Source organism: Oncorhynchus gorbuscha, linkage group LG25 (assembly GCF_021184085.1).
Source record: "Oncorhynchus gorbuscha isolate QuinsamMale2020 ecotype Even-year linkage group LG25, OgorEven_v1.0, whole genome shotgun sequence".
NCBI lineage: Eukaryota > Metazoa > Chordata > Actinopteri > Salmoniformes > Salmonidae > Oncorhynchus > Oncorhynchus gorbuscha.
The window spans coordinates 29,000,694-29,241,973 of NC_060197.1; the positions used below are offsets into that span (position 1 = coordinate 29,000,694).

Here is a 241,280-nt window from a genome sequence, read left to right on the forward strand (position 1 = left end):
AGGTGTATATAGAGAGATGTATATAGAGAGGTGTATATAGGGAGGTGTATATAGGGAGGTGTGTATAGAGAGGGGTGAATAGAGAGTTGCGTATAGAGAGGGGTGTATAGAGAGGGGTGAATAGAGAGTTGCGTATAGAGAGGTGCGTATAGAGAGGAGTGTATAGAGAGGGGTGAATAGAGAGGGGTGTATATAGAGAGGGGTGAATAGAGAGGGGTGAATAGAGAGTTGCGTATAGAGAGGGGTGTATAGAGAGGGGTGTATAGAGAGGGGTGAATAGAGAGTTGCGTATAGAGAGGGGTGAATAGAGAGTTGCGTATAGAGAGGTGCGTATAGAGAGGGGTGAATAGAGAGGTGCGTATAGAGAGGAGTGTATAGAGAGGGGTGAATAGAGAGGGGTGTATATAGAGAGTGGTGAATAGAGAGAGGGGTGAATAGAGAGTTGCGTATAGAGAGGGGTGTATAGAGAGGGGTGAATAGAGAGTTGCGTATAGAGAGGGGTGAATAGAGAGTTGCGTATAGAGAGGGGTGTATAGAGAGGGGTGAATAGAGAGTTGCGTATAGAGAGGGGTGTATAGAGAGGTGCGTATAGAGAGGGGTGTATAGAGAGGGGTGAATAGAGAGTTGCGTATAGAGAGGGGTGAATAGAGAGTTGCGTATAGAGAGGGGTGAATAGAGAGGTGCGTATAGAGAGGAGTGTATAGAGAGGGGTGAATAGAGAGGGGTGTATATAGAGAGGGGTGAATAGAGAGGGGTGAATAGAGAGTTGCGTATAGAGAGGGGTGTATAGAGAGGGGTGAATAGAGAGTTGCGTATAGAGAGGGGTGAATAGAGAGTTGCGTATAGAGAGGTGCGTATAGAGAGGGGTGAATAGAGAGGTGCGTATAGAGAGGAGTGTATAGAGAGGGGTGAATAGAGAGGGGTGTATATAGAGAGGTGGGGTGAATAGAGAGGGGTGAATAGAGAGTTGCGTGCGTATAGAGAGGGGTGTATAGAGAGGGGTGAATAGAGAGTTGCGTATAGAGAGGGGTGAATAGAGAGTTGCGTATAGAGAGGTGCGTATAGAGAGGGGTGAATAGAGAGTTGCGTATAGAGAGGGGTGAATAGAGAGTTGCGTATAGAGAGGGGTGAATAGAGAGGTGCGTATAGAGAGGAGTGTATAGAGAGGGGTGAATAGAGAGGGGTGTATATAGAGAGGGGTGAATAGAGAGGGGTGAATAGAGAGTTGCGTATAGAGAGGTGGGGTGTATAGAGAGAGGGGTGAATAGAGAGTTGCGTATAGAGAGGGGTGAATAGAGAGTTGCGTATAGAGAGGTGCGTATAGAGAGGGGTGAATAGAGAGGTGCGTATAGAGAGGAGCGTATAGAGAGGGGTGAATAGAGAGGGGTGTATATAGAGAGGGGTGAATAGAGAGAGGGGTGAATAGAGAGTTGCGTATAGAGAGGGGTGAATAGAGAGGGGTGAATAGAGAGGTGCGTATAGAGAGGTGCGTATAGAGAGGAGCGTATAGAGAGGAGCGTATAGAGAGGTGCGTATAGAGAGGTGCGAATAGAGAGGGGCGAATAGAGAGGGGTGAATAGAGAGGTGCGTATAGAGAGGGGTGTATAGAGAGGGGTGTATAGAGAGGGGTGAATAGAGAGGTGCGTATAGAGAGGAGTGTATAGAGAGGGGTGAATAGAGAGGGGTGCATATAGAGAGGTGCATATAGAGAGGTGTATAGAGGGGTGCGTATAGAGAGGTGTATAGAGAGGGGTGAATAGAGAGGTGTGTATAGAGAGGGGTGAATAGAGAGGGGTGCATATAGAGAGGTGCATATAGAGAGGTGTATAGAGGGGTGCGTATAGAGAGGTGTATAGAGGGGTGGTGAATAGAGAGGGGTGAATAGAGAGGTGTATAGAGAGGGGTGTATAGAGAGGGGTGTATAGAGAGGGGTGCATATAGAGAGGTGTATATAAAGAGGTGCATATAGAGAGGTGTATAGAGAGAGGTGAATAGAGTGAGATGTATAGAGAGAGGTGTATATTGAGAGGTGCATAGAGAGGTGCGTATAGAGAGGGGTGTATAGAGAGGGGTGTATAGAGAGGGGTGTATAGAGAGGGGTGTATAGAGAGGGGTGTATAGAGAGGGGTGTATAGAGAGGGGTGTATAGAGAGGGGTGTATAGAGAGGTGTGTATAGAGAGGGGTGAATAGAGTTGCATATAGAGAGGTACGTATAGAGAGGTGCGTATAGAGAGGTGCATATAGAGAGGTGTATATAGAGAGAGGTGTATATGGGGAGGTGTATAGAGAGAGGTGTATAGAGAGGTGTATAGAGAGGTGTATATAGGGAGGTGCATATAAAGAGGTGCATATAGAGAGGTGTATAGAGAGAGGTGAATAGAGTGAGATGTATAGAGAGAGGTGTATATTGAGAGGTGCATAGAGAGAAGTGCATAGAGAGAGGTGCATAGAGAAAGAGGCATAGAGAGAGGTGCATAGAGAGAGGTGTATAGAGAGGTGTTTAAAGAGCGGTGTATAGAAAGGTGTATATAGAGAGGTATAGAGAGAGGTGTATATATAGAGAGGTGTATATATAGAGAGGTGTATAGAGATAGGTGTATATATAGAGAGGTGTATATATAGAGAGCTGTATATATAGAGAGGTGTATATATAGAGAGGTGTATATATAGAGAGGTGTATATATAGAGGTGTATATATAGAGGTGTATATATAGAGGTGTATATATAGAGGTGTATAGGTGTATAGAGAGGTGTATAGAGAGGTGTATATAGAGAGGTGTATAGAGAGGTGTATAGAGAGGTGTATCTATAGAGGTGTATATATAGATAGAGGTGTATATATAGATAGAGGTGTATATATAGAGAGGTGTATATAGAGAGGTGTATATAGAGAGGTGTATAGAGAGAGGTGTATAGAGAGAGGTGTATAGAGAGGGAGTGAGAGATATTTGTAAGAAAGGGGAGTATATGAGAGAGCTGTGTATAGATAGAGGTGTTAGATGGAGGGATGGAGGGAATGCTGTGGGGAAGGTTGACAATGACAATTACAGTTACTGGAACCAGACAGCAAGGCTATAATGAGAAAAAAGACACTCCACCTTTCTCTTTCTCTCCCTCTCTCCACTTTCCCTGTCTCCCCCCTCTCTCCACTTTCCATCTCTCCCAACTCTCTCCACCTTTCTCTCCCTCTCTCCACTTTCCCTGTCTCCCCCCCTCTCTCCACTTTCCATCTCTCCCAACTCTCTCCACCTTTCTCTCCCTCTCTCCACTTTCTCTGTCTCCCCCTCTCTCCACTTTCCATCTCTCCCCCTCTTTCTCTCCCAACTCTCTCCACCTTTCCCTTTCTCTCTACTTTCCACCCCCCCTTCTCTCCATCTCCCGCCTACTCCTTTCCAGTCACTCCTGCTCTCCCTCTTCTGCCCATGAATGTGTTTAATCAGTACATCAATCTTGGAGCAGACGGGAGAAGAATCCGAATAAATCCAATATGCAATATACAAGATAATTCATTTGGTAAAAACCTAGTGTGGGCGTTGACAAGATACTTGTCAAGCGCGTTCAATCACCATCCACCTGCCCCCGTCTCCGACTCTTTCTCCCCCCCCCCTCTCTCCATCCATTAACAGTCAGATTGTTCCGGTCGGTGTTCCCAGACTGCCAGTCAGATGAGATTAACTCTGCTGACTACTCCCAGGGATTGGAGCAGATTACCAGTTAGCCACCAGGAGAAGAAGAAACCACCCACACAGACACGGCCACACACGGCCGTGCACATACACACATTCACATTTGGGTCATTTAGCATGTGCACGCACGCACTAGCACACACACACAATGATGGACAGGGGGAGGAGCAAGAGAGGTGGGGCACCAGTTAGGAGAGGTGGGGCACCAGTTAGGAGAGGTGGGGCACCAGTTAGGAGAGGTGGGGCACCAGTTAGGAGAGGTGGGGCACCAGTTAGGAGAGGTGGGGCGTGGTTACAGAGTGCACTGGCAGAAGAGGGAGATGACTGGTCAGAGGAAAGGAGGGATAGACAGAAGGGTAGATGAAGGGTAGATGAAGGGTCCTCTTAATTGAGCAGGATGGAAAAGGTGTGTGTGTGCGTAGGTGTGTGTGTGCGTGTGCGTGTGCGTGTGCGTGTGTTTCACTATCCTCGTGGGGACTGGAAATCCCCAAAAGTCTCCACAAGGATAGTAAAACAAGGAACATTTCCCAGGTCCCCATGAGGACAAAGGCTATTTTAGGTTTAGGGGTTAGAATTATGGTTAGGTTAAGGGTTAGGAGTTAAGGAAAACAGGATTGTGAATGGAAATCAATTATAGGTCCCCACAGGGACAGTTAAACGTACGTACGTACGTATTGATGTATGTATGTATGTATGTATGTATGTATGTATGTATGTATGTATGTATGTATGTATGTATGTATGTATGTATGTATGTATGTATGTATGTATGTATGTATGTATGTATGTATGTATGTATGTATGTATGTATGTATGTATGTATGTATGTATGTATGTATGTATGTATATCTCTGGATGCTACAGGGACAAGTCTTAGCTGCTCTCTCTCAGTGTGACAATGTCTGACACCTGTCACTGGCGCCATGGCAGCGCTCACTGGGGGACAGGATGAGCCAAACACACACACTATAACCCTCCTCCAGGAAGCAGAGATCACACAGGTGGGACGGAGAGATAGAGAGAGAGCAGGGTTTAGAGACACGAAAGAGGAAACAGGACTTACAGAGGGCTAAAAAGGAAGGAAGAGGAATGGGGGGGGGGGGTACAACTGAGCTTTCCGGAGACTGAGGAGCAAAAGACAAGAAAGGACACATTTAAGAAAAGTCTGGACTTTGATGGAGAACGGAGGGAAGGTGGAAAGAAGATGGAGAGAGAATGTAGGAAAGTAAGAGAGGGGGAAGGAAGAGTTAAGTGGGTAAAGAATCAGAGCTAGAGAAACATATGAGAGAGGAGACGGAGATATAAAGTGTGGATGAGAGAGAAACAAACAGAGAAAGAGAAACGACAGGAAAGAGAGATATGGAGAGAGAAAAAAGAGAAAGATATATAGAGAAAGAGGGAATAGAGATATAGAGAGAAAGAGGGAATAGAGATATAGAGAGAAAGAGGGAATAGAGATATAGAGAGAAAGAGGGAATAGAGATATATAGAGAAAGAGGGAATAGAGATATATAGAGAAAGAGGGAATAGAGATATAGAGAGAAAGAGGGAATAGAGATATAGAGAGAAAGAGGAATAGAGATATAGAGAAAGAGGAATAGAGATATAGAGAGAAAGAGGGAATAGAGATATAGAGAGAAAGAGGGAATAGAGATATAGAGAGAAAGAGGGAATAGAGATATAGAGAGAAAGAGGGAATAGAGATATAGAGAGAAAGAGGGAATAGAGATATAGAGAGAAAGAGGGAATAGAGATATAGAGAGAAAGAGGGAATAGAGATATAGAGAGAAAGAGGGAATAGAGATATAGAGAGAAAGAGGGAATAGAGATATAGAGAGAAAGAGGGAATAGAGATATATAGAGAAAGAGGAAATAGAGATATAGAGAGAAAGAGGGAATAGAGATATAGAGAGAAAGAGGGAATAGAGATATAGAGAGAAAGAGGGAATAGAGATATAGAGAGAAAGAGGGAATAGAGATATATAGAGAAAGAGGGAATAGAGATATAGAGAGAAAGAGGGAATAGAGATATAGAGAGAAAGAGGGAATAGAGATATAGAGAGAGAGAAAAGAGGGAATAGAGATATATAGAGAAAGAGGGAATAGAGATATAGAGAGAAAGAGGGAATAGAGATATATAGAGAAAGAGGGAATAGAGATATAGAGAGAAAGAGGGAATAGAGATATAGAGAGAAAGAGGGAATAGAGATATAGAGAGAAAGAGGGAATAGAGATATAGAGAGAAAGAGGGAATAGAGATATAGAGAGAAAGAGGAATAGAGATATAGAGAGAAAGAGGAAATAGAGATATAGAGAGAAAGAGGGAATAGAGATATAGAGAGAAAGAGGGAATAGAGATATATAGAGAAAGAGGGAATAGAGATATAGAGAGAAAGAGGGAATAGAGATATATAGAGAAAGAGGGAATAGAGATATATAGAGAAAGAGGGAATAGAGATATATAGAGAAAGAGGGAATAGAGATATATAGAGAAAGAGGGAATAGAGATATATAGAGAAAGAGGGAATAGAGATATAGAGAGAAAGAGGGAATAGAGATATAGAGAGAAAGAGGGAATAGAGATATATAGAGAAAGAGGGAATAGAGATATATAGAGAAAGAGGGAATAGAGATATAGAGAGAAAGAGGGAATAGAGATATATAGAGAAAGAGGGAATAGAGATATATAGAGAAAGAGGGAATAGAGATATATAGAGAAAGAGGGAATAGAGATATAGAGAGAAAGAGGGAATAGAGATATAGAGAGAAAGAGGGAATAGAGATATAGAGAGAAAGAGGGAATAGAGATATATAGAGAAAGAGGGAATAGAGATATAGAGAGAAAGAGGGAATAGAGATATAGAGAGAAAGAGGGAATAGAGATATATAGAGAAAGAGGGAATAGAGATATATAGAGAAAGAGGGAATAGAGATATATAGAGAAAGAGGGAATAGAGATATATAGAGAAAGAGGGAATAGAGATATATAGAGAAAGAGGGAATAGAGATATATAGAGAAAGAGGGAATAGAGATATAGAGAGAAAGAGGGAATAGAGATATAGAGAGAAAGAGGGAATAGAGATATAGAGAGAAAGAGGGAATAGAGATATAGAGAGAAAGAGGGAATAGAGATATAGAGAGAAAGAGGGAATAGAGATATAGAGAGAAAGAGGGAATAGAGATATAGAGAGAAAGAGGAAATAGAGATATAGAGAGAAAGAGGAAAGAGCGGGATGAAAGAAAGAAAGAAAGACAGAAGAAAGAAAGAAAGAAGACGGGGAAGAGAGGAAAGAGAGAGGTAGAGAGAGTGAGGAGAGCGAGAGAGAGAGGAACATAGAAGTTGAAGAGAAAAAAAGGAAAGAGAGGAGGTCAGACTAGGTCAAGTGGTACAGGCTATTTTCTGCTTTCTAAACACTCTTCCACACTCCAGAGAAAATGTTCTTGGTCTTGTTTTTCTTGTTTTGCTAATAATGCTGAATATGCCATGGGTAAATCTGGGCAGAAAGCAGGGAGGCAAGGACGCATGACAGCAGTATTTCATTAGGATCCCCATTTTCCCCTTCTGATGGGAGAGATTATACCTAAAAAAAGAACACAGCACTCAGACTGTGGAAAAATAAAAAAAAAGAGAAACAATTGTTTGCATTGTCAGTACCGTGACCCTGCAGTGTCAGTACCGTGACCCTGCAGTGTCAGTACCGTGACCCTGCAGTGTCAGTACCGTGACCCTGCAGTGTCAGTACCGTGACCCTGCAGTGTCAGTACCGTGACCCTGCAGTGTCAGTACCGTGACCCTGCAGTGTCAGTACCGTGACCCTGCTTTGTCAGTACCGTGACCCTGCTTTGTCAGTACCGTGACCCTGCAGTGTCAGTACCGTGACCCTGCAGTGTCAGTACCGTGACCCTGCAGTGTCAGTACCGTGACCCTGCAGTGTCAGTACCGTGACCCTGCAGTGTCAGTACCGTGACCCTGCAGTGTCAGTACCGTGACCCTGCAGTGTCAGTACCGTGACCCTGCAGTGTCAGTACCGTGACCCTGCAGTGTCAGTACCGTGACCCTGCAGTGTCAGTACTGTGACCCTGCAGTGTCAGTACCGTGACCCTGCAGTGTCAGTACCGTGACCCTGCTTTGTCAGTACCTTGACCCTGCAGTGTCAACTGTAAATGCAGTGGACTCTGTCCCATGAATGACGAGCGATTGAATTGTGAGGGATTTCATGTGAATATAAATGAAAGATTTGTATCAACGAGATAAAGTTGGAATCCAATTGAATTACTGCACATATTTACAGTACTGCAGTTGTCAGTGCCTTTATCAGGGAGTTGCATCTAGTTCAGATCCAATTAGATTACATTTGGAATTCTGAGTCACAGAGTACGAGAGTCAAGATAAGCACACAACTCTAGATCTCTGAACGCATGTGTACTGTTGGGCTGTGTATACGCACGGACGCACAAACCAGCACCGACATTACAGACCACACATCTAGAGGGGTTTCAGTGTACAATCAATAACTGTAAGATCCATATACATGCATCACACACACACACACACACAAACACACACAATCCCACACGCACAGTAGCACACACATCCATCAAGTGAACGTTCTCAAAAAGCTTCAGAGATGGAGAGGGGGAGGCTGCACGGTTGAAGAAGTACAGGAGGGGGGGTCTTTTGTCCTCCTTCGCCCCTCCGACGAGCATTCTTCTGGCCCTCCTTTCTTTGCGGAGAAGGGAACGAACGAAAGAGAAAAAAAAGAAACCACTCCATCTGTTTTTTTTCTTCTCTCCCACGCGCCCCCCTACACTACAGCTGGGCTCCAGTGGAGGGAGAGAGGGGCAGAGAGGGAGCAAAAGACAGTGTGAGGTGGGGTAGAGAGAGAGAGAGAGAGAAGGGGAGGAAAGAGAGGAGAAGGCAGGGAGGTAAAGACGGTATGAGTGTGGATTTTGTGTGTGTGTGTGTGTGTGTGTGTGTGTGTGTGTGTGTGTGTGTGTGTGTGTGTGTGTGTGTGTGTGTGTGTGTGTGTGTGTGTGTGTGTGTGTGTGTGTGTGTGTGTGTGTGTGTGTGTGTGTGTGTGTGTGTGTGTGTGTGTGTGTGTGTGTGTGTGTGTGTGTGGTGTGTGTGTGGTGTGTGTGTGTGTGTGTCTTCCCATAGCCCGAGAGGAAGGACAGGTTATGGTCTCTCTCATTCACAGGAAGTCCTAAATTGCTTTTGACACCATTTTGATAGGCAATAATGACTATTCATCCTGCCTTTTGAATTGTTTACCAGAGGGTGGGGGAAAAGAGAGAGAGATTGGCACAAAACCAGTTAACACTAGAAGTGCCCGGCCTATAAGTACCCGTCAGACAGCGTTGCCGGGCATCCCCTTTAGCAAGCGCATCGGATGCATATCAACCCGCCTTGTGCGGCAAACATAAGCACCAACGCTTGATAAATAGTGCATAAACTACTATAAAGGATTCATTGCATTAAGGTAATATTTGTGGAAATATATCAAGTCCTAGAATAAACGTAAGCCTAATAGCCTATTTTCCTTTCCCTTACAGTAAAAACACAACAGTCAAATCCATTTGATCAACTTGATTTGTTGATCCGATTAATAATAGTTATAGTAATTCATAAAGTCCAGTTACAGCTTCTCTTGACAAAGTACAAACTAAAAAGATCATATAACCAGCCAGGTACACATGTGGAATTATTTTCTATATTCCTTAACAAAAGCACCAGCGCATGAACAATTGTAAAGGAGGAATCGCATAAATAAATATTTGTGGAAATATATTCATGACAAGATAGAAAAACAGCAATTTGTTGATTGTATTGGACACTGTATTGTGGCCTTTACGCATTTATCAATATCGTCTTCTCTTTGCTTGTGGTCCACAGTCGGCACACAGCTTCGGGGGCTTTGTGTGAGTAAGCCCCACAAACAAATCGGTTGCACTGCACATAGTTTTCATGGGCCTTGTTTCGTGTGCACCTGACACAGGTGTGGCATACCCTTGTCTACAGGCTTGTCTACAGGCTTGTCTACAGGCTTGTCTACAGGCTTGTCTACAGGCTTGTCTACAGGCTTGTCTACAGGCTTGTCTACAGGCTTGTCTACAGGCTTGTCTACAGGCTTGTCTACAGGCTTGTCTACAGGCTAACTCTGTGTGCGAAAGTCGTAGTCAACGGGCCGGCTGTGCAGGCTTACTGGCATCGCTCATTTAGTTGGACAGAGACAAATATATATTTTGCATTATTCTAAAGGACTACTGCAACATGTAACATGTTTTCCTTTCCCTTACAACACATTTGATTTAGTAATAGAGTTAAAGTAAACAAAACAGTCCCATAACAGCTCATTTCTACCAAGTAAAATGTACGAGAGAATGGTATCAACCCCCAAGGCGGGCGGTCAAATGATTTGCTACTGAAAATAGCCATAACAAACTCATCATCACACTGTTGTCTTTCTAAATTAAATCAACCTCTTCACCCACCTTATCATTCCGTTAGGCCTAATTTAAATTCAATTGTGAAGTAAGGTGCACAATTATCACCCATTCATTAACTTGTCATTCATTCAGTGAGGAGCGAGAGGCATTTGACAAACTCAAACGTCAGTGGCCGTTGGCGGTTCTAGTGTTAAAGCGCCCACAAAGCGCAAGAGGGAAAGAGAGAGAAGACAAAAGAACGGAGCGATTAAAACTGTGCCGGATTCTAACTCGGCGTAACGTGATAGAGGGGAGGATATGGAAAGATGGACATTGCCACTGGCCCGGTGTGGTGGAGGAAGGGAAGAGAGAAAGAAGAAGGAGAGGGGGGGGTTAGTAAGGAGAGGTGGACTCATTTTGAAGACGGGGTTGGGGGGGGGGTAAGAATGTGTGTGTTAGTGAGACAAAGTATGTAAGCAAGCGTGTGTTTGAGGCCTTTCAGTAAGGCACTGGGAGGGGAGCTCTTTTGTTCATGGGGAGGAGAGGGGGAAGAAAGGAGAGAGGGAGAGGTAGAAAAAAGTAATGAGCGATATGCTACTGAAGGAGAGGGAGTGCGCCTCGAAGGAAATTTAACTCCTCCAGTTGGTCTTCGGGCCAGCACTGGGAGAAATAAAAAAACGTGTGTGTGTGTGTGTGTCTGCACGTGAGTACTTACCAAAAGACAGGCGGACAAAGAATGTTTGGGGAAAATGGCAAAAAAAATGAAACCTGCACGTTCCATACCTCAAGGCATGAATACTAAGATGTGGATGTGTTTGTGCGTGCCTGCGTGCGTGCATCAGAGTGTGTCTGCATGTGTGTGTGTGTGTGTGTGTGTGTGTGTGTGTGTGTGTGTGTGTGTGTGTGTGTGTGTGTGTGTGTGTGTGTGTGTGTGTGTGTGTGTGTGTGTGTGTGTGTGTGTGTGTGTGTGTGTGTGTGTGTGTGTGTGTGTGTGTGTGTGTGTGTGTGTGTACGCACGCAGCCAGAGTATCAGATTTAATCCTGTTGTTGGCATGACCTTTATACAAGACAGATCTTGTTATGGAGTTGTTGTGGACAACAAAAAACGTGTTCACTGTCTGTGTTTCTCTCCCATTCGGACATGGTACACAGAAACCTTACATCCTGGTTACTGGAGGTACGGAGCAGAGTCGAGAACCATTTACAATTTTGTCATTTACCAGAAGCTCCAGAGCGACTTACAGTAGTGTGTAACTCTGTGTCGTTGTATCTGTCGAACTGCTTTGCTTTATCTTGGCCAGGTCACAATTGTAAATGAGAACTTGTTCTCAACTTGCCCCTACCTAGTTAAATAAAGCTGAAATAAATAAATAAAAGTGAGTACGTCATTTTTAAAACTTTACCCTGCACTGGTACCAAGTGGGAATCGAACCCACAACACTGCCATTGCAAGTGCCATGATCTACCAACTGAGCCACACAGGACCACTGTCCTTTGGTCATTCCATCCCCCTTTCACTCCTAACCTCTCTAGGGCTGCAACTATCCATTATCTTCTTAGCCGACTAACAGGTCTCAGCTAACAACAGCAGCATGTGCATGGGTTTCTTCTTTTAGCCTCGTTCCCTACAATAACTTGTATCCAGGGTCGTATTCATTAGTGCACACCGAATCAAAACATTTGCAATGGGAAACAAAAACAAGAGTTACTTGTTGGACAGGTAGTCCCTCCCTGTTTCAGTCCAATTGATGTCTAATGAACACAACCCTAAACGAGAGCTGAGTGGAGCTTGTGTAGTCTGAGCTTTGAGAAATAGGCTAGCTATAAACTAGACAAGCTCACGGTTTCCCTTCAGCCTGCTTTAAAAAGGTGGGATAACGAACTGGCCAAATGGACGGACAGGAACTGAATCCATACAGGCTTGTTCCTACGCCTGCCAGTTGGCTCTAGCAACATACACACCGAGTACAATGAAGTAGTATTAAGTATGCATGAAGTATCAGAGAATAAGTCACGTGAAGGTTATGAAGAAGTGGTCGTTTGAAGGATTAAAAATGTCATAGTAATATTACTGCGTTAAAAAAAATTAAGAAGAAGAGTGGGATAAAAAGGTGAAATGAAATAAAAAATAAAGAAGAAGAGTGGGATAAAAATGTTAAACGAAATAAAAATAAAGAAGAAGAGTGGGATAAAAAGGTGAAACGAAATAAAAATAAAGAAGAAGAGTGGGATAAAAAGGTGAAATGAAATAAAAAATAAAGAAGAAGAGTGGGATAAAAATGTTAAACGAAATAAAAATAAAGAAGAAGAGTGGGATAAAAAGTTGAAATGAAATAAAAATAAAGAAGTGGGATAAAAAGTTGAAATGAAATAAAAATAAAGAAGTGGGATAAAAAGTTGAAATGAAATAAAAATAAAGAAGAAGAGTGGGATAAAAAGTTGAAATGAAATAAAAATAAAGAAGAGTGGGATAAAAAGTTTAAATGAAATAAAAATAAAGAAGTGGGATAAAAAGTTGAAATGAAATAAAAATAAAGAAGAAGAGTGGGATAAAAAGTTGAAATGAAATAAAAATAAAGAAGAAGAGTGGGATAAAAGGGTGAAACGAAATAAAAATAAAGAAGAGTGGGATAAAAAGTTGAAATTAAATAAAAATAAAGAAGAAGAGTGGGATAAAAGGGTTAAATTAAATAAAAAATAAAGAAGAAGAGTGGGATAAAAAGGTTAAATTAAATAAAAAGTGGGAAGAAGAAGGTTGGAGTACTGTGACTGTCATGTTTGTCATTCATTGTCATGTCTTGTCCCTGTGCTCCCCATGCTATTCGTTTCCCTCTGCTGGTCTTGTTTGGTTCTATCCTTCTCTCTCCCCCTCCCTCTCTCACTCTCTCGCTCTCTCTTCTCTCTGTCGTTCCGTTCCTGCTCCCAGCTGTTCCTATTCCCCTAATCATCATTTAGTCTTTCCACACCTGTTCCCGATCCTTTCCCCTGATTAGACTCCCTATTTATTCCTTTGTGATCCGTTCCTGTTCCATCGGTTCCTTGTTTTGTATTCCATGCTGTAATTGCGTTTCGCCCTGTCCTGTCGTGTTTTTTGCCGTGATTGTGTATCACCCTGTCCTGTCGTGTTTTGTGCCTTCTTCAGACGCTGCGTGTGAGCAGGTGTCTCAGTTGACTAACGGCCTGCGCCTACCCGGCGACCTGCAGTCTGTGGCCGCTTCTCCAGTTGTTTTCCCCTCTACTATCTAGAGGATTTCAGTTATTCGGTTTTGAGCATTAATAAACTCTGTTTCTGTTAAGTCGCGTTTGGGTCCTCCTTCACCTGCATAACAGTGACAATGTAGTATCATAGCATCTTCCTATACACTCCACGTGTCATAGCCAACTCCTCTATCGGTGTCATGGGTGGGAGTAAAAGAGGAATGCTGGGAGGGGAGCCTAATTATAGGAGTCTGGGTAGTATCAGGGTTGATTGGGGTTATTAAGAGGGTAATAAAGAGACACAGGGTTAGCATAGTCCATTTCTGCTGCTGAGGAATGTGTCTGCAGCAGTGTTAATGGCTCACAGGAAGAAGCTCTCAGGGTGATGATCTACTGGCCATCACTCACTATCTGGGTCACGTCACATCAGACCACAGCCCTGTCACGACTCTACTCTCTCTCCCTCTCCTCTGCTCCTACTTTCTCTCATCCCTCCCTCCTCTCATTCACCCCCAAGTGCCTCCCTCCCCGGTCTTTGTTCCTCCTTCCCTTTCGCTTGTTCTTCCTCTCTTCCTCCCTCCCTTTCTCTCTCTTCCTTCATTCCTCCCGCCCTCGCTCTCCTTCCCCCACTCTCTGTCAGCGTCAGACCTCCAGTCAGCGCATCTCTCTCTCCCCCTCCCTCCCTCCAAGAGTCAGCCAGGACTATGACATTTACTGTGTTTGTGACACGATTCTGCTGGCTCGGTCAGGATAAACATTCCCATCCCTCTCTCTGAGACACACACCTGTTTGTTTTACTATCCTTGTGGGGATGAAACAATTGATTCCCATTCAAAATCCTATTTTCCCTAACCTAATCCTGAACCCCAAACACTACTACCTCTTAAACCTAATTCCAATTCTAATTCTAACCCCTGAAGCTAAAAAAGCCCCCACTCGTCTGAATTTTCCTCACTTTACTATCCTTGTGAGGACTTCAGGATTTCCACAAGGCAGTGGAGGCTGCTGAGGGGAGGACGGCTCACAATAATGGCTGGAACGGAGAAACTGGAATGACATCAAACAAATGGAGGTAAGGGGAGGAGGTAGGAGGATTGTCCTGTGTGGTCGATCCCAGCCGCGGGGAGACATTTCATTAACTTAAGAGACAACCGGAGGGGCCATGTGCTGAGAGCTGATCCTAGATCAGAGGAGACCTGGGGGATTTGGGGGCGCCACCCCTCTCTCCCCTCACCCTCAACCTCCCTCCCTCCCCAGGCCACTGCTGATTAGCTCTGTTTAACCAGTGGATCAGTGGAATGAGGACCACAGATCTCAGTGGGCTGTTCGTGGGCCCTATAGCTTTAGAGAGGCCACTCTGACAGCCCGTTCCTAACATCTGGTGTTACAGGTGAGGCTCTTCTCATATTGTGACATTTGCTCAGTTTAAATACCCCGGGACTGAAACATATACAACTTGTGGGCCTAAAGGACTCGAACAAGATCCGACTTCCTTTCATTCCTCAAACCTCATGTGGTTTCTGTGTGTCTGGGCTTCTGACATGCTGTCTGAGGATGGAGTGTGTTGGACTTTACACACAACACCGTGACGATATTATATGAAGCCCACACATGCAGCATAGTGGTAGGTAGGGCAGGTCACCTCTTCTGAAGATTCTGTGTAATTTAGTGTGTGTGTGTGTGTGTGTGTGTGTGTGTGTGTGTGTGTGTGTGTGTGTGTGTGTGTGTGTGTGTGTGTGTGTGTGTGTGTGTGTGTGTGTGTGTGTGTGTGTGTGTGTGTGTGTGTGTGTGTGTGTGTGTGTGTGTGTGTGTGTGTGTGTGTGTGTGTGTGTGTGTGTGCGCGCAAGAGAGTTCATGTCCGTGTGCGTCTGTCTATGCATGCATAGGTGAGTGTGTGTGCATCCGTGTGTGACCGTATGCTTGACCTCACACCCCTGGGAACAGAGACAGAAACAACTCCCACCACTGCCCTCACTGCTAGGCTTGGGCAGTATACCGTATATACTGTATACTGGGGTATTTGGAAAAAGCCACGGGATGGTTTTTCCAGCACCGTCAATACCGTTGAAACAATTTCTTTGTTTGTTAATAAAAAGTTTGTTAATACATTTTAATATTTGTAGCTACTTGAAGTAAACACCCACAGTCAACTTGTGCAATGTGTTAGGAGATAAAGAACATTGCGTTCTTCATTTCACCCGTCACATTATTATAAAGCTTACGGTATTCCCCAGTAACGTGGTGTTTGTTTACAAGCACACAACTACGAGAGACTAATATTTGTTTTGTGTATGTGGCAAACTGCAGAGATGGGACCAAGTCACAATTTTGCAAGTTCTAAACAAGTCTCAAGTCTTAGCCTTCGAGTCTCGAGACTAGTTTCAAGTAAGAATGGGCAAGTCTCAAGTCTTAGCCTTCGAGTCTCGAGACTAGTTTCAAGTAAGAATGGGCAAGTCTCAAGTCTTAGCCTTCGAGGCTCGAGACTAGTCCCAAGTAAGAATGGGCAAGTCTCAAGTCTTAGCCTTCGAGCCCCGAGACTAGTCCCAAGTAAGAATGGGCAAGTCTCAAGTAAAGTCCTAAGTTCCACAGCTCAGGTCAAGTCAAGCCACAAGTCCCTCATTTGGGGTTTTGAGTTCTCAAGTCAATGGTTAAGTGTTTTATGCCAATTCCATCGCAATGCATCAGTGAATTTGGAGCCATGCGTTTTACAAACTGAATCCCTGTTTCCCCCCACTACCACATAGTCTTTGAAACCGAATGCCAGGATTTTTGGGACTGATGATGCCCTGATGCTGAGGTGACACCCCAGGTCCCAGCGTAATGGGGCAAATTGTTTTCCCTGGGGCCCAGAGCTTTCCTAATCTGGTAACCTAACCAGGTATAAATCAGGACCCTATAGGGTGTGACAGTTATTATTTGGTTGAAAAATAATTTTATATGGGCAATGATGGGAGTGAGACCAGATTTACATGAGTCATTTAGCAGACGCTGTTATCCTGATTGTCTTAAAGGAGCAATTACGGTTGAGTGTCTTGCTCAAGGGCACACTGACAGATTTTTCACCTATTCGGCTCAGGGATTAAAACCATCAACCTTTCGGTTACTGGCCAAACGCTCTTAACCACTAGGCTACCTGCCGCCAAGGTATACACATACATATATACAGTGCCTTGCGAAAGTATTCGGCCCCCTTGAACTTTGCGACCTTTTGCCACATTTCAGGCTTCAAACATAAAGATATACAACTGTATTTTTTTTGTGAAGAATCAACAACAAGTGGGACACAATCATGAAGTGGAACGACATTTATTGGATATCTCAAACTTTTTTAACAAATCAAAAACTGAAAAATTGGGCGTGCAAAATTATTCAGCCCCCTTAAGTTAATACTTTGTAGCGCCACCTTTTGCTGTGATTACAGCTGTAAGTCGCTTGGGGTATGTCTCTATCAGTTTTGCACATCGAGAGACTGAAATTTTTTCCCATTCCTCCTTGCAAAACAGCTCGAGCTCAGTGAGGTTGGATGGAGAGCATTTGTGAACAGCAGTTTTCAGTTCTTTCCACAGATTCTCGATTGGATTCAGGTCTGGGACTTTGACTTGGCCATTCTAACACCTGGATATGTTTATTTTTGAACCATTCCATTGTAGATTTTGCTTTATGTTTTGGATCATTGTCTTGTTGGAAGACAAATCTCCGTCCCATTCTCAGGTCTTTTGCAGACTCCATCAGGTTTTCTTCCAGAATGGTCCTGTATTTGGCTCCATCCATCTTCCCATCAATTTTAACCATCTTCCCTGTCCCTGCTGACGAAAACCGGGCCCAAACCATGATGCTGCCACCACAATGTTTGACAGTGGGGATGATGTGTTCAGGGTGATGAGCTGTGTTGCTTTTACGCCAAACATAACGTTTTGCATTGTTGCCAAAACGTTCAATTTTGGTTTCATCTGACCAGAGCACCTTCTTCCACATGTTTGGTGTGTCTCCCAGGTGGCTTGTGGCTAACTTTAAACAACACTTTTTATGGATATCTTTAAGAAATGGCTTTCTTCTTGCCACTCTTCCATAAAGGCCAGATTTGTCAATATACGACTGATTGTTGTCCTATGGACAGAGTCTCCCACCTCAGCTGTAGATCTCTGCAGTTCATCCAGAGTGATCATGAGCCTCTTGGCTGCATCTCTGATCAGTCTTCTCCTTGTATGAGCTGAAAGTTTAGAGGTACGGCCAGGTCTTGGTAGATTTGCAGTGGTCTGATACTCCTTCCATTTCAATATTATCGCTTGCACAGTGCTCCTTGGGATGTTTAAAGCTTGGGAAATCTTTTTGTATCCAAATCCGGCTTTAAACTTCTTCACAACAGTATCTCGGATCTGCCTGGTGTGTTCCTTGTTCTTCATGATGCTCTCTGCACTTTTAACGGACCTCTGAGACTATCACAGTGCAGGTGCATTTAAAAAAATAAAATACAGTTTTATATCTTTGTTTGAAGCCTGAAATGTGGCAAAGGTCGCAAAGTTCAAGGGGGCCGAATACTTTCGCAAGGCACTGTATATATATATACACACACACTACCGTTCAAAGGTTTGGGGTCACTTAGAAATGTCCTTGTTTTTGAAAGAAAAGCACATTTTCTGTCCATTAAAATAACATCAATACAGTCAGTGTATTGTACTGAAATACAGTGTAGACATTGCTAATGTTGTAAATTACTACTGTAGCTGGAAACAGCAGATTTTTTCAAATGGAAAATCTACATAGGCGTACAGAGGCCCATTATCAGCAACCATCACTCCTGTGTTCCAATGGCACGTTGTGTTAGCTAATCCAAGTGTATCATTTTATAAGGCTAATTGATCATTAGAAAACCCTTTTGCAATTATGTTAGCACAGCTGAAAACTGTTGTCCTGATTAAAGAAGCAATAAAACTGGCCTTCTTTAGACTATGTGAGTACCTGGAGCATCAGCATTGGTGGGTTTGATTACAGGCTCAAAATGGCCAGAAACAAAGAACTTTCTTCTGAAACTTGTCAGTCTATTTTTGTTCTGAGAAATTAAGACTATTCCATGCGAGAAATTGCCAAGAAATTGAAGATCTCATACAAAACTGTGTACTACTCCCTTCACAGAACAGTGCAAACTGTCTCTAACCAGAATAGAAAGAGGAGCGGGAGACTCAAGTGCACAACTGAGCCAGAGGACAAGTACATTAGAGTGTCTAGTTCGAGAAACAGACGCCTCACAAGTCCTCAACTGGCAGCTTCATTAAATAGTACCCAATACAAATCTCTGGCAAACTGAGTAGCATGTTTTTGTTACTTGAATAGTTGTATAGTTTAGGTCAGAAACTGTGTAAAATATTTGCAATGCCCTCCTTAGCATGCCCTGTGGGATTTTACATTTACATGTTAGTATTGCTGACCTTTGCATTACAGAGTATCAGTGGGGTTTGTAAACAGCACCCCTTGTGTTCAGTTCCGATATGACCAAATATCCCGGTATTACACAAGGTCGGAATGAAGGGATGACAATCTGGATACTTCCCAAGCCCACTCCCTACCTGCCCTGTCTGTCCGCCATCCCTGCCCTCTCTGACTGGCTGCCGCCTTACTGGTTTCCCTCTCAGTGAGCCGGCTGTGTGGTGTAGTGGCCAGCCTGTTCTTTTTTTTGCCACATCAGCTGAAAGCTCTTTTCACAGCTCCTGTTGCTCTCAGCTCGTAAACTCCCTCTCTCACACAGAACTTGGCTTTTTTTAAACCGCACGGCAGTTAGAGGAGCAAAATGGAAAAGGCCTGCTGCTAGAGATATTTTAACATGCCGCTTGGAGACTAGCAGATCCCCATACACGCTCTCTCTCCCCTATTCTGCCCGCTTTCATTCTCTCCTCACTTTTCTTCATTTTATCCCTCTCACTCACTCCCTCTCTCACATCGAGTCCTCCCCCTCTCCCTCCTCCGTACAGTGCACTCCAAAACCTCTACTCTTGTCTTTTTTTATAACCCTGAAACTTACAGTAGATATTCTCTAATCATTTTGCCTAAGGATCTGTCTGACGAAGCTTACTGCTTTTCCTATACATTCTTATCCACACAACAGAAAATACCCTTAATGGAAAATACATCATTCATGTACAGTACAGGGAAACCTAAGGGTGGATTTATGGTTGGAACTAGGTTTGATTCTACCAATTTTAAATAAGCGCACACAAACAAATAACTGTTTTCATAAGACCTATAGTGTCACACCTTGGTCATTGTATTTTGTGTTTTTGGTATATGTTTGAGTAGGCCAGGGTGTGACATGGGTTTATATGTTGTGTTTCGTATTGGGGTTTGTATTAATTGGGATTGTGTATGATTAGGGGTGTGTCTAGTTAGGCTTGGCTGCCTGAGGCGATTCTCAATTAGAGTCAGGTGCTTATCGTTGTCTCTGATTGGGAACCGTATTTAGGCAGCCTGAGTTCGCTTTGTATTTCATGGGTGTTTGTTCCTGTCTCTGTGTAGTAGTCACCAGATAGGCTGTAATTAGTTTCACGTTCCGTTCTGTTGTTTTTGTATTTAGTTCAGTTATTTCATGTACCGCGATACTTTCATTAAAGTCATGCATTTCGGTCTGACTCTCTTCTTACAACAGACGAACGCGGTTACATATAGTAACTTTTTTCTCCTCCTCCTCTTCATTCCTCCTCTCCCTCCCAAATAGATTTCAAACATTTTCGGAGACCCTGCTGTGTTCCGTTTTTTGTTGTACTTGCAACGCTTAGCCTAGTTAACCAGCCTTTTATCCCGCGCCAATTAGCAGACGATTAATTAATTATTGAGAATCTGGAAGGGGGATTAATTTTTAATGTGTGTTTGAGAGGGAATCGTTGTAGTACAAGTCACCGCGAGCAGTTTAGGGGAGACGCCCACTCACACCGGTGTTTACCATCATCTACCACAGTAGAGAGAGAGGGAGGTAAGAGGTAGAGAGAGAGAGAGGACCACTCACACCGGTGTTTACCATCATCTACCACAGTAGAGAGAGAGAGACGCCCACTCACACCAGTGTTTACCATCATCTACCACAGTAGAGAGAGAGAGAGAGAGAGAGAGAGAGAGAGAGAGAGAGAGAGAGAGAGAGAGAGAGAGAGAGAGAGAGAGAGAGAGAGAGAGAGAGAGAGAGAGAGAGAGAGAGAGAGAGAGAGAGGTAAGAGAGGTAGAGGTAGAGAGAGAGGTAGAGAGAGAGAGGACCAATTAAGGCTGATCGAACAGCCCCAAACCCTTTAACAACTCCCAATTCGATTGTACACACTGGAGCATCCAAAAAAAACCAGCAAAAGCTAAAATCCCATCACATCTAATAAAGCCATTTATCTTGTATCGCGTGTGTGTTGGTTTGTGTGCAGAGACCCAGCCAATGTTACCCAACACCATCTACCCGATGTGTTTTCGTGTTGTAACAGCATTAGCGACCAGCGCTCCTTCCACTTCCCCTCCTAACAGAGAGTAATAACAGATTCGATCTTTCATTAGCCCAGTGTGTAGTTGATAATGGGAGATGCTGGGATAAGGATGAAGGATGTGTGTGTGTTCTAGGATAAGGGTAATGTATAGTGCCTTCAGAAAGTATTCACACCTAATTTAAAATGAATTCAATTGAGATTTTGTGTCACGGGCCAACACACAAGACCCCTTAATATCAAAGTGGAATTATGATTTTACAAATTAATAAAAAATGAAAAGCTGAAATGTCATGAGTCAATAAGTATTCAACCCCTTTGTTATGGCAAGCTTAACTAAGTTCAGGAGTAAACATTTGCTTAACAAGTCACACAATAAGTTGCATGAAGTTACAAAAATAGTGTTTAACATGATTTTTTTAATGACCTCCTCATCTCTGTACCCCACACATACAATTATGTATAAGGTCTCTTAGTCGAGTAGTGACTTTCAAACGCAGATTCAACCACAAAGACCAGAGAGGTTTTTCAATACCTTGTAAAGAAGGGAACCTATTGGTAGATGGGTAAAAATAAAAAAGCAGACATTGAATATCCCTTTAAGCATGGTGAAGTTATTCATTAACTTTATACAATGGGTGGGTCTAATCCTGAATGCTGATTGGTTAAACGCGCATTACAGCCGGTGTGTATTCCACAAGTTACCACCAGCTAAATCTATGACGTTAAAATGGCTATCAACTCTGTTCCACCTGACTACGCAATCCACTGTCTCATCAACCCAGCCAGGGAAGTAGTAAACTTGATCTCCACTATAAAAATCATCAAGAAATTCTCACATTTCTTTTAGGCTAACATTTAGTTTTCAACAGCGGAGATTTGTATAAACCTCGCCGTCTGTCTCGCTGACATTTGCAACACTGTTTCAATATTCAAATTCGATCTCCAGCTGTCCCGTAGTAATGAATGTTTAGGGGTCGGGAGTCAGGATGAGACAGACAAGGCAGGCAGGCAGCATTTCTCAGCCAGTCGAAATCATGAGCCAGCTTGCATCCTTTTTATGGATATATACAAAGAAATGTCAATTGAAAAAAGGTCAAACGAATCACCGTGCAGCTAGTTTGCAGTCTTTCCAGCTTGATTGTGTTAGCTGTGTTGTTGGCTCTGAACTACAGTGTCCTGACGAGAGAGCACATTTTCTATGCCAGATTTTTTTTTAAATCGCAGCTCATTGTTATGGACGTATGCAAATAAATGTCACTAGAAAACAGCTTAAACAAACGCAGCTACTGTTGGTGTTTTGTCTGCACGGTTTGACGTGACTGTAAGTTAGCAGTGGTTGGCTAGCTAGCAAACAAAGGATAAGAACATTGCCAGCCAGTGTTAATATGTTGGTAACCCGTTGTATAAAAGTGATATTGCCTCCGAAGCCAGTGTTTGGAGGATATATTGGCACGGCTTGACTTCGTCTCGGGCCTAACGACACCCGTGCCAATATATCCTCCTAACACCGGCTTCTCTGGCATTATCACTTAATTGGATGGTGTATCAATACACCCAGTCACTACAAAGATAGTTAGGAAGGACGCCTCTCAGTTGCCATAAAGGAAGGAAACCGCTCAGGGATTTCATCATGAGGCCAAAGGTGACTTTAAAACAGTTAAGAGTTTAATGGCTGAAAAAACTGAGGATGGATCAAGAACAATGTAGTTACTCCACAATACTAACCTAAATTAGCAAGTGAAAAGAAGGAAGCCTGTACAGAATAAAAATATTCCAAAACATGCATCCTGTTTGCAATTACTGCAAAAAATGTGGCAAAGAAACTAACGCTTTATATTCAGGATATAAAGTTATGTTTGGGGAATATCCAACACATCACTCGTACTACTCATATGTTCAAGCATGGTGGTGGCTGCACCATGTTATGGGTATGTTTATCATCGGCAAGGGAGTTTTTGGGGATAAAAATAAATGGAATAGAGCTAAGCACGGGGAAAATCCTAGAGGAAAACCTGTTCCAGTCTGCTTTCCAACAGACGCTAGGAGACATTAATTTTTCAGCAAAACAACCTAAAACACAAGGCTAAATATACAACGTAGAATTTTTCTAAGTGGCCTAGTTACAGATCTTCAAGCCGATTTTATGTAAAAACTATGTCAAGACTTGAAAATGGCTGTCTAGCAATGTTCAATGAGCTTGAAGAATTTTGAAAAAGAATCATGTGTAAATATTGTACAATTGAGGTGTGCAAAGCTCTTAGCACTAGAACCGCCAATCTGTCTAGCAAAATGGCTATCTAGCAATGATCAACAACCAACTTGACCAAGGTTGAATAATAAAAAATGAAATATCTGCTGGCAGCAATTCTGGGGTTCAAGCTGTGGGGCCACTGTTCCACCATCAGGACACAACATCCTGCCATGAGATACTTCTGTACTCTTTACCACACTTGCCAAATATCGCAACATAAAATATAACAGATCATGCAATACGCACATTTTGGACGATTTGTAATGATGTTGTCTTCTCCAGAACCGCTCGTCCGATCGGCACAAACTTTGGTGTATAGCGTCTATGGGATGTACATCTTCAAGTCATACTCAAACAATATGGCCGCAATAAGCCAATGATCTTGCATGAAGGATTTTGTCCTACAGCATCCCCCATGTGGCCAAACTGAACCATACTTTACAGATTAGCTACACTCATATCCCTTCTCATTATTAGATCAAAATATATAAGACATGTGACCGTTATAGCACTACAATGTGGTTGATCTGAATGTGCCTGCATATGTTGAGACTTGACAAGTGTTTGGAACATGCGTGCCAAGTTTATTTACTGTACGAATATCCATGTCTGATTTATATGCATTCATGTGCCAGACCACACCCACCTGAATGTTTATTGTGCCAGACCACACCCACCTGAATGTTTATTGTGCCAGACCACACCCACCTGAATGTTTATTGTGCCAGACCACACCCACGTGAATGTTTATTGTGCCAGACCACACCCACCTGAATGTTTATTGTCAGCAGCAGCCATGTTGTTTGACATACTACTCTGGGAAATCTTGCATTGAGAGAGGCCTTAGTCCATGGATGCCATTTATCAAGGTTAATTTAGATCAGCCCAGTTCCGGATGAGATGTAGGTTAAGTGTTTGTCACAAAACATTCTTAAATGGCAGAATATCAATCATGGCGAACCTTATGACTGATACCCCTTATCAGTTGTGCCAAATGTCATCACTCTGAGTCAAACAGATCAAGAGAGATAAAACACGTGCCTGTTATGGCACCGCCGTGTGGTCGTGTGGTGAATATGCTCACATATGTGGAGCGAGTGTTTGGAACATGTGCACCAAGTTTGGTTACAACGCGAATATCTCTGTCTGATTTATATGCATTAATGAACCAGACCACGGCCACATGAATGTTTACTGGTAAGTTGGTATGTTGTTTGACGTCCTGTATTAGTCTGGAAAGTATTGCGTTTAGAGACCTTGGTCCATAGATTCCATATATCAAAGGTTCATCCAACCGGTATAATAAGAATCCTAATAGTGAACCAGAAGAAACACAACCGGGTTTCACCACAATCGCTACTTGAAGCCCTAATAATGTACAAACGTTGTACAACACACTCTACATGACCAAAAGTATGTGGACAACGGCTCATTGAACATCTCATTCCAAAAATCAAGGGCATTAATATGGAGTTGGTTCCCCTTTTGCTGATATAACAGCCTCCACTATTCTGGGAAGGCTTTCCACTAGATCTTGGAACATTGCTGCGGGGTCTGAGGTCACCCCTTCAACTGAGCGGATTCAGCTACTTCAGCCACACCCGTTGCTGACAGGTGTATAAAATCTAGCACACAGTAATAGATTCCCCATAGACAAACATTGGCAGTAGAATGGCCTTACTGAACAGCTCTGTGACTTTCAACGTGGCACCATTATGGGATTCCACCATTCCAACAAGTCAGTTTGTCCAATTTCTGCCCTGCTACAGCTGGCCAGGTCGACTGCAAGTGCTGTTATTGTGAAGGAGAAACACCTACGAGGAACCACGGCTCAGCCGCAAAGTGGTAGGCCACACAAGATCACAGAACAGGACTGCCAAGTGCTGAAGCGCGTCAATTTTCTGTCCTCAGTTTGGAATTCGGTAGTGAGTGTAGAAGCTGTCTCTGGAAGCAACGTCAGCACAATAACTGTTCGTCGGGAGCTTCATGAAATAGGTTTCCATGGCCGAGGAGCCACACACAAGCCTAAGATCACCATGCGCAATGCCAAGCGTCGGCTGGAGTGGTGTAAAGCTCGCCACCATTGGACTCTGGAGCAGTGAAAACGCGTTCTCTGGAGTGACGAATCGTGCTTCACCGTCTGGTTGTCCGACAGACGAATTTGGGTTTGGCGGATGCCAGGAGAACGCTACCTGCCCCAATGCATAGTACCAACTGTAAAGTTTGATTGATGATGAATGATGATATGGGGCTGTTTGTCATGGTTCGAGGCCCTTTAGTTCCAGTGAAGGGAAATCTTAACGCTACAGAATACAATGACGTTCTAGACAATTCCGTGCTTCCAACTTTTGGCAACAGTTTGGGGAAGGCCCTTTCCTGTTTCAGCATGACAAAATCCCTGTGCACAAAGCGATGTAGCGTCGGTGTGCAAAGCTCTTAGACTTGTCCAGAAAGACTCACAGCTGTATTCACTGCCAAAGAGGATTCGTAAATGTATTGACACAGGGGTGCTACAATTTCTAAAAACATGATTTTCACTTTGTCATTATGGGGTATTGTGTGTAGATGGGTAAGAAATAAATATATATTGAATCGATTTTGAATTCAGGCTCTAACAACAAAATGAGGAATAAGTCGAGGGGTACGAATACTTTCTGAAGGCCCTGTATGTCTCAGGGAGATTCTCCCAAGGCGATTGTTCTGGTTGAATTCCTGTTAATTTAAGTATAACGTGTATTGGCACTTGTCTTAACTCATATCGATTCCACCCTTACTCCTCCCAGACTTCTCTCTCCTTCACTATCTCCCACTCTACCTCACCTGACTTTTTTTCTCCCCAACTATCCAACCCCTCTTCCCCTTCCCCCTTTTTTCACATACATTCCCTTATGTTCCAGCCATTCCACCCCTTTTAATAAATCCAGCCTTACCTCCCTCTCCTCTCTACACCATACACCCCCTCCTTTCTCTATCCTACCTTTAGTCACAGTGTCCCCTGCTGTGTAGCTGTATAATCAGCGTCTGAATGGGACACGTTTTTAATTTGCCACGTCTGGCCACCGGGCTCTGAGAGGACTGGCAGAAAGAGAGGGCCGGTGGAAAATGACAGGAAGAGATGGAGCAGCACTGTAACCAGGTCCAGAGATTTAGTGAGGGGGGGGGGGTTAAGATCGAATATCTTGAAAAATATATTGAAATACGAAATGACTTGTATTAAGCAAAATTATCTGCCAATGACGTTAGCTTTGTAAGAAAAGAGAAAAACACATTTTAAGTGAATTATCACTCAATACCTTTAGATATTTAGCCTTGGTTATATTGAACTTTTTTGCAGTGTACAAGTTTAGATAGCTGGCTAGACTAACTAGACCAATCTAAAAAATATTAACTGACTAATATCATGGGCTAATTTTGTAACTGTCAGTGAGTGACATAGCAAGAGGAAAACTGCTGATGCACAACTAAGTTCAGAAGTTTCACCTAGTGTATTCTACTATTCTAACTCTAAGTTAGAATAGTAGAAAGTTGTAAGTTGAGATCCAACAGTAAGTTGAGATCCCAACTGGGTTTCCAAATTTAATGAAAATAACAATATAAACCATTTCCCCCAAAAATTCAGAGGTCTGCACCTCAGTGTCCCCATATGTAGTTATGGCGGGTAGGAGGGAGAGAGATAAGAGAAGAATGGACTAAAGGATGGAAATAGACATGCGCATAAAACACACAGAGAATCTCACTGCCAAAACTGTTCTGCCTCTGCGGCTATGGAATCCTGACCTGTTCACCGGACGTGCTACCTGTCCCAGACCTATTATTTGACCATGCTGGTCATTTATGAACATTTGAACATCTTGGCCATGTTCTATTATAATCTCCACCCGGCACAGCCAGAAGAGGACACCCCTCATAGCCTGGTTCCTCTCTAGGTTTCTTCCTAGGTTTTGGCCTTTCTAGGGAGTTTTTCCTAGCCAACATACTTCAACACCTGCATTGCTTGCTGTTTGGGGTTCTAGACTGGGTTTCTGTACAGCACTTTGAGATATCAGCTGATGTACAAAGGGCTATATAATTACATTTGATTTGATTTGAAAGCACTCTTAGAAAAAGAAATGTGCTTTCAGGAACCTAAAAGGGTTCTTCGGCTGTCCCCATAGTAGAACCCTTTTTGGTTCCAGGTAAAACCCCTTTTGGGTCTCTCTGTAGAAAGGGTTCTAAATGGAACCAAAAAGAGTTCTACTATGGGGACTTTTTTTCCTAAGAGTGTAGTCTGCCGATATGATATTACCACAGTGGGAGGCCGTTCCTTCTCTTGCTAGAACAAAAGCGCTACCTGTTGAGTGCCGACCCGGTGGTGACAAACCTGTCGTTTCTACTTGTAGAATTGCAATGCTCATCAGTGGCCAACAACTTGGCTTTGAGCCAATCAGAGAGCACAATCCCCTGTGTGGGGAGCCAAAAGGAGTTGCGTTTTTTTCCCCCCACGGGGGACCAGTATGAAAAGCCTGTCGGGCTGTATCACCGCCTGGTACGGCAACTGCACTGCCCGCAACCAGAGGGCTCTCCAGAGGGTACTGCGGTCTCCTAACGCATCACTGGGGGCAAGCTACCTGCCCTCCAGGACATCTACAGCACCAAATGTCAAAGCAAGGCCAAAAACCACCTGAGCCACTGCCTGTTCACGCCGCTATCATCCAGAAGGTGAGGTCAGTACAGCTGGGACCGAGATACTGAAAAAACAGCTTCTATCTTCAAGGCCATCAGTCTGTTAAATAGCCATCACTAGCACATTATAGGGAAGCAGCCTCCAAACATAGACTTGAAATCACTGGCCACTTCAATAATGTTTACATATTTTGCATTACTCATCTGTATTCTATCCTATTCAACTGTATCTTAGTCTATGCCGTTGCTCGTCCAAATATCTATACAGTTGAAGTCGGGAGTTTACATACACTGAGGTTGGAGTCATTAAAACTTGTTCTTCAACCACTCCACAAATGTCTTGTTTACAAACTATAGTTTTGTCAAGTCGGTTAGGACATCTACTTTGTGCACGACACAAGTCATTTTTCCAACAATTTTTTACAGACAGATTATTTCACTTATCATTCACTGTATCACAATTCCAGTGGGTCAGAAGTTTACATACATTAAGTGGACTGTGCCTTTAAACAGCTTGGAAAATTCCAGAAAATGATATCATGGCATAAGAAGCTTCTGATAGAATAATTGACATAATTTGAGTCAATTGGAGGTGTACCTGTGGATGTATTTCAAAGCCTAACTTCAAACGCAGTGCCTCTTTGCTTGACATCATGGGAAAATCTAAATAAATCTAAAAAAGACCTAAAAAAACATGGTAGACCTCCACGTCTGGTTCATCCTTGGGAGCAATTTCCAAACGCCTGAAGGTACCACGTTCATCTGTACAAACAATAGTACGCAAGTATAAACAACATGGGACCACGCAGCCGTCATACCGCTCAGGAAGGAGACTCGTTCTGTCTCCTAGAGATGAACGTACTTTGGTGCGAAAAGTGCAAATCAATCGCAGAACAACAGCAAAGGACCTGGAGGAGGACCTGGAGGAAACAGGTACAAAAGTATCTATATCTACAGTAAAACGAGCCCTATATTGATGTAACCTGAAAGGCCACTCAGCAAGGAAGAAGCCACTGCTCCAAAACCACCATAAAAAAGCCAGACTACGGTTTGCAACTGCACATGGGGACAAAGATCGTACTTTTTGGAGAAATGTCCTCTGGTCTGACAAAACAAAAATAGAACTGTTTGGCCATACTGACCATCGTTATGTTTGGAAGATAAAGGGGGAGGCTTGCAAGCCAAAGAACACCATCCCTACCGTGAAACACGGGGGTGGCAGCATCATGTTGTGGGGGTGCTTTGCTGCAGGAGGGACTGGTGCACTTCACAAAATAGATAGCATCATGAGGTAGGAAAATTATTTTTAAACTAAGAAACACACAAGGACATGTATTGCCCAAACAACACTACTGCCACCCTCTGATTTGGAGTATTTTCATTTAACAAGGCTGAGTAGATCACGACTTCAAGGTCTTTGCTGAGTGAACACAAAAAGAAATGGACTGCCAACACTGATTCAGATGTGCTAAGTTCTGTCCGCAGTAGGTTTGACAATCATATCGGCGTGTCTGAGCTATTAAAGAAAGAAAAAGAGGCATAAAATGAGAGAGAACGAGAGCGATAGGTACAATGGGAGAACGAACGAGGCAGCGAGAACGTCCACGAAGCAACAGAGAAATGTGACTTGAAGAAGACACTGACAAGCGGAGAGAGGGAGAGAAGGGCAGAGGGCGAGGAAGGAGAAAGGGCAGTTGGACACCCTAAACTACAGTTGCCTGTGCATTTGCTCCAAACCCAAAATGTGAACCATGCATGCACTTCAGCATGAATTTACTGATTTGTCCTGGCTTTAGATACCAGAGCGTGATCATTTTGACAGAATACAAGAAATATAGTGTGCGCGTGCGTATGTGTGTGTGGGGGGGGGGATTATTTCCGGAAACACTTGTTAACTTGTAACAACTTGTGTAAATCACATTGTATTAACCATGTAAGAACACGCCTTCCATGATTTAACTGAGGAGAATGACAGGGCAATAATTTTGTGCGGAAACTTTGTGAGAGAGAACGAGAGCGATATGTAAAAAGATTGTCTCTTTCATGACCTGAGTGGGCACAGGGGAAAATGTAAAAGTGTGAAACAGTAACTAGTGTGAAGTAGCTAGTGTGAAAGTCACCGCGGTTATCAATTAGCTCTAGGCCGAGGCATAGGACTTACTTACCTCACAAATGGAGGTAACAGAACAAGTGAAGTGGCAAGTCTATTAAATTAGAATCAAATCACACGACACCCTATCAACAGAGCATTAGGCCCACTCACAAAGTACACAGTCTACACTCCTTCAGTGAAAACTACCCTCCCGTGTCCAAGGCAGAGGGGCACCCATCAGATTACGACGCCCACCACTGACAAAGACCCTTGTGCGTCTCAAATGGCACCCTATTCCCTATACAAAGGGAATAGGGTGCCATTTGGGACGCAGACCCTCATTAGAGGCTTATGCCAAGCGCTACAATGGCAGAGCCGCGCAGAATTAGATCCCCCTTGTTGCAGCATCTGTCGAGTGAAGATAGGCCCCGGAGTAGCCGACGACCACATGGAGGCATTAAAAGCCTATTCGTCTTAAAACAGCCCTCGGCATCTGTAGCCCGGCCTAATAGCTGCACTGCTGCGCATAACCTACATTCCGTTCCAGACCAGCTATGGAGTCTCAAGGTTTGGGGTAGGTTACCTACCACACACACACCATCGCCACCAGGTGTCAATTCAGACGCATGGAAATTGGTGGAGGTGTGAGGAAATGGAGGTAAGGTGGTCTCGTCGTTAGTCAGAGTGGGAAATGGGAGGTGTTTTAAATGGCATTTCTCACTTACAACGGACTTTCCTTTTTACACAGGGAAATTGCAAATGAGTTGAATGTGTTATGAGCAGGCGGTCTATTGTTAATCAGTGCCAACTTGGTCTACAAGGCTACACAGTGTCTAGATTAGGCTACTAAGAGATTAATATTGTTTTATCACTCAGAGATCATATTAAAAACACTTCATTTTCCTCTCCGCCCATGGAAAAATGAGTAGAATTACAGCAAACTTGCTTAAAAACGGCAATATTTTCTCTATGCCCCATGGAAAAATGAGTAGAATTACAGCAAACTTGCTTAAAAAATGGCAATATTTTCTCTATGCCCCATGGCAAAATGAATAGAATTGAGCTCTTAAAACTGCACATGTGGTGGGTATGCAGACTGGAAGCAACTCGAGCCCCCTCATGATAAATTCAGACTTGTTGTGTCCCCTACCCCAATCAAAGTTGCCCATCCCTGAAATAGATTTAGCCACGGGACGATTTTTTGGGATGGTCGGGTGCAGGAACATATTTACAAATAATTTGTAGACTGCAAATTGACAGCAAGAACCCCAAACAGATATAATATTAAACTAAAATGTTTTAACCTTGGTAACATTTGCATGGGAATAATAATAATAATAATAAATGCCATTTAGCAGACGCTTTTATCCAAAGCGACTTACAGTCATGTGTGCATACATTCTACGTATGGGTGGTCCCGGGGATCGAACCCACTACCCTGGCGTTACAAGCGCCATGCTCTACCAACTGAGCTACAAAAGGACCACTTGGGAACAGATGTACAACATTCTAATCACGGAGCTTATTTCCTGGTGTTTTTAAGTATTTTATATAATAAATGCAACAACAGGCGGGCCGCCAGTTGGGGAACCCTGCTACTGCCTGTAGGTTCAACTCAACCCTACCCATAAACAGTTTGCATGACAATAGCCAAACGTGTATGTAGTCCTATCTAAATTTAATTACAATGTAACAACTAGATGAAAAGTGTCACTTTGAACAATATTGATTTCAATGGGTGATTGCAATTGATATGCTATATGGGAGAAACATTTGGGAATGATAAAAATGCAGGCCATTCGATAAGCATCGAAAGGAAAACGCGTTTTCTTCGAAATATTGTCTTAAAATCCCTCAACACACACTCAATACAAGCGGGCATTTACGAGTCTGGGCCACGTAAAAGCCCACGCCGCATTTAGCCTTGGATAACTCGACAATGGAGAGAGAGAGAGAGAGAGAGCTGAAGTCGTTATTACACACCCTCCCTCTCCAAACTTCATTGAGAGCTTTCTCCACATTATAAAGATAGGCCTATAATTATCGTTTACAAACGACTGCAAAGTAATCCCATAGGCTGCACAACTTTACTTCCGACATACCTTTTGTTCAATGAATTCCAGTAGATAGGCTCCATGTTGCTCACCGCCGTTCCCAGTAAATCCAGTAAGAATATCAGCACAAATCCCAGTTTACTCCCACTTCTCCGACACGCCATTGCAACTCCACAACCCCTGTGATTGAACCCCATTTAAAAATAAATGGTATATTTTCTATGAGGATATAGATGGGGTGCTGTTCAAACAAAGGCTATGGCCGTGTAAGCTATAGGTGAGTCACTCAATGCGTGAGGAGGAAATATCGTGCCTTGGGCAACCGCATGGATATAAAACGAATAATAAAGCACACAATGTAGTAATTGACAACTACGGCAGAGAAAGTTGCTCTAGCTGTGTTCAATGGCTTGAGCGCCACTCCCCTTCTTCCACAAAAAAATAACTCCCGTTGAATCGATCTCTATCCGAATTTGATAGGCGCTCGAGGAGAGCTATTTTCTGTTGCGTGTTGGTGTTTCCTATAATTGTGTTTTCCAAACAATGTCCCCTTGTTCTCTGCGCCGATTCTCTTCGGTTTCTCTCCCATTCCTTTCTACTTCTTATTTTCTTTTGAGTTTTTACTCCGATAAATAAATTGTCGTTTCAAAAGATTCGAGACATGAGCGCAAATGCTGTGTTTAAAAATAGAAGAGTCTTTTCCCCCCGGTTTTAGAACAGTAGCTCCATCAGAAGGACGTGTTGATGCTCGCTGGTCGGTGGATTTGTCATCGCACGGTTTGATCCACACTGCGCGTCCTTTCTCTTCTCTTTCCAGTGAGTAAATCTATATCCTTTCCCAAACGATTTGTAAATGAGACTGGCGATTCAAACAAACGAACTCAGGTGGTGTTGACAGTTCCAGCAATCAATTTATCACATCAAAACACTGGACTAGAAAGAGAGCTGAAGGCTAGAAGATCTCCAGCCTATTCAACTTCAGCCCTCACCAGACGAACAAGAGCAGAATACAACTTTGAATAATAAATCGAATTTAAACTCATCTTCGCATGTTATAGACTCGCCTGTCTGATGTGGCGAGTCATTTGGAATCTGGATAGCTTTCAATGGTTTCCATTCGATATGTCCCCCGTCTCACTAGTTCAAAATCCCACTCGTTTGACTCGCCTAACGCTCGGAGCACATTGACAGACTGACTGCTTGTTTGGGAAAGGGGAGGTGTATGTTCGAATGAAAAAAATCCCCATCTTCCGACTAGCAGGCAGGCGCACTAATGGGTTGAAATTCTCTTTCAGCTTTTTTTTTTTCTTCTGGTCGAGTCGGTTTTAGCCCTCCCTCAATTTACATATAACCCCTCCTCCACCTGTGGGGTAAACTAAGGTTTAAACTCAATTCAACGGGCTTTATTGGCATGGGAAACATATGTTTACATTGACAAAGCAAATGAAATAAATACAACAAAAAGTGAAATAGTCAATCAAAAATGAACAGTAAACATTACACTCAAATTTCAGAGGAATAGACATTTCAAATGTCATATTATGGCTATGTACAGTGTTATGATAGCTGTCGATAAACGCGACCCACCCTCTCCCTCTACTTCATCTGTTCGCAGACTCCAACAAACAGTCGCTCATTCACACTATCATGCATGACAAATGCTGCGATTTCTTGGGGGGTGAGAGAGTTTGTGAAAGGGCTCGAGCGCCCCCAGTGTGTATTTCTTCATGTTCACAAACGTGGTAGCCCACTTATGCGATTTTCTGAAAGAAAATGATAGGTCTCTACTATCTCATTACTACCGTATAATAACGTTTATTTGACAATGCTGAAACGTGTATAAAGACAGAATGAATGTCATTCTAATGATGACATACATCCCAAGGCCTATAGCCCTGGCTATTACCCAGACTCCCAACAAGATGTTTCTCTCTGTGCTTTGACATTGTTTGGGAAGTATAGTCTAAGCAATAACTTCCAATACCAACAGCTGAAAGAGCCGTTTGATTTGACGATGTGCAGGGCATCGCGGACGACAGGCACCTCGGTGGCCGCACACTATTGTTTACAGTGGAGCCGCGCTCGCCAAGAGAACAGACGGGGCCAAATGCCATCTGACTGTCAAGTAGAGAGCAAAGCCTTGCCTGCACTTCCACCCTGTGGTTAGATATGGAAGTGCAACGTGTCATCTGAACGTCTTTACTGTGTAATTACATGGTTTGATATCTTTAAAAACGCAACCTTTGATGTCCTGGTTCTGAAATGATTTCGTAATATATTTTCAGTGCAGATGAAACTAAGATGATAAAATAAGACAACATATTCAACTTATAATCAGGTTTATTGCTCTACACCGCGACATGAGTTTCATTCCCTATAATGGGCACATTCCAGATGATGACAGGGCAGAGGCATCTGTGAGCTCAAATGGTAGGCCTAAGTAGAATGGTGAAGTTCCTATGTGCTGATCTAAGATCAGTGTTACGCTTTACCTCAAGACCGGGAAGAACGAGCTGATCCTAGATCTGAGCATTTTCAGTACCTGCACCCTGAGCAGCCGGGAGGTGTCTGTGCATCTGCGAGGTGTCACGTGTTGATGACATCAGTCTGGATGCCCACGCCTGTGTATACGGGCTCACGGCCCAGGCGACAGAACTTCAACAGGCAGTCAGAGTGGAGGGAGGACTCGGTCAGATCCTCAAACTGTCTGTAGCTACACTGTAACCTCTGTGAGTGAGTGAGTGAGTGAGTGAGTGAGTGAGTGAGTGAGTGAGTGAGTGAGTGAGTGAGTGAGTGAGTGAGTGAGTGAGTGGGGGAGGGAGGGAGGGAGGGAAAGAGAAAAGAAAGAAACAGAAGGTTGAGCCTTATCCACTGTCTCAGAGAGAGGGATGGGAGAGGGAGGGGCAGGAAGAAGGCTGCGACTCACATGGGCCTATTATGGATGGAGAGAGAGGAGCGGGAGAAAGAGAGAGACAAGAAAAGAAAGAGGAAGGGGCTGCAGCTAGCTCACGTGGGCCTGTGATGAATGTGTGTGTGCGCCATAGTTTAGCGGTGTTCATTTATTCATGACCTCATTAAGTGTGCTGACCTTAAACTCTGTCTCGTACTGCATCCTCTCCCCTGTGACTCTAGCCAGACCCTGCTCCAGCTGCCACTGCCTAACACCACACACAGAGACAGAGACACACAGCCAAAAAACATGAGAGGGAGTGCACAGAGACAGAGACAGATGCACAGAGAGAGAGAGAGAGAGAGATTGCCAAAAACATGATGCAGACACACTGCAAGGCATGACATACAAGGGCATGCCCCCCCCCAATGACACACACACACACACACACACACACACACACACACACACACACACACACACACACACACACACACACACACACACACACACACACACACACACACACACACACACACACACACACACACACACACACACACACGGCATGAGAAACACACAATGCGTGAGGAGAGAGCGAGAAAGGGCATAGTAGGGGAGAACGGGGTAAGTTGAGCCATTTTTAGGTGGGGCTTGCAAAGCAAAAAATCCGGACTAAATCGTAATCATACTTCTGCCTTTTTATTCTATTCCTCTTACACCGTTTAAGCTGCTGTGGAAACGCTGTTCAAACTTGAAGATGTGTAGACTAGTCAGGACCAGTTTGGTTACGTACAACTTTTTGATATCTTTTATATATTTTTTGTCTTTAATGGGATTTATTCAACATTATAAGGGTCCCATTGTGATATCATGACTTCCAACATTCCATAAACTGTAAATGCAACCAATAATGCAACTTTTGACACAAATCAGCTACTTTGACCACTTTGTGTTACGCTCGTCTCGTTTGAATGAGGAGACCAAGGTGCAGTGTGGTAGGCGAACATCTTACGTTTATTAAAATGAACACCGAAAAACAAAACGAACGTAAAGTTCTGCAGGCTACACAGCAACTATACAAAATCAAGATCCCACAAACTAAGGTGGGGAAAAAGTCTGCCTAAGTATGATCCCCAATCAGAGACAATGATAGACAGCTGCCTCTGATTGGGAACCATACCAGGCCAAACAAAGAAATAGGAAAACTAGATTTCCCACCCTTGTCACACCCTGATCTAACCAAAATAGAGAATTAACAGGAGTCCCCCCCCTAAGGTGCGGACTCTGGCCGCAAAACTGAACCTATAGGGGAGGGTCCGGGTGGGCATCTACCCTCGGTGGCGGCTCACCGCGTCATTCTAACCTGAAAACACTGCACCCCATATCAGTCCACCGCATCCAAGCACTCTTATTAGTCCACTCTCGGCCTACTTGGAGTCAACTACACAGTGAGAGCGTGAGTCATTTACAGTGGCAAGACCAAGACGAATGGATGCACATGCTGCGTCAGCGTTGCGACAAGATCAACATTAAATAAGTATTCAGAGGACGGGGAAGACATGGATGGTGACGATTCTAATGGTTATTGTTGTGGTTCGTGCTGAATGACTTTCCATATGTGGGGAAAGGAGGCGTATCGGGCAGCAGGTGAGCGAGTGTTGGACAATGTTTTGGATCAGATGGCACGGCTGCACTACCTGATCGGAGGAACCCCTTTAGTTGTGGCAAGCCTAAATAAGTGTCCGTCTGGAGTAGAAGGACTGTTCTACTCAGTTATCACCTTCAACAAGATGGATGTTCTGTATGCAAGGAGTTAAAAATATTATTTGTATTTTTAGTTCAGGAGTCCAAATGTGCTGAACAAGTCACATAATGATTTGCATGGACTCACTCTGTGTACAATAGTGTTTTTAATATGATTTTTGAATGACTACCTCATCTCTCTACCCTACACATACAATTATCTGTAAGGTCCATCAGTTGAGTAGTGACTTTCAAACACAGATTCAACCACAAAGACCAGGGAGGTTTTCCAATGCCTCACAGAGAAGGGCACCTATTGGTAGATGGGTACAAATAAATATATGAATAAATAATCATAATAAATAATACATTAATATCCCTTTAAGCATGGTGAAGTTATTACTTAAACTATGGATGGTGTATCAATACAGCCAGTCACTGCTATAAGCTACCCGGACCACTGCTATAAGCTACCCGGACCACTGCTATAAGCTACCCGGACCACTGCTATCAGCTCTAAGCGTTCTTCCTAACTCAGTTGACGGAGAGGAAGGAAACCGCTCAGAGATTTCACCATGAAGCCAATGGTGACTTTAAAACAGTTACAGGGTAACAGTTACAGGGTGATAGGAGAAAACTGAGGACGGATCAACAACATTCTAGTTACTCCACGATACTAACCTAAATGACAGAGTGAAAATATTCCAAAACATGCATTCTGTTTGCAACAAGGCACTTAAGTAATACTGAAACATGTGGCAAAGCAATTCACTTTTTTTTGTCCTGAATACAAAGTGTTATGTTGGGGAAAATCCGATACAACACTACCAATCTCCATATTTTCAAGCACAGTGTTGGCTGTGGAAAATGTCAAATGGTATGAATACTTTCTGAAGTCACTGTCGCTAACGTCAGCTAACAGCTCTCTCATGTCTCATCATTTGAGCAGCCATAATGGAGCCGTTGCTATGGATACTCCCACATGCAGAGAAGCACATGTGGCAGCGCAGGCAACGATAATGAGGATGGTGAAGAGGGCGATTGAATTGAGAACAAGGAGGCAGCCAAGGCAACAGTGTACTCTTTCTCAGGATCGTGGCCCGTGCTCTAAACTCAACTGGCTAGTTTTCCTGTCTGTAAAGAGAAGGGCGGGCTGGACGTTGATCCCGCTGCTCTGATTGGATAGAGCGAAGCCTTCCCCGGTCACTCGCTTCATATATTTCCCCCGATCACTTCTCATCGCACATATTTCAGTTTTCACACGCAGCAACTGTCGTTTAGACACTGGCCACAACTGCAGACCACAACCACACAACTGACCACAACCACACAACTACTAGCCTCTGCCACGTCTCCAACAACTGGATGTTCCTGTTTTCAGGGGAAATGCAAAAGGGTCTGTGCTATCTGGGATCCTTGGGATGCCCCTACCCAATTGAAGTTGCCTTTTATCATGGTTAGGGGTTAAGGTTAGGTAAGGGTTAAGGTTACCATAAGGGCTAGGATAGGGACGTCCCAATGATCCCAGATAGCACAACCATTTTAACTCCTACTCCATGTTGGATTGGTTGAACAGTGTAGTAGAGGACCGTTTTTGAAATTCTCATCAGGACCAGTACGTAGGGGATCTTGGTTTCAAGCGTCTGTTTTACGCCTGCTACGTTAGGTTACACAACTGCTGACCACAACTACTGAACCACAACACCTACTCACGAAAACTACTGACCATACAACTACTGAACTACACAACTACAACTACTGAACCACAACACCTACTCACGAAAACTACTGACCACAACTACTGACCACACAACTACTGAACTACACAACTACTGACCATAACTACTGAACCACAACACCTACTCACGAAAACTACTGACCACAACTACTGACCACACAACTACTGAACTACACAACTACTGACCACAACTACTGAACCACAACACCTACTCACGAAAACTACTGACCACACAACTACTGAACTACACAACTACTGACCACTACTACAACACCTACTCACGAAAACTACTGACCACAACTACTGACCACACAACTACTGAACTACACAACTACTGACCACAACCACACAACTACTGAACCACAACACCTACTCATGAAAACTACTGAACTACACAACAACTGAACTACACAACTACTCACCACAACCACAACTACTGAACCACAACACCTACTCACGAAAACTACTGACCACACAACTACTGAACTACACAACTACTGACCACAACCACACAACTACTGACCACAACTACTGAACCACACAAATACTTACCAAAACGACTAACCAAAAGTAGTACTGACCACAACTATGGACCATGTCCATTCTGTAGGGCCTAAAGAACCTGCAACAACCACACAACTACTGAACTACACAACTACTGACCACACAACAACTGAACTACACAACTACTGACCACACAACAACTGAACTACACAACTACTGAACTACACAACTACTGACCACACAACTACTGACCACAACTATGGACCATGTCCATTCTGTAGGGCCTAAAGAACCTGCAACAACCACACAACTACTGAACTACACAACTACTGACCACACAACAACTGAACTACACAACTACTGACCACACAACAACTGAACTACACAACTACTGACCACACAATTACTGAACTACACAACTACTGACCACACAATTACTGAACTACACAACTACTGACCACACAACTACTGACCACAACTATGGACCATGTCCATTCTGTAGGGCCTGAAGAACCTGCAACAACCACACAACTACTGACCACACAACTACTGACCACACAACTACTGACCACACAACTACTGACCACACAACTACTGACCACACAACTACTGACCACACAATTACTGCTCTAGCTCTGGTCCTGCCCTCTAAAGATTAGGGGTTCAACAAGTGTTTTTCGAAGAACCAATAGGGTTGTTGGCATTGAAAATGGCCCCAAAAAGGGTATTTAACATAGGCCAGGCCATGTTGTTACCTCAAATCACAGCAATAATTCCTTGCATTATGCCTGGGAAGAAAACACTTACATTTTCTCAACTTGCCATTGGTTCAACCATTGGGTCAACTTACCCAGAGGTACACAGTTAGACTATATTAGCACACACAGCTACAAGGATGCACTTTCATGCTAGGTTTAGTACCTCATATAGAAGCTTATAGAGACCCCAACTGATGTATAGAACAATCTTAAAATGATTCACAGTACTTTGGTTTAGAGTCAAGAATCATGAAACCATTAAACAAATTAATTTGACTGGGTGAAAATCTGTTTTCTGGACCTAACTAACTTGCTTACCACTTTTTCCATGTGGTTTCTTCCTTCACAGACTCCATGAAATGACCTCTTCCTAAATATTTGGCCAAACTATACATTTTGTGAACGATTTCTTACAAGCAAGGGTGTCTCAACTTACCCCTTTGGCTCAAATGACCCATTCTCCTCAATACTCTCCCTTTACACTATACAGAATGACAGAGAAGTATTCCTATAGGCAGGTATACAGGAGGGAGAGGAATGCAGAGCAGAGAGATCGTGATAAAAGACGAGACATTTGAGCGTCTGGGTGTGCTGTGCATATATGCGTGTGTGCATGTGGAGACATTCTTGCCCGTTTTGCATTTGAGAGAATTCCATGCTGTCCGTCCTGGGGAGTCTGTTGGTCATTCTGTGCCTCTGTCTCCCTAACACACCTCTTCATGTCCTCCTGAGAGAGAGAGAGAGAGAGAGAGAGAGAGAGAGAGAGAGAGAGAGAGAGAGAGAGAGAGAGAGAGAGAGAGAGAGAGAGAGAGAGAGAGAGAATGTAGAAGTCGTACTTCAACTATTTGCACATTTTTACAACAATGTACAAAACCAATAATATAACATTTGAAATGTCTCTATTCTTTTTAAACTTTTGCGAGTGTAGTGTTTACTGTTAATTTCTGATTGTTTATTTCACTTTTATTTATGATCTATTCCACTTGCTTTGGCAATGTAAACATGTTTTCCATGCCAATAAAGCCCTGAATTGAGAGTGAGGAGGGGTGAAGTGCGAGTGGAATCAGACAGGGGTCTGTACAAGCTGTGGAACACACACACACACACACACACACACATGTTTAGATCTGTCCCACCTGGGCTTTAGCCTCCTTGGCCTTTGCTTCTCTCAGTCGCTCCTCCATCACATCTCTCTGTATCTCAGCCCATATCCTTCCCACGTGTTTCCTCCTCCATCACCTCTCTCTGTATCTCAGCCCATATCCTTCCCACGTGTTTCCTCCATCACCTCTCTGTATCTCAGCCCATATCCTTCCCACGTGTTTCCTCCTCCATCACCTCTCTCTGTATCTCAGCCCATATCCTTCCCACGTGTTTCCTCCATCACCTCTCTGTATCTCAGCCCATATCCTTCCCACGTGTTTCCTCCTCCATCACCTCTCTCTGTATCTCAGCCCATATCCTTCCCACGTGTTTCCTCCATCACCTCTCTCTGTATCTCAGCCCATATCCTTCCCACGTGTTTCCTCCATCACCTCTCTGTATCTCAGCCCATATCCTTCCCACGTGTTTCCTCCTCCATCACCTCTCTCTGTATCTCAGCCCATATCCTTCCCACGTGTTTCCTCCATCACCTCTCTCTGTATCTCAGCCCATATCTTTCCCGTGTGTTTCCTCCTCCATCACCTCTCTCTGTATCTCAGCCCATATCCTTCCCGCGTGTTTCCTCCATCACCTCTCTCTGTATCTCAGCCCATATCCTTCCCACGTGTTTCCTCCTCCATCACCTCTCTGTATCTCAGCCCATATCCTTCCCGTGTGTTTCCTCCTCCATCACCTCTCTGTATCTCAGCCCATATCCTTCCCACGTGTTTCCTCCTCCATCACCTCTCTGTATCTCAGCCCATATCCTTCCCGTGTGTTTCCTCCTCCATCACCTCTCTGTATCTCAGCCCATATCCTTCCCGTGTGTTTCCTCCTCCATCACCTCTCTGTATCTCAGCCCATATCCTTCCCGCGTGTTTCCTCCATCACCTCTCTCTGTATCTCAGCCCATATCCTTCCCACGTGTTTCCTCCTCCATCACCTCTCTCTGTATCTCAGCCCATATCCTTCCCGCGTGTTTCCTCCTCCATCACCTCTCTCTGTATCTCAGCCCATATCCTTCCCGCGTGTTTCCTCCTCCATCACCTCTCTCTGTATCTCAGCCCATATCCTTCCCACGCGTTTCCTCCTCCATCACCTCTCTGTATCTCAGCCCATATCCTTCCCGCGTGTTTCCTCCATCACCTCTCTCTGTATCTCAGCCCATATCCTTCCCACATGTTTCCTCCTCCATCACCTCTCTCTGTATCTCAGCCCATATCCTTCCCGCGTGTTTCCTCCTCCATCACCTCTCTCTGTATCTCAGCCCATATCCTTCCCGCGTGTTTCCTCCATCACCTCTCTCTGTATCTCAGCCCATATCCTTCCCACGTGTTTCCTCCTCCATCACCTCTCTCTGTATCTCAGCCCATATCCTTCCCGTGTGTTTCCTCCTCCATCACCTCTCTCTGTATCTCAGCCCATATCCTTCCCACGTGTTTCCTCCATCACCTCTCTCTGTATCTCAGCCCATATCCTTCCCACGTGTTTCCTCCATCACCTCTCTCTGTATCTCAGCCCATATCCTTCCCACGTGTTTCCTCCTCCATCACCTCTCTCTGTATCTCAGCCCATATCCTTCCCACGTGTTTCCTCCATCACCTCTCTGTATCTCAGCCCATATCCTTCCCACGTGTTTCCTCCTCCATCACCTCTCTCTGTATCTCAGCCCATATCCTTCCCACGTGTTTCCTCCATCACCTCTCTGTATCTCAGCCCATATCCTTCCCACGTGTTTCCTCCTCCATCACCTCTCTCTGTATCTCAGCCCATATCCTTCCCACGTGTTTCCTCCATCACCTCTCTCTGTATCTCAGCCCATATCCTTCCCACGTGTTTCCTCCATCACCTCTCTGTATCTCAGCCCATATCCTTCCCACGTGTTTCCTCCTCCATCACCTCTCTCTGTATCTCAGCCCATATCCTTCCCACGTGTTTCCTCCATCACCTCTCTCTGTATCTCAGCCCATATCTTTCCCGTGTGTTTCCTCCTCCATCACCTCTCTCTGTATCTCAGCCCATATCCTTCCCGCGTGTTTCCTCCATCACCTCTCTCTGTATCTCAGCCCATATCCTTCCCACGTGTTTCCTCCTCCATCACCTCTCTGTATCTCAGCCCATATCCTTCCCGTGTGTTTCCTCCTCCATCACCTCTCTGTATCTCAGCCCATATCCTTCCCACGTGTTTCCTCCTCCATCACCTCTCTGTATCTCAGCCCATATCCTTCCCGTGTGTTTCCTCCTCCATCACCTCTCTGTATCTCAGCCCATATCCTTCCCGTGTGTTTCCTCCTCCATCACCTCTCTGTATCTCAGCCCATATCCTTCCCGCGTGTTTCCTCCATCACCTCTCTCTGTATCTCAGCCCATATCCTTCCCACGTGTTTCCTCCTCCATCACCTCTCTCTGTATCTCAGCCCATATCCTTCCCGCGTGTTTCCTCCTCCATCACCTCTCTCTGTATCTCAGCCCATATCCTTCCCGCGTGTTTCCTCCTCCATCACCTCTCTCTGTATCTCAGCCCATATCCTTCCCACGCGTTTCCTCCTCCATCACCTCTCTGTATCTCAGCCCATATCCTTCCCGCGTGTTTCCTCCATCACCTCTCTCTGTATCTCAGCCCATATCCTTCCCACATGTTTCCTCCTCCATCACCTCTCTCTGTATCTCAGCCCATATCCTTCCCGCGTGTTTCCTCCTCCATCACCTCTCTCTGTATCTCAGCCCATATCCTTCCCGCGTGTTTCCTCCTCCATCACCTCTCTCTGTATCTCAGCCCATATCCTTCCCGCGTGTTTCCTCCATCACCTCTCTCTGTATCTCAGCCCATATCCTTCCCACGTGTTTCCTCCATCACCTCTCTCTGTATCTCAGCCCATATCTTTCCCGTGTGTTTCCTCCTCCATCACCTCTCTCTGTATCTCAGCCCATATCCTTCCCGCGTGTTTCCTCCATCACCTCTCTCTGTATCTCAGCCCATATCCTTCCCACGTGTTTCCTCCTCCATCACCTCTCTGTATCTCAGCCCATATCCTTCCCGTGTGTTTCCTCCTCCATCACCTCTCTGTATCTCAGCCCATATCCTTCCCACGTGTTTCCTCCTCCATCACCTCTCTGTATCTCAGCCCATATCCTTCCCGTGTGTTTCCTCCTCCATCACCTCTCTGTATCTCAGCCCATATCCTTCCCGTGTGTTTCCTCCTCCATCACCTCTCTGTATCTCAGCCCATATCCTTCCCGCGTGTTTCCTCCATCACCTCTCTCTGTATCTCAGCCCATATCCTTCCCACGTGTTTCCTCCTCCATCACCTCTCTCTGTATCTCAGCCCATATCCTTCCCGCGTGTTTCCTCCTCCATCACCTCTCTCTGTATCTCAGCCCATATCCTTCCCGCGTGTTTCCTCCTCCATCACCTCTCTCTGTATCTCAGCCCATATCCTTCCCACGCGTTTCCTCCTCCATCACCTCTCTGTATCTCAGCCCATATCCTTCCCGCGTGTTTCCTCCATCACCTCTCTCTGTATCTCAGCCCATATCCTTCCCACATGTTTCCTCCTCCATCACCTCTCTCTGTATCTCAGCCCATATCCTTCCCGCGTGTTTCCTCCTCCATCACCTCTCTCTGTATCTCAGCCCATATCCTTCCCGCGTGTTTCCTCCTCCATCACCTCTCTCTGTATCTCAGCCCATATCCTTCCCGCGTGTTTCCTCCATCACCTCTCTCTGTATCTCAGCCCATATCCTTCCCACGTGTTTCCTCCTCCATCACCTCTCTGTATCTCAGCCCATATCCTTCCCGTGTGTTTCCTCCTCCATCACCTCTCTGTATCTCAGCCCATATCCTTCCCGCGTGTTTCCTCCATCACCTCTCTCTGTATCTCAGCCCATATCCTTCCCACGTGTTTCCTCCTCCATCACCTCTCTCTGTATCTCAGCCCATATCCTTCCCACGCGTTTCCTCCTCCATCACCTCTCTGTATCTCAGCCCATATCCTTCCCGCGTGTTTCCTCCATCACCTCTCTCTGTATCTCAGCCCATATCCTTCCCACGTGTTTCCTCCTCCATCACCTCTCTCTGTATCTCAGCCCATATCCTTCCCGCGCGTTTCCTCCTCCATCACCTCTCTCTGTATCTCAGCCCATATCCTTCCCACGTATTTCCTCCTTCACTACCAGTTTCATCTCCATCTCCTCCCTCAGCCCCACAAAGCACTCCTCAAACTGGGCCTGCTGCTCTACCCGCTCCCCCTGTCCCTGCTCGGCCTCCAGCCTCTCCCTGTCCAGCAGGAAGGGAGGGAGGGAAAGAAAGTGATAGAGGTCCAAAGGGAGGTAAGGAGAGAGGGAAGCAAAGATGAAGGGAAGGAGGAACAGAAGGAGGGATGGAGAGAGGGAAAGAAAGAGCGATGGGTGGTTAGAATTGGCACTGTTCTCAGTGGTTTGTGGTAGTCAGCCCCAGGGCTGGTGAGGAAGAGTGAAATCTTAGGGCTAGCTGCTGTACCTTTCCCCAGAGTGCAATTATAGAAGCCATTATTCCAGCTAGGGCTCCAAACTCCCAGCCATAATACAGCCTATCTGCCAGGAGACTCAACAGCCACTTCAATACGGGGTGTTCATCTCATAACTATACATCTAGCGCCAGAGGGACTAGAGAGGGAGGAGGTACGGAGAGAGAGAGGGGGGGGGGTGAGAGGAAGCAAAGGGTGCTAAAGTACATATTCTTTATGTAGTAGAACATATTGGAAATGTAAAATCTGGTAGGATCCTGGTCTCAGTGTGTATAATGTATAGCGTAATGTATATAATGTGTGGGTTAGTGATATGCTACTGTACATCTGTCAATGTGTCAATCAAGGTCAGTATTTCACGTGGAAATCCAGCCCATCTGGATTGAATGAGGTGAGACCAGAGTTGTTGATGTGTGTGCAGCTGGATATAGAACAAACACATGCATATTACCTTCACCTCTAGTGTAAGCAGGAGGAAATGTGTTTGTCAATCAATTCTAAAGCCTTTGGAAAAGGGAAGAGCGAGGAAACAACTTCTCGGCCTGAATAATGAGTTGACGGGCTATTAAATGTGTTAACTTGATTTGATCATTGAAATATAAATGTTCCATCCACGATTTGTCTTAGTGTGCGATTTACCACCTCCTGTTGATTTAGGGTGTTTGCTTTATCCTCCTCCACCTTCTGCAGAATACCTCCATCTGGGAGGGGGGGGGGCTCCCTCTGTGTGGACCCCACCTTAGTCTGCTCCAAATGGGGGGAGAGAGAGGCCAGCCCCGAGTCCTGGCTGGGGCTTGTGGAGGTAGAGGTGGAATAAGAGAGAAACTGCTCTCCCTGAACTGTTAGAACCAACAGCCAACACAGAACAAGGTCAGCTAACTCTGGTCCTGGAGTGCAGTTATTAGTGCAGGGTTTTGTTCCAGCGCAGCATTTGCACACTAAGCCTGTGCACATTGCAGCCCTACAAGACCCTTTATCCCAACCCTGCCACTGAACCACATATTTATACTGAACCACCATATTTTCATTCTGAGGGAAACAACTTAAGTGTGACATTGATGACAAGCCCTCAGTGGCTCTATTCCCTCCATTTCCTTCCTCCCATGCCCCGAAAACATGTTCCTTCCTTTAAGAGTGGAGCAGCTAGAGAGCAGAGTAAACATGAAACACCACACACAAGCTTACACAGACATTTACAATTCTCCCTCCAGAGATGTCATCCTCTTTCTCCATGCTGAATGACCCCTTGTCAAACTGATGTGTGTGTTTGTTCTCCGAGTGCTTTTTCTCCCTCGGATTACTGCTCTAACAGCGGACGGTCATTTGAATAATTGTTTACAAATGTCTTTCAAAATGTCAAAATGCCATTATTTTATATAGCTACTTGCTTGATATCCCCCACTTGGAGGGAAATAATTTCTGACCGACTATAGAGCGTGGAGGCAGGCAGAGAGCGGGGGCGAGAAACCATTCATCAGAAATGGAACCAAATACTCTGTGCCATTGTAAGTAAATAACGCTCCAGAAAACACAATAACGTTTGAAAGGCGTCTTGGAACGAAGGTAGAATTTCGACACAGCTACACGTCTCATGTTGTTTGCAGTTTTTAATGGAGGCTCTCTAGAAGCGGGGAGATAAAAAGAGAAGAAACCAAAAGCAGGAGGAGGTAGAAGAACCTTATTCTACATTCCATTGTTAGTGGAAGTTGCGTACACAAAGCGTGGCTTGAGTGTTGCATTGTTGAGTCCAGGATGTGTGTGGGAGAGCATGTGTAGAGGCTGGTCTTGTTCAGCATCCTCTGTAGAAGCCCCATGTCAGACATGCTCTCAACCCCTAACAGACACCCCTAGACTGGTAACAGAAGATCACACACCCTTCTTACTAACGAGCCTAGGCTGGATAGATGAGGATTACACCCTCCCCATTCTCTGTTTGACTCCTAAAAATACCCTCAGACTCCTAAAAGAAGACTCTCTCGGCTAGTTAGATAAAGCACAGCTCACTGTTCTTCTCTCTGAAGATCACACCACTGATTCAGCACTAACAAGTTCTCCCCCTTTCGGCACGAACGCTCTCTCACCCGCTCTTTCTCCGTCTTGTACCCCACGTCACCCTCCCGAGGCCCTTCACTTAATTCTAAGAAGGTCGCTTAGCAACTTTCACAACACAACAGTGTCGCTCTCCAACTTGGCACTTAGCTCTACTTTATACCCGTGGTTTTACAATGTGCGTCTGTGTGCATTTGTTTGAGGGTGTGCTCGAAAGGTACATGACAGATCCTTCTCAGAAAACAAATATATATATAGTCCCCTGGGCTTTTTAGAATAGCGTATTCTACAACAACTAAATATAGAGACAAAACACAACAGATTTTTTACAACACATTAATTCAGCTGCAGCATAATGAGGTTTCTGTGTGAAACCGATAATCCACCTGTAGCAGTTAGTTTGCCCTCTAGTGGTTTCCCTGGATTTGCAGACAGACTACACCGCAACCAGCAACAGAGAACTTGCAAAAACAACCGTTCTTCCTATACAAATATTGCTAATCATTTACACCCCCCAACCCCCCAATCGGCCGTGCGCAGTAGATCACTTGCTAGGTGTCATGTTGACTCTCTGGGAAAGGAATAGGAAAGTACAGACCGACGTTTGTGTTGGTCTGTCATCTCGTTCACGATTTTAAAAAAGACGTTTGCAGTATTCGTCTGTGGTTACAGCAATTATGCTAACTGCTTACCGATTTTAATACATTCAGAAACTACAATATTCACCATGGCTTTACAAAAATATACATTTACTGATGCATGTATAGCGATGCCATGGTACTTGGCACTTGCAACAATTAAAAAAAAGACTAACACGAGGTAAACAGGACACTCCCCTAGAGCAACATATGATTGGAAGGTAGATTGATGTACATTCAACACAACACTGTGCTCATCCAACACACAGGGCCTAGTCTGGCTGTGGTGGTCATCTGAACCTGAGAGGTTTTACAATTACATTTGGAATTGGTAAGCTCCCTGCTAGCATTGTAGCACATTACCTTTCAATTGTAATAGCATGTTAGCATTCACAATAGTTTGTACCTTGGCTTCGAGACTGGGGAAACTGCAATTTCGCTGAATCCAAGGGACAACTCAATATATTGATTGCCATACTTTTAAAACAGAATAAGTACTACTAAATTGTCTCATATTGGCAGTTTGACATTTGGTTCAGTCCAGAGGGGAGTTTGAGATGGGCTACTTCACAATCAATCAATCACCACCGGCAGTGGTTCCTCCTGCGCCCCCTCGTTGGCTGGGCTAAGTGGTCCGGCCCACCACACAGTCAAAGCGTTGTCCTGTCTGACCTCTGGGGTAGGTGATAACATCACGACATCTCCCTCAGAGTCTCCATCACTACTGTCCCCCGGGGAGAGGAACTGCCGCTGCCCGCTGGACGACACCAGCAACGGCATGAAGGGGTGGACACTAGGGGGAGAATGGAGGGACGAGAGAGACGGGACGTTGACAGAAAATAAGAGCGATATTGAAAGGACAAATACGCTGCTGCCCCCAAACAGCAAGTGGGAGACCACTTCTAAACATCTACATATTTAGTATATTAAATAGATTCAGCAGGCAAACAATGCTAATAAAATCCTGGTAAAGCCTACCTGATGCCGTTGGTGCAGTCCCTATGGGCCTGGAAGTGGAGCTGAGGCTGCAGTAGCTCCTGGTTACCATCGGGGGGAGCTGTGAGGGTGTCCCACACTGACACCACCCCCCCTGTGTCACCACTCAACAAGTATCGGCCAGACCTACACGCACACGGTCAGCATTAACAACTACACACACAGAGACAGACCGAGAGATGGTATAATATGAAGAGCAGTTGTGAAGAGTATAATCTCCGAAGTTGTGAAGAGCATAATATGAAGAGTAGTTAAGGGTGCTAAGTCAAGGGTTTCTGAACTGGTGGAACGGGGACTGAGAGTAGCAGGAAGACAAGATGCAGGGTATGGACTTACGGGTCCAGGTCGAAGTAGATCCGCTGGTTGGTGGCCACATTCCTTTTCAGAGAGAATAGAATCTTTCCCGGGTCCCTCAGGTCCCAGCACAGAATCTCTGGGTCCTACACACACACACACACACACTTGTACAGCTAACCCTGTCGGGACTCAAAATCCTATTTTCCCTAACCTCTACGAAATAGTATTTGACCTTATGGGGACCAACAAAATGCCACCAGTTGGTGAAATTTGTGTGTGTTTAACTATTCTTGTGGCGACCCCATAAGAATAGTTAAACAAACACACACACACCTCAAGACTTACAAGTTAAATAATAACACTGATAGAGAATGTGGGTATGAGTGCGTAAATACAGTATGTGTTTTAGAAAACCACCACATTCTCCACTGTGACACTGTACTCCTCCTACCCAAATCTCTCTCTGAGTGGTCCGTTTTCTAAAGGACAACTCTTTTAAGCCCCACGTCTCCCTTTGAGGTTGTGTTTGCGTTCGCTCACCTTGCGACCCCCAGTGTACAGGTAGTGTCCGTCGGGTGAGAAGGCGAGGTGTGTGATGCCCCCGTGGTGCCTGGGCGGCAGCAGGGCCAGCTGAGAGCCATCCTGGCAGGAGTAGAGGCCTGCGGTGCGGGAGTACGAGCCACAGGCGTACACAGACTGGCACGGGCTGAACGCCATGCAGGAGATGATGCCACTCTGACCCTGACCCTGCTTCTTCACTGGGGAGGGAACACACACTCAACGTCCACATGGGTTCAGATCAACATATTAAGGACCGTTTCGGTTTGCGCTGCTGGTATAACTAATGGGTTAGAAATCTAGGAAAACATGTTTTATTTTACCAGGTAAGTCGACTGAGAACACATTCGCATTCATAGCAATGACCTAGGGAATAGTTACAGGGGAGAGTAGGGGGATGAATGAGCCAGTTGGAAGCTGAGGATAGTTACGGATGATTAGCCAGGACACCGGGGTTAACACCCCTACTCTGAACATAAGTGCCATGGGATCTTTAGTGACCACAGAGTCAGGACACCGGGGTTAACACCCCTACTCTGAACATAAGTGCCATGGGATCTTTAGTGACCACAGAGTCAGGACACCCATTTAGCATCCATTCCGAAAGACGGCACCTTATACAGGGCAATGTCCCCAACCACTGCTCTGGGGCATTGGGATATATACAGGTTTTTTTTTAGACCAAAGGAAATACTGCCTCCTACTGGCTCTCTAACACCTCATCCAGGAGCATCTGGTCTCCCATCCAGGGATTGGCCAGGACCAACCCTGCTTAGCTTCAGAGGCAAGCCAGCAGTGGGATGCAGGGTGGTGCAGGGTGGTATGCACATAAGAGCATTTGATGCAGCTGCGTTGGAATTATTTGATCACTTGAAAGACAAATACTGCACTTACCAGGATCCCCTGTGTTTATTTAACTAGGCAAGTCAGTTAAGAACAAATTCTTATTCACAATGACGGCCTAGGAACAGTATCCTTTGTTCAGGGACAGAACGACCAATTTTTTACCTTGTCGGCCTCGGGGATTCGATCTGGCAACCTTTCGGTTTCTGGCCCAATGCTCTAACCACTAGGCTACCTGCCGCCCCATTTATAGCTGACATTGCAAATTATAACGGATATTACTCTGTCTACACTGTAGAGAATGATTGAGCAAATAGCGCTACACAGCTGATTCAAATAATCAGAGCTTGATAATGAGTTGGTTATTGTAAATCCGATATATAGTGCTATAGGGCAAAAAACAAAAACGTGCCCCAGGGCAGAGTTCGGGAAACCGCCAATCTAGTCTACTAACCTACAGTGGGCCTTTCCTCACAATCTCTTCCAGGCCTGTCTGTGTAGAACACCCTGACTGTCTTGTCGAAGCCGCAGTAGAGCTGTGATCCGTCTGGGGAGAAGCAGAGGGAGTGGGCTGCGGTCAGCTCGTCCAGATGGTTGTAGGGCCTGAAGCTGGCACGCAGGTCCCCGTAGAACGCATCCCAGATATGGACCGGGTTATCACGACTGCTGCTGGCTATACTAGGGGGGAGATGGAGGAAAGGATGGATGGAGAGAAGGAAAAGGGATGGAGAAGGACGGTTGGAGAGGAAGAGATTGGACACGGAGGGAGTTTAAGGATGGATGAAAAAGAAGGGGTGGAGAGAGAAGAGGTTGAGGGAAATGATGGAGGTAGAAAGGAAACAAGTGTGGGTCACAACAGGACAAAGGAAGAGTCATGTTTTCATCTCACTTGAAAAACACACACTGCTTTGTGCCAGATCCATCAGAGGACATTTCAGTACTTCCCTCCCCAGTCACCATTTCAGCTTGAATTTCATTCAGCCCCTCTTATCTATTCACTAACAGTTTGTTGCTTTATAATGGACAAACAAAAAACGAGCCATCAACAGACAGACATACTGTATGGCTTTTCAACTAACAGAACTGTGGGGGGGAACCTAACAGCCCAACATAAACGCTTAAATATCACTGTCTGAACTGAGGCTCAATTAGCCAAGAGGAAATTAGCCTGGGCGGCTCAGTGCTCTTATGGCACTGTGTCTTTGTTCTGTCTGTTGGGAATCCCCTCATTAGAATGGTTCACCACAGCTAGCCTGGACACCGGCCCAGAAAGCAATTCAAAGGAGGAACACCAGTGACCATTCTACACTCCACAGGGGGGGTACAGCACATGGCTTTAGGCAGAGAGAGGGAGCGAAAGAGGGAGGGAGAGGAGGAAAGAGGAAGGAGGGAACGAGGGAGGAGGGAGAGCGTGAGAGAGAGGAGGGAGGGAAAGCGGTAGGTAGAGCGTGAGAGAGGAGGGAAAGCTGGAGAGAGAGAGAAACACAAAAAGAGAGAAATATGACAAAAACAGCCAAGAATCCCACTGCCACTTCACAGACCCTCACCACATGCTTGTAAATGATGTCATGTTTTTACTATCTCTACCAATCAGATCCTAGTACATTCCCCAGACACCCAAACAGGAGTACGCCTCATCCACCTGTGAGCATGACGCAACGATGTCTTCTAAACATACGGTTCATTTGACTCCCCGAACAAATGTTTAGGAAACGTTAGGGCCACGTCATCCCACCTGACTGACTCCACTCCGTAACCCTCAACAACACCAGACAAAACATCATGCTGTCTGAACACACAGACGGAGTTCACATGGTGGGTCAGGTCCTACTAGCAACCTCGTCCCAGTTACCCTGGCTCCTCCCAGAGTCCTGCTCTCAAGGGGTTCATCCCTCAGACAATCATCTCCTTGGTTCGTTCATGCTCTCAACCTCCACTCCCCCCTCTCTTTCGTCAACTCCCTTTCCTTTTTTCTCATTCTCTCCATTTCTTCTCGCTGTGAAGAAATGTTTTCTGTTCCGTGTCGTTTATGGTTTGATCCTTCACTCCTTGTGTACTGTCCCCCTTCCACCCAATGACCCCGCTCTCTCTCTCATTCCCCCTCCTTCTTCTAGTCTAGACGATATGTTGCTTTCCTCGCTTCGTGCGGTGGACCACAACCCACGCTGGGCACTGATCAGAGAGGAACTATCGGAAGCAGTGTGAAGGGGTTGGGGGGGGGGTTAAGCGGTGCGTGCTGTTGGTAAGGAGGCCTCGTTAGCGGCCTCCTTACCAACCCGTAACAATGGCATTCTCCACGGTAACGGCTGGGCAACATTGATCTCAGCTTGCCACGGCACAGACTGAGTCATAATAATTACAGTGCTTTAATGAGGCCCTTTAAAAACAGTCAGTTCTGTTAAAGCCGCAATATGTAACTTTTTGGGAGCCCTAAACAAATAGCCAATAAGTATTCAAACACTATTCAACCATGCCTCGCAAGACGGGGCACCTACAGTATTGGTAGACGGGTGAAAATAAAAGCAGACATTGAATACCCCTTTGAGCATGGTGAAGTTAATTACACTCTGGATGGTGTATCAATACACCCAGTCATTACTAAGATACAGGCATTTTTCCTAACTCAGTTGCTGGAGAGGAAGGAAACTTCTCTGGGATTAAATTAAAAAGGAAATAAATGTGGCAAAGAAAGGAACTTTATTGTCATGAATACAAAGCGTTTGTTTGGGGCAAATCCAACACAACACTGAGTACCACTATTGATATATTGAAGGATGGTGGTGGCTGTTGTAGTGACTGTATTACCACCACACTGGCTCCCGAGTGGCACAGAGGTCTAAGGCACAGCATCTCAGTGTTAGGTGTGTCACTACAGACCCTGGGTCGATTACAGGCTGTATCATAACCATTTGTGATTGGGAGTCCCATAGAACGGCGCACGATTGGCCCAGCATTGTCCGGGTTTGGCCGGGGAAGACCGTCATTGTAAATAAGAATTTGTTCTTAACTTACCTAGTTAAATAAAAGAATTGACCGTTGAGTCATGGTTATATCCTCTTATGCACTATGCATATGTATTACCCTTTAACCTAACCCCTAGCTAACATTAGCCAGCTAGCCAGAATTCCTAACATACCATACCTTTTGCAAATTTGCATAATAAGAATTGTAATTCGTAACATATCCTACCAAAATGGGTCATGGGCAAACAATTTTAATACATACCAAAACATTACACGAAATGGAGTGTCTCGGATTTATGTACAGAAGAATACGAAATGAAGGAATTGTCAGTAGAGCTCCGAGACAGGATTGGGTCGAGGCACAGATCTAGAGAAGGGTACCAAAAAAAAATGTATGCAGCTTTAGAAATCCAAGACCACAGTGGCCTCCATCATTCTTAAATGGATGAAGTTTGGAACCACCAAGACTGTTCTTAGAGCTGGTCGCCGGGCCAAACTGAGCTATCGTGGGAGAAGGGCCTTGGTTAGGGAGGTAACCAAGAACCCGACGGTCACTCTGTCAGAGCTCCAGAAGTCCTCTGTGGCGATGGGAGAAGCTTCCAGAAGGACAACCATCTCTGCAGCACTCCACCAATCAGGGATTTATGTTAGAGTGGCCAGACAGAGGCCACTCCTAAGTAAAAGGCACATGACAGCCCACTTGGAGTTTGCCAAAAGGCACCTAAAGTACTCTGACCATGAGAAACAAGATTCTCTGGTCTGATGAAACCAAAATTGAACTCTTTGGCTTGAATAACAAGCGTCACGTCTGGAGGAAACCTGGCACCATCCCTATGGTGAAGAATGGTGATGACAGTATCATGCACTAGGGAAGTTTTTCAGTGGCAGGGACACTAGTCAGGATCGAGGGAAAGATGAACAGAACGAAGTACAGAGAGATACTTGATGAAAACGTCCTTCCAACAGGAATTGCTTCAGGACAAGTCTCTGAATGTCCTTGAGTGGCCCAGCCAGAGCCCGGACTTTAACATCTCTGGAGAGACCTGAAAATAGCTGTGCAGCGATGCTCCCCATCCAACCTGACAGAGTTTGAGAGGATCTGCAGAGAAGAATGGGAGAAACTCCCCAAATATAGGTGTGCCAAGCTTGTAGCGTCATACCCAAAAAGACTCAAGGCTGTAATCGCTGTCAAAGGTGCTTCTACAAAGCACTGAGTTATCTATGCATAGTCACTTCAATAACTCTACCTACATGTACATATCACTTCAATTACCTCAACACCAGTGTCCCCGCACATTGACTCTGTACTGGTACCCCCTGTATATAGCCCCACTATTGTTATTTACTGCTGCTCTCTTACTTGTTTGGGGGTATTTTCTTAAAACTGCATTGTTGGTTAAGGGCTTGTAAAGTAAGCAGTTCTATACCTGTTGTATTCGGCGCATGTGACAAATACAATTTGATTTGAGTAAAGGGTCTGAATCTTTTCCCATATTTATTTAGCTAACTAGGCAACTCGGTTATTAAGAACAAATTCTTATTTACAATGACGACCTACCCTGGCCAAACCCGGACTACGCTGGGCCAATTGTGCGCCGCCCTATGGGACTCGCGCAATGCCGCCGGGGGTACGAGATATATAAAAAATGTGATTCACATTTTCAAAGAGTCCATAAAGATTTTCCAACGGGGCTATGCAGTTTCTCCCGACGCCACGTGGGTACACTGCAGCATTCACCGAGAGGCTCTTGCTGCCAAGGGAATGCCTGACAGCTTGAAAGACGTTTTGGACACTACAGCGAAAATGGTTAACTTTGTTAAAGCAAGGCCCCTGAACTCTCGTGTATTTTCTGCATTATGCAATGATATGGGCAGCGACCATGTAACGCTTTTACAACATACAGAAGTGCGCTGGTTATCTAGGGGCAAAGTATTGACACTTTCTGACCGCTTGCATGATGACGAGTTTCTCACACGACTGGCCTATCTGGGTGATGTTCTTTCTCACCTGTATGATCTGAATCTAGGATTACAGGGACTCTCCGCAACTATATTCAATGTGCGGGACAAAAATTGAGGCTATGATTAAGAAGTTGGCGCTCTTCTCTGTCTGCATTAAAAAGGAGAACACACAGGTCTTTCCATCATTGAATGATTGTGCAAATAAACTCAAGCTTACGGACAATGTCAAATGTGACATAGCGAAGCACCTGAGTTGGGTGCGCAGGTACTTTCAAAACGGACGGCACAAACAACTGGATTCGTTACCCCTTTCAAGCCCTGCTTCCAGTCCACTTACCGATATCTGAGCAAGGGAGCCTCAGTGAACCATGCAGCCGATGTAAGTTTTGATTTCTAAGACAGCCTAAGGTTTGTATCATTCACAACTAATGTTGCCAAATAACTCTAAATCTAGTGTATAGGACCCGTTTCAAATGATCACTCTTACACTGAACATAGCCACTTCACTTGCGTACTCTCGTTCTGGAATTGGAAAAATATCCTTTCTATTTTATTCACCTAAGTACAATTATATTCTTCTCACGATAAAATTATAGAATATAAAATAAATGGCAGGGGACTTAAGCATATCTTGTCTGCTAAATGAAAAGGCCTACGGTTCGGCGCATTGCCAGATAACACAGTAGGCCAACTCATTCTGTTCATCTCAAATACTTTTCCTTCATATAATAATGTTTCTTATGACATGGATAAAATAAATAATGGATTTATTTTGATGGCGTAAATTACATTGATTTATTATACTTTCTTTAAAATGTAGATGTTCCAAAAGTGGCATCTGCGGCTTGCATCCGTGGAGGCCTGGAGATAAACGCGTTTATGTTCATTAATGGTCAATTACCGTGAGACTGGCAGCCTTTTGCATGACAATAACCAGTTGACAAAATTTCATGACCACCACAGCCCTAGTGGTAGCTGCATCATGTTATGGGCATGCTTTTCACCGGCAAGGACTAGGGAGTTTTTTTTAGGATAAAAATAAAGAGAATAGAGCTAAGCACAGGCAAAATCCTAGAGGATAACCTGGGATCAGTCTGCTTTCCAACAGATATTAAGGGAGACAAATTCACCATTCAGCAGGACAAGAACTTAAAACAAGAACAAATGCACAGTGGAGTTGCTTGCCAAGACGACATTGAATGTTCTTGAGTGGCCTAGTTCCTGAGTGGCCTAGTTACAGGCTTGAAAATCTACGGCAAGACTTGAAAACGGCTGTATAGCAATGATCAACAACCAACTTGACAGAGCTTGAAGAATTTCTTATAGAATAAATGTGCAATTATTGTACTATCCAGTTGTCCAAAGCTCTTAAAGACTTACCCAGAAAGACACAGCTGTAAAAGAAAAGTTGATTCTAACATGTATTGACTCAGGGGTGTGAATACTTGTGCATTTAATTTTCAATAGATTTCTAAAAACATGTTGGGGTATTGTGTGTAGATGGGTGAGAAATCCATTTCATCCATTATGAATTCAGGCTGGAACAACAAAATGTGGAATAAGTCAATGGGTACGAATACTTTCTGAAGGCACTGTAGCTTAAAGGGAAATTAAAAAAAACATAGGAATAATCTCCAGCACCACCCTAGCATCAACATGTGTGAGAATGGCACATTTCTACGTTTTGTAGTAAAAAAGATAGAACGATCAAGTGTTTCCAATGACATCATTAACCAATTAGTAGGCAATGCCTAGTCATAATTGATCAAAATCACACCGATGAAGTCATTGGAAATACTTAACTTCCTCTATCGTTTAACAATAAAACATAGAAACGCACCATTTTCACTTATGTTGAGGTGGTGCTGGAGATGATTAATACAAAGTTGAACCATTTTGAAGTCTCCCTTTAAAGCTGGAATCAGTCAAGCTGGAATCCATAGCAGTGAAACGGACACGTCCGTTATCGATATTAGAACAACAAAGACCTGTTTTTTTCCCACCCCCTTAGATCCTCATTGCAGGGGTGATAGAACAGCTTAATATGTAATGATTTTTGGGGGGACTGCGGTGCGTGACGTTCCCCAGCAAACAACAAAAACAGAAGCAGGATAGACAGTGGAACTGCTAACCCTACTGCGGATTCCATCTTTAAAGTGCTTTGTGACAACTGTTGACATAAAAAAAAATGGCTTCATAAATAACGTTCGATTGTTTGAACTCACAAGCAGGAGTCAGGGTCCAGGGAGCTCATCTTGGGGTACCAGCAGTAGTCATAGATGGTGTCCCCCTCTGCCATCTTCAGCACTGGACTCTGCAGGCGAGGGAAGGGGAGACACGAGATAAATACTGTGTTGATCTCCAAGGGGAACCTAGCCATTTTAGTCAGTTACCCTGTGGTGTATTCATTACGCAATAAGTTTTGCAACAGAAAACAAGGGTTTCTATTGGACAAATTCAGGTTGATCCCTGTGTTTTGTTGGCTTTTTAGTGAATTAAATCTCTGGAGCCTCACCATCTCAGTGAGCAGGTCCCAGTTGTAGCTATAGATCTCAGGGGGGAGGTTGTAGACACGCAGCACGTTGTCTGCACTGTTGGTCAGGATGCACAAGCCATCTGGGGCCCTGGAGAATTAACAGTTACTTCTTCAGATAGCCTGTAAAGCAAAATGGATTCTAAAGCCACGTAATCAACCAAGGAACAATATTTTAAGAGGGAGTTACCATTTGCAGCCCTTGAGGTAGTTCTCAGGAAGGCTGGAGTACTCAGCCCAGGAACCAGTCAGCATCTGGGGGTTCTGGCTGAAATCGAGACCCAGGCTGCAGATAGGAGAGGGGGGATAAGAGTAGGCCGCAGTACATGAGAAATACATAGATGAGGACAAACAAAACAGTGGATGGATAATTTAAAGGTTTGGACACCCAAATATCACCGCCGAAATGTTTCTTCAAACCTTGAATCTCTGTGTGCTTAATTTTTTTGCTTCTAATTATTTATCTAGAATAATCTAGAATAATCCTAAAATTCTTCACATACTTTTGTCCTTCGCTGGTGCTTTCAGCTGAGCTTTCCTGTTCCCCCTCTTCCACCTCTTCCACCTTCTCCTGTTCCCCCTCTTCCACCTTCTCCTGTTCCCCCTCTTCCACCTTCTCCTCTCCTCCCTCTCTCGTGCCATGAGCCTCACAAGGACCTCCATTCTCATGGCATTCTACTTCTTCGGCTCCTGCGTCTTCTCCTCCTTCCATCACACTTGGCTGGTTGGCCTCTGTAACAGATATGGATAAACATTATGAGTTAAATACTATTATTCCATTCAGTCAAGAGGCTAGAGGCTATGTTCCCCCTTTTTGGTCTTCAAAAAAACCCTTATTTTTTTAACAAGGAATGTGAATCAAACATATGATAAGCATTGACTTAGAATATTTAGAGAAATGCACACCAGTGAAGGAAGCTTTTCCTGAAATACAACAACTGGTAACAACTTTACCTCCATTATGGGTCAGTACAGCCAAGTCTTCCTGCCTCAATCCTGCCTGTTCTATGGGTCCTCCATGTGTATCAGGGGGGTCCAGGCTGAGACTCAGCTCCAACCCATCTCCACTGAGCCTAGGCTGCTTAGCCACTGGAGGGGCCTCTTCTTCTTTATTCTCCCCCAGTTCCAAGCACTCACCCTGGGATAGAGGTGGAGCTGATTGAGGAGGATCACTTTCCGCCTCTGCCTCCCGCCCAACTCCTGCCACATCCCCACTTTCACCCCCCTCTACCGGACCAGACATCTCTCGATCACTATTTCGTCCTATCCTTCAGTGCTTCCTCTCAAATCTTCTTTCCCCCGGCGTCACAGTGCTGAGTTGTATATCCTGCCTCCCTGGTGGTCTGCCTGTGTCAGACGTTAGTGTGGTAGGTGCTACTAGGGTGCTTCTTCCTGCACTGTGGATGTCTCAGTCTGGTTGTGGTCATCACAGCACCCACGGCACGGGACACTGGAGGGCTAGAGGGGTTGGCAAGGAGAAATTGAATGCGAACACACTACATCATGGGTGCACGTCAAATAAAACCCATCTAGGTAGCTAACAAACATATCACCAATCATTCAGCACTACATCACAATATCGACAAAATTACGCCATCAGTGTTGTTAGAATGATATTCAATGCGAGGGTTGGTTAAATGACGGCTAGTTTAGCAATTAGCTAACTAGCTACTACAAAACATTAGTTACAGATGGACAACTAGCGATGCTAACTAATGTTAGCTAGCTACCTCTTTGGTCGGCCTTACGTTTTTTTTATTAGGTTTCGGCAAAGGCGAAACTCTTCTTTACTGAAATTGAGTATTCGAACGAGAACAACGGAGCAGCACACTGGACTTGGATAGCAGCAGTCGCGAAGTCATGCTGCGAATTCGTAAACACAAGACACCGCCATGTTACGTTCACCAGAACTATCGCGAGACTTCAAGCTAAACGTAGCCCTTCCTCGGAAGTAGGGGGCGACTTTTTTAAACGATTTTGCGTTCCTTGTGTGGACAAAAGAAAGACACACTGACTGAACCAAATATAATTTACATACGGCATAGGCTACCCAACCTGATCAACTGAAAAAATGCCTAAACTACAGTTGTTGCGTTTATTTTTAAATGAGCGTTTATCGGAGTCTGCTGCTGTGGAGATTTTCGAAGCAGTTGAGAAAGCGGTAGCGGAGTACCAGGAGGAGAATGATCGGCTACGGAGACTGCTGCGGTTCACACCAGAGATACAACTATGTAGAATAGGTTCGTATGTATTTTTTTGGTTTGTAAACACTAATTTGTATTATTTTAGAGATCCTGGTTTATAACCGCGGATATCGATTCTGCCAATGGAGCATTGCTTTTGTGGCACTGCCGATATCCGCGGGTTTAAGGGCCAGATAGATAATGAAACCCCTTCTATATATGATGCTTAGATTGAACGCGCTGTGCATTTCGTTTTAGGCTATCAAACAACATCCACAACGACCATTGTTTTCCACCTCGTTTCAAACTGTTGTTAAACAGTTTTTCAATTTGAATAATCACAGTGAGGTGAGTTTTAAATTCACGATACTGTTTTGAGGACAAGTGTTTGATGTGATTTTCTATTGCATTTGCATTGATGCAACATGCAAGGGGCACCTTTTGGTTTTAGAAGTGTTAGGGACATAACTTGGCGGGGGGTCTGAGGGTCATCCCACTTTGTGGAGTATCGAAACGCTAATTTCCTGAATTTCGACACAAATCTAATATGACCCATGACCCTCCTAGCCATCTCTATTTAGAACAACAAAAAGTAAGCAAGAATGACAACAGTCATCAAACTATGTAAGATACCGTTATTAAATATGTTTAAGGGAGAATCTGTAGATATACTGAGATGGGGAAAAAAACACTCTGCCAGAATTAAGCCATTCAACACAAGACCATAACATATATGTCCCCTTTTGTGTTTTACATCTCCAGCAGAGGAATGACATTTCTGAGTGCATGATGTTCAGTTTCACTGGCATATAGAAGAGCCAGCAGCATACCACCTTGCTTCTGAAGCTAAGCAGGGTTGGTCCTGGTTAGTCCCTGGATGGGAGACCAGATGCTGGTGTGGTGTTGGAGGGCCAGTAGGAGGCACTCTATCCTCTGGTCAAAAAAAAAATCCTAATGCCCAAAGTGATTGGGGACACTATCCTGTGTAGGGTGCCGTCTTTTGGATGGGGCATTAAACATGACTCTCTGAGAGCATTGAAGATCCCATGGCACTTGTCATAAGAGTAGGGGTGTTAACCCCGGTTTCCTGGCTAAATTCCCAATCTGTCCCTTAAACCATCATGGTCACCTAATGATTCCCACCTTACAATTGGCTCATTCATCCCCCTCCTCTCCCCTGTAACTATTCCCCAGGTCGTTGCTGTAAATGAGAACGTGTTCTCAGTCAACTTACCTGGTAAAATAACAGAACAATAAAATAAATATAGTATGTTCTGTGGACGGTCTTACACTGCAGTTATTTATGTTTTGAGATTATATGAACATGACTGGGCATTCTAACATCTCTATCCATTCATCATCAATAGTGTTTCCCAGGTCTTCCTCACATTTTTGTTTTACATGTTTCAGTGTCATCGGCGAGAGCCATTATCAACCCTTGATACCGTTTGGAAATCAACTTTAGAGATTTGTCAGACTGCCTTAAAAATAGTTTCAGTCTTTTGAAGCTTCTTGCTTGTCCAGTGTTTGCCGCACTGAGAGAATAAAGTGTTGTATCTGCAAGAGTTCACCTCTGTGCCGTCACAGACTGGTCTTCCCTGGCTGCCTGACCCTGATGAGACCCCTGTCGCCATCTGCTCCTTCTCCGATGAGGCTTGACAAAGAATGACCTTGGTGTACATTTATACATTCATTCTATTCGTGAACAATATGACGGTTCAATAATTGAAATGATCATTATTCCCAGATCCCAGACTGTTGCCTACCCATCAACTCAAGATGGGACATTGTATCCATTTACTGATTGTTATAATGCAAAATTCAGTTGAGCTCTGTAGACTGGTCTTCCCTGGCTGTCTGACTCTGCTGGGACACCTGTCACCATCTGATTCTGTTAAGACGTGATGAGCACAGTGTTGTGTACTGACTGTGCACCGTGACATTGAAGCCTGTAGAGTGGTTTATAATGTGTCGGTGAGAAAAGTAGGAAATTAGCTAGGGAAACTTGACAGATCAACGTTCCGTTGCTATACTGACTAATAAAAACTCATATTACGTTGAAGAAACGTCAGAATATATCGGTCTTCAATCGTTTGGCCTCTGGTTAAATCGTTTGAGTCAGGTCTAGTGATTTGAGGCAAAAATAATTGCTGAAGTTGGTAAGCTAGCTAGCTAACGTTTGGCTAGCTCTAGCTAATGGTACATCATAAAATTTACTTCTGTTGAAACGGGCCAAAAAAAAGGCTACAAAACATTTCCATACTCACAACAGCTGTTAGATACTGCTACCTGACAGATAGCTAGAGGATAGCTAGAGCCGAATTGGCTGCTAGTAATGTTAGTTCATTCACTTCAGTCGAGAGGGGATGAAACACTGGCTAACGTAACATGTCAGTTACACTACTACCTCAGCACTGGGAATAAATATATATATTTTCTGTCAAACAGCAGTTACCTTGCCAGCTAAATCAGTCAACTAAAGAGTAGCCCGTTTCTGCTCTGCTTGCTTTTACAACTCAGGAAAAAAAAGAATGAATCTCAGAACATTTTGTATTATTCTGTATGTAAATCCGAGACACTCCATTTAGTATGATATGTTACAAATTACAATTCGTATGCTATGTTAGGAATTTGCAAAATATACAAAATGTTATGAATTTGAAATAAAAGGTGGCTAATAACGTTAGCTAGGCTAGGGGTTTGGGTCATGGGTGAGGTTAAAGGGTTAAGGTTAGCTAAAAGGGTTAAGTAACATGCGAAGTAGCTAAAAAGTAGTTGAAAAGCTGCTTATTAGGTAAAATGCTAAAGTCCTCCGTGATGAGATTTGAACTCGCAACCATTTTCTTGCTAGAAGTTTGCGTAACCATCGGTCTTATGTAACAATACCAAACAAAACATATCATACTAATTTTAGTTTTTGGATTTACATTTACTGTGTTATGTCTAGTTTATGAGACCAGGCTGCCAGAGTGTATGAAAGGAGATTGTCACTCAATGGTCATGTGGGCATTTTACTAGGATCATGACTGCTGGTGTGGTGGTAATAAGGTCACCGCAACAGCCCTACTAGATATCCCTGAGGGGTATCATACGAAGCAAGCTAGATCTACTCAGGGTTTTCTAAAGCTAACCAGCTTCAGTTAGCTTCACATTCCAGCTCGGGCTTCATCCGCAGGACCCAGGCCCGGGGGTCTATTCAGAGCCCTTTCCTTTTTCCACATTTTGTTACGTTACAGCTTTATTCTAAAACTTATTAAATACATGTTTTCCCTCAATCTACACACACTACCTCAATACCAAAAATATATATATACCTTATTTACGTAAATATTCAGGCCCTTTGCTTTGAGACTTGAAATTGAGCTCAGGTGCATCGTGTTTCCATTGATCACCCTGGAGTTGTTTCTAAAACTGTGGTCATTTAAATTGATTGGAAATTATTTGGAAAGACCTGTCTATATAAGGTCCCACAGTTGACAGTACATGTCAGAGCAAAAATCAAGGAATTGTCCATAAAGCTCCGAGACAGGATTTTGTCAAGGCACAGATCTGGGGAAGGGTACTAAAACATGTCTGCAGCATTGAAGGTCCCCAAGAACACAGTGGCCTCCACCATTCTTAAATGGAAGAAGTTTGGAACCACCAAGACTCTTCCTAGAGCTGGCCGCCCAGCCAAACTGAGCAATCGGGGGAGAAGGGCATTAGATCAGGGAGTTGACCAAGAACCCAATGGTCACTCTGACAGATCTCCAGAGGTCCTCTGTGGAAATGGGAGAACCTAACAGAAGGACAACCATCTCTGCAGCACTCCACCAATCAGGCCTTTATGGTAGAGTGGCCAGACGAAGCCACTCCTCAGTAAAAGGCACATGACAGCCTGCTTGGAGTTTGCCAAAAGGCACCCAAAGACTCTCAGACCATGAGAAACGAGATTCTCTGTTCGGATTTATTTATTTATAGGGGACAATGCACATTAATCAACATCAATATTACAACATCCATGTAAATGTGCCAGGTTTAGTCAAAAGCTCATTTCCACTGCGAATGTATAGCCTACAAAATGAATTGAACGTATAAACAATTGATATATGTGATTAAATAAGTGTCTGTATCACAACACGCATTTTGAAATGGCATTGTGCACTCAGGCATATCTAAAGACTATAAATGTAACCTCTGCTTCTCCTCTCCTTCCCTCCAGACTCCCTGCAGTTCTCTCTTGCTGTCTCTGAAGAGAAGGTTCCCCCTGAGCAGCAGCACTGTGGGCAGGAGTGGAGCTCCAGTCTGGGGCAGGAGGACCCAGAGCCCACACAGATCAAAGAGGAACAGGAGGAACTCCGGATCAGTCAAGAGGAAGAGCGGTTTCAAGGGTTGGAGGCTGACATCACAGAGTTCAAATTCCCTCCTACCTGTGTGAAATATGAATGTGATCAGGAGGACCCACTTCAGTCCATGACTGAACAGACTATGGAGAACAGAGAGAGTGACTCCAAACCAGTTGATCTCAAACCTTTTGGGACTGTGACCCGCCTAAAGGGTCTCGACATTCCCTTTGACCCTCCAGGTAGTCAAAACAATGCCTCCAGTCACAGCTCTGCTACAAGCAGCGACCATGTAGGACTTAACAGCAGCCCACCATTGGATCTAATTGTGCACAAACTGGCTCACACGGGGAAGAAACTATTTAGCTGTGGTGACTGTGGGAAAAGCTTCAGTCAAAAGGAACACCTAGGGAACCATGTACGCATTCACACAGGAGAGAAACCGTTTAGCTGTGGTGACTGCGGGAAAAGCTTCACTGTCAAGGGGAACCTAACAGTGCACAAACTGGCTCACACTGGAAAGAAACCATTTAGTTGTGGTGACTGCGGGAAAAGCTTCTATCAGAGCCAGGAACTAACTGCGCATATACGGACTCACACTGGGGAGAAACCGTTTAGCTGTGGTGACTGTGGGAAAAGGTTTTATCACAAGATTACTCTAAACCGACACATTCAGACTCACACAGGAGAGAAACCGTTTATCTGTGGTGACTGTGGGAAAAGGTTTTATCACAAGATTACTCTAAACAGACACATTCAGACTCACACAGGAGAGAAACCATTTATATGTGGCGACTGTGGGAAAAGCTTCAGTCAGAAGGAACACCTAGGGAACCATACACTGACTCACACAGGAGAGAAACCGTTTAGCTGTGGAGACTGTGGGAAAAGCTTCAGGCAGAAGGGGACCTTAAATACGCATAAACTGACTCACACGGGAGTGAAATCATTTAGCTGTGGAGACTGTGGGAAGAGCTTCATTCTGAAGGGGTCCCTAAAGTTGCATATACAGACTCACACAGGTGTGAAACCATTTATATGTGGAGACTGCGGGAAAGGCTTCTATCTGAAGGGAGACCTAGGTAAGCATATACTGACTCACACAGGTGAGAAACCATTTAGCTGTGGAGACTGTGGGAAAAGCTTCAGGCAGAAGGGGACCTTAAATACGCATAAACTGACTCACACGGGAGTGAAATCATTTAGCTGTGGAGACTGTGGGAAGAGCTTCATTCTGAAGGGGTCCCTAAAGATGCATATACAGACTCACACAGGTGAGAAACCATTTAGCTGTGGAGACTGCGGGAAAAGCTTCAGGCAGAAGTCGGCCCTAAAGACGCACACACGGACTCACACTGGAGAGAAGCCATTTCACTGTGGAGACTGTGGGAAAAGATTCAGTCAGAATGGGGCCCTAAAGAAGCATTTATTGACTCACACAGGAGTGAAATCATTGTAGCTGTGGTGACTGTGGAAAAAGCTATCAGAAAAGACACCTAACTGAACATATTCAGACTCACCCAGGAGTTAAACAACATGACTGCTCAGTCTGTGACAGAACATTCGTTACGGCTCATCTGCTGAAGCATGTTAATAATGTCTTCAAAGAATGAAACGCGGGAGGACAAATATACAGTGGGGCAAAAAATTATTTAGTCAGCCACCAATTGTGCAAGTTCTTCCACTTAAAAAGATGAGAGGCCTGTAATTTTCATCATAGGTACACTTCAACTATGACAGACAAAATTAGAAGAAAAAAAATCCAGAAAATCACATTGTAGGATTTTTGAATTTATTTGCAAATTATGGTGGAAAATATGTATTTGGTCAAGAACAAAAGTTTATCTCAATACTTTGTTATATACCCTTTGTTGGCAATGACAGAGGTCAAACGTTTTCTGTAAGTCTTCACAAGGTTTTCACACACTGTTGCTGGTATTTTGACCCATTCCTCCATGCAGATCTCCTCGAGAGGTCTGCATGGAGGAATGGGTCAAAATAGGGTCAAAAAATGGCAGAGGTCATAGCTCCTTGGGAGTCTCCATTGGAAAAAGTCTGTCCTCGACGCCTGTCCTCCTCTCCGTGAACCGGAAACTGATAAGTGGTCGAGGAGAGTGGTCATTTGTTAGTAGCCGGACGAAGAAGTGTCATCCAAAACCCATTGGATAAGAAAGCCAGAGGTCCCACTCCAATTACCTTCTCCTCCAATGGGTTTTGAGAAGGAGACATGGAGTATGCCATTTGAGATCTTCCCATAAGTACCCTTTCAGCAGCTAGCTCGGCATTCTTTCAGAATATGCCACACCCCCTTTGAATCGGCTGTTTTCTCAAAGGAGAAAAACATGCACCCGTTTTAAAACGATACACTACTTATCCTTTTATCCATAAAATGTCTTGCACATCCAGCTAAATTTTGTTTTGATCACTTTACACATTTAATTTGGGATTCTACCCCTGTAGCGCCGAGTGGAGAAGGGTAGTCTCATTTCATATGAGCGCATTTCTGTGAATCCCAAACCAGCCCCTTGCCGCCACCTACTCGTACGGAGGGCCCTCCGTTGTCACGTGTTGCTGACGAAACTCCCGGGGATGACTTCCATCGAGTGGCAAGGGGATCAATAAACCCATAGACTTCGGGACACACTAGGGACTTGAATGATGCGATTCATGCTCCATATTTTAATAATAAAATGCACATGAAATTCAAATGAACAATTGACTAGAAATACTCTTAACAGTTAAACGTATCATTTGGGAGGTAATTTCATATGTTTTGAGTCAAGCAATGAAATTCAACACAAACACACATTTCCTATAATTAGGCAAACTCCAAACATATCTTAGTGCGTGTTGGGGATAGCACTTCACTCTGGAGCCTGCTTGGTTCGAAATGGCAATCAGAGGCTCTAATTAGCTGCTACATACAGGGCTAAATTGTTTACCCTTTTGATGGTGGAGAGAAATGTACGTTTTAAAGTTCATTTACACAATTTTTTTCCATGGGGTGTAGATAAAATATTTCCGCTTTTAAAGCGAGTTTTCTGTAGGTCTACCTTTTTCCATGGACATTTTGTGTTGTTGTAATTGTATACATTTTATGCAATTCTACATATTTTGCCATGGGCAGAGATACATTTTTGCATTTTTTAAAGCTTATTTCCAGCAATTTTGTCACGGCTTATACCATGTAATTATATCTGAGTGACCTAACAAAATCAATGGGGGCCTGCTGGAGGTCATGGCCTCTGGGCACTGCATGTCCGGTCGGTATTCGACCGTGATTACTAGAAGTTTACATAACTGGCTAGACTAACTTACCAATAACATTTTTTTTTTGCTGACAATTGAGTGACTGTCAGTAACTGACAGAACAAGAGAACTGCTGATGCACAACCAAATTGCAAAACGTACACCTTCTACCATTCTAACTCAACAGTAAGTTAAGACCCTAAGTGACCTTGGATCAATCTAGATTATAATTTTCAGTTCCTCAGCTTTGGGACACTTGTGCAAATGGAGGGCCAAGGAGAAGGGGGTGATTTGAGATTCAGCTCGTTTCCTCCACTCGCCTCAACTCCTCCATTACTTTTGACATTTTTCAAAGTGGAGAGGCAGCGAGCAAAACTAATTGAGATTCTCCCCTTGAGGCAAATTTGTTTCTTGTGTTCCACAGAAGGTGCATGCTTAGGGGTGCGTTTGAACGGTTTTGTGGTGACCACAGAGAAAGCATTCCCATTATGGCATCTGAGCTCATTGAGGCAATCTCCATTTTAAAGTAGTGAATTTTCTTCACAATTGGCTGATCCCTCCTGATGACCCGCCTGGACATGATTCCAACAGTTTCATCAAGAGGGATCAGCCAGTAAAGTCGGAAGTTCCACCCACTTGACTACTTTAAAATGATGGAACCCCTTAATGGCGCTGCCCATGCGAAAACTGCCTTTTGGCCACTCATTCTCTGAGTGACCGCTGTGAGTCACTGCCTTTTCAAGGTGTGTTGCCTAATGTGGATAAAAATAGTCTTACCTACATATTGATGCTTACAAATAATACTCATGCATGTTCCATTTCATATGTTTGTCTGAGCAAAAGGAATGACACAATTTATGGTAAGAATAGGGAAAAACAGAAATAACATTCATAGTCATACCCATCAAATGCATTTTATTTAATCACTTTTGGTTCTCTTCAAACAAAAAACTAACTATTTACAATTCTTTAGGTATGTTCTTTTTCTGAATGCATTTATGTTACTAAACTCATTCAAAACGTTTAAGTGATGGAATTGAGCTGACTGGGTGAAACAAGGGAAAATATCATTTGGTAAATTAATCATCTCCCCCAGGGGCATCACAAAGCAAAAACATCAATAACTTTTGAACTTCAAGGATTAACAGAAAATCAGAAAAATGTCAACAGCTGGAGACTTGACAGACTAACATATGATAACCACCAGTCATTCAACAACAGACTAGAATAATTGGTGGCTACATTTGAAACGCAGCTCCCTGCAAACCAGCATGCCACTGGCATCCTTATCTGACCGATGGAATTCAAATAATGACAATATCCTGCTCTCTCGGTCTTCACAAAGTACTTCAGTGACATTTTAGATTTTCCCCAATCGGCACTAACCAATACATAAACTGATCCAAACGGACTGAATAGAGTGTATTCAAAACCAACCCAGCTAAAACGTAACTTTCTGAGAACCATATGTTTTAATAGTTTGGTGAGAGTCTGGTCGTGTTGATTTTGCATATGACCTTTTCACAACTTTCTGGGAATGTTGCAGGATAGTTGCTTGGCTTTGGAACATTCTCAGCACTTTGTCAAATGTCATTACTTTTAACAGAATGTTTCCTAAAAGTTCAAACATGGTTACATTTAAGTTCAGTTTTGGTAATGTTTTAAGAACATTCTCCAACTGGTTTGACATTGGGAATGTTCTCATAGTTCAGAGAACGTTAAACAACGTTCTTCTGTGGTAATTTCAGTACTTCAGCATAACGTTTCCTCATGGTTCTATTTAAAGTTATGTTCTCATTTGTTTAAAACGTCCTATAAAAACTTTAATGTTCAGAGAACGTTATTTCAAAACATACATTCTGTTCTCAGCGTCACCAAAACACTCTTGTTAAGTGTGTTTGGGTGTGGTGGCCGCACCCACTAATTGGCCACACCTGAGCTTGAGTGCTGTTTCCTTTAAAAATGTGGTCTGTTTGAAGACTCAAAGGAACAGATTTGTATGTGTAAAAAAAACAATGGCACACTCGCTCCATCCTGATGGCACAGTAGACTAATTCCAGAAGATTATAGGTTCGAATCTCACAGATGCAATGTCACAATTTTTTTTTTTTAAATGTTTGCATGAATTTCCATGTGTCTGATCTGTGCTTGGAGTTTAAACAGTTAACCCCAAATAAGCTAGCGGTGCTCTTTTTTGAAAAAAAAACTTCAAGTACCTAGAATTTCCGTTCTCACTGTTTAATAAAACCTCAGAGGGGAACTTCAAAGGAACCAGAGTAAAACGTTGTAAGAACCTCCCTGCAACCTAAAAAATAAACATTCCCAGAACAGGCAAAGTTTTCACTGCTGTTCTCAGAACGTACATTTTTTCTTCTTCTGTTTTACCAGTTAGGAAAGGTATGGCTTCTTCCCACAACCAATGGGAAACAAAAAAAACACAACATTCCCACAACTTCCAAGGAACCAAATGTGCTAACTGGGTAGAAAGCCAAAGCTAACATATATGGAAAAACCTGAACCAGTCATATCCTACAACGAAGTTAATACTTGTTTTGTCGGACCAACCAGAACTGATTCTAAATAGGAAAACACTTAAGAGAATGAATCCATTCAACCTAACTGACAGGGGAAGTACTGGGTTTCTCCATACGAAAAACAAACGAACAAGTTTCAGAACTGTTCCAAGCACCTTCAGTAGAAGAGAGACAAACCCATTATCAACTGTATAATGGAATACATATAGCAACAAGTATCATAGCCACTCAATCTGTTGAGTAAACCTTGACTCGTATACAGCCATTCAATACCATTAGCTACAGTAGACGCTTCTAATATACAGGGACATAAGTCATTACAAATGGTCAGTAGTCAAATGTTTAGGGACAATTTAGGCTACTCCGAGAACGCCAAGAATAAATATATCCTCCATTTTAAGGCGTGGTAAGCACCAAGATAAAACAGTTGAACATGTTTCAAATCAAGTCTCATAATGTGAATTATTGTGTCAAAATCTTTTCCGTCAAACCATTACTAGTGATGGGGTAAATAGTAATATGTAGTGTGTGTGTGAGACAGAGGACAGATTTAAAAAGTCCAATGCAGACATCTCAATATCAAATCATTTCTGGGAAACAGTTTAATTACCTTACTGTGATTTCATTGATTTAAAATGGTCAAAAAGAAACAAAAACAGCTTCTTAGCAAAGATCAATTTAGCAAGGACTGTCTGGGAGTGGTCTGGGTGGGGAGGGAAACTAAACTAGCTGTTATTGGCAGAGAGGTTTGGAACGCTTCTTCTTATTGGTCTATGTCACCATGTAGGCGGCAACTCCATCCCACCAAAATAGGCAGTCTTTTCAAATAGCTCTTAAACTAAAAGAGCATTAACATTTTCACAGTTTTACAGTATTATTCAAACCTCAATGTGGAAATATACTATATATAAAGTCGTTTTTTTTGGGGGGTGCACTGGGCCTTTAACATACCCTTCCAAGTCAGCTCAGCTCCACACTATACTCCAGACTTCTCATTCCTCACCCTACACCAACTACATGTATAGGCATTTAAAACTGGATATCTGAAAAGAAACACTCTTGCTTTCAAAAAAGGCAAACCACCATCATCATTGTCGTAAGGGGTTTTCTACAGTTCTACTTTCATGCTGACGTGCAATAGATGCTGGACAGAAATAACGTAACATACAACAGTATTGTTAGCTAATAAGACAGTCCTGTCCAAGTAAGTAGAACAGACCTCCCCTTCAAATGCTATTGTCCTTATGTTCTCTTACTGTTTATTGAATATTTAGAGTTTGCCATACAAGGCAGATCTGTACAGTTAAGGCATGTTGAACAGAGAGAAAAGGAAAACAATTAGACGAAAACAAAATACTTTCACGTTATTTACATAGCAGTTTGAACTCAAGCGTGTAGTATTGAGCCTTTCCGCTTGTGTGTGTGTGTGTGTGTGTGCATGAATGTGTCATGCAGTGTTTCCCAAACTCGGTCCTGGGGACCCCAAGGGGTGCACGTTTTTGTTTATGCCCTAGCACTACACAACTGATTCGAATAACCAGCGCTTGATGATTAGTTGATTATTTGAATCAGCTGTGTAGTGCACCCCTTGGGGCCTCCAGGACCGAGTTTGGGAAACACTGGTGTAATGACAGGCTCTATTAGTTGTGTGTGTGAATGTGGTTCTAGAAAAGAGCAAGTCTTTTTGAGAATGTGTGCTTGCAATTATTTTACCAGAATCCAGCTGCGTGTACTGTACACATGAGTAAAGCTCTACGTTTGTGTGTAGTCCACTGTTCCAAGTTCCTCTGCTGCTGTGGTTTCTGCTTGGCACTTTTACCACCAGGGGGCAGAAAGAAGAGGAAAAGAAAGGTTTGAAGATACAGTACGCTCCATCTCCTTTCCAACAGAGGGCAGCTAGGAACAGTTAGAATCCTGTGGAAAGAGAGAAAGAAGATCTTCATTAGACAACACTGAAAACAGAACTGCGATAAGGACAACATAGCTACCAACATTATACAGTAGATTCACTAAGGAAGAAAAAGTATAAACATTAAATAGTTAAGTGATAATGCCAGAGAAGCCGATGTTTGGAAGATATATTGGCACGGGTGTGCGTTGAGGGCCGGCAAACTGTGCTACCATATCCTCCAAACACCGGCTTCGAGGGCACTTGTATACAACGGGTTACCAACATATTCAAATACTGATCGACAAACAGTACCAATCAAAAGTTTGGACACCTACTCATTCTTTATTTTTACTATTTTCTACATTGTAGATTAATAGAAGACAAACTATGAAATACCACATATGGAATCATGTAATAACCAAAAGAAGTGTTCTTCAAAAGTAGCCACCCTTTGCCTTGACAGCTTTGCACACTCTTGGCATTAAACAACAGTCTTGAAGGAGTTCCCACATATGCTGAGCACTTGTTGGCTTCTTTTCCTTCACTCTGCGGTCTAAGTCATCCCAAACCATCTCAATTGGGTTAGGTCAGGTGATTGTGGAGGCCAGGTCATCTGATGCAGCACCATCACTCTCCTTCTTGGTCAACTAGTCCTTACACAACCTGAAGGTATGTTTTGAGTCATTGTCCTGTTGAAAAACAAATGATAGTCCCACTAAGCACAAACCAGATGGGATGGCGTATCGCTGCAGAATGCTGTGGTAGCCATGCTAGTTAAGTGTGCCTTGAAGTCTAAATAAATAACTGACATTGTCACCAGCAAAGCACCCCCACACCACCACCTCCATGCTTCACGGTGGAAACCACAAATGCAGAGATCATCCGTTCACCTACTCTGCATCTCACAAAGACACGGCGGTTGGAAGCAAAAATCTCAAATTTGGACTCGGACCAAAGGACAGATTTCCACTGGTCTAATGTCCATTGCTCGTGTTTCTTGGCCCAAGCAAGTCTCCTCTTATTATTGGTGTCCTTTAGTAGTGGTTTCTTTACAGCAATTTGACCATGAAGGCATGATTCGCACAGTCTCCTCTGAACAGTTGATGTTGAGATGTGTCTGTTACTTGACATCTGGGAAGCATTTATTTGGACTGCAATTTTTGAGGCTGGTATTTTGAATGAACTTATCCTCTTCAGCTAAGGTAACTCTGGGTCTTCCATTCCTGTGGCAGTCCTCATGAGAGCCAGTTTCATCATAGCGCTTGATGGTTTTTGAGACTGCACTTGAAGAAACTTTCAAAGTTCTTTACATTTCCGGATTGATTGACCTTCATGTCTTAAAGTAATGATTGACTGTCATTTCTCTTTGCTTATTTGAGCTGTTCTTGCCATAATATGGACTTGGTCTTTTACCAAATAGGGCTATCTTCTGCATACCAACACAACTGATTGGCTCAAACGCATTAAGGAAAGAAATTCCACAAATGTACTTTTAAACAAGGCACACCTGTTATTTGAAATGCATTCCAGGTGACTACCTCATGAAGCTGGTTGAGAGAATGCCAAGAGTGTGCAAAGCTGTGATCAAGGCAAAGGGTGGCTATTTTGAAGAATCTCAAATATTAGATATATTTGGATTTGTTTAACACTTTTTGGTTACTACATGTTTCCATATGTGTTATTTCATAGTTTTGTTGTCTTCACTATTCTACTGTGTAGAAAATAGTCAAAAGGAGTAGGTGTCAACTTGACTGGTACTGTATGTTTATGAAAAACATTATTTTGATAAATTTATTCATACTAGTTCATCCTTCCACGAGATACAGTCCCGACACAGATCTAAGTTTGCTACCCAAACTGGCTGGTCGTTCATTCTATCTGTTAGGTTGCCAGAGACGCGACCCAGTCGTTAAGTCTTTTTGTTCTATATCTATGGACGCGACCCAGTCATTTGTTCTAAATGTTCAATTGACATACTGGCTGGCAATGTTCTTATCCCTTGCTTGCTAGCTAGCCAACTACAGCTAATCTTTCAGGCACATCAAACAGTGCAGCCAGAAAACTAACTGCATTTCATTTATTTGACCTGTTTTCCTTTGACATGTCTTTGTATATATCCAAATTATGTCAGCTGATTCATGATTGACTGGCTGAGAAAAGCTGTCCGTCTCATCCTGACACATTCATTACTATGGGACAGCTGGAGATTGAATTTGAATATTGAAGCAATGTTGCAAATGTCAGAGAGACAGACAGCAAGGTTTATACAGATCTCTGCTGTTGAAAACCAAATGCTCGTCTAAAAGAAATGGGAGATAATGTCTAGATGATTTTTATAGTGGAGATCAAGTTTATAAATTGCCTGGCTGGGCTGATGAGACAGTGGATTGTGCAGTCAGATGGAAAAGAGTAAATAGGCATTTTAACATCATTGATTTAGCCGGTGCTAACTTGTGGAATAGACCCCGGCTGGAATGCGGTTTTAACCAAATCAGCATTCAGTATTAGACCCACCCGTTGTATAAATATAATATAATAATAATATATATATAAATAGACCCTTACCTATATGATGGTTCTCTTCTTGCAGTCACCTTGTAGTTGATCTCCAGGCAGTGGCTAGGTGGCAGAAGGCGGGGGGGGCATCTGGGCAGAAGGTCTCCCCGTACATCCATCGTTTGTGTTGTCTCTCCCCTGCCTTCTCCATTGGTTGGCGATTGTTGTTCAAACACCCTGGGCTGGGCTCTGCAGCGGAGTCCATTTTGATGACAGACGATGATCACCAATCAGTCTTGGTAGTCCCTACAGTCCGCAACTCCATCCACGTTAAGTCCTTTCTTTCGCCACTCCTGATGATAGACAGGGCCACTGGCAAAGTCAAGGGAACTTCCAGGTAGTTAATTTACCTCAGTATTTCAACAAAAAAAACATGTTTCCTTGAGGAACATTCACTCTGTTCCTCAATCTGTCTTGAATTTCTTTCATCTGTTTGTTTTTATATCAAGCCTTGTGGTTTTGTCCAAGAGATTTTCTAAAAAAAGGTAATACAAAAATATGGTTATGTACAGGAGGAAGGTGTGTTCCTAAGTCTTTCGTTTCGGTTTGAGTCTCGTTTTCAGTGAGACGGTACTAACTAAAAACTCAAAAAGTTACATTTTCCAACCCTCCCTTTGTACTATAATATTTCTGTGCTCCCGTCCCAAATGTAATGGAACCTCACAGTTAGAAAGTGCATAGTGAGTGTCAGGGCAGGGTGTGAGTGTCGAGGGGTGTCCCCCAGGGATCAGTACTGGTACCCTTTCATTTCCCCTCATTGCAGGGTTAATACACTCCCACTGCACACCCTGAGCCCCCTTAAAAAAGTATAATGATAAAAAGTAAGATATGCTGCTGACACAGTCCAATCAAATGCAATGGTAGATTTGAGGTCAACATCATGTATGTACAGTTTTACAAAATCTTCAAATTTCCTTTATTCTCATCCACCCCTAAAAGATTTGTCCATCTGTCTCTTTTACGTTGGTGGATAAAAAATAAAACTCCAATTTCACTCCAGGGCATTTTTTCTCTCCTATTAAAGCGATGATATTGTTGTTTCCTCTATTTGTGGTCGAAGTACCAAAAACACCTCTGCTGTGCCCTGCTTTTTGTTTAAGCTTTATACTTCTTTCAGTACTTGTCTAGTTAAGATAGACAGTTCAACAACAAAAAAGTAACTAAATGAAACCGGAAGACACACTAATAATGAACTCCCCCAAAACCAAAAAAAAACAGACTAACTTTGTTGTTGAATTCTTTCTCCTGCGCACCTTGAGGATCAGTCAATTCCAAAGAGCCATGCCCACTAAAGGGTCAAAGGGCAAGGATCTTGTCCGTCACATTGTGATGTCACTCCTCCTCCCGCCAAAAGCAATGTACGCCAATGAACGTCCATATTGCAGAAGCACACTCGCAAAACCCCACCCCCTACACAAAAAAACTGCACCCACAGAAATCTGTGTTTTGTAAACAACCAAAAATCCAGTAAGGAATAGAAAATAGTCTATTTTATTTCTCATAGTAATATTGTTTTTGTAAGAACAGGATTGCAGAGGCAGTGGGATCAACTGTAGCCATCCCGAGTTCTTCCTCGGAGTAAAAAAGAAAAGGTGACCTCTTCAATCTGAGTTTTTTTGTTGTTGTTGAAATTATATCCGGTATCATCACATTTTGTCTTTTTTGGGGGGGAGGAGGGGAATACATTCAAAGTTTTCTTAAGAAAGAAAAAACAAAACGCACTTCACATGGCGGTAATGAAACAAAAACAAATTAAGAAAAAAAATAAAAAAGCAGCCCCAAGTGCTTATCATAATCTTAGTCAAAATCTTTTTTTTTTCTTTGTATATATTCATATATAAATGTTCATTTATATTCAGAAAAAAAGTCACCACCATCATTATCAATAGCAACAACAATAAGTAACACGAATATGCTAACATGTTGTGCACCGTCCTGTACACAGACAGTTTGATGCCAATCGTTTTGAGCAGAATCTGAAACTCAACACCTTTCACACGCAAGTTAAAGAAAGCCGACAAGGCAACGTGATCACGTCCCAGGAAAACTAAACCGGACTAACCTTACAAAGAAGAAGAGTCATCATCCCCAGGCTATACTACAACTATTAGGATACATGACTGACATGCACATTGACTGTGCAGAGTGCTTAAGAGAATTTCATTAAGAACCTCATCTTTATTTTGGATGTAAATGGAATGTTATACAAGGTTTACAGACCCTTCTTTTTGCAATTTCACTTGGTTTTGAAAAATGTACCCCGGCAGGGATCGACTTCTCAAGCCTGGAGTTCCGGGGCATCCAAAAAACATGAAAAGGCTCCAAAAACATCCTTTTACAAACAGAAAAGCGCTCACGTTTTTCATGTTTTGGGATGTCCCGGAACTCCAGAATGAGGCCCAGGAAGTCGATCGCTTCTGGGTAAGTTTCTCAAAACCAAATGAAATTGCCAAAAGAATATGTCGTCTGGACCCTTTCTAATAACATGCCATTTTACATGAAAAATAAAGATTAGGTCCCTAAAAATAGTTTAATTCTCCTTTAACTTAACATCACAGTACACTCAAAAGTAGTTCATGTCTCAATGGTCATTGAATATTCCCTCCCATTCACCCTTTCAGAGTTCTAAGGCAAAAATGTGCATGCACACACACACACACACACACACACACACACACACACACACACACACACACACACACACACACACACACACACACACACACACACACGTAGGGATCACTTCTTTCCTATGATTAGTAAAGACACAGGCGTACACACACACACTAAAGATCCTTACCACTGTCTGTTTGAAACCTCACAGAGGCTCAGAGACCGTGGCTGAGAGAAGACCGCAGGGGAGGGGTATAACCCATACTCCAAAATCACACAGAAAAAAATAAACAAGTGGTGGTCAACAACATAAAGCCATAATCCTCCTCTACAAATGTATGTGTTTCCACTACGTCTATCTGGGGATGACGAGCTGGTGAGAGGAAGGATGTGTTGTGGGATTGCCCTCTCACTCTCGGTCTCACACACAAGTATTCAAAGAAGGTCCCCATGTACAAGAGGACAGACATTCTACTCATGAAAGAAAAATAAAAAATGTATCTAATTTGAACCAAATGACGTACATCTTGGTAAGCAATGGAAAAAATATATACATTGTGCAGACTAGTATGTTTCTGATACACAGCAGCCCTCACACACACACACACAAAATATTAATCTCTATACCTAACCTCATTTGTTTTTTTATTTTATCTTTCTTTTTTAACACAAGTGCAAATCTTCAAGTTTTCTTTGTATCCATTTTTTTGTAATAGCTTTACTTTTTATATAAATGTATTATCTTAAAAAACAACAAAAAAAACAACAGTGTTTGTCTTTAAAGAAAAGATTGGTTTTTCTGATAAGGTTTCAAAATAAAGGTCCCCTCTACCTTTGAGTTCCCCCTCCCAGTGAGCCTATCCCACCAACCATTCACCTCACCCTTCCAGTTCAGATTTTCACGTGTATACATACGGCATTGCGTGTAGATTCAATACACACACACACACACACCACACAGATTCTGTATTCATAAAAAAAATATTCAAACTTAATAATAAAGTGCATTAGTTCAGTTTAAGGTGCTTAGTCTTACAAGTGCCAAGGGATACCCATCACACCCCCTTTCACCTCATCCACCCACTCAAGTGAACGATTTAAGAAGAGGAGCCCTACTCTTTTCTTTGGGGGGGGGGGAAGAGTGAAACAATCCTCTCCTTCCTGTCCCCCCCCCGATCCCCTAGCAGTGCACATTCGTCATCAGGTTTGTCTGATTAGTAGACAGAAGGCCTCAGGTAGTAGCTATTGCCGCTGCTGATCAAATCTGGATCAGTAATCCTCCACCATCTCCATCTCGTTTAGGCTCAGACGCTCACCCGCGTTATGGAACGAGTAGCCTGGAGAGGAGGGGGAGAACGAAAGAAAGAAATGGGGGAGAGAAAGAGAAAAGGAGGCGGCACAGGTGGATGCGGGAGGAGAGCAATTTAGAGAAGGCATCGAGCAACTCAATCAGTTATGACCCAGATCTATGAGCAGCCCGAAGAGAACATCCACCAGGCAGGCTTGCAGATTTCTCCAGAGCTGGGTGGTGACAGATCATACTGCGGTGATACATTGTGAAGTGATACGTTTGTAACACGTGTGCAATAAGTCGTAAGTGTGAATGAGTTTGAGGAGGACATGTCTTACCGAGGATGCTGGGGTCAGACTGCAGCATCACGGGCTGTTTCTTCTTCTTCATGCCCCCCTGGGCATCGTACATCCCTCCCTTAGCCATGTGGGCCGCCTGGAACATAGACTGCAGTGCGCTGGGGTTCACGCCCCGCATGGAGTCCTGGAGAAGAGGAATCCAATGAGGTACAGAGAGGAAAGACACACTGGGAGTCTTTCCTTGATTCCGTACATCCTCTCCCCTTGTTCCCACCTCTTCTCTGAGAAACAGGTGAGAGGACGTGAGGAATCAAGGACATGTTTTAGGTTTGAATCCACTGTGCCCAGTCGTAGCAGAGAGAAAGGTCTTACCTGCAGAGGGAAGGTGTTCATGGTCAGCCCTGCTACTTCCTTTGATAGCTAAGTGGAGACAGGATGGTAGGAGATCAAAACGAATACAATATGCTATGCACTGAGACAGGGCAGGGCACATACAGACGTCGTCACTAGAGGTCGGCCGATTTCACGTTTTCATAACAATCGGTAGTCAGCCTTTTTGGACGGCGATTATGGACGGTTACATTGCAATCCACGAGGAGACTGCGTGGCAGGCTGACCACCTGTTAAGTGAGTGCAGCATCAAAAGGACCTTGTGGCTGCAAGGCGCGTAGGTAAGTCGCTAGCTAGCATTAAAACTTCTCATAAAAAGCAACCAATCTTCACATAATCACTAGTTAACCTAGTAATATCGTCAACCATGTATAGTTAACTAGCTTGTCCTGCGTTGCATATAATCAAAGAGGTGCCTGTTCATTTATCATCGAATCACAGCCTACTTCAAATACACCAAACGGGTGATGATTTAACAAAAGCACAATCGTTGCACAAATGTACCTAACCATAAACATCAATGTCTTTCTTAAAATCAATACACAGAAGTACATTTTTTTATACCTGCATATTTAGTTAAAAGAAAGGCATGTTAGCAGGCAATATTAACTAGGGAAATTGTGTCACTTCTCTTGCATGAGTCAGGGTTTATGCAGCAGTTTGGGCCGCCTGGCTCGTTGCGAACTGTGTGAAGACCATTTCTTCCTAACAAAGACCGTAATTAATTTGCCAGAATTTGACATAATTATGACATAACATTGAATGAAGGTTGTGCAATGTAACAGCAATATTTGGACTTAGGGTTGCCACCCGTTCGATAAAATACGGAACGGTTCTGTATTTCACTGAAAGAATAAACATTATGTTTTCAAAATGATAGTTTCTGGGTTTGGCCATATTAAGGACCAAAGGCTCATATTTCTGTGTGTTTATTATAATTAAGCCTATGATTTGATATCTGACTGAGTGGTGGTGGGCAGCAGCAGGCTCATAAGCATTCATTCAAAAAGCACTTTACTTTGTTTGCCAGTAGCTCTTAGCGCTGTTTATGACTTCAAGCCTATCAACTCCTGAGATGAAGCTGGCAATACCAAAGTTCCTATAAGAACATCCACTATTCAAAGGTATATGAAATATAAATGGTATAGAGAGAAATATTTGACATGTCATAATTCCTATGATTATTTATTCGAGATTAATTTGATTTCATTTATGTATTATATTAAGTTAAAATAAAAGTGTTCATTGTTCATTCAGTATTGTTGTAATTGTCATTATTAAAATATATATATACACGCATATTTAAAAAACATTTAATTAAAAAAAGAAAGAAGACAATTCGGCCGATTAAATCGGTATCGGCTTTCTTTGGTCCTCCAATAAAATCGGTATCTGTGTTGAAAAATCATAATCAGTCGACCTCTAGTCATCACACACACTAATATACTTGAACCACGGACACGCTTCCATCATCATAACACTTGTTCGGAGGCAGACAGACAGACAACCACACACCTGCTCCTGCCCTCTTCTGGTTCTGGTTCTGTTTGGCACGGCGCTCCAGGAACTGCTTGGCGAACTCTTTGGCTTCCATGGTGTCTCCCAGGTAGGAGCAGATAAAGTCTAACACCTCGTAGGGAGATTCTACCTCCTTCAGGTATGCCACGATGGTGGACACTACACACACACACACACACACACACACACACACACACACACACACACACACACACACACACACACACACACACACACACACACACACACACACACACACACACACACACACACACACACACACACACACACACACACACACAGATTAGAACAGATATGAGAGAGAGAGAAAAGTAGGTAGCACTTCACGGTCATAACCATGACACAATATGACATAACTTGTCATAATATGGTCACAACACTCATGATCCATATATTTCCACCTGTTGTGACATATTGCATTATTTTAGGGCTGGTTATGACACCTTCATAGTGGCAAAACTATTAAGTTTTCCCCCTACCAAGAAGTTTCCTTTCGTTTGAAAGTTAATTTCTTAAATCCTTTGTTGTTGTAATGAATTATTTAGTCACGTTTTTGTTCTCCATCATATTTTAAATGACCTGTCGAAAACACACCTTTACGACACTGTCAAGAAGCATTGTGACCATCCTGTGTCTGTTACCTTGGACAAAGAAAAGACACTTTATGACACTGTCAAGAAGCATTGTGACCATCCTGTGTCTGTTTACTTGGACAAAGAAAAGACACTTTATGACACTGTCAAGAAGCATTGTGACCATCCTGTGTCTGGTACCTTGGACAAAGAAAAGACACTTTATGACACTGTCAAGAAGCATTGTGACCATCCTGTGTCTGTTACCTTGGACAAAGAAAAGACACTTTATGACACTGTCAAGAAGCATTGTGACCATCCTGTGTCTGTTACCTTGGACAAAGAAAAGACACTTTATGACACTGTCAAGAAGCATTGTGACCATCCTGTGTCTGTTACCTTGGACAAAGAAAAGACACTTTATGACACTGTCAAGAAGCATTGTGACCATCCTGTGTCTGTTACCTTGGACAAAGAAAAGACACTTTATGACACTGTCAAGAAGCATTGTGACCATCCTGTGTCTGTTTACTTGGACAAAGAAAAGACACTTTATGACACTGTCAAGAAGCATTGTGACCATCCTGTGTCTGTTACCTTGGACAAAGAAAAGACACTTTATGACACTGTCAAGAAGCATTGTGACCATCCTGTGTCTGTTACCTTGGACAAAGAAAAGACACTTTATGACACTGTCAAGAAGCATTGTGACCATCCTGTGTCTGTTTACTTGGACAAAGAAAAGACACTTTATGACACTGTCAAGAAGCATTGTGACCATCCTGTGTCTGTTTACTTGGACAAAGAAAAGACACTTTATGACACTGTCAAGAAGCATTGTGACCATCCTGTGTCTGTTACCTTGGACAAAGAAAAGACACTTTATGACACTGTCAAGAAGCATTGTAACCATCACAACCATGTAACCCGGACAGGCCCTTATATCAGTCAAACAGAGTCTTGTCCTGCTCCTGAAACTCGCTCCTGCATTCATCATCCCAGTCATCAGCAACAGAGCACTGGGGTGGGTGCATGTCTGACATCAACGTGTGAGCAATTACAATGATAATTTAATGGTGAATGTATTTATTTTTTATATATAAACAAACATACTGTTGACATGTAGGCTATGGTGTGATGGAATGTTTTGCCTTGTGTGGTAGGTTTGGTAGGTATTGACACTTAAGTCCGTGTCATAACCTGCCATAAAATAACCAGCGTGGCAGGTAATGACATTTATGTAGGTGTCATAACCAGCCATAAAATAACCAGCTGTCATGCCTTGGTCTTAGTATTTTGTGTTTTCTTTAATTATTTGTTCAGGCCAGGGTGTGACATGGGGTTATTGTATTGTCATATTGGGGTTTTTGTAGGCATTGGGGATTGTGGTTGATTAGGGGCGTGTCTAGTATAGGCTTGGCTGCCTGAGGCGGTTCTCAATCAGTCAGGTGATTCTTGTTGTCTCTGATGGGGAACCGTATTTAGGTAGCCTGGTTTCACTTTGTATTTCGTGGGTGATTGTTCCTGTCTCTGTGTAGTTTCACCAGATAGACTGTAATTGGGTTTCACGTTCCGTTTGTTGTTTTGCTTTTGTAATAGTTATTTAATGTATCGCTCTTCATTTATTAAAGACATGAGTAACCACCACGCTGCATTTCGGTCAGACTCTCTTTCTACAAACGAAGAACGCCGTTACAGAATCACCCACCACACACGGACCGAGTGGCGTGGTAACAGGCAGCGACAGCATGAGCAGCGAAAGGAGGATGAATTATTAGGAGAATTGACATGTGAAGACGCTATGGACAGCAGAAGCATGGAGTATACGATGTGGGAAGAAATAGACAGGTGGGCGGTCGACCCAGAGAGAGTGCCGGAGCCCGCCTGGGATTCGCTGGAGCAGTGCGAAGAGGGCTATAGGAGAATGGAGTCGAAGAGAAAGACGTATGTATTGGGGGAGGGCTCAGGGAGAGAGTGGCAGAGTGAGGAGTCAGACCTGAGCCAACTCTCCCTGTTAAACGTGAGGAGCAGCGATCAAAGGACTTCTGGACTTGGGAGGAGATATTAGACGGAAAAGGACCCCGGGCTCAGCCTGGAGAATATAGCCGTCCCAAGAAAGAACTGGAGGTGGAATAGCGGAGAGGCGCTGGTATGGGGAGGCAGCACGGCGACGCGGATGGAAGCCCGAAAAGCAGCCCAAAACAATTATTGGGGGGGCTTACAGGGAGTATGGCTATGCCAGGTAGGAGACCTGCGCAAACTCCCTGTGCTTACCGGGGGGCTAGAGAGACCGGGCAGGCACCGTGTTATGCTATGGAGCGCACGGTGTTTCCAGTGCGGGTGCATAGCCCGGTGCGGTTCATACCAGCCCTTTGTATTGGCCGGGCTAGAGTGGGCATCGAGCCAGGTAAGGTTGGGCAGGCTCGGTGCTCAAGAGCTCCAGTACGCCTGCACGGTCCGGTCTATCCAGAGCCACCTCCACACACCAGTCCTCCGGTAGCAGCTCCCCGCACCAGGCTTCCTGTGCGTGTCCTCTCTCCAGTATCACCAGTGACAGCACCACGCATCAGGCCTACAGTGCGCCTCGCCTCTCCTGTGCTGTCGGAGTCTCCCGCCTGTTCAGCGCTATCAGAGCCTTCCTCCTCTACAGCTCTGCTGGAGTCTCCTGTCTGTTCAGCGCTATCAGAGCCTTCCTTCCCTCCTGCGCTGTCAGAGTCTCCCGCCTGTTCGGAGCAGCCAGAGCTGTCAGTCTGCATGAAGCAGCCAGAGCTGTCAGTCTGCATGAAGCAGCCAGAGCTGTCAGTCAGCATGAAGCAGCCAGAGCTGTCAGTCAGCATGAAGCAGCCAGAGCTGTCAGTCTGCATGAAGCAGCCAGAGCTGTCAGTCTGCATGAAGCAGCCAGAGATGTCAGCCTGCAAGGACCTGTCAGTCTGCAAGGAGCTGCCAGTCTGCAAGGAGCTGTCAGCCTGCAGGGTGCTGTCAGCCTGCAGGGTGCTGTCAGAGCTGTCAGTCTGCATAAAGCAGACAGAGCTGTCAGTCTGCATAAAGCAGTCATAGCTGTCAGTCTGCATAAAGCAGCCAGAGCTATCAGTCTGTAAGAAGCAGCCAGAGCTATCAGTCTGTAAGAAGCAGCCAGAGCTATCAGTCTGTAAGAAGCAGCCAGAGCTGTCAGTCTGCAAAGAGCTGTCAGTCTGCAAGGAGCTGTCAGCCTGCAAGGAGCTGTCAGCCTGCATGGAGCAGCCAGAGCTGTCAGTCTGCATAGAGCAGCTAGATCCGCCAGTCAGCCATGATCTTCTAGATCTGCCAGTCAACCAGATTCTTCCAGATCCACCAGTCAACCAGTCTCTTCCAGATCTGCCAGTCTGCATAGAGCAGCTAGATCTGCCAGTCAACCAGAATCTTCCAGATCTGCTAGTCAACCAGAATCTTCCAGATCCGCCAGCCAGCCAGGATCTACCAGAGCCTACTACCTGCCTCATCTCAGTACTGGGCTTCCTCTCAGTCACGAGCTGCCCCTCAGTCACGAGCTGCCCCTCAGTCACGAGCTGCCCCTCAGTCACGAGCTGCCCCTCAGTCACGAGCTGCCCCTCAGTCACGAGCTGCCCCTCAGTCACGAGCTGCCCCTCAGTCACGAGCTGCCCCTCAGTCACGAGCTGCCCCTCAGTTCAGTGGGGTTCTGGGTGAGGACTATTAGGTCATGGTCGGCGGCGAGGGTGGATTATCCCAGGACGCGAAGGGGAGGAACTAGGACATTTATGGAGTGGGGTCCACGTCCCGAGCCGGAACCGCCACCATGGACAAACGCCCACCCGGACCCTCCCTATGGTTTTGAGGTGCGTCCGGGAGTCCGCACCTTAGGGGGGGGGGGGTTCTGTCACGCCTTGGTCTTAGCATTTTGTGTTTTCTTTAATTATTTGTTCAGGCCAGGGTGTGACATGGGGTTATTGTATTGTCGTATTGGGGTTTTTGTAGGCATTGGGGATTGTGGTTGATTAGGGGTGTGTCTAGTATAGGCATGGCTGCCTGAGGCGGTTCTCAATCAGAGTCAGGTGATTCTTGTAGTCTCTGATGGGGAACCGTATTTAGGTAGCCTGGGTTTCACTTTGTATTTCGTGGGTGATTGTTCCTGTCTCTGTGTAGTTTTGCTTTTGTAATAGTTATTTCATGTATCGCTCTTCATTTATTAAAGACATGAGTAACCACCACGCTGCATTTCGGTCCGACTCTCTTTCTACAAACGAAGAACGCCGTTACACCAGCGTGGCAGGTAATGACATTTATGTAGGTGTCATAACCAGCCATAAAATAACCAGCGTGGTAGGTAATGACATTTATGTAGGTGTCATAACCAGCCATAAAATAACTACAGGTCTAAATATATGTGCCATGGCAGTGTTATAACAGGTTATGACAACTGTTTTGACATGGTTATGACTGTCATAACATGTTATGACACTGGGTGTCAAGTAAAGTGTTACCAAAATGTATTATGGACAAAAGGCAAAAGTCATGTAGATAAGAGTTCGGGGATTTAGAGAGTGAGGGAGAGGAGAGGTGAAAGCATAGACAGCAGGGTTGCGAGTGTTTCCATCCAGCGAAGAGGACGACCGTTCGGGTTAGGAGGTGACGGTCTCAGGGGAAAAGGAGGGGAACGGTGGAAGAGTTCCAAGTCCAGAGGAGAGGAGGAGTTGTGACATCACAGGAAGAGCTAAGGAGTTACAGAAGGTGTGTTTTACCGTCCCGTTGGGAGGAGTTGTGACATCATAGGAAGAGCTAAGGAGTTACAGAAGGTGTGTTTTTACCGTCCCGTTGGGAGGAGGAGTTGTAGGCTTGGGTGTTAGGAGGTGAAGGGAGTGACGGAGAGAGGTAACTGTCTCTTAACGTCCAGTGTAGGTGGTGTTGAGGGTTAGGAGGTGGTGGTGGTGGTGGTGGGGGGAGTAACAGAAAGAGGTCAAGGTTCTTACCGTCCAGTGGGGAGGAGGTGTTGTTGGCTTGGGTGTTGAGGGCATGCAGCATCTGTTCACACCAGGTGGTGAACCCGTCCTGAGGCGTCTTGATGCCCTGCAGCAGCTTCAGCAGCTTGTCCTCCTCATCCGTACGCTGCTTCCTACGACTTAACATATACTGCTCACTACAGGGAGGGAGAGGGTGGGGGTGGGGGGTGTGGGTTAAATACACACGCAAACATACCGACAGTCACATAAACCATTTACTGCTCACAAGGACAGAGAGAGGGGGTATTTAAATACACACGGCACCCAAGGAGAGACATTAAAGGGCACACAAAAACTCAGTGAGCGTTTGAATATAGATCGAGTTGGAGAAAGTCCGGGGGGGACGACGACAAGGGAGAAAATAGGACAGACAGGGAGAGAGAAAGAGGGAGAGACGGAGAGTGAGATCAAGGCTTTCGGGTGCATGTATAGCGAGGGCTCTACTGAGAGGTGTTGTTCTCATCTACCTGAGTGAGGGGCTGCTGCGGCTGTTCTTCAGACCCTGCATGCTGCCACCTCTGGACTGGTTCTTCACTGCCTCCTCCCACAGACCCATGGCCCCTCCGCCTCCAGCCTTACCCTCCATCCCCCCTCCGCCTCCCCACAGGCCCCCTGGGACAGCACCTCCGTCCCCCCACTGACCCATGGACATGCCTTGATGCTGAGGAGAGAGAGGAGATGGAACAACAACATTAGACCAGAGTGGACAAGGAACCAACAGAAAGCATCCAATGTCATACTAATGCATTGTACCGTGCCTACAAGCATTTCCACAGCTTCTCATTGTGAGTGCTGTATGTGGGAGTGTCAGCACTCGGTCTCATTCTTCCCATTCTTTGGATGACATGTTTGTGCTTGCACAGTCTGTGGCTTCCTATTCGAGTAGTCTTTCTCAAGCCGAGTGAATCCCAGATATTCTGAAGAACACTGTACACGTGGGCGCATATGCTATTATACTACTTTGCGGTCTTCTCTGTGTGTGCGTTTCAGTAACTACTCACGCGTTCCCTCTGTTGCTGCTGGGCTCTCTGCTGCTGTTTGAGAAGCCTCTCGGCTTCCTGCATGTCCAGCAGACTGAGGCCCTTGGCCCCTGGCTTGTTGAGGCCCCCAGTGCCCCAGCCAGACCCCACCCCGGAGCCTGAGCCCTGCTGAGGGGCCTGCTGGAGCAGCTTCATGATCAGCTCCTGCTGCTGGCGACACTGGAGGGGAGGGGAGAAACACACACACAGCGTGAGGGTACTTTATGTACAAGATAGGATGGAAATCCAAAGATACATAGACATGCATTATACCCCCCCCCTCCCCCCTCACACACACACACTATCAAGACACTATCAAGACACTATCAAGACACTATCAAGAAAAAGAAAAAGAAAAAAACTTGTCAAAGTACTCAACACCCTCTAAAACAGTTCAGGTAAAATCTTCCGATTTCATCAGCTCTAACATTGTACTCACCTGTTTGCGTCTGAAAATCTCCTCCTCCTCCCTCCTCTTCTGCTCCTCCTGCTGCCTCCTTTTCTCCTCTCTCCTCTTGCGCTGCTCCTCCTCTTCGCGCTTCGTCCTGAGTTCAGCCTCCCTCCTCTCCTGCTGGAGCTGCCATAGGGGTCAGAGGTCAATGTGGAAGACCACTAGGTCAATACAGACTGAGCTATTTCAACACATTTTTGCTGGTTAGGTTTTCCATGGGAAAAATACCCCCTAATCGAAAAATGTTTTATAAAAAGGGCCAGAATATACAGTGCAATCGGAAAGTATTCAGACCCCTTGACTTTTCCACATTTTGATACGTTACAGCCTTAGTCCAAAATTAATTGAATAGTTTTTTCCCCCCTCAATCCACACACACAATACCCCATAATGACAAAGTAAAAACAGGTTTTTATTTACAAATAAACTAAAACATGTCACATTTACATAAGTATTCAGACCATTTACTCAGTACTTCGTTGAAGCACCTTTGGCAGCGATTACGGCCTTATTGGGTACGACGCTGCAACCCTGGCCCGCCTGTATTTGGAGAAATTCTCCCATTTTTCTTAGCAGATCCTCTCAAGATCTGTCAGGTCAGATGAGGAGTGTTGCTGCATAGCTATTTTCAGACCTCTCCAGAGATGTTAGTCCAGGCTCTGGCTGGGCCACTAAATGACATTCAGAGACTTGTGCTTAAGAGTTGTTGTCTTGTTGGAAGGTGAACCTTCATCCCAGTTGGAGGTCCTGAGGGCTCTGGAGCAGGTTTTAATTAAGGATCTCTGTACTTTGCTCCGTTCATCCTTCGCTTAATCCTGACTAGTCTCCCAGTCCCTGCTGCTGAAAAACATCCCCACAGCATGATACTGCCACCACCATGCTTCATCGTAAGGATGGTGCCAGGTTTCCTCCAGACGTGACACTTGGCATTCAGGCTAAAGAGTTCAATCTTGGTTTCATCAGACCAGAGAATCTTGTTTCTCATGGTCTGAGAGTCCTTTAGGTGCCTTTTGGCAAACTACAAGCGGGCTGCCTTTTACTGAGGAGTGGCTTCCATCTGGCCACTCTACCATAAAGGCCTGATGGGTGGAGTGCTGCAGAGATGGTTGTCCTTCTGGAAGGTTCTCCCATCTCCACAGAGGATCTCACCTCCCTGGTCACCTCCCTGTTCAAGGCCCTTCTTCTCCGATTGCTCAGTTTGGCCAGGCGGCTAGCTCTAGGAAGAGTCTTGGTAGAGGCCAATGTTCTTGGGGACCTTCAATGCTGCAGTCATACCCTACCTCAGATCTGTACCTTGACACAATCCTGTATCGGAGATCTCCGGACAATTCCTTTGACCTCATAGTTTGGTTTTAGCTCTGACATGCACTGTCAACTGTGGGACCTTATATAGACAAATGTGTGCCTTTCCAAATCATGTCCAATCAACTGAATTTACTACAGGTGGACTCCAATCAAGTTGTAGAAACATCTCAAAGATGATCAACAGGACATACCGAAGCTCAATTTTGAGTCTCATAGCAAAGGGTTTGAAAACTTAAGGTATTTCTGTTATTTATATTTAAATACATTTGCAAAAAAATTCTAAAAACCTATTTTCACTTTGTCATGATGGGTTGTTGTGTATAAATTGTTGAGGAATTTGTTTCATTTAATCCATTTCAGAATTAAAGGCTGTAACATAGCTAAATGTGGAAAAAGAGATGGAGTCTTTTATAGTTTCAGAATCCAGTGTAGACATGCCAGCTGAATTCAGAGACTGAAAGACTCTTGGTTCCAAGATATCCTCATTTTGATATACAGTACCAGTCAAAGGTTTGGACTCACCTACTCATTCAATGGTTTCTCTTTATTTTTTTTACTATTTTCTACATTGTAGAAACCAAAGTGTTAATTAAGCAACTCAAAATATATTTTATATTTGAGATTCTTCAAAGTAGCCACCCATTGCGTTGATGACAGGTAAAGTTGACATGAAGCTGGTTGAGAGAATGCCAAGAGTGTGTAAAGCTCTCAAGGCAAAGAGTGGCTACTTTGAAGAATCTCAAATATAAAATACATTTTTGATTCGTTGAACACTTTTTGGGTTACTACATTATTCCATATGTGTTATTTGATAGCTTTGATGTCGTCACTATTATTCTACAATGTAGTAAATAGTCAAAAGAAAGAAAAACACTTGGATGAGTAGATGTGACCAAACTTTTGACTAGTACTGTATGTGACTCATTTCAGGAAGTTAGGCGTATGTCGCATGTCACTACTTCACAGGAGAGGCATTTGAACGTCTTTATTCTTTTGAGACAAATGTGTTTTTTGGGGGCAGAAATGCCTTCTGGAACATGTGAACATTCATGTGTCCTCATAACAAAAATTAATTCCATCTGTAAATACAATTGTTTCATGACAAGCTTAGTTGGTTTAGCTGAGGAAAGACGGGAATCTTCCAGCTAGCCATGATTGGCTGAGATAATGGATGGGCTGGACATTCCAGGAGATGAGTTTCAATTGGTCTTCCATGTAGCATGCTTCTGTCTATAATGTAAGCTGCTCAGTATATGTTGATAGTCCTTTCTACTGCAGCGTTTTTGAAAGATATAACGTTAGCCATCAAGAACTACAAAAGTTATGCTACTTTCCTCAACAACGTTAATGCCCCTGAACTTAGCAGGTCCTATATACAGATCAGTAGGAAAAAAAGTGATGGGCTACTTTCTGCATAGTGTGAACAGGAATGACTTGACTTGACACAACGCTGGCCAAACAAAACTGAGTTAAATGGTTCCAGTCTACCATGAAGAGTTCATCCATGTCCACGGGTAAGAGTCTAGCTGCAAGTTAAAAGCGTACTGTTAGCTAGCTAGTGAACGTTAGCTGGCTGGCTCGCTAGCTAACGTTACGTGTATGATCTGTTTAGTAATATTATTTGAATCAGAAATCCATTTGTATCGCTAGTTATAGCCTTATAGCCTCATTTTAGCTTGCTAACGTTGAACCTATAGTTGGTTAGCTTTAGTTACCTGCAGATTCATACTGACAATGTTTGTATTGGTAGTAGTATGAGTTGGGATTATGCCGGGTCATTGTTTAGCTAGCTACGTGTCTAAACAAAGACTCCACTTCGACAGATGATTACATTACTCATCAAGTTAGCCAGGTGTGATTACAGCCATCTATTGTATTTTATGAACATGACAAGTGACCCATCCACTTATCTACATGTTGTTTTGGGGTGGTTATAGCATTTCTTTCACATGACCCATCAATTTAGACAATTGGAGTGTGGGATGGCGTCATGTAAAAATATTTATACAAATAATATTTACCTCGACGCTGGTTTGGATATTACGACTATGTACGTAACCATTTCACTGTAGCGTTTACACCTTCTGTATCCTGTACATGTGACAAATGAACTTAAACTTGATTTGATATAGTGTGTGTTTACCAGAAACGGTCATGCACCAAAGTCAAATTAGGATATAGGCCAAGGATTAGATAGTACATTTTCACCTGGCTATTTTTTTTTTTTTTAAACCTGTTTTAGTCTTGATATCTTTGGCTGTTAACGACACTACTCCCTCTGTTTAGCACATGGCCTCACATGGGAATTCTTAAAGAGATGGGTGGGCTAAGGCTTTAGAGGGTGTGAACGATGCTGAATGAGTAAAAACAAAGAGCTCTTCAGTAGGTGTACCAAAACATTCAAGGGCCATTCTCTCAAAAGTGGGGTTACAAGTTTATCAACTTTCAAAGCAGAATTACATTCCCATTGTTCCCCAACTGCAGTTGTACCATTTTCTGGCTGTCTCTTTTATCCAATATGAAAAACACAATTTCAAATGTTGCGACATAAAACCGAATCCAGGCGGTCAGTCACATACATTTATGTGGAAATCTACAACGGTGTGTTACTAGGTTCCCACAGCCAAAGGGTGCCAGCACTCACCTTCTGAAGCTGTTCGAGTGTTGGACCCTGAGTTGAAGAATTCATTGTTAAGTCCCATAAACTGGCTTCACCGCCTGCATGGACAGAAGAGAGAGAGGGGAGGGGGGTAAGAGAGTGTTGGAAAGTCATCCCACTCTATACTGTGGCAGTGGGCAAAAAATTCACAAGCACTGACATTGATTGATGAATGTATACGTATGCACACAGCGTCTGTGTACCTGATTGCTGTGAAGCTGAGGTATGCATGTCCCACATGGACCCTGTATCTGGCACTGACATCGACCTGTTCACTGAAGGCATCATACCCTGTTCTCCACACCTAGGACAAAAAAGCGAGAGACTTGTAAAACATGGAAACTGCAAGGGAAATGCTTGCCAAACGGGTTGGAACCCGGGAACAGGAAAAGACTGACATTTTTTGAGGAACAGAATCAGAACAGGGAACGAAAGTGATCTGTACTGTTCCAGAACAGAACCATTATTTTAAAAGAATGGGAACAGATTAATAACGTATTTTAGGTTCTGGGCATTTTTTCTTCAGTCCCACAAAAAGCGTTGCTAGAGTGTGTGCGTAGGCAACTTGTCCCTCTCCTTTCAAAGCATAGTCTAGTAGCCTACTGATGTTACAAGTGTGACTCCGAAATAAGGGAGAGAAATGTTTTATGAGAGAAGAATGGATTAAACTTTTCAATGCCAGTTATGTTTTACATTGGATTTATTAACTACAAAAAGACGTGTTATTTAAATTCTGGTGCTGCTCTGCACACACAAGCTTGTTAGCTAGCTAGCTGGTCCAACATTAAGCCAACTCTCTGAAGTTCAAACATTCAAAGTTCATTCGTAGAAGCCGCTCCTCCGTAGGTATAATCTGTGGGCCTAATTCAGAATGAAACGATTGGAAAATAAATTTAGTTCCAACCCGATATCAGCTGCAAGATTATTCTTTTGATATAGCCTTTTCATTTTGTTACACCTTTACTTGATAAGTGGCTCCACTTTGCTTAGTTCCAATTCCATTTTCCACAAAACTTGATGTGTCATTTTTCCCTATGACGTACCTGTTGATGAGCTGGAATAGCTGCTGCTGCTGCTGGAGCTGCTGATAGAGAGCAGCTGCTGCCAAGTCCTGTTGCTGCTGCTTCTTCAGACGGTCCTGATCCATGTTACCCTGAGAGGAACACACAGGATAAATACAGGAACAGTCACACACACAGGAGATACATACAGGCTACATGCACAGCTCAATGTCCACACACACACAAATCTCATAAAGCACAGCAAGAGCAAACCCCAAAATTCTCAGCCTCCAATATCTATGCTGCAGTACTCTATGTGCCGGGGGGGGGGGGGGGGGGGGGGTCAGTCTGTTATATCAGGTGTAATTCTCCTGTCTTATCTGGTGTCCCATGTGAATTTAAGTATGCTCCCTCTAAGAGGACCTGAGCCCTAGGACCATGCCTCAGGACTACCTGGCCTGATGACTCCTGGCTGCCCACAGTCCTCCTCGGTCGTGCTGCTGCTCCAGTTAACTGTTCTGCCTGCTGCTATGGAACCCTGACCTGTTTACCGAACTTTCTACCTTGTCCCGGACCTGCTGCTTTGCTTGCTGTTTGGGGTTTTAGGCTGGGTATCTGTATCTGTATAAGCACTTTGTGACACCTTACTGATGTAAAAAGGGCTTTATGAATCAACTTCCATTGTACAAATAAAACAATAGATTACGACACTATAAATAAGTAGACGCTATAGCATTGAGTACTACTCTCGACAGTAGTCGTAGAACAAAAACCCTGTGGCATACAATACATCTGGACTCCTCTACATTCCACACACCCCCACGCCATCAACACAGAATACTACTACTTTTGTTTTCCCCTCCAGCAAACTCCACATACCACCACCACCACCCCCCCCCATCCCATCCCCACGCTGCCTCACTCACAGCAGGACCCCGGGGTGGCAGCGGCTGCGGGCGCGGTGGTGGAGGTCTCACCAGCAGGGGCGGTGGGGAGGGCCCGGGGGCGAAAGGCACGCGCCCCCACATCTTGATGACGTCGCCCAGCGGCTGGAAGCCCTCGTCGCAGCCCCTCTTCACCAGCAGAGACATGGAGAAGTAGCCCGCCTGGAACCACTCGTACATCTCCAGGGTGGTGAACGGACCTACGGGGGGGGGGGGGGGTAGCGGGAAGGTGGTGACACAAAATTTGCGACTGTGTGTGTGCATGTATGTTGCGACTGTGTGCGTGCATGTTGCGACTATGTGCGTGCATGTGTATGTTACGACTGTGTGCGCGCGTGCGTGTTTGTTGCGACTGTGTGCGCGTGCGTGTTTGTTGCGACTGCGTGTGTGTATATATTGCGACTGTGTGTGTGTTGCGACTGTGTGTGTGTGTGTGTGTGTGTTGCGACTGTGTGTGTGTGTGTGTGTTGCTGTGTGTGTTGCGTGTGTGTGTTGCGTGTGTGTGTTGCGCGTGTGTGTTGCGCGTGTGTGTTGCGCGTGTGTGTTGCGTGTGTGTGTTGCGACTGTGTGTGCGTGTGTGTGTTGCGACTGTGTGTGCGTGTGTGTGTTGCGACTGTGTGTGCGTGTGTGTGTTGCGACTGTGTGTGCGTGTGTGTGTTGCGACTGTGTGTGTGTGTGTGTGTGTGTTGCGACTGTGTGTGTGTGTGTGTGTGTGTTGCGACTGTGTGTGTGTGTGTGTGTGTGTGTTGCGACTGTGTGTGTGTGTGTTGCGACTGTGTGTGTGTGTGTGTGTGTGTGTTGCGACTGTGTGTGTGTGTGTGTGTGTGTGTGTGTGTTGCGACTGTGTGTGTGTGTGTGTGTGTTGCGACTGTGTGTGTGTTGCGACTGTGTGTGTGTGTGTGTGTTGCGACTGTGTGTGTGTGTGTGTGTGTGTGTGTGTGTGTGTGTGTTGCGACTGTGTGTGTGTGTGTGTGTGTGTGTGTGTTGCGACTGTGTGTGTGTGTGTGTGTGTTGCGACTGTGTGTGTGTGTGTTGCGACTGTGTGTGTGTGTTGCGACTGTGTGTGTGTGTGTGTGTGTTGCGACTGTGTGTGTGTGTGTGTGTTGCGACTGTGTGTGTGTGTGTGTGTGTGTGTGTGTGTGTGTGTGTGTTGCGACTGTGTGTGTGTGTGTGTGTGTGTGTGTGTGTGTGTGTGTGTGTGTGTGTGTGTGTGTTGCGACTGTGTGTGTGTTGCGACTGTGTGTGTGTGTGTGTGTGTGTGTGTGTGTTGCGACTGTGTGTGTGTTGCGACTGTGTGTGTGTGTGTGTGTTGCGTGTGTGTGTTGCGTGTGTGTGTGTGTTGCGACTGTGTGTGTGTGTGTGTGTTGCGACTGTGTGTGTGTTGCGACTGTGTGTGTGTGTGTTGCGACTGTGTGTGTGTTGCGACTGTGTGTGTGTGTGTGTGTGTGTGTGTTGCGACTGTGTGTGTGTGTGTGTGTGTGTGTGTGTTGCGACTGTGTGTGTGTGTGTGTGTGTGTGTGTTGCGACTGTGTGTGTGTGTGTGTGTGTGTGTGTGTGTTGCGACTGTGTGTGTGTGTGTGTGTGTGTGTGACTGTGTGTGTGTGTGTGTGTGTGTGTGTGTGTGTGTGTGTGTGTGTGTGTGTGTGTGTGTGTGTGTGTGTGTGTGTGTGTGTGTGTGTGTGTGTGTGTGTGTGTGTTGCGGCTGTGTGTGTGTGTGTTGCGACTGTGTGTTGCGGCTGTGTGTGTGTGTGTGTGTTGCGACTGTGTGTTGCGACTGTGTGTGTGTGTGTGTGTGTGTTGCGACTGTGTGTTGCGACTGTGTGTTGCGACTGTGTGTGTGTGTGTGTGTGTGTGTTGCGACTGTGTGTGTGTGTGTGTGTTGCGACTGTGTATGTGTTGCGACTGTGTGCGTGTGTATGTTGCGACTGTGTGCGTGTGTGTGTTGCGACTGTGTGTGTGTGTGTTTGTTGCGACTGTGTGTGTGTGTGTTTGTTGCGACTGTGTGTGTGTGTGTTTGTTGCGACTGTGTGTGTGTGTGTGTTTGTTGCGACTGTGTGTGTGTGTGTGTTTGTTGCGACTGTGTGCGTGCGTGTGTGTTTGTTGCGACTGTGTGCGTGCGTGTGTGTATGTTGCGACTGTGTGCGTGCGTGTGTATGTGTTGCGACTGTGTGCGTGTGTATGTGTTGCGACTGTGTTGCGACTGTGTGTGTGTGTGTGTGTGTTGCGACTGTGTGTGTGTGTGTTGCAACTGTGTGTGTGTGTGTTGCGACTGTGTGTGTGTGTGTGTTGCGACTGTGTGTGTGTGTTGCGACTGTGTGTGTGTGTTGCGACTGTGTGTGTGTGTGTTGCGACTGTGTGTGTGTGTGTGTTGCAACTGTGTGTGTGTGTGTGTGTGTTGCGTGTGTGTGTGTGTTGCGACTGTGTGTGTGTGTTGCGACTGTGTGTGTGTGTGTGTGTGTTGCGACTGTGTGTGTGTGTGTTGCGACTGTGTGTGTGTGTGTTGCGACTGTGTGTGTGTGTGTGTGTGTTTGTTGCGACTGTGTGTGTGTGTGTGTGTTTGTTGCGACTGTGTGTGTGTGCGTGTGTGTTTGTTGCGACTGTGTGTGTGTGCGTGTGTTTGTTGCGACTGTGTGCGTGTGCGTGTGTATGTTGCGACTATGTGCGTGTGCGTGTGTATGTTGCGACTGTGTGCGTGTGTATGTGTTGCGACTGTGTTGCGACTGTGTGTGTGTGTGTGTGTGTTGCGACTGTGTGTGTGTGTGTGTTGCAACTGTGTGTGTGTGTGTTGCGACTGTGTGTGTGTGTGTGTGTTGCGACTGTGTGTGTGTGTGTGTTGCGACTGTGTGTGTGTGTGTGTTGCAACTGTGTGTGTGTGTGTGTGTGTGTTGCGACTGTGTGTGTGTGTGTTGCAACTGTGTGTGTGTGTGTGTGTGTGTGTGTGTGTGTGTGTGTGTGTGTGTGTGTGTGTTGCGACTGTGTGTGTGTGTGTGTGTTGCGACTGTGTGTGTGTGTGTGTGTTGCGACCGTGTGTGTGTGTGTGTTGCGACCGTGTGTGTGTGTGTTGCGACTGTGTGTGTGTGTGTGTGTTGCGACCGTGTGTGTGTGTGTTGCGACCGTGTGTGTGTGTGTTGCGACCGTGTGTGTGTGTGTTGCGACCGTGTGTGTGTGTGTGTGTGTGTGTGTGTGTGTTGCGACCGTGTGTGTGTGTGTGTGTGTTGCGACCGTGTGTGTGTGTGTGTGTGTTGCGACTGTGTGTGTGTATGTTGCGAAAGTGTGTGTGTGTATGTTGCGAAAGTGTGTGTGTGTATGTTGCGAAAGTGTGTGTGTGTATGTTGCGAAAGTGTGTGTGTGTATGTGTGTATGTTGCGACTGTGTGTGTATGTTGTGAAAGTGTGTGTGTGTATGTTGCGACTGTGTGTGTGTATGTTGCGACTGTGTGTGTGTATGTTGCGACTGTGTGTGTGTGTATGTTGCGACCGTGTGTGTGTGTATGTTGCGACTGTGTGTGTGTACCCTGGATCTCTGCCTGGGGGTCCTTGTAGAACCACTTCATGGCAGCGTCGTGGGAGAGGGGCAGTGCAGAGGCTGTGTTTCTGCTCTCCTGCAGCGTCTGGGTAAAACACTCCTCCTCTAGAGATGTGTCCTGCAGGGACGCCACCATCTTCTCTGCCTCCTGCACACAGAGGAAGACAGACAGGTGGGGTTCATAAAACACTACATCACTTATCTGGGCTGTACTCTTACCAATGTTTCCTCTGTAATATTACTACATACTGAGACTGGAGTGTTGTTTCGGACAATCCGTCTTACAGGTCCTTACAGTCGAGGGTATCATATGTGTTCAGGAAACCCGTCCCCAGACTAGTAGTGTTCCTACCTGTTGCAGGTGCTTCATGCCCTCGTCATCCTCGGTGTCACCCCCTGATGGCAGGGGGAGGTGGGTAGCAGCAGAGGAGGAGGCGGAGGGAGGGGGGGAAGGCAGACTGGAGGAGGTGCTGGGGCTCTGCTGGGTGGTGGAGTCCTCTGCTGGTGATCCTTCAGGAACTACTACAACAACAACAACAGAGCAATAAGTCAGTGGGGAGGAGTGGAAGTTAAAACACAGAGAGAACATGGCTAGTGTTCACACAATTTCTATCTATAAATGGTGTCTCTTTTTCACAGGTCTTTGAAATTCAAATAATTTAAACTTCATTAGAGAGAGAAAGAAAGAGTAACACAGAACACTCGTACCTTCACTTGGCATCTTGCTGGCCTTGGCAGGGACAGGAACAGCGAGAGGAGCAGGAGCAGGGAGGGGAGCAGGAAGAGGGTGGCTGTCGGCCATCTGAAAGGCCTCCAGCTCAGCCACTGTGAGGGAGAGCTGGGGCATGGGGGGGTTGAGGCCCAGGGCTGGAGGGGCAGAGGAGGAGGGGGGACTGGTTCTGTTCTTCACCTCCCCGTCACTGGCTGATTCCTTGACGTCAACTAGAGAGGAAAGGGTGAGGGGGAAAAAAGGCCAGAAAATAAAGCGTTTGTTAAAATTATTTTTAATTAGGAGAGATTGAGTTAAAAAACACCCAGAAACCTTTGAGATAAAGATATCAATTAAAAAGTAACTATAAAGGTAAGAAAGAGTGCAGCTCCCTCACCTCTCTGTCCTCCATTCATGATCCTCTCCATGCCAGACAGGCTCTCTTCCTCCTCCTCTATCCCCTGGAAGTCAAACTCCTCATCCTTTGACAGAGACAGACACAATTAGCTGAAAATGTATTACTGTCACCCACCAACTGAATTCACAGAATAACTAGACACAGAAAGACAGGCATATTTGTAGACTACCTCCTTGCACACTAACACACTAACACACTAACACACCAACCTTGGAAAGGGGAAGGAAAGCGCCGGATGCGTCAAAGGTGCCCATTTCTCCGTCCTCTTCATCAGTGCACCACTCAGGCAGTCCGTCTCTGTCGTCTTCTAACCCTTCGCTCCCGGCCCGCCTGCGACCTCCGCCGAAGTCAAACTCAAACTTCCTGCGACGCCCCTCAACCGGACCGTCGTGCTCCCGCCAGCCTGCAGACCTTGGGCCTCCGTCTGAAAGAGTTAGAGATGAAGGGAAAGATAAGGTGACATCACTCTGTGCTGTGTGTACGTCTCCAGAATAGTGTGGGTGTGCGCTACCATCTAATCTACGTGCTGCGGCCAGTCTCCAGCTGCCTCCTGGGTCGGCCCGTTCCTCTTCCTCCTGCTCCTCTCTGAGGGTACGCCAGTTCTCACTGTCAGACCGTGTGTAGTCCTTCCTCGGCACCCCCGGCACAGGTACACCCGTCACCTCCTCTAATCCAACACGTACCCCCTCCCTGGCACGCGCAGGCTTCTCAAAACGCCTCTCGCCCCTGGAGGAAGAGGGGAAAACTTTGTAAATAGAAGTTACTCTTACATTTTAAGCCGTACCTTTATCTGAACTGGGAAGGTCATTTCTGAAAGATGAGTCACTTGGATTAAGGACACCTTCAACAATTCCAATTAAATCAACAACAAAAAATGTTTGTTTTTTTTGTTGTTTTTTTAAAATCGCTCCTCCAATTACTTAGTAACCAATAAGCTTCTCATTCACATCCTAAAATGACTAACCATTTCAGATTTCAAGGCAAATGGGGAAGGAATGAAACAGTAGAGAGAGACAGGGTAGTGACAGAGGAAGTGAGTGTTTACCTGTCATCCCAGCTCTGGCTGCGATAGATCTCTCTGGCTCCGCGGCCGAAGCCCACCTCTCCCTCCTCAATACTTCTTTGGTAGAATCCTCCACTCTCTCCTCGGCCTCGCCCTAGAACAAGAACCAGACAGAGACACGCTCAAAAGTCGCACTCAAAACAAACGGCCCTTTCCTTCACTGTACCAGACCGGACACACTTGAGATTCATATGCAAACAACGCTGTGCAAGCAAAGGGAGTACATAAGCCAGGCGGTAAGACGGGGACTATTTAGACAGGGCCAAGAAGAATCACAGACGTCACATGAGATCACAAAAGCTAAACACATTAAAGCAAGTCTGGCTTAAATAAAACTGTTTACCTTTTGTGTTGTTATGGCTTGAGCTCAGTGCACCTTTCATTGGGTTAGAATTCACCCAGGCACAGATCTGGGATCAGCTGACCCTCCCTAAATCCTGAAGTTACTATTTGCCCCCCCCCCCAAATGCTTATTTTAGATCAGTGTCGAGGGCAACAACACGTGCGTTTCTTCTCACCTCGGCCTCCTCCTCGTGTGGTGCCTCTGCCCCGGGCCATGCCCGCAGGGGCGACTCCGCCTCCTTTACCCATGAGCCTCATCACAGCCACGCTGTTCACAGACATGGAGAAGTTCCTCTGGTAGAAGAGAACAGAGGAATGTACAGAATAGCAGTTGGGTGGGAACAAGTGTGTGTGTGTGTGTGTGTGTGTGTGTGTGTGTGTGTGTGTGTGTGTGTGTGTGTGTGTGTGTGTGTGTGTGTGTGTGTGTGTGTGTGACTGACCTGCTCCTCCTCAGTGAGAGGCTCCAGTGCCAGCGGCTGCATGGGCTCATCTTGCAGAATAGCAGCAAACTCCTTATCCTGCATGTCCTCTGGGGCCTGGACACAACAACAAAGAACAAAACACAATGTAAACAAACATGATTTCCTATGGGATTGGAATGATCCAACACTCAACTGTACAATTGTAGCATAGACTCTCACACTGGCAAGTCACAACAGGCCACTTTTCACAATTAGGGCAGGTTGCACTGACCCAGATTTAGCCTACTCCTGGACTAGGTGGTAGTAGAAGCAGATGTGGTGTAGTAGTGGTAGCGGTGTAATAGTAGTAGTGGTAGCGGTGTAATAGTAGTAGTAGTAGTAGTAGTAATAGCGGTGTAATAGTAGTAATAGTAGTAGTAGCGGTATAACAGTAGTAATAGTAGTAGTAGCGGTATAACAGTAGTAATAGTAGTAGCAGTGTAATAGTAGTAGTAGCAGTAGCAGCGGTGTAATAGTAGTAGTAGTAGTAGCAGCGGTGTAATAGTAGTAGTAGTAGTAAGCGGTGTAATAGTAGTAGTAGCGGTGTAATAGTAGTAGTAGTAGTAGTAGCGGTGTAATAATAGTAGTAGTAGTAGCGGTGTAAGTAGCGGTGTAATAGTAGTAGTAGTAGCAGCGGTGTAATAGTAGTAGTAGTAGTAGCGGTGTAATAGTAGTAGTAGCGGTGTAATAGTAGTAGTAGCGGTGTAATAGTAGTAGTAGCGGTGTAATAGTAGTAGTAGTAGTAGTAGCGGTGTAATAGTAGTAGTAGTAGTAGTAGCGGTGTAATAGTAGTAGTAGCGGTGTAATAGTAGTAGTAGTAGCAGCGGTGTAGTAGTAGTAGTAGCGGTGTAATAGTAGTAGTAGTAAGCGGTGTAATAGTAGTAGTAATAGTAGTAGTAGTAGTAGTAGCGGTGTAATAATAGTAGTAGTAGCAGCGGTGTAATAGTAGTAGTAGTAGCGGTGTAATAGTAGTAGTAGCGGTGTAATAGTAGTAGTAGTAGCGGTGTAATAGTAGTAGTAGTAGTAGTAGCGGTGTAATAGTAGTAGTAGCGGTGTAATAGTAGTAGTAGTAGTAGTAGCGGTGTAATAGTAGTAGTAGCGGTGTAATAGTAGTAGTAGTAGTAGTAGCGGTGTAATAGTAGTAGTAGTAGTAGCGGTGTAAGTAGTAGCGGTGTAATAGTAGTAGTAGCGGTGTAATAGTAGTAGTAGTAGTAGTAGTAGTAGTAGTAGTAGTAGTAGCGGTGTAATAGTAGTAGTAGTAGCGTGTGTAGTAGTAGTAGTAGCGGTAGTAATAGTAGTAGTAGCGGTGTAATAGTAGTAGTAGTAAGCGGTGTAGTAGCAAGCGGTGTAATAGTAGTAGTAGCAGCGGTGTAATAGTAGTAATAGTAGTAGTAAGCGGTGTAATAGTAGTAGCAGCGGTGTAATAGTAATAGTAGCGGTGTAATAGTAGTAGTAGTAGCGGTGTAGCAGTAGTAGCGGTGTAATAGTAGTAGTAGCGGTGTAAAGTAGTAGTAGTAGCGGTGTAATAATAGTAGTAGTAGCGGTGTAATAGTAGTAGCAGCGGTGTAATAGTAGTAGTAGTAGCGGTGTAATAGTAGTAGTAGTAGCGGTGTAATAGTATAGTAGTAGTAAGCGGTGTAATAGTAGTGTAATAGTAATAGTAGTAGTAATAGTAGTAGTAGTAGCGGTGTAATAGTAGCAGTAGTAGCGGTGTAATAGTAGTAGTAGCAGTGTAATAGTAGTAGTAGTAGTAGTAGCGGTGTAATAGTAGTAGTAGTAGTAGCGGTGTAGTAGCAGTAGTAGCGGTGTAATAGTAGTAGTAGCAGTAGTAGCGGTGTAATAGTAGTAGTAGTAGTAGCGGTGTAGTAGCAGTAGTAGCGGTGTAATAGTAGTAGTAGCAGTAGTAGCGGTGTAATAGTAGTAGTAGCAGTAGTAGCGGTGTAATATAGTAGTAGTAGTAGCGGTGTAATAGTAGTAGTAGTAGTAGCAGTGTAATAGTAGTAGTAGTAGCGGTGTAATAGTAGTAGTAGTAGCGGTGTAATAGTAGTAGTAGTAGCGGTGTAATAGTAGTAGTAGTAGCGGTGTAATAGTAGTAGTAGTAGCGGTGTAATAGTAGTAGTAGTAGCGGTGTAATAGTAGTAGTAGTAGCGGTGTAATAGTAGTAGTAGTAGTAGTAGCGGTGTAATAGTAGTAGTAGTAGCGGTGTAATAGTAGTAGCGGTGTAATAGTAGTAGTAGTAGCGGTGTAATAGTAGTAGTAGTAGCGGTGTAATAGTAGTAGTAGCAGCGGTGTAATAGTAGTAGTAGCAGCGGTGTAATAGTAGTAGTAGTAGTAGCGGTGTAATAGTAGTAGTAGCGGTGTAATAGTAGTAGTAGCGGTGTAATAGTAGTAGTAGCAGTAGTAGCGGTGTAATAGTAGCAGTAGTAGCGGTGTAATAGTAGTAGTAGCAGTGTAATAGTAGTAGTAGTAGTAGTAGCGGTGTAATAGTAGTAGTAGTAGTAGCGGTGTAGTAGCAGTAGTAGCGGTGTAATAGTAGTAGTAGCGGTGTAATAGTAGTAGTAGCAGTAGTAGCGGTGTAATAGTAGTAGTAGTAGTAGCGGTGTAGTAGCAGTAGTAGCGGTGTAATAGTAGTAGTAGCAGTAGTAGCGGTGTAATAGTAGTAATAGTAGTAGTAGCAGTGTAATAGTAGTAGTAGTAGCGGTGTAATAGTAGTAGTAGTAGCGGTGTAATAGTAGTAGTAGTAGCGGTGTAATAGTAGTAGTAGTAGCGGTGTAATAGTAGTAGTAGTAGCGGTGTAATAGTAGTAGTAGTAGCGGTGTAATAGTAGTAGTAGTAGCGGTGTAATAGTAGTAGTAGTAGCGGTGTAATAGTAGTAGTAGTAGCGGTGTAATAGTAGTAGTAGTAGCGGTGTAATAGTAGTAGTAGTAGCGGTGTAATAGTAGTAGTAGTAGCGGTGTAATAGTAGTAGTAGTAGCGGTGTAATAGTAGTAGTAGTAGCGGTGTAATAGTAGTAGTAGTAGCGGTGTAATAGTAGTAGTAGTAGCGGTGTAGTAGCAGTAGTAGCGGTGTAATAGTAGTAGTAGCGGTGTAATAGTAGTAGTAGTAGCGGTGTAATAATAGTAGTAGTAGCAGCGGTGTAATAGTAGTAGTAGTAGCGGTGTAATAGTAGTAGTAGTAGCGGTGTAATAGTAGTAGTAGTAGCGGTGTAATAGTAGTAGTAGTAGCGGTGTAATAGTAGTAGTAGTAGCGGTGTAATAGTAGTAGTAGTAGCGGTGTAATAGTAGTAGTAGTAGCGTGTAATAGTAGTAGTAGTAAGCGGTGTAATAGTAGTAGTAGTAGCGGTGTAATAGTAGTAGTAGTAGCGGTGTAATAGTAGTAGTAGTAGCGGTGTAATAGTAGTAGTAGTAGCGGTGTAATAGTAGTAGTAGTAGTAGCGGTGTAATAGTAGTAGTAGTAGTAGCGGTGTAATAGTAGTAGTAGTAGTAGCGGTGTAATAGTAGTAGTAGTAGTAGCGGTGTAATAGTAGTAGTAGTAGTGGTGTAATAGTAGTAGTAGTAGTAGCGGTGTAATAGTAGTAGTAGCGGTGTAATAGTAGTAGTAGTAGCGGTGTAATAGTAGTAGTAGTAGTAGTGGTGTAATAGTAGTAGTAGTAGTAGTGGTGTAATAGTAGTAGTAGTAGTGGTGTAATAGTAGTAGTAGTAGTGGTGTAATAGTAGTAGTAGTAGTGGTGTAATAGTAGTAGTAGTAGTGGTGTAATAGTAGTAGTAGTAGTGGTGTAATAGTAGTAGTAGTAGTGGTGTAATAGTAGTAGTAGTAGTGGTGTAATAGTAGTAGTAGTGGTGTAATAGTAGTAGTAGTGGTGTAATAGTAGTAGTAGTAGTAGCGGTGTAATAGTAGTAGTAGTAGTAGCGGTGTAATAGTAGTAGTAGTAGTGGTGTAGTAGTAGCATCAGTGGTAGTAGTGGTAGTGTAGTAGTAGTAATAGCATCATATTAGCATCAGTAGTAGTAGTGGTGTAGTGCTAGTAGTAGTAGTGGTGTAGTAGTAGCAGCATCTGTAGTAGTAGTGGTGTAGTGGTAGTAGTAGTAGTAATAGTGGTGTAATAGTAGCATCAGTAGTAGTAGTGGTGTAGTGCTAGTAGTAGTAGTGGTGTAGTAGTAGCAGCATCTGTAGTAGTAGTGGTAGTAGTAGTGGTGTAATAGTAGCATCAGTGGTAGTAGTAGTGGTGTAGTAGTAGCATCAGTGGTAGTAGTAGTGGTGTAGTAGTAGCATCAGTAGTAGTGGTAGTGTAGTAGTAGTAATAGCGGTGTAATATTAGCATCAGTAGTAGTAGTGGCGTAGTGCTAGTAGTAGTAGTGGTGTAGTAGTAGCAGCAGTAGTAATAGTGGTGTAATATTAGCATCAGTAGTAGTAGTGGTGTAGTAGTAGTAGTAGTGGTGTAGTAGTAGTAATAGTGGTGTAATATTAGCATCAGTAGTAGTAGTAGTAGTGGTGTAGTAGTAGCGGTGTAGTATTAGTAGTAGTTGTGGTGTAGTAGTAGTTGTGGTGTAGTATTAGCATCAGTAGTAGTAGTGGTGTAGTAGTAGTGGTGTAGTAGTAGTGGTGGTGTAGTAATAGCAGTGTAGTATTAGTAGTAGTAGTGGTGTAGTAGTAGCATCAGTAGTAGTAGTAATAGTGGTGTAATATTAGCATCAGTGGTAGTGTAGTAGTAGAAGTGGTGTAGTAGTAGCGGTGTAGTATTAGTAGTAGTAGTGGTGTAGTAGTAATAGTTGTGTAATATTAGCATCAGTGGTAGTAGTGGTGTAGTAGTAGAAGTGGTGTAGTAGTAGCAGTGTAGTATTAGTAGTAGTAGTGGTAGTGGTGTAGTAGGAGTAATAGTGGTGTAATATTAGCATCAGTGGTAGTAGTGATGTAGTAGTAGAAGTGGTGTAGTAGTAGCGGTGTAGCATCAGTAGTAGTAGTGGTGTAGTAGTAGTAATAGTCGTGTAATATTAGCATCAGTAGTAGTAGTGGTGTAGTAGCAGTGGTGTAATAGTAGTAGCTTTACCAATAGCAGCAGTAGTGTATTAGTTGAAGTGGAAGTGTGTGTGTGTGTGTGTGTGTGTGTGTGTGTGTGTGTGTGTGTGTGTGTGTGTGTGTGTGTGTGTGTGTGTGTGTGTGTGTGTGTGTGTGTGTGTGTGTGTGTGTGTGTGTGTGTGTGTGTGTGTGTGTGTGTGTGGTAGTGGTGTAGTAGTAGCATCAGTAGTGGTAGTGGTGTAGTAGTAGTGGTGTAATAGTAGCATCAATGGTAGTAGTCGTGTAATAGTAGCATCAGTGGTAGTAGTAGTGGTGTAGTAGTAGCATCAGTGGTAGTAGTAGTGGTGTAATAGTAGCATCCGTAGTAGTAGCATCAGTAGTAGTAGTAATAGTGGTGTAATATTAGCATCAGTAGTAGTAGTGGTGTAGTAGTAGTAGTGGTGTAATAGTAGTAGTAGTACCAATAGCAGCAGTAGTGTATTAGTTGAAGTTGAAGTGGAAGTGTGTGTGTGTGTGTGTGTGTGTGTGTGTGTGTGTGTGTGTGTGTGTGTGTGTGTGTGTGTGTGTGTGTGTGTGTGTGTGTGTGTGTGTGTGTGTGTGTGTGTGTGTGTGTGTGTGTGTGTGTGTGTGTGTGTGTGTGTGTGTGTGGTAGTGGTGTAGTAGTAGTGGTGGTGTAATAGTAGCATCAATGGTAGTAGTGGTGTAATAGTAGCATCAGTGGTAGTAGTAGCATCAGTGGTAGTAGTGGTGTAGTAGTAGCATCAGTGGTAGTAGTGGTAGTGTAGTAGTAGTAATAGCATCATATTAGCATCAGTAGTAGTAGTGGTGTAGTGCTAGTAGTAGTAGTGGTGTAGTAGTAGCAGCATCTGTAGTAGTAGTGGTGTAGTGGTAGTAGTAGTAGTAATAGTGGTGTAATAGTAGCATCAGTAGTAGTAGTGGTGTAGTGCTAGTAGTAGTAGTGGTGTAGTAGTAGCAGCATCTGTAGTAGTAGTGGTGTAGTGGTAGTAGTAGTAGTGGTGTAATAGTAGCATCAGTGGTAGTAGTAGTGGTGTAGTAGTAGCATCAGTGGTAGTAGTAGTGGTGTAGTAGTAGCATCAGTAGTAGTGGTAGTGTAGTAGTAGTAATAGCGGTGTAATATTAGCAGTATTATCAGTAGTAGTGGCGTAGTGCTAGTAGTAGTAGTGGTGTAGTAGTAGCAGCAGTAGTAATAGTGGTGTAATATTAGCATCAGTAGTAGTAGTGGTGTAGTAGTAGTAGTAGTAGTGGTGTAGTAGTAGTAATAGTGGTGTAATATTAGCATCAGTAGTAGTAGTAGTGGTGTAGTAGTAGCGGTGTAGTATTAGTAGTAGTTGTGGTGTAGTAGTAGTTGTGGTGTAGTATTAGCATCAGTAGTAGTAGTAGTGGTGTAGTAGTAGTAGTGGTGTAGTAATAGCAGTGTAGTATTAGTAGTAGTAGTGGTGTAGTAGTAGCATCAGTAGTAGTAGTAATAGTGGTGTAATATTAGCATCAGTGGTAGTGTAGTAGTAGAAGTGGTGTAGTAGTAGCAGTGTAGTATTAGTAGTAGTAGTGGTGTAGTAGTAATAGTTGTGTAATATTAGCATCAGTGGTAGTAGTAGTGTAGTAGTAGAAGTGGTGTAGTAGTAGCGGTGTAGTATTAGTAGTAGTAGTGGTAGTGGTGTAGTAGGAGTAATAGTGGTGTAATATTAGCATCAGTGGTAGTAGTGATGTAGTAGTAGAAGAAGTGGTGTAGTAGTAGCGGTGTAGTATTAGTAGTAGTAGTGGTGTAGTAGTAGTAATAGTCATGTAATATTAGCATCAGTAGTTGTAGTGGTGTAGTAGTAGCGGTGTAGTATTAGTATTAGTAGTAGTAGTGGTGTAGTAGTAGTAATAGTGGTGTAATATTAGCATCAGTAGTAGTAGTGGTGTAGTAGTAGTAGCGGTGTAGTAGTAGTAGTGGTGTAGTAGTAGAACCAGTATTCGAGTTGATGAGACTTTATCCTGGTCATTGCAACCACCCATTTCATAAGACTGAGCACCGTGTGGCCTCCTCCTCCTCACCTTGTTCTCTTTGATATAAAGTGCTAACATCTCCTCTCGGCCGTAGCGATACTCGGCCAGCTTGTACTTTGGCATGGCGGGGGAAGGAGGGGGGGACGTCACACTCCCCCCACCGGATAGTGCACGGAGCCTGGGGGAGGAAGGAGGAGGATGAGGGGCACAGGAGGGAGGAGAAGGAAGTCAACACACACAAATACATGATGAAATGGGCTAAATACCAACACATGTCGTGGCGCAAGCAATAGCACTATTGTACAGACATTTGACAAAAGCCCTATTCGGACGGGATAAGTTTTACTGGGGGAGCTCAGGCAATGTAATCATATGCACAAGCATAAATCACCACATCCATCATTTTTGTCTTGTCCGAATCTTCCATGGCAGTCATTTTTACTTGGCAGGAAGGTTGTTATCCCAGCCCTAAAAACCTAGTGTTTTCAGCAAACTCCCAGGTCCTCTTATAATACTTATCCGGTGTGACTCGTCATCCCTGTGTTTTGAGGGATATTACAGAGTTTAACAGGTGCTGCACCCAGTTGGGGTAAGAACATGGGACCAAATTGACACTTAAAACAAAGCGCTATGTGTACATAGCCTACAGATGAAAGATCTGGTTTTTTTTTTACATATCAACAGTCCTAGTGCCGTACTTCGCTCTTAAAAAGATGAAGTGGACGATATTGTGCCGATGAACTGATAAATTGCCAAATGTCAGTTAATTAAATGTCTGCATAGGTTACAGGTCATGGTTCACGCATTATTATTTAGACTTTCTCTGAACTGAAGGCCATTAGGGGCGGCGGGGTAGCCTAGTGGTTAGAGCGTTGGACTAGTAACCCGAGCTGACAAGGTACAAATCTGTCATTCTGCTCCTGAACAGGCAGTTAACCCACTGTTCCTAGGCCGTCATTGAAAATAAGAATTTGTTCTTAACTTGCCTGGTTAAATAAAGGTAAAATAATAATAATAATGTCAACATTAGACTCTCTCTAGACACTTCAAATACCTTCACGCCTAGAAGAGCCTCCAGGCTTCCGTCATACCGGTCCCATTTTTAAATTACGAAAATAAATCATTACTGGGCAGTTTGGTCATACTAATCCAGTCCGAATCGTCCACTTGAAAAACGGACACGCTGGAGTAATAATTACATAAGCAACGTTCTATAGTAACAGTAGTCCCGTGCAGATAGGGCTAAAGCCACTACGACAGAAGGTACTTTTGAAGAAAAAGGGAAGGAAGAGGGCATGGATGTGTGTGTGTTGCCACACGGAAAGCGAGGTCTGAGGAGTGATCTGGGCCCGTATCCACAAAGTGTCTCAGAGTAGGAATGCTAGGATCTATCCACTCCATATAGTCATATAGTCCAATGTTATTCATTACGATCAAAAAGACAAAACTGATCCAAGATCAGCAAGTCTACTGTGAGACTCTTTGTGGAGACTCTTACGGTCCATGTTGGTTGGTGGAGCACTAAAATGCACACGGCACAAGCAGCCAGCCAGAAGTCACAGTCTATTAAAAAGGTGTCCAACCACTGGCCTGCTACCAAACCAAGACCTACGCCTCCCTCCTCAAATGAATCTCCACACAAACATTTACTGAGGGCTCAGCAGCCAGGAGACGAGGAGGAAATGGACAGAATAGAAGGAGAAGAGGAGCAAGAGGGTAAGGGAAGGAATTGATTTTTTTAAGCCTGTTCAGTACGCAGTAGAAAGTGGTAAGAACAGAGCAGCAAGAGAGGAAGAGAGATAGATGGACAGAAGTGTTCAAGAACAAAAAGACGAGTTACCATTCTGGGCCGAAGTTAAGTGTCTCAGCAGTCATATTCCTCACGTCTTTACAGAGCTGAGTATCTGGAAACAGGAGCAAGAAAATGATTCATCTGTGAGTGACACACACCGTGGCTTCCGTTAGCCGGTAATTGCCGGCTTTTGGCCGATAAAAAGAAATGTCAAAAGCCGATAAATGAAATTGCCGTTGGCCAATTGTCCGAAAGAGAAACTGAATTTCAAAAATCACATTGCGAAATAAAGCCTTTTAACCTATTCATTGATGGAAATACATTTGACTGGTCATGCTTATCAATCTATAAGGTCATTTGCATAATTTAGTGGAATTAAATTGCCGCGTGTACAGTATATTCGTTCTGCATTTTATGTATTCATCGCACGCGTACAGCATACAGAGCGTTTGAACTGAAAATCTGTCAGGCAGCGCAAGAGCTGCTGCTACAGCATCTCAAACAGCAAATGCATAGGCAATGGAAAGCCGGCTTTGTCAGCACGTCACGCATCTCTTTGCAATGAGCTGGAGGCAGTATGCATTTTGAGAACGTATACTTAAAATAGTTTGAAACCGGAACGTTTTACTACATATTATGAAGCATGTCTTACCTTGCTTCAAAGTAGCCTAGCAAACATCAGACCATATCTGTGGAGGAAACTATTTTAAATATAAACTTTCTTTCATTGTCCAGTAGCCAAATGCACAATCCTAGTCATATAGATAGATGGGTTAGCTGACACGATCACTAAAACGATGGGCGTGCTTCCATGAGGCAGAACTCAGCATGCTGTTGTGATTCTGGAAGGCCAGATTGCGAGCAAGAATGTCATGAAACCACCATGTGGGAAATCGTAAGTGGCTTGTTTTTAGCTCGTTTCATCTTGTTCTCGATACCATGTCTTGTTTTGAGGTGTTTTGACTGATGTCAATGCTAATATGGCTAAAATTCACTAGCTAACCAAGGACTGTAACAATGTATTTGAGAGACAAGTACTCATTGTGCAAACGTATTTATCCCGTCTGTTTTGACCCCTAGTTGCGCACGCGTTGGTTTTGTTGCTAAACAAACAAGCAACCCATGCGAGTTGTTGCGTACTAGATCTCCCCTCTTTCTAAACTTCAAATTGATATTGTCAGATGACAATGATCGAGATACAAAGATGTTACTATAACATGAAATGAAACTGTTCCGCGAAAATGAAAACCCTAACTGGCATGCAGAACCGTATATATGGGAAGATAAATTGGCATTCCACGTGAGAAAGTTTACCGACTCCTCGTTTAGCCTGTTACCGGGAACTTCAGGAGAGTAACGGCGGAATCTGGGAAGAACCAGTAGGAGAGGGAAGAGGATGGACGGGACAGGTTACATTTTTTTTTTCTTCTGGTTATCTTGATCTCCCCCTTAAGTCATTTGTGTGTCATTTCATCAAACAGGGAGCTTCAAGCGTCAGACAAGCTCAACACATATATAGTGGATTTGATTAAAAACACACATAGGGTGTGTCTATATGGAAAAATACACATTCGAACAGAGGACTTTCAGTTGACAAAGATTACTTGTAGTCGGGGACAGCCCTACGTCATTGCATCCTCGACTTGCTTGTTCTGTAGAATTAGCCGAATCTGTCACTGTGAGCACCGCGGGTGGACGGCCTAAGCAGGTTACGCACCCAATACATATGGGTCCTTGTAAAGTTCTCAAATGTCTGGTAAATTAAAAATGCTGCAGGTCAAATGTCCAGTGCCACATTTTCCTGACGGAAACCCTGACACACACCAACTAACAAATGCCATGCACACACGCGCGCACGCACACACACACCTCTTACCCTGTCCAGAAGAGTGGACCAGGCTGGACGTCGCTGGACCAGGCTAGGACTGGCTTAGAAGGCTGAGTGAGAAGGCTGAGTGGTGCTTACACAGCTGTGGTAACAGAGCTCCCCAACACACACAGAGATAGAGAATAGCTGCCTGTTTCAGGTGTGTATAGGGGATAGAGTACTGGTATGGATATGAGGACAGTTTGGAAGAAGCCTCTGCTCACAACTGGGAAAAAAAGTCGTAAAAAGAAAAACAAGAAACTGGAATAACCCGAAAACGAGTTGACAAAACAAACAAAATAAAATACTCGATAGTAACAATAATGATTACGACAACAGCAGTAATATCACATTTGACAAAAAAAACAAGATTAATCTCGATTTAAATCAAAACGCAGGGGAAAACAGAACAGGCTGCTGGAACAGCTGCCAGGAGCAGACGCGACTCTCCCTCCTCTCCTGCTTTTCTCTCCTGTCGTTTCCTCTCCGACTGAAACGTGGCTTGACTGACCCTCTAGGTGACGACACCTTTGATTCCTGTCCACCTCCTTTCAAAATGCTGTAAACAACAAGAAAAGAGAGAGTGAGCGATAGCAAGTAGAGAGAAACAAACACACCCGGTCACAGCTTGGCAGACAGGAAATCTATGTAGTTGAATTTGTGTTGGAACGACACATTTTTAATGCAGTTTGGACTGCTTAGAAAGAGTATTGATAGAGTCAACTTGTTTAAGCATATAACATTTTGTTCACATTTCTTTTTCCGTAGAATAAGATGGCTACTGTAGCCTTCCACTGAGAACGTTTGGGTTTATTCATGTCCATTTGATGCAAATTAATAATCAACATCACAAGAGCTTTGCCATCAATAATAACCATCAATAATAATGAACTTAGTCAACAACTTTCCATGTTTACAGAATGTGCGCCCCCTGTGACTCATACAATAGTGATGACACCCTTTTGCAAAAACAATGCACCTGTTTGGAAACGGCACCTGCAAATGTCATGGCAACAACAATATCCAAGCAACAGAATGCCACCCCCAGGCTTTGCAGTAAAAACAGACACCCAACAGACAGACACCTATGAGCCTGCATTGCTGCTCCCATAGAGTTTGAAAAGCCCCTCACACTATAGAAATCTTGTCAGGTGATTGTAATTCTATGGCTTCTCTTCTTGAAATGCACAGCTGAGAATAGGTGGACTAGCAGCTAATTAAATCATTCCAGGGATGTGCATGTCTCCTTTCATGAACGATTCGATATGCATTTAGAAACAGTGGCGCCAATAAGATACAGGAACGATATGTTTCAGTTTGAAACGATTCAGTAAGAGTCGGTTTGATTTGGAGGCACAAATGAATGCAATTCGGCTCGATGCACTAACATTTTCCATTATAAAATAGTGTCTACTGCTGACGAGAGCTCAGGGGCTGGGCCTCTCGGAGCTGGACCTCTCAGAGCTGGATCTGTCTGCGATAACTTCTCTAAACCGAGTGGCTATTTGTTAGTGTCCATGTATATGTAGGTACCTTTGCCATAGTGCAGACAGAGAAGCTACCACCCCACTATCAGATTAGGGGTGTGGGCAATTCCCACTTTTTTTTTTATCTGAAATCACCATCAACCACTGATTAACTGGTAATTTTCACAGATAAATATTGCCATAGTACTAGCTCACAACAATTTTATCTTTAGAAATGATCATGGCATTTAGCCAATTAATATAATGCAGCTTTTGGATTTTACCGCCGTCTGAAAAGCAAATGGTTAAAACCGTTTGTAATTTTACTAAGTTTCTATGGCTCAAAAAAAGATTGCTGTCCTTAATGAAATTACCTGGTTCATGTAAAAATGACCAAATACACTGACTGTTTAAAGCAAAACTTTCTAAACTTTCTTATGGTGAATCTGAACAATCGAAAACCCCAATCAGCAGATGGATACGTGTTGCGTCCACTCCAGTAGGCTAAAAATACTCTGGTAAAAAAAAGATTTTAAAAAAGACACTTCTACACCGCATTTGGTGACAATTCGTTGAGTGACAAGCAAATGAATAAAACCTGATTTGACACTGTGAAAGCCATTCAGCATCTGAGTGCTGAAGGTGCCATGCAGATGTCCAAATAGCCTATTAGAACAGAGATAGATTTGCTCGTGCCAACGATGGGTAAGGCCTGTCTCCCTCACTGTGCACAGCTGTTATTCTGAGAGTCACATGCATAAAAGTTATATAGGATAGGCTACTGAACTGAAGGAGAGGAAGCATCAGTCACAACAGATGAGGGGTTTTTTTCTCGGAATAAAACAAAACAACACTTGAGCAGGAACTGATTCATATCCATACATAATGAATCTATAAAAACGACACAGAAAAAGGCCCCTACCTACACAAAACAACATTAACAATAAGCAGAATGAAGCAGACAAAAAAAAAAATCCTAGATAAAGTTGAATATTTTTTATAATATTTTCAGTGTGCTCTAAAATAGAGTATGTCTAGATTCTGAAATTAAAAATGTTCACATTACATTATTCAACATTAAAAATATGAAAATCTCAAAAGTAACCTTTCAAATTTTTGTTTGGAACAATATACATCTTCAAACAAGTCAGGTTTCCAGAGTAAGATCTCTAGTACTTGGGAAGATGACACATTTTATACATAGATATTGCCATTATATGTCATTAACCAATCAGGATAGCACATGAAGAAAATCATCAGCAGAGTTCCCTTTGAATCCATGTTCCCACACACTGTGTTGGTGTTGCTCATAACTTCAAAATTAGCAGAGAGCCCACTCTGGAAATGTAATAAACTTGAAGAGTATATTGTGCCAAACCATGTGTTAAAATTAACTAAATCAACAAGGGTACTTTTGAGATTAATTTTTATATTTTTTATTGTTTGTATCTATCAAGGATTCCCATCAGTTTCTTCCAATGCAACAGACAATGTTGCTGGACCCTAGGAAGAGTAAGGCAGTTATTTCATATTTACATAAATATTCCGACCCTTTACTCAGTACTTTGTTGAAGCACTTTTGGCAGTGATTACAGCCTCGAGTCTTCTTGGGTATGATGCTACAAGCTTGGCACACCAGTAAGAGTTTATCACATTCTTCTCTGCAGATTCTCTAAAGCTCTGTCAGGGTGTGTCGCAGCCATCCGCGACCGGAAGACCCATGAGGCGTTGGTCCAGCATCGTCCGGGTTGGGGGAGGATGTCCTTGTCCCATCTCTCTCTAGTGACACCTGTGGCGGGTCAGGCGCATGCACTTCTACATTGTTTCCTCTGACTCATTAATGCGGCTGGCCTCTGTGTTAAGCAAGCAGTGTGTCAAGACGCAGTGCAGCTTGGCAGGGTTGTGTTTGAGAGGATGCATGGCTCTTGACCTTCGACTCTCCTGAGTCTGTAGGGGAGTTGCAGCGATGGGACAAGACTAACTACCACTTGGAAATCATGAAATTGGGGGGGAAGTACACACGGGATGAAATCCAGGATCTGGCTGGGCCACTCAAGGACATTGAGATCTGTCCCGAAGCCACTCATGCGTTCTCTTACTGTGTGCTTAGGGTCGTTGTCGTGTTGTACGGTGAACCTTCGTCCCAGTCTGAGGTCCTGAGCAGATCTCTGTACTTTTCACTGTTCATCTTTCTTTCAATCCTGACTGGCCTCCCAGTCCCTGATGCTGAAAAACACTGCACATCATAGGAATGGTGCCAGGTTGCCTCCATACGTGATGCTTGGTATTCAGGCCATAGAGTTCAATCTTCATTTCATCAGACCAGAGAAGCTTGTTTCTCATTGTCTAAGAGTCTTTAGGTGCCTTTTGGCAAACTCCAAGTGGGCTGTCATGTGCCTTTTACTGAGGAGTGGCTTCCTTCCGGCCACTCTACCATAAAGGCCTGATTGGAATGAAACAAAATGTGAAAAGGGAAGGGGTCTGAATACTTTCCAAACACTGTATATTCTGGCCCCACCCTTGCTACTATAACAGCCTCCACTCTTCTGGGAAGGCTTTCCACTAGATGTTGGAACATTGCTGCAGGGACTTGCTTCCATTCAGCCACAAGAGCATTAGTGAGCTGGGGCACAGATGTTGAGCAATTAGGCCTGGCTCGTAGTCAGCGATCCAATTCATCCCAAAGGTGTTTGATGGGGTTCAGGTCAGGGCTCTGTGCAGGCCAGACACGTTTTTCCACACCAATCTTGACAAACCATTTCTGTATGGACCTCGCTTTGTGCATGGGGGCAATTGTCATGCTGAAACAGGAAAGGGCCTTCAAACTGTTGCCATAAAGTTGGATGCACAGAATGGTCTAGAATGTCATTGTACGCTGCAGGGTTAAGATTTCCCTTCACTGGAACTTATGGGGCCAAACCATGAAAAACAGCCCCAGACCACACTCCTCCTCTACCAAACTTCACAGTTGGCACGATGCACTCTGCAAGGTAACGTTCTCCTGGCCAGATTCGTTCTTTGGACTGCCAGATGGCGAAGCGTGATTCATCACTCCAGAGAACATGTTTCCACTGCTCCAAGGTCCATTGGCTACAGGCTTTGTTTTTTGTTGTTAAATTTATCCTTTATTTAACTAGGCAAGTCAGGTAAGAACAAATTCTTATTTACAATGACGGCCTACCAGGGAACCGTGGGTTACCTTGCTTGTTCAGGGGCAGAACTGCAGATGTTTACCTTGTCAGCTCAGGATTTGATCCAGCAACCTTTTGGTTATTGGCCCAACACTCTAACCACTCGGCTACACCCCTCCAGCAGACACTTGGCATTGCGCATGATGATCTTAGGCTTGCTTGTGTGTGATTGCTCGGCCATGGAAACCTATTTCATGAAGCTCACGACGAACAGTTATTTTGCTGACGTTGCTTCCAGAGGCAGTTTGGAACTTGATAGTGAGTGTTGCAACAGAGGACAGATGATTTTATGCACTACGTGCTTCAGCACTCGGTGGTCCACTCAACTTAAAAAATATAGATATTTTTTGAAATACCTAGACCAATCAAGGGCAGGCAAAGACTGGAAGTAGTTACGCAACATATCGAATACTAACAAATTAGATCAAGATTAACTTCTCACTAGCCAGCCAGCTAACCGGTCAAAAAGTTAGGGGTAAACAAACAGTGATGTAAGTATGATGGGACAGCTTTACAGTCAGTGTCAGCAGGCCCAGTAACAAATTAGTTTGGCAAAATAAATATCATGCAAATAATTTGTTGTGACAGCCAAGTATGTTAATAACGACTTGTGAGCCTGCTGAAAACCTTTATTGAAACGACAACAAAAAAAATGTCAGTAGTTTGCTTAGGATGCCACCAAAAGTTAGGCTAATTACATGAGAGTAAGGAAGTACCCTACGGCTGTACCCTACTCGGGGCGTGGTCACGTTAAATCACGCCTCGTCTTGTGTATCTGTAATATTAGCAAGCAACAATGACAGTAAACACCATGGCCAACCGGTGTACCATGGGTCGGTTTAGGAAATACAGCTAGCTAGTAATGTATAGTAAGATTCAGGTGTTATTTTCAGCTAAATAAAGTCATACATACTATGTACTTGTTGCGGTCTTTAATGCCAGATAACTGATATAGTTTTCCTTAAACCATTGTGGCAATTCATTGATTTACTAGAGAATCTTGCTCGTTTGGAATTTAGTAGCAGCCACCATTGGGCCATGTAACGTTAGTAAGCAACGCGGACATGACTCGAGCATCAAACACCTCTATCAGAAAAGGCACGGGACAATCGCTTGAGATAAAATGTTAAATAATTGTATTCAGATTGTTGCTTATCAATGAACAATTGTTTACCCAGCTAATAATATTTCAATGACATAACGTTAACAATGAGTATCTGGCCGTGTAAGACATTCGGTTTCCATGCAAGGTTCAAATGACACAAGATATGGCGAAGGGGGCGGAGTGTCCGCGTGTGTGAATCAACGCACTCCCTTCCCTTGTCAATCGGCCGCCCCTACAACTCTACCCCGCTGCTTACAATGGCCTTCCACAACCCGAGCAAAACAAACCAATAAAAATAAATAGTAACCAATAATGCCGTCGTTCTACGGCTCGCTCAGAGCCCCATCTTCTGAAACACCATTTCATTAAGAGAGAATTTAGGCACCTGACTCGCGTTTGTATGGGCCCTCTCAGATTAAAGTGATTTGCTAACTATGTAACGTTATGACAGTGTCAACCATTCCCAAAAATACTCAAAGAACCATAGCTTACCTTTGAATTAATGTCGTTTATTTATTTATTTTTAAATACGTTTTGTTGTGTACAATCTTCGGTTTTAATTCATATGCATTGGTTTCCTTTCTCTTTCTGTAAACATCCTCCTCCGACAGAATGGTACTGATACTCTCATGAAGTCGTGTTCAATGTTTGATTTGTTTACCCCCCTCTCCTACGGTCGCTGCGTGTTGATGTCCAGTCGAGAAGTCTGCTCCTTACTCTTGTTGTTTGTGTTTTCAGAGAAAGATGGCCGCCCTACTCACACCACGTGACGTAACATTGACTTGTGTTACGCGTTATTTGCTAATGTTATGCTATTTTCAGACCAACCATCCCACGCTTGCACAGCATGTATAACTTATAATAATTTCATGATTTGCAATTAGGCTGAATCTAATGCATTTTAGCGTGCTCGCAAGCGGTTGTCGTGGTATATCCGTAATCGAGCCACACACGTCAACACTGCACTTCACTTGGGTTGTTTACAGGGGGTGGGCGTTGTAACAACAGGGGTGTAATCGTTATGCAGATTATGTTGCAACCCGTTTACTCCAAACGGAAAACGTAAACGACAGTTTATATTGGTCAAATTCAGTTCGTTCCGTTTGTGCTGTTTCCGTTTTGTTTCTAAACAGTAAACTGTTTCCGTAATGAATACGCCCCATATACTATTATCGCGGATATTCAATTTAAACATTATATTTCAAAAGTAGCTTGGTAAGACTGCAAATATACGTTTTTATTTAACCAGTAATCAGAGGGTGGCGCAGCACTGTATTTTATATGTATTTTCATAATATTAACTGATGGAGAACGTTTTCGTATTGATTACTTCCGGGGCACCTCTGTGTTTCCAGAAGTTCACAAACCTCTCAGGTTTTGAATTCCCCAGCACGATATAGTCATCATTTGAATAATTTGGTTGCCTGAAGGTACAGTCTGATTGCTTTCACGTTCTTATTTTGTCTTAACGTTAACTACCTTTGTTTGGAGTGACACATTTTAGCACAGAGTGTAACGGTTAAATTACATTACGTTTCAATCTAGATAACGTTAGCTAGCTACCAGTCGATCTCCCTGGTATTTGAGTATTTCAGAACCTTCAGTAAATTGGCTAAGCAGTATATTTGCTGCCTGAAAGATGATTGTGTTGATCTTCCGTTCTTGTCATTGACATTTCCTTTCCTGTTGTTTTTGCCACCTATTACTGCAGTGCTCCATTCCATTACTTCCCTGTTTCTGACTGACTCAATCGTGATGACAGAACCACACAGCCCTATCTCTGCCTCCGTCCCCCAGACAACCCCAGGCATCATCATGCCCCCGGCCGACGGCAGTGGCACAGCGGTGGAGATGGACCCTGTGGAGTACACCCTCCGCAAGCGTCTCCCCAGGAAGCTGCCCAAGCGCCGCAATGACGTGTACGTCAACATGAAGACAGACTTCCGGGCCCAGCTGGCCCGCTGCCAGAAGCTGCTGGAGGGAGGAGGCCACAGGGAGATCTGCGTCCATGGTCTGGGCCTGGCCATCAATAGGGCCATCAACATCGCCCTGCAGCTCCAGGCCAGCAGCCAGGGGGCGCTACAGCTGGCGGCCAACACGTCTACAGTGGAGCTGGTGGACGATCTGGAGCCTGAGGACCCGGACGAGGCGGGGGAACCCATGACACGCACTCGGAATAATTCGGCTATTCATATCAAAGTGTTCTACCCAGACCCACAGTGACCCGAAACGCATCACCATCAGTCCTAGCTCGGATATGGCTAGCTACCTCCATTGTCATGGTGTCTGTAATATAGTAATGGAGGCTAGTCCTACAGGGGGTATAATATATGTCACCTGGTTAATCCCGCCAGAGATCCTAACCCTCTGCGGTGGCTGTTATCCAGATGTGGGGAATAATGAGAAGTGTCTATGAACTGAGCTGATTTCAGAGCTTTTGGAAGCTCTTTCTCAGCTTTGTCATTTTGTTATGCATGTCAGTCAGAGAAGTGTATTTGTTAGTATCAAGATGTGATGTTTCATGCCATCATGTCCAATCCCTCACTGCCTGAAAAAAAGAACTCCCATAGGAAATGGGACAGACCACACTAAGGCTGCGTTTACACAGGCAGCCCAATTCTGATATGTTTTCCACTAATGGGTCTTTTGACCAATCACATCAGATCTTTTCACATGAGCTCTTTTCAGAACTGGTCTTAGTGGGAAAAGAATATCAGCGTTGGGCTACCTTTTGTAAACGCAGCCTAACTCATGCAAGCTACAATACTCATGTTCCACATGGGAATACATGCTCTGAAAAGGATGTGGATTTAAAGCTTACATAAAACCTTGTAGATTTTTTTTTTTTAAAGTGTAAACACTGAATATTAGTTGACTATGGGAATTAAGTAATATTTTTTGGTAATTTGCTGGTCAGATTTAAGTTTACCAACTCTATATGAAATTATGCATTTTTACCTACCAATGCCAAACATTTGACATACAAACTCTGTCAAGTCAGTAAATGTTAGTTTTTTTTACATCATACAAATGTATGTTTTTGGCTTCAGTATTTGAATGTATGTACAGTATTTATTGTACATGTGTAATAAAATAAGGAAAGTACATAAGTTTTTTTTCATGAAACATTAAGTGTAAAACTGACAATCATCCAGTCATTTTTGCAGTTAGTGACAGTGAATCTCCACTAGGTGGCATTCAAATGCTTCTTTCGTGCACTGCTTACACTACTCAATATATAGTTTTTTACCTTTATTTAACTAGGCAAGTCAGTTAAGAACAAATTCTTATTTTCAATGACTGCCTAGGAACAGAGGGTCAACTGCCCTGATCAGGAGCAGAACGACTGATTTTTACCTTGTCAGCTCAGGATTTGATCTTGCAACCTTTTGGTTAGTAGTCCAACACTAACCACTAGGCTACCTGCATATTAAGAACTTATTCCTTACTTTTTTTTTACACTCAGTTTATATGTTGATAAGCACCTGCTTGCTTAGGTTAGGTTTAGAATACGGGTAATGGTTAAGTTTAGGGTTAGAGCTAGCGTTAGTAGATAGTTAGTTGAAATGTTACTTGTAGTCTGTAGAGCATCTACAGATGGACTATCCAAATAAAGTGTTACCCATGGCATTCTTTCCAAACCACAGATATATCTCCAGGGGACAGGACAACAAAAGTGATGCAATTATCACACAGACAAACAAACTTCCTCTTGCCTTTTTTTCGTCCATCCTTTTTAAAATTAAAGAATGATATTTTGTATTTAAAAACCAAATGGCACTATGATAGAAGGGGCAAAACAACTGATACAAACAGGGCAAAAACATGTACAAACATCTGCACTGTGACTGTAAAACGTTCAAACGAGAAGCAAAACTACCCAGGAGAACAAATCTAATCCCAAAAGTGAAAGCATCCACCACGTCAGCGACTCCAAAGGTTCCCAGGATTCGGGTTGATTGGCTGCTGGTTGAAGGAAGGTATAAGAGAGACAAAACAGGCATGCAGGATGTTCATCATAAGAACCAATCAATATTTGTCCTGGCAGTCTTGCTATCTGTGTCGAAGCTCTAGTTGAGCACTGGCCTGCATAAGCCAGACACACTGATAATCAGAGCATAGCTTCAGAGTTCTCACGTAAGCCCTTCCTCTCAATCATTTCCTCCTTCAACCCGACTGAACCTCCGCTTCTGTCTCTCCCACCTCTAGTCCGTTCAAATAGGGTTATAAGAGTTGCATAAAACTGTCATTCACACAGATATTATCTCGCACATACATACAGTACATACAAACACACAGATCATTTATTCTATGAAGGGTAACAGACAGGAGTGAACAGTTGGATATTGACGTATACAAATATCTTTACAACATGGTTCAGTGGCGTTATATAGTGATTATGATTAACCGTTGGAGCCCAACGGCGGCCTCTAGTTCATAGTTACAGGATATCTCTCAGAATACTTTCGCCATGACAGTGAGTCAAGCTTAAATGTAGAACTATAAATAAGTAATTACAAAGAGCAATATACAATTCATTTAAGGACACTAATAAACAGCAGTTGGAAAAGTGTTGTGTGTTAAGGATGAGGTGGGCGGTGAAGTTTAAAAGTTTGTGGTATAGGCTAGGCCTCCTCCTCCTGGACTTTGACAGGCTGTCAATGCTGTCAGTCAGGTACAGTGCAGAACAACTCCAACAAGGTGTCATCAGGTGCAATCCAGTGCTTGGCGGTGAGAACTCACAGTCCATGCTAAAACACACAGGCAAGCACACACACACACACACACACACACACACACACACACACACACACACACACACACACACACACACACACACACACACACACACACACACACACACACACACACACACACACACACACACACACACACACACACACACACACACACACACACACACAGTACTGAAGAGCCGTAGAGCGGTGCATTATATGGGCCCCATTCGTGGTTGACTTCCTCATCACATTCCTCCCTCATGTCAATATTCACAAGGTGCTACCTGCTCTTGTTCTTTTAAAGGTCCAATAGGAACTATTCTGTCCACATAGCTTCATTCTCTCCTGAGAGGGTCTGGTCCACACACTCTCCTCTTTTAGATTTCTACCTGGCAACAAGCAGGGTCAATAGTGTAAGAGCCCGCCCCCCCTGCCAGAGGGAGCTCCAATCAGTTCAGCCCTGCCTTGGAGAGCCCCAATCAGCTGCTACCCTGGTGGCAGATGGGTGCGTTGGACAGCAAGAGGTGCACCTTTCCTCGCAGGAAGTTAACGTGGACCTGGAGGAGCTCTGAAGCAGACGACACCCGCCATGTCTCCTCACCTCCAGCCACGCCCCCTGCTGGAGGGGTGTACTCCTGACAGGAAGAAGGAAAAACACAGCGATGTGAAGGATCCAAGAGAAATCTTCATGTTATCCTAGTGCCATCAAACTCAACTCTGGACCTCGAGGCAAGTTCCACTGCTTTTTCAAAAATTGTTCCCCTTTAATCGGGCACTGATTTAGACTTGGGATACCAGGTGGGTGTAAGTCATTATTTTTTATTTTTTTTATTTTATTTCACCTTTATTTAACCAGGTAGGCAAGTTGAGAACAAGTTCTCATTTACAATTGCGACCTGGCCAAGATAAAGCAAAGCAGTTCGACAGATACAACGACACAGAGTTACACATGGAGTAAAACAAACATGCAGTTAATAATACAGTATAAACAAGTCTATATACAATGTGAGCAAATGAGGTGAGAAGGGAGGTGAAGGCAAAAAAGGCCATGGTGGCAAAGTAAATACAATATAGCAAGTAAAACACTGGAATGGTAGTTTTGCAATGGAGGAATGTGGGTACATTATTGGGTACAACAGAAAAAAAGCAGGCCCTGGACCTCGTAGGGTAAGAGTTGAATACCCATGTCCTAGTACTGGGGAAGTGAACAGGCTGGAGATGAGTTGACTAATCCAAAATGTAATTTGACACAAAGATCCAGACGATCCAGGGGTCTGATTACCACCATCTTTATAGTTACTTCTTAATCCCTGTTACGTGTAAGCCATTTCTACCTAACCCTGATAGTGCATATCAGCAGTAGGTCTATTTCACCAGGGTACAAGCCTTGGGCGATGTTTGTTTGATGTCTCTACTAAGAAACCTCTCAGTGGCCCTTGAGCCTGAATGTACAGATGGAGTGACTGGAGCTCCGTTTGTCTTTCCATGGCCTTGGCGTGTACCCAGTGAACTCTGCCTGCCTGTCAGTGACCTCACTGGTGGAAGCGATTGTGGTTGTTGGAATTTCTGCTACTATCTAAGAACCAGCCCCAGGGATTTCTTCGAATTTCTCAGACATGACAGTTCTTTACAGTCCGGTATGACACAACCATACAGCCCCCCTTCCCTTCTTCCCCTCTTCCCCCTTCCCTCTTCCCCCTTCCCCTCTTCCCCTCTTCCCCCTCCCCCTCTTCCCCTCTTCCCCTCTTCCCCCCTTCCCTCCACTAGCAAGCTCTACAGTGTGGAAATAGTAGTAACTGAGTTATTCAGATTAAACCTTGCGTGTCTGTAGGAATGCATCTGCCTGGACAGGGCCCTAAGTGAACTAAATATAGCGAACATTCCAATTCTTGTCTCCAATAGCAACATCGATAAGTCATTCAATAATAACTACAATGAAATGGTGGGAATTACAGCACTGATTGATTACCTGTTCACCTGTTTGCCTGACAGTTATTTTACCTCAATATCCACCACTCCGTCCTCATGCCACAAACTCACTCTGCCATTGACGTTTGCCCTTTGAACCCTGACCTCTGTGACCTAGCTCACCTGGATGTTGAGGCTGCGCAGCACCTGTCCGATGGTGAAGATGTTTCTGAGGCTGTTGTCTATGTGGCTGTGCAGCTCTGTGTTGGTGACGGACGTTCGTAGCGAGCCGATGGCCTGGTTTAACAGCCACAGGCCAGACTGAACCTCCTGAGCTTGCTCCAGTGCCTACAGAATCACACAGAGACATAGTTCACCAGTTGACCAGAGCCATGTGATTTAGGTTGAAACCTCAATGGCCAAACTCTCTTTCTATGACTCTACAACGGGATAACAGGATTGATTCTTAGAGAGAGAGAGAGAGAGAGAGAGAGAGAGAGAGAGAGAGAGAGAGAGAGAGAGAGAGAGAGAGGGTGAGACTGTTGTTACTCACAGTTTTCCTCTCCCAGACGTTGAAGTCTACTTTGGTTTGGGGAACAGTGACGGGCTCTGCAAGACCACGTCCTTCTTTACATGCCAGCTGAGAGGAAACATGGATAGATTAGAGGACGGATGGAGAAATGTGAGATGAAATGTGACTATTACTCTGACTATCTCTGTAAATAGCACCAGCTCATGGCCATCAATAGGCCAGAGCAGACGTGGATGTGGTGTGTAATGTCTCACCATGGCTGCCTCAGCATCTCTGGCCTCTTCAATGAAGTGTTTTAGGACCCGCAGGTCACAGATCGGACGCAGGGGGTTAGATAGCCCTGGTTTGGTCCACTCCAACACCATCAGCAGAAAGGCAAAGAGTCCTACACACACACACACAAGGGCTTCAGCAAACACACTCTCAACACTCCCTACCATTACCACCCATAACCAATTATAAACCATATGGAGCGTAACACAAGTGTTGGCCACAAGCGGGACTCGGGATGTCGTATCCTTAACACATGGAGGTCAAACTACTTGTGCTGGTGCAAAGAATGACACCTTTTCTTTCTTTATGTATATAATTAATAGCTGTAGCTAGGCATTTTCTATTTATTTGTTTTTTAAAAACTTTTACCCATTTTTCTCCCCATTTTTGTTATATCCAATTGGTGTTTACAGTCTTGTCCCGTTGCTGCAACTCCCCTACGGACTCTGGCGAGTCGAAGGTTGAGAGCCATGCATCCTCTGAAACACAACCCTGCCGCACTGCTTCTGGAAACACTGCTCGCTTTTCCCGGAAGCCAGCCGCACCAATGTGTCGGAGGAAACACCGTCTAGCTGGCGACCGATTCAGCTTGCAGGCACCCGGCCTGCCACAAGGAGTCGCTAGACCGTGATGGGACAAGGAAATTCCGTCTGGCCAAACCCTCCCCCAACCCAGACGATGCTGGGCCAATTGTGCACCGCCTCATGGGTCTTCCGGTCAGGCCGTGACTTGGCATTTAAACTCAGTGGCGTGTATTCAGGGATGCCAAGGGAAGCCAGGGATGCCAAGGGAAGCCAGGCTTCCCCCCAAAAAAATGGACCAAGAAAAAAATACAAAAACATGTAAAACAATTTATCTTTTGTCTCTGTGTTTTCATGATTTTCCTTCAATTCGCAAGAGGCTGAATGTATCTCACCGGAGAAATCATCCAAGTGAGTGAAACGGTGGCTAGCTAGCTAGCTAAAATGGGCTATTTCCTAAATTAGCCATGGAAGGAGATAGGGATTTGGACTTGTGGTTTTACTCAATTCTCCGTACTGGCCAAGGATTATAACGGTGATTCTCACCCAACCATAAATATGAATTAATGAATAGGAACGGATGAACATTGTACCCCTGGACTGAGAGGATGGACGTTCAATATGTATCTAGATGTACAGTGCATTCGGAAAGTATTCAGATCCCTTGACTTTTTCCACATTTTGTTACGTTACAGCCTTATTCTAAAATGTGTTAAATATTTTTTCCCCTCATCAATCTATACACAACACCCCATACTGACCAAGAAAAAAAAGAAAAAAAAACTATTTCCATACGTATTCAGACCCTTTGCTATGAGAATCGAAATTGAGCTCAGGTGCATCCTGTTTCCATTGATCATCCTTGAAATATTTATACAACTTGATTGAAATCCACCTATGGTAAATTCAATTGATTGAACATTATTTGGAAAGGCACAACCCTGTCTATATAAGGTCCCACAGTTGACAGTGAATGTCAGAACAAAAACCAAGCCATGAGGTTCAAGGAATTATCCGTAGAGCTCCGAGACAGGATTGTGTCGAGGCACAGATCTGGGGAAGGGTACCAAAAAATGTCTGCAGCATTGAAGGTCCCCCAGAACACAGTGGCCTCCTTCATTCTTAAATGGAAGAAGTTTGGAACCACCAAGACCCTTCCTATAGCTGGCCGCCTGGCCAAACTGAGCAATCGGAGGAGAAGGGCCTTGGTCAGGGAGGTTACCAAGAACCTAATGGTCACTCTTACAGAGCTCCAGAATTCCTCTGGGGAGATGAGAGAACCTTCCAGAAGGACAACCATCTCCGCAGCACTTCACCAATCAGGCCTTTATGGTAGAGTGGCCAGACGCAAGCCAATCTTCAGTAAAAGGCACATGACAGCCCACTTAGAGTTTGCCAAAAGGCACCTAAAGACTCTCAGACCATGAGAAACAATATTCTCTGGTCTGATGAAACCAAGATTGAACTCTTTAGCCTGAATGCCAAGCGTCACGTATGGAGGAAACCTGGTACCATCCTATGGTGAAGCATGTGGAGGCAGCATCATACTATGGGGATGTTTTTCAGTGGCAGGGACTGGGAGACTAGTCAAGATGGAGGGAAAGATGAACGAAGAAAGTACAGAGAGATCCTTGATGAAAACCTGCTCCAGAGCGCTCAGGGCCTCAGACTGGGACGAAGGTTCACCTTCCAACAGGACAACGACCCTAAGCCAAGACAATGCTTCAGGACCAGTCTCTGAATGTCCTTGAGTGGACCAGCCAGAGCCCGGAGTTGAACCCTGAAAATAGCTGTGCAGCGAGGCTCTCCATCCACCCTGACAGAGCTTGAGAAGCTCTGCAGAGAAGAATGGGAGAAGCTAATGTTGCCCATGAAAGGAAGTTAGGCTAGCGAGCAAGCATTTTAGCCAGGTAGCCTAGGACAACTAAAAATAAAAGCGTATACAGTATGACAGAGTAATAGACCATTTTGTCAACATGATGATGTCATTGGCATTTCTCTGCAAGTAGGGTGAGTCAACATGATTTTTTCTACTTGCACAAACGCACACACACACACAAACACAAATCAGAACCATGGACAACCAGATTATATTTAGCTTATGTTGATTGGACTAAATCTTTTTAATATATATTTTAGTTGTCACTGTATTAGACTAAGCATTGGTGATTTGATGATGTTGAAATGTTGAAGTTGAAATGGTGTCGGAATAGTGGAGGCAGTTCCTGTTTTCGTTGCGACTTGCGGTAACTCTCTGTGGTTCTAAATCAGTAGCTGTTTAGTGGTCCGGAAATGTCGAGAAACATTAACTTGCTTGACCATGCTGTAGGTCATGTTACATACAATATGCTTTCGTGGACTTCGCCAGACAGAGGTTGCTCTCCGGTTTTGTGATGAAACAAAGGTGTGGTTCAATTGATTCTGCCACTGTGTATTCGTATTGTCTAGGCCTTAGGCCTATATATCACGGTCGCGAGGCATATGAACTAGCAGGTTATAGAACAAACAACGTAATTATCACAACATGTATCTTGCAATATGGCTTTTTTTCCTGGCTTGGCTTCCCCAGTGATTTTACCCACACACCTCTACTGTTTAAACTACATTATCATGACATAAATGCCATTTACTTGGAGCTATGCTGGCCTATGCATGTGAGTGTCATCCTCTCTCTACCCAGCCCACTCTGGCTCGATTCATCTCTCATAATTCTGTCCACATCCCTTCATCCCAAGTCAAGTCATTTTCCCTGTCTCCCATCGTCTGTAGCATCCCCTCCTGCATCTCCGTGCCCCACATTCTGAGCCCATCTCCTAGTCCTTGGCGAACCCCTCTGAATCTCTGAACCTATGAGGAACACACGAACCAGTCACACAGGTTAGTCCTCAGTCAGCCGAATCCTTTGACATCTGAACTGTTCTTTCCTGCTCTGGCCGTAATGCTGTGCCACAGACTGGACACTGTTCTATGCTCTCCACAGCTTGCTTCTCCAGACAAACTACTACTGTTCCGTTCAGTCAATTTAATTCACACTGTAGAAGAATAACGCTTCGAATTGGGAGTTACTTGGTACACCTGACTTGCAAGCAAGACAATGGGTCTCGCCTGTTGGGCCTCCGTCATCCAGAACATGAGATCAGATGTGGCCCTGGACACACACACGGAGTGGCTCGCATTCCATGAGGGTCCATGTCAATCGGGCAGCACCATGCTACTGTACACAGCACATAGCAGTGCTTTTGTGGAAATCTGCGGTCTATGTATTACTGAACGCCACGCATAATGGGGTCATGCGTGTTCTTAGTGTGGGAGACGTGTGGTATTTCTAGTGACAGCCTGGTAAAAATGGGCTCAGCAGGCCTTTCCATACATTCAGTCTGCAGGGCACTTCTCCCAGTGCAAACTGTTCCATATTAATAGTGGTAACACCTATGGGTTACACCGACAGCTCTATGGAGTTGTTCCACACTGCTGCAGGTCATTTGGGCATCCCGTTGAATGAGCTCTTTCACTGCAGCCTGACTGTGTGACGCAGTGAGATGCTACGGATTACAGACAGCACTCCAAGGCTGCCTCGTGCCAGGTCAGACACTGGAAGCCTCCGCTGCTGTTTCCCAGGAACCATTTTGTTGTGGTTTTTAGCCCAATTTTAGCCAATTATTTGAGTTTAGGCAGTTTATACATAAAGAGTTGGCTTATCAAGCAAGATATCTGTTTTGAACAATGAGTGAGTATAAGTGACCTGCGTTCCACCAGATGATGTTTTTTTATTGATTCATATTTACTCCATTTTGGCTGTGGGACGGCTGGAGCCCCTTTGAATTAAGAGACCGGGATTCACAGAGGTAACAATTTTACCCCCTCTTGCAACTTGACACGTAGGATGCTTCACCCTGACACGTAGGATGCTTCACCCTGACACGTAGGATGCTTCACCCTGACACGTAGGATGCTTCACCCTGACACGTAGGATGCTTCACCCTGACACGTAGGATGCTTCACCCTGACACGTAGGATGCTTCACCCTGACACGTAGGATGCTTCACCCTGACACGTAGGATGCTTCACCCTGACACGTAGGATGCTTCACCCTGACATGTAGGATGCTTCACCCTGACACGTAGGATGCTTCACCCTGACACGTAGGATGCTTCACCCTGACACGTAGGATGCTTCACCCTGACACGTAGGATGCTTCACCCTGACACGTAGGATGCTTCACCCTGACACGTAGGATGCTTCACCCTGACACGTAGGTTGTGTTTGGGTGTACAACACCAGACAACGTCCACCTCGTAGGCTATCAACCCTGGAGGCTTCTCAAAGAACCTCTTTATATTGTCTGTCTGTGTTGTCCCACTGTGCTAGAATTGAGCCAGCTATAAGCAGTGGCTTATCTGCGTTCGCTCTCCATTTGACTCCATCCACCCCCTCACCACCTACTGGAACTTCACACCGGCCCTGTGGAGATGAGAAACTAAACCTTTATTCAGTCCAATGTCCAAAGCCACAGAGACGATAGTCCTGCGATCCATTGTGACATAGCTACGCAGCTCTGAGTCCACTTCCCCTTCCAATTAAAATGTGGGTAGGTCAAAATAATGACAAACTTTTGCTGACATATGATTGGGTTCCCTGGGTGGGGGTCCCTGGGTGGGGGTCCCTGGGTGGGGGTCCCTGGGTGGGGGTCCCTGGGCAAGAAATGGTTGAAGATCCCTGTTCTAGAACATTGATGTGCGGACGTGGACGTGTTTTTGGACTGATAAGCATTTAAGCCAGCAGCAGGTGTGTGTGTGTGTGTGTGTGTGTGTGTGTGTGTGTGTGTGTGTGTGTGTGTGTGTGTGTGTGTGTGTGTGTGTGTGTGTGTGTGTGTGTGTGTGTGTGTGTGTGTGTGTGTGTGTGTGTGTGTGTGTGTGTGTGTGCGTCTGCGTGCGCGTGTGTGCGCGTGCGTGTGTGTGTGTGTGCGTGCGTGTGCGCGTGCGTGAGCGTGTGTGTGTGTGTGTGCACACGCATGCGGGGGTGTCTGTGTGTGTGTGAAGTATACAGCTAAACCTATGCAGTATACACATATGTTTAACCCCTTCCAGGTACTTAGGGAGTAGTGACACAATGTAATGACAGGACAAAGTAAAGTTTTAATGGCACTATAACCTTACACCTCATTCCATTCTGAGAGGTTGTGGGTGAAAGAAACATAACTGACCTCATTTAGGACGATATGTCTAAATACCACACCCTTCTATCACTCTGTACAACAAGTTGACAGAGTGACCTTTGCCAGGGCCTTACGTGTGAAGGTGAAGGAGAGTGTGTGCACTCACTTACTCACTCACTCTCAGACTCCGTCACTGGGTGATTCTGCAATACTGACCAATAGTCTACGCTGCATGTCTGCCAGCCACGAGCTGAGCAACGGGACTCTGAGTCCCGGAAGTTGGACAAACGTAAAGGTAACAGGACCAGTGGCAAAAGCACCAAATGCCAAGATTTGACTTCTATTTTTTGCCTTTCTATGGTCTAGTTCTGTGCTGTGCACTGATTATGCACCTTGGCAAGCACCAGACTTAGAGTGTGGCAGATTATTCTCCCAAAGGTCACCTAGCTGTCACTGATGCTCTCTTATGAGAGGACTTTTATTACAAATCCAATCAAGGCTTGACGTTTAACCATTCAAATGACTTCTACATGACCTTGGTTTATTCTCAAGGTGAACTCAGCACTTCAATCCAATTGGGAAGAGTGACAGAGAAATGATGTATAATGACAAACTACACTGGCAGCCTTTTCTCTTAGACTCTTAGTCTAAGATGAATGCACTAACTGTAAGTCACTCTGGATAAGAGCATCTGCAAAATTACTGAAATGTTTTTTTTAAACTTGTAAATGAATATGAAAAGTTTTGAGTAATCAGCAAGCAGGTCACACTGATATGACATCATTTCCTGTGAGGAATCCCAATGTAATGCAATGTCAAAGGGTGGAATCCTGAACTTCCTCTGTGGAAATCAATTTTCTGCTAAATGATCCTTTGTGAAATGTAAACTCATCGCATTCTAACATGAATCAGCATTAACTCGAAGCCTGACTTCCTCACTGCCTCAACATTGCAGAGTCATGCTACAATTAACTAACAGGAAACACATCCATTTCCTTATCCATGGTAAGTAAATAGCCTTGTCAGAGCCAGAACGGCACATAGGACAGGAGCCTCACTCTCCTGTTAGCGTGACGCATCTTGATGTACAAGCACACCCCCGGGACAGGACATCAGTATATCGCAGGGCAGGGCCTTACCCCCAATCCATCAGCTCAACCTTCCAATCTCAGAGAGGAAACGGTAACCATAGGGCTACCGAGTTGGTTGGTACTCATGGTATGGTGAAGGGTAAAAAAGTACTCACATATGAATTTGTTAACCATGAGGCTTTTGATCATCTTGAGTGGGTCTTTTCTATTCAAAACTTTGGAAGCATTCAACTTTCCATCTGAAATAATATAATTCATAAAAATATTATATAAATATCCTAAAGCCAAAAATACACAAATAATACATTATCTAATAAAATTGCTTTAGAAAGGGCCACGAGACAGGGATGTCCTCCCTCTCCCCTCCTGTTTGCACTGGCAATTGAACTGCATGCAGAAATAATTAGACAGGACCCAAATGTAACAGGTATCGGTATTGACAAAAAATGAATACAAACTAAACTTATTTGAGTGTATATTCATGACGATCTCCTGATACACCTGACTAATATTGAAAACGTAATGCCCCCTTGTTAAAAATATTGGCGCGTAATACTCAAAAATCTCAGGAAAAATAAAAATAATAACGCATGAGCTACAGCAATCCCTTAAGTGGACCACAAAAAAATATGAAATAGGATGCTTGATAAGTGACAACAAACAACAAATCTATAAAGGTAGCCTAATCCTGTCACTCAACAACATGAAAGCAGATCTAAATGGAAGAATCTCAGCATACTCCTTACAGGTAGAATAAACCATCTTTGGAATGGCGTGGCTCCCAAAGTTTTTATACCTCTTAAAATCTATTTCTAAACTATTGGAACAAAATTACAGTTAGCAACATTTTTAATCCAGTATAAACTCACGTATAGAACGCATCATACAATTGGCAAATTTCACAAATTCTACAGCACACTGGCAGAGTCGTGTCTTAAGTGTAAAACTAACAATGACTCAATAATGAATGCATTCTTCGAGTGCTATAAAGTCCAAAAGTCATGTGCTGAGTTAGGATGTTGGCTGTCAGAAGTTTTACAATGTAAATGTACTTTTTATCTGCCTAGCTGCATATTTCAAGACATGGCATAGCCTATGAGGTTCGGTGAGATACCCAATGAGTTGGACAATATTATTTTTGTCACTTATATTACCAGTCAAAAGTTTGGGCACACCTACTCATTCAATAGTTTTTCTTTATTTTTTAAAACTATTTTCTACACCGTGTAAGGGCTATTTGACCAAGAAAGAGAGTGATGGAGTGCTGCATCACATGACCTGGCCTCCACAATCACCCGACCTCAACCCAATTGAGATGGTTTGGGATGATTTGGACTGCAGAGTGAAGGAAAAGCAGCCAACAAGTGCTCAGAATATGTGTGAACTCCTTCAAGACAGTTGTAAAAGCATACCAGGTGAAGCTGGTTGAGAGAATGCCAAGAGTGTGCAAAACTGTCATCAAGGCAATGGGTGGCTACTTTGAAGAATCTCAAATATAAAATATAATTTGATTTGTTTAACACTTTTTTGGTTACTACATGATTCCGTGTTATTTCATAGTGTCGATGTCTTCACTATTATTCTACAATGTAGAACATAGGAAAAATGAAGGAAAACCCTGGAATGAGTAGGTGTGTCAAGTTTTGACTGGTACTGTACAGTATATTGAAGAAGCTATTACTTAAAATGCTGGAAGTCAAATGATACTCTAAGGTTAAGACAATGGAATAATCAAATGCTTCATTATTTAAATATGTATTGGAATTCGTTTTCTTAGTGATCCCCAATCAAGTGCAACATGGTAATTGTACCAGCATGCAGCTTCAAATCCAATACTGAAACGTGTGTGGCTCAGGGAGACCCGTGCGTAATTCTTTCCACTGAGCTGGAACCGCGGGGATAAAGCTCCTCCATGCTTCGCCTCATTAGGCTGATAATTCGGAGACTTTACGCATGTAGGCTAGCTCAGTTTGAGCTCTTCGCTGTGTCAAAACCTCTGTGTGAAAATAAACTACTTTTACTGTAATTAACTTCCACTAGCTCACTGCTCACATCATGTGGACATCGAAATGCTCACAAAACACTTACACATTACTTGGGCTACATAGCTAATTATTTTTCCGAAAATGTGGATATAATATCTTGTTTAGGTTATAATATACCAAGTAATTATAAAACGGTCTTACCTCTACTTGAATTGTGGAACATTTGCAAAGCAGTGCGGCATCGTTTAAACACATCTCGCGAAATGATCATATATGTTCACACACTCCTCAACAGGTATTGCAAAGGACATCCGTCAATGTATTCCCAACCATGCCCAGAGCACTTGTCCGCATTCTCCAGACGCTGCATGTGGAGAGTTTAGTGCTGCGTGCATCTCCCAGTCAGAGCCAAATGCAGTAGCCTCCGGCTCCTCATCGGAGCAAGGGTATATCAGGCTTTGTTTGCATCACTGATTTTGGCAACCTGCTAAAACGTGTATTTACCTCCCATCCGCAATGCGAAAAGACGATACAGCCGATAGGGATGCGCAAACACTCTTTACGCACCAACATAGACAACAGCATTCAACCATCAACTCAGGTCGTCCTTTGCCAAACCATGAACATATTCAACCCCAGGAGAATATAACTAAAGCATTACTTGTTACTCACTGGGTGGTAACTCCATATCGGAATCCGCATAGTCCCTCACAGGTTCCTCGCTGTTTCGTCTATATACACCATTAATTGCAACCGAAGCTCTTTTATGGATTTGTCGCTGGTTTTGATTGCACTTATCCGGTAGTTGTTTCTACAACTGATCCGTTAGATTTTTGTTATTGATGACAATGAAAATAAAGTTGCATTGTCCTGTGATGACTATCTGAACGACTTCCGCTGTTATGGGTCCATTTTTCTATTTGATTGTTATCCAAATAATATCCATGTTTTCAAACAATAGTCCCCAAATGTAGCCTAAATCACGTCTCAAAAAAAAGCAAGGAGGGACTTCCCATTCACCCATTATCTTTGAATAATCCCCTGTACACGCTTTCCACTTGGCTGACTACAATTTCTACAGAAATGACATTTTAAACAACGGATCAAATATTCCCTTTTTTTTATTTATTCATTGGACACAGTGGCATCCTTTGTAATCCTGGTATGTGTACCAGAAGTGCCAGTGTACCAGAAGTGCCAGTGTGCCACGGTGCGCTCACAGATCACAGCGTCACAAAAGTAATAGCCTTGTCTTACAGATTTATGTCAGTAATTCCGTTATTTGCCTGTTGATGGAATTTCTCCGAGGCTTTTTGTGTCAACATCTTTAAACTTTGTTTAGACGCCGACAACCCCCACCCAGCTTTGTTGACGCAGCGGTCGTCTCCCCGGGTTGTAGCCTGATGTCTGGGAGACACAGCCACGCGTGGCGGGGGTGGGGAGGCTTTCCTGGAGCCCTCCCAGGTTCCTGTACAAAGAGGTTGGTCACTGTCCTTCCTGCACGTTCACAGCAGCAGCATCAGGCGACACATCAGCACAATGGGGAACCAATGTCTTTGCTCTTAGATGTAGATGACCCCCTCTTCAGTCAATCAACACGGACATGGTCAACATCAACAACATACCGTTTTTTTTTTTTTAAATCCACGTTATGTTCAGGTCATTTCAATAACAAAAAATACGACGTTGAATCAACGTGGAATACTGATTGAATTTGCGAAAATTCATCAATTTAAAGGAATTCTGCTATTTTTTTTACCAAGCCTTTCACCTAAATTTCGGATTTTTTTGGTGTTGATTTCATGTTTAATTCACGTTAGTTGGCTATCAGCCAAATGTAAATCAAAACTATAGGTTGAACTGATGTCGGTGCCCAGTGGATTGTGTGCACTGTAAAATAATTGTGTGCACCATTTAATCATTTCACCAACATTCACATGATGAATAAACATGTGGACTTGTGTTGGCTCCCCTAAGTTAAAGGCTTCAACTCAGTGGGCTAACGTTGTTTTCAGTTGCATATAGGCTATGACCCTGATTTGATACCCAGACAATCACATAAGGAGGTCCAAATAGTTTATTCCTGGTTTGAACTTCAGTTATTCAATACATCCTTGTTCCTAAACCCTGATTAATAAGGCTATTATAATTTAAGGAGTTTTATTAAGACTCTGTAATGACATTTAGGTTGTTGCTCAGAAGGAAACCGATAACTGTTGACATACTTTGACATATAGTAATTGGCTCACATCCAAATAAACTAGGTTCAGGTACTCAGTATCTGTATGAATCATTTGGGAACAAAGTTAATTTTGGTTAAAAAAATGTGAGACCGTGATACAATGATAATAACGTTACATAGCAACAGTAGCCCAGTAACTACTTGTAGTTACAAGCAGTGTCCATGCCAACACCGAAATAGAATCCATGTCTCAGGAAGATAATGAGTCACTTTCAAGGAATCTGATCAAGTTCAATGGGAGGCCGGGAGTCCACTCCGCAAGTTTGCAGACGGCATTCTTAGAAATGTTTCCTGCTCATATAGTTCCCTTGTGTTACAATCAAACACGTTATACAGTGGGGCAATAAAGTATTTAGTCAGCCACCAATTGTGCAAGTTCTCCCACTTAAAAATATGAGAGAGGCCTGTAATTTTCATCATAGGTACAATTCAACTATGACAGACAAAATGAGGGAAAAAAATCCAGAAAATCACATTGTAGGATTTTTAATGAATTTATTTGCAAATTATGGTGGAAAATAAGTATTTATGCTTATAACACTTGTTATAAGCATTCATAACAACTCATGGTTTCTTATAAAAAGCCTTTAAAATTGCCTTAAAATATACTTGGACTACATTATACCCACATGGTTCATTAAAAGTGGTACTGATGTTCGGTCCAAATCCTATTGATTAAAGACTGGCACCAAGACCGGCAGTGTTGGAAATCACAGGAGGCTGCCGGGGGGAGGACAACTCACAATAATGGCTGGAATGGAGCAAATGAAATGAAATGGCATCAAACACATGAAAACCATGTGCTTGATGTATTTGATACAGTTCCACTGATTCCGCTTCAGCCCGTCCTCCGTAATTAAAGTGACAATCTTCAATAGACCTTGTATTATTCTAGGTATGAAGAGGATTCATTAAGAAATATTTATTTATTTAAACTTTATTTAACTAAGGGCTAGGTCTATGTGTCCAGGGCTGGGGGCTGGGTCTATGTACCCAGGGCTGGGGGTTAGGTCTATGTGTCCAGGGCTGGGGGCGGGGTCTATGTGCCCAGGGCTGGGGGCGGGGTCTATGTGTCCAGGGCTGGGGGCTGGGTCTATGTGTCCAGGGCTGGGGGCTGGGTCTATGTGTCCAGGGCTGGGGTCTATGTGCCCAGGGCTGGGGTCTATGTGTCCAGGGCTGGGGGCTGGGGTCTATGTGTCCAGGACTGGGGGCTGGGTCTATGTGCCCAGGGCTGGGGGCTGGGTCTGTGTCCAGGGCTGGGGGCTGGGGTCTATGTGCCCAGGGCTGGGGTCTGGGTCTATGTGCCCAGGGCTGGGGTCTATGTGCCCAGGGCTGGGGGCTGGGTCTATGTTCCCAGGGCTGGGGGCTGGGTCTATGTTCCCAGGGCTGGGGTCTATGTGTCCAGGGCTGGGGGCTGGGTCTATGTGCCCAGGGCTGGGGGCTGGGTCTATGTGCCCAGGACTGGGGTCTATGTGCCCAGGGCTGGGGTCTATGTGCCCAGGGCTGGGGTCTATGTGCCCAGGGCTGGGGTCTATGTGTCCAGGGCTGGGGGCTGGGTCTATGTGCCCAGGGCTGGGGTCTATGTGCCCAGGGCTGGGGTCTATGTGTCCAGGGATGGGGGCTGGGTCTATGTGCCCAGGGCTGGGGTCTATGTGCCCAGGGCTGGGGGCTGGGTCTATGTGCCCAGGGCTGGGGTCTATGTGCCCAGGGCTGGGGTCTATGTGCCCAGGGCTGGGTTCTATGTGTCCAGGGCTGGGGGCTGGGTCTATGTGCCCAGGGCTGGGGGCTGGGTCTATGTGCCCAGGGCTGGGGGCTGGGTCTGTGTCCAGGGCTGGGGGCTGGGGTCTATGTGCCCAGGGCTGGGGTCTGGGTCTATGTGCCCAGGGCTGGGGTCTATGTGCCCAGGGCTGGGGGCTGGGTCTATGTTCCCAGGGCTGGGGGCTGGGTCTATGTTCCCAGGGCTGGGGTCTATGTGTCCAGGGCTGGGGGCTGGGTCTATGTGCCCAGGGCTGGGGTCTATGTTCCCAGGGCTGGGGGCTTGGTCTATGTGCCCAGGACTGGGGTCTATGTGCCCAGGGCTGGGGTCTATGTGCCCAGGGCTGGGGTCTATGTGTCCAGGGCTGGGGGCTGGGTCTATGTGCCCAGGGCTGGGGTCTATGTGCCCAGGGCTGGGGTCTATGTGTCCAGGGATGGGGGCTGGGTCTATGTGCCCAGGGCTGGGGGCTGGGTCTATGTGCCCAGGGCTGGGGTCTATGTGCCCAGGGCTGGGGGCTGGGTATATGTGCCCAGGGCTGGGGTCTATGTGCCCAGGGCTGGGTTCTATGTGTCCAGGGCTGGGGTCTATGTGCCCAGGGCTGGGGGCAGGGTCTATGTACCCAGGGCTGGGGTCTATGTGCCCAGGGCTGGGGGCTGTGTCTATGTGCCCAGGGCTGGGGTCTATGTGCCCAGGGCTGGGGTCTGGGTCTATGTGCCCAGGGCTGGGGTCTATGTGCCCAGGGCTGGGGGCTGGGTCTATGTTCCCAGGGCTGGGGGCTGGGTCTGTTCCAAGGGCTGGGGTCTATGTGTCCAGGGATGGGGGCTGGGTCTATGTTCCCAGGGCTGGGGGCTGGGTCTATGTGCCCAGGACTGGGGTCTATGTGCCCAGGGCTGGGGTCTATGTGTCCAGGGCTGGGGTCTATGTGCCCAGGGCTGGGGTCTATGTGTCCAGGGCTGGGGGCTGGGTCTATGTGCCCAGGGCTGGGTTCTATGTGCCCAGGGCTGGGGTCTATGTGTCCAGGGCTGGGGGCTGGGTCTATGTGCCCAGGGCTGGGGGCTGGGTCTATGTGCCCAGGGCTGGGGTCTATGTGCCCAGGGCTGGGGGCTGGGTCTATGTGCCCAGGGCTGGGGTCTATGTGTCCAGGGCTGGGGGCTGGGTCTATGTGTCCAGGGCTGGGGTCTATGTGCCCAGGGCTGGGGTCTATGTGTCCAGGGCTGGGGGCTGGGGTCTATGTGCCCAGGGCTGGGGGCTGGGTCTATGTGCCCAGGGCTGGGGGATGGGTCTATGTGCCCAGGGCTGGGGGCGGGGTCTATGTGCCCAGGGCTGGGGTCTATGTTCCCAGGGCTGGGGGCGGGGTCTATGTGCCCAGGGCTGGGGTCTATGTGCCCAGGGCTGGGGGCTGGGTCTATGTGCCCAGGGCTGGGGGCGGGGTCTATGTGCCCAGGGCTGGGGGCTGGGGTCTATGTGCCCAGGGCTGGGGGCTGGGTCTATGTGCCCAGGGCTGGGGGCGGGGTCTATGTGCCCAGGGCTGGGGGCAGGGTCTATGTGCCCAGGGCTGGGGGCAGGGTCTATGTGCCCAGGGCTGGGGGCTGGGTCTATGTGCCCAGGGCTGGGGTCTATGTGTCCAGGGCTGGGGGCTGGGTCTATGTACCCAGGGCTGGGGGCGGGGTCTATGTGCCCAGGGCTGGGGGCAGGGTCTATGTGCCCAGGGCTGGGGGCAGGGTCTATGTGCCCAGGGCTGGGGGCAGGGTCTATGTGCCCAGGGCTGGGGGCTGGGTCTATGTGCCCAGGGCTGGGGTCTATGTGTCCAGGGCTGGGGGCTGGGTCTATGTGCCCAGGGCTGGGGGCTGGGTCTATGTGCCCAGGGCTGGGGGCGGGGTCTATGTGCCCAGGGCTGGGGGCTGGGTCTATGTGCCCAGGGCTGGGGTCTATGTGCCCAGGGCTGGGGGCTGTGTCTATGTGCCCAGGGCTGGGGTCTATGTGCCCAGGGCTGGGGGCGGGGTCTATGTGCTGGAGCTTTGTGCCAAGAGATTGGGGCTGGGTCTTTTATTTATTTGTATTTTATTTAACCTTTATTTAACTAGGCAAGTCAGTTAAGAACAAATTCTTATTTACAATGACGGACTACCAAAAGGCAAAAAGGCCTCTGGCGGGGACAGGGGCTGGAATAAAAAAATATATATATATATAAGACAAAATACACATCATGACAAGAGAGACACCACAACCCTACATAAAGAGAGACCTAAGACAACAACATAGCATGGCAGCAACACATGACAACACAGCATGGAAGCAACACCACATGACAACAGCATGGTATCAACACAACATGGTAGCAGCACAAGTTAGGAACACATTATTTTAAATGATCAAATTCGAAGGAAACTTGCTAAGAAACAGGGTTCAATAGTGAAGTAGACTGTATAGACCATCTTATCACAAATTCAAACTACTGTATGTAATTCCTGTCACAATTCATTAACGCCATTGGGCCATTTGATTTTGGCATAATTTCAGACTTTCTATAAATATTGCTTCAAAACAATGGAAGGCCCAAGGTGTGAATTTCTCACCCACTATTAGTGCAAAATGTTGCATAGCAAACAGCTTGTGGGCACCTTGGATATTACAGGCTACAAAAGACAGGTGGTTTTACAAAGCACACCTTCACATGGGCATGCAGTGAGGCATCAAAGATAACCCAGGTGACTGGCTGTGCAGTCTCAATGTCTCTTAACATTGTCATGGTTCTCAGTCTGGACTGGGTCCATGGCTCGTTGAACTGTTTGCTCAAATCAAACTCTGGGCTGTTTGCTTATGCCTGAGCCAAAATGAGAGAGGGGGGAGAGAGAGAGACAAGGTACGTGCTGCGAGCCATGTGTCAGGGCTGGGGGCTGGGGGGGGGGGGGTGTCCCCGTCTTAGTGACTCCATGGCTGGGACCTACGTTGCCGTGGCATTAGGATTGATTTCAAAGGGAAAGAGGGACGAGCCCAAGGACACCCACCTCCCCTTGTTGTCAATAAACAAAGACAGCCAGGAGTCAGGGAAAGAGAGCGAGAGAGACAGAGGGAGAGAGAATCCACAACGTAGTAAACAGCAGCTGTGAAAGTGCATGGCGGCAGTCTTTCTCCCTGCCGACGGGAAGACAGCCAGAACGGTCTGCCTTCTGCAAGTCAGTCCACTGGCGCGACACAAGACAGGAAACTCACAGGAAAGAATGGTGGGACCATAGAGGCAGGAGCCAGGTCAGGGACAGTAAGCCTGTCGGAAGTTATTGTTTTCGGACCAACACCGGCGTCTGTCCACAGTCGAAGAGTAATCTTCCAGTCGGGTCTGGCCTGGGACAGGTTCCACTTATGTCATGACCCCTCCAATAGGGATTTTCTGGGACAGGAAGCCCCGAAGTTCGTCACCACAAGAGCCGTACTGTGTCCTGCTTGTAATAACAGTAGCAAGTAGTTATTTAATACATTTGATGAACTTCCTTTTTCAATGACCTTAATTCGATACCTATGGGCCATAAGGAACGGGAGGACACTGACCTTTTGGATGTAAACAATGCTTATGATAACTATCACAACTACCTCCCCACTCTATAAGTCATTTTGTGGATGCCAGACACACTCCAACTGCATTGTATGTGACAATCTCACAGTTCCCTCCACACATTTCTTTAGATGCATAAGCTGGTCTTTCAACCGGCTACAGCGATCCTCTTCTCGCGCGATGATAAGTTGTATATTTGTCCATCTCTCCTCTATTCTGTTCAGTCTCCATTACCTCCCACGAACAAAAAATGAAAAGGATGACACACAATAGCCCGGATAACTCCACCAGCACTCCCTCCTTCAATACTTAAAAACATTTTTACCAAGTTTTGTTTCCAGTTCCAGGGAAAATGGAAAACAAACAAGAACCAACCAGGCTAGTTCGTGCTCGTTCCGGCCCGGCACACTTTGATTCCTCTACATGACATAACTCTCTCTCACCTCTTTAGTGTGTGTTATTCTATGGCCTGGCTGCCTTGGTCTCACCCTGACCTGCAGCCCAGGGCGTCATGGCGATGGTCGAGGAGGTGAGGCTCGTGCTTAACGCCACAATAAGGGACCATCGGCCAAAAGAGGAAATCTGACCTGCTGTTTGGCAGTCTCTACAACACCGCCTTTCCCTGTGGCCTAGCCGACCACCCTGACCTCGAGCCACCCCTGTTGATTGTTTATGGAAGAACCCCCCCCCCCCCACACACACAGCTATAAATACCTGGCGGCTCTTCAGCAAGAGGAATTTAATAGACTGAGAAGAGCCTCATCTACTCATAGACAGCAACTTGGTCGGAGACAGGTTCCACATAACTCTGGGAGGAAACACAGCAGAGATACAGTATGTTTGGTATTTAACTCTGTCACTCCTCCATAGACCTTTTCTGCGGTAATAATGTGAAGAGATAATAGACCGTTATATTACTGTATGCTCCTGCACAGGGGGAGCCTACTTTTAGTATCATCCTAGGGTTTGGAAATGAGCCAAGTCTACTTGGGTCCCGAACTGTGCCAAAAGAGAGATGAAATCCCTATGACTGTAAGCAGTACAGGGCTGAGGGCTCGCACAGCTGTTCAAACCTCCCAGAAGCCCCGATCTCATAGCCTAACATGGCATAATAGAAAACACACTCCAGTCTAAATGGCCCAATACAACACAGCTGTTTCATCTGCTAGTCCAGCGCCAATTCCCTTAATCCCTTTAACAGGGTGTAGTTGGTCAAGAAAGACAACACAAACACGCGTGGCACTTGAGGCCATGCAGGCAACACTATTCAGTTGATCGACGGAACAAATCCAACAAGTGTCACAAACGAACAAAAATGAATGGATCATTTCTTCAGGAGCTGTGGTTCAGTGGTTGGACACGCTTGATGCTCTCCTTAGCTATGGGGCCACAGAGTTCCCTAATCTGAATAATCTTTTATCTATAGCGACATTGAGGCCCCGGTTCATTGACTGAACCCTGAGCTTTCTAACTACTTTAAGGATTTCATGGTTGGATTTGGCTCTATCGTCCAAACTACGATAAGATCACCAAGTCTGGTCATATCGGGTTGGGAAGGCTTCATGCTGTAATGAAAAGTCACAGATAATAATGTGATTATCTAATGTGGTGTAGTCGCTTATTCTTTGTAAAAGAAAATCCCATTGCATAGGGCTCAGACAATTACCGTATTATCGTGTCACCGACGGTTATGGATGAGACCATTATGACAATAAAATGAGTAAGTTCAGGAGTAAAGATTTGCTTAACAAGTCGCATAATAAGTTCCATGGACTCACTGTGTGAAATAGTAGTTTAACATGATTTTTATTAACGACTTCCTCATCTCTGTACACATAAGGTCCCTCAGTCAAGCAGTGAATTTCAAACACAGATTCAACCACAAAGACCAGGGAGGTTTTCCAATGCCTTGTAAAGGAGGGCACCTATTGGTAGATGGGGGAATAAAAAAGAAGCTGACATTGAATATCCCTTTGATCATGGTGAAATGATTAATTACACTTTGGATGGTGTGTCAATACACCCAGTCACTACAAAGATACAGGAGTCCTTCCTAACTCAGTTGCTGGAGAGGAAGGAAACCGTTCATGGATTTCACCATGAGGCCAATGGTGACTTTAAAATAGTAAAAGGAGAAAACTGAGGATGGTTGCGCCACAATTACTAACCTAATTGACAGAGTGAAAATAAGGAAGTCTGTACAGAATTTAAAAAATCCAAAATATGCATCCGGTTTGCAAAAATGTTTTCACTTTGTCATTATGGGGTATTGCGTGTAGATGGGTGAGAGAAAAAAGCGATGTAATCCATTTGGAATTCAGGCTGTAACACAACAATGTGTGGAATAAGTCAAGGGGTTATGAATCCATTCTGAAAGCACTGTAAATCACATCTGAAGCTATAGACAAACAGTGAGTTTCTCCAGCAGACAGGATTTAAAGCAAATACGAAGCTACGGAGGGAATGACATGTTTAGCCTCTCAGTTGTTTGTTCAAATTATTGTTTCCTTTCTTTTCACAATGGGGGTATTTTGGTGAAATTGTTGAAATTCCTGGCTTTTTCCGGGAAAGCACAGACCGCGATTTTATGGACATGTTCAGTTAAGCATAGTTAGATACATAACATGCACTATGTTAAAACATAACTCTGGCAGTACTTAATACATATTATTAAACAGTCTTTATTTAGGAATAAAATAGAAGTGTGACCTAAAAGGGCATTTCCCCACCACACCACAACCATGGAAATAGTCAAACTGCCTGATCCATCTAACCACAGTATAGTTCACCACCTGTGGGTTTTACCCAGTTTCATTTCAAACACCACATGCTCTCAGGAATGATTATTCATCATCCCGACATATTCTCATCACATAGGTTCTTTTATCACTGCATTTTGATTGCATTATCTTAGCTTGACACCTGAAGTAACTCCAGCTCTAATCTTTGGAAGGCTGTCCAGCGATAGAAAGGTGACCCCTTCAATGGGGTTGTGTAGAGTCTGTAGTGGCCACATTGTGGTGTAAGGGAACAGTAATTGTCATTACTATGCAGTGGACACCAGCCATGCCAGCATGTCACTAGCCTCTCAGTCTTGTTAACATACAGTGGGGCAAAACATTACTTAGTCAGCCACCAATTGTGCATGTTCTCCCACTTAAAAAGATGAGAGAGGCCTGTAATTTTCATCATAGGTACACTTCAACTATGACAGACAAAATGAGGGAAAAAAATACAGAAAATCACATTGTAGGATTTTTTATGAATTTATTTGCAAATTATGGTGGAAAATAAGTATTTGGTCAATAACAAAAGTTTATCTCAATACTTTGTTATATACCCTTTGTTGGCAATGACAGAGGTCAAACGTTTTCTGTAAGTCTTCACAAGGTTTTCACACACTGTTGCTGGTATTTTGGCCAATTCCTCCATGCAGATTACCTCTAGAGCAGTGATGTTTTGGGGCTGTTGCTGGGCAACACGGACTTTCAACTCCCTCCAAAGATTTTCTATGGTTTGAGATCTGGAGACTGGCTAGGCCACTCCAGGACCTTGAAATGCTTCTTACGAAGCCACTCCTTCATTGCCCGGGCGGTGTGTTTGGGATCATTGTCATGCTGAAAGACCCAGCCACGTTTCATCTTCAATGCCCTTGCTGATGGAAGGAGGTTTTCACTCAAAATCTCACGATACATGGCCCCATTCATTCTTTCCTTTACACGGATCAGTCGTCCTGGTCCCTTTGCAGAAAAACAGCCCCAAAGCATGATATTTCCACCCTCATGCTTCACAGTAGGTATGGTGGTCTTTGGATACAACTCAGCAATCATTGTCCTCCAAACACGACGAGTTGAGATTTTACCAAAAAGTTATATTTTGGTTTCATCTGACCATATGACATTCTCCCAATCTTCTTCTGGATCATCCAAATGCTCTCTAGCAAACTTCAGACGGGCCTGGACATGTACTGGCTTAAGCAGGGGGACACGTCTGGCACTGCAGGATTTGAGTCCCTGGCGGCGTAGTGTGTTACTGATGGTAGGCTTTGTTACTTTGGTCCTAGCTCTCTGCAGGTCATTCACTAGGTCCCCCCGTGTGGTTCTGGGATTTTTGCTCACCGTTCTTGTGATCATTTTGACCCCACGGGGTGAGATCTTGCGTGGAGCCCCAGATCGAGGGAGAATATCAATGGTCTTGTATGTCTTCCATTTCCTAATAATTTCTCCCACAGTTGATTTCTTCAAACCAAGCTGCTTACCTATTGCAGATTCAGTCTTCCCAGCCTGGTGCAGGTCTACAATTTTGTTTCTGGTGTCCTTTGACAGCTCTTTGGTCTTGGCCATAGTGGAGTTTGGAGTGTGACTGTTTAAGGTTGTGGACAGGTGTCTTTTATACTGATAGCAAGTTCAAACAGGTGCCATTAATACAGGTAACGAGTGGAGGACAGAGGAGCCTCTTAAAGAAGAAGTTACAGGTCTGTGAGAGCCAGAAATCTTGCTTGTTTGTAGGTGACCAAATACGTATTTTCCACCATAATTTGCAAATAAATTCATTAAAAATCCTACAATGTGATTTTCTGGATTTGTTTCTCATTTTGTCTATCATAGTTGAAGTGTACCTATGATGAACATTACAGACCTCTCTCATCTTTTTAAAAGGGAGAACATGCACAATTGGTGGCTGACTAAATACATTTTTGCCCCATTGTATGTGAAGTTGTGAGCTTAAAAGAGGAAAGTAATCTATTTGCAGCAGGGTAACGCGTGGAGGACAGAGGAGCCTCTTAAAGAAGAAGTTACAGGACTGTGAGAGCCAGACATCTTGCTTGTTTGTAGGTGACCAAATACGTATTTTCCACCATAATTTGCAAATAAATTAATTAAAAATCCTACAATGTGATTTTCTGGATTTTTTTTCTCATTTCGTCTATCATAGTTGAAGTGTACCTATGATGAAAATTACAGGCCTCTCTCATCTTTTTAAAAGGGAGAACATGCACATTTGGTGGCTGACAAAATACTTTTTTGCCCTACTGTATGTGAAGCTGTGAGCTTAAAAGAGGAAAGTAATCTATTGGCAGCAGGGATGTGCTGGGCCCATCACTATAAGTTTTCTAAGGTCCCACAGTTGACAGTGCATGTCAGAGCAAAAACCAAGCCATGAGGTTGAAGGAATTGTCCGTAGAGCTCCGAGACATCATTGTGACGAGGCACAGATCTGGGGAAAGGTACCAAAACATTTCAGCAGCATCGAAGGTCCCCAAGAACACAGTGGCCTCCATCATTCTTAAATGAAAGAAGTTTGGAACAACCAAGACTCTTCCTATAGTTGGCCCGCCCTGCCAAACTGAGCAATCGGGGGAGAAGGGCCTTAGTCAGGGAAGTGACCAAGAACCCGATGGTCACTCTGACAGAGCTCCAGAGTTCCTCTGTGGAGATGGGAGAACTTTCCAGAAGGACAATCATCTCTGCAGCACTCCACCAATCAGGCCTTTATGGTAGAGTGGCCAGACTCACCACTCATCAGTACAAGGCACATGACAGCCCACTTGGAGTTTGCCAAAAGTCCCCTAAAGGAATCTGACCATGAGAAACAAGCTTCTCTGGTCTGATGAAACCAAGATTGAACAATTTGGTGTGAACGCCAAGAATCACCTCTGGAGGCAACCTGGCACCATTCCTACGGTGAAGCATGGTGGTGGCAGCATCATGCTGTGGGGATGTTTTTCAGCTTCAAGGACTGGGATACTAGTCTGGATTGAGGGAAAGATGAACGGAGCAAAGAACAGAGATCCTTGATGAAAACCTGCTCCAGAGCGCTCAGGATCTCAGACTGGGATGAAAGTTCAACTTCCAACAGGGCAACGGACCTAAGCACACAGCCAAGACAACGCAGGAGTGGCTTCGGGACAAGTCTCTGAATGTATCCTTTAGTGGCTCACCCAGAGCTTGGACTTGAACCTGATCTAACATCTCTGGAGAGACCTGAAAATAGCTGTGCAGCGACCCTCCCCATCCAACCTGACAGATCTTGAGAGGATCTGCAGAGAAAAATGGGAGAATTTCCCCAAATACAGGTGTGCCAAGATTGTAACATCATACCCAGGAAGACTCAAGGCCGTAATCACTGCCAAAGGTGCTTCATCAAAGTACTGAGTAAAGGGTGTGAATACTTATGTTAATAAGGTATTTGTGTTTATTATATATAGCATTAGAACACATTTCTAAAACCCTGTTTTTGTGTTGTCATTATGGGGTATTGTGTGTAGATTGATGAAGAAAACATGTGTTTAATCAATTTTAGAATAAGGCTGTAATGTAACAAAATGTGGAAAAAGAGAAGGGGTCTGAAAGTGTACTTTCCAAATGCACTGTACATATAATATATGCCATTTAGCAGACGCTTTTATCCAAAGCGACTTACAGTCATGTGTGCATACATTCTACGTATGGGTGGTCCCAGGGATCGAACCCACTACCCTGGCATTACAAGCGCCATGCTCTACCAACTGAGCTACATTCACACATAGAGGAAGTTATGCCCACTGTTATCTATTCAAACACAGGCTTGCTCCTCTCTGTGAGACACTGGCCCATGCTTTCCAATGCATTTGTAGCTGGGCACAGAGAGAGGGTCAGAGTTCGTAGTCCCCTAAGCTCGTCAGAGGGATGCAGCGGGCCTTACACCCTGGCCTCCAACACAACCTGCTCCCCCTGCTGGTACATAGTGGAGGTGCCGGCGAGCTCCATTCACCTGTTGTCGAGAGGAGTCAATGGTCTTGTCTGAATACCCATTCTTGCCTTCTAAATGGTAGACATTTTGGGTATGGCAAAAATGTAATGGCTTATTTGATAGAATATACGTTTCGTAATGCTTAGGTTGTTACGAGTGTACTGATACAAGTAGGACAAGTGACATCCCGTCAACTTTGAGAAAAAACACTTTATATCGGATGGGTGCGCATGTTGTTCACACGCGTGTATCTGCACTCTCATTGGCTAGAATGGTCCCACCTGATCTTTTATTTTTTTTTATTTTTTATTAATAACAAATCAATACATAAAGCACATGAGGGAACACAAGCATACATAGATAAATTGCGCATTAGATTTATGAATTCTCGGTATGGATGAGCCTAGTATGTTGATCTTTGTTGCTTACGTCATTCTATTTTCTTAAACAGTACGTTATCAGTAGTAGGTAGTACGATTAGTACACAGTATGCAGTTTTAGTAAGTAGTTGGCGAGACATATTTCAGACTCAGCTATTGTCTCTCAGTTGTTTGGTCCAAAATCTAAATGACATGGTTATTTTATGAAGTGGTAATACGCGGTGTAGATTCATAATTCCATCTTCAACTGTAAAATCGCGAAAATAAATTAGATTTGTGCTATTGTGTCATTGGTTGTGAGCTCATATCCTAGCACTTAGTATCACCATTCATGCTGAGTGGAGAGAAGTGTAGCAGCCCCATGGCACTGACGGTGGAGGTCATAGGCAGCCATGTTGAATCAGTGGCTCCCCACTCACTTCGTTTCCTAAGAAACAAAAGCTATGAAACATGATACATATTTGTCTCCTTAATGACCATCTGAGAGTGGGCTACAAAGTGGACTATAAAAGTCATGTTTTTTTTTCTGTGGTTTGCTATGTGTGCCATTTTCTCAAATAGAATGTACCCAAAAATATATAATTCACTACATTCATGCCACTCAGGACTCACTTCTTATAGTGGCACTCGATGGGTATGACGGGTTTAACCCTTCTGACTATCAGGCTGCCACTGACCGTGGGGAGAGAACACATGCCAATAGAGAACACCAGTTTGTTGGAGTACATGGGCCATTCCCCATTTACCTGCAGGGGGTGAAGAAGCATTGGCTATAGGCCTACAACATCCTATAACTTCATATGTTTTGACAATTTAAAGAATGCATTGTCACTTAAGTTGCCTACATACAGACAGAAACGTATTTGTCATTGACCATTAAAGACAGCCAAAAGAATAGTGAGACAGACCAAACTTTGTCATATAAAAGCTGACACTATTTAATGTGTTATTTTTGTTTTTTTCATTGCTACACTAGGTTACTTTAATCTGGACTCACTGCCACAGCCCTGGGCTGGGTTTTCCAAAAGCATCATAGCACTAAAATCCTCTTTCGTCCATTTAGTTTCAATAGAATTAAGATTCTTTTAGTGCTAGGATACTTTTCGGAAAACCCAATCCAGACCAATTCAGATGTCGACGCCATCTAATGAAACAGGTGGACAGGACAAATGATCGTGATCCTTAGTTCCTGGAGTGCCCTGTAAGGGTGAATGAAATTGAGGTTAGAGTGGTCAATCGAATCTCCTATGCTGAGGCCATTCAAATAATTGAGATAACAAGTGATGCCAGTGAAGATATGGTAGTGGATATACCACAGCCAGTAGTAAATGTTTTCTGCAAGACATATATACCATGTGCATTAAAAAGGTGGATTTTGTTGCGTTCCTTGCCACAGTTCTAAACTGTACAGCAAGTCTGGGAGGAAACTGGACTGTGGCTGCGGCAGAAACGTTTTTGGGACTTGCAAGGGGTAATGGTAAGGAAAGACCCACCCCCAGGTTCCCCTTGAGCCTGTGTAGGGATCAGATGTTTTATTTATTTTTAACTGAAAAGTTGTTTGATTTATTTTTGGTAGTTCCGTTATTTTCTGTTTCCATCACGCATCGTAGATGGCAGGATGCACATTGTGCGATCGCAAATATACCACAGAAGAATGTGAGGTTGCGAAAACAATGCCTCTCTCTTTTCGAATAATGATCTATTCACTGTATCCTAATTTTTTTTCATTTCATATAATTGTACTTTTAGCCCGTCTATATCCCAATGTATTTCTGATTTTAGAGGACTTCGGAGACTAAATTGAAACATATTCTGTTTCAAAGAAAAGCTGAACCGACAAAAAAATGTATTGACAGAGGAGGAATCTCGAGACGACCGTTGGAAATATATATATATATATTTTTTTTTTTGAGGTCATCGTCAGTCATTATCTTCTCCACACGCGCACAAGGTAGGGAGATCACCACCAAAGAACAATGTCATTTTTTAGTAACAAAAACATCTGGTCGACAGTGAAAACGGTAAGACTGAGAAGTGTTAATTACTGCAATGCGTAATATCATACGGAATTTGATAGTTTATGTGGTAGGCTATATTACAAAATCATACAGACTAGATTGATCATCCAGGCAGGATCACTGACAGCCAGCTGTCAATCAATCATTTACAGGTGCCCGACTGTGCGCATCAGGCAAAAGAAGGGGGAGGTGTTAGGGAAGGGGGACAATCTATGTTTAAAATATTGAGAATGTGTAATCCATAAAATAGTGACCAATAACAAGCGCCTACGCCGCTTCGGAAAATGTTTCCCACCAAACCCAGATAGGAACTCATTCGTCAACTTTTGCGGATAGAGGGAACTATTTCAGCGAAGAACTGAGTCGCAGTTCTGACCAGACTGTAAACAACTCCACGTATGTTTTCCCCTGTACATCGAATAATATTAAAGGCAAATGAAACAGGAAAACCGAGTAACAAAATTGCACTTCTACCTGGATTTTTAAGGTTTAGATTGAAGAAGAAAATGACTTGCATCATGGAATGACAGCAGAATTGCCACATTGACAAGGGGTCTCAAGGATTGAAGACACATGGCTAATCTAGAGGAAAACATTTCTGAGCGGATTGACTGGGGTGAAAAGGCAGTGGTGGGAGAAAAACACAAAGGCACAGAGTGTAATGCAGATTGGACAGGGACTCTGCTGAATAATGCACACATTGGACTTCCTAGCCCAGCACCAGATGTTGTCAAATGCTCCCTAATATCTGGGGAGTGTCTCTACTTCCACTATGGGTGTGATGGTCAGGACGACAGGGGCTGGGGCTGTGGCTACCGCACCTTACAGACCATGGCCTCTTGGCTGTGCCAGAGCTGGGCCCCACCACCACCTAAGGGCAAATGCAGACCCCCACCCAGCCTTCCCGAAATCCAGCACGCCCTGGTCGCAATGGGGGACAAGCCTGCCATGTTCGCTGGCTCTCGCGAGTGGATAGGGACGTTTGAGGCGGCCCTGGTCCTGGACTACTACTACGACGTCCCCTGTAAGGTTGTCCACGTGCGGGGTGGAGGGGTAGAACTAGAGAGAGCTGCTGAGGAGCTCCACCAGCACTTCCAGAGTCAGGGGTCTCCTGTCATGATGGGAGGCGACCGGGACAACTCCTCCAAGGGGATCCTGGGTGTGTGCACTCGGCCTGGGGGCCAGGGGAGCTACCTGCTGGTGATGGACCCTCACTACTATGGGCCCAGACTGGAGATGACGTCGGTGCAGGGGCTGGGGTGGGTGTCGTGGAAAAAAGTAGGGTCACTGGATCATAGCTCTTTCTATAACTTGTGTCTGCCACAGACTTCCCGGAAATGAAACGGACAAGGACAGATCAGTGGGAAAAGAAGCGTTTTCGTAAACTCAGGCAGCCCAATTCTGATCTTTTTTTCCACTAATTGCAGCCAGATAGAATTATTGTAAGGACTTAATTTGATAATCACTTTGTTAAATGTCTGTTGTAATTATCTGAGAAAATATTTGTAAAATAATATGTATTTGAAAGAGAATATCTGTTATGATCCACAAATAAAGATATGTTAAATATATTTTTACTGTCCTGTACAGCAGTAGGAACTGGTAGTGTATGAGTATAACACTATTGCCCTCTTGTGGATAAATGCAGACTTCATATGGTGTGAGGACATTACCATAGAAATAAAATCACTCTAGTTCTGTGCAGGGTTGCAAAATTCCTGGGGCCTCATTTATCAATCATGCGTACGTGCAAGTCTGTGCGTAAACCCAAGTGTGATTAATCAATATGAATGTTTCCTTCAGAGTGTGTTCAACTCTACCGATACTTCTGTCACAAACTGTTGTGTGACATTAAGTAGCAAATGTGCCTACTCTGGTTTTGGCATGTACTCACAGCTCTCAGATACAGTGCAGGTACACTGTGAGGGTTGTCTAGTCTACATGAGATTATTATGGATGAGAGAATATTGTATTTGTCAAACGTCAGTCAAGCATCTATCATCATGTCACCAGAATAAGATTCTCAATATTTTTTGGAAAGGAGCTTCAACTAGGGATGCATGATATACAGCTGAAGTCGGAAGTTTACATACACCTTAGCCAAATACATTTAAACTCAGTTTTTCACAATTCCTGACATTTAATCCGAGTAAAAATTCCCTGTTTTAGGTCGTTTAGGATCACCACTTTATTTTAAGAATGTAAAATGTCAGAATAATATTGAAGAGTGATTTATTTCAGCTTTTATTTCTTTCATCACATTCCCAGTGGGTCAGAAGTTTACATACACTCAATTCGTATTTGGTAGCATTGCATTTAAATTGTTTAACTTGGGTCAAATGTCTTGGGTAGCTTTCCACAAGCTTCCCATAATAAGTTGGATGAATTTTGGCCCATTCCTCCTGACAGAGCTGGTGTAACTGAGTCAGGTTTGTAGGCCTCCTTGCTCGCACATGCTTTTTCAGTTCTGCCCACAATTTTTCTACAGGATTGAGGTCAGGGCTTTGTGATGGCCACTCCAATACCTTGACTGTGTTGTCCTTAAGCCATTTTCCCACAACTTTGGAAGTATGCTTGGTGTCATTGTCCATTTGGAAGACCCATTTGCGACCAAGCTTTATCTTCCTGAGAGATGTTTGAGATGTTGCTTTAATATATCCACATAATTTTCCTACCTCATGAGGCCATCTATTTTGTGAAGTGCACCAGTCCCTCCTGCAGCAAAGCACCCCCACAACATGATGCTGTGTTTCACGGTTGGGATGGTGTTCTTCGGCTTGCAAGCCTCCCCTTTTCCCTCCAAACATATAACGATGGTCATTATGGCCAAACAGTTCTATTTTTGTTTTTCAGACATTTCTCCAAAAAGTACGATCTTTGTCCCCAGTTGCAAACCAGTCTGTCTTTTTTTATGGCGGTTTTGGAGCAGTGTCCTCTTCCTTGCTGAGCAGCCTTTCAGGTTATGTCGATATAGGACTTGTTTTACTGTGGATATAGATACTTTTGTACCTGTTTCCTCCAGCATCTTCACAAGGTACTTTGCTGGTGTTCTGTGATTGATTTGCACTTTTCGCACCAAAGTACGTTCATCTCTAGGAGACAGAACACATCTCCTTCCTGAGCGGTATGACGGCTTCGTGGTCCCATGGTGTTTATACTTGCACACTATTGTTTGTACAGATGAACGTGGTAACTTCAGGTGTTTGGAAATTGCTCCCAAGGATGAACCAGACTTGTGGAGGTCTACATTTTTTTCTGAGGTCTTGGCTGATTTCTTTTGATTTTCCCATGATGTCAAGCAAAGCGGCACTGAGTAGGCCTTGAAATACAGTTCAGTAGGCCTGGCCCGCCACAGGAGTCGCTGGTGAGACAAGGAGTACCGGCTGGTGCCTCCCTAGACAACGCTATGCGTTGTCCCACGGACATCCCGGTCGCGCCCGGTTACGACAGAGCCTGGGCGCGAACCCAGAGTTCAGTAGGACAGCACCCTTAACCACTGCGCCACCCGGGAGGCCCTCATTTTCATTATTCTTAGCAATGATCTTGTGAGTAAGTATTGTTGTTCGCCTATTGAAATTGAACTTCGGTTCAAGAAAATAAATAGCTAGCCAGCTACTTAACCTTGTTGCCCAAAGCTAACGTTATAAGCAACCAGCTAGCTTCATATGGTTGGTGTGGCTCGACCACACCGGGTTATGTGTTGTGAAGCTAGGCACAAAAATGATTAAGTTTGCCTTCAAAATAAAAGTATGTCATTGACAGTGATGCAAATGAATACAGATAGTAGAATTATGCAATACTTTTATTTTCAAGGCTAACCGCAAAGTCCACTATTGTGGCTAGTCCTTATTGTGGCTAGCTTCACATTTATCAAATAAGAACCGTTTTATAAATTAGGGTTATTTTAGATGATGACACCTAGTTAACTAGCTAACCATAGCTACTGAAACAGATTGTCATTTAGTTATGCTTTTGCGGAAGAACATTGTTTGCATCCATGAGCTAGCTAGCTTTTTTAATGACCAGCATTGTAGGTGCGCGAGACAACTTTACCAGCATCATAGCATACATATCGATGAATTGTTGTGACAAATTAAATACGAGTGATAGTGTAATCAATGTGTAATAACGGCGTAAAAAATCTGAACACGTTAAATCATGTGGTGTGCAGTCATATTCAGGTCCTGATTGGTCAACCAGCTTATTTGACACGTCAAATAGTGTTAAATAGTATCTATTTTGACACGCAAAGACCCAAACGGTGTTCCATAGAAATCCTGGTTGAGAATGAAACGACAGAATAAATTAAGTAGTATTTGAGAATAGTTTCTACGTAATATTGATAAATGAGGCCCCTGAAACTTTCAATAAATTACCTGGTTTTCCCGAAATCCCAGACCCCGGAATCAGGATGGAATAAGCAGGAAATCAGGGATCCTCCAATCCTCCAATTTCTGGAAAACCAATATTTTCCTTTTACGTTCCAGGGAATTTTGCAACCCTAGTTCTGTGGCAGTAAATAAACCTTTAAAAGATGACTACAAAACTGGTGAATATAATTCCGGAATGTGAACACAGTAATTATCCAACATGAATTCTTATGGATTCACTTCATCTCGTACCAGATAATCAACATCCTTCTATGACGTTCAGTGCAGTCTGTCTCTGCAGTAGAGAATATAAACCCGGCAAGTTCTCCTTGATTCAAATCACTCTGACTTGTTCTTGTTACCCAGAGGCCAACATGCAAATGAAGCTTCTGATCAAAGAACAGACATTGGGTTTTTAAATAGGACATGATTATTTTACATGGAGAAGGGTTTTACCACCCAAATGCTGCTATGTCTATAATCTCAAAAGGCTCTGAGTCTGACTGCACATTTTAGGAGCAGTGTCTGCATGAAAGTGAGATTAGTTTTCTTACAAAAAGCTGTTTCTTGAACTAGGGGTTAGGCCTACACTTCACAATAGTTGTTATACATTGAATGGACAATGGAGGCGGAACAAGGTTTGAAAGATCATCTTTATTGCTTGTAAGCAACAACTCATCCACAGGCTACATTCATATTTTCAGAATCTACTCGATACAGAAACTAGATGACAATGTAGAGGTGACATTGAGGCTGGCGTGATTGCAATCACTATCACAAGGTTGCTCACTATGAGTCAGGCACACAGTCGTTGTAGAAGATCTGGAAGTTCTTGTCCACGTCCATCCTTCCCCTGAGGAACTTCTCCAGGTTCTTCACCGGAACCTCCACCAGGTGGTTGTTGACGCGGTCATTCAGCCCGTAGGCCCCGAACGCCGGGAACTTGTACCGCAGGAAGTAGGGCGCGTTCTGGTCGTAGTCGGTGCAGCAGTAGGCCGACCACATGTACTCGGGAATGGCCACGCGGTCCAGGTTGTCACGGCGGATCATGTTCCCAGAGGTCGTGACCCCGGTGATCACGTAGGCTTTGCCACGGCAGTAGTTGTTGAGGCGCTTACGGATGAGGTCCTCGTGCTCGGCCCAGGGCCCGATATTGAACTCACGGATCTGGGGCAAAAAGAAAGATCATTCCTGTTATTTCCCCATACTTCTTCTTCTTCCACCCTCCCCTACGCTTAAACAGTGTAAGGTAGACACACCAAACTAACTATTATATGTGCAGACTGAACCAACTTACCTGGGGCACCACGTTGGTCAGTGTGTAGGTGGAGGCCTTGTCCAGGGGATCCGCCTGGTGCTCGTCGGGGTTGAGATGCCCTCTCTCGTACTGGACCACGTCGGCATAGTCCTCCAGCACCGCCTGGCTGTCCTCAAAGTTCATGTGCATGTGGGAGGAGGACTGGGGGAACGGCTCCATGTTGCTACTGCCCTTCTCTGATGCCAACTAAGGACGGACGGATGAAGGGTGGGGGGGTAGGGAGTGAGTGGGTAGAGGATACAGACGGACGGAGAAGGGGGGGGGGAATAGAGCCAGAGGGGGAGAGAGGGGATTTTGATGAAGAAATTATGATGAATTTAATTTGCATATGCACAATACTGCTGCCTACATGAACAGATTACAACAATGTCCTATTGTAACACCAATTCACACAGCCCGTGATGCAGCCAATATTAAGCTTCTAATTTTGCCTAGAGCAGCAATATTGTCCTCACAGCTCGGCAAGCTTTACCTACTAGTGTATGGATGTCAGTCATCTGCATCCATGAGAGAACCTTTATCAAAACATGTTTTGAAATTACATAATGGGGATGCTGACTTGCTATATTGGAGCATATAAACATTTCTGGCCTATGTTCAAAGGTGACATCCAACACACACACACACTACATAACACACACAGACACACACACACACTACATACACACACAATATTCTACCTGTGGCTCGAACATCCAGGGGAAGTCGACCCTCTTCTCGCCGTCAGACTTCTTGAAGGTATAGGCCGAGTAGACAGGGATGTGTTTGTGGGGGTCGTAGAGGGTGACGAAGCGGGGCTTGTCCTCGTAGCGCTGGCAGAGCTTCTTCAGGGAGTTACCGAGGAGGTAGCCCCGAGGTGGGGTTCCCATGTACAGGGAGTCCTTACAGCGCTCCACATGGTTAAAGTCCTCCACCACCCCGGCCTGGGACTCTCGCACACAGCCCAGTATCAGCAGGACCGCCAGGGACAGAGAAGAGTAGATGGATAAGTGTTTCACGGTGACCATGTTAGCTACTCAGTCTCTCCCTCTCGAACTGATCTTGTTTAGTTGTCTTGTTTGTCTCCCTCTGTGTCGGCATGTGTTCCCCTCGCTCCCTCTGCCCTTCACACACTACGGTTGCTACTTCGTGCGTGAGATTCCTGTCTCTCCCTTCACTCTTTCCCGTGGTAGTCTATAACTCTCTGTACAGTCTCATCTCTCTCATGAAGAGATACTCAGTGGGTCGGCCCATCTCGACTTCCCATTGTCAAGTCTATTTCCATATATTCAAAGTGGCGAGCCGGCCGTAGCAAAGTGAAGAGCATCAGTTAATGTTATCAGTGTTCGGCTTTCTTAGATTACCCAGGACTAGTCCCAGCTAAAGCATGACACATTGGATAGATGTCTTATACTTGGTAATATGAAAACACAGGCTCTGTTAGGTCCTGAAAGGCTGTGTTATTTGTTATGTATCTCATGCTCTTTGCTCTGTAAAGAGGGACCCAAGGTCACCTGTGTCCATCGGTGCAGAACGTAGTCGGAGCTGATTGTGATCTCTCCACTGTAGACTGCCTCTCATCCTATGAAGTGGAGAGATGCAAAGTGTGTGTGTGTGTGTGTGTGTGTAGATCTGTGGCTAGTCTTATCTGCTTATCCTCTCATGTAAAGACTGAGGTGTGAGCAGAATAAGTATTTGTGCAGAGGTAGATTGGAAATGAAACTTCAGGAAGGCTCTGAAACAAAATGGAGGCCTAGCTGTGCCGTGGCAATTTCCCTTCAGACTTCTTGTGGATTCATTGATTTTCACTGGAATTAGTATGATGGGTTTCCAGTGAAGAAGTATGTGGAGGTACAGAAAAACAACATTCCATCCAGGAATTTCAGTGAAATCAGTAGCAACGACTTTGTTTTTATTTCTCCTCATTATTATTGGTGAAACCTGTCTGAATAGTTGCTGTTTCACTCAGTTTCTGTTGAACGTGGGAGCTGTTTAACACCCAGAGGTCGCATCACACCCCTTCCGTGCAGCAGCTGAATATTGCTCTGAATAAAAAGCGGTGCTAATGTATTAGTCATATCATAGCACGCGTTTATATATAGTACATCTGTTGTATGTCAGAAGAAGTGAGTCATCCAACTGTTCGGTGAACTTTATTCAATCAGACGTACAGTGCCTTCAGAAAATATTCAGACCCCTTGACTTTTACCACATTTGTTTGTGTTACAGGCTGAATTTAAAATGGTTTAAATTGAGAATTTGTGTCACTGGCCTACACACAATATCCCATACTGTCAAAGTGGTTTTGTTTTTTGACATTTCACATTTTTTAAATAAAAAAATGAAAAGCTAAAATATCTTGAGTCAATAAGTTATGGCAAGCCTAAATAAGTTCAGCAGTAAACATTTGCTTCACAGTCACATAAGTTACAAGGACTCACTCTGTGCAGTAATAGTGTTTAACATAATTTTTGAATGACTACCTCAACTCTGTTTATTTTATTTATTTATTTTACCTTTATTTAACTTGGCAAGTCAGTTAAGAACAAATTCTTATTTTTAATGATGGCCTAGGAACAGTGGGTTAACTGCCTTGTTCAGGGGCAGAACGACAGAGTTTTACCTTGTCAGCTCAGGGATTCGATCTTGCAACCTTCCTGTTACTCGTCCAAGTCTCTAACCACTAGGCTACCTGCCACCCCACACATACCATTATCTGTAAGGTGCCTCAGTCAAGCAGTGACTTTTGAACACAGATTCAACCACAAAGACCAGGGAGGTTTTCCAATGCCTCGTAAGGAAGGGCAACTATTGGTAGATAGGTAAAAAATAAGCAGACATTAAATATCCCTTTGAGCATGGTTATTAATGACACTTTGGATGGTGTATCAGTACACCGAGTCACTACAAAGATACAAGTGTCCTTCGTAAGTCAGTTGCTGGAGAGGGGGAAAAAAAGCTCAGGAATTTCACCATGAGGCCAATGGTGACTTTAAAACAGTTACAGAGTTTAATGGCTGTGATAGGAGATAACTGAGGCTGGATCAAGAACATTGTAGTTACTCCACAATAATAACCTAATTGGCAGAGTGAAAATAAGGAAGCCTCTACAGAATGAAAAGATATTCCAAAACATGCATCCTGTTTGCAACAAGGCACTAAAGTAATAATGCAAAAAAAATGTGGCAAAGTAATTAACCTTTTGTCCTGAATACAACACATTACTGAGTACCACTCTCCATATTTTCAAGCATAGTGATGGCTGCATCATGATATGGGTATGCTTGTAATTGACTAGGGAGTTTTTCAGGTTAAAAAATAAACTCAATGGAGTTAAGCACAGGCAAACTCCTAGAGGAAAACCTGCTTCTGTCTGCTTTCCACCAGACATTGGGAGATGAAATCACCATTCAGCAGGACAATAACCTAAAACACAAGGCCAAATCTACATTTCCCCGGAGTTGCTTACCAAGAAGAGAGTAAATGTTCCTGAGTGGCAGAGTAATAGTTTTGACTTGAACATCTATGGAAAGACCTGTAAAAGGTGTTCTCGCAAAGATAAACAACTAATTTGACAGAGTTTGAAAAGATTTTAAAAGAATCTTGGGCAAATGCTGCAAATTCCAGGCGTGGAAAGCTCTTAGAGACTTACCCAAAAAAGACTCACAGCTGTAATCGCTGCCAATAGGTGCTTCTACAAAGTATTGACTCAGGGGTGTGAAAACTCATGTAAATGAGATACAGTGGGGCAAAAAAGTATTTAGTCAGCCACCAATTGTGCAAGTTCTCCTACTTAAAAAAATCAGAGAGGCCTGTAATTTTCATCATAGGTACACTTCAACTATGACAGACAAAATGAGGGGAAAAAAATCCTGAAAATCACATTGTAGGATTTTTTATGAATTTATTTGCAAATTATGGTGGAAAATAAGTATTTGGTCAATAACAAAAGTTTCTCAATACTTTCTTATATACCCTTTGTTGGCAATGACAGAGGTCAAACGTTTTCTGTAAGTCTTCACAAGGTTTTCACACACGGTTGCTGGTATTTTGGCCCATTCCTCCATGCAGATCTCCTCTAGAGCAGTGAGGTTTTGGGGTTGTTGCTGGGCAACACAGACTTTCAACTCCCTCCAAAGATTTTCTATGCGGTTGAGATCTGGAGACTGGCTAGGCCACTCCAGGACCTTGAAATGCTTCTTACGAAGCCACTCCTTCGTTGCCCGGTCAGTGTGTTTGGGATCATTGTCATGCTGAAAGACCCAGCCACGTTTCATTTTCAATGCCCTTGCTGATGGAAGGAGGTTTTCACTCAAAATCTTAGGATACATAGCCCCATTAATTATTTCCTTTACACGGATCAGTCGTCCTGGTCCCGTCGCAGAAAAACAGCCCCAAAGCATGATGTTTCCACCCCCATGCTTCACAGTAGGTATGGTGGTCTTTGGCTGCAACTCAGCATTATTTGTCCTCCAAACACAACGAGTTGAGTTTTTACCAAAAAGTTATATTTTGGTTTCATCTGACCATATGACATTCTCCCAATCTTCTTCTGGATCATCCAAATGCTCTCTAGCAAACTTCAGACGGGCCTGGACATGTACTGGCTTAAGCAGGGGGACACGTCTGGCTCTGCAGGATTTGAGTCCCTGGCGGTGTAGTGTGTTACTGATGGTAGGCTTTGTTACTTTGGTCCCAGCTCTCTGCAGGTCATTCACTAGGTCCCCCCGTGTGGTTCTGGGATTTTTGCTCACCGTTCTTGTGATCATTTTGACCCCACGGGGTGAGATCTTGCGTGGAGCCCCAGATTGAGGGAGATTATCAGTGGTCTTGTATGTCTTCCATTTCCTAATAATTGCTCCCACAGTTGATTTCTTCAAACCAAGCTGCTTACCTATTGCAGATTCAGTCTTCCCAGCCTGGTGCAGGTCTACAATTTTGTTTCTGGTGTCCTTTGACAGCTCTTTGGTATTGGCCATAGTGGAGTTTGGAGTGTGACTGTTTTATACAGGTGTCTTTTATACTGATAACAAGTTCAAACAGGTGCCATTAATACAGGTAACGAGTGGAGGACAGAGGAGCCTCTTAAAGAAGTTACAGGTCTGTGAGAGCCAGAAATCTTGCTTGTTTGCAGGTGACCAAATACCTATTTTCCACCATAATTTGCAAATAAATTCATTAAAAATCCAACCATGTGATTTTTTTCCCTCATTTTGTCTGTCATAGTTGAAGTGTACCTATGATGAAAATTACAGGTCTCTCTCATCTTTTTAAGTGGGAGAACTTGCACAATTGGTGGCTGACTAAATACTTTTTTTGCCTCACTGTATCTGTATTTCATTTTGAATATATTTGCTAACATTTCTAAAAACATGTTTTCACTTTGTCATTATGGGGTATTGCGTGTAGATGGGTGAGAGAAAAAAGCAATGTAATCCATTTGGAATTCAGGCTGTAACACAACAATATGTGGAATAAGTCAAGGGGTTATGAATCCATTCTGAAAGCACTGTAAATCACATCTGAAGCTATAGACAAACAGTGAGTTTCTCCAGCAGACAGGATTTAAAGCAAATACGAAGCTACGGAGGGAAAGACATGTTTAGCCTCTCAGTCGTTTGGTAACATGACTGTTTTCCTTTCTTTTCACAACGGGGGTATTTTGGTGCTCGTTGAAATTCCTGGCTTTTTCTGAAAAGCACAGGCTGGGATTTTATGGATATGTTCAGTTAAGCATAGTTATATTTGAACATACTGCATGTTATGTATCTAACTCTGGCAGTATTTAATACATATTATTTAGCAGTCTTTGTTTAGGAAATAAGTCAGAGACTATGAATACTTTCTGAAGACACTGTAGGAACATTATCCAGCACGATTTACATGATCTTTGAGGAGGAAAAAAACAGAAATCCAACCATGAGTTTTGTCAATCAAGAGCAGCAATTTAAGAAGACTACTATAGTTAACTTGTTTCCATTGCAGGAAGTGTAAATGAAATGTAAGGAGTTTTGGGGAGGCAAAGGCCCACCGTGAGACCAGAGGTGTGTTTGGCAGGGCATAAAGTTCTGGAACCTTCAGATAGAAAATCTCTGGAACTCTTCCAGCTTCTTAATGGTCAACTCCAGGACCTGGTGGATGAGTGAACAAACAGAGGAAGAGATGAATGAATGAACGAGTGAGTGAGTGAAGGAACTATTTTTTTATTTGCCCGTCAATTCGTTTTTAGCAACCCATCCCTTACAGGATTATTTGACACATTTTCACAAAAGTAATATTCTGTATGTAATATAATAGTCAAATAACTAGATTTACCTCGTTGAAGGCGTAGTAGGTGAAGTCTGGAAACCTAGCTGTGCCGTGAGGATTTCAATTCACAGGCTGGATTGTGGTCCTTCTGTAGCTCAGTTGGTAGAGCATGGCGCTTGTAACGCCAGGGTAGTGGGTTCGATCCCCGGGACCACCCATACGTAGAATGTATGCACACTTGACTGTAAGTCGCTTTGGATAAAAGCGTCTGCTAAATGGCATATATTATTATTATTATATATTATTATCACTGGAGTTAGTATGATAGGCTTCCAGTAAATAAGATCGTTGATCACAGGAGGTTGGTGGCATCTTAACTGGGGAGGATGGGCTCGTGGTAATGGCTGGAGCGGAAATAGTGGAATGCTATCAAATAAATCAAACGCATGGTTTCCATGTGTTGGATGCCATTCCATTTGCTCCGCCCCAGACATTATTATGAGCCGTCCTCCCCTCAGCAGCTTCCTGTGCATGTATAGAAAAAACACATTCCATCTAGGAACTTCAGTGACACAAGTAGCAACGACTTTTGCTAGTTGTAAAGACCTGTTTGAACAGTTGTTTTACACATTCCCTGTTGAAAACCACAGGAGGGTTAGTGGAAGGGGTTAAAACATCTGCCTGAGGGGATGTCAACCACATTCTCAGATCTCATATTCTAGAGTAGAGCACAACCAACCATAGGACTAAACCACAACCTCTATTGTCATGTTGTACTTTATTTGAGCTGGCATGTTATTTTCTTCACAGGTCACATGACACCCCTCCCACGCACAAACTGAATGTTGCTATGAATAAGAACCTTGCTAATGCCACGTTATAGAACCCGTTTTATGACAATATATATCAATGAACTTTATGTAAGCAGACACAGATGGAAACATCATTTTGGCCTACATGATCTATTCAGAAAGTATTTGGGGGGGGGGGGGGGAAACATGAATCAATCTATCAATAACAGCAATTGAAGAAGACTGCTATATTGTTGACTACTTGTTTCCATTGCAGGAAGTGTAAATGAAATGTAAGGTCTTGTGGTTTGGGGAGGCAAGTCCACTGAGAGACCAGGGGACCTAATGCAGAGCAAAGGCAGGCGGGACACAGTCGTCCGCAAAGATCTGGAAGTTCTTGTCCACGAAGGTGGACCTCTGGAGGAACTCCTCCAGCTTCTTGATGGACAGCTCCAGGACCTGTTGGATGAATGAACGAACGGAACAAAAGTGATGAATGAATAAATTAACGATTGAGTGAGTGAATGAACAAACAAATTCAGATTTTTATTTACGTGTCAAGTGCCCTTTCGGGATCCATCTCTTGCGGGGTTATTGTATGTGATATAACAGTATATGAGAGTAGACGACACTAAGCCATCGCCCAAGACCTGCCAGATTGCTACATTAGTTTGGTTTGTTTTGACAGCGTCTTTGAGATTCTCTTTGTAATGAAAGGCACTATATAAAATACATCTATTGTTATTCTCGATTTACCTGGTTGTTCTCCTTCTGATTGAGGGCGTAGTGGGCGAACGCCGGAAACTTGTAGCGCTCATCGTACGGCGCGTTGTGGTCGTAGTCGGTGCAGCAGTAGGCCGACCACAGGTACGTCGGGACCGCCACGCGGTCAATGTTATGGCGCCGGATCATGTTCCCTGAGGTGGTGATTCCGGTGACAACGTAGGCGGTGCCGTGGCAGTAGTTGTTGAGGCGCTTGCGGATCACGTGCTCCTGCTCTTTCCAGGTGCCAGCGCTGAACTCTCTGACCTTAAAGGCAGTGTTACTTCATACATAGGTGCCTCTGTTTATTGGTTGCTAAAGCTGGTGTTGGTATTTTACTTAGGTATGAAATTATTTCTGACTGGGATTTTAATTTCATTTATTTAAAAAAAAAATGTATCTCAGTATTTAGTAAAGTATCTCAGTCCATTACGCCACTGTTATTTTTTTGTTCAATACATAATGTGACAGTACAATTGTAAGCGAAGAACTTGATAACAAAATGGCAGACCTGGGGCACCACGTTGGTCAGAGTGTAGGTGGAGGCCTTGTCGTCTGGGTCGGCTTGGTGCTCGTCAGGGTTGAGGTGGCCACGCTCGTAGAGGACGGCGTTGGTGTAGTCGTCCAGGATGGCCTGGGCGTCCTCAAAGTTCCTGTGCATGTAGCCGCGCGGGAACGCCTGCATCTCCATGGTGTCAGAAACTGTGGACAGCTGGGTGGGAGACAAGCAAAAAAAATATGAGAGAGCATGAAGGAGCGATAAATAGTGTCGTAGATATGGATATGAGATTAATTAATAGGCTACGTTTTGAAACGCTTGCTCGCTGTAAAAAGGAGACTTTATGATCATTCAAGTATTAGCCTATGAAAGGATGTGCAGCAGTCTGTAATTTTCATGATGACCATAGAGTATTGGCTTTGTGTTATTGAATTACATTTAAATGATATAAAGAGTGAAGCTAGCGCTACATTCTTTCATAAGCGATGGCAAAACATACCTTATGATATACTAGTGAGAGCCAATCAATATGGATTAATCCACTGGACTGGCATTACAGTGGCTGCATCGCAAATGGCACCCTATTCCCTATGTAGTGCACTATCTTTGTCAAAAGTAGTGGACTAAATAGGGGATAGGTAGCCTTTTGGGATGCAACTATTGACTTGAAATGTCTCCAGGTTACCTGTGGCTCGTACATCCAGGGCACGTCCACCCTTTTCTCCCCGTCGGAGCGTTTGAAGGTGTAGGCGGAGTAGATGGGGACGTGGTTGGCCGTGTCGTACAGCGTGACGTAGCGCGGCTTGTTGTTGTAGCGCTGGCAGATCTTCTGGAGCGAGTGGTCCTCCAGGCCCACGGGTGGCGTCCCCATGTACAGGAACTCCCTGCACTCTGGTGAGAGCTCCTTCTCCACCGTTCCCTGGACATCAGTCATCGCCATGGTGACCAGGAGGAAGGCCTGTGCCCAGAGTGGGGCCATGGTGACTTAGCTAGTCTGTCTTTCTGTCTCTCTTGGTTCCCCCTCGGTCTTTCTGTCCCTCTTAGTACTTGTGTGTGTTTCTGTACCTGCCCTGAGTTCTTGGTGCCGGCAGCTCTAAATGAGAGGTACACCTGTGTGTCAGCATTAGCGCTCCCTAATCTGGGCCCATTATGCAAAGCCATGCACACCTTCTCTATCAGCTGACTTTAGCCACCTATCATTGACAACCTGAGTTCTATTGAAATAAAGATATCATTGCTAGCCTGGTTCCAGATGTCTTTGTGCCGTATTGCCAATCCTTATCGTCTTTGGCATGACAACTATAAAAGCTGGCAATACAGCACAAAGAGACCTGGGACCAGGCTAGGCTATTGCCAAAACCTGATGGGTTTTGCTATTGGAGGCCCTGGTGGTATGGCTGGACTCCGCTGGATTGAAACTTCTAGTGACTGATGACAGAAGACTGTCACTCCAGAACGAGTGGTTCCTAATCAAGTGTTTTTTTCTGAAGAGTACTAGAGAATTAGAACAGAAACCACACTCAGCTGAGCTCGCTCTGAGGTGACAAGTTCCTCTGTGTTTGTGGTTATACAGCATGTGGTAGGTTCAATCTCATCCTAGCAGACTCTGGTTACTGGACTCATAGATGATGGTCTTGTTATGCTGCGTGACTATGTAACGTTGTGTTGGCGACATGTGGGACTCGGGCAGTGACTTGTTGGGAAATCAAAGAGCCCTTGCAGCAAATTCGTATTTCCCCTTTAAAGCGGAAACGAAGGTCATGCACCTCAATGACATGAGTGAATTACTTTGAATGCGTCTGTCAACGACCCATTTGCTAGTAAAGGTCATTGAAGTGTAGTCTGCACATGTGTGTATTGTGCATAGGATCAAATAATTGGTGAATGGAAACTCTCTTGATATGTGGGCTAATTTGGTGTTTTGTTGTATTAATATTGTCATGGATTAAATGAAGACAAACAATTAAACATAAATGTATAATGATAGCTTTATTGGTTAGTAATTTCATAAATATCACCATATCATTTATATTTTCAGTGGAAAGGAACATCTCTCTCTCTCTCTCTCTCTCTCTCTCTCTCTCTCTCTCTCTCTCTCTCTCTCTCTCTCTCTCTCTCTCTCTCTCTCTCTCTCTCTCTCTCTCTCTCTCTCTCTCTCTCTCTCTCTCTCTCTCTCTCTCTCTCTCTCTCTCTCTCTCTCTCTCTCTCTCTCTCTCTCTCTCTCTTAAAGATTGTCTCTTGACATTCACTCTCATATCCGTTCACACTTCAGGGACACAGTTTCCATTGAACAGCTGAAAGTCCTGATCCACAGCCATCTCTCTATTGACCAACGCCTCCACGCTCTTCGTCGACGTCTCCGTGACCGCGTTATCTACCACGTCATTAAGCCCGTAGGCTGCATAAGTAGGGAACTTGTACCGGAGCTCATACGGCGCACCGAGATCAAAATCAGGACAGCAGTAGGCTGTCCACAGATGTTTGGGTACCCTCACCCGGTTAACGTTACCTCTCCGGATGGTGTTCCCGGTGGTGGTGACGCCACTGATGATGTAAGCCGTTCCACGACAATAGTTGTTGAGGCGTTTGCGGATGCCCTCCAGGTAGGGTAGCCAGTGGTGTTGGAGGAACTCTTTAGCCTGGGGAACCACGTTGGTCAGGGTGTAGGTCGAGGCCTTGTCCCCAGGACTGGCCTGGAGCTGGTCGGGGTTCAGTTGGCCACGCTCGTAGACGACTGCGTCGGAGTAGTCGGCCAGCACCGCCTGGCTCTCCTCTAGGGCCAGGAGGCTGGAGGGAGAACCGGGGAAGGGCTGCATGTTACCCGTCCCAGAGCCAAGGGACAGCTGGAGGAGAAAGGAGGAGATGGAAGAGGGTTAGAGCGATGTCAGCATGTGATTACACAGACAGAAAATAGGTACAACACAGTATATGAGCCAAGAGGAGAGCGAGAGAGGGGTAGAGTGCAACAAATCATTTCAGATAGAAAATGTGAACAGGAATATCGTTTGTTAATACTATGTGACAATGTGTATCTACTACCTAGACTTTGTCACAGGGAAAGCTGTTCATTGTGAGGGCAATTTCATTGTGCGTCATGCTTATCAAGACTAGTAAACCAGCAGGTCAGAGCACTAGAGGGAATGTTTTAATGTGCTCTACTGTCTACACATCGCCTTAAAGCCCTATTCTCCCCACTGTAGCAGACGGTCTATTCTTTGATCGACTCACCGACTCCTCTTCTTCAGTTTGATTTGACCACAGACTTCAATAGCACAGACCATTGTGTCTCTAATGACTTTGTCTGTGTAGACCATGGAGATGCTTGATCTCGACCAGAGAGACCTATCAGTATAGTTAGTAACAAACAAAAAAAGTCTAGGCCCTTACCTGTGGTTCGTACATCCAGGGCAGACCTTCCCTGCTCTCACCATTGGAGCGTTTAAAGGTGTAGGCGGAGAAGAGGGGGATCCTGCCTGCTGGGTCGTACAGGGTGGCGTAGCGCGCCTTGTCCCCGTAATGCTGGCAAACCTTCTGGAGGCCCCGAGTCCCCTGGAGGCCCCTTGGGGCCAGGCCCCTGTACAGGAACTGGCTGCATTCCCTGAAGGAGGAGTCCACGCTGGAGTTTACTGGGGGAGGTAGAGGAAGCAGGGCCAGAGCCAGGAGCACACAGGACAGCAACATAGTGCGGTGTGGATACACTATCCTGTCTGTCTGTCTGTCTGTCTGTACCTGCACCGGACGGTTTGTGTGGCTATGGACGAGAGAAGGAGAATGGGAGGAGGGAATAAGGAGGGAAGGAAGGGTGGAGGGTAGGAGGTGAGATGAAGGGAGGGCTTCCAGAGTAGTTGATGTCATGATTTCTTCAGCAGGTCTGAGAACAGTGTTTTAGAACTGTAGAATAGAACTGGTGAGAATCATAAACCCACTGATAGTATGCAAAGAAGTGACTCTCATTCAGCCAGCGCTATCTGTGTGCAAGCATTGGGTTACCATGGACGTGTGGTTAGCTGAGTCCTAGTCGACTCATGCACCATGCCTCTACCATTGTTTTTACACTGCACCGCGTATGTCCCATATTCCATGCAAATATTGTCTGTGAAACGACATTGAACAGAATCTTTTTTATTACGTTACAACATTACAGCTGTAGCTTACTATGGTACTTTCATTGAAGCAGTATACTGTAGTCCTGTCGGTTGAAGTTCCATGCAGCACACTTTGTTCAGAGCGTTTCTATGAGGTGTGAAGAAGAGTGTTGCTTCGTGATGTGGTTTCTCACACGTTTGACACCGACGAGAGCCTTTTGTTGTATTTTCAGTTCAGTTGATTGATTGTGCATGACAATTATTGACAGTTACTTTGTAAGAGTATAAAATGTGAATAAAATAAAACTTCCTTCAATTGGTCAATTTACACCCCCATTACAATAAAAAAACTAAAACACACACACACACACGCACGCACGCACGCACGCACGCACGCACACACACACACACAGGCCTATCTCTTCCTTTTCTTTATGAAGGTGTTCTCTGACACACAGTCCTCGTAGAAGATAGCCAGATTACTATCCATGTCCGTTTGTTTCTTCAGAAAGCTCTCCAGTGTCTTCAAAGGCACCTCCGTGACTCCATGGTCCTCCTGCTCATTCAGTGCATAGGCACCATAGCTAGGGAACATGAAACGCACCTCATAGGGAGAGTTACGGTCGAACCGTGGGCAACAGTAAGCCAACCACACGTGTTTGGGGATCCCCATGCGGTCCTCGTTCCCCCGACGTATGGTCGCCCCGGAGACTGTCACCCCGGTTACCACGTAGGACTGCTTTCCGCGGCAGAAGTTATTGAGGCGGCGGCGCACGGTATCCAAATAGGAGCTCCAGGTCTCTTCCAGGAAGTCTGTGATCTGGTACCAGGACATTAGCTAACATTAACATAACATTCAATTCTAAATAGGATTAGAAACTGGGTAGTTCGAGCCTTGAATGCTGATTGGCTGACAGCCGTGGTATATCAGACCGATTGACAAAACATGTATTTTTACTGCTCTAATTATGTTGGTAACCAGTTTTTAATAACAAAAAGGAACCTCAGGGGTTTGTGGTATATGGCCAATATACCACACCCTCTCGGGCCTTATTGCTTAATTATAACATGATTTATAACGTCCCAAAACCATTCAAATACATATTTGATAACAAAATGGCTGACCTGGGGTACCACGTTGGTCAGGGTGTAGGTGGAGGCCTTATCGTCTGGGTCAGCCTGGTGCTGGTCTGGGTTGAGCAGGCCTCGGGAGTACTCCACGGCGTCTGAGTAGTCCTCCAGCACCGCCTGGCTCTCCTGGATCAGAGGCTCCGGGTCATCACTAGGGGGCAGCACCTTCATGTTCCCACCCTCATTCCCAGACACCAGCTGTGGAGTGATTGGGGGGGGGGGGGGGGGTGATGATTTAATGACAGATAAGATAGTTTGTAAAAATAGGTTTTTGAAAAGTTGAATTTAGATAGTAAGAGTGGTTAGATGACAATCATTCGTTGAGGTGGAGAAAAAGCAAGCCCTCATGACAAAGACAGGACCCCAAATGCATTGGCTGGTAAGTCATTAAGATGGGACTGTTATTGCAGGAGAATACTGCGGTATTGCATGAGAGTATCACAGTACGTTGCTGCTGAAGATCTCTCTCTACCTGCTGTGATGATGTGACACGATAACAGATCTCTACCTGTGGCTCGTACATCCAGGGCGTGTCCATCCTCTTCTTCCCGTCGTTCTTCTTAAAGGTGTAGGCTGAGTAGAGGGGCAGGCGACGGCTGCCGTCGTACAGGGTGGCGTAGCGCGCCTTGTCCCCGTAGCGCTGGCAGATCCTCTTGAGGCTGTCCCTGGTCCCGTCGATGCCTGTCGGCGCTGCCCTCATGTAGAAAAACTGTCTGCAGTCTCTAAAGCTGTCGGATACACTGGTACCAGACAGCCAGATCCCTGCCAACAGGAGGAGGGCCAGCAGGTAGACCCGCAATGGACGCATCTTAGCCTGGGTACAGACCCTACAACGGAGAGGGTGGAGGCAGTACTAGGAGGAAAAGGGAAGGCTGTTAATACATCCAGGACTAGACTACCGTAGGGTTCAGTACCAGATGCAGTCCACACAGCACAGAAGGAGGTTGACTGCCAAAGCAAGGAAATGGCTGTGTATGCAAAGTGGCTATGCATAGGACTAATTTGATTGGATGCGTGGTTGGCTAATCATGGAGAGCAGGAGCACATGGGTGAGAGGACTTCAAAAGTAGTCTAGTGTTAAGTGGAATGAAACTTCTGGGCCTGATCTTGTTTTCTAGTGCCATGAGACATTCATCCATCTGTCTGTGAAGTGTTTCTCGTTAGTAAACATCCACTTTCACACCAACACACATTGCAACAGCTTGTGGTGGTATACTGTGTATAGCCAAAGAACTACAGGCCCCGTCTATATAAACAAAGCCTTGACCGCAACAACAACAAAAATACATCCCACATAGTGATTCCTTCAGTCAGTCAGTCATCACAGACAGACGGACAGGTCAGGACGCTCCATTGTTCTAGGCGTTGATTTTCATCAACCTCATCATTACCAACAGATTGTGATTGATATGTCAGGTAAGAGGTTACTCTATATCAGGGCTATTCAACTGGGGTTCCATGGAGATACTGCAGGGGGTCCTCACTTTTTTCTAAAAAAATTAAATCTTTTTTTATATCGCTAGCAACAACAGAATAAACACATTTCGAATTACATACATACAGTAGAAACTAGGATAATATATTCTTTCTAATGATGTCAACTTTATTTATCAAACCCTAATATTGAGCAAATTGCACTAACTGGAGCTAATGACAGAGAAATGACAGTCAAAGTATCTGAAATAGGCTATGAAAAAGCACCCGTTAATACTAGTCGCTGCAAGTGCAATGGCAATGGTGCCGCGTTAGCGGAGACTGCATTCACGGTAAACGCTACATATATCGGCTCTTTACATTTCTATCACACAACCTGTAGCACTTCAGCAATACAGATTGAATCATTTTTACCAAAACACATGGCTAACCTTTATTTAACCAGCTGATATTAGTGAAAATGTGTTTGGAGTTACCTTTTTAGCTAGTAGACTATGTATTTTACACTTCCAATTATAATGTGAAAAGACCAAAATAATAAAAATAAAATCTATTTATTTTTAAATGTTGATTACTTCTCCTTGATATTTAGCTGATAATACCATGGTGGGGGTCCCTGGGTTACCGGTTTGCCTGGGCGGGAGTCCCTGGGTCAGCGGTTGGCCTGGGCGGGGGTCCCTGGGTCAGCGGTTGGCCTGGGTGGGGGTCCCTGGGTCAGCGGTTGGCCTGGGTGGGGGTCCCTGGGTCAGCGGTTGGCCTGGGTGGGGGTCCCTGGGTCAGCGGTTGGCCTGGGTGGGGGTCCCTGGGTCAGCGGTTGGCCTGGGTGGGGGTCCCTGGGTCAGCGGTTGGCCTGGGTGGGGGTCCCTGGGTCAGCGGTTGGCCTGGGTGGGGGTCCCTGGGTCAGCGGTTGGCCTGGGTGGGGGTCCCTGGGTCAGCGGTTGGCCTGGGTGGGGGTCCCTGGGTCAGCGGTTGGCCTGGGTGGGGGTCCCTGGGTCAGCGGTTGGCCTGGGTGGGGGGGTCCCTGGGTCAGCGGTTGGCCTGGGTGGGGGTCCCTGGGTCAGCGGTTGGCCTGGGTGGGGGTCCCTGGGTCAGCGGTTGGCCTGGGTGGGGGTCCCTGGGTCAGCGGTTGGCCTGGGTGGGGGTCCCTGGGTCAGCGGTTGGCCTGGGTGGGGGTCCCTGGGTCAGCGGTTGGCCTGGGTGGGGGTCCCTGGGTCAGCGGTTGGCCTGGGTGGGGGTCCCTGGGTCAGCGGTTGGCCTGGGTGGGGGTCCCTGGGTCAGCGGTTGGCCTGGGTGGGGTCCCTGGGTCAGCGGTTGGCCTGGGTGGGGGTCCCTGGGTCAGCGGTTGGCCTGGGTGGGGGTCCCTGGGTCAGCGGTTGGCCTGGGTGGGGGTCCCTGGGTCAGCGGTTGGCCTTGGCCTGTCAGCGGTTGGTGGGGTCCCTGGGGGGTCCCTGGGTCAGCGGTTGGCCTGGGTGGGGGTCCCTGGGTCAGCGGTTGGCCTGGGTGGGGGTCCCTGGGTCAGCGGTTGGCCTGGGTGGGGGTCCCTGGGTCAGCGGTTGGCCTGGGTGGGGGTCCCTGGGTCAGCGGTTGGCCTGGGTGGGGGTCCCTGGGTCAGCGGTTGGCCTGGGTGGGGGTCCCTGGGTCAGCGGTTGGCCTGGGTGGGGGTCCCTGGGTCAGCGGTTGGCCTGGGTGGGGGTCCCTGGGTCAGCGGTTGGCCTGGGTGGGGGTCCCTGGGTCAGCGGTTGGCCTGGGTGGGGGGGGTCCCTGGGGGTCAGCGGTTGGCCTGGGTGGGGGTCCCTGGGTCAGCGGTTGGCCTGGGTGGGGGTCCCTGGGTCAGCGGTTGGCCTGGGTGGGGGTCCCTGGGTCAGCGGTTGGCCTGGGTGGGGGTCCCTGGGTCAGCGGTTGGCCTGGGTGGGGGTCCCTGGGTCAGCGGTTGGCCTGGGTGGGGGTCCCTGGGTCAGCGGCCTGGGTGGGGGTCCCTGGGCCTGGGTGGGGGGGTCCCTGGGTCAGCGGTTGGCCTGGGTGGGGGTCCCTGGGTCAGCGGTTGGCCTGGGTGGGGGGGGTCCCTGGGTCAGCGGTTGGCCTGGGTGGGGGTCCCTGGGTCAGCGGTTGGCCTGGGTGGGGGTCCCTGGGTCAGCGGTTGGCCTGGGTGGGGGTCCCTGGGTCAGCGGTTGGCCTGGGTGGGGGTCCCTGGGTCAGCGGTTGGCCTGGGTGGGGGTCCCTGGGTCAGCGGTTGGCCTGGGTGGGGGGTCCCTGGGTCAGCGGTTGGCCTGGGTGGGGGTCCCTGGGTCAGCGGTTGGCCTGGGTGGGGGTCCCTGGGTCAGCGGTTGGCCTGGGTGGGGGTCCCCGCTCTATAGTCATTCCAAAAGAAAACAATACTTTTTATTTTGTCGTTTTTTCCCTTTCCTAACTTTTTTAGGGGAACAGCAGTCCAATCACTCTATGCCTTGTACTGTTTAATGGAGATTATTACAGAGAGAGATGGAGTGAGTAGGGAGACAGATAAGAGATGTGCAGTTGAAGAAGTCGACTCCGGTAGCGAACGCCGGTCTCTCACGGGGGCATATGGACTCTTGAATTAACTGAGCTTTCGCAATACAAATCCCTGGCACATACAGTAACACTCTTATGTGTTTCAGTCAAAATAGCACCACAATATCTTAACACTAGACTACTTTTGAAGTCTGAAAATGTCTGACAACTTTAGATTTTGGTTGAATATTAAAGAACACTATTGAATTGAATATCTACCTCCTCCTCCTCTCCAGGCATACAGACTACTCTGGTGACCCTGCTATGGCTGTGGGGATGGTGGCTGACCCCCGTTCAGCCCTCGTGCACCACGGGCCGGCCAGCAAGGTGCAAGGCTGCCATGTCAGCTCCTGGTACCAACCTGGCGGGCGAGGGTTTCAACATTGTCACCATGGAGCGCAAGCAGGCATATGTTGTTGATGTGGACAACTGGAAGACCCCAAATGGAGCCTGTACCCTCTGTGTTAACCCTTTCATGGAGGGCCAGACTCAGAGGCTGCCCGCAGCTGTGGTGGACTGGCGTCCCTTGCATCAGTGTCACATGAAGTTGTCCAGCATTGTCTTCGACTCCAGCGAGTCGTTTGTGAGCAGCAGCCAGACAGATGTAATACTACTACAATACTACAGCTACTACTAATACGGCTACTACTTCTAATACAACTACAACTAATACTACATCTACTACTACTATAATTATAACTACTACTACAGAAAATAATAATTGATATATTAAGCATTTTATAATAAGACTAATAATATATACAAAATATTAATCAAATGTATAATACTACTAATAGAAATAGAAGTTTACCCCATTATGGGGTAAACTCACTTAATCCACCACCGATGTGTATATATAGGTGGACGGCAGTTGGCAGATTGGTCTGGACGTTAATATCCCCAACGCTAATGGGTCGGCCATGGTGGGGGGTACCCTCTCCAGAGCTGCCAAGACGGTGATGAGCCAGTCCAAGGAGGACAAGTACAGCTTCATCAAACAGGATATACACTGCTCCTATTACAGGTTACCTATTACTTCTATGAATATAATAACTTCACTTGTATTAGAAAGTTCACTTTCCTTTATATAGCCAACACTGCCCTCTATAGGCTATAGTAAGGTATACACTAGATTATAATAGTTGTGCACACACTCTGGGGTGTTAAAGAATAGTTATTTTGCGATAGAAAATCCTGTTTCAATTGTAACTACATAATGTGTTTTGTTGACAATTTGTAGCCACATTGTTATTGAATTAGACTTCTTGAAAATAGTCAAACTTCTATCCCCATAGATAGGCCTACTTTTAGGCAGGGACTTTGATGAACCCCTCAAAAAGGCCACAAAATGACAAAACCATTTACAGAAAGATAACAAAGTAGTCTATTCTCTATCTTGGGTTTCTTCCTCAGTTACCGCCTGATAGAGGACCCTCCCCTGCACCCCGAGTTCTCTCGCTCCCTGGGCATGCTGCCCCCCCTCTACACCGACCAGACCAAGGCTGACTACAATCGTTTCCTCGCGACCTTCGGTACCCACTATATCCGGAAGGTTAAACTGGGGGGGCGGGTGAAGGGCGTCACCTCACTGCGCGTGTGCAAGGTAAGACTTCTCAAACTCTGCAAATGACATTCTCATTATTGATAGTGGTATGCCTATTTGTGGTGTACAACTTATTGAAGATGTGTTCATGTATTTAGGCAGATTATATGTAGCTCTGTTTTTAATTTGATTGTATGACATCACATTTTTATTTAAGAGTCTGCATATGTACCGAGATGTTTTAATAAACCCAAACCTAGGCGGCCGTCAATGGTTACAACGAGAACGAGGTCAAGGACTGCCTGGAGGCCGAGGCCTCTGTCGCCACCAACTGCGGAACAGCCGAAGCCAACGCAGAGACAAAGTTCTGCAAGAGTGACCTCAAAAAACGTAACACCAGTGACACCTTCAGCAGTACCTTCAACGAGAGGTTTGACCGATTTTAGAAATGTTAGCGATTTTTGGTGGGATTAATGGGCATTATACAAGAGTTATAAAAAACACATTTCCAATAATGTCCTCATGCAAGACAAAACATGACTGACGTTAAACAACATACAGGTTTACCGAGGTGGTGGGGGGACAGACGGACGGAACGCCCGACCTGCTCTTCTCCAAGATTGGTGAAAACTCCAAGGCCTTCGCTGATTGGGCAAGTAGCCTGAAAACCATACCTGATATCATCAACTACTCTCTCCATCCTCTCCACCTATTGGTGAAAAAGGCCAGCAAGAGGGCGGGGCTGAAGAAGGCCGTGGAGGACTACATCCTGAAACACGCCCTGTTCAAGCACTGCTCTGGGAAGTGCAAGGGAAGCTCCAGGTCCAGTACCCATGACTCCTGTCAGTGTGTGTGCCAGACCAGTAAGGAGATGACCAGCCAATGCTGCCCGCAGGAGAAGGGCTTGGCTCACCTTACCGTCACCGTGAAGAAAGCCAGGGACCTCTGGGGAGACACCACCTCCCAGACCGACGGCTTTGTCAAGGTATTATTCATCTCTTTTATTTTCACATTTTAATTGACTATGAAGTTTGTTTTCAAGTGCACTTTAAAGCTACAGTCTAGGATTTGACAAGGGTTACATCTCCCTAGCCCCATACCCGAGCTGTATACTAAAACAAGTGACAGGGACCTCGTTTTGTCATTTTTCTAATCACATACTGTAGCTTTCAATAAAGTTTGATTTGGTTTGCTTCCTCAAGGTGCTCATGGGAAAAGACGTCAAGCAGACCAGGGTGATCCATAACAACGACAACCCCATGTGGAAGGAGGTCTTCAAATTTGGGACAGTCAAGCTCTCCCTGGCCAGCGAGCTCAAGTTCACTGTATACGATGAAGACAATTGGTCGAACCAACTCCTGGGGGAATGCAAAGTCCAGCCCGTCAAAGCTGGGATTCACGACGATATGTGTCCCATGAGTCACGGCAGCCTGTTCTACTCCTACAAGGTCGACTGCGCCCCAGGGCTTCGGGGCCACACCTGTGGGGAGTACGCCCCTTCCGGGATGAACTCTGACCTCTCTTACCTCTATACCTCCCGCAACGCCCTGAACATGACTCAGGAACTGCTGGCTCACATCCGGATGGGCCAGCCCATAGGAGACCCTTTGACCTTGGTGAAGCAGAGGGATAATGATCACCCTGCCCTCAGTGAGCCGTGATCAAAATATATGCCCTGTAATGCACTGTAAACCTTAGTCTGCCTATCTAACCTTAATGCATACAATTTCTAATCGCTTGTTCTTTAAAAAAATATAAATGTAACCTTTATTTAACTAGGCAAGTCAGTTAAGAACACATTCTTATTTAAAATGGCAGCCTACCGGGGAACAGTGGGTTGACTATCTTGTTCAGGGGCAGAACGACAGATTTTTACCTTGCCAGCTCTGGGATTCGATCCAGCAACCTTTCGTTACTGGCCCAACACTAACCACTAGGCTAGTTTAAAGATAGTGTTTTCAACATGCATATGACACACTGACATACAGTGCCTTCGAAAAGTATTCAGACCTTTCGACTTTTTCCAAATGTTGTTACGTTACAGCCTTATTCTAAAATGTATTCAATAAAAACATCTCAACAATCTACACACAATAACCCATAATGACAAAGCAAAAACAGGTTTTTTGAAATGTTTGCAAATGTATTAAATAAAAAAACAGAAATACCTTATTTACATAAGTACTGAGACCCTTTACTATAAGACTCAAAATTGCTCAGCTGCATCCTGTTTCCATTGATCATCCTTGAGATGTTTCTACAACTTGGAGTCCACCTGCGGTAAATTCAATTGATTTGACATGATTTGAAAAGGCACACACCTGTCTACAGTTGAAGTCTGAAGTTTACATACACTTAGGTTGGAGTCATTAAAACTTGTTTTCCAACCACTCCACACATTTCTTGTTAAACTAGTTTTGGCAAGTCGGTTAGGACATCTACTTTGTGCATGACACAAGTAATTTTTCCAACAATTATTTACAGACAGATTATTTCACTTAAAATTCAATGTATCACAATTCCAGTCGGTCAGAAGTTTACATACACTAAGTTGACTGTGCCTTTAAACAGCTTGGAAAATTCCAGAAAATGATGTCATGGCTTTAGAAGCTTCTGATAGGCTAATTGACATAATTTGAGTCAATTGGAGGTGTACCTGTGGATGTATTTCAAGGCCTACCTTCAAACTCAGTGCCTCTTTGCTTGACATCATGGGAAAATCAAAGTAAATCAGCCAAGACCACAGAAAAACAATTGTAGACCTCCACAAGTCTGGTTCATCATTGAGAGCAATTTCCAAACGCCTGAAGATACCACGTTCATTTGTACAAACAAAAGTATGCAAGTATAAACACCATGGGACCACGCAGCCGTCACACTGCTCAGGAAGGAGACGCGTTCTGTCTCCTAGAGATGAACGTACTTTGGTGCGAAAAGTGCAAATCAATCCCAGAACAACAGCAAAAGACCTTGTGAAGATGCTGGAGGAAACAGCACTGCTGCTGTATATGCAAAGTTTTAGACTGATCCAATGAACTATTGCATATCTGTTAAAAACGACTGCCCAAATGTGCCTAATTGGTTTATTAATAACTTTAAGTTCATAACTGTGCACTCTCCTCAAACAATAGCATGGTATTATTTCACTGTAATAGCTACAGTGCAGTTAGATGAACAAGAATTTAAACTTTCTGCCAATATCAGATATGTCTATGTCCTGGGAAACTTTCTTGTTACTTACAACCTCATGCTAATCGCATTAGCCTACGTTAGCTCAACCGTCCCGTGGGGGACCCACCGATCCTGAAGAATTTTAACATCTAAACGTTGCACTTGGGGAAAAAAGATATCTTAAAATAGAATGAAAGGGACAGGCATTCTGTTTTTGCTCTATTATAGTGGCCACTATAGTAGACATTGATCAAGTGCACAAGGCTACATGTGTGCAAAGATAACGTTCACTGAGTAAAACATGTAATAATCCCCCCTCACTGACACACATACTGTCAAGTTCAACACAAAAATCAATATTGTTGGGCTACACTGCACATTATTACATTGTATAACAATGTCCACAGGCAGAAAGTGTACAATGTGCCAGCATGATACCCTTTGTTGACATAATTGATTTCTTTCAGTCAGAGAGCACACCTGGCATACCCCGTTTTATCCACTGTATTGAAAGAGGGAATGTGTGTGGTGTTCCTTTCACCTCTAGAGTGGCATCCAGCTTAAACTCACTTTCACCTAATTCTCTCATAACCACATACTGTAGAGGGAAAACATTAGTTTGTTGGCTAGTTAGCTAGATGACATTTCACACAGATTTCCAGGGTCCAGTAAGCAACTAACACGTTATATCTTGAAGAATGGAAAGGAGTCGTATACCAGTTAATATTATAGCGAATTGGTTAGGGTACTAACGTTAACTCATCTGATATTTTATTTTTTATTAATACAACAAATAAATCCTAGGGGGTGGATCAGCTTTAATATTGCGGATAGATTTACACTGATAGAAGTGACATTGTCTGCATCATTTCTAATCCCCCCATACATTTTTGGGGTATATATATATAGTTGATGTCGTAAGTTTACATACACCTTAGCCAAATACATTTAAACTCAGTTTTTCACAATTCCTAACATTTAATCAGAGTAAAAATTCCCTTTCGTCTGGCCACTCTCCCATAAAGGCCTGATTGGTGGAGTGCTGCAGAGATGTGTGTCCTTCTGGAAGGTTCTCCCATCTCCACAAAGGAACTCTGGTGCACTGTCAGAATGATCATCGGTTTCTTGGTCACCTCCCTAACCAAGGCCCTTCTCCACCGACTGCTCAGTTTGGCCGGGCAGCCAGCTCTAGGAAGAGTCTTGGTGGTTACAAACTTCTTCCATTTAAGAATGATGGCGGCCACTGTGTTCTTGGGGACCTTTAATGCTGCAGAACTTTTTTGGTACCCTTCCCCAATCTGTGCAGTGACACAATCCTGTCTCGGAGCTCCATGGAAATTTCCTTCGACCTCATGGATTGGTTTTTGCTCTGACGTGCACTGTCAACTGTGGGACCTGATACACAGTTGAAGTCGGAAGTTTACATACACCTTAGCCAAATAAATTTAAACTCAGTTTTTCACAATTCTTGACATTTAATCCTAATAGAAATTCCCTGTCTTAGGTCAATTAGGATCACCACTTTATTTTAAGAATGTGAAATGTCAGAATAATAGTAGAGTGATTTATTTCAGCTTTAATTTCTTTCATCACATTCCCAGTGGGTCATAAGTGTACATAAACTCAATTAGTATTTGGTAGCATTGTCTTTAAATTGTTTATCTCTGGGGCAAATGTTTCAGGTAGCCTTCCACAAGCTTCACACAGTAAGTTGGGTGAATTTTGGCCCATTCCTCATGACAGAGCTGATGTAACTGAGGTTTGTAGGCCTCCTTGCTCGCACACGCTTTTTCAGTTCTGCCCACACATTTTCTATGGGATTGAGGTCAGGGCTTTGTGATGGCCACTCCAATACCTTGACTTTGTTGTCCTTAAGCCATTTTGCCACAACTTTGGAAGTATGCTTGGTGTCATTGTCCATTTGGAAGACCCATTTGCAACCAAGTTTAACTTCCTGACTGATTTCTTGAGATGTTGCTTCAATATATATATCCACATAATTTTCCTACCTCATGATGCCGTCTATTTTGTGAAGTGCACCAGTCCCTCCTGCAGCAAAAGCACCACAACAACATGATGCTGCCACCCCCGTTTTTCACGGTTGGGATGGTGTTCTTTGGCTTGCAAGCCACCCCCTTTTTCCTCCAAACATAACGATGGTCAGTATGGCCAAACAGTTCTATATTTGTTTCATCAGACTAGAGGACATTTCTCAAAAAAGTACGATCTTTGTCCCCATGTGCAGTTGCAAACCGTAGTCTGGCTTTTTTATGGCGGTTTTGGAGCAGTGGCTTCTTCCTTGCTGAGCGGCCTTTCACGTTTTGTCGATATAGAACTCGTTTTACTGTGGATATAGATACATTTGTACCCGTTTCCTCCAGCATCTTCACAAGGTCATTTGCTGTTGTTCTGAGTTCGTCTCTAGGAGACGGAACGCGTCTCTTTCCTGAGCGGTATGACAACTGTGTGGTCCCATGGTGTTTATACTTCCATACTGTTGTTTGTAGAGATGAGCATGGTACCTTCAGGAATTGGACCAGACTTGTGGTCTACAATTTTACTTCTGAGTTCTTGGCTGATTTCTTTAGATTATCCCATGATGTCAAGCAAAGAGGCACTGAGTTCAAAGGTAGGCCTTGAAATACATCCACAGGTACACCTCCAATTGACTCAAATTATGTCAATTAGCCTATCAGAAGATTCTGAAGCCATGACATGATTTTCTGGAATTTTCAAGCTGTTTAAAGGCTCAGTCAACTTAGTGCATGTAAACTTCCGACTTCAACTGTACATACATTTACAATCCTTTTTTGAATATACCTTCCTTTATTGTTCCCCCGCAAACCCTAACACCGCTCCCCTATTTGGAGAAAACTAATAAACAATAACACTTAAGCTTCTACTACCAGCTAAAACATACTATACACATTTTACAGGCACAATCTATTTTACAATAGTTATATTTGTTTTGTTTTTAGTCCTGGCCTTCGTCTATTTCTGATGTCCATCCAGTTTGATTTCTATTTGCCATATATTTGTAACTGTGCTATTTCACAAAAGTTCTGAACCTATATACATTTTACAGACCCCATATGTTTTACATTTGTTATCTTGTTGTTATTAGTCCCACCTTTTAGCTCCATTCAACCCCTCCCATCTATCTCTTATTGGATTTATATTTGCCATATATTTTTCAACTGTGCTGTGATGCTTCACAAAAGTACTGAACCTTTCTATTCTCATAGTTAACAGATTGTAAATGAAACATTTTTGCTAAAATAATTATTATATTATTGATCGATTGACTATGACTTTTCAAATCACCCAGTAGTGCTATCTGCAGCATTAGCTCTAGGTAAATGTTGCAATTCTTCAGCCATTCCTAGACCTGTGACAAAAAATGAGCTACATATGGACAACAACAAAATAAATGATCTAATGACTCTGCCTCCTCGCAGCAAAATCTGCAGAACTGGGAAGATTGTATCCCCCATATATATAACATTCATTTGTCTAATAATTTAAATAGAAACATTTGAAGTGTTGAATAAGGCGTCGTTTTGCGTGTCAATTTATAAACCATGTGCCATGGAATCATTACATCGAAAATCACTTCCCAACTATTTTGCAACAGATATGGCACAGCTGTCATTGTTTTGGTCCTTATATGAAACTGGTATATATATTTTTTTATTTATCACAATTTTCTGTAACCAATGTTGGTCTTTAATGCAGGGCCGACAGACAAGTTCCTCCATTTTTCCCCATTCCACTTGCCTTTTACATTTTTGTGGTAACGCTGCAATTAGTTGGTTGTAATTTTGGGTAGAGCATACATTTCCATGTCTGTGTTGGCTGCATGTGTAACAACTCCACCAGTCCTATTTATGATATCATTTACAAAGAGGATACCTTTTTTTTTATCGAAAAAGAATGTTTTTTTAAATGTTAGTATATTTAAGGTTAACCACAATATTTGTGGTATTTTTGTTCTGATTTTCAGGTGGATTAAACTGAAATTGCAACCAACTTTCTATGGCTTGTTTAAAAGTAACGATATTTTGGAGATGATTTCGTTTTCAAATAACTGAAAGTGAGAGGTTGTAATCTGAATAAAGGGAAAAGGCCATTCATGAACATGGGGTGAGACATTCTTATTAGTCATTTACTAGATAAGCATTTCGGATTTAGGTATAACTTTTGTATGACTGATGCCTTTAGTGAGAGGTCTAATGCTTTAATATTTAATCATTTCTTGCCATTCCAAATCAAATGTAATATTATTTTGCTCATATAATTTAAAAAGCAGGTCGCTAGGTTTAGGCAAAACCATAAGCAAATAGGTAAACTGTGATATGAGTAAGGAGTTGATCAGGGTGATTTTTTCCCCACAAATAGACAGGTATTTCCTTTCCATGGTAGCAAGATGTTATCTATTTCTGCTAACTTTCGAGAATTTATTGGAGTGAGAATTTCTTTCTTTCGGGGTATGTATACTGAGCATGTTCACATCCCGGTCAGAGCATTTTATTGGTAAACTACACGGTAATAAAAAGTAGCATTTATATAGTATACTCATCATAATTTGGTTTAAATCCAGAGGTTAGAAAAAGTATCTAGATCCTCTGAGTTTGTGGGATTATACTTGTGGATTTAAAAGAAAACATGAATCATCAATATACAATGACACCTTTCTTTTTTATGTTAACTAGCTAACTTTAGCTGTCTGACTTTATTAGCCAGCTAATTTTCACCATTAACTACATTATTTGATCAGTTAAATTGGCTAATGTCATTAACTACATTATTTGATCAGTTAAATTGGCTAATGTGGCTCAACATTTATATGGCTAGCTAACGGAGAATTTGATCCAGCTAGCAAGATACTTAACAATGCTAACAATACTTGTTCCACAACACTTTCTCCCTCACCTCAAACTTTCCAAATTCCAGTTGTTTTTTTGGTTACAGCTCATGAAGTATGCTTCATCACCTTTTCACCCTCATCAGGCTTCTCACCTACCTCTTAGTAATAGTTCAGGGGACGTGCTGCTATAACTGGTGACCTGCCTTTCCACTCTCTTTCCAGAGCGTGCGCTGATGCTGTAACTAGCCAGTTGGTTGTCTCCTCTCTGTTCAGTCGCGTGCTGCATTGTTGTTAAACTAGCAACCAACTGACCGGAGCTAACAAACAGCTAACCAGAGCTAGCCGAAAGCTAACCAGAGCTAGCCGAAAGCTAACCGGAGCTAGGAAAAAGCTAACCGGAGCTAGCCAAAAGCTAACCAGAACTAGGAAAAAGCTAACCAGAGCTAGGCAAAAGCTAACCGGAGCTAGGAAAAAGCTAACCAGAGCTAGGCAAAAGCTAACCGGCGCTAGCCAAAAGCTACCCGGAGCCAGCCAAAAGCTAACCGCTTTTCTAAAAGAAAAAAAGTTCTTAAACATCACAGTTACAGCATTCAATTCTCTAAACCCTTGGGATATTGTCAGGAGTCTTCAAAAATAAAAATGTTCAGGAGTTAATGCGTTTTTTCTAGATCAAAGGATTGCTACAATTACTATGTTGTTCAAAACATTACATTCACTTCAACAGGAATGTTACAAAACTATATTGTGGTATTCAGTGTATTGTTGCACTTTACTGACCTGAAACACTGGCTAAATCATGAAACAGGAGAACGTGGCTTCTCTTTCAAAGGTTCAATCAATCAATCAAATGTATTTATAAAGCCCTTCTTAAATCAGTTGATGTCACAAAGTGCTGTACAGAAACCCAGCCTAAAACCCCAAAAAGGAAGCAATACAGGTGTGGAAGGACGGTTCTCTCAATTATGAGAACGCTGGTGCAGGATCGCATATAGTCCCAGTGCGAAGCGAACACGTCTCACTGACCCCTACTGGCCAACAGCAGCATAAATGCATCACAATGGCTAAACCTTGGGAACTGGCATTTCAGTAAAGGTATTCTAACCCCAATACAAAGGAACAATAAATAAACTCAAATGTGACGCACAAAAAATGTATCAAGTTGTTTCAGATCTACACATGTGCCTAGGGAGGAGGGGTTAGGATTTATTCTGGACAGGGCCTAACTATACTGGCCCAATAAGCACATTCCCTAGAGATATCCCTTATTGGGAGAGTGGTTAGGGCGTTCGTCATTGGCCGCCAGTCAAAAGCTTGGACACACCTACTCATTCAAGGGTTTTTCTATTTACTATATTGTAGAATAATAGTGAAGACATCAAAACTATGAAATAACACATATGGGATCATGTAGTAACCAAAACAAAAGTGTAAACAAATAAAACATATATTTGATAATCTTCAAAGTAACCACCCTTTGCCTTTACGACAGCTCCTGCAAGAACCTGTTCTTAATGATGCAACTAAGTTTTTGGACAAAGCAGAGATGCTGAAAAAACTATTTGCCGCTCTACAGACGTTGATATCGAGCCGCTAACACAAGTAAAGGTCCAGTGCACTACTTTTGTGAAAACATATTTTTTTAAATATATTTGTTATTCATATTTTCTTTTAATTATTAAAATGTTCAGGGGGTGCTGCAGCACCCTCAGCACCCCTACTTCCCACGGCTATGCTTTCCATGACAGACTGACCAGGTGAAAGCTATGATCCCTTATTCATGTCACTTGTTAAATCCACTTCAATCAGCATAGAACATGGAATGGGCCTTTAAAATGGGGTATGGTAGTAGGTACCAGGCGCACCAGTTTGAGTGTGTCAAGAACTGCAACGCTACTGGGTTTTTCATGCTCAACAACAGTTTCCCGTGTGTATCAAGAGTCAACATGGGCCAGCATCCCTGTTGAATGCTTTCAATATCTTCAACATCAGTCCATGCCCTGATGACTTCAGGCTGTTTTGAGGGCAAAATGGGTTGCATCTCAATATTAGGAAGGTGCTCCTAATGTTTTGTACACTCAGTGTATAAACTGTATTCTAGTCATGGTCTATCCTATATAACTACTGCTGTACACACCTTTTCTAGTCATATATTGCCAATAATGTCTATACACACCATCAAATAAATATATATTTATGGCTGACATTGCTTGTTCTAATATTTCTATATTATTTTATTTTTATTTTGGGGATTTTAGTGTATTGTTTTCTATACATCATACATACACAAAAGTATATGGACACTCCTTCAAATTAGTGGAATCGGCTATTTCAGCCACACCTGTTGCTGACAGGTGTATAAAGTCGAGCACACAGCCATGTAACATTGGCAGTAGAATGGCCTTAATGAAGAGCTCAGTGATTTTCAACTTGGCACAGTCATAGCATACCACCTTTCCAACAAGTCAGTTCGTCTAGGAGTAACAACGGCTCAGCCGCAAAGTGGTAGGCCACACAAGCTCACAGAATGGGACCGCCGAGTGCTGAAGCGTGTAACGTGTAAAAATTGTCCTCGTTTGCAACACTCACTACCGAGTTCCAAACTGTCACTGGAAGCAACGTCAGGACAATAACTGTTTTCATGGCCATGCAACAGCACACAAGCCTAAGATCACCATGCACAATGCCAAGCGTCGGCTGGAGTGGTATAAAGCTGCACTGAATAGTGCCAACTGTAAAGTCTGGTGGAGGAGGAATAATGGTATGAGACTGTTTTTCATGGTTCGGGCTAGGCCCCTTAGTTACAGTGAAGGGAAATCTAACGCTACAGTATATCCTCACTTGAAAATGAATGCTGCTTTTTGGGGGGTGTTCAAAGCAAACCATTTTCCCTTTAATACAAAAGTTTACATAGAAGCATTTACCTCAGTTGGTGTAGCCTACTTTGTTTAAAGACATTCATATCCAGAGTGTTGACTGCACCTCAAAGGCTCACTGTTAAGATAATTTGCCATTGATATAATATACAAGAAAGTGATGAATTATTATGGAGTACAATTGGTGTGAAATACTTATGCAGTAAGAAGCATCAGGATGTTTGTGTGTGTGTACACGTCTTCTGGTTACAAGTATTATACACAGTCAATTAACAATATTCAGCTAATACAAATAGCTACTGATATTTCACATGGGAGAAAAACACACAATAGATTATTTCATATCAAAGTGTCTTTGGAAAGTGAAGAGTTCAGAAGTATTAGTCTCAGAATAATGTCATTTTCTAATTCAATGGTTTCAACACTTTCCTGAATAAATGTAAGTAAAGAATGCCAGAACAATGCTTGACTTTACCCAGTGTTACAACAAAATGAACCCATTCACCACATAAGAACCAACACATGTAGTGAATTCTAGCACAAATAAAAACTAAATGTGACAAGAAAACATCTCTTGAATTATGACCATCATTCCAATGCAGATTCTCAAAATATACATAAAAAAAACATCAACACATCATTAAGTGTCAATGGTTGCTAAAACTTTGATCATATGCAAAAATAAATGATTATTTCTGGGACAGCAAAGTAAATGAGGCAAAGTGTATGACAGTTTATCATTCCAGCCAGCAGACTCTTCTGCTTAGTGATGAAGCTGATGTCTTGTATTATTAGGTCATGTTCTTTGTTTACTATTAAATCTAACAATTTTGTTTGACTATGGCCTGACACTTCATTACTCTTCAAGAGATGCCACTCTTCTTCAAGATGATGAAGAGGCTCTCAATTAATGCCAAAAGACTCTCTAAGGCTGTTTTCTGCCTGTTCCTTTGTGATCCGTTTCCAGGAAGGGGGGATATCTCCAGGGAGTGAGACATACTCTTTGGCAAATTCCTTGTTGAATTTTGCCATCACATATTTCCAGTAGTCTGAGGCCTGTATGCTGGGATCTGCCGGGATATGCCAGTTGGGAAAAATGTCTCTGTACTTTTTTAAAGGCTGAAATTCTTCATTTGTCTCGTAGCATTTGAAAGAACCCTCACTAAACACTGCAGAGGAGCAGATGTCAGTGCATAGTTTCCTTGAGTCATTAAACCTGAACTGACCAAGTCCCTGTGGTCTGTGTATCGAGGCACAGTGCTCATTGTGGGCCTCCCCTCCCGCCTCACATGGTGCCCCGCAGAATGGACACTGCTTCCCGCAGCCAAACACTCTTGTGAACAGCTCGTTCTGAGGCTTGATTTTCTGTCTTTTCAATTTATGTTTCAGATCCTCTGCTTGTTGGAATTCTTCTGTCAGAGACTGTTCCATCTCCACCACAGATGTTTTGAGCCAGTGGGAAAACTGTTCCTGTTTGGAATTGTTGAGGATCATAGTGGCTTCCAACGCATCTTGGGGAATGACCAGCTTCTCTCCAAGTTCCCTGCATATGTCCTGAAGGAATTCCTTTATGTTGCCGTTCTCATTAGTCTGTGCCTTTGAGATTGCCTCATTGATTACTTTGATAATCCCATTGAGTTGATACTTCTCCAATTCAAACATTTTGTTCCCTTGTGAAAAGTGTTTCAAGATTTCATTCAAAATCCAATTCTTGACAAAAGCTTCATAGTGACAAATGTAGCTCACATAGTTGTCAAAGTTGAATGCTGACAGCAGTTGCTTCAGGATAGAGTACTGGAAAAATGTCCGAGAGCTGAATTGAAAGGCATTCTGCCCCGTCAGCATTACGTCAACAATTTCTAGACCCAGAGAATTGGTGACACAGGCTTCTACTGCAGGTCTGAGACACAGGTTGGTGAACTCTGCAGCTTTCTTCTGACACTGATCTTGTCCACTGAACAAGTCTTTGAAGTCTGCCAGGTATTTACCTTTGAACTGTTCAAGGCACCAATGAGGATTGTTTGCACATATGAACTGTTCGTGCATTGCTTGGAAAGCCCTGGATGCAAACCCACAAACGTACAATTTAATGGAGAGTTCAAATTTATTGCTTGTCCCAAGATTTTTGTTGGCTTCCAACTTCTCTTCAATCATGTGCAGGATCTCTTGAATGTATGTGTCATGGTAGTTTGTCTTATTTTGAACAGTCTCTCTCACAAATTCACTGCATTTGTCTATGAGGTTGTCTGCCATGGCCTGGGTTTTTCTTGTGTTCTCATTCACGTAAATGCTATTCACTAACTTCTTTAAGAACCCCCCTGGAGAGACTATGAAGGGTTTTGTTCCATGATCTTCAAGTTTCACATTGTTCAACTTTTCATTCACTGCCTTCTGCATCATGTTAGACCGGAGCTGGCTTAAAACATGGCTCACAATGTCTATTTTCTTCAATCCTGGAAAAGAGAGCTCCTGCACAGTTTCCTCCCACACCTTTTCAAATTCTCTGTCAAGCTCCTGATCTGGCCTCTGACATTTGTCCTTTCTGCAGTTCTCAACCAACTTCAGCACCTTTTCCTCCATCACCGCGGTGTAGTTCTTCTTGATTGTGGCAAGCTTGTTCATTCCTTGTTGAATCTCAACATCAGCGACCAGTTTACTCAAAACAGAGTTTTCTATCTCCCTTTTTAGACTTCTGATGCTGTTTGCGAAATCCTCTCTGTATCTCTCCACCAAGTAGACATGTCCATCTGCCTGTTCATAGTACTTGGTCAGGTTGTCAAGAAGGTTCTTCTCCCATTGGACAAGTTCTATTGAGGCTTCACTTTTCAAATGATGGAGAAAATCCCTCACGTCTCTTGTTTGATATTTCATTGCTATTGTTCCGAAGTTGGAAATCCTTGTTTCAGCATTTGTCATCCATGTGTGCATGTGCTTTCTGAATGACCATTCCCACTTACTGAACTCAACACACAGCTTCATGTAGGCATCAGCCACCAGGCTGTTTCTGAAGCTGAAGATGAAGTTTTCATACTTCACAGCATTCCACAGGCTTTTTGTCCACTCCAGAAAGTCCATGATGTTGTTCCCAGAGGCTTCACAGTTCTGGAAGATCTCGATCATGTTCTTTTTGAACTCGTATACAGACTCGCTGTAACCGGCGTTGATGGGTGCCATTGGGGGGTTTCCGTGCCAAAGTCCAGGAATGTACCAGTTACCAGTCTCTGGGTTGTACTCCATCACATCAGTGAAGCTCTTGTTCTCCTCCTTGTTTTCCATTCTGGCTGCTGCCTGGGTCATCTCGTTTAACTGCTCCAGCAGCATTTTCCGGTCTCTCATGTTCTTATCATGTGCCGAGACATCTGCCACGTTCTGGTGGACAAACTGACACTTGGGTTTCTTTCCCACCTCTTTCATCCGGAGAAAAGCGTGGACCACGATCTGCAGGATGTCCTTCATCTCGGTCGAGTTCTCCATGGCAATATTGATTATAGTGACATCACTCAGGCCGACAACAAGTGTGGCTAGCTCGTTGTCATGCTCGTAGCTGTCATCATGCTGTGCCAGCTCTGGCGACTTCAGCCCTTCTGTGTCGATGATCACTAAGAAGTCGCAGTTCAGCTTTTTTGAAGTCGTCTTTGACTTTGATGAGCAGCATAAAGGCTCCTCTTGTGCATCTGCCGCTACTGACTGCGAACTGCACTCCAAACATTGTGTTCAGTAGAGTGGACTTTCCCGTGCTCTGAACACCTAGAACAGTTACCACCAGGATCTTGCTCTTCGGTTGCACCAAGACATTGAGTTGATGCAGCACATCACTCACCCATCTCAGAGGTATGTTAGATGCGTCTCCATCCACCAGCTCCAGAGGAAACCCATCCAGAAGCAACTCAGCACATAGTCTGGGCAGGTGCTTCAGTTGTTGCCTAGACTCTTCAGCTTCTTCCAGTAAGACTGCAGATTCATACAGTTGACCCATTTCACGTAGGAAATGCTCAGTTCCCAAAGAACTGTTTGAAATCTGTCTGTCAAGGTCTGCAATTTCATCTTTGTTTTCAGATGAATTCTGAGACTTTTCTTTGTACAGCTCTCTAAGGCCAGAAAGGTTTTTACGAGCCATATTGTCCAGGTTCATTCTCATCCATTTCAAGAAATAGGTCCTTTCTAGCCCTGCGCTTGATATTGCATTTATGAAGCAGGTCATTGCCTCTGAAATGTCATATCTCCTTTGCTGTTCCCTAAGTTGTCTCTTGTCTGTTTGGAGTTCACTTTTGTACATCTCTAGGTTCTGGTTCCCAGCTTTCCGCAGTCTGCATTCCTCCTTCTCCAGACGTGCCAGCTCCTTCCAAATCTGTCCTTGCAAGGGAAGCTGACTTTCCTTATACTGTGGTGTGTCATAAATCTTTGACGTGATTGCGTCAGCATTTTGCTTGGCACTCTGACATTCTTTGTAGTCCTCATCAACCAGTATTCCAAGCTCATGCGCCACTTCAGCCATCTGCACCAATGGCATTCTGGACTTTGAATTCTTAATCAACTCACCAACTGTGTTTCGCAGGTTCTTCACAAAGTCTGCATCATTCATCTGTTTGGTCTTCAGGATGATGCTGCTTTTTTTCAAGTTCAACTCTGCTGCTGTTCTCTTCAAAGCATCAATGCTGAAGCTCTTGCTCTGTGTGTTACCCACTAGAAACAGCTGAGCCTTGGTGTGTTGGCTGGTCAGTAGCTTGTACTTGGTGTCCAGGTTGTCAAAGAACACAAAGACTGCTGCAGAGGTCTGGCAAAGAAATGAATATTGTGTTTCAAAAGAACTGATGTCCCCTCTAAGATTGGATACAGCAATAGCTTCACCAAAAATATCAATGTTTTTTTTCCCACTTGGGAGGTACCAGCTTATCTCAACCAATCCGTTGGATATTCTCCTTGGGCTATCGCCACATTCCATGTCATGGTGGACAAACGTGTCGTGATACTGTTGAGGATTACTCAGCAGCTTGTTTAGAATCTGAGACTTGGACAGAGAGCACTCGCCCAATCTGACAAAAGAGACCATAGGGAGGTCAGAGAGAACAATCCTGTCTTCAACAAATCCTCTGGAATCTGCCAATGAATGCGGTCTGAACTTCTTGACAATGTCTCTCATGGCCCAGAGCATTAGCGTACACTCTTCTGTGTCACAATTGGGGAGAAGCAGGGGCACTGAAAACTGACACATTGACATTTTCAAAACCATCTCTTGCTGGAGAAAACCATTGGAACACAGAAAGAGAGCAGTCACAATGTCCAAGGGGTTTACAACATTACTAGAGTCCAGGTTATCAACCAGACTCTCCAGATCTAGATCTATGTTGCAAAATGAAGCATCACAACTTGCCTCGCCTTCTAATGAGGTACATTTCACACTCCTAGCAGTCACATTCACCATCATCAACCTCTTTAGGAAAATCCATGGCAGGGCTGAGAGTCTGAGCAGGTTCATCGGTGACAGTCTTCTCATCAATCTGCAGCACGGTGCTAAGGTCGAGCTTCTCTGTGTAGTGTTGCGCCAACCCCAGGTCCAGCAGCAAACTCTCCAGGTGGGTTTCTGTGTCGGGAAAGAAAATAACGGTTTCAGATCTGACCTCCTTGCTTGTAAATCAATCGATTCTAAAACATCCTCCCGTCACACGTTTCAACACACTCACTTGTGCGGCCATATGTCACCACCGACTTGCTTTGTGTCCCGTTCTTCAGCACCGTAGAGACGTGAAAGGAGTACTTGACACCTGGACTCAGACTGGAGAACGTCAGGGCGTTGGACTCCGTTGTTATCTTCTGGACTTCCTCCCCATCACAGGAACAGGTCACGAGACATGCCTCAGTGACACCAATCGGTTTGTCCCAACCCAGAGACACTGATTCACTGCTGACTTGGTCAATCTTTACCTTTTCAGGTGGCAGAGGTTCTACAAAAAGGACAAAAAGGGCCCAATTAAATTACAACTTGAAGAATGAAAACAAGTCAAACAATTCTTCCTGTAATGCAAGAGGAAATGTTTGAATCATTGCACTTACTTGTATACATGGACATTGTGATCACCGGGCTCAGATTCCCATCTTCAGTGACCATTGAGATGCTGAAACTGTACTCCGTCCCTGGAAACAGACCTTCCACATCAGCGCTGTTGGACCCTTGGATGGAACGGATCTCTCTCTGGGTGTTGCAGGAGTAGGTCAACTCGTACCTCCGGTCAGAAGGGCGCCAGCTCAGAGAAACACAGTCACTGCCAACATAATGAACTGTTATCTCTCCGGGGGAGGAGAGCTCTGTGGAAGAGAGCAAAAAATGTTTGAATGACTTGCACATATATACAAGAAGAAATATATAAATGTTTCATCTCTGGCCTAGGAAATGAGATATAGCAGCCAATCACAAACCTGGAAATATCGTTCAGCTATACATAATGAGTCTTCAACACAACTCTTCAGGCATGAAACATTTATAAATACATGCTATTATACTGCATCATCCCTACTGTTGTTATGCTATAATAATGACAATAATATTAGTAAAATAATAACAGTAGTGAAATAGTGATAAATAGTGAAAAACGAGTGAAAGATTATTTTTAAACAGTGCTGATCGCCATTCACAGTGAATAAAGTAACGTTCCTTAAATGTTCAATGCAAATAAGCATACATGCAGTGTTTGTGAATGGAAAGCAACTGGTAATGATTTTATTAAATTATAAAGTATACGATTGTCACAAATTCAGAGATACGGTATAATTCCTGTAATATTATTGAAGTACCTGCTACAGCAGCGTCCATCTGTTGAGATGGCTCTGTCTTCAGACTGTCAGCTTGTACTCTCTGAGATGTGTCCTCATCTTTCCCAAGATATAAGTCAAGGAATAGATCACTTGCATCCTGAAAGTCCTTCAATTCAAAAGGAAAACGTCTTCAGTCAATTGAATGTTAAACAAATGGAAGAAAAATGTACCACAAACTGCAAAGTACTTGATAAAAGAGTGTACATTGTTATGGCTGTCATTGAACAACCCCATGCCATGATTAGATGGTGAAAAAAACACACCGTTCTTTAAACAATAAAAGCTAATTTACCAACATTTCTGAAAATAGATATGCTTTTTGGAAAGAAACTATTCTTATATACAGGTAACTGACAAAATAAAGGAAATGAGGGATACAAAGGATGCATTTACACAGGCAGCCCAATTCTGATATTTTTCCCCCTAATTGGTCTTTTGACCAATCAGATCAACTCTGAAGATTTGATGTGAGAAGATCTGATTGAGCAAAAGACACTTAAAAACCCCATCATAATTGGGCTGCCTGTTTGTTTAAACGCGGCCAAAGTGTATTAAAAGCAGGTGTGGTTCCTGAGTTAATTACGCAAATAACATCCCATCATGCTTCGGGTATTCATTTAGAAAAATGCCCAGTTTACCCATTATTTTGGCAATGTCCCCAATCACTTCCCTGGGGCAGTGGGATATTATTTAGACCAGAGGAAAGAGTGACCTCACAAAAACACTTCCAGCAGCAGCTGGTCTCCTATTCAGGGACCGAACAGGACCAACCCTGCTTAGCTTCAGAGGCAAGCCAGCAACACATTTATATTTGCAAAAACCTCAGTGTGAAAGAGCAACAGCACACCCTACCTCTTCATCTGAGGAGCTATCCATTGGCAGGGTGTCTTCAGTCGCTCCACTCCTAACCCGGTCAAAGGTCACATCTTTTAGACTGCATGGCTCTGAAATACGTTTGGGGTAATAGAGTGTTACAATGCCAATCAAATACATGTTGCAGCACATCAAAAAGTTGGTGAAGCATTATCAGATGCATTATTTTCCATTATATCTCACCAAAGAGAAAAAGCACTACCTGTAATATTGATAATTATGGCATTTATCCAAAGCGACTTACAGTGGTCCTGGCTGCCGGGGGGGGGCACACTTTAGCTAGGTTGTTTAGCCCATATATTTTGTTCTAATGTTTGAGTCCCTCAAATATCACATGAACACACATAACAAATGGTAAAATGTGTAGAATTGTAGGAATTAGCTTTAATGCGGCAAAAATAATGTCTGCAATCCATGACAAACTGTGTATAAGAACAGGAAATGAGCTTTAAAACGGCAAAATCCTTTCTCTGCCAACAAGAGGGGTGTTAACAGTTTGTGTCGTGAACAGTGCTAGTACCCGTAGAAATAGACGTGGCACTCGCACAGCGTGCAGGGGGGGTGCTATAAGGTGCTCCTAATGTTTGTACACTCAGTGTAGTTTATCAGTTACCGAACATAAAAATCCCTGGGCAACTGTGGACAGGGCCTATACACTTTGCAATGATTTTTTTTTTGGCAATGATGTATATATAAACCCTGGATTGCTAATGGTATGTATTGGCCAATTAGCGGCTTTGAAACTACCAGTCGCCATATTGGTACTCCCCAGAACGAAGTCTTCCATAGGAATTAATGGTATTTTAGTATTTCTTTGTTGAATTGGGGACTTAACATTAAGTACTTCAGAAAATCTATACTTTAAGGTATGTTTATGTTTAGTTCACATAATTTAAAATAATAAATTACGGTGTCTGTAACAGAATATACAAAACGAATGTAGACGTTAATAAATGCATTTCTCTAGCTTCCAAAACATTTTTTTCAATGGGGAGGAATAACAAAATGACTGTGCAGTGGCTTCAATACAATGCCCCTCGTCAGTCATGCAGGTTTCACCATTGATAGATACATTGTATTTTATTTGTAAACGTATTCAATGTACTTGTGAATGTCAATAGATTGTTTCGTTTTTATTAATAGCGTGTTATATTTTGTGGTGTATTTTTAAGAATAACTGAGACAAATACAGCCGAAATATGACTTCAGGACTTTTAAAAAGTCCCGAGGCTACCTACCTCCCTCTTCCTCGACGATTGCTTTACATCTCAAGCAAAACCGCTGTCCCTCCTCACAAAGCGCGTGACATCGAATACACTTCATTTTCCGAAAATGTCTGCCACAGAAAAACATCAATAATGTGCATAGCAGTAAAGTGAAATGTTGTAGTGATTTAGGCACCCCCATATAATTAATACAACAAAAAAATCACGAATGCCGCATAATCGGATCATGAGAATGTTGAAAAAAACATCACATATTTGCATTCACAAAAAGTATATTAGCCTACAAGTAGCTTAGTTCATAATCAGCTACCGTTACTGTGATATTACATGTACAATTTCTTAGGTCTACGTGTTGTATAACATTCCATTTTTGTAATAAATATTTTTTTAAACGTTACCATGTGATTTAGACCATTTAAGAGTTTGATGATACACGACTCACCTCCTGATCACTCCGCAGCTCAATGACGGATAATCAAACGTTCGAGTGGGATGAAACATGTGCATGAACGACAACCTGATTTATCGTGCATGACAATATTCATGCCATCATATTTGAAACATTTTCAGACCTTTACTGTATTAGCCTACGTTTTATTAGGAATTAATTAACGTTAAATCTTTTTTTTATATCGTAATTTGGTTCAGGCCATCTATGCTTATGCTTTCAGTTTCATTTCCTTGAAATGCGAAAGTAAGGTAATAATAGCCTAGTTGAGGGAGAGGCAGCCGAGGAGGAGGAGACTAGAAAAAGTTTTCAATGGCATAGATTCAAAATCAAATTGTATTTGTTACATGCGCCGAATACCTTACCGTGAAACGCTTACTTACAAGCCCTTAAACGAACAATGCAGTTTTAAGAAAAATAAGTGTTAAGAAAGTATTATTAAAAGAAACTGAAGTAAAAAATAAAATAATAATAATAATAATAATTAAAGAGCAAAAATAAAATAACAGTAACAAGGCTATATAGCGGAGTACAGGTACAGAGTCAATGTGCGAGGGCACAGGTTAGTTGAGGTAACATGTATATGTAGGCACAGGTAAAGTGACTATGCATAGATAATAAACAGAGAGTAGCAGCAGCATAAAAATGGGGCAGGGAGGGGTCAACGCAAGTAGTCCTGGTAGCCATTTGATTAGCTGTTCAGTAGTCTTATGTCTTCTGGGAAGAAGCCTTTTGGACCTAGACTTGGCGCTCTGGTACTGCTTGCCGTGCGGTAGCAGAGAGAACAGTCTATGACTAGGGTGGCTGGAGTCTTTGTCAATTTTTTTGGGCTTTCCTTCGACACCGCCTGGTATAGAGGTCCTGGATGGCAGGAAGCTTGGCCCCAGTGATGTACTGGGCCGTACGCACTACCCTCTGTAGTGCCTTGCAGTCGGAGGCTGAGCAGTTGCCATACCAGGCGGTGATGCAACCAGTCAGGATGCTCTCGATGGTGCAGCTGTAGAACTTTTTGAGGATCTGATGACCCATACCAAATCTTTACAGTCTCCTGAGGGGGATTGACGTTGTTGTGCCCTCTTCACGACTGTCTTGGTGTGTTTGGACCATGATAGTTAGTCGGTGATGTGGACACCAAGCAACTTGAAGCTCTCAACCTGCTCCTCTACAGCCCCAGCGATGAGAATGGGGGTGTGCTCAGCCCTCCTTTTCCTATGGTCCACAATCATCTCCTTCGTCTTGATCACTTTGAGGGAGAGGTTGTTATCCTGGAACCACACTGCCAGGTCTCTAACCTCCTAAATGCTGTCTCATCGTTGTCGGTGATCAGGCCTACCACTGTTGTGTCATCGGCAAACTTAATGATGATGCTGGATTTGTGCTTGGCCATGTAGTCATGGGTGAACAGGGAGTACAGGAGGGGACTGAGCAAGCACCCCTGAGGGGCCCCAGTGTTGAGGATCAGCATGGCAGATGTGTTGTTACCTACCCTTACCACCTGGGGGCAGCCCATCAGTAAGTCCAGGATCCAGTTGCAGAGGGAGGTGTTGAACGCTGAGCTGTAGGCAATGAATAGCATTCTCACGTAGGTGTTCCTTTTGTCCAGGCGTGAAAGGGCAATAGAGATTGCGTCATCTGTGGATCTGTTGGGGCGGTATGCAAATTGGAGTGGATCTATGGTTTCTGAGATAATGGTGTTGATGTGAGCCATGACCAGCCTTTCAAAGAACTTCATGGCTACAGATGTGAGTGCTATGGGTTGGTAGTCATTTAGGCAGGTTACCTTGGTGTTCTTGGGCACAGGGACTATGGTGGTCTGCTTGAAACATATTGGTATTACAGACTCGGCCAGGGACAGGTTGAAAATGTCAGTGAAGACACTTGCCAGTTGGAGGTCACTGAGCTCTTCAGTAAGGCTATTCTACTGCCAATGTTTGTTTATGGAGATTGCATGGCAGTGTGTTTGATTTTATACACATGTCAGCAACAGGTGTGGCTGAAATAGCCGAATCCGCCTCCCGGGTGGCGCAGTGGTTAAGGGCGCTGTACTGCAGTGCCAGCTGTGCCACCAGAGACTCTGGATTCGCACCCAGGCTCTGTCGCAACCGGCCGCCACCGGGAGGTCCGTGGGGCGACGCACAATTGGCCTAGCGTCGTCTGGGTTAGGGAGGGCTTGGCCGGTAGGAATATCCTTGACTCATCGCGCACCAGCAACTCCTGTGGCGGGCCGGGCGCAGTGCACGCTAACCAAGGTTGCCAGGTGCACAGTGTTTCCTCCGACACATTGGTGTGGCTGGCTTCTGGGTTGGATGCGCGCTGTGTTAAGAAGCAGTGCGGCTTGGTTGGGTTGTGTATCGGAGGACGCATGACTTTCAACCTTCGTCTCTCCCGAGCCCGTACGGGAGTTGTAGCGATGAGACATGATAGTAGCCACTTAAAAATTGGATACCACGAAATTGTGGAGAAAAAGGGCTAAAAAAAAAAATTAAAGAAGAAAAAGAAGAAGAAAAAATAAATAGTTGAAAACCCTGCATGTATCTATTTTCGTTTTTATATGTCATTGCATTGTAACTGTCAATAATTTAGATTGTCTAGACCTAGGATTTTAACTCGCAACATAAAAACAGTGGGGTGTCACGTCTTGGTCATTGTATCTTGTGTTTTTGTTATATGTTTGGGTAGGCCAGGGTGTGACATGGGTTTATATGTTGTATTTCCTATTGGGGTTGTATTAATTGGGAGTGTGTATTATTAGGGGTGTGTCTAGTTAGGCTTGGCTGCCTGAGGCGATTCCTAATTGGAGTCAGCTGATTCTCGTTGTCTCGGATTGGGAACCGTATTTAGGCAGCCTGAGTGCGCGTTGTATTTCGTGGGTGATTGTACCTGTCTTAGTGTTAGTCACCAGATAGGCTGTATTAGTTTCATTCGTTTGTTGTTTTCTTCTTCCGTTATTTCATGTACCGTATTAGCTTCATTAAAAGTCATGAGTAACCTACACGCTGCATTTCGGTCTGACTTTCTACAAACAACAGACGAAGATCATTACAGAATCACCCACCACGATTCACAGACCGAGCAGCGTGTGAACTGGCAGGATCTGAAGGAGGACGATATGGATTATACTATGTGGGAAGAAATCGACAGGTGGGCGGCCGACCCAGGGCGTGTGCAGGAGCCCGCCTGGGATTCCCTACAGCAATGCGAAGAGGGCTACAGGCGAATCGAATCAACGAAAAAGACACGCCGGAAAAAGGAGAGGCGCTGGTTTAAACAGGCAGCGACAGCTGGAGCAGCAAAGGGAGGATGAATTATTTGGAGAATGGACATGGGAAGACGTATTGGATGGTAAAGGTTGTTACACTTGGGAGGAGATATTGGCCGGAAGAGATCGCCTCCCATGGGAACAGGTGGAGGCACTAAGGAGAGCAGAGGCAGCGGGAGATAGGAGCCGACGATACGAGGGAACACGGTTGGCAAGGAAACCGGAAAAACAGCCCAAAAAATTATTGGGGGGAGCTAGAAGGGAGAATAGTTATGCCAGGTAGGAGACCTGCGCATACTCCCTGTGCTCACCGTTGGGCTAGAGAGACCGGGCAGGCACCGTGTTATGCTATGGAGCGCACGGTGTTTTCAGTGCGGGAGCATAGCCCGGTGAGGCACATACCAGCTCTTCCTATTGGCCGGGCTAGAGTGGGCATCGAGCCAGGGAAGCTTGGGCAGGCTCGGTGCTCTAGAGCTCCAGTGCGCCTGCACGGTCCGGTCTATCCAGAGCCACCTCTACACACCAGTCCTCCGGTAGCAGCTCCCCGCACCAGGCTTCCTGTGCGTGTCCTCGCGCCAGTACCACCAGTTCCAGCACCACGCACCAGGCCTCCAGTGCGCCTCGCCTGTTCAGCGCAGCCAGTGCTTTTCTCCCCTCCTGTGCTGCCGGAGTCTCCCGCTTGTTTAGCGCAACCAGAGCTGTTCTCTTCTCCTGCGCTATCGGAGTCTCCTGTCTGTCCAGCGCCACCAGTGCTCCCAGTCGGCCCAGCGCGTCCAGTGCGCCTCGCCTATTCAGCGCAGCCAGAGCTTTTCTCCTCTCCTGCACTGTTGGAGTCTCCCGACTGTTCAGCTCAGCCAGAGCCTTTCTCCTCTCCTGCGCTGCCGGAGTCTCCTGTCTGCCCAGCGCCGCCAGTCGGCCCAGCGTCACCAGTCTGCCAGGATCCGCCAGAAGTGCCAGTCTGCCAGGATCCGCCAGAAGTGCCAGTCTGCCAAGATCTTCTAGATCGGCCAGACAACCAGAATCATCCAGGTCCACAAGCCAGCCAGGATTTACCGGAGCCTACTACCTGCCTGAGCTTCCTCTCAGTACTGAGCTTCCTTTCAGTACTAGGCTTCCTCTCTGTACTGGGCTCCCTCTCAGTACCGAGCTTCCCCTCAGTACTGGGCTGCTTCGGTCCCGGGCTGCCCCTCTGTCCCGGGCTGCCCCTCTGTCCCGGGCTGCCCCTCTATCCTGAGTTGCCCCTCTATCCTGAGTTGCCCCTCTATCCTGAGTTGCCCCTCTATCCTGAGTTGCCCCTCTATCCCGAGTTGCCCCTCTATCCCGAGTTGCCCCTCTATCCCGAGTTGCCCCTCTATCCCGAGCTGCCCCTCTGTCCCGAGCTGCCCCTCTGTCCCGAGCTGCCCCTCTGTCCCGAGCTGCCCGTCTGTCCCGAGCTGCCCCTCTGTCCCGAGCTGCCCCTCTGTCCCGAGCTGCCCCTCTGTCCCGAGCTGCCCCTCGGTCCCGAGCTGCCCCTCAGTTATGTGGGGATCAGGGTGAGGACTATTAGGCCATGGTCGGCGGAGAAGGTGGATTATCCTAGGACGCGAAGGGGAGGAACTAGGACATTTATGGAGTGGGGTCCACGTCCCGAGCCAGAACCGCCACCATGGACAGACGCCCACCCGGACCCTCCCTATGCTCTTGAGGTGCACCTTAGGGGGGGGGGGGGGGGGTTCTGTCACGCCTTGGTCATTGTATCTTGTGTTTTTGTTATATGTTTGGGTAGGCCAGGGTGTGACATGGGTTTATATGTTGTATTTCGTATTGGGGTTGTATTAATTGGGAGTGTGTATTATTAGGGGTGTGTCTAGTTAGGCTTGGCTGCCTGAGGCGATTCCTAATTGGAGTCAGCTGATTCTCGTTGTCTCGGATTGGGAACCGTATTTAGGCAGCCTGAGTGCGCGTTGTATTTCGTGGGTGATTGTACCTGTCTTAGTGTTAGTCACCAGATAGGCTGTATTAGTTTCATTCGTTTGTTGTTTTCTTCTTCCGTTATTTCATGTACCGTATTAGCTTCATTAAAAGTCATGAGTAACCTACACGCTGCATTTCGGTCTGACTTTCTACAAACAACAGACGAAGATCATTACATGGGGATCTTGCAGTATAACATGCCTTAGGCTATAACATGAACTTTGCCATGCCTAATAAGAGTCTTGATCTTCCTAGACCATAGTTTAAACATAGCAGTCATAACCATTTGTAAAGATCTGGGTTTTCTTCCACAGAGCTCTCCCTCCCCGGAGTGATTTATGAGTTTAACAGTTGATTATGTTGGCAGTGACTGCGTTTCTCTGAGCTGGCGCCCTTCTGACCGGAGGTACTAGTTGACCTACTCCTGCAACACCCAGAGAGAGATCCGTTCCATCCAAGGGTCCAACAGCGCTGATGTGGAAGGTCTGTTTCCAGGGACGGAGTACAGTTTCAGCATCTCAATGGTCACTGAAGATGGGAATCGGAGTGTGGTGGTCTGCATGTCTGCGTGTACAAGTAAGTGCTTTTAAAAGGTTACTGGGAACTTTACCTTTGAATCCATTCGATATTAATCAAGACACACACGTTTGCCAATCAGTTCTTAAATACATGTTGCGTTGCAGTATTTATACAGTAAAGTCGTTTTAGTTTTCACATGTAATCAGATGAAGGCGTTGTCTGCTGGCAGTAGTTGTGTACACATGAAGGTTTATTGTCAGACAAAGAACACTCAACTGTATTCTTAAAAGGAGAATTATGTTTTTGACTTGTGTTTTCGTTATTAGTTGAATTGAGCGCTCAAACTTTATTTATAGTCCTTTTCAGTGTCTGTACCACCCAACAAGGTTAAGATTGACCAATCCAGCAGTCAATCATTCTCTAAATTGGGATAAACCGTTGTCGCTGGTGTCATTGCAGCATGTCACATGACAGAGAGGAAGCCCATAAGGTGACAAGAGTCCAACACCGTGACATTCTCCAGTCTGAGTCCAGGTGACAAGTACACCGCCTGTGTTTCAACGGTGCTGAAGAACAGGACCCAAAGCAAGACAGCTGTGATTGTTTTTTTGTGTGTTTTTTAAAAACTTTTCAGTCTAGCAGGAGGGCATTTACCAACCTTCTAATATGTCATCTATGAAATATGGGCAGTGCTTCACAGTTTTAGTAACAAAGGTTTTACTAAATTCACCTGTCCATATTTAAAGATATTTCAAACCCTTCTCTTTTCCCCCACCTGGAGAGCTTTCTGCTGGACCTGGGGTTGGAGCAACTGTAACGATCGTTGTCCTCCTCGGATGATGAGGAGTAGGAAGGATCAGACCAAAACGCAGCGTGGTAAGTGTCCATGTTAATTTTAATAAATAAACTGAACACTGCAATAACCAAAAAAACAACAAAGAGAGAGAGTGAACGAAACGAAACAGTTCTGGAAGGTGAAGACACACAAAACAGAAAACAAATAAAAGGTTAAAAAGGAACTAAGGTCAGGACGTGACAGTACCCCACCCCCCCAAAGGTGCGGCAAAACCTAAACCCATAGGGAAGGGTCTGGGTGGGCATCTGTCCGTGGTGGTGGCTCTGGTGCGGGACATGGACCCCACTCCACCTTAGTCTTGGCCCACTTAGGTGGCTCCTTTGGAGCGGCGACCCTCGCCGCCGACCCCGGACTGGGGACCCTAGCAGCGGGCCCCGAATAGTCGTGAGACTCTGGCATCGCCGGACGGGTGGGAGACTCTGGCAGCACCGGACAGGCGGGAGACTCTGGCAGCGCCGGATAGGCGGGAGACTCTGGCAGCTCCGAAGTGAAGGGCGACTCTGACAGCTTCTGACTGACGGGCGGCTCTGGCGGCTCCTGACGGCTCCGGACAGGAGGGAGACTCTGGAAGTGCCAGACAGGCGGGAGAACCTGGAGGGAGGAGACGGAGAGACAGCATGGGCGACACTGTGCGCTTCACCGCATAACACGGTGCCTGACCAGTACTACGCCTCTCCCAGTAAGCACGGGGAGTTGGCTCAGGTCTATCGCCTGACTCCGCCAATCTCCCTGTGTGCCCCCCCAACATTTTTGGGGGGGCTGCCTCTCGTGCCTGTTTCACTGCCTTACCTCATATCGCCGCCGCTCAGCTTTCGCTGCCTCCAGTTCTTCTTTGGGGCGGGGATATTCCCCAGCCTGTCTCCAGGGTCCCTTGCTGTCCAATATCTCCTCCCATGTCCATTTCTCCAGATATTGCTGCCTCTCGTTACCACGCTGCTTGGTCCTTTCTTGGTGCGTAGTTCTGTAATGATTGTTGTCCTCCTCGGATGATGAGAAGTAGGAAGGATCAGACCAAAACGCAGCGTGGTAAGTGTCCATGTTAATTTAAAAAAATTAACTGAACACTGCAATAACCAAAAAACAACAAAGAGAGAGAGTGAACGAAACGAAACAGTTCTGGAAGGTGAAGACACACAAAACAGAAAACAACTACCCACAAACACCAGGTGGGAACAGGCTACCTAAGTATGGTTCTCAATCAGAGACAAGATTGACAGCTGCCTCTGATTGGGAACCATAGCAGGCCAAACACATAGAACTATAACACACAGAACAAACATAGAATGCCCATCCCAACTCACACCCTGACCAATCTGAAATAGAGACATAAAAAAGGAACTGAGGTTAGGACGTGACAGCAACACAAGACAGAGAAGCTCGACCTTAGCACCGTGCTGCAGATTGATGAGAAGACTGTCACCGATGAACCTGCCCAGACTCTCTCAGCCCTGCCATGGATTTCCCTAAAGAGGTTGATGATGGTGAATGTGACTGCTAGGATAATAAGAATATTGTAAACGCCTTAGACATTGACTGCTGTCGTTCTGTGCTCTAATGGTTTTCTCCAGCAAGAGACTACAACATGACAATGTGTCAGGTTTCTGTTCCCCTGCTTCTCCCCAATTGTGACACAGAACAGTGCACATTAATGGTCTGGACAATGCGAGACATTGTCAAGATGTTCAGAGCAAATTTGTTGCCAGATTCCAGAGGATTTGTTGAAGACAGAATTGTTCTCTCTGACCTCTCCATGGTCTCTTTTGTCAGATTGGGTGGGTGCTCTCTGTCCAAATCGCAGATTCTAAACAAGCTTCTTAGTAATCCCCAACAGTATCATGACATGTTCGTCCACCACAATATAGAATGTGGTGATTGGCCAAGGAGAATATCCAATGGAGTGTCTGGCCTCAGAGGGCAGTACAGAAAGAAGTGCCAGAACTCCTCTGAAAAGAAAGAGGAAATTGTAGACCTTGACAGACACATTTCTAACAGTTCTTTGGGAACCGAACGTTCCCTACAAGAAATTGGTCAACTGTGCGAGTCTGCGGTCTTAGTCAAAGAAGCTGAACACTCACTGAAACCACTGCAGCACCTATAGTGTCTTCAGGAAGTATTCACACCCCTTGACGTTTTATAGATGTTGTGTCACTGCCCTACACACAATACCCCATAATGTCAAAGTGGAATTATGTTTTCAGAATTTTTTTCATTGAAAATGAAAAGCTACAATGTTGATCCAGCCTCAGTTATCTCCTATCACAGCCATCAAACTCTGTAACTGTTTTAAGGTCACCATTGGCCTCATGGTGAAATCCCAGAGCGGTTTCCTTCCTCTCCAGCAACTGAGTTAAGAAGGACACCTGTATCTTTGTAGTGACTGGGTGTATTGATACACCATCCAAAGTGTAATTAATAACTTCACCATTCTTAAAGGGATATTTAATGTCTGCTTTTTTATTTTTATTTTACCCAATAGGTGCCCTTCTTTGCGAGGCATTGGAAAATCTCCCTCGTCTTTGTGGTTGAATCTGTGTTTTAAATTCACTGCTTGACTGAGGGTCCTTACAGATAATTGTATGTGTGGGGTACAGAGATAAGGTAGTTATTCAAAAATCATGTTAAACACTATTATTGCACACAGAGTCCATGCAACTTATTGTGTCTTGTTAAGCAAATATTTACCAGTGAACTTATTTCGGCTTTCCATAACAAAGTGGTTAAATACTAATTGGCCATCTTATTAAATGATGATATCCAGCCAAATCAACAGTATCTATTGCGAGACTAGAGATATTCCCCTAGCTATGGTTAGTCAGTGGTTGCACATCTACCTAGCTGTAATGACACAAGGGTGTGAATAGTACACATTTAAATATATCCTTTCACTGTTTATAGCAGGTCTCCAGCTACCCAGACCTGTCTGATCACAGTGCTGTGGGTGTGTCCAGCTTACACCTGTGCAAATTCGGTTGTGTGTATAGCAGCTCAGTTGGTAGAGCACCTGTGCAAATCCCGGGACCACCCATATGTAGAATGTATGCACACATGACTGTAAGTCGCTTTGGATAAAAGCGTCTGCTAAATGGCATATATTATTATTATTATTAAATATCCAACCAATGGCTCAAGTCATGTTATAGGTCCACCCCACACCTGGAGGGCTGTGTGGTCCAGTCCAGAAGAAACCCCCTAGCCCCTACCTCTAGACACTTGTGGAGATCTGAGAGGATTGGACAGGTGTAAGCAATACCACCAAAATTCCACCAATGTCAACATTGTAGTTACTCCACAATACTACCCCAAAGGACAGAATGAAAAGACAGAAGCCTGTACAGAATATAAATATTCCAAAACATGCATCATATTTGCAATAAGGCACTAAAGTAAAACTGCAAAAAATATGGCAAAGAAATTTACTTTATGTCCTGAATACAAAGCGTTATGTTTGGGGCAAATCCAACAACACATCATTGAGCAGTTTGTAGTCAGTAGTGGCAGGTGTCAAAGACGTCTTCAAAAAGAAACAGAACTGCAACTTCGTTGTAATCATCGACACGGAAGGGCTGAAGCCGTCAGGGCTGGCACAGCTGGACGACAGCTACAGTGCATTCGGAAAGTATTCAGGCCCCTTGAGTTTTTCCACACTTTGTTACATTACAGCCTCATTCTAAAATTGATAAAAAACTGTTTCTACAACTTTCTTGGAGTCCACCTGTGGTAAATTCAATTGATTGGATATGATTTGAAAGGCTGTCGTGGAATTCTTACACAGGGACACTCAAAGTCAATCTTAAATGAAGCATTGTTTATTGTACGAGTGCTGGAGAGGTTCCAACAAACTTAATGCACCATAGTGAACGTCTGTCAGAAGCTCTGCTGGGGCAGTCCCAGCAGTTGTCTAATATATAGCTATACACAGACAAGTTATATTTGCATGATTTAGCATAATTCATGAATCCTTACCGTTTTGTTTCATTCATGTGACCGACCAATACTGGTTCATAACATGTGACAGACCAATACCTCACGAGGCCTGGGCGTACTGTCAAATTACAGTGACTGATAGTGAGGATTTGTACAGTCAGCACATGAATAGAACATAAATTAGTTATAAGAAAAGCACAAACATTAAAATTCCATCCTCACTTGTGTGATAATAATCCTTACATTTTAATGTAAGCATTTAGATTTTAGCTTCTATATCAACATATCCTATACGCCTATTAAACCAATGGAAATCAACACAGACAAAGAAAAACAGACACTTCATCATTTCAAACCCTTCATTCTGGGTTGTACAATACAATTAATATGGTAATACTATAATCATAATAAAGGTTTTACTTTATTAATGGGAGTGAGTATCAAAAATGCACATACATACTTGGCAGACTCAATGGACAAGATCAGTGCCAGAAGAAAGCTGCAGAGTTCACCAACCTTGTCTCAGACCTGCAGTAGAAACCTGTTGATGAAATGCTGACAGGACAGAATGCCTTTCAATTTTTCCAGTACTCTATCCTGAAGGAACTGCTGTCAGGATTCAACTTTGACAACTACTAGTTTCCTCTGCGACCTCACAGTCAAGATATGGGCCCTTGAAATCTGCCCCAAGACTATAAGCAGAATAGGCACTCCGTGGAATGGTACTTGCACTTGACCTTAGCTACTGGCCAAACAGCATTGTGGGTGTTATTTGCATTGCTTAAAAGCAATTTACAGAAAACTTATTCCTTGAACTGAGCACGAATCAGTCTACCTAGGGTACTAGGGTCTGATGCTAAATCAATTTTTTAATGCTTTCAATGTTTAATAATTCAAATTCTGTAAATAAACAAAGTTTAAAAGTTACTGCATTTTATTCATGCCTTATACGTTTTGTTGAATGCAAATGGTCATATTTTTCAAATAAATGTTTTCTTGACACGTTTGTTTTTATTTTGTTTGGGCTCTCATGTGGTGAGTAGGGTTAACATTTCATTTGAATGTCATTTTGTTACGTTGGATCAAACCACACATTGTTTTTAATACCCAATGACTGATACTGATGTAAATCAGTCAAGTGTCGAAAAGCATCATATTTCAAAGGGGGCAATGTTCCCTCTCATTGTAATGTACATAAACACAAAAGTTAGAAATGAAAAGAAACTTATTCAAGTTTGCTTGTCTGTTTGCTTCTCTGTAAGAAAACCGTACTTATGAGTATTAGCTGAATATTTACTCGTCTTATTACCTCAAAGCAGTATTAAAAACAGTTTCTTGATGCAACGTATTGGCAAGGTTCTGGTATTCCACAGATGTATTCCAATAATCACATTGTTTGTAAACAATCTGTGTTCTAAATGGAGTTGAACGGGGTGCAGTAGGCCAATGAAAAGGCATAGTCGACAGTCTGGCTATGAATGTCTTTAATGTTCTCCACATCAGAATCCCAGCATACAGTGCATCATAACTTCTAAAGTAAACAAATATCATCACCTTATTTATATAGTTTTACTTTCATTTTTTAATTATAATATGTTTTTAAAATCCATTATTAACATGTTTTCTTCATCTCAAGTCTTGGGTTTCGGAATTCAACAAAGAAAATAAAAACAAGACAACAGGTGCAAATTTGACTATGCAGAGGCCCGAACTGACACCCAGCTCAGAATGTTTCCCAGGGTTATTTGTCATGTGCTTCAGTACAACTGGACTCTCAGGTGCCTAGACCATAACATAGACGAACCTTTCTCGGTTTTGAAGGTCAACCATGACATGTGGTCACGAGCAAGGCAGGAAATTCACCTACATGAACCATTGTTACGGTCTACCTCTTTAGTTCAGAACAGGTGTTGAACAAAGCATCACTCTGGCAAATCTAGAAAACAGTGTTAGCTGCTTTATAACAACAGATGGTGTTAATCATTGAACACTGAACAAAATTGTTTTTTTTTGCACCAAAAAGTATGACTTTCTTTATGTGCGGGAGATAATACATTAAAATCCAATATGGATTTTTTTTTTTGGGGGGGGGGGGGTCGTGTCAATCGTTTTAAAGTCCTACTAAACTAACACTATAGATATCAACTCCAACTTGCATTAGTCCTAACTAATGCTACAACAAAATGGAGTACACACCTATGCTTACACACCAAATGAGCTATCCTAACACATACTCTCACATGTACACACTTCCTGGTCTATACCTATGTACATACCTTGTCATGCAGTTCGACCATCTGCCCACTAAGCAGCTCAATTCCCACCTCACCTTTCCACTTGGAAGGCAAGCTTAGCGGTACCGATAGCTTATGATGAGGTCACTGTACACAGATAGCACAGCCTACATGAACAGGACACATATTGTACGTAACACAGTGTATTCAGGGGGACATGTGTCCCACCCGCAGTACGTGATTTCCGATAAGGCTAAGACGTAGCCTGGTCCCAGATCTGTTTGTGCGGTCTTGTCAACTCCTAGTCGCGACAATGACCGTAGGAGTTGGCAAGACGGCACAAACCGATCTGGGAATAGGCTAGATCAGAGGCAACTTAGGTTACAAAAAGCCATCGTTTCTCGGTCTCCCTGTGGTTCCGGGGCTACACAACGGTAGGAGAGTCAACAGGGTTGGGAATATACACATTCCAAAAGCCACAAGGATGTTTTTAAAGGTGAATTCATTTTATTTTTTGCTACTTGGCCATGTTTTTGTCGTTGCCACGTGGGTGGTGGAAGTGACCGACTCCACCTTTAAGGTGTGTTGTATCGTCATCCAGTATGGCTGGTGTGGTACACAGCTAATACAGGCCTGCAGTTATGCAGGGCTCATTTGAACGTGGGAGAGACCCTCTAACCAACAGCAGAGAATGAGAATGGGTCAGTATCCCTGCTACGGTGTTCGCTTAGTGCTTACACAGGTTGGGTAGTCAAGATGCTACGTAGACAACACTTGATGACTTTGTTCTGCATGTCCATTGTCTATCCACTTCGGAACAACTGTGTTTAGTTACACGCACGGAAAGAGCTGACAGAACGAGAATCCCATGTTCCTGAATCTCTCGGAAAATTTCCGTGGCGAATACATTTACATGGCGTACGGTTAACATACAATACTAGCTGGAGACCCCTTTTCAACTTGCACCTGTTGTCTCTGTTGTCGTCACAAAGTCAGTTCATTCATTCACTCGAAAAAAACAAAAACAAGAAACGTAATATTTACAAAGATTTTTGACCGTTTGTTCTTACACTTAAAAATGTACAGTTTTGCTGCTCTTTTTTTGACGTCTCTCTCTGTCGCAAAACGCCGAATTCCTCCACGTTCAGAATGTTCAGAGGAACGGTCGATTGTTATGGCGATTGTGTCACCATGGCGCCCTCTAGTGTGTAAGCGTATAAAATAGACAAGGAAAAGAACAGGGGGAAAAAAAGGAAATGGCATCTGTCACTCTTCGATTGGTTGAAGTTTTGTTGTGTTGTATTTGTAGTAGTACTAGTTTCCTCTGCGACCCTCCCGTTGCCCTCTTATTCACAGGATAAAACAGTTCAGGATCTAATGGAAACAAAGACTTGATAGGACAGATGTATCTGATCATTCCCACACCTGAAATAAGATGTCGGTGCCCTAGTCTGTCCACTGTCCCGGTCACATCTCACACCCTTTCCCTTTTGTTTAAGGCTGTGATGATGACTTGGAGGCTTTGAGGCTCTCTCCCAGGTTTCATATTCTAGTCCAATATCACATTTTATAGTAAGTCCATCTCTGAAGCGGAGAGAAAAGTTCCAGCATATAAATCCACTGACTCCCTCTGATTCCACATACACAACCCCAGTCTGGTCTTTGTTACAGTATATTGTACAGCGGATCATCTCTCGTGTTTCCCCACCACACACTGTCTCTCCCCCCACCCCCCACCCACCTTCAAGCAGTAATGAAATAGGTACCAAAGAAACGTCTAAAGCTAAACACGAGCAGAGACAACACTGTTGCTAGCGGTTTCTAACTGAGGATACTACAGCGCACTGTGGGTTCACACACAGCGCCACAGTTCAGTTGGATTAATCCTATTCACCCATCAGCCCCCTCTGCTGGCCATGTCATAGCATTACGGACGGAGGTGTTGTCAACAGGCTTTCCCTTGACTTTTACGTGCACCTCCATGTTCAAAAACAAAACGAAAGAGTAAAAACAGCTGATCACTTTGTTGTCCCTTGGTCTAAGGACCTCTTACTCCCAGTCCTCTTCCCAGCTCTGTTATCCCAGACCCTGGCCTGTCTGATAGACCACCAGTCTTTCCTCCGTGTGCTTAGAGTTCAATGTACTGCAGTGGAGCGAAGGGGACGTGAGGGCAACAGAGTCAGCAGGGACATGTGTCAGGGGGGAAGGGTCAGGAGAGGCAGGGTTCAACGACGGCCCACAGTGAAGCTACGAGTTGAAACGCCGGCGATTTCTGCTCTCAACTTTCCACAAAGAGAGTTAGTTGAAATTGCATGTGCAGCAGTCCTGAATCAGACTGGTGTTTACTGGTGGAGGAAAGGAGAAAGGGATGGGGAAAGTAGAGTTAGAGGAAGAATGGAGGAGCGTGTGTGTAAGCAGTTATTACTGGGGTCTCGGCACCACGGGGAGGCGCCTCTGATACGAGATGCCTGCCTGTCTCTTTCCTCACACACATTCCATCTTCCTCCATCATTCTCTCTGCCCTCTAGTTACCCCTGGCCCTGGGAAGCTGAGCTGACATGTACTCGCGCGCGCACACAGGCGTTCATCAAACAGCGTTTGTTACGGGCCAGAAATCGAAGGCGGAGACGGGCGGAGAGAAGGGGAGAGTGTGTAAAAGAAAGAGGGAGATGGAGGGGCTGTCCCTTTACCCTCCTTCGTTGTAACATCATGAGGAAAAAGTGACGTTATACGAGGACCCGAGACTTGGCCGTATGTACCTTCCCACCCAGGACCTCTGAGAACCCTGGCAGGTTCACCTTGATAAACGATAGGTCTACCTGCAGCCTCAATACCGCTAGGGCACCCTATTCCCTACACCCTATTCCCTTTTTGGCCAGAGCATAATGGACACCAATACCTCTAGGTTTGTGTCCAAAATGGCATCCTATTCCCTACATAGTGCACTACTTTTGGCCTGACTGGCCCACAGTAGTGCACTACACAGGGAACTGGATGCCATTTCAGTGGCAGTCTATGGCTTCTACGCCTGCCATAATGAGTCACGGAGAGACAGGGGCCCAAGGCTCAGTGGATGGCCTGGTTATTACGAGAAAAATACAGAGCTGCTGCAGTGGCATCAATAACTCACATTACGTAAGAGGGGCCCTCAGGGGCCCTGGCTGGATGATAGCAGAGCAGGAGGAGGATGCGAGACAGAGAAAGGGATCTTTATGTGATCGAAATGTAGTCTTGTTTTTAAAAAATGTTTAGTGTTCTTAATGTATTGGATTGCACACACTTTTATGAAATGTGTTGTGTAAATAAAAGTTGAATTGATTTACTATGGTAGTTGATTTGTTTGCGGTAGCATGCAGTCTGTTGTGCAATAGTAGACAGTAAGCAATGCGGGTGGGTGGTGATCAACATAAGCAATGTGTTGTATAATCAATGTGTATAAGAATAGTTTTTATTCATGTTTGGTCCAGTCAGGTTTTTCGTTGTTGTAAAGGATAATGTTCATGAATGAAAGAAGCACCGCTGCAGGGGTTCTATGACGTGCCACCAGGTTTTTTCTCTTGCAGAAAAGAAAATATGAAGAAGAAGCAAATGGAATTGAGATAGAAATAGTTTAAAACAGGAGATTGTGTGAATATTGACTATCCTGTGTCCTTTCCCCATCATTGTTTTAAAACATAATTCATGCATAGATCCCCACTGAGAAAACCATTTTGATATTTTCTTCTTTGTACACATTTATATATAACTATATATATGTGTGTGTCTATATATCTATATATTTAAAAATCTTTCCACAAAAAATAAGAACCGAAAGCAACAATCAATCAATCAAACAAACAAACATTGAAAAAAAGATAACGAAAAAAAAGCACAAGATAGGCCAGTTTGGCACTTTTCATGAACACACAGTAAGTAGGCTATCTTGATACGGCTCAACACTCTTGATTCTCTCTCAGTTCCCCTCCTATGGGAAAACAACACAGTACTTGGCACCAAGAATGCTGGTAGAAAGACGATATCAGAATACCAATATTTTCATGATATATACTTACTGTATGTACTGTACGCCTTGTATAAAAAAGGTTGTTTTAGAAACTACAGAGGAGGGAAAGAGAGGGATGTGGAAAAGAGAAGAGACTCGAGTAAAGCAGATGAGATGAGTAGAGAGATGGAGGCTTTCCAATATATCAGAAGGAAAAGGAACCAAACGCTTTACCTCACACTCCAAAAAAACCATCCCCAACCAGTGGAGGCTGCTGGGAGGAGCTATAGGAGGACGGGCTCATTGTAAAGTCTGGAGTAGAATAAATGTAATGATGTCAAACACATCAAGCATATGGAAACCACATATTTGACTCTGTTCCATTCATTCCATTCCAGCCATTACAATGACCCTGTCCTCCTATAGCTCCACCCACCAGCCTCCTCTGTCTCCAACCCTATTACAGCACAGAAACCGAGAAAACATGGGATGAAAAAAAAAAAAAAAAATGAAATGCACAGTAAGAGGCAGAGGATCATCATGTGGGCAGGTTTGGGGGCTGTCAGGATCAGAGAATACGAGACCCTCTCAAAATATCTCAACACCCTCAATAACACCTGCTTCCCCTGCAGTTCAGCTGCACTTCCACTTAACCCCAGCAAGGTTGCGCTGTAGGAAAGACACAGCATCAGGGCACCAGGCTGACGGTTGGAAAAACAGAGAGTAAGAGAGAGAGAGAGAGAGAGATATCCATAGCGATCCAATAGTGATAAACCAGAGTGTGTAGTTGGTCCTCCGGTCCCCCAGGGGGCGCTTTAGCTCTACTATACACGTGTGGTGGAGTGGGGGTGGGGCAGGGTGTTGTTGTGGCCGGAGCTGGGGTAGGTGTTGAAGGGGTGGAGGGGCTGCATGCCGGTGATGGTGCTGGGGATCATGGTGATGGTGTTGGGGGTCATGAGGGGCACGTCGTCCGGGGCCCTCCGCAGGGCCAGGGTGTAGTCGGGCGGACAGGAGGGCCGCAGGATGTCGTGGGGCCGGAGGGGCTCCATGTCGTGGTGTGAGTCGTGCTCCGAGTGCTTCATCTGCAGGGACATGATCTCTTCCTCCTGGCTGTGCGCCAGGTCGTTGGCAGGCCCGCCGTGGCGCTGCGGAGACAGCCGGTGGCGCCGCATCTCCTGACGCTTGTCCCGCTTGTAGTAGAGCGCAGCAAACGCCAGGATGTTGAGGAAGAGCAGCGAAGCCCCCACTGCCACGGTCACCGACAGCTCTGTGGAATAATCCCGCGTGTCACCGGGGAAGAGGTCCAGTCTGGGCCGCTCTGATCCGTAGGGCTCCACAGGGTCGGGGAAGGTGGGGTAGGGGTGGCCCGTGGTGCGGGGTTTGGGCTTCCAGGGGCCCCCGGGGGGGCGAGTGCTGCCTGGAGGTAGCCTGGTGGTGGTGGGGTTCAGGACTTCATGGAGGGAGTGTAAATGAGGGACCAGCTCCAGCCAGAAGGCCACCTTGTTGGCTCGGTAGTTGTCCCTGACGCGGGGCTTCAGGCCGATGTGGAGGTACTGCTTGTCCTTGGAGTTGAACTTGGTCCAGATGACCTCCTCGAAGCGGTTGGGCTTGGTGTGGATGAACTTGGTGTCCTGAGGCACTGGCAGATTGGGGTCCCTGGAGGAGAAAGAGGATGAATCTCACTCAGGTGATTTCAATCAACTTTAGATATTCCAATGTTCTTAATGTTTGGTACACTCAGGGGGGGTGTTCTTAATGTTTTGTATACTCAGGGGGTGTTCTTAATGTTTTGTATACTCAGGGGGTGCTCTTAATGTTTGGTACACTCAGGAGGGTGCTCTTAATGTGTTGTATACTCAGGGGTGCTCTTAATGTTTGGTACATTCAGGGGGTGTTCTTAATGTTTTGTATACTCAGGGGGTGCTCTTAATGTTTGGTACACTCAGGGGGTGCTCTTAATGTTTGGTACACTCAGGGGGTGTTCTTAATGTTTTGTATACTCAGGGGGTGTTCTTAATGTGTTGTATACTCAGGGGGTGCTCTTAATGTTTGGTACATTCAGGGGGTGCTCTTAATGTTTGGTACACTCAGGGGGTGCTCTTAATGTTTGGTACACTCAGGGGGTGCTCTTAATGTTTGGTACATTCAGGGGGTGCTCTTAATGTTTGGTACACTCCGGGGGTGCTCTTAATGTTTGGTACATTCAGGGGGTGCTCTTAATGTTTGGTACACTCCGGGGGTGCTCTTAATGTTTGGTACATTCAGAGGGGTGCTCTTAATGTTTGGTACACTCCGGGGGTGCTCTTAATGTTTGGTACACTCAGGGGGTGCTCTTAATGTTTGGTACATTCAGGGGGTGCTCTTAATGTTTGGTACACTCAGGGGGTGCTCTTAATGTTTGGTACACTCCGGGGGTGCTCTTAATGTTTGGTACACTCCGGGGGTGCTCTTAATGTTTGGTACACTCCGGGGGGTGCTCTTAATGTTTGGTACACTCCGGGGGTGCTCTTAATGTTTGGTACACTCAAGGGGGTTCTCTTAATGTTTGGTACACTCAAGGGGTTCTCTTAATGTTTGGTACACTCAGGGGGTGCTCTTAATGTTTGGTACACTCAGGGGGTGCTCTTAATGTTTGGTACACTCAGGGGGGTGCTCTTAATGTTTGGTACACTCAAGGGGGTTCTCTTAATGTTTGGTACACTCAGGGGGGTGCTCTTAATGTTTGGTACACTCAGGGGGGTGCTCTTAATGTTTGGTACACTCAGGGGGGTGCTCTTAATGTTTGGTACACTCAGGGGGGTGCTCTTAATGTTTGGTACACTCAGGGGGGTGCTCTTAATGTTTGGTACACTCACTGTTAAACAACCTGATGAATTTGATACAAACCAACATTAAAACTATTTATACATTCAAAATCAGAAGAAATTTAATTTAGCTTTTTACATACAGTATGATACTCTTGTTAGGGCTGCAAACCATAGACATGGGGGTCTGGATAGCCAATGTACTGTATCACGGAAGATCTGCATAAAAATGGTAATGGTCATTTCCGATTGAACCGACAAACAGTGTTTACCCTGAACGCAGCTACAGCGACTGCGGGAACAGTGCCATTAATTATAAAGAGGATATTCAGCACTAAGGGCTGAATAGAGCCCTACATTAAATAGTCCTCAAGAGGAGGGAGAACAAACAAAACACCATCCTCAATCTTCTACCACTTACCCCCTATCACCTACCTTCCTACCCACCAACCAACCTACCCCCTATCACCTACCTTCCTACCCACCAACCAACCTACCCCCTATCACCTACCTTCCTACCCACCAACCAACCTACCCCCTATCACCTACCTCCCTACCCACCAACCAACCTACCCCCTATCACCTACCTTCCTACCCACCAACCAACCAACCTACCCCCTATCACCTACCTTCCTACCCACCAACCAACCTACCCCCTATCACCTACCTTTCTACCCACCAACCAACCTACCCCCTATCACCTACCTTCCTACCCACCAACCAACCTACCCCCTATCACCTACCTTCCTACCCACCAACCAACCTACCCCCTATCACCTACCTTCCTACCCACCAACCAACCTACCCCCTATCACCTACCTACCTTCCTACCCACCAACCAACCTACCCCCTATCACCTACCTTCCTACCCACCAACCAACCTACCCCCTATCACCTACCTTCCTACCCACCAACCAACCTACCCCCTATCACCTACCTTCCTACCCACCAACCAACCTACCCCCTATCACCTACCTTCCTACCCACCAATCAACCTACCCCCTATCACCTACCTTCCTACCCACCAACCAACCTAGCCCCTATCACCTACCTTCCTGCCCACCAACCAACGTACCCCCTATCACCTACCTTCCTACCCCCACCAACCAACCTACCCCCTATCACCACCTACCTACCTACCTACCTACCTACCTACCTACCTACCTACCTACCTACCTACCTACCTACCTATCACCAAACAATCATCTACCTACCCCCTATCACCTACCTTCCCACCCACCAACCAACCTACCCCCTATCACCTACCTTCCTACCCACCAACCAACCTACCCCCTATCACCTACCTACCTACCTACCTACCTACCTACCTACCTACCTACCTACCTACCTACCCACCCAACAATCATCTACCTACCCCCTATCACCTACCTACCCACCAACCACCAACCAACCTACCACCAATCACCTACCTACCTACCTACCTACCTACCTACCTACCTACCTACCTACCTACCTACCTACCTACCTACCTACCTACCTACCTACCTACCTACCTACCACCAAACAATCATCTACCTACCCCCTATCACCTACCTTCCTACCCACCAACCAACCTACCCCCTATCACCTACCTTCCTACCCACCAACCAACCTACCCCCTATCACCTACCTACCTTCCTACCCACCAACCAACCTACCCCCTATCACCTACCTTCCTACCCACCAACCAACCTACCCCTATCACCTACCTTCCTACCCACCAACCAACCTACCCCCTATCACCTACCTTCCTACCCACCAACCAACCTACCCCCTATCACCTACCTTCCTACCCACCAATCAACCTACCCCCTATCACCTACCTTCCTACCCACCAACCAACCTACCCCCTATCACCTACCTTCCTGCCCACCAACCAACGTACCCCCTATCACCTACCTTCCTACCCACCAACCAACCTACCCCCTATCACCTACCTACCTACCTACCTACCTACCTACCTACCTACCTACCTACCTACCTACCTACCTACCTACCTACCTACCTATCACCAAACAATCATCTACCTACCCCCTATCACCTACCTTCCCACCCACCAACCAACCTACCCCCTATCACCTACCTTCCTACCCACCAACCAACCTACCCCCTATCACCTACCTACCTACCTACCTACCTACCTACCTACCTACCTACCTACCTACCTACCTACCTACCTACCTACCTACCTACCTACCTACCTACCTACCTACCTACCTACCTACCTACCTACCTACCTACCTACCACCCAACAATCATCTACCTACCCCCTATCACCTACCTACCCACCAACCACCAACCAACCTACCACCAATCACCTACCTACCTACCTACCTACCTACCTACCTACCTACCTACCTACCTACCTACCTACCTACCTACCTACCTACCTACCTACCACCAAACAATCATCTACCTACCCCTATCACCTACCTACCCACCAACCACCAACCAACCTACCACCAATTACCTACCTACCTACCTACCTACCTACCTACCTACCTACCTACCTACCTACCTACCTACCTACCTACCTACCTACCACCAAACAATCATCTACCAACCACCTATCACCAACTACCAACCAACCAACCAACCACCTTCCACCTACCACCTACCCACCAACCACCATTCCACCGACTACCTACCAACCAACCAACCAACCACCTTCTGCCTACTCTACCCACCTATCCACCAACCACCTTCCCACCAACCACCTGCCCACCAACCACCTATCCAACAACCACCTATCCAGCAACCACCTATCCAGCAACCATGGACCCAGCAACCACATACCACCAAACCCATCAACCACCTATCCAACAACCACCTATCCAGCAACCACCTATCCAGCAACCACCTATCCAGCAACCACGGACCCAGCAACCACATACCACCAAACCAACCAACCACTTACCAACCACCTACTCACCAACCACCTACCGCTGTCCTACCAACCACCTACCCACCAACCACCTACCACCGTTCCACCAACCATCTTCCATCTACCCAGCTTCCCACAAACCACTTACCAACCAACCACCTACCTCCCTTCCAACCACTTACCAACCAACCACCTACCACTGTCCAACCAACCACCACTGTCCAACCAACCACCTCCCACAAAGCACTGTACCAACCAACCATCTACCCACCTTCTCACCAACCAACAACCTATCCCTCTACCACCTATCCACCGTCCCACCAACCCACCTTCCCACATACCACTGTCCCACCAACCACCTACCTACCTACCTACCTACCTACCTACCTACCTACCTACCTACCTACCTACCTACCTACCTACCTACCTACCTACCTACCTACCTACCTACCACCTACCACTGTCCCACCTACTGCTGTCCTACCAACCATATACCCACCAACCACATACCACCGTTTCACCAACCACCTTCCCACCAACCACCTTCCATCTACCCAGCTTCCCATCAACCACCGTCCCACAAACCACTGTCCCACAAACCACTTACCAACCAACCACCTACCCACCTTCCCACCAACCACTGTCCCACACACCACTTACCAACCAACCACCTACCCACCTTCTCACCAACCAACAACCTATCCCTCTACCACCTTTCCACCGTCCCACCAACCCACCTTCCCACATACCACTGTCCCACCAACCACTTACCTACATACCCACCAACCACCTACCACTGTCCCACCTACTGCTGTCCTACCAACCATCTACCCACCAACCACCTACCACCGTTTCACCAACCAACTTCCCACCAACCACCTTCCCACTTTCCCACCAACCACCGTCCCACCAACCACCTTCCCACTTTCCCACCAACCACTGTCCCACCAACCACCCACCCACTTTCCCACCAACCACCTTCCCACAAACCACTTACCAACCAACCACCTTCCACTTACCCACATACCACCAACCACCTACTCAGCAACCACCTACCCACTTACCACTGTCCCACCAACCACCTACCTACCTACCTTCCCACCAACCACCTACCCACCTACCACTGTCCCACCAACCACCTACCTACCTACCTTCCCACCAACCACCACCCCACCAACCACCTACCCACCTACCACCGTCCCACCTACCACTGTCCCACCTACCGCTGTCCTACCAACCACCTACCCACCTACCACCGTCCCACCTACCACTGTCCCACCTACCGTTGTCCTGCCAACCACCTACCCACCTACCACGTCCCACCTACCACTGTCCCACCTACTGCTGTCCTACCAACCACCTGCCCACCAACCACCGTTTCACCAACCACCTTCCCACCAACCACCTTCCATCTACCCAGCTTCCCATCAACTTTCTTCCATCAACCACCTTCCATCTACCCAGCTTCCCACCAACCACCGTCCCACACACCACTTACCAACCAACCACCTACCTTCCCACCAAACACCGTCCCACCAACCACTGCCCCAACAACCACCTTCCATCTACCCAGCTTCCCATCAAACATCAACCACCATCCCAAAAACCACTTATCAACCAACCACCAACCACCGTCCCACCAACCACTGCCCCACCAACCACCTTCCATCTACCCAGCTTCCCATCAACCATCAACCACCGTCCCACAAACCACTTACCAACCAACCACCTACCTACCTTCCCACCTACCACTGTCCCACCAACCACTGTCCCACCAACCAGCTACCCACCTACCACTGTCCCACATACCCACCTTCCCACCGTCACTCAAACCACCATCCCACAAACCACTTACCAACCAACCACCTACCCACCTTTTCAACAACCAACAACCTATCCCTCTACCACCTATCCACCGTTCCACCAAACCACTTACCAACCAACCACCTACCACCTACCACTGTCCCACCAACCACCTACCCACCAACCACTGTCCCACATACCCACCTTCCCACCAACCACCGGCACACAAATCCCCTATCACAAACCACTTACCAACCAACCACCTTACCACCTTCTCAACAACCAATAACCTATCCCTCTACCACCTATCCACCTATCCACCGTCCCACCTTCCCATCAACCACCTACCCACATACCACTGTCCCACCAACCACTGTCCCACCAACCACCGTCCCACCAACCACCTACCCACCAACCACCTTCCCACCAACCACCTACCCACCTATCCACCTACCCACCAACCCACTTACCAACCAACCACCTACCCACCTTCTCACCAACCAATAACCTATCCCTCTACCACCTATCCACCGTCCCACCTACCCACCAACCACCTACCCACATACCACCTACCCACATACCACCGTCCCACCAACCACCGCCCCACCAACCACCTACCCACCAACTACCTATCCACTTTCCCACCAACCACCTTCCACTTACCCACCTACCACTCAACCACCTACCCACCTACCACCTACTCAGCTACCACCTACTCATCAACCACCTACCCATCAACCACCTATCACCTACCACCTACTCAGCTACCACTTACCCATCAACCACCTATCACCTACACACCTACCATTTACCCACCTACCACCTACCCATCAGCCACCTACCCATCAACCACCTATCACCTACACACCTACCATTTACCCACCTACCACCTACCCATCAGCCACCTACCCATCAACCACCTATCACCTACACACCTACCATTTACCCACCTACCACCTACCCATCAGCCACCTACCCATCAACCACCTATCACCTACACACCTACCATTTACCCACCTACCACCTACCCATCAGCCACCTACCCATCAGCCACCTACCCCGTCTTAGCGAAGTTAGTCCAATATGTCATGACTACAGCACTGAGCATGACATCATTCTTAGAGAAGTTGCAGGGGAACAGGTCGGTGGCTCCGATCATGGGCACCCCGAACACGTAGGGGATCTCATCCCCGTGGGCTGCATCCGCCCACTCCGGCCGCGTCTCCGTCTGACAGTGGTGGTAGAAGGTGTAGAAGTAAACGGGAGACTGGAACTCGGCGTGCAGTTTGGCCGTGGCCACCGCCGGCGCCACCCACTGGTGGTCCGTGAACAGGGCGAGGAGGGTTTTTCTCCTCATGTCTCCGTTGTCACGGTCGGCCCAGTCGGTGTACATGAACTTAATGGTCTCCCTTAGGATGTCCTTACCTAGAGGGGAGGAGAGGGAGGATGGGAGGAAGAGCGGGGGGGGTGTGTGTGAGACGAGAGAGAGATATTAGACATGGACAGAGGGAGAGTTGAAGAGAGACAGAAAGACACGTAGGTAGATAATAAGCAAAAGGAAGTGAGAGAGAGAAAGATACATTGAGAGAGAGAAGGTTAAGAGAGGGAAGAGAGAGGGAAGAGAGAGAAGAGAGGGAAGAGAGAGATATTAGACATGGACAGAGGGAGAGTTGAAGAGAGACAGAAAGAGACGTAGGTAGATAATAAGCAAAAGGAAGTGAGAGAGAGAAAGATACATTGAGAGAGAGAAGGTTAAGAGAGGGAAGAGAGAGGGAAGAGAGAGAAAAGAGAGGGAAGAGAGAGAAGAGAGAGGGAAGAGAGAGAAGAGAGAGGGAAGAGAGAGGAAAGAGAGGAAAGAGAGAGGAAAGAGAGGGAAAAGAGAGGGAAAAGAGAGGGAAGAGAGGGAAAAGTAAGGTAGGAGTCAGAGAAAAGGGCAAATGTTAGTGAATTGAAGTTTGAATAGAAGATTTTACCAAACAGTAAACCACATAACTTGGCTTTGGGAAACACTGTTCCTCTCTAGTGGTTATATACAGTGCCTCTAGAAAGTCTACACGTCCTTGAACTTTGGTGCAAATCCAACAATACACCGCTGACTAACTGCCTCCTTATTTTCAAGCATGGTGGCGCAGCATCATGTTATGGGTATGCCTGACGTCGGCAAAGACTGGGGAGTTTCTCAGGATGAAGATAAACGGGATGAAGCTAAGAACAGACAAGATTCCAGAGAAAAACCTAGTTTAGTCTGCTTTACACCAGAGACTGGGAGAGGAATTCACCGTTCAGCAGAACAACAACCTACAACACAAAGCCACATCTACACTGGAGTCGCTTACCAAGAAGACAGTGAATGTTCCTGAGTGGCCAAGTTACAGTTTTGACTTAAATTTGTGGCAAGACTTGAAAATTGCTATCTAGCCATGATCCTCAGCACCTAATAGAAAGAATAATGGAGAAACTATTGCGCAATACAGGTGTGGAAAGCTCTGATGAGACTTACCCAAGAAGACTCATATGGACTCATATTGTTACACAATACCTTCTGAAAAGCGGTACATGAATAGGTACACAGAGACCCTTACCCTCAGGATAGCCGTAGAGATTGTCCACAAAGTTAGATATAGTGTAGTCGAACGCTGCAGCTGAGATCCCATCGTTGTCTTCACTGTCATCTACAAACTTGAGCCCCTCTCCCTGGTTCACTCCTATCAGGATGTCATAGTTCAGGAACTCCCCCTAGTGGCAGAAAAAGAGAAGGACACGTTAGGTCCATAAATGCATTAGATGTGGATGAGATGAGTGGTGCTGCCCCATAAAATTTTAAGCACTTTGGGCACCTTAAAAAGAGCATTAAACACCAAAAAGCCTCAAATAGGAAACTGTCTTCAATTACACTGAACCATTACAGTAATGTCTTATCATAATCTTTCTCTTTTTACATTTGACCCTTGGTAAATCTCAGCTTGGGATTTCATGACAACCAATGAAGTACCTCTGTCTCTGCAGTCGGAGAGCTGTGACTACTATACCGCACGCATGCACACGCCCGCCCACACACACCTGCTGCATGAGTATCTCAGGGTCGTCCGGCACCACGTCTCCGTCCACTACGGGTCCGAAGGCGATGTGGTAGCGGGCCGGCTGAATGTCCTGATCCACCAGCTCCCTGAAGTTCTTCTTCCTCAGGCAGTCCACTAATTCTGCTGTCTCTGAGTGGCTGCAGCCCACTTTCCGGGCCAGGATCTTAGTGTACTTGAGGGGCTGGTAGTTGACCGACCAGCTGGAGATGGCTGAGCCACTCTGGGCTATGGCCCTCTGGAACAACCCTGGAGGAGAGAGAGAGTGGAAGGAGAAGTTATACAACTGAATCTGTAAGGTGGCAGTTTCATGACCATCCAACGTAATATCACCTGGACAAAAGATAATATCCTATATACGTCAGGAAAAGGTGAGCGGACATTGACTTTGTTTCGTCAAAGTGTGCTACACACGTTAGGTCACTAGAGTAGCAGCCATAGGTGCATCTCAATAGTCTAACGTGGAATCCTCTCATTGCCTCCTTTCTCTCCGGGAAGAGAGAAGTTAATACTTTACTTTGAACAATCTGAAAAGTTCAGACTTGGGGAAGGGATTGAGAATACTTAGGTTGTGAAAGATTGTTCCTTTTACCCTCCACAGATTTGTCTTTGCTTTTCCCTACATCTTACTCACTGTAACAAATCCGAGAGAAAGGCATGTGCTTCTAACTCCAACAATCTCAGACTTGAAATGATATGATACAGCCCAGACTGGGAAATCGATGGGGGACTACACAGTCTGCTTCTAAAAGCAACTTTTCCTTCCTATCGTCCACAGATTTCTCTCTCTCGCTCTCTCTCTTTTCTATTTCTCTCCGTCGGTCCTGTGCCTCGTAACAGGAGGGGGCTCTCATCCCTCCCTACTGTTCCTCCTTCGTCTCGCTCTCTTCCTCCGCACTCCTTTCCTCTTCTGTAGATTCCTGGTGAATTATTAAGCAGTGACGCAGAGCAGAGCCTCTATTTCCCAGGGAGTTTATTAGGAAGTGTATGACTCAGACACGAGCTAGCCCTACCTGCTACCTCAGCATTTCTCCTCATAGAAGAGAGAGACAGAGAAAGAGCGAGAGAGGAAGAGAGAAAGGGTGGGCGGGGGGAGAGAAGGAGAGGGAGTTGAAGAGTGGGGTGAGAAAGTTTGTAAGAAGTGATAGAGTAAGAAAAAGAATGAGGGCGATAAAAGGCTGAGATATACGATTGACAAAAGGGCTCGTGCAAGTGCCTTCGGAAAGTATTCAGACCCCTTGACTTTTTCCACATTTTAGGTTACAGCCTCATTCTAAAATGGATTACATTGTCCCCCCCCCCCCCATCAATATACACACAATACGTCATAATGACAAAGCAAAAACAGGTTTTTATAAATGTTTGCTAATGTATAAATGAAAAAAATGAAATATCACATTCACTTAAGTATTCAGAACCTTCACTCAGTACTTTGTTGAAGGACCTTTGGCAGCGATTACAGCCTTGAGTCTTCGTGGGTATGACGCTACAAACTTGGCACACCTGTATTTGGGAGTTTCTCCCATTCTTCTCTGCAGATCCTCTCAAGCTCTGTCAGGTTGGATGGGGAGCGTCGCTGCACAGCTATTTTCAGGTCTCTCCAGAGATGTTCGTTCGGGTTCAAGTTCAGGCTCTGGCTGGGCTACTCAAGGACATTCAGAGACTTGTCCCGAAGCCACTCCTGTGTTGCCTTGGCAGTGTGCTTAGGGTCATTGTTCTGTTGGAAGGCGAACCTTTGCCCCAGTCTGAGGTCCTGAGCGCTCTGGAGCAGGTTTTCATCAAGGATCTCGCTGTACTTTGCTCCATTCATCTTTGCCTCAATCCTGACTAGTCTCCCAGTCCCTGCCGCTGAAATACATCCCCACAGCATGATGCTGCCACCACCATGCTTCATGATGGTGGTGGTGACAAGTTTCCTCCAAATGTTACGCTTGGAATTCAGGCCAAAAAGTTCAATCTAGGTTTCATCAGACCAGAGAATCTTGTTTGTCATGATCTGAGAGTCTTTAGGTGCCTTTTGGCAAACTCCAAGCGGGCTGTCATGTGCCTTTTACTGAAGAGTGGCTTCAATCTGGCCACTCTACCATAAAGGCCTGATTGGTGGAGTGCAGCATGGTTGTCCTTCTGGAAGGTTCTCCCATCTCCACAGGGGAACTCTGGAGCTCTGTCAGAGTGACCATCGGGTTCTTGGTCGCCTCCCTGACCAAGACCCTTCTCCCCCAATTGCTGTGTTTTTGGGGACCTTAAATGCTGCAGACATTTTTTGGTACCCTTCCCCAGATCTGTGCCTCGACACAATCCTGTCTCGGAGCTCTATGGACAAATCCTTTGACCTCATGGTGTGGTTTTTGCTCTGACATGCACTGTCAACTGTGGGACCTTATATAGACAGCTATGTGACTTTCCAACTCATGTCCAATCAATTGAATTTACCACAGGTGGACTACAATAAAGTTGTATAAAGATCTCAAGGATGATCAACGGAAACAGGATGCACCTGAGCTCAATTTCGAGTCTCATAGAAAAGGGTCTGAATACTTATGTAAAAAAGGTATGTCTGTTTTTCATTTTGTATTAATGTGCAAAAATGTCTAAAAATCTGTTTTCGCTTTGTCGTTATGGGGTACTGTCTGTAGATTGCTAAGGATGTTTCATTTAATCCATTTCAGAATAAGGAACGCAACAAAATGTGGAAAAAGTCAAGGGTTCTGAATACTTTCCAAAGGAACTGTATATATTTAATCCTAAATCATAACAATCAATGTATTTCTTTACTCTATACCCCTCTCATATTCCCTTCCTCTACCTCTCCTCACTCCCCCCTCCGCCTCTCTCATCATAACAATCTGTATCTCCCCTTCCCCTCCCCACCTCCTCCATTCACCTCTCCTCACTCCCCCCTCCGCCTCTCTCATCATAACAATCTGTATCTCCCCTTCCCCTCCCCACCTCATCTCCATTCACCCACCTCCTCCATTCACTCCCCCTCCGCCTCTCTCATCATAACAATCTGTATCTCCCCTTCCCCTCCCCACCTCCCCCATTCACCTCTCCTCACTCCCCCCTCCGCCTCTCTCATCATAACAATCTGTATCTCCCCTTCCCCTCCCCACCTCCTCCATTCACCTCTCCTCACCTCCCCCTCACCCCCCCTCCGCCTCTCTCATCATAACAATCTGTATCTCCCCTTCCCCTCCCCACCTCCTCCATTCACCTCTCCTCACTCACCCCCCCTCCGCCTCTCTCATCATAACAATCTGTATCTCCCCTTCCCCTCCCCCCTCCCATTCACCATTCACCTCTCCTCACTCCCCCCCTCCGCCTCTCTCATCATAACAATCTGTATCTCCCCTTCCCCTCCCCACCTCCTCCATTCACCTCTCCTCACTCCCCCCTCCGCCTCTCTCATCATAACAATCTGTATCTCCCCTTCCCCTCCCCACCTCCCCCATTCATCATAACAATCTGTATCTCCCCTTCCCTCCCCCCCATTCCTCCCTCTCTCATCATAACAATCTGTATCTCCCCTTCCCCTCCCCACCTCCTCCATTCACCTCTCTCATCATAACAATCTGTATCTCCCCTTCCCCTCCCCACCTCCTCCATTCCACCTCTCTCATCATAACAATCTGTATCTCCCCTTCCCCTCCCCACCTCCTCCATTCACCTCTCCTCCTCTCCGCCTCTCATCATAACAATCTGTATCTCCCCTTCCCCTCCCCACCTCCTCCATTCACCTCTCCTCACTCCCCCTCCGCCTCTCTCATCATAACAATCTGTATCTCATCATAACCTTCCCCTTCCCCTCCCCACCTCCTCCATTCACCTCTCCTCACTCCCCCTCCGCCTCTCTCATCATAACAATCTGTATCTCCCCTTCCCCTCCCCACCTCCTCCATTCACCTCTCCTCACTCCCCCTCCGCCTCTCTCATCATAACAATCTCCCCCCACCTCCTCCATTCACCTCTCCTCCCCCCTCATCATAACAATCCTCCCCTTCCCCTCCCCACCTCCTCCATTCACCTCTCCTCACTCCCCCTCCGCCTCTCTCATCATAACAATCTGTATCTCCCCTTCCCCCCTCCCCACCTCCCCCCCCTCCTCCTCCTCCCCCTCCGCCTCTCTCATCATAACAATCTGTATCTCCCCTTCCCCTCCCCACCTCCCCCATTCACCTCTCCTCACTCCCCCTCCGCCTCTCTCATCATAACATCTCCCCTTCCCCTCCCCACCTCCCCATTCACCTCTCCTCCCCCCTCCCCTCTCATCATAACATCTGTATCTCCCCTTCCCCCACCTCCCCCATTCCCCTCACTCCCCCTCTCTCATCATAACAATCTGTATCTCCCCTTCCCCTCCCCACCTCCTCCATTCACCTCTCCTCACTCCCCCCTCCGCCTCTCTCATCATAACAATCTGTATCTCCCCTTCCCCTCCCCACCTCCTCCATTCTCCCCTCATCATAACCCTCCCCACCTCCTCCATTCACTCCCCCCTCCGCCTCTCTCATCATAACAATCTGTATCTCCCCTTCCCCTCCCCACCCCACCTCCTCCATTCACCTCCCCTCCTCATTCACCTCTCTCTCACTCCCCTCCGCCTCTCTCATCATAACAATCTGTATCTCCCCTTCCCCCTCCTCCATTCCCCAATCTGTATCTCCCCCCACCTCCTCCACCTCTCATCATAACAATCCTCCTCCCCCCCCCTCCGCCTCTCTCATCATAACAATCTGTATCTCCCCTTCCCCTCCCCACCTCCTCCATTCACCTCTCCTCACTCCCCCTCCGCCTCTCTCATCATAACAATCTGTATCTCCCCTTCCCCTCCCCACCTCCCTCCCCACCTCTCTCATTCACCTCTCCATTCACCTCTCTCATCATAACAATCTGTATCTCCCCCTCCCCACCTCATCATAACAATCTGTATCTCCCCCCTCCCCCTCTCTCATCATAACAATCCTCCTCCTTCACCTCTCTCTCATCTCCTCCCCCTCCTCCTCCCTCTCTCATCATAACAATCTCATCATAACCCCTTCTCCCCCTCCCCACCTCCTCATCATTAACAATCTGTATCTCCCCTTCCCCTCACCTCCCCCCTCCGCCTCTCTCATCATAACAATCTGTATCTCCCCTTCCCCTCCCCCCTCCCCCTCCGCCTCCTCCATTCATCTCCCCCTTCCTCCTCACTCCCCCTCCGCCTCTCTCATCATAACAATCTGTATCTCCCCTTCCCCTCCCCACCTCCTCCATTCATTCATAACAATCTGTATCTCCTCCTTCCCCTCCTCACTCCCCCTCCGCCTCTCTCATCATAACAATCTGTATCTCCCCTTCCCCTCCCCACCTCCTCCATAACACCTCCCTCCCCCTCCCCCTCCGCCTCTCTCATCATAACAATCTCCCCACCTCCCCCTCCGCCTCTCTCATCATAACCCTCCCCTCCCCACCTCCTCCATTCACCTCTCCTCCTCCCCCCCTCCGCCTCTCTCATCATAACAATCTGTATCTCCCCTTCCCCTCCCCACCTCCTCCATTCACCTCTCCTCACTCCCCCTCCGCCTCTCTCATCATAACAATAACAATCTCCGCCTCTCTCATCATAACAATCTGTATCTCCCCCCCTCCCCACCTCCTCCATTCACCTCTCCTCACTCCCCCTCCGCCTCTCTCATCATAACAATCTGTATCTCCCCTTCCCCCTCCCCACCTCCTCCATTCACCTCTCCTCCTCCCCCCTCCGCCTCTCTCATCATAACAATCTGTATCTCCCCTTCCCCTCCCCACCTCCCCCCTCCCCTCTCATTCATCCCCCTCTCCATTCACCTCTCCTCACTCCCCCTCCGCCTCTCTCATCATAACAATCTGTATCTCCCCTTCCCTCCCCCCACCTCTCATCATAACATCTGTATCTCCCCTCCCCTCATTCCCCCCTCCGCCTCTCTCATCATAACAATCTGTATCTCCCCTTCCCCTCCCCACCTCCTCCCCACCTCCTCCATCCCCCCGCCTCTCTCATCATAACAATCTGTATCTCCCCTTCCCCCCCCACCCCCCCATTCACCCCACTCCCCCTCCGCCTCTCTCATCATAACAATCTGTATCTCCCCTCCCCTCCCCACCTCCCCCTCCGCCTCTCTCATCATAACAATCTGTATCTCCCCCCCCCCCCCCACCTCCCCCTCCGCCTCTCTCATCATAACAATCTGTATCTCCCCTTCCCTCCCCACCTCCCCCATTCCCCCTCCGCCTCCGCCTCTCTCATCATAACAATCTGTATCTCTTCCCCCCCTTCCCCCTCCCCATCTCCCCTTCCCCTCCCTCCTCCCCATTCTCTCATCATAACAATCTGTATCTCCCTTCCCCCCTCCCCTCCGCCTCTCATCATAACAATCTGTATCTCCCCCCTTCTCCCCCTCCCCTCTCTCCTCCATTCCCTCTCCTCACTCCCCCTCCGCCTCTCTCATCATAACAATCTGTATCTCCCCTTCCCCTCCCCACCTCCCCCCTCCGCCTCTCTCATCATAACAATCTGTATCTCCCCTTCCCCTCCCCACCTCCTCCATTCACCTCTCCTCCTTAAACTCATGGATATCATGGCACAGTTCATTTGCTGACTGGTGCGATGACGTGATTGCCGTTCTTCGAGGGGAGTGGGAATGTTCCTTACCTGGCGGCCCGGGGGCTTTGAGTGACAGGTGGAGGAGTAGTCTGGAGGGCTGGGGTTAGATGACGATGATGATGAAGACGGGTTTGACAGCAGAAAGGTCAGGTTGCAATGTATTGGTGAGTGGCAGCAGAGGAGACGAGTCCATGGCAAGACAAGATATGACGGAGGACATGAAGGTTAGGGTGTGAGGGGAGGAGAGGACATGAAGGTTAGGGTGTGAGGGGAGGAGAGAACATGAAGGTTAGGGTGTGAGGGGAGGAGAGAACATGAAGGTTAGGGTGTGAGGGGAGGAGAGGACATGAAGGTTAGGGTGTGAGGGGAGGAGAGAACATGAAGGTTAGGGTGTGAGGGGGGAGAGAACATGAAGGTTAGGGTGTGAGGGGAGAACATGAAGGTTAGGGTGTTGAGGGGAGGGGAGGAGAACATGAAGGTTAGGGTGTGAGGGGAGGAGAGAACATGAAGGTTAGGGTGTGAGGGGAGGAGAGAACATGAAGGTTAGGGTGTGAGGGGAGGAGAGGACATGAAGGTTAGGGTGTGAGGGGAGAGAGGACATGAAGGTTAGGGTGTGAGGGGTGGAGAGAACATGAAGGTTAGGGTGTGAGGGGGGGAGAGAACATGAAGGTTAGGGTGTGAGGGGAGGAGAGAACATGAAGGTTAGGGTGTGAGGGTGTGAGGGGGAGGGGAGAGAACATGAAGGTTAGGGTGTGAGGGGGAGGGAGGGGAGAACATGAAGGTTAGGGTGTGAGGGGGAGGGGAGGGGAGAACATGAAGGTTAGGGTGTGAGGGGGAGGGGAGGGGAGAACATGAAGGTTAGGGTGTGAGGGGTGGAGAGAACATGAAGGTTAGGGTGTGAGGGGAGGGGAGAACATGAAGGTTAGGGTGTGAGGGGTGGGAGAGAACATGAAGGTTAGGGTGTGAGGGGAGGGGAGAACATGAAGGTTAGGGTGTGAGGGGTGGGGAGAACGTGAAGGTTAGGGTGTGAGGGGAGGGGAGAACATGAAGGTTAGGGTGTGAGGGGTGGGGAGAACGTGAAGGTTAGGGTGTGAGGGGAGGGGAGAACATGAAGGTTAGGGTGTGAGGGGTGGGGAGAACATGAAGGTTAGGGTGTGAGGGGAGGGGAGAACATGAAGGTTAGGGTGTGAGGGGTGGGGAGAACGTGAAGGTTAGGGTGTGAGGGGAGGGGAGAACATGAAGGTTAGGGTGTGAGGGGTGGGGAGAACATGAAGGTTAGGGTGTGAAGGTTAGGGTGTGAGGGGAGGGGAGAACATGAAGGTTAGGGTGTGAGGGGTGGAGAGAACATGAAGGTTAGGGTGTGAGGGGAGGGGAGAACATGAAGGTTAGGGTGTGAGGGGTGGGGAGAACATGAAGGTTAGGGTGTGAGGTTAGGGGGAGGGGGGGGGAGAACATGAAGGTTAGGGTGTGAGGGGTGGAGAGAACATGAAGGTTAGGGTGTGAGGGGAGGAGAGAACATGAAGGTTAGGGTGTGAGGGGTGGAGAGAACATGAAGGTTAGGGTGTGAGGGGTGGAGAGAACATGAAGGTTAGGGTGTGAGGGGAGGGGAGAACATGAAGGTTAGGGGTGAGGGGTGGAGAGAACATGAAGGTTAGGGGTGAGGGGGAGAGAACATGAAGGTTAGGGTGTGAGGGGAGGAGAGAACATGAAGGTTAGGGTGTGAGGGGTGGAGAGAACATGAAGGTTAGGGTGTGAGGGGAGGAGAGAACATGAAGGTTAGGGTGTGAGGGGAGGAGAGAACATGAAGGTTAGGGTGTGAGGGGAGGAGAGAACATGAAGGTTAGGGTGTGAGGGGGGGAGGTTAGGGTGTGAGGGGAACATGAAGGTTAGGGTGTGAGGGGAGGAGAGAACATGAAGGTTAGGGTGTGAGGGGAGGAGAGAACATGAAGGTTAGGGTGTGAGGGGAGGGAGAGAACATGAAGGTTAGGGTGTGTGAGAACATGGGTGTGAGGGGGGAAAACGTGAAGGTTAGGGTGTGAGGGGAGGGGAGAACATGTAGGTTAGGGTGTGAGGGGTGGGGAGAACATGAAGGTTAGGGTGTGAGGGGAGGGAGAGAACATGAAGGTTAGGGTGTGAGGGGTGGGGAGAACATGAAGGTTAGGGTGTGAGGGGAGGGGAGAACATGAAGGTTAGGGTGTGAGGGGTGGGGAGAACATGAAGGGGTTATGAAGGTGTGAGGGGAGGGGAGAACATGAAGGTTAGGGTGTGAGGGGAGGAGAGAACATGAAGGTTAGGGGTGAGGGAGGAGAGAACATGAAGGTTAGGGTGTGAGGGGGGAGAACATGAAGGTTAGGGTGTGAGGGGAGGAGAGAACATGAAGGTTAGGGTGTGAGGGGGAGGGGGAGAACATGAAGGTTAGGGTGTGAGGGGGGGAGGAGAGAACATGAAGGTTAGGGTGTGAGGGGTGGAGAGAACATGAAGGTTAGGGTGTGAGGGGTGGAGAGAACATGAAGGTTAGGGTGTGAGGGGAGGGTGTGGGGAGAACATGAAGGTTAGGGTGTGATGAAGGGGGTGGAGAGAACATGAAGGTTAGGGTGTGAGGGGGAGGTTAGGGTGTGAGGGGAGAACATGAAGGTTAGGGTGTGAGGGGGTGGAGAGAACATGAAGGTTAGGGTGTGAGGGGAGGAGAGAACATGAAGGTTAGGGTGTGAGGGGAGGAGAGAACATGAAGGTTAGGGTGTGAGGGGAGGAGAGAACATGAAGGTTAGGGTGTGAGGGGTGGAGAGAACATGAAGGTTAGGGTGTGAGGGGAGGAGAGAACATGAAGGTTAGGGTGTGAGGGGAGGAGAACATGAAGGTTAGGGTGTGAGGGGGAGGAAGAACATGAAGGTTAGGGTGTGAGGGGAGGAGAGGAAGGTTAGGGTGTGAGAGAACATGAAGGTTAGGGTGTGAGGGGAGGAGAGAACATGAAGGTTAGGGTGTGAGGGGAGGAGAGAACATGAAGGTTAGGGTGTGAGGGGAGGAGAGAACATGAAGGTTAGGGTGTGAGGGGAGGAGAGAACATGAAGGTTAGGGTGTGAGGGGAGGAGAGAACATGAAGGTTAGGGTGTGAGGGGAGGAGAGAACATGAAGGTTAGGGTGTGAGGGGGAGGAGAGAACATGAAGGTTAGGGTGTGAGGGGAGGAGGGTGTGAGGGGAGGAGAGAACATGAAGGTTAGGGTGTGAGGGGAGGAGAGAACATGAAGGTTAGGGTGTGAGGGGAGGAGAGAACATGAAGGTTAGGGTGTGAGGGGAGGAGAGAACATGAAGGTTAGGGGTGTGAGGGTGGGGAGGAGAGAACATGAAGGTTAGGGTGTGAGGGGAGGAGAGAATGAAGGTTATGAAGAGAACATGAAGGGGTGTGAGGGGAGGAGAGAACATGAAGGTTAGGGTGTGAGGGGAGGAGAGAACATGAAGGTTAGGGTGTGAGGGGAGGAGAGAACATGAAGGTTAGGGTGTGAGGGGGAGGAGAGAACATGAAGGTTAGGGTGTGAGGGGAGGGGAGGAGAGAACATGAAGGTTAGGGTGTGAGGGGAGGAGAGAACATGAAGGTTAGGGTGTGAGGGGAGGAGAGAACATGAAGGTTAGGGTGTGAGGGGAGGAGAGAACATGAAGGTTAGGGTGTGAGGGGAGGAGAGAACATGAAGGTTAGGGTGTGAGGGGAGGAGAGAACATGAAGGTTAGGGTGTGAGGGGAGGAGAGAACATGAAGGTTAGGGTGTGAGGGGAGGAGAGAACATGAAGGTTAGGGTGTGAGGGGAGGAGAGAACATGAAGGTTAGGGTGTGAGGGGAGGAGAGAACATGAAGGTTAGGGTGTGAGGGGAGGAGAGAACATGAAGGTTAGGGTGTGAGGGGAGGAGAGAACATGAAGGTTAGGGTGTGAGGGGTGGAGAGAACATGAAGGTTAGGGTGTGAGGGGAGGAGAGAACATGAAGGTTAGGGTGAACATGAGGGGAGGAGAGAACATGAAGGTTAGGGTGTGAGGGGAGGAGAGAACATGAAGGTTTAGGGTTGTGTGGGGAGGAGAGAACATGAAGGTTAGGGTGTGAGGGGGGAGAGAACATGAAGGTTAGGGTGTGAGGGGAGGAGAGAACATGAAGGTTAGGGTGTGAGGGGAGGAGAGAACATGAAGGTTAGGGTGTGAGGGGAGGAGAGAACATGAAGGTTAGGGTGTGAGGGGAGGAGAGAACATGAAGGTTAGGGTGTGAGGGGAGGAGAGAACATGAAGGTTAGGGTGTGAGGGGAGGAGAGAACATGAAGGTTAGGGTGTGAGGGGAGGAGAGAACATGAAGGTTAGGGTGTGAGGGGAGGAGAGAACATGAGGGGAGGAGAGAACATGAAGGTTAGGGTGTGAGGGGAGGAGAGAACATGAAGGTTAGGGTGTGAGGGGAGGAGAGAACATGAAGGTTAGGGTGTGAGGGGGGAGGAGAGAACATGAAGGTTAGGGTGTGAGGGGAGGAGAGAACATGAAGGTTAGGGTGTGAGGGGAGGAGAGAACATGAAGGTTAGGAGTGTGAGGGGAGGAGAGAACATGAAGGTTAGGGTGTGAGGGGAGGAGAGAACATGAAGGTTAGGGTGTGAGGGGGGAGAGAACATGAAGGTTAGGGTGTGAGGGGAGGAGAGAACATGAAGGTTAGGGTGTGAGGGGGAGGAGAGAGAACATGAAGGTTAGGGTGTGAGGGGAGGAGAGAACATGAAGGTTAGGGTGTGAGGGGAGGAGAGAACATGAAGGTTAGGGTGTGAGGGGAGGAGAGAACATGAAGGTTAGGGTGTGAGGGGAGGAGAGAACATGAAGGTTAGGTTGAAGGGTGTGAGGGGAGGAGAGAACATGAAGGTTAGGGTGTGAGGGGAGGAGAGAACATGAAGGTTAGGGTGTGAGGGGAGGAGAGAACATGAAGGTTAGGGTGTGAGGGGAGGAGAGAACATGAAGGTTAGGGTGTGAGGGGAGGAGAGAACATGAAGGTTAGGGTGTGAGGGGAGGAGAGAACATGACGGTTAGGGTGTGAGGGGAGGAGAGAACATGCACACTGTACAGGTTGTTTACTCACAGTCTCATGCACACACACACACACACACACACACACACACACACACACACACACACACACACACACACACACACACACACACACACACACACACACACACACACACACACACACACACACACACACACACACACACACACACACACACACACACACACACACACACACACACACACACACACACACGTGAGTTATTACTGTATGGCGGTCAGGTTGATCTTCAGACACAGAGACACACAGTGTGATGATTGAAACACTCACAATACACACTCATATCTCGCTCTCCTGCTTTTAACTCTCTCTGTCTCTCTCGTTCTCTCTTCTTATCTCTCTCCCTCTCTCGCCGCCTCTCTTGTTCTCTCCTTTTATCGCTCTCCCTCTCTCGTTCTCTCCTCCTTTATCTCTCTCCCTCTTAGTCTCTCTAATTCTCTCCTCCTTTTATCTCTCCGTCCCTCGCGTTCTCTCCCCCTTTTATCTCTCTCATTCTCTCCTCCTTTTATCTCTCTCCATCCCTCTCTCCTTCTTTTGCTCTCTCCTCCTTTTCTCTCTCTCCCTTCCACTCGTTCTCTCCTTTTATCTCTATCTCTCTCTCCACCTCTTGTTCTCTCTTCCTTTAATCTCTCACCCTCTCTCTCCGCCTCTCTCGTTCTCTCCTCCTTTTATCTCTCTCCCTCTCTCCTTTTATCTCTCTCTCCCTCTCTCTCCCCCTCTTCTCCTTTTCTAATTTTCTCTCTCCCTCGCTCCATCTTTTATCTCTCTTCACCTTTTATCTCTCTCCTCCTTTTATCTCTCTCTCCCTCTGTCTATCAGAGTATATCTAGTAGTGTAATAGCTGTGATGAAAGCATGAGAGTGTGTGTCGAGGTTTCCTTGCAGGTCATTGGACCACATTGCTCCCAATTTAAACTTTGAGTCTCTCCCTCAAATTGCACTCTATTCCTTAAGTAGTCCACTACTTTTTGCTTAGATACTGGTGGTCCTTCTGTAGCTCAGTTGGTAGAGCATGGCGCTTGTAACGCCAGGGTAGTGGGTTCGATTCCCGAGACCACCCAGAATGTATGCACACATGACTGTAAGTCGCTTTGGATAAAAGCGTCCTCTAAATGGCATATATATTATATATTATATACTCTATGTGGAATAAGGTGTCACACAGTCTGAGTCAGCCTGAGCTCACTTTGAACCAGTCTATCCCTCCTACTCCTCATCTACCCACATCGTACACTCACAATTTCACATTTACTATGATTCAACCAGGTACGTAGACAGAGAGTATGAATGGAAATTGAATTGACTTTTCAGTGATGGTACAATCTACCCACAAGACAATTGGATACGCCTAACTTTTCCATAGAATGACCAGACCAATCTATCCTCTACTCTTCCAGTGAATAGTGACTGTTTGAAGTTGTGGACAGGTGTCTTTTATACTGATAACAAGTTCAAACAGGTGCCATTAATACAGGTAACGAGTGGAGGTCAGAGGAGCCTCTTAAAGAAGACGTTACAGGTCTGTGAGAGTCAGAAATGTTGCTTGTTTGTAGGTGACCAAATACTTATTTTCCACCATAATTTGCAAATAAATTAATTAAAAATCCTACAATGTGATTTTCTGGATTTTTTTTCTAATTTTGTCTGTCATAGTTGAAGTGTACCTATGATAAAAATGTACAGGCCTCTCTCATCTTTTTAAGTGGGAGAACTTGCACAGTTGGTGGCTGAATAAACACTTTTATGCCCCACTGTAGTACATTTTCTCTTACTCTACCAGGTTAAGAATACTGAAATTATATTGTAGTATATTTGATTATATATGAGGAGACACAGTTTGTCACAATCGTTAGTAGAATAAATGGACCAAGGTGCAGCGTACGTAGAGTTCCACATGTTTAAAAAATGAAACTCACCAAAAACAATAAAGAGTGACATCAATGCAGTGTTCACAAGCACTACAAAAACAAGATCCCACAACAAACAGGTGGGAAAAGGCTGCCTAAATATGATCCCCAATCAGAGACAACGATAGACAGCTGCCTATGATTGGGAACCCTACCAGGCCAACATAGAAATAAAGAAACTAGAATGCCCACCCTAGTCACACCCCGACCTAACCCAAAATAGAGAATAAAGGATCTTTAAGGTCAGGGCGTGACACCGTTACAATTGGACTAATGGTATCCTGGGAACTCACTTTCAACCAACCTATCCTTTTGAGTAACCACACAGTTCTCATTGAATGATCCTTATTCTACCAGGCAAGGGTTAAGTAGACTGAGAAGTAAATCAAATCAAATCAAGTAAGAATGTGACCCACCAGTGTGCCCCTTACCCTCGGAGTGGTGCGAGAGGATGAGCAGGTTGACGCAGGACGCCCCCGCCCCGGAGCCGAAGATGGTGATGCGCTCGGGGTCGCCCCCAAAATGGCCGATGTTCTCATTGAGCCAACGCAGGGCCTGGATCTGGTCCAACAGACCGTAGTTCCCCTTGGCTGACTGGTCGCCTGTACTCAGGAAGCCTGGAGAGAAGAGAGGGGGAGAGGTGGAGAGCAGGAGGAGGAAGGAAAGGGGAGGTAGGTAGAGAGAAGAGAGGGGGAGAGGTGGAGAGCAGGAGGAGGAAGGAAAGGGGAGGTAGGTAGAGAGAAGAGAGGGGGAGAGGTGGAGAGCAGGAGGAGGAAGGAAAGGGGAGGTAGGTAGAGAGAAGAGAGGGGGAGAGGTGGAGAGCAGGAGGAGGAAGGAAAGGGGAGGTAGGTAGAGAAAAGAGAGAAGGAGAGGTGGAGAGCAGGAGGAGGAAGGAAAGGGGAGGTAGGTAGAGAGAAGAGAGAGGGAGAGGTGGAGAGCAGGAGGAGGAAGGAAAGGGGAGGTAGGTAGAGAGAAGAGAGGGGGAGAGGTGGAGAGCAGGAGGAGGAGGAGGAAGGAAAGGGGAGGTAGGTAGAGAGAAGATAGGGGGAGAGGTGGAGAGCAGGAGGAGGAAGGAAAGGGGAATTAGGTAGAGAGAAGAGAGGGGAAGAGGTGGAGAGCATGAGGAGGAAGGAAAGGGGAGGTAGGTAGAGAGAAGAGAGAGGGAGAGGTGGAGAGCAGGAGGAGGAAGGAAAGGGGAGGTAGGTAGAGAGAAGAGAGGGGGAGAGGTGGAGAGCAGGAGGAGGAAGGAAAGGGGAGGTAGGTAAAGAGAAGAGAGAGGGAGAGGTGGAGAGCAGGAGGAGGAAGGAAAGGGGAGGTAGGTAGAGAAAAGAGAGGTGGAGAGCAGGAGGAGGAAGGAAAGTGGAGGTAGGTAGAGAGAAGAGAGGGGGAGAGGTGGAGAGCAGGAGGAGGAAGGAAAGGGGAAGTAGGTAGAGAGAAGAGATGGGGAGAGGTGGAGAGCAGGAGGAGGAAGGAAAGGGGAGGTAGGTAGAGAGAAGAGAGGGGGAGAGGTAGAGAGCAGGAGGAGGAAGGAAAGGGGAGGTAGGTAGAGAGAAGAGATGGGGAGAGGTGGAGAGCAGGAGGAGGAAGGAAAGGGGAAGTAGGTAGAGAGAAGAGAGAGGGAGAGGTGGAGAGCAGGAGGAGGAGGGAAAGGGGAGGTAGGTAGAGAGAAGAGAGAGGGAGAGGTGGAGAGCAGGAGGAGGAAGGAAAGGGGAAGTAGGTAGAGAAAAGAGATGGCCAGAGGTGGAGAGCAGGAGGAGGAAGGAAAGGGGAGGTAGGTAGAGAGAAGAGAGAGGGAGAGGTGGAGAGCAGGAGGAGGAAGGAAAGGGGAGGTAGGTAGAGAGAAGAGAGAGGGACCGAGGAAAGGCAGAAAGAAGGGAAAGAGAGAGAGGAGATATTAAGGTATCAATAGAATGTTTATTTTGACAATAATGTCAAATATTCTGCCATCTGGCCGGTAAATCAGCTTTTGAATAGAAGCGAATTGGGTCACTAGACACAGCAGAAGAGAGTGAGAAGGAGGAAGGGAGGACGTCAGCAACAATAACCCGGAATGAAGGCTTGGCCCGGCATTACTTTCCTGACAATGTTTAGGTACGGTATGAAGCTGAAGGATCCACTGGCTTTTTCAAGCTCCAAACTCCCCTCTCTCCAATATTTACATACCCTTACCCTTGTCAACCACCCTTCAGGGTTTACCCACGTATTCTCCAGTCGCCTATCCTCTCACATATTTAGATCAAATAAAACCAAGGGCTGTTAATAAATAAACTGGTGCAATACCAGATGAAAGCCTCAGCTCCATATCAATAGCCTTTAAAATAGCTGGGGTAAGGAGCGCTTGTTAAGGGGAAGGGAGAAGAGAGGATTGATAGTGGGTGTTCTGTGGCTATGAGGCGGCCCCGGATAGAGAGAGAGACAAAGAGAGAGAGGCACAGGGTTTCGTGTGTGTATGGGTGTGCGTTTCATCTGCCTCCAAGACACCAGAGGTTGGTTCCCGAGCAGGGGGAGGCTGATCAAAGAGCTGCCACTACAGAGAAGACTCTCTCTCTCTCTCTCTCTCTCTCTCTCTCTCTCTCTCTCTCTCTCTCTCTCTCTCTCTCTCTCTCTCTCTCTCTCTCTCTCTCTCTCTCTCACACACACACACACACACACACCTTCACACACACATATAAACACACACACACTGGGGTTGTCTCCCTTTAACACACACCTTTATGCCTCTTATTGAATCAGGTGGACAACGAATAAACATATGGACACACAAACATGTGACACATGGGTTTGGTATGTGTGTGAGGGTGATGGTGCATGTGCGTGTTTGTGTGTGCTCACGCATGCCTGTGTGCACGGGGGTACGTGCTTCCCCTGTCTCTTTAGTGTGTCCCTGACTGTTGGATCACCCTCACCCTGTCTATACCCAGTGTGCATTCATTCTGTAGGGTGCTGCCTGCCAGTAATGCCAGGGCTGCCAGTGTGTCTCCTGTGTGTGTGTCCATAGGTGCAGTGTGTGTGTGTGTGTGTGTGTGTGTGTGTGTGTGTGTGTGTGTGTGTGTGTGTGTGTGTGTGTGTGTGTGTGTGTGTGTGTGTGTGTGTGTGTGTGTGTGTGTGTGTGTGTGTGAAGGGAACAGCTGTGTCTGCCTGGCTCTGAATAATCATGCTGGATACTGCTTCCAATATTTACACACACATCTACAGTACACACACACACACACACACACACACACACACACACACACACACACACACACACACACACACACACACACACACACACACACACACACACACACACACACACACACACACACACACACACACACACACACACACACACACACACGGTTTGTAGGAGTGTTGGAATAAACACATGTATCAACACACACACGCACACTACACACTTCTCCAATCCTTCCATTTGCAGCAAGGTGTCAAATCAAAAGAGGACCATCACACTCTCCCGGACGTTTGGTTGGTATGAATTCAGATAAATATAACTCAAACAATGAAGCTTACTTCATTTAAACAAGACATATTTCCACTGCATCAGGGATAGTGTACACAGGCGTTTCGGCTTTTTGGTCTACTTCAGTGGGATGAGTCTTCTCTGGTCTACCTGTATATCAATTGCCTTAGGTGTCCGCTCACTTGGATGCATTATATCAATTCATGAGATAACTTACCACATAGGACATCAAATAAAACAAATCCAATTTGATTTGATTAGATCAGGCCCGGCCCTTCATAAATAAGTGGGTCGAAGTCATAAAGGATGTGTCAAATCTGATACGGACAGTGTTCTTGTATTACAGTCTACATTTGGTCTATAGGCAGGGCGTACATGATCTACAGGGGAACATCCTTTTCGGAAGGCCTCCTTTCTCTCTCTGGCCACATCCGATGGAACTAATACGTTCGATAGATTTCTTGATCGTTAATAAATGAATGAAGATGCATCTAGAAGTCAGAATTTAAAGGACGAGTCTGATGACAGTATTTGCCAGTGCTTTATTGGCAGAAGACTGGATTCCATTACGGCTATCATTGAAAGTGAGTCGCTAGTTTACTGAAAACGGTTTCTTGGGTCTTTCTTGGGATTTATGAAGTAACTGGTTCCTGTTCAAAGCTTTTAACTTTTTTTCGAGCTTTTTCCAGCCAGGTATCGGGGGTATCCTCTCGAGCGGAAACGCTCAAGGAGAGAGTACGATCGTCTATCATATTCTTCCTCTGTGTCACAGACGCGACGCGGTCTATGAAGTTGGCTTACTGGTAAAAACCTCTTTACAGAGTTAATGTTGTTTTCCATAGTGAAGTCCATTTACTGTGCTCAAGTTAATGCAGTTAAGGAATGTGTTTGATTTATTTTCAGAAAGCAATGGTCTATATAAGCGGGTGCATTATTTAACATGATTTTTGTAAGGATTATTTTCAGTTGCCTCTCCTTTAATTCAGACATCTACTAGGAAGACAGACAGGAAGGAAGACAGACAGGAAGGAAGACAGACAGGAAGGAAGACAGGCAGGAAGGAAGACAGACAGGAAGGAAGACAGACAGGAAGGAAGACAGGCAGGAAGGAAGACAGACAGGCAGGAAGACAGGCAGGAAGACTGGCAGGAAGGAAGACAGACAGGAAGGAAGACAGGCAGGAAGACTGGCAGGAAGGCCCCAACAGTCAGCCTGTTACCAACCCCACGCCGCAGCCTAAATACGTCATTACAACTGCCACACGATACTCTCCTGCCTTACGCCGCTGTCACAGCAAGACCCAACCTGTCATTCTGTCTCTTTCGGTCTCTCCTGCCACTACTCCTTACAGCAGCTCTAAATGGCAAGGTATTTAACAGGGTCAACTACACATACAGTAGTATTGGAAAGAGACAGAGAGGGGAGATGAAGAGACCTCTAAGAACACCAAGTTTCAAGTTGTGAATGTCACATGGACAAGTACAGTGAAATGCCTTTCTTGCAAACTCAAAAGCCAACTGCAGTAATTCATCTAAATGTTATACTAGAAAAAACACAAGAAATAAAAATGAATATGCATAAAACAATAAGTAAGAAGCATACGAATTGTATATACAGGGTCAGTTCCAGTATCATATTTACAGGGATACTGGATCGATAGAGGTAGATGTGTGTAGGGGTAAGGTGACTAGGCATCAGGATATATGATAAACAAAGTAGCAGCAGTGTATATGATGATTGTGTGTGTGTGTGTGTGTGTGTGTGTGTGTGTGTGTGTGTGTGTGTGTGTGTGTGTGTGTGTGTGTGTGTGTGTGTGTGTGTGTGTGTGTGTGTGTGTGTGTGTGTGTGTGTGTGTGTGTGTGTGTGTATAGAGTCAGTATAAATGTATGTGCGTAATGTGTGTGTGTGAGCAAATGATGGAGTGTGTGTGCGAGTGACCATAAAGACAGTGCAAAGGTCAATAACGATACAAGGTTAACTCAAATAGTCCATGTAGCTATTTTGTTAGCTACTCATCAGTCTTATTGTTTGGGGATAGAAGCTGTTCAAGAGCCTGTTGTTGGGGTGGGGTTTCAGAGGTGGGGTTTCAGGTGTCTCCGGAAGGCGGAGTCAATCACCACCTTCCGGAGACACCTGAAACCCCACCTCTTTAAGGAATACCTAGGATAGGATAAGTAATCCCTCTCAACCCCCCCCTTTAAGATTTAGATGCACTATTGTAAAGTGACTGTTCCACTGGATGTCATAAGGTGAATGCACCAATTTGTAAGTCGCTCTAGATAAGAGCGTCTGCTAAATGACTTAAATGTAATGTAAATGTAGACTAGCGCTTGCTGGAAACAGAGAGAATGGTCTATG

At 45.2% G+C, this 241,280-nt stretch overlaps 13 protein-coding genes and 1 long non-coding RNA gene across 22 annotated transcripts in view; 4 read left to right on the forward strand and 10 right to left on the reverse strand.

Moving 5' to 3' along the window:
* Positions 1 to 33,038, reverse strand: part of efnb3b (ephrin-B3b) — a 120,948-nt gene extending 87,910 nt beyond the window's left edge. For both annotated transcript variants that reach the window (XR_006835009.1, XM_046329262.1), the window contains exon 1: positions 31,868 to 33,038. Coding sequence is in view for 1 of the 2 variants with exons in the window: in XM_046329262.1 (XP_046185218.1) it covers positions 31,868 to 32,016 (149 nt within the window). In the remaining variant the exon portion in view is untranslated. The remainder of the gene's footprint in view (positions 1 to 31,867) is intronic.
* A 14,769-nt stretch (positions 33,039 to 47,807) lies between these two features.
* On the reverse strand, positions 47,808 to 60,101 carry wrap53 (WD repeat containing, antisense to TP53). Of its 2 annotated transcripts, none has more exons than XM_046328377.1 (11): positions 59,691 to 60,101; positions 58,897 to 59,400; positions 58,446 to 58,674; positions 58,133 to 58,228; positions 57,925 to 58,033; positions 57,635 to 57,723; positions 50,939 to 51,162; positions 49,624 to 49,841; positions 49,123 to 49,226; positions 48,769 to 48,912; positions 47,808 to 48,583 (listed from the first exon to the last, which is right to left on the reverse strand). In XM_046328377.1, the coding sequence occupies exons 2-11, from the start codon at positions 59,183 to 59,185 to the stop codon at positions 48,364 to 48,366; spliced, it is 1,722 nt and encodes a 573-aa protein (XP_046184333.1). In that variant the 5' UTR covers positions 59,186 to 59,400; positions 59,691 to 60,101; the 3' UTR covers positions 47,808 to 48,363. The 2 variants fall into 2 exon arrangements, with proteins under 2 accessions (XP_046184333.1, XP_046184334.1); XM_046328378.1 differs by having other exon boundaries at positions 59,673 to 60,101.
* On the forward strand, positions 59,893 to 66,190 carry LOC124013821 (gastrula zinc finger protein XlCGF57.1-like). The gene is made up of 2 exons (XM_046328376.1): positions 59,893 to 60,182; positions 64,327 to 66,190. Exons 1-2 carry the CDS (start codon positions 60,014 to 60,016, stop codon positions 65,904 to 65,906), a joined length of 1,749 nt encoding a protein of 582 aa, XP_046184332.1. The 5' UTR covers positions 59,893 to 60,013; the 3' UTR covers positions 65,907 to 66,190.
* A 2,404-nt stretch (positions 66,191 to 68,594) lies between these two features.
* Positions 68,595 to 78,454, reverse strand: LOC124014240. The gene is made up of 2 exons (XR_006834987.1): positions 74,687 to 78,454; positions 68,595 to 72,144 (listed from the first exon to the last, which is right to left on the reverse strand). It is a non-coding gene; the product is annotated as an uncharacterized LOC124014240 (long non-coding RNA).
* Positions 78,455 to 78,461: 7 nt separating this feature from the next.
* Positions 78,462 to 117,709, reverse strand: LOC124014238 (GRB10-interacting GYF protein 1-like). 3 transcript variants are annotated; one of them, XM_046329041.1, is made up of 25 exons: positions 117,211 to 117,709; positions 110,966 to 111,515; positions 109,138 to 109,201; positions 107,346 to 107,475; positions 100,252 to 100,347; positions 99,988 to 100,105; positions 99,452 to 99,563; positions 98,918 to 99,132; positions 98,616 to 98,830; positions 98,386 to 98,470; positions 97,988 to 98,221; positions 97,632 to 97,798; positions 97,268 to 97,427; positions 93,737 to 93,954; positions 92,853 to 92,962; positions 92,013 to 92,113; positions 91,795 to 91,868; positions 87,834 to 87,971; positions 87,377 to 87,574; positions 86,843 to 87,036; positions 86,346 to 86,512; positions 80,786 to 80,947; positions 79,253 to 79,300; positions 78,920 to 79,064; positions 78,462 to 78,627 (listed from the first exon to the last, which is right to left on the reverse strand). In XM_046329041.1, the coding sequence occupies exons 3-24, from the start codon at positions 109,170 to 109,172 to the stop codon at positions 79,000 to 79,002; spliced, it is 3,042 nt and encodes a 1,013-aa protein (XP_046184997.1). In that variant the 5' UTR covers positions 109,173 to 109,201; positions 110,966 to 111,515; positions 117,211 to 117,709; the 3' UTR covers positions 78,462 to 78,627; positions 78,920 to 78,999. The 3 variants fall into 3 exon arrangements, with proteins under 3 accessions (XP_046184997.1, XP_046184999.1, XP_046184996.1); XM_046329043.1 differs by having other exon boundaries at positions 93,788 to 93,954; positions 97,632 to 97,801; positions 117,211 to 117,708; XM_046329040.1 differs by having other exon boundaries at positions 97,632 to 97,801; positions 117,211 to 117,707.
* Positions 108,913 to 119,825, forward strand: LOC124014239 (ribonuclease P protein subunit p20-like). 2 transcript variants are annotated; one of them, XM_046329044.1, is made up of 2 exons: positions 108,913 to 109,013; positions 118,430 to 119,825. In XM_046329044.1, the coding sequence occupies exons 1-2, from the start codon at positions 108,980 to 108,982 to the stop codon at positions 118,939 to 118,941; spliced, it is 546 nt and encodes a 181-aa protein (XP_046185000.1). In that variant the 5' UTR covers positions 108,913 to 108,979; the 3' UTR covers positions 118,942 to 119,825. The 2 variants fall into 2 exon arrangements, with proteins under 2 accessions (XP_046185000.1, XP_046185001.1); XM_046329045.1 differs by lacking the exon at positions 108,913 to 109,013 and adding an exon at positions 117,888 to 118,148.
* Positions 119,826 to 120,510: 685 nt separating this feature from the next.
* LOC124014486 (erythropoietin-like) lies at positions 120,511 to 133,870 on the reverse strand. 2 transcript variants are annotated; one of them, XM_046329551.1, is made up of 5 exons: positions 133,595 to 133,870; positions 124,152 to 124,282; positions 123,919 to 124,005; positions 123,549 to 123,713; positions 120,511 to 122,092 (listed from the first exon to the last, which is right to left on the reverse strand). In XM_046329551.1, exons 1-5 carry the CDS (start codon positions 133,608 to 133,610, stop codon positions 121,937 to 121,939), a joined length of 555 nt encoding a protein of 184 aa, XP_046185507.1. In that variant the 5' UTR covers positions 133,611 to 133,870; the 3' UTR covers positions 120,511 to 121,936. The 2 variants fall into 2 exon arrangements, with proteins under 2 accessions (XP_046185507.1, XP_046185506.1); XM_046329550.1 differs by lacking the exon at positions 133,595 to 133,870 and adding an exon at positions 133,124 to 133,449.
* A 2,235-nt stretch (positions 133,871 to 136,105) lies between these two features.
* Positions 136,106 to 139,663, reverse strand: LOC124013840 (basic proline-rich protein-like). The gene is made up of 6 exons (XM_046328401.1): positions 139,589 to 139,663; positions 138,307 to 138,936; positions 137,791 to 138,148; positions 137,066 to 137,702; positions 136,390 to 137,009; positions 136,106 to 136,347 (listed from the first exon to the last, which is right to left on the reverse strand). Exons 1-6 carry the CDS (start codon positions 139,661 to 139,663, stop codon positions 136,106 to 136,108), a joined length of 2,562 nt encoding a protein of 853 aa, XP_046184357.1.
* A 9,853-nt stretch (positions 139,664 to 149,516) lies between these two features.
* On the forward strand, positions 149,517 to 176,406 carry LOC124014333 (perforin-1-like). Of its 2 annotated transcripts, none has more exons than XM_046329192.1 (7): positions 149,517 to 149,603; positions 172,984 to 173,351; positions 173,608 to 173,771; positions 174,161 to 174,350; positions 174,551 to 174,720; positions 174,852 to 175,275; positions 175,493 to 176,406. In XM_046329192.1, exons 2-7 carry the CDS (start codon positions 173,088 to 173,090, stop codon positions 175,949 to 175,951), a joined length of 1,671 nt encoding a protein of 556 aa, XP_046185148.1. In that variant the 5' UTR covers positions 149,517 to 149,603; positions 172,984 to 173,087; the 3' UTR covers positions 175,952 to 176,406. The 2 variants fall into 2 exon arrangements, with proteins under 2 accessions (XP_046185148.1, XP_046185146.1); XM_046329190.1 differs by lacking the exon at positions 149,517 to 149,603 and adding an exon at positions 169,654 to 170,200.
* On the forward strand, positions 149,792 to 151,721 carry ufsp1 (UFM1-specific peptidase 1 (non-functional)). The gene has a single exon (XM_046329194.1). It carries the CDS (start codon positions 150,174 to 150,176, stop codon positions 150,939 to 150,941), a length of 768 nt encoding a protein of 255 aa, XP_046185150.1. The 5' UTR covers positions 149,792 to 150,173; the 3' UTR covers positions 150,942 to 151,721.
* On the reverse strand, positions 154,605 to 156,478 carry si:dkey-85k7.10 (endonuclease domain-containing 1 protein). Its single transcript, XM_046329193.1, has 3 exons — positions 155,969 to 156,478; positions 155,268 to 155,474; positions 154,605 to 155,137 (listed from the first exon to the last, which is right to left on the reverse strand). Exons 1-3 carry the CDS (start codon positions 156,293 to 156,295, stop codon positions 154,760 to 154,762), a joined length of 912 nt encoding a protein of 303 aa, XP_046185149.1. The 5' UTR covers positions 156,296 to 156,478; the 3' UTR covers positions 154,605 to 154,759.
* Positions 162,483 to 170,870, reverse strand: LOC124013841. The gene is made up of 10 exons (XM_046328402.1): positions 169,293 to 170,870; positions 168,779 to 168,982; positions 168,072 to 168,473; positions 167,298 to 167,319; positions 166,956 to 167,194; positions 165,836 to 166,411; positions 164,254 to 164,553; positions 163,581 to 163,781; positions 163,064 to 163,336; positions 162,483 to 162,766 (listed from the first exon to the last, which is right to left on the reverse strand). Exons 1-10 carry the CDS (start codon positions 169,590 to 169,592, stop codon positions 162,650 to 162,652), a joined length of 2,634 nt encoding a protein of 877 aa, XP_046184358.1. The 5' UTR covers positions 169,593 to 170,870; the 3' UTR covers positions 162,483 to 162,649.
* An 8,794-nt stretch (positions 176,407 to 185,200) lies between the features above and the next one.
* On the reverse strand, positions 185,201 to 191,035 carry si:dkey-85k7.12 (up-regulator of cell proliferation). The gene is given in 3 exon segments (XM_046328878.1): positions 185,201 to 188,826; positions 188,828 to 190,782; positions 190,883 to 191,035. Coding segments are annotated over 3 exon segments (4,689 nt in total). The 5' UTR covers positions 190,895 to 191,035; the 3' UTR covers positions 185,201 to 186,104.
* Positions 191,036 to 209,050: 18,015 nt separating this feature from the next.
* The window catches only part of nlgn2a (neuroligin 2a), a 222,683-nt gene continuing 190,453 nt past the window's right edge, over positions 209,051 to 241,280 (reverse strand). The window contains exons 5-9 of one of the 2 annotated variants that reach the window (XM_046328654.1): positions 235,891 to 236,076; positions 221,837 to 222,102; positions 221,359 to 221,512; positions 219,835 to 220,201; positions 209,051 to 212,941 (exon numbers count right to left, since the gene is read on the reverse strand). In XM_046328654.1, coding sequence (XP_046184610.1) covers positions 212,110 to 212,941; positions 219,835 to 220,201; positions 221,359 to 221,512; positions 221,837 to 222,102; positions 235,891 to 236,076 — 1,805 coding nt within the window. In that variant the 3' untranslated portion in view covers positions 209,051 to 212,109. Of the gene's footprint in view, positions 212,942 to 219,834; positions 220,202 to 221,358; positions 221,513 to 221,836; positions 222,103 to 235,875; positions 236,077 to 241,280 lie in introns of both variants that reach the window. The other variant, XM_046328653.1, reaches the window with a different exon arrangement.

Coding starts and splice junctions, on each gene's coding strand:
- LOC124013840 (XM_046328401.1), bottom strand. CDS start 139,663: ATGTTAAGAGACATTGAGACTGCACAGCCAGTCACCTGGGTTATCTTT. Junction 138,937..139,588: donor CACTGCATGCCCATGTGAAG/GTGTGCTTTGTA, acceptor CTTGGCACAAAG/CTCCAGCACATAGACCCCGC. Junction 137,703..137,790: donor CCCTGGGCACATAGACCCCA/GTCCTGGGCACA, acceptor CCCTTGGAACAG/ACCCAGCCCCCAGCCCTGGG.
- LOC124014333 (XM_046329190.1), top strand. Junction 173,772..174,160: donor ATACACTGCTCCTATTACAG/GTTACCTATTAC, acceptor TTTCTTCCTCAG/TTACCGCCTGATAGAGGACC. Junction 174,351..174,550: donor CCTCACTGCGCGTGTGCAAG/GTAAGACTTCTC, acceptor ACCCAAACCTAG/GCGGCCGTCAATGGTTACAA.
- LOC124013821 (XM_046328376.1), top strand. CDS start 60,014: ATGCCTAAACTACAGTTGTTGCGTTTATTTTTAAATGAGCGTTTATCG. Junction 60,183..64,326: donor GATACAACTATGTAGAATAG/GTTCGTATGTAT, acceptor CCTTCCCTCCAG/ACTCCCTGCAGTTCTCTCTT.
- LOC124013841 (XM_046328402.1), bottom strand. CDS start 169,592: ATGCGTCCATTGCGGGTCTACCTGCTGGCCCTCCTCCTGTTGGCAGGG. Junction 167,195..167,297: donor ACACAAACCGTCCGGTGCAG/GTACAGACAGAC, acceptor TACCTCCCCCAG/TAAACTCCAGCGTGGACTCC. Junction 163,337..163,580: donor TGACCAACGTGGTGCCCCAG/GTCTGCCATTTT, acceptor ACTGCCTTTAAG/GTCAGAGAGTTCAGCGCTGG.
- LOC124014239 (XM_046329044.1), top strand. CDS start 108,980: ATGGACAGAATAGAAGGAGAAGAGGAGCAAGAGG. Junction 109,014..118,429: donor AGGAGAAGAGGAGCAAGAGG/GTAAGGGAAGGA, acceptor CTATTACTGCAG/TGCTCCATTCCATTACTTCC.
- si:dkey-85k7.10 (XM_046329193.1), bottom strand. CDS start 156,295: ATGGTCACCGTGAAACACTTATCCATCTACTCTTCTCTGTCCCTGGCG. Junction 155,475..155,968: donor CCTGGATGTTCGAGCCACAG/GTAGAATATTGT, acceptor GTCCGTCCTTAG/TTGGCATCAGAGAAGGGCAG. Junction 155,138..155,267: donor TGACCAACGTGGTGCCCCAG/GTAAGTTGGTTC, acceptor TTTTTGCCCCAG/ATCCGTGAGTTCAATATCGG.
- wrap53 (XM_046328377.1), bottom strand. CDS start 59,185: ATGTCTGGTCCGGTAGAGGGGGGTGAAAGTGGGGATGTGGCAGGAGTT. Junction 58,675..58,896: donor TGTACTGACCCATAATGGAG/GTAAAGTTGTTA, acceptor TATCTGTTACAG/AGGCCAACCAGCCAAGTGTG. Junction 48,584..48,768: donor GACTGCACCAACGGCATCAG/GTAGGCTTTACC, acceptor TTCTCCCCCTAG/TGTCCACCCCTTCATGCCGT.
- ufsp1 (XM_046329194.1), top strand. CDS start 150,174: ATGGCTAATCTAGAGGAAAACATTTCTGAGCGGATTGACTGGGGTGAA.
- LOC124014486 (XM_046329550.1), bottom strand. CDS start 133,193: ATGATCATTTCGCGAGATGTGTTTAAACGATGCCGCACTGCTTTGCAA. Junction 124,283..133,123: donor GTTCCACAATTCAAGTAGAG/GTAAGACCGTTT, acceptor GTGTGTGTGTAG/GACTCTTTGCCTTTCTGCTG. Junction 123,714..123,918: donor ACGTCTGGGAGAGGAAAACT/GTGAGTAACAAC, acceptor GTGATTCTGTAG/GCACTGGAGCAAGCTCAGGA.
- LOC124014238 (XM_046329040.1), bottom strand. CDS start 109,172: ATGACTGCTGAGACACTTAACTTCGGCCCAGAATG. Junction 107,476..109,137: donor CTTAACTTCGGCCCAGAATG/GTAACTCGTCTT, acceptor TTCCTCCCCCAG/GCTCCGTGCACTATCCGGTG. Junction 99,564..99,987: donor CACACGAGGAGGAGGCCGAG/GTGAGAAGAAAC, acceptor TTCTTGTTCTAG/GGCGAGGCCGAGGAGAGAGT.